The sequence below is a fragment of the Agelaius tricolor genome, unplaced genomic scaffold (genome assembly GCF_023055355.1).
Source record: "Agelaius tricolor isolate 1412-34295 unplaced genomic scaffold, bAgeTri1.0.p SCAF_2, whole genome shotgun sequence".
Taxonomy (NCBI): domain Eukaryota; kingdom Metazoa; phylum Chordata; class Aves; order Passeriformes; family Icteridae; genus Agelaius; species Agelaius tricolor.
Window position 1 is genome coordinate 84,411,450 of NW_027269262.1, and position 224,081 is coordinate 84,635,530.

Here is a 224,081-nt window from a genome sequence, read left to right on the forward strand (position 1 = left end):
AGATCAGGAGGGGCACCTGCTGCTGTTTTATTTGAAGCAGTGTCTTTGGTGACACTCCACCTGCTCGGGGTCCCGCACAGGGGCACACACTGTGTACACATCCCGGGTACACACAGGATGGGATGCTCCGGGCACTCAGGGCTGCACGCTGCAGTCCCTGCTGTGCACAGCTGCGGGAGCCCAGGGCCATGGCTCAACGCAGACATCTCCTTCATCCATCCCATTCCATTCCATCCCATCCCATCCCGGGACAGTCTGCCCAAGGGAGGTGGTGGAGTCACCGTCCCTGGAGGCGTTTAAAGACTGGATGCGGTACTCAGTGCCATGATCTATTTGACATCGTGTTGTTCGGTGACAGGTTGGACTCGATGATCCTGGCGGTCTTTTCCAACCGAGCTGATCCTGTCATTCCCCGCCGGGGAATGAATGCTCGCTTGCGCCGCTGCAGCCGCCCCGCACTGAGCGGCCCCTCGCGTCTGCCCGGGCGCATCCCGAGCGGCACTAGGCAGACGCTGTTGTTAAACCCAACCAAGCAGGCGGCAGAGGCATTTCGGGCTTGGCTCTGTTCCCGGTTAGTGCCAGCCCGCGGTCGGGGGTCGCAAGAAGGTGAGCGATCGCCTTCCCCAGGCTCCCGTCCCGTCCCGGCCGCGGGGAGCGCCCGCCCCGCCCGCGGAACTGCGTGCGCGGCGCTTCCGGGGCGGTTCGGGGCAGCGGCGCCGGGCGGGAGGCGGCGGGCGGAGGGCAGGGCAGGGCAGGGCAGCGCAGGGCGGCCCCGGCCGCAGCGGCTCCTTCCCGGGCCGGGAGCGGCTCCTTCCCGGGTCGGAGCGCCTCCCGGCGGCGGGGCCCACGGCCCGGCCTGCTCGCCATGAACATCGACGTGGAGTTCCACATCCGCCACAACTACCCCTGGGCCCGGCTGCCCGCCAGCGTCAGGCAGGTGCGGGTGCCCGGCTGCCGGCCCGGGGAGCGGCGGGGGGACACGGGGCACTCGGCCCTGCCTGCCCCGGGACAGGGCGGGCGGGCCCGCGGGGCGTGTGGAGCTCTATGGGGCCAGGGGGTTTGGGCTGTGCCCGGCCCCTCTGTGGGGAAAGGGGGCTCTGAGTGTGTGCGAGATGTCTGTGGGGAAAAGGGGGTGAGACAACGGTGAGTGCTGTGTGTGAGAGGCGGGGAGTGTGTGTGTGTGTGTGTGTGTGTGTGTGTGTGTGTGTGTGTGTGTGTGGCCTCAGTGAGGAGAGGGGTACATCGGGGTGCCGTGGGCTCCCAGAGGGAGATGTGGGGTCCTCGCTTGGCTTGTGCAGGTGTCAAACAGCCGGGTCAGGTGTCCCTTATGTCACCCCCGAGTTGGGCAGCCGGACCAGGACAGGCGCCCTCGGAGCCTTGTGCAGCCCCGCGTTTCAGTAGGCAGAGAATTGTTTGCTGCAAGTGGCTCATGGAAAAGAAAACCTCATGAAATTTTGATGGCCTGGATTTAATGGGCCTCTGATAGCAAAGAGGAGGTATTGTTTCGAGTTGAGAGGAGGTTCTCGTTCCAAAGTCTTACACTGCTTTAAAGCAGATGCTGTTGAACAATCCCTGCTCTTGCACAGAGGAAGGGTGGAGAGGATGAGTAGTTGCTGCAGGCCACGAGTAATGCAGTTTCTTGAGTTTGAGATTCCAGGAGCCGTAAGAGGAGAATAAATGATGATTTTCTTTACCTGTCCAGCTGAGTGCCATATTGTTGGCTTTGTGATCCAGGATAGAAAATATACTAGTATTTATTGCATTATTTACTTTAATGTACCTTCTGGAATACTGTTTTGTCTGCTTTATTGTTAGTATAGTCCTTAATATTTTTGTCCTTTGAGGAAACACTTGGCTCCCTCTTTGGATATTTAATCAATTCCAGACCTTGTCTCTGATATCAGGTGTTGCTTTTCTAATACCTGATTCTGCAGTTTGTGTGCAGCTTTCTTGTTTATCCCACATGTGCAGTAAAGTACCTTTTTGTTAAAGGATCTCTTTTAATATAAGCATCAATGAAGGAATCAGGAGAGGCAAGAAAAAAACCAAACAACCCAGATCACTTGTTGCAGATGCAGAGTAGAAGAGTAATTTGGGGAATATTGAGGGGATAGTTCTTGAAATAAGGCATCTGAAGCATGAACCAAAGTTCTCTTTTTATCTTCTTTCATGATAGTCAAGTAACGTGCTGTGCTTGTTCCTTAATCTCGTGACCCAGGATCACTTGATAGTTTAACTTCCGCAAAGCTGCAACTTGAGCTGTTTCACGGTGTGGTTTTTTTTGGTGTTAAAAGTTTCTTAGGTGCAGTAAATAAAGCTTCACATCATTCACCATGCTTGTTTGTGCCACACTAATTCTGGGTAATTTTTCAAGGCTGAATGACACTGACTGCTTGGTAAATGTTTGATGCATCATGTCTGATATGAAAATCAGATGCTCCCTTTTTATCAGAGTGGTACTAGGAAAAAATGATTGCTTAAATATGCATCCTGTGTGGAGACTTATTTAAAGGTGTTTTTGAACTCATAGAGAGACTAAACATACTGTCATGTTGAACTGGGGGGCTCCCTGAGCAATGGCAACTGCCTGCATATGTTTCCTCATAAGACACTTTGCAGTGGTTTAACTGCAAGGTGGGGGTTGTGCAAGTCAGTTAAAAGGCCTTTATGTTTTCAAGGGTCTTGGGAACTCCCAGAGGGAATATGAGAGGCAAGTTGTGCTCTACAGCATCCGCAATCAGCTGCGCTACCGGAATAACTTAGGTGAGTAAAGAAGCCAAGTAACTTCTGAGTCCTGCCCCACTCTTCTGTGTGGAAGCTTGTCTCTGCTGTAAAACTGCAAGAGCAAATCCACTTCAAAGGTCCTTCCTTCCCTGAAAACAAATGCTTCTAAATAATAAAAGCATGAAAAATCCTGACTTTTGAGTCCATTTGACAACTTCTCTAGCTAAGCACTCTTGAAGGTTACAGAGCTGGCTGGTGGAACTGAATTCCTGCTGTAGTTCTGCTGCTATTTTCCTAGAAATTAAGAGAGGGTTTGTCTAGTTAAGCCTGTCACTAGGTTAGATGCAGACAGTTATCCTGACTCACAGGAGCTTTTGGCTATGACTTGTTTGCAGACTTTCAATTTAGTTCACATTGACTGAATCCATTTTTCTTCCCAAAGCAGATAATAATTTCAATAATTAAAAGATAATTTTCTACAAGCTGCATGAGTTCTATCTCAATGGGCCACTTCCTGGTTACCTTTTAAATAAACCTGCTCCTTCAAGTCTCTGAGGCTACTTGTATCATGTGTAGAAATCCTTGAATGCTGAATTCCTTGCACCACTACTTTATTTTACTTGTAGTTTTCTGTCAATTGCCATTATGCTATTTTTAACCCTTTGTTGTAACACTTCTTTAAAAAGTTGAACATCATAGAACATTGTAACTTTTTTTCCCCCTGTAGTTAAGCATGTCAAGAAAGATGAACGTAAATATTATGAAGATCTGTTAAAATACAGTCGAGATCATCTCATGTTGTACCCGTATCATTTGTCTGACATCATGGTGAAAGGTCTGAGGGTAACACCGTTTTCCTATTACACAGGGATAATGGAGGTGAGTGCAGTGGGAGGGTGTTGTTCTCCATCTGAAGGTGTTGATAATGGCCCAGTAATGCATACGAGGCAGTGTCAGGTAGTTTTTTTGGTTTTGTTTATGTCTGCCAAGAAGTAAAGAAACAGTAAGGAAAGTTTGTAGGGAACTGCTTTTACCTGCAGTGTTTTCCCTTCTGCCCCATTAGCCTTTCAAGAGCTGGACTTTTGTCATATTGAGCTGGGGTGGGACTCATTCTGAGACCAGACTTTCTCTTTTGATGTCTGAGATTTGTGAGTCTTCACTTAAAACTGGAAATGAAATACCTCATTTCAACCCTATTGGAAACTTTTTGAGAAGCCTGAAGCAGATCTGTTTTTATGAGAACAAGGATGGTTCTGTTTTCTGTCAGCACTCTGGCAATCATTTATTTTTGTTGGATATTTGAAGTGCTTTTATTTTATTTTGTATATAATGATTGCAGACGTAATGGATTAGTTGTTTGTTTATTCTGTTATTACTGTTGGCAATTCTGTGTGCTGGTTTGTTTTTGTGTAAAGAGATACAGGATTTTGTTTGTTAGTCTTTCAAGCCAACATTTTTCTTTGCAAAGCTTACATTAAACAGGAATCTCACATTTAATGTATTCAACTTACTGTGTAATGATTAATCAAGTAATTGTCAAGTTTGATAAGGTAGCTGACTTCAATAGATCTGTTTAAATTTTATTTCATTCTTAAAGTAAAAATGACAGGCAGAATTTTGGACCTACTTCTCTGAAATGATGACTTTCTTCTTGCAACTTAGATGTTTTATTTTCTTTTTAAGGATATAATGAACAGTGAAAAAAGCTATGATTCTTTACCCAACTTCACTGCTGCTGACTGTAAGTATTACCCAGATGAATTGCTGCTTTCAGTGAGTTAGAAATAAGGAGCTTCTGAAGATGGATTTGCAGGCATCTGTTTGCTTAAATATGAGCATGTGAATGAAGGTGTAAAAACATTTAAATAGTGATATTAAGTGTGCCCTTCATATAAAATCTGTCAGTACAGGCAGGACTGGAATTGGGCTGGTTTGAATGCAGATAGGCATGGTGCAAAACCTTGCCTGTGTCCTTGCTAGTCCATTCCTACTTGCCTGCATTTCCTGTTGATGTATATCAGTAAACTGAGCTGCTGGTCCTTTCCTAGTGTGCTTTTCTTGGCACGTGTTGGGCTGAAGGCTTTAGCAGGACACTGAGAGGTGACACTCCTGTGAATTGGCATCAGTGTGGATTGAGGGATGATGTACCAGAAAAGAGAGGCAAGAGGATCTGGTGTTTTATGACACTCTGGATGTGCCAGATATTTTATCTATTACACCTGGGTATGGGATGAGTAGCTTAGGAAAGCAAAAACCTTGAACCTCTGGAGGAGAGCAGTGTAAGATCAATAGCATACTCAGAAGTCTTACAGAGCAAAATGTAAACTGATGGCACAGGGATGTTATTAACCTGCCACTGAAATGGTTTCTATAGTTAACACATAATTCCTTGTCTTTGGTATGTATTCATCAAGTTTTTTTTAAGGATAGTAAGTAGTCAGGTGAGGAGTAGCCTGCAGATTTTGGAAACAGTTTTAGTTTTAGAAGGATATTCTCAGTTAACTGCTGGTTAGCCTTTGTGTAATGTTCACAGCAGGGAAACAGATGAAGAACTTTCCTCAGCACCATTTTGCTTGTTGGGAATCTAGTGTTAGTCAGGAGTTTGAAGAAAGAGGAGGTTTTCCTGTTTTTGTTTGATTTCTGTTGCCCCCCAACAATTCTATTATCTTAGCACAGCTGCAGATTAGTGACTGCAGTGTAATTGACTTAAACTTCCTTAATTAGATTTTTTCATAAATGCTAGTGTTGAACTAGAAGTTGGAGTCAAAGCTGAGACAGAATATGGCTTAAAACTAATGAATAGATTTTTTCTATCTGTTCATGGTTCCTTAATGATCGAAGGCTAGAGATTATGGAATTAAATTTTGATTCAGTTTAACTCAACTATATCTTAATCATATTCCTTAGAAGATTAAATGGCCTTTTGTGTCTCTAGTTCTTAGAGTTATAATCCAGTGCATAGCATGGGCTTTGTTAAAGGAAAGAAAAACTATTGCTATTAATCTGAAGTTGTTGTTGGGAGTATAGGAGGAAAGGAGTTGGGTTGTTACCTGCTACCCTGTGACTTGAGTGATAGGGTATCTCTTTTTTTTTTCCCCCTTAACCTGTACACAGTGAAAGAATGGAGATGGACTATGGAATGAATTTAGCTCCTATAAGTGTCCTTTTATTTTGGATAAGAGTAAATAAAAAAGTAATTTAAGAAGAAGGTCTGATTCTTTGAAGAATGTTTAATATATCTTCAGCTTAAACCTGTCTTAAGATAGATAAAACCTTACTTATTTTTCAGGTCTAAGACTTCTTGGCATAGGAAGAAACCAGTATATTGATCTAATGAACCAATGCAGATCTTCAAAAGTAAGTTTGTCTTTAATTTTCCCTCCCTTTTCTTTACCCTTCTGTCCCTCTACCCCATGTTTTTTCATAGGAAATGAAGAATGGAATAATTTTCTGGCCCTGGTCAGTTTAATAGTGTGGCTAATTGAATGTGATGTAGTGTATTGTTAATTTTGTTTCCTCGAGTTAATAAAGAGCTTTTTGGTTTAAAATTAAAGTGCAGTAAAGAAAAAGGTATTACTTACAACTTTTTAATTTTTGTTAATCTTACAGTTTTGGAGCTGTACTTTATAGTACCAGATAACTAATGTCTCCTGGCCACTATAAGCAGGGACAGCTACTGGTTCTGAAAGAATTCTTCCATGTTTCTATGTGTGTCATTGAGATCCCAGTTTATTTTGGAACAGTGATCCATCCAGGTGTGAATTCTTACAGTGTGTTTTTCTCTAAGGCAATGTAATGAGTGCACAGACATCCTTGGATGTGAACAGCACAGGTGGAAAGCACTCTGATGGTTGATAGAAGTAGAGCCTTTAGTTTGCAACAGTTCCTTCCTTTCTTCAGGGAACTCAGAAGTGCTCTTGCAGTAGCTCCATAGTCCTTTAACTGAAAGTGAGCTTACCAAAATATGCAGCTGATAGTGAACCAAAAAGTAATGACTGTGCAATGAAAGAGAAGCTATTTAGCTCTATAAATAAACTCTATCCTGCAGTTTTTTTCTTTCATGGATTGCCATTCACTGTATTTTTTTTTAGTTCTGTGCTTATTAAGAATGTTGTGCTTTGTTCCTTAAAGTAAATTAAATATATTCCTAAAATGTGTTTTTTGGAATCACTGAACTTCTTTGAAATAACCTGTTTTTATACTTGTGCTCTCTTACCTGTTCAAATTAGAAATGTCACAAAGAGTTTAAATTTGTACTTGATCCTACTACAATGGAATAATGTGGATTTTAATTAGCAATACCTACAGTATGGATGAGCTTATGGGAAGATTTAACAATATCAGATGGAATTTTTTTTCCTTTCTGTTTCCATGTGATCTGAGAAAAGAGAGAAACTTTTACTAAGTGGCAGCGCTAATAGCATGTGTGTCTCCAGTCTGTGAATATATTGTACTTAAAAATGGATGTTTATACAGATCAGTTGTTATAAAGGTAAATAAATGTCTGTGCATGTGAAGTGCTCTTTATTACTCTCTCAAATGGACTGTACCACTGCAGAAATTTTTCAGAAGGAAAACTGCCCACGATCTGTTGCCTGTGAAGCCGGTGGAGATCGCTATAGAAGCGTGGTGGGTCGTGCAGGCTGGGTACATCACTGAGGATGACATCAAGGTAGTGTAGGATGGATTGCATCTCTAAATCTGGGTGAATACTGATAGTCCCCCTGAAAGCAGGGGCTTGCCTTCATGTGAAATACACAATGATTGTGTTACAAATTTGCAGCAACTCTCTTATGAGTATCTTTGAGATTGTAACTAATGGAAATTGTTATGTTTCCTTTGACATGTTCTGCTGTCTCTCCCCTTTCTGCACTATGTACAGTGTAGAGGTGATTTTGTATCAACCAGTCTGTTCTAACTTACGTGCATGATCATATGATTTGTAGGGAACAAGCAACAAAGTATGTTTTGTTAGATTTCATGTTGAAGCCCTGACAGGTCAGCTTTGACTGAATCTTCAGCTTCACTGTATTAAGTATCAGAATGGCAGTGGATTTGATACATATTTTCTTTGTTTCTGTTCTTTGTGTCTGCTTAGTTTTTCATTGTTTGCCCGTAAAAAGCTTGTGAGATGAGTTACTGTTTCATCCTCATTCTGCTTTCATTTCTCACAGGTGGTTTTTTTACAGTCATTTCATCTGGATTTATTCTCTTCTCTAGAAGTTTTTTATTTATTCTCTTCTCTAGAAGTTTTTTATTCTCTTCTCTTCTATTATTTATTCTCTTCTCTAAAAGTTTTCTGTTTAGATTAGTACTTATTTAAAGCATTGATGGAATCTCTTTTTTGAAATATCTTAGGCTACTCATATTCAGACATCCCAGCAGCCCAGGGTAGTTTTTGAAGCCAATTACTTTGATATTGTAATGGGCCTCTTTCTAGAATGATTCCAATTGTGTGGCTGAACACTGTTTGGAAGTTTTAAAGAGCAAATCTTTTATACTGTGGAGTTTACTTGCCAAATTCTTGTGCAATTAATTTCCTTTCCTAGAGCATACATAATTTTGTGTGGGAACAAGCTAAAAAATGTAGAGACTTTGAACAGGAACTGCAGTAAATTCTTCAGTGCAAATATTTTGGCTAGGAATGTGGGTTACTCCCTGTACTCTTACATTACTTATGACTGCTTTGAGCCTTAAGTGTTTGGGAGTATTTTGAGTGGCATTAAGTTGCATAGACTCATTCCTACAAGAAACTAATATGATGTTTTTTAACCTAGATTTGTACTACATCAGAGAAGTCTGCTATTGATAAGATAATTGATTCAGGTCCTCAACTTGCTGGTTCCTTAGACTTCAATGTTGTTCACAGTAAGTTTTAATGAACATTTCTGATTTTAGATCTTGCTTAGTAAATTCTAGTAGTATCTGGAAAATAGGAGAATTGATGCATTTTAATTTGTATCCTTGCTACCAGGTGTGTGACTTCTGGTCTGAGTAGCCAAACAAAGCCAGCATCTTCAGCTGGCAAAACTAATTGAATATAAAAACCCCACTTCTTGACAATACAGTGATGATGGTGAAAACTAAGTTAACATTTAGGCAGAGATTTGCTTATGTTTTTTAAATTGAACTTCTTTAATCTGTGGTCATTTTGCTGTGCTGTCCTGGAAGTACTTGCAGAGTTCCAAGTGTGCTGCATCAGGCTGCAAGTGAGGAACTCTGGTTTAGGGTGACACCTGGTTGGTATTAGGTGTGGTTTATTGATCTGTGCATTGCAAATAAATATTCTACTGGGGAGGCTAATAGGAAAAATTACTTTAAAATTGGAATTGGCTGGTGGGGAAGTCTGCTTTATATCTTCAGTATTTTGAAAAATGCTTTTTTCTTTTTTTCTAAAATGTTGTCCTTTTATTTAAAAAGGTTTGTATAACAAAGGATTTATTTACCTTGATGTACCAATATCTGATGACAGCTGTATTGCAGGTAAGTAAATATTTCATGTTATTATACCTATGTTTTCTCAGTTCCTTTCAATCATTCTGTATTTCTCTGTCATTTATTTCAACTTGAATTCTTAGGTTGTATTGAATGCATATTTAGGTAAGATGAGATTCTTTTATGGGAGTCATGGAATGAATTAATAAGTATCCTCCTATAAGTTTGTGATAAAAAGGAAGAATAGCATAGAGAATGGTAGTTACCTTACCAAACATGCATGGGTTTTTGACTTCTTTCCAGACAGATGTAAGGTTTAAGAGATCCCAGTTCTATTATTCATGGGTATTGTCACCTCAATTAGTCACAGACTGTGCCTGGGGACTGTGTAGGAGTTCAGACTAGCACAGCATGTGGGCTGCCCTTTGAGCAGCTTGTTGTGCTGTGAGAGGTCTCAGGGGTTTCTGAATTCACTATAATCTGCAAAGGCATAAGTTGTTTGGAGCTTGGTCATGCACGAGTACCTGACATTTCTGTATAGAGATCATTTAAGTGAAAGTCCTCTAAACACAAGAGACTTACTGCTTAAATAATTGCTCTGGAAGTCTCAGTTCTGGAGTATGTGGGTGGTGGTGTGGGATTTTTCAGAAAAAACCCCACACCTACTTTTTGTCCTACTCCAATCACAGTTGTGATTTAATCTCCATCCACATTATAAAATAATTTTATGGGCTGGACACTGGAAATTATCTGTAGTTGATGAGCTGGAAAGTGCAAGGCTATGATGGAAAGTAGTGTGGCCTTAGTTTCTGTAAGAAAACATGTTGACAAGCATTACTTTCTTAAGGAGTGGGGGAATTTTAAATACCTCATATGCTATCTTCAGATTTTTGTTCTTTGTGCCTGAGAAATTCTCAAAATTGCAAATGCCATGAAAACTAAAGCGTAAACTAATTTTTCTCTTTTAGTACAGTTTCAGTTCAATAAACTGAGTTACAAGTTTGTAATTTTGATGATAAATCTTATTTCAGTGCCACCACTCGAAGGTTTTGTGATGAACAGAGTGCAAGGTGATTACTTTGAAACACTACTGTACAAGATATTTGTTTCAATAGATGAACATACTAATGTGGCAGAGGTAAGTAAAACTTGACCTGTGTCTGGCAGATAGGAATACTTGACAATGGCCCAAAACACGCTGCTAAAAATACTGAGAGATACTGGTTGATATACAGTGATTTCATTTACACATACTGCCAGGCTTAAGATGCACCCTGTAGCTTCTATAGTGCTTTGATCTTGAAGGAGTACCTTCAGTTCAGTGAAACAATTGCATTAGCTGGAATGAATTTATTCAGAGTTGACTAAAGTAGGCTTTTATGTAAGTTAGAACTGGAACAAAGTCTGTTTTGCTAATGTGAGAAAAGTTCAAGTAATTTTTTCTTTGGCAGTGAAAGCACACAGGGTGTTGGCTTAAAATAGGAATGTAGCTTTTGCATAAGCATAGTTTGAGTATGAGAAATATGTTTCCATAAGATCTTCTCAAAACTTGCTGAATACATATCTGAAAAATACCCATTAAATATATCCAGGATTTGTTTTCCTCATTGCCTGTCTTCTGACATACGTGACTAACCTAAAATGATATATACAAGGTTAGCCTAGAAATTACTAAGTGGAAGATAGCCTCATATTTCTTCTGCATGCTTTCAAGTGGGACAGTTATGAGGCATCATGCTCTTTTTTTATAATCTTTGATGCAGACAAAATTGTTTCTACCAGTATAGGCTGGGTTTAGAAGTAAGACCAATAAAAAGATGCTAAATCTCACAAATAGTGATTTCCTGCCCTGTCAATACTGTATTGCTGACTGGTCTTCTTGTCTTTTTATATTTTTAAGTTGGCAAACGTGTTAGAGATTGACTTATCTTTAGTAAAGGTATGTATGTACAATGCATTTGTTTAACTGGATACAGAAAGTTCACTGTCTTGCAGCCTTGGTTTCCTAGAGCAGTTCCTTATTCTGTGTGTGTGTGTGTTCTGCAGAATGCTGTGTCCATGTATTGTCGGTTAGGCTTTGCTCATAAAAAAGGCCAAGTAATAAACCTGGATAATCTTCATCCATCATGGAAGAATGTTCCTTCTGTAAACAGACTGAAGTAAGTGTCTTTACTTTTTCTTAGGCTTATTTTCTCATTGAAGGGAAAACTTAGAACATCTGTTTTTAAAGCTGTTGGTTGCTTTCTAAGACTTCTGGAATAACAAGTCTCACTTGGCTTTCTAATGTGTATAAAGACAAGAATACATGATCCTCATGTTAATCTGAGGATGAGGAATGGCAATTCAGCCTGTAAGTTCAGAGTGCTCCATTTGGTGCTGTTACTTAGTGCTGGCTTTTTGACCTTTAGGTACCTAGCTACTCAGATGCCAGCAGATGAATGTATTTGTTTTAGACTCCTGGGACCAGAAATTACAGCTGTCAGTGTGCTATTATAGAGGCTGTGGCTCTTGGCACTGCTGGCAGTAAATATTTGCATAGAGATTGCTTGTTTGCTGTCAGGACCCATTGCAATTCTGTCAGTGACACTCTCACCTAAGTGTGCATCTATATCACTTCCCAGGAAAGTGCTGTTAGTACCAGTCAACAGAGTTCTCCAAGTTGAAATGCCAAGTTGCATTCATTAAGAATTGTTAGGTGCTTTTAGTTCAATATCTGCTAAGCCATTTGAAATTACTGCTATGCCTGTTTTTAATGCTTTTTCAGACTGTGAGAACTGAGTGGATTAGATTTTTTTCCATTGGATTTTTCAATGATGGTGGTTTGATTTTTAAGATTTTTTCACAGTCTGATATTTCCAGCTCCCCAAATAAACCTTTGTGCTGAAGCTAAAGCAGGACCTTGAGGGATACTAAACTTGACTGATTTAGGGCTTGGACATTGAAAGGCATGTGTTGGGTATGCCTGTGCATGGACTACTAGCACTGGAAGGCAGAGATACTTCTCTGGTGCTGCAGTGACCGATAGATGTGGATTTTAATTCACATTAATAGGAGTACTTTGGATCCTCAAAAGATGCTGCTTTCATGGGACAGTGGGGAAAACAGAAGTCCTATACAGGAAGCTGGGTCATCAGCCACAGATACAGATACCAACAGTCAAGATGATCCAGGTTAGCACTAACAGTAAATTTTAATAAATTAGGATCAATTATTTTTGCGTTTATAGAGTGGTGTAGGCTGTAAAGAGGTCTAGAAACAAGTGAAACACAGATTATGTAGATCCTTTTGTCACATGGACTGCTCAGTGGGGGAGGTGGTGTCTACTTCCTGGCTTAAGAGTTTTCAGCTAAATAACTTCTTTTTGAAGATGAGACTGATCTGTATTGTGGATATAAACTTGACACAAAGATACCAACTTCTGAATTAAGCTAATCAGTAGTTTAGTAGTAATAAGGGAATTTTCGTTTACTTTGTATATTTTTCCTTTTTTTTTCCTTAATGGTGCTATTTTTAAATAAAACAAGTGTAATAATCTACTTCCTTTTTGTTTTCTATTAGCTGAAACAGCCAGTGTGAGCAGCCTGAACCTGTCCAGTGGACACACAAAGCGCATTGCCTTCCTGTTTGATTCTACTCTCACTGCCTTTTTAATGATGGGAAATCTCTCACCAGTATGTCCAAATTATTTGATGTATTATGCCAAGAATAAATATGCAAAGCTTTAAATTACTTTGACATCAATATAATACTGCTTTATTTTAAAAAATAAATACTAAAAAAATCTTCTGTATTATTTGTCAAAGGGTGATTTTGTTTAGCACAACTTCTACTTGCCCATTCTGTTCTCAAAGAAGACAGTTTTGTTTTGTTGTTTCAGAACTTGAAAAGTCATGCAGTCACTATGTTTGAAGTTGGGAAACTATCAGATGAGAGTCTTGACAGCTTCTTGGTGGAGCTAGAAAAGGTAAATTGTTACATGTTTGACAAAATGCTTTTTCAGCACTTAAAGTGTTAAAGGGGCCAACTTCACCTTCTAAAGATAATTCTAGAAGGACAACTGTAGAATCATGTAGAAGTGCTATTAATTGCTGTATCATTTCATACCAGTCAGGATGACTGGATACTTCTGTCCTTTACCTAAAGAGTGAGTCATGGTTCTGATCTGTCTTTGTGTACTTTTTGACTATTCCACTAGCATGGCCAAGACCTGCTTTTCATTTAATACTTGCTGTAGATCACCTTTGCATAAAACCTGCAGGGTTATTACTCAGTTACAAAAATGTAGAATGCTAATCTGTTCATCTTTCCTTCCTGTGATTGGTTCTTTTGTGAACAACCTGCCAGCTGCATTTGTTTTGTTTCTTGTTCAGGTTCAGAGCACAGGGGAGGGGGAAGCACAGCGATACTTTGACCATGCCCTTACACTGAGGAACACGATCCTGTTCCTGCGGCACAATAAAGACCTGGGCGCGCAGGCTGTGCAGCCTGATCAGCCAAACAATGGTACTGTCAGCACATCTGCAAATCCTAAATTGGTTTACTTACCTGCTATGGACACAGCTTTCTGCCCTTGCTGCTCTTGTAGCAGTCAGTATCCTACTTGTTTAAGTATTTTGGAATATTTTTCATCATCCTTTGAGCCTGTGTTACTGGGTTTGCTTGTTGAATGACAGATTTGATTGCCAGGGCTTGCACTGAAGATCCAGAGCAACAGATTAAAGCATAATAAAGGCAAGACAAGCTGAACTTGAAAGAGAGATTGTTTCAAATCACATGCTTCTGAAAGCCATATGGAAGAGTCAGGTGTTCTGTCAAATAAACATTTTTCAAGCCATGAAAAGGAATGTATTCTTCTAACAGGAACAATTTTTTAGGTTTTTCTTTTAAAACTAAGTTAATTTTCTCAGTATCTCTGTATTTATTTCCTGTGTTCAATTAGTTGGTGAGGAACTAGTTCAGTGTCAGCCCTGTGTACCTAGAATTGCTAAAATTTTGTACAGATTTATTAAAATTAGCCCAATTGTTTAAAACTTCATTGTGGGAAATGCTGTATTCATGGCTTAGCAGAGAATAGAAAATCTGAAATCATAGTTTCTGTTTGTGTGTTCCATTTTAAATTATAATTTAAGAATCTTGTGTTTTGAACATAGGGTTCCCCTTGGACCTGTTACGATGTGAGAGTTTGCTTGGTTTGGATCCAGCTACCTGCAGCAGAGTTCTCAACAAAAATTACACTCTGCTGGTTTCCATGGCACCACTCACCAATGAAATTCGACCTATTAGCAGCTGTACACCCCAGGTGAAAAAATCTGTCACATGTCCCTTTTAAAGTGACAAAATCATTAAAATGTAGAACTTCACTGTAATTAATCTAATAAAAGAAAAATTGAGTTGAGGAAAAATGTGAATATTTAGTAAATTAACTCTGTTTAACTTACTAAGAGTTTTTCTCTTCAAGTTAGAGTCAGTGACAGATATTTTGTGCTTGAATTTAGAATTACAGAAAATACATTACTGTCAGCTTTCTGTGAAGACTCTTGTGTCACTGGACTGAGTACCTAGAATATAGTTAGTGGAGAGTAATACATTTGTATTTCAGTGCTCAAAAACTAGATTTGTATTTCTTTTAAACTGTTTCTTCTTAAATTAAATCTGTATGAGTGATGGTTGCAATCTGAAGTTATTTATAATTTCTTGAATGATCTCTCTTCAGCATATTGGGCCTGCAATACCAGAAGTCAGTTCAGTTTGGTTCAAGCTGTATATATACCATATAACTGGACAAGGACCACCCTCCCTGTTGCTCTCTAAAGGAACACGTCTTCGAAAACTCCCAGACGTTTTTCAGGTAGTCTGTGTGTGGATTTACTCTCCCTTCCTTCTCCAAGTGTTTCAAAGATATCCTGTGTGCTATTTAGAGAAAACAGGTGAAGTCAGAGGTACAGTTCATTGTAGATGTTCCTTTTCTAGAAGCAAGTTTTGTGCAGCATCTTGATTTGTTTTCTTTTGAAATTCTGATAAAGGAATGCTGCTTCTATCTCTCCCTTTGTCAGAGTGTGACTCCAGTATATTTAATGCCACCCCTTTCAAGTTAAGTGTAAAATGTGGCACTGCTGTCTTAATAATTGAGGTTTGTTAGCCCATCCATAGAGGGTGTTAGAAAAATGTAGAAGAGCTGTGTGGAAAGATGGAGACCTAGCATATTGTGCTTTTTTCATAGCATTGTGCAAGAAACATCACTTCTACATACAATTCTTCCTGGTTTAGAACATGGCTAACATGATCACTTCCAGTTTGTCCAAATCTGTGCTGGAGACTTTGGAGTTATTGGGTGTAATTGTTCCTACAATTTAAATGACAGAATAATTTAATAAAGGTTACATTAGGTTGGAAAAAAGGTCTTCCTAACCCCATAGCCTGACTTGTAGCAGTGTCTGGCAGCAGGGAGAAGCAGCACATTATGTAATACTTCCTTTTAAGACATTTCCACTCTCCTGCATGTTCTGGTCTTGATCTCCCTGGCTGCATGTGATTCTCTGTACACAGAGATTGTGACTGGAATTGTTGGCTCTGCACTGATGTGTTGATTTCCTCAATTCCTTCCAGCCTGGAATCCACCTAACTTTTTATCATCCATAGAGTGCTTTGGCAAGGAGTCCCACAAAACAGCACAGGTGATCAACTTCTGCCTGAAAGATCTCAGATGCTGCCTTCTCTCATTCTGAGACACTAGTAAAGACAAATGTAGCACAAAGGAGCACTGCTGGGTATTCTCTATACTAGACAAATGTAGGTGGAAGTGACCATGACAGCTTCTAATCTTGCCTGAACCAAAAAATCTTTGCATCTATTGACTTTGCTTTGGAATGCTGTGGGCATTTAGCAGTGTTTGGGTATTGCTGTTCACAGTAGAATTTGTAAAATAGTATTGTTTAATTTTATAAGTGCAGAGAGGCCTCTAAAGTTTTCATCTCACTTTTTTCATCCTGTAGATACATGAGGAACTAAATGTTTTAGAAAGTTTTGGAGACATTCAGAGAGGGAGTGCATTCTTTGGTGTACCTATATCAGCAGTCCTCTCTAGCATTAGGATTTGTAGATTGCTCTCAAACCTTTCATGTGTCCCTTCCCTTTATGATTTCAAAAGTTTTGTAGATTACCTGTATTTCTAAGATTTACTGTAGGATCGCATAGGATTAAGTGAATCAAGTCTTCTAGAGCAGAAAGCATTTTCTAAGGCCATTGGTGATGACCTTGATTCAAACCCTGGTTTGTCATTAGCTTAAACCACTTGTACATGTATGGACTGTGCACTTTTGTTAGTAAAGAAGCATTCAGCGTGGTAGCCTTGGAAAACTTCAAAATACTGCATGAAGTTCGGTGTGCTGACAGGACAGATTTTCTTCATCTAAATGATCTCCCAGTCTGGATATTTTTTTCCTCTATGGGAATATGAGTGCTTCTCTCCTGCTGCTGTTCTGTAACCTCATTTTCTTAGGGAATTGTCAAGATATTTCTGGAAATCTTATGGAGATGCAGTGGAACTCAATCCTGAAAACTGAGAAACGAGGAAGTTATTTGTGGTTTTGTCTTCCTGTTCCCCACCCTGTCCTTGATAGATATTTTGGGGATTGATTTATCTTTGTTCTTTGCTGATAGTGTTAGTTTATCCAGCTTATATTTTGCTTTTAAATTTATGTGGGATTATATTCATCTCCTGTTTGCTAGAAGGCTGCTGCAATGGCCACATACATTTACAGGATTTGGTGACAGATACTTCCTGTCCAAAAGAGCATTTTAACTTTGAGGTTGGAAAACCTCAAGATCTCAAAGGTCTTTACCAAGAATACAAACATGAGTGATTATTGGTTACAAGTAGAGCACTGTAGAGCTGTAATGACCTATAACAACCTCCTAGTTGTAATGATATGCTAATGCCTAGCTCTAATATTTCAATTCATATGCTTGGATAATTCATTGCTACTACACACACTCTTAATTTCTCTCTTCCAGGGTTATGATCGCTTACTAATAACGTCTTGGGGTCACGACCCAGGAGTAGTTCCTACTTCAAATGTGCTCACAATGTTGAATGATGCTTTAACTCATTCTGCTGTTCTAATTCAGGTACAGAGTGCTCTGTATAAATGATGAAAACCTGCATAATTTTTTGAGTTAACCTGTTCTGTGGTAGAGGATATTAACAATGTAGAAGGGCTACACTTTTGCCAAGAGCCAAAAAATACATTTAACTTTGTAGGCAGTGCTGCTGTGATTCAGTGGTGGTTAAGACACAGGTTTTGAACTGAATTCACACTATGTATGTGTTATTGTATTATGGGCAAGCATAATCAGTTTTGGTAGCTAAAGTAGGGGAGATAGTAAACTGGGATGAAAGTGAAGAGTCCACAAGGGTTTTAGAGAGCAGTGACTGGTATTATGAACTGTTATTTAACAAATACAGCTTTTCAGACTGCTTGGTATTTGGCTCTTACAGTAAATTATGAACAAAACATGCTGTTTATCACAAGCAGAATAAGTTGGGTTTTTCTGTTTGGAAGAATTAAAATTGTTTCCTTATAAATTTCTTTCATTCAGCTGAACTCTCAGAATTAATAATTTAAATAAATAGATGTTTAATATTGTAGCAAACATAAAGTTACACGTTCTCAAAGGCCAGCTTGTAAGCAGCCTGTGACTGCTGAAAAATGTTCTGTATGCAGGAGTGGGAAGTCCCCTTTGCTCTAGAAGTGCTCAGCCTTTTGAAAATATTTTTATAGCCAGTAATTGGAGAGAAAAATTATTCCTCTTCAATGAAACTTAACCTCACTGTGTTTACCACATGTATTTTAAGAGCAAAGGTGGGGTACTTCAATTATTTCAGCTGAGCAAGATGTTTAATGCAAAAATACCTCTATTAGTTTGTTTCACAAGCTTGGGTGCTACTCCTTAAAAGGGAGCACAATTAGGACTGAGCTAAGCTGATGAGTAATTTTTCTGTTCTTAATTTAATTTCTTGATGTTCAGGGTCATGGCATGCATGGAATGGGAGAAACAATGCACATACCTTTCCCTTTTGATGAAGCTGAGCAACAGGGAGGTAATGGATCATCTTCTGTGTAATTTCTGCATTACATTGCACATCTGTTGCACATCACCTTCTTTCAATAAGGTTGCAATAGTCCTTTTCAAACAATTTTGTTGATCTTATGAGTCATATGAGAAAATGGAAAGTTTTAAATGGTTGACAAGTCTGTTCTGATCTTAGACATATGACCTTCCCCTTTCTATCTTCTCTGACTTCATTAGAATGTGTTTTCTGGCCTCACTTATTTCCTAACACAGATGTAAAGAATTATTAACTAGCATATTTATTAACTGCATAAGTAAATCTTTTATAAGTAATATTATATTGAGCATTTCTTAACTGTAAGACAGGTGAGGCCAAAACTGAACAAACTTACCTTGATTATTAGCACCAGAAACCTACTATCATGGTTTTTTCCTCAGGAAAAGTTTTGCTAGCAAAATCTATTCCTTCAAAGTCTGCCTAGCTCAACTGATTTTGAAAGGCAGGAATTAATAAGTTCTTATTACTCCTTGGTGAAAAGGTGAGAAGCTTTTTGAGGTTGAGGCTATAACCTCTCCAAGTGAGAGCAGTCATAAAATATGAATTTCCAGGTACAAAATCTAAAATTATTTAGGCCACCACTTAGAAAAGTCTGGGCCAAGTAGAAGTAAAACTAACTTCCTAATTTAGTTTTTACTAGGTTCAAAATTTGTTACTATTATATTTCCTGTCTCTGATATGTCTGGTTTTTCATCTAGTATGAAGTTGGAAGAAACCCTGAAGTTAGAATCTCTCAAGTTTTGACATGAACAACTCGGTGTTGAAATTTCTTGTTAAGCTCTAATGCTGTATTCTGATTCTTCAGAATTCCAGCTATGTGAGGCATGTATCATGCATTGCATCTGCCATAAAAGACTCTGGCACTGAAAGAGCTGGACACCTGATTCCTAGCTGAACCTTGCCATTTCTGCTGTCTGTGTAGGAGAGAGATTATCTTTGTTTGTATTTTTCTTTCTCCTTGGCTCTCTTACTATACTATAAAATACCACCTCATGCTTGGTGTTATCCCATATCTAACAATGTGATCACTAAGATGGAGCAGGAAAAAGCAGGAAAACAAGCAGGAAAAATCCAAATAAAAAACTTACCCTGGCCTAGAGAAGAACCACATGGTTGTGGGGAGGCCTCTTTTAAAGTACACTGGAATATGTTTTGTTTCCTCCTTAGACTTCTCTCGTGTGAACATGGGCATTCATACAGCTTTAAAAATACTGAGAAACAAAGTGGACTTGCAGCATTTTTGTGGCTATGTCACAATGTTGAATCCTTCAAGTCAACATGCTAACAGAAAGCTGAGTGATGCTTCTGATGGAAGAGGTTGGTTACCAGTAATTGTCTTTTTTATCTGTGTCCCCTTAATTTCACATACAGTCACTTGAGCAAAGGATTAAATTCTTTGATTTGCAACTTTACAATATACTATCCAACACAGATAGGAACTAATTTTGAGTGTAAATCTATTGGCAGCAGGCTTACTTCCTAATTCTTCTTTAAGACTGGCTCAGAAATATCAAATAGAGATTGATAAATGACTGAACTATAACAGTCAATAAAGGGAAGAAATACTCTTTTAGTTATAAAAAAATAAATTGTAACATTTTTATATGCCAGAGCTTAAACTTTCATAAGTGCTGAGGATCCCTAAATAACTCTTCAGTCCCAAAATGAGTCCATCCCTATGTTTCTCCCTATCCCTTCTTCCAGTTTTTTAGCTTTATAGGCCTTGGGTAAAGGTAACTAAGCTTCTATTCATGTGCATGTTTATGTAAGAATGACTTTGCCTTTAGGAGAGACTGAACTGGCATCAGGATCTGATGTAAATGGGAGCACAGAATCATTTGAGATGGTAATAGAAGAACCCTCAATGGATTCTGCAGTCAGGCAAAGCCTTGAAGGTAAAAACATGACAAATGGCTTGTACTAAATATTACCTTGTTTTTAAGGATGTGAATTCATTGTTTGATTATTCTCTGGGACAAGTCCAATGTGAAATTTCTCCTCAGATTCCCTTAAATATTTGAGCAGTTCAGTAAATGAGCTGTCTTTAAAAAGCATGAGCTGTCTAGGGAACCAGACATTTTTGACCCCAGAATGAGCTTTCTTGCTTTCTTTTTCTTACTCTTTGGTTATCTCTTGTTCTTTTTGTAGTACCCACAACTGAACTGGAATGGGTTCCCCTGGAATTATGCTTTGGCATTCCACTTTTCAGTTCTGAGTTGAATCAGAAAGTCTGCAGAAAAATTGCCACTCACGGATTATGTAGAAAAGAAAGGTGAGCTGTAATTTATTGATTGCAGGTTTAACAGATGGTGTGTCTGGAGCTTCTGCAAAAAGAGATATCTACAACTCAATGACTATAAACCAGAACTGAGCTATGTTTATAGAGTAGCTAATTCTGATGTGTAAGGGAGGTTTTTTTGGCTCATACATGTGTACAACTAGTCTTCACTTGTGGTAAGACTAAGATTAGGCTTTTTTTATAGTTTCTGTAAAGCAAAAATTAATTCTTTGTTGCAAACTGTCTGTAGGCAGATCAGGAAAAGAGTAAATTGGGGTGCCTTCCTACTCATATTCCTCTCCTAGCCTAGCACAGGCTTTTTTTCCTCCTCCTAACTGTTCTAGAATGGGGGAGGAGAGCTTGCTGGTAATGCTTTGATATAAAATGCATTTAGCTCTTAGGGAAATTTTCTTTACAGTTGGTATCATGTCTTAGTCATTGCTTAGCATCCAGCTATCTAATGCTTTTTACTGCAGCTTTTCTTTATGAAAGATTATTCTTTCAACAATGGGATTTTGGGGTTTGTTTGTTTTGTGAAGGATTTGGTGGGGCTTTTTGTGGATTTTTGTGGCTTTTTTTTTCCCTAAGGCACAGTTCTGGAAATCAAAAGTAAGGTTGCTTGAAAAGAAGGCTTAAGGCTGTTATTATAGTGGTTGACCTGCTTTTAGCAGGGTGTCACTAATAAACTTCTTAAAAGTCATGTTAGCAGACTCTCCTGGATAGGAATGAGTCTATTATATTACTTATTTTACATAAAATAATATTTTTCAATTGCAGTAGTTTCATTTTATTCAGTGTAAATGGTATGGAAAATAGCTTTTACCTGACTATATGTGAGAAAGCTTTTGTCACATGATGTTAGATACTGCTGGAGTTATTTGTGAGCAACTTATTACAGGGGTATTTCACTGGTAAAAAATTGTGTACCTTGACCATAGCTTATTTTCTTTTGTTTTTTACAGCCTTCAAAAACTCCTACATTCCAGTAGAAAGCTGTCTCTTCAGGTCCTTAATTTTGTTCATTCATTCCAGGTAAGGAGCAATAATCCAGATGTTAATTGTTCTGTATGACCTATCACCCTTTCTGCCCTCTTACTTGCCTTTCTTGGGTGTATGAAAACATACATGGTTTGTTTTATTTGACTTTTCTTTAAATTATGACTGTATTAAGCACTCAAGAACTATTTGAAAGACAGAAGAAGTACTTCCCTATCCCTTTTTTAGCCTCATTTAAAACTTGACTCAACTCTATGGTTGCTTCCACTGCATAATTATTTTAATTGTTTTTTATGGCACTTGCTCAGCAAAGTTGTCCTTCACTCCTCTGTTGTAACAGAGCCTACTCTGGTGGTTATGTGGTGGCTGCTTGGATATTTGGAGAGATTTACTGAAAAGCAGGGAGATGCTAAATTTATCTGCCTCTCAAATCAATGTTTCCATATTAAAAAACAAAATATATTAACATGGATTTCGTGCCAGTTACTTTTGTACTTGTCCTAAGATCCTCTAGACCTTAGTGTTCAATGAGTGTAAATATGTAAAACTACAGACTGTGGAAGGATATTTTAGGAGTGTAGGTAGGAAATAGGGATCTTCTGTAGTAAGCAAAGAGGAATGTCAGGTCTGCAGCCTGCTCTAATTCTGCATGGAAGCAAGCCATGTGTAACATGGAATCTGCTTAGGTGCTCTGTATTATGATACTTTTTCTCTAAAACTCTGTTTTCAATAAGATAATGAATTTGCAGGTTACTTAACCAGTTAGTGTTATGGATGGTGTCACCCTGAGACTGTTTCCTGATGAGAATGTTAGAGATTCCCAGTAGGTTTGAAGCCCTGAAACCAACTGTCAGTCTCAAGTGGCTCCTGTCCTAATGTGTTAGATGTTATCTCTGAGATACACTTTCTAGATGATGTCCATAGAAAGGGAAAAAAAAGGTGCTGCTGTGAGTTTTAGGATGAGAAAACCAAACTTCTGGGAAATGATACCCCTCAGCATAAGCTCAAGTAATTTCCTCCCAATATGTGTATCCATCTTAGCATGGTACAGGATAAATAGCAGTCTGATAGATGTCCTGAAGATTTTAGAGCTTTCCATTCATTTTTTCTAGGTCTTCAGTTTTAAGTCTCAAGCTTCTCTGAAGGTTTCTTGAAAACCAAATCTTGCACGGAAAGATGCAGCTGAGGCATCTATATACTTACTTTATTTTGTTTATTCTGTTTTTACTTTCATAATTATTTGGTATTCACTGAATTATAGTAACACACTTTGGAAACTCAGAGTGTATTTGCAGATTAGATTAACCTGTCATATTTTTTTTTTTAAGACACAATTTTTTGTTTTGCTTTTAGGAAGGAATCTCAACGCTGGATCAGCTCCATGATGCTGGTTCTTCAAGTTCACTTCTGCAGCCAATTTCTGCAGACATGGGTGTTCCTCTTCCTGCCAAGAATCTCATGTTCAAGGAAGGTGTTTTATCTGAATGGAATGGATGGGCCCCTTCCTCAGTTCTTTTCAACCACACCTAGGGAACAGGTCAAATAGAGGTTCTTGTGTATTGATCACTAAATGCCTTTCTTCTATTATGGTTAATTCCTAGTGCCAACCACTAAGAAGTGTATGCTGCTGCTGCAGCATAACCCGTGTAAAAATAGTGTTACAAAATGTGTTGTGTTGCAGTACTGGAGAAGTACTTAAACTGTCTAGAACTTGTTACTCATTACTGCATATCTTGCTGCAACAGAGAGCTTTTTAGCTGTCAGCACTATTTTTATCTTGAGACAATCTTTCTTTTATAACTAAACATGCCCTTTCTAGGCTTTCTGATGATTGTTAAATTTCTATGCTGTCACCACAAAATTGCAATAGTAGTTTTCTATGTTCGTTACTCAGACATAAATTCTGTTTAGTTTTGTACTGTATTACTGAAATTTTTTCTGTAAAAAGGTAAGAGATTTGGCTCTTCCTCTGAGAGCTCAGTGATACCAACTGATTAAATAAAAATATCATGATGATATGGGGCATTAAGGATTGTTGAATTCTGTAGTTCAGCTTAACGGTGGGGCCTTGACAAATCATACAGTGGAAGGAAGAGGCTGAGTTAGTGCAGACTCAGTGTCCTGCTGATGACCTAAGGCCACTTTGAAGATGAGTGGTGCACTTCCATCTCTGTCAGTATTTGGTGGAGGTATGGAATTGTGGAAGATCTGAGGTGGTTATCTCTGTTTGCAGAGTTCTCAAAGATAATGGATTCATCCTCCTCTTGGTGTGAAACCAGGAGTGTCTGAAATTTGATCCCACTGGGAGACTTTGGCTGTAATTTGAAGCTGGTGATGATTCCTGTGGGAAATTCCTGTTGTCATAAAGTGAGTTTAAAGTAGATAACTAGTTCTGTCCTGTTGATTAATGTTTGAAAGAACAGAGCTCTTGATTTTTCACATCAGTTGTTAGCAAAGGAAGATAAGAGCAGAGGATGTGAAGACAGAAAATCCAGTGAATCTGTGTTCCTTGAACTATTAGCTGTTGATCATGAAAAAAAATTAACAGTAAGCTTTTTCATCTAAAATCATGTTCTGGCTCTGTTTGTAGGGGATGACTTTATGTAGCATGACTTTGTTTATATTAGGTATTAACAACTTTTTGCCAGCTTAAAAAATTCTGTTCCATCAAGCACACAAGGAGGACAAGCAATGTAGTTTGTGAAGACTTCTCTGCTAGCTCCCTTCTTTACTAGAACTGCCTTGTTTTAAATAGTCATAACTAAAAATGAGACTTAATCATCCTGCCATTACTGTCCTGCAATACAGAGTGGGTCAAGGATCTGTGGCACAGATGGTGCTGAACAGCAGCAAGGTGAAAAGGGCAACATTTGGGTTTGTATCCTGTTCTGCATTAAAAAAGCATGTCAAAAGCTTGAAGAGGACAAATGTACAAATGTATAGGATAATGCAGTGACTTAATTTACAACTGTGAAGATCCCATTCTTTTTCACTGGCTTTGTGTACATTCCTGAAGTGTAAGCATAGGACTTGTGCTCTAAGAAACTGGAAAACTGTAGTGCTTCAGTTTGCTCAGTGCTGCTTTCTTACATCAGTTTTGTTCTGGAATTTTACCAGCAATAGCTGAACTTAGCATTCTGCATATATCACAGTTACATCACCCATATAAAGTTGATAATTTACACTACTGTGACTTTTTGTACTGGACATACATACTCTCTATAGCGGTTTTTAAGTTGCCTTATTTCCTCCAAAGTAAATTGAAGAGGAATTGGATGTCAATCTGCTATAAATGGCTGAGAAAACCTTTACTGTGAGAACTGTTACATAGAGATGAAGCCAAGACCTGGCACTGTAGAGGAATTCAGCAGTAGTGATGGCTTACACTTCCAGGGCTATAGGTGTTACTTTAAGTGCGACTGTGAGCTGCAGTAGGTGAGCTAGTTTGCTGTATTGTATTAAATTTTGCCATGCACTATCCATGTATGTAAAGTGAAGATAGTGCAAGTTGTATGAAAGTTTGAAAATAGATGAAAACTTACTGTTCTCACTGCATATTCTTCAGTGTTGCTAAGTGAAGGATATTATCCTTTGTTACTAGGTTGTCTAAAGTAAAGTTTCTCAATAAAAGTAGTCTGCTCCTCAGAGTTGGTTAATACCCATAAATCTTACAGTTAATGGTGAGAATTCCAGATGTGTTGCAGTTTGTTAGAACTCAAGCCACTCTTACTTAGGGGCTTCAACACTAGTTTAGGAGCTTAAATATTCAAATCTGCATATCTGAAGTTTACTGAATAAATTGTAACCAAAGAAGTCTATTGAAATTCCTGAAACTCTATTACAGCAACAGTGATTGGGATGGTCAAGAGGCTTCAAACTTATGTGACTTTTGTTTTAAATATGGTGTAAAAACCCAACAGGTCTCAAAGATCTTCATACCAAAAGAATCTATTTTATATTGTATTGCAAATAAAGACAAATTAAATCAATTTCTTTTCTTCAGGTAGTTTTATTGACTGGGGGAAAAAAATCACATGCATTACACATTGTAAAGCTGTTTTAAGTTTCTGTTTCAGCAAGATTTTTAGCTTGAAGAAGACAGTTTGGCTTTGTGCTCTGGCACAACCCAAGTAGTATTGAAGCTAGATGGATATACCTGAAGATGTTCAGGAGCCAGCTAAGAAGTGTGTTACATTTGTTTTCAGGTTTTTTTGATCATGATTTATTGCACTTTTTTCCTTCATTGTTTTCAGATTTTCCCTTACTTTCTTGTTCAGTGTTTCAAATGGTTTGTATTTTGGAAGTTTTAAGTACAACTGTAACTGAATACAGTTGTGCTCTTCTAGTGTGACATTGTTAATATTATACATTGAATTGTACAAAGTCTGTGTTCAATTAAATTATTGACACATGTAACAAATGTTTACAAATAAACTGTGGTGTAGGTCAAACCATGTGCAGAATCCTTCTCATGCAGCAGTTTTATTCTTGGGCACAGTCATGTCCCTCTGTCACTGCAGTGCTCAAGCCCACCAAGTGTCATTTAGCATCCTTCCCCAGTACACCTGCAGTTCTGCAGAGATGCAGTTTCCCCAGTGCAAAGCCTCTGTTCTGGTGTCATCTTTCCCAGCCAGGTACTTGTCCTTCCCCTTCTCCTCAGAGGCTGAGAGCATTGTGCATGCTGCCCTCAGCCACACCTAAACCTGTAGTTTTGGATTTTTGGGTATTTGAAGGCACTTGTGCATGTGGTGCCTTACCTGTTTGCATTGGCTAAAGACATTTTTGACTAGGAACTTGAAAAAAATGAGACAAAAATTGTTTATGTGAGGTAATGCAGGCCAAGGATTAATTTTAGCAGTATAACTGCAATGAATCTGATGTCAGTGTGAAAAATACAGACATAGATGATGAAAGAAATCAAATAATCTCCTCCTGTGTTTAAACCTTCCTTTATTCTAGCCTAGATTTTCTTGAGAATGTGTATGTAACTACCTTTTTATGTTTTTCCTCTTCACCATTTGTTCCACTTGATCATTCCCAATGTGTGTCTCTAGCTTTGTCTTTGTGATAGACCTCAAGGCTCCTTTTGGACCACAAAGAAATGCATCTGGTTTTATTGTGCAGCACTTGAAGCTAATGTTAATCCTTCCCTCAATTCCCTGGAACAAAGCCAAGCTTCTTAATGTTTCTTGGAAATGGCTTTGGGGGACTTTGATAAACAAAATTGCTTTCTTAGGAGCTACTTGGTACAAAAAATGCCTTTTGGAAATGGTCCTCCTGGTGAGAGCAGGCTGGGGCTGGGCAGGGTGTAGGAATGGCCTGGAGACTTGAAGTCCTTGAGGGTGTGCAGTGAGGTGCTGAGCTCAGGGTTCTTCCAGGTACACACAGAGCTGAGTGAGTGAGGTGGCACAATGGCCCTGGGTCTCTGCCCTCAGCTGCACAGCTATTGGGGCTTGGGGCAGCACATCCCTCCTCCTGGGCACACCCTTGTCCTTGATCCTGCAGAGCTGCACAGAAGTGAATCAAAAAATCACCCTGATACATGGTGGCATTGGTTTGTGACAATTTAATATATTATTATATTCAACTGGGAAAAAATGGAAATAAGAAACTAATGGTGATGAGGGGGAAAGAAGAATAGTCTAGAAAAAGTGTTGGGAGAAGGGGGAAACATCTTTCTGATTTATGTCCTAGAGTTTGCTCTTAACAGAATGAGGTGGAAGTGCATCTCTTAATTACCAGTGTTCAGGGACCCTTCCCTGCCTAAAAAAAAGAAGGGAAAGAAGCTAGAGGCAGAAATGAGAAGTGCCAAGGTTGTGAGCAGAGTGGAAAGTAGGGAGTAAAAATAGGACTGGAAAGTACTCTTGATAGCTTATTTTTTCAGCTTTCTGAGCTTCAAATAATCAGCATTAATAGGCCTGGATTGGATGTTCACGAGATGTATTAAAAAAAAGTGTTGAAAAAGTGTATCAAGTGTTACTCCAGTCATTTGTAAATTAATTCTGATTGAGTAGCTGTTGTACTCTGAAGCCATCTGCTTGTTTAGCTGTAGCTCAGTGTGAGTGATGTAGGACAACCAGAACGGGTTTCTAGACACACAAATGTCCTGTAGGTGTCAGCACTTCTCTTGCTATTTTACTGATTTGCAGCAACAGAAGTAGCAGGAAAAAACAGTGGATTGTTTTTTTTGGTTGGTTGGTTTTTTTAAATTAAAAGTATTCAAGTGGATATTCTTTGCTAGTGAACGCTATTGAAGCAAAGTTTTATACAATTAACAGGAACTAACAGGCTGAGCTCTCCTTACTGGATAAAGAAGCTTCAGAAAATTGACTTGGTTAAAATGCTACTTGCAAAATATCATATAGCTTATCATATAGTTTATAAAACTGTCTAAATAATAGGACTAAGCCTTTGGTAAATATTGAAACAAATGACACTCACCAGTTGTAATGTGCTCTGCCATATGTGACAGCATCTCTGAGGTTAAGCATTAGCTCCAGGTTGGCAGAGTTCTGACTTCTGAAGCAGTCATGAACATGGAATGAGACACAGGACTTACATGCAGCTGGTTCACATTCATGTTTGTTCATCTGCTGTAAATCCAACAAGGACAGGCTTGCACCAACCCAGCCTTCCAGGGGCACTGGAGCCCAGCTCTGAAGGGTGACTCAGCAGTGAGTGAGTGTGTGTGACTCAAGTGTCTGAGCACCATGGGGAACTGGGGTCTGAGACACCTTGGAAGCAGGAGGAGAAACATGGTTTAGCCCAGTGCTGTTCACAGAGGATTTGGTTGGGAGGATGGAAGAGTTAATTTAAACCATCTTTTTAATGCATAGGAAGAAAATAGGCATGGAGCACCCTCTCTCTTGGACTCAGAACTCTCAGCAGCCTGGCAAGTGTGATGATATCAGCACAGCCATTTGATTCAGAAAGAGATTTGGGATTTGTGTTCAGAAGACTGCTGAAGTTCAGTTTTGTAGCATTCCATGCTTGCTCTACTTGAGCCTGGTTAGCAATTTGTCTAGGTTGTCTCTGTATTTCTGACCTCATGAATTACTAAAGAGCTCTTTTTCCTGACACTTGTTTCCAAGGCAGTCCAAGAGAGTATTAATAGCTGAATTTCCATATGGGTGTTTCTAAATACTGGTTTCTTTGGCTAAGGAGTGTGATTTTGTTGGCTCATATTCTTCATAAGACCAACACTTGTCCTCTTCCTGGAGAGCTGATGTCACAACTATGCAGAATATGTTCTGAGAGAACTGAGGGGATGTCAGTGACAAAACTGAAGGTTTATCCATGGTAGCACATGTGATAATATTTCAGAAGGGGGAATTATCCTGCATTTTCATCTCTAATCTTCAGCGCAGATGCATCTGAGATCAATCATTGAACAGATGGCAGGATCTGTAATTCAAGCATTCAGTGCCCTTGTCTCCAGGATGCCTGTACAGGAGGTGAAGGTGCCATGAGGTGTGAGTGAAGCCAGATAAAACAGAGCCAGTTCCTCTGGACAAGATGGTCTGGAGATTATCTTTTTACTTCAGCTTATGCATTGAAATAATTCATTTATCTGTGTCAAGCCTGCAGATTGAGTTGGTGAAGCCAGCAGCTCCTGAGGAGGTCACTAAACCTGTTTTCAGTGAGGTGAATTGGGCAAAGGCAACAGCCCTTTGCAAAGCCAGCAGCAGGAAGAGCTTGGTCTTGGCTACAAAATAAACCCATGGGGCTACATAAATACATGAAGTACCCAAGCCAACTTTTACAAGCAGTGCAGCACAGAAAATGCTGATTTGCTAAAAGGGAAGAACTATTTGGGCCTGAGATGCCTGGATGTGTGCAATGGATCCTTTTGGTTGATGATCATCCACAGATGATCAGACTTAGTCCCTGCTCTGAATCAGGTGTGCCATTACTCTTAAGTGATATCATCTTCTTTGCTGTAACTATTATAATTCATATAAATAGTTGCATATTATGGAATAAAACTCTGAAGCCAGAAATTATTAAACAAATCAGCATGCCACATAGGAGATTCTTTATAGTCCTGGCTCTGAGTTGGGCAAAACAGCTGCTTTGTTTATCAAGGGGAAAATCTAGCTACTACTTTCTTAGATGCAGAACAAACTTACTTTTTTCATAAACTGATTTTTAACTCCCAGCAAGTGGGACAAGTGTGTTGCTGATACTGGAAGAGCACCAATTGCTGCCTGATAGGGCTTTAAAAGGTTGCAAACAGCAGGCAGGACTTCTCCAGTCCTACAGAGAGCACCCTTGCATTTAAAAAATAAGACTAATCTTTTAGAGAAGTGTTGTTATGTCTGATTCTCCTAGGGTAAAAGTCAAGACCAGCTATCCAGAGCTCCTGATTTTTAGAAAAATATTTTTTTCCTCTAAACACACCTTCTACTTTCCTATCTCTCTATTCATGACTGAATCTCCATCTGCAGAGAGTGGATGAGCTTGGTGTGGAAGTTGAAACTTCTGACTGCATCTCCTGGCTTGGCTTTGATTCATCTTGCTTTTCCTTCACCTTTACAAGTGTCCCAGGGCTGAGGTGGCCCCTGCTGGGTGTGTGCCTGCAGCAGAGGTCCCTCCCTGCCCCCAGGACCCTGGCAGGGGCTGGGGGCTGTGCCTGGCTGTGTCCCCCCCTGGCCAAATGCCCTCTGTCAGCAATGGCAAGGCCGTGGTGTTCAGAGTCCTGCTGCCAGCAGCTGTGTGTGCCTGTGCCCCCACGGGGGGACACCATCACTCCCTGAGTGCTAAAAGGGACCCCTGGACCATGTAGGCAGTGTCCCACCCCTTTGGACCATCCCACAGCAGGATTCCCAGGGCTGGCTTCCCTGCTGCCTGTGGCAGTGGGGTGGGGCTTGGCTGGCTCACAGACCCAAGCTGGGGCCACAGCCTCAGGGATTGCCTGAAGTAATTTGCAGACAGGTGTCCCCTGGTTATGCTTTGCTTTTTTGTGGGCTAACAGTCAGGTAGTATTTTGTGGGAGAAGGGAAGGAGAGAGATGGGAAGGAATGATTCTTAGTGCATGGATCTTATTAGGAAAAAAAACCCAAGAATTTTTGCTGCTCCTCATAGATTTCCATTTGCTTGAGTAGAGAACAGCTCAGGTGGATTTCTTAAAATATTTAGATGATAAGTTGTGGTGGTGTTCACAGGGGTCCCAGGATGAGGGAAGAGATGAGAATGTTGGCTCCATGTTTCAGAAGGCCTGATTTATTTTATGATATATATTACATTAAAACTATACTAAAAGAATAGAAGAAAGGATTTCATCAGAAGGCTGGCTAAGAATAGAAAAAGAATGATAACAAAGGCTTGTGACTGACTGAGACAGTCCAGACAGCTGGGCTGTGATTGGCCATTCATTAGAAACAACCACATGAGACCAATCACAGATGCACCTGTTGCATTCCCCAGCAGCAGATAACCATTGTTTACATTTTGTTCCTGAGGCCTCTCGGCTTCTCAGGAGAAAAAATCCTAAGGAAAGGATTTTTCATAAAACATGTCTGTGACAATAAGTCTAGTTTGATTAAATGCTATGTGATCTGCTGCAGCTTTGCCATGATGGAAAAAATCTCCCCTTCTGAGATCAATTATTCTGTACTGAGATCAATTATTCTGTACTGAGATCAATTATTCGGTACTGAGATCAATTAGCAGCACTGGTGAGATGATTCAAGAAAAGGAGCCTAACCCTGGGCTACCTCTGGGCTCTTAGCAGGGTTGCAGGAAAGGAAGCATAGAAATAGATGGTACAATGCAACTGAGGAGACCCACAGGAACTGTATTGCTGCTGCTGCTGCTGCATTCACTGCTGGGACTGTAGGACCAGCACTGCTTTTGCAGATCTTTCCACTCCATTTCATCTGTCCCTGCTGTCAAAGCCATGCCTTGCTGTGTGCTGGTGTTCCAGCACATAACAGCTCTTTGGGAAGGGCTTTTCCCCACAGCAGAGCTGTGCTGTGTCTGTCAGCTGAGGCTCCTGCCTGTGCTTCACCCTGTCCCACTCACAGGACCTTCACCATGCTTGACAGGAGGAGAAGGAGAGGAAATGTGTCCCAGCCTGCTCCTGAGCACCTCAGAAAGGTCTGTGCAGGAGCCAGGGCTGGAAGGGACAGCTGGTCCCTGGGGTGTTCAACAGCCAGCAGAGAGGACTCACAGAACTGCAGTGCCTCTGTAAGAGTGGTGCCTCCTAAAGGTGTGCACTGAGAGCAGAGGCTTTCAGAGCTGCAGAGCTTATGTAGCCATTACATTTCAAAAGAGTGCTCTGTGAACTAAAAAATTAAAAGATTGATGCTGCCAGAAGCCTTGCAAAGCATTAGAAGGAGAGTTATATGCATGGAAAAATGCAGCAAGCTTATTTTTAATTGTGTGGACCCTTTTTAATTGTTGTATTTGCATCTCTGAAATAAATCTTTCCAATCATAATCACTACAAAGTTTTAATTTTTCTGGAGCAGGGAATTGGATGGCATCTCAGGAAAAGGGTAATTATTCTTGAAAGAGGAGACATCATTCTGAAATAGGGTTATTTTTAACCTGGGATTAGGTGTCCCCATGGGGTGTTACACTGCCATACCTGAGCCAGTGGTCACTCTACTGGAGCACTGCTTGCCCCTTCCTCTGTCCTCTTGTCTTCTTACAGGTCTCAAATGCTTAAATTTTGCTTTGTCAAACTGCCTATCCAACTTTACATGCAAATGAAGGGAAAAATGACAGAAAATGTTCAAGTGCTTCAAAGAAGTCTTCAGATGAGCTTACCTATCAAGGGTGTTTTTAATCTCCTAAATGTCTGGTAAAGACTGTAGCTATCCTGCAGGGTGAGGCTTGGCTTAGGAAAAAAAGAAAAAAAGATTTTGCAGAACCAGGCTCATACCTCCAAACTAGTTTGGACTTTGGCAGGTAAACATATTGAAATGTATTGACATACATTTCAATATACATACAACCACCTCTTCCTGTCTCCCATCCTGTGTTCCCCAGTAAATGTCTGCCCCAAGGAGCTCTGCAGAGGTTGGACACCCTGCAGTTTGCTCACTGTGCAAAGCTGCTCCATGGACACCCCTCTCTATGCAGAGACAGGCCCAGCTCAGCTGAACTCAGCCTGATTTAGGGGATCATTAGGAGGTTTCAGCTTCTGGGCTCACCTGGTTGTGAGTGAAAGCAATGGAGAGCCTGAAATGGAAACCATCCAGAGTTTGGAGGCAATGGCTTCATGGATAGCATGGTCACAGGTGACTTTTGGGGTTGAGATGTGCAAAGATTGAGATGTAGCATGTTTGTGTTCCTGTTCCTTCAGTTTCTATAGTCTTTTCTCCTAAAAAATGTTTAATAGAGGAGAGAGTGAATGGTGCATGACACTGAAGTAATACTGGAGATCATGTCCCACTTGGGAATATTTCCTGAGGGTTTTGGCTTTTTCTAGCAGCTCCAGTGAGCCAGTTTGATGTCTTCACCTCTCTGACACCCAACATGTGCTCACAGCAGGGAGATGGAAAGGTTTCCTTTTGGGTTTCATTGAACTCCCAGAGGAATTTGTGTACCCCCATTCTGAGCATGGTTGTGGTATATATTTAAAATGTTCACTGTGAGGATACATATCTATCATCTCCTTGCCATGATCCTGTAACCAGATACCTGATGGTCTCCTGGCTTCAAAAGTCAGTCCCAGGAAAGTGCTTAAATTATCTGGCACTATAAAGTAATTATAGCCTTAGCACATTTTACCTTCACAAAATGGTCAAAATGTGCATTTGGGGAATGTTGTGCAATTTTAATCTGCCCTGATGTGGATGACTGGCACTGGTGTTTTATAGTGGGGGTGAATTAGATTTCTTTACTGACTTATTGCTCTGCAGAAAAATGAAAATGTTGTCCCCAGAGTGGATTTACTTTTTCATGCAGTGGGTAGGGGGAGGTTGCAGTGCTGCCTTTGGAAACATTAGCCTGGAGAAAAGGAGACTCAGAGGTGACTGTATCACTCTCTACAGTTTCCTGAAATGTGGATGCAGTCAGGTGAGGTTTGGTATTTTTCTCCAGGTAGCACTGAGAGAACCAGAGGACACAGTCTTAAACTGTACCAAGGGAAATAGAGGTTGGATATTAGGAAAATGTTTTTTACAGCAGGAGTGATAAAGTTCTGGAATGGCCTGCCTGGGGAGGTGGTGGAGTCACCGTTCCTGGATGTGTTTAAAAAGCCTGGATGTGGCACTGGGTGCCATGGTTTAGTTGAGGTGTTAGGACATGGGCTGGACTCAATGACCTTGAAGGTTTCTTCCAGCCCAGTGATTCCCCTGGGGACAGCCAGCCTGTGCCTGCAGTGACCTTGTATCCTGTTGTTGAGCTGCTCCTGTGCTGCCTGCCTGATAAACCATCCCAACACTCTGGAGGCACAAGCAAGCACAGCCCTTTGCAGGTGCTGCCTCATTGTGCCACCCTGAGCTGCAGGGCTCTGCCAGTGTCCTGCACACCCCGTTATGATTGTGGGAGGGCATGCAGAAGCCTTGGTGCTCAAGCCACCATTCATTACCCTCATTTTTCTGCATCTCTATCATGTTAACGGTGAGCCACAGTGGCATGAAAGAAAAGAACCAAATAGTTGGCTTTGGAAATTTAGAAATTGGAGAAGTTTGTTAATATCTGTCCCTGGGATGCCCCCATTCTCACATGTACAGAGCAGGAAGCATGCTCTGGAATTTCACAGCACTGCTGTAGCTGTCTGTGCCCAGCCCTGATCTGGATGCTAACATTTCTGCAGGTAATGAGTACAGTCACCAGGATCCCAGCAGGCTTTTTATCTCCTTCTCCAAACACATCTAAATTCCCATGTAATTATGAAGCCATCATGCTAATTACAGCTGTGGGAAAAGGTTGCCCCTGTCTGCCAACAGTTCCTCTGTGTTGCTGAGGCACAGGTCAGGCCTGGGAAGAATTAATTTCACTGTATTTAGTCATGTTAGCAGTTCTGGGCTATGTTATTGCAACAGCACAGACATCCCCTGGTCACTCATTGTACTGGTGTGTCACACCTGGGCTTGGGGCCTCAGGGCTCAGTGGGGCTGAGTGATAAGGCCAGTGATAAGTGGTAAATCTGTGATGTGGGGAGCAGGCTCAGCACAGGGATTACAGTTTGGAGGGAAGGAAAGGATACTTAAACCAAATGAAAATGGATGAAGGTCTTCTGTGGTTTGGGATATCTTATTAATATTTAGAAATAGAGCTCCTAGCTCTAAAAGTTACAGAACAATGCTGTGTATCAAGTAATTTTGCTGCAGGCTTATCTTTGCTCTAAGTGGAACAGAAGACAATGACTGTGACTGCATTGTGCCTTTTTATTTTTAAATAAAAATAGTTAGGCCACCAATGACTTTGCTATAAGCAACATATACCTTCTTATTAATAATTTTAAAAAAAAGTTTCGTCCACAAAGGTAGAATTTTTAAGGAGTTATAACAAGGTCAGAGAGATCTTCCAGCTGATAGTGTGATGTTTGCATGGTACCTGCAGAAGTGTGTTGCTGTTCTAGAATTGATGGAGACCTATTCCCCTTGACTTACCCCTTCCCTGGGCTGCTGCCAGAGCTCTTGCCAGGGCTGGGGTCAGCAGGAGGCCAGCTGTGGGTGAATGGAGGGAGATGAGTCAGGAGGTGTTCAGGCTTTGCTCTGCCTCTCTGCTGGGCTGTGTCTAAAAAGCACCAAGCCTCAAAGGAATGAATTTGTTGTAGATTTGCAGACTTGGCTGAACTTTTAACTTTAATTGTCCAGAAAGCTGCTGGAAGGTTTTTCTGCATCCTGCAGGGCAGACACAGCCTTGTCTTTGGTGTGAAGAGGTCCCATGTAATGATGCCTGCTGCTACTGAAGCCTGGCAGCCCAGTGGATGGTTCTGGAAAGCTGGCAGGGAAGCTGTGTGTGTATCTGTGTGTACAGTGCCACACATGTGCTCCTGTCTTCTGTGCCTTCTTCCCTTCCCTGATGTGTCCCCCTGCCATGTGCCTGGGGAGGAAATGCTGCCAGGTGAGTCTGTGTGTGAAAATGCAGAAAAGCCTCTGACCTCATCACCCTGCCACAGACCCTCCCAAGGGACCCACATTGTCTCTTTCTGTCTGGTGCTGTTAAGAGAGAGATCTCAAGTATGTAAATTCACAGCAAAAAATCATCTTTGTCCCACTTGATAAGCTGATTAAAACTCCTACACTGAAATGCAAAAAAAAGAAGAGGTGTTAATGAATAGAGCTAATTAAAATTTGGTTGAAGCTAATTAAAATCTAAATCTGGTAACACTGTGGAAAAAGCACAACTTTCTGTTCTAGGTTCTGCCTCATTTCAAGGCAGATGATTCTCATGAAGTGACTAAAATTGTCCAAAGTTGTCATTGTTCCACATGTTATCAGACATGCAGCATTTGTATATCCAGCCAGCATGAATCTTCCCAACCTGGAAAAAGTTTAAAATAATAAAAAAACCTCTTGATGTTAAGGGATTTTTGTCTTTGACTGTAAAATCATCCCAGTATATGCTCACACCATGGGCAGCAAGTAGGTTTTCTAAAACACAAAGATGAGAATCAAGCATAGTTACATGGTTTCCAGGAGGAAACACCAAAGTCCTTTTGATCTGTGGCACCAATTATGCTGCAAGACAACTTTCTAAAATTTTCAGCAATAAAAACCAGTTAATTGTATTACAAATGGCAAAGACTATAAAACATCAATTCACAGTCCAGATCCTTCTTTTCTTAGAAACTTCAAAGAATACAAATTATTTTAAGAAAAGGAGAACTGACTTTTGAAGGTAACCTTTTCTTGCCCACATCCCTCAGAACTTTCTCTCACAAATTCTTTAAATACTTAGCACAGTCAATTAAAATTATTATTATAACAATTTATTATGGTTCAGCAGCAAAACACAAGTGGGCATTTGACCAAGTGGGACTGTAATGGCATGAAATGTGCCATTATGCTTGGAAGAAACAAGTGACAATTTGCAAATATGTCTGTTTGATATTGCTAAAATAGCAGGTTGACCCTTTGAGCTTTTGAATGGATTTGGTTGGAAGCACTCAGGAAGGGAGCAAGGAGATTACCAACACTGACCTGGGGCTCTCCAGGGTGAAGAGCTGTGTGAATGCTCAAAGCACAGAGCAGGTCTGGAGCACTTGTCTGAACATGGACTGAGGCTGCATTGATGAACTGAGGCTACAATGACAATGAATTTTGTCATTGTATTTTGAAAGTTTACCACAGTGTCTGCAGATGTCAGCTGAGCTTCATGGCATTTTGCTGTCATATTTAATATTTACTTTTTTACCATAATTTTTTAAACTTCCCAGTGTGATTTTGTGAACCAGCTGCCCTGCACTCAACTTGATATTTTTATCAGACCATCCCGGTGGGAGAATAATGGGAAATAAAACTCACCCAAATATGTATGAAGCATAGTCATATTATAACAATTTATATATTTAAAACCTATTAGACTGTTGTAGACAGGGACTTTGTATGGCTTGCATGTTTATTTTATGCACAGGAACATTAACTGGTATTAGCTGTTTTAGCAGCTCTGGATGGAGTTGCCCCTCTGAGAAGGCACTGCAGAAAGGACTGGAGGGTTCAGTCTCTGCCTGCTAAAAGGGTTTTATTTAAGTGATTGTCTTCCCTGGCACTTAATCCCTGCCTAACTCCTGCTGCCCTGATGCTGCTGTTGTAGTTCTCAACAAAGTATTCAAGATTTGTAGAGGGTGCTGGGATTTCTGTAAATGGATTTCAGTTATCTGTTCTGAAGAGGTTGAAAAGGCACTGAATTAGACTCTGGAAGAGCTGTTCTTAGTTTTGCAGATCATTTGAGCATGAAACTCACTTTTTCCAAAAAGGAAGGTACCTGAGATGAATATTAAGAGAATAATGCAGTTTTTGTATTTTGAACAAAGAAAATTTAAAATATAAAAAATCCAAATAATATCTTTAAGTTAGACACAGATTTTTCAATCTTTAGAAATTTATTGATTTGTGATTGCAAACTTATCTTATGGTTTGTTATGTGTTTGAAGCAGATAGTGTTGAAAACCCAGAAATATGTTTGTGAACCTGAGTTGCAGTCGATGGTCTATTGGCACCAGTGATACTTTTATATTTGCTGCCCCTGAGTGCTGAGGTGAGAAAGGCCATTTTCAGCTTTTCTGTGTGTATTTAACCACGTGCAGGTGGTGTTTTGAGAGGTGATGTTGGAAGGAAATTCACCACGAAGGCTCTGCTAAAGGAGCTGAGCTGAGGCTGTGCTGGGCTGTCACTGAGAGCTCAGCCCTGGGAAAGTGCAGCTAAAACATCCCCTCCTGGGCTGCCAGGCTGGCTCTGGGTGTCTCATGCCATGGCCAGGGAGGAGAGCACGCAGCTCTCCAGGGCTCAGGTGCCATCAGCAGGGAGGGGATGGCAGGGGGTGTCTGGCAGGGAGCACAGGAGCAGCCAGGGGGATTTCCTGCTGGGATGGGGCTGCCCTTCCCTTTCCCTGTGCAGGCAGGGACTGAGACTGCTCCTCTGTGAGATAAAATGTCCAGTTTGGGGTATTCCCCTCGGGGGGATGCCATGTGCTGTTTTCTGGCTCTTGCTCTGAGCTCAGTTCAGCCCTCACCTGCCACAAACAGCAGCAAATCTGCAGTGAGCCTGCCTTGGGCAAAGCCAAGGGGGAACCAACTTCTCTGGTGGGTTTTGGAGCAAAACACAGAAATATTTTATTGGCCAAGACATTTGTGGCCTCTTGCTAGTGTTCTCTTTGATGCCCTTGGGGTTTTTTAGCATCCTCAGGTGAGAAAGAGCAGTGGAGGGGACAGCATCACACACATGCATTATCTGGTTTATGTCTTAACTGTGATTCCTCCCTGCAGAACTCCCTGCCTTGGGATTTATGGCTGAAAAAAAATTTTTAGGAAAAATTCAGTAGACAGTTTGTGCTTAGGAGTATCAGAAGTTTCATTTTTGAATGTGTGTGCTGTGAGCCCTGGGAAACAAAAATCACTTGAAGGTCTTCCTTTGATCATATTTTATTTATTCGGAAATAGGTAGAATTCTACTTCTGCAGCCTGTCATCTCAAACTCTGAATTCTGGAATAGTTTTTGCAGCTTCTTGGCCAGATATTGAGGAAGAGATCCAGCAGCCATGCCCCACATATTTTCTGCTGGGCTGCAAACCTCTCCCAGGTGTCCTCCACAGGCCTGGCTTTTGGCAGCTCTAACCTGGGATGAACAGAGACAGTAGGACAAAAAATTAATTGTCTGTGTTCTGCTGTTCAAATTTATCTTGAGATTTCACACTCACTTGATTAAAAAATTTGCAAACCAATCTGCAGTTCTGTGCAAGGAATAGGATGGCAGAGAGATTCATGACTGCACCAAGCTCTAATTGTTTTTATCACTCGCTTCAAAGAATAGAGATAAGTGGTGTTTTCTGGAGAAATGGATTTGATCTTTTCCTGCATCAGGTATAAACCAAAAGTAAACAGAAAAATGATGAAAAATTTTTATCTAAGAAAGAAGAAGAAAAAAAAAGCTTACATTAATATCAAAGTATGTATTTACAGAGGGATGTTATGGTTTATGATCATCCCTGAAAGAATCATCATAGTTTTTAAAACTTCAGGCTGAAGGGTCACCCCATTTATTTCCTGATGCAAACAAGCCAGTTAAAACTGCAGACTAGAGCTGAGACTCTCTATTTAAATGACTTTATTTGACAAATAATTTCCCTGTTGAAAAAATTCAAATGAAACAGGCTTCTTTTGCTGAACTCTCTGCAGATTAAATGGATGCCATTGTGAGATATTTTGCCTATGTTTAAATTTTGGGGGAAAAACCCCCAAACCAGCAAAACCATGCTAAAACAGGTGTTTGATTCAATTCCAAATTGACCAAGGTAATATTCTCCACTTCAGCATCAGAACCAAACTGCTCCTCTCCTTTTGGTCAACAGCACAAGAGGAGACAGCTGGAGGCTGCTTTGTGTACCCTGGGGTGGCAAAGTGCTGCACTGAGGCTTAACTAAGTCAATAGGTTTATCTGTAATAGGAGAGATGTAGAGGGCAAGGAGGTTTTAACTCTGTTTAATGCCTCAGTTTTCTTGGCTTGCTGAGCAGCAGTGCTGTGTCTGTGTGGCTGATGCCTGAAACAATAGTACTTCAGAAGAAGAAGTGAAGAGCTGGATAAAAATAGGACAGAAGTGAAGGGATGTCCTAATTACAGTGGTCCCCACGAGCCTCTCAGGACTGAGTCATCAGCTTCACCATCACATCATATTATGGATGACATTGTGGTGGCCAAAAGTTCCTTTTGTTCAGAGGAAAAGATCAGAGATCTATACCATTAAAATGGAGTGAAGTGAAAAACATGTTTATTTCCTAATTGCTAAGTGTTCAATTGCTAAGTGTAAACTTGGTTATTTCCTAATTCCTCCAAAGCCAGTATGGCTGCACAATAGTTCACCAGGAGCAACCCACCTAATCTGATCTGTGACAGTAAAAGAGGTGAAGTGTCCAAATTGTCTTGGCTTTCAATGGACCAGATTAGTTCTGAAAATGCCACACAAATTCCTGCATTGGGTAGTTTCAATACAGCTGGCTTAGTGTGCCTTGGAATGGCTCTTTGGCAGAGAGTATTTCTAAACACACTCACAAAATGCATAATGTCCTGCCTTTCTGGTAAATATTTGGTTAAATTGGATGTTTTGGGGAATGTGCCCTGTACTGCTGTTGTTGACATTAAGGATTTGTCATTGCAAGTCAGAGGACAAAATGATGGGAAGGTTTGAAATTGTCAGATCACAGAGAGGTTTGGGTTGGAAGGGACCTTAAAGATCATCCAGTTCCAGACCTCTGCCACAGGTAAGAACACTACAAGATCCACATGCCTGTCTGTAGTGCTGGCTGAGGTAGTTTTATCCCACTGTCAGCCAAAATAGGAATTTTATTCCCTCTGTATTCTTGAATTAGGATAAACCCCCCCACAAATATCGTTTCATTTGCTGCTGCAGTCATTGCAGTATAACCAGACAGATAACAGAAATACAAGGTCTGGCTTCAGCTCCTCTGACCTGTATCTATAGGGACTTTTGTAGTCCTGAGTTACTCAGGCATCTGCTGCCAAGATTCAAGCATGAATTTGTCTTATAAATCTGTTGGAGCTTTTAACACCACAAGAGAGCAGGTAACAGAGGCTGAAGTAAATCTGGAAAGAGAACTGGGCAGGCAGTGGCTCAAGGTTTTCCAAGCCAGGAGTTTGCTCTATGGGAACAGCCTGTAGTTAAATACATCTGCAGAATTGTGCTGGTAAAGGGGGAATTGAACTGTGCAGTGGAAAAGCTCCAGCAATGTGGGAGCTGCTATCAGGAAAAATAAAGATGGTTTTATCATTCTTCCAGGCAAACTGGTTTTGAGGGTAGCTGACTTGAAACTAAAATAGAAAACACTGACACCATCCCTCAGAGTCTCTGATTTGCTCTGCCCTCAGCCCCTAGCTGCCATCATGTGCTCTGCTGCCATTATGCCTCCCTGGGTGATCCTGTGGCAGCCCAGCACCTGAGGGATGGGTTTGGCAGAGATCCAGGATCTGTTTATTTTATATTTTGGTCCATTTGGAGAAGGTGTTTGTCTGCTGGCCCTGAGACCCCACCCAGACTCAGCTGAGCCGAGGGCAGGGAGCAGCTGCAGGTTCTACCATGGGGGCCCTGGCTCACAGAGCCTCTCCCTGTGCCACAGCAGGACAGGAGATTCTTGATAAAATGCAGAAGAACAAGGTCAGGAGAGCCCAAGGCTCATGTTTAGTGTTTACTGTGAAGCTCTGGAAAAGATTGTGGCTGCCCACCCCTGGAAGTGTTCAGGGCCAGGCTGGATGGGGCTTTGAGCCACCTCCTCCAGTGGAAGGTGCCACCATCAATGGCAGGGAGCTGAAACTAGATGACCTCTAAGTTCCCTTCCAACCCAAACAATTCTATAACTGGTAACTGGCTTTTCCAGCCTCTGAGAAGTGAATATTTGGCTCCTGACTCTCTCTCTATATAAAATGAACAGATATAGATATGACATGATTTGCAGTTTGTGGTCAGAGCTCTGTGTGTCCCTGATGCTGCAGCTGAGTTTCTGTAGCTGTGGTGGAAATGGATCTCTAAGAAATGGGATGGGAGTTCTGCTGCTGCAGCTTTTGAGGGGAAAGGGACAGAGCAGGAGGCCTTTGGGCTCTGCTTGCCAAGGGTTCTTTACCAGGAAAGAGAGAAATTAAGTGACAAAGGATTTTGGTTATCCTTTGCAAAAAAAAACAAACATCAAGCTCTCTTCCCTCCACTTCTGTTCTGTTTTGGGTGAAAATGTAGTGGCAGTTAAATGAGCTTTGCTAAATCTTTCATAAACCATGGTAGCTGTGGAGAAAGCAGAGGAGTTAAAATAAACTCCAGTGTTTTCCCTGCAGACTTTCTTGCAGAGACTCCTACAGATACCAAGGTTTGCAAGTCTAAAACTCCAAAATCCAGTTGCTCATTTTTGCACTCAGAAATTCCTGCAAGTGGCTCTTTTCAGAGAAATCTCACAGATCCTGAATTTTCCTCTATTCCATTTGCAGTAATTTTCACCCAAACCAGCTCCATCTGAAGTTCATTTTGTTAAATTTTCTCCATCTTTAAAAAAATGCGGATTTTAATGCATTTTTAGGTGCACAGTTCTTTTTATGAAGGATCAGCTAGTTACTTTAAAAAGAACCACACAGAGAAGGAGCAGGCTTTTGTGTACAGCTATAAATTTCTTAAATATTCCCATTTCCTGGGTATAAGTGGTTTGATAAACTACCCCTGGATATAGAACCCTGTATGAGAACAATACACCTCTGTATTTTACCGAGATTTTGCAAAAAAGCAAAGTCTGTATGTGCTCAAATCTGGTGTAATTTATATTGCAGGTGACAGAGTTGCATTTCCAATTTTCAGAGTTTCACAGTGCTGCTTGGATTTGTTTTATACTAATTAAATTTTATTACATCTGAAATTTCTGTTATCTTTGAATTATAATAATATTTAAATTCATATTGAAAAGTGTGGTTTATCAGCCTACACAGTATCTTTCACAAAACTGAATTAAATATCTTGAAAAAAAAATTAATTCACATTTATTGAGATGAATGACAAGAGAGCTTATCTCTTCTCTCTCTCTGCTTTTTCTTATTTATATTCCTAGATGCTTATTTTATCTGGCCTTCAGGTCCCCAGTGCAGTGGATTTTTCCTGTTTAAAATAGAGCTATCCCTTTACAGGCAAACAAATGTTTTTCCAAATGAGAAAGATAAGTATTTGGCTTTTGTGCCTTACTCACCAGAGCTGGTGCTGTGAGGAGGTTGGGCTGGTTTTGTGTTGATCCTGGCAGTGTTACTGGTTCAGTAACTGGGCATTTCTGCTATGACTTATGGCACTTCAGAATATCAAATATTATCCCTAATTGAATTTTCTGCAGAATAACTGTCACGAAGCAATGCAGCTTTTTGTGTGCCTCCTTGTTTAACCAGGGCTATAATTTTTGCAGCATGTGTTTGGTGTGGGAAGACAATTTAATGGAGACATATTTCCTCCCATTTACAAATCAAACCCTCCCAAAAAACAATGAGTCAAATCACAGGCAGCTTAGGGAGATACCTCATCTCTCATATAATTTTTTATTTGCTGGGTCATAGGTGATTTGAGGCAGCAGTCACATTTTCCTGTCTCTGTCAGATGGAGCTCAGTGAAATGTTGGCTTGAACATCTCATAGAGTGATATAAAATGAGCATAGAAGTGGTTTGTATAAAAAGCATAATCTACTTTTACCTTTTATTTTCATTTTTACTGTATTTTTAATATAGCATGTGGCAGTGAATGCAAGTTTGGCATCTTATTGAAGATGCCAAACTTGCACTGTGAGATCACCTCATCCTGCAGTGAGATTGTCTATGTGGTGTTTGGTGAGGGATGTGTATCCATAGTCAAGCTCCTTCTAACCCTTGGCTTGGGTTTAAAACTCTTAATTAAAGCCCTGGGACTTTAAAACTCTTAATTAAGGTCCTAAGACCAAAATGCTCCTGTCCATTCTTTGAACTCAGAAGGGAGAAGATGCTGCCACAAAGAGAACTTGGGCCCACATTTCAGCCAGCTCTGTTCAGGCAATTAAAGATCACCATCACCAGCTGAGAGAACAAAACCATGCAGGGTGTGAATGACCAGAGCCTGGTTATTGCAATTATCCCTGCTGAGGCTCAGGGTCCCTTGGGGCGGGTTTTGGGTGATGCCAAGCAGAGGGGCAGTCTCTGTCCCTTTGGTCCCACTGTCCATGGATCACAGCCTGGGTTCTCTGGCCCTTGCTGGCACCTCAAGGGCTTCAGCAGGGCCCTGCTGAGGTTCCTGCCTGGGGGCACACTGGTGCTTCTGGCATTTCTAATGCTTCTGCTCTCTTCAGCACCTCACTATGGAGCTCTGGGCTGCCTCAGTTGTTCTTTAAAGGGGGAGTTGGGTGCTCAGAGCTCAATCTGTGTGACCATACCCACCTCCTGTTCTGTTGAGCTCATTTCTTTCCCAGGTTGTCATTTTGTCAATCAGTTTCATACTTGAGTGATATGAAAAGCAAAGTCAATGAAGAGAAGGCCATGCCTTAGGGCACTGTATATGGCAGTGCACTTACTGAAGCAGGCCCTGTTTGCTCAGGTTTTTGATTTTTTGGGGCAGGAACTATTCCTCTCTTTAAGTCTGAATTAGTGTTACAATGCTGGCACCCAAATTTTGAGTGGGGTCTTTAAGGAGTTGTCACTCTTGCTAAAACTCAGACACTCAAGCACTTAGCAGTTGCTGAGACTTTCAGGGAGATTTAAAATGCTTGTGTTTGGCCAACAGCAGCACCTTTCTGAGAAAGAGGTTTGTATGACCAAGGAAAAGGGTATGAAGTGCAGACATGGAGCCAGGAGTTACACACCAGGGGCAAGGCTGGTGTGATCCACAAGGATGACTCTGCTGGGTGATGTTTGCCAGCCTTGACATCTCTTCTGTGCCCTGATAAAGAAAGTGGATTCTCAGAGTCAGAGAAACCCCCATCCTGGTTTTGCATATTCAATTCTGAATTTGCACCTGAAATCCTGGCTGTGTAAATATACATTTGACAAAAGCACAAGGAAAATTCTCATAACAATGGCACTGAAATAATAAGATACTTCCTCAAATTTAGCTTCTTGTTCAATATTGACTCACCTGTGTCACAACACACAGTGTACAGGGGTGTTGACACACCAAACTTGGCAGAATTCCATGTTATAGCCCAAATTTATATTTCTACCTGGCCTACCTTTTATACCTACTATGCCTGAAAATTTTATGATAATTGTGTCATAGTCTCTGATCAGTCTTAGGACTGATTTGCATGACATGAGAACTGCAGATCACCTGGAATGGAGTCCCCCAATGGATAAGATTTGGAGTTATTACTTGATTTATTTGATTTTGAACCACCTACTATTGCCTGTACGTGATTTTGGTGATTTAGACATGTGGATGGGTTTTGCTTTGCAGCCAAATTGTACTAGAGGTGGGGAGGAATATTTAAGAAAAGGCTGAGGTTCTTGGGTGGTATTATTCCAACAGCTCAGGCTATGTAAAAAAGACCCCAAATCCAAACCCAAACCCAATAGAAAATGTAAAAGGAGACTACAATGAGAAAATAATTACAAAGTTAAGATAAACCCAGTTATGGAAATACTTGTGAAAAATGGTAGTATTGATCCTGTCCGTGTAATGACCTTGCACCCTACCCACTAGGTAAAAAAATGCTTCCAACTTTGATATCATAAACTGTGACATTTGTTCATAATTCTCTTTAACTGAATTATGCTAGTATTGACCAAGTGGTTTGCAAGACCAAATAAGGGCTGAACACCACCTGGGATACCTAAATCAGGGCCAGATTATCAGATATTCAGAAGTGCCAGTGTGGCTATTTGTGAAGGTGTTTGCCATGCCCCAAAGACAATACAATCATTTGGAAAGCTTGTTTGGAGAGATGCTCAAGAGGCAAAGTTGGTGTTTCCTGGCCCAGGACAGTCAGTACCTGGGCAGAGCTCTTCATGGTGGGGTCTTTGCCTTCTTATAAAATCAAATGAGGGGGACAGTGGCACACAGTGGTAAGTGTGGCCACACATGAAAAGTCTTTCTCAACAGTATTGAGAAATATTTTTGGGGTTGTAAATGACAGTGTTTGGGTGACTGGGCATATTAGGGACTGTAGTGTTTGTACTTGAGGCTGCTCTTCAGACAGTCCCTCTCTGCAGCTGGCCCTCTGCTGTATTTTGGGTTCTGGAGCTGGTCTGCAAGGATTCAGGAGGAGAGAACTGATCCCTACTGCTGCTGTGAACTCTTGTTTAGGACCTGCAGGCAGCTTTGAATTACAGCCACATGAAGACATCACCATTCTGGTCTCATCCTGGCTTGAGACATCACAGAAGAAAATTAAATAAGGACATAATATGAGAACTGCTTTACAAATTATACCACTAGTATTTTGAAGGCAAAGCAATGCAGATAAAATACACGGAGCAATTCCAAATCCATTAGCAGTGGATGTGCTTAGAAACCCCATGCCTATTATGGAAATATGTGGGCAGGTGTCCATAAATTGATAAAAATGCATTCTCTAAGCAATGCTCACAAAGCTGAGGCTGGAAGAGTAATGGGGAAGCTGTGCAAGGCATCAGCAATAACTATTCTCCATAGCTATACACAAAGAGCAAAAAAATACAAAGCTGGTAAAATCAGAATTAATGTTAATCTAACTTGACAAGGAGAAGTGAATGTCTCACAAATGCCTGTAGAAGAAATTAAATCTGTTTAATGCATAAATTGGGAAATAAAAAAAGAAATCATGGGATATAATCAGAGGCTTGGTCTGAATCACACCCAAGTGAAAAGCATTTTAAAGGTATGGCTGTCTTTGCCTTATCAAGCCTGTGCCACAGAATTAAGCTAAACAAATAAAGAAGCATGTGATGTTACAGATGCAGTAATTACTTGTCTTGAGAAGGGGAGAAAGTATACAGATAATTACACTGGACAACGTTAGCTTTAAAGTAACTTGTAGAAAATTAGGTTCAGGATCAGCAGAAGAGAGTAACATGATAAATTTTGGAAAGGGGAATGGAAGATTACTGTGGGTAGTGCTGTGTGAGGTTTTAAAGCACAGAACACATCCTCATGCCTATGACCAAGCCACTGAGGCTTGGAAGCTTGCCTAGAGGGGGGATTTGAATTATGGACACTGCTGAAAAAATTCTGGATAAAGTTGTTTCTGTTGAAGTGAAAAAAAACAAACCCCAAACAGACTTCTGCTGACATATGGGCATGAAAATGTCACCCACAGGATTTCAGATTCAATTTAAATGAATAAGCTTGTTGTGGATTAAATAAACCAACAGAGCATATCTGTATGAAATACTGAGAAGTGCACATATTAAAATTTTTTTCTTTCCTTTTTCTAGCGCAATATATCTGAGGAAGGAAGCAAACCAACTTTACCATGTTTTTAATTACAGTTATGAACACACAAGAGTTTGAATGGTTTATACAGAATTGTTTCACAGAGGGAACCCAAAACATCTATAACTTGGCTGCAGGGGAAGCTGTAAGTGTATAAAAAAGGAGAATTTTATTAGATTCACATGGGCAAAAGAAATTCCAGTCTTTTCATACTATATGTAAAAGTGAGAAATGGATGCAAATGAAGCAGAGATTTCTCTTTGTATGTTACCTTCAGTAGGAAGTGCTCATTTAAAGCATTGGGGAATCCAGGTACCAGCCTTTTTAAGCTGCTTTTGATTTTGCTATGTAAGACTAAGTGAAGGACATGGCTGAAGCTTTGCCTGTGCAGCAGGATAAGGTGTCAGTGGTCACACTGCAGGACAGGTCAGTCTGGTGTGCATTTGTGTGATGGGAAGTGCCAGCTAATGTGGTGTGCGGACCTCCTTGGTAGTCAGACAAGGGTGGCCTGATGGTTTGAGCTTGAGGAGGGTATTGAACAGGAGCTACACCTTTCACGTTAATTATTAGCTATGTCTTCTATGCCTTTGAGTAATCTTAGTACCACATGACTGGGAAGGACTTTTGGGTCTTTTTTTCCACCCTCCATGCTGGGCCAAGGCTGCAAATGTTAAATCTGAACCTGACAGGAGAACTCAGGGGGCTCCCTTGCTATCCAGGGATGTATCCATGTCCACACCTGCATGAGCTCCCTAGAATGTGTTAGGTCAGCTAAGTCTCAAAATGTTTCTTTACTTCCACTGACCAAGAGGTTCTAGGTGACTGTTTCACACATCAGCATTTGGTCTGCAGACACCTGGAGTTAGGAGAGATGAATCTCATCTCTGTCATCCATATCAGGTGGATTATAACCTAGAAAACTGTGACTTCCAGCACAACTCCCTTTTCAGAGGAAAGAGGAGAGGAAGCAGCAGAAGAAAAGTAAGGAATCTGACAGCAGGTTCAAGTTCCTCCTTTTATGTTAGAGTTGGCTTGTGCCTGACTGTCTTAGCTTTGCAGCTTTTTTATTAGGTTAGTGGGGAGGAGGGAAATTGATTGTTTTAAAATGGGGTAAGTTGATAAATGAAGTAAAATGAAAGAGAGCCTCCTCCCAATTCAGCTGCTACAAAGAAAATCCATCTCTGGGGAGGTGTGGCCCCCTCGTCAGGGTTTCTCAGAAGTGTGCCCTGCCTCCATTTCCCAGCAGATCCTCCTCTTGCTGCTGTCTCTACTAACTAATTCAGAGAAAAGCAGGGAAGGCTTGGATCTCCAGGAGAGCTCATGCCTGAGTGATTTCCAGCACAAACAGTTTCAGGAGAGGATGTCACAGGCTGATGCTTCGCCCAGGCTGTGGCTGGCCAGGGATGGGCTGCAGCCTCCCTGGAATGCTCCAGACTTCACACCAGCTTTGGTTAGGCAGCATAAAATTTTATCTGTGTGCCTCAGGGGGTTCCTGTTCTGAAAGCAGAGAAAAAGGGGCTATCAAACTTTTATGGCAGGGTGTAGTTGTTTTAAATGAGAACTCTTCTTCCATTTCAGAGCATGGAAAATGTTTTTATAGTAGCTGTGCATGATGTCTATTCCAATTCTTCTACATCAATAACCACCTTTTCAGGACTGAATTTATTCATGAAAACTCAGCAAATTTTTCCAAGAGGCATGAACTGCTGGAGAAGCCAAAGATGATGATCTATTAATTGTGAATTTAAAAAACTCTGTTCTTTAAAAAACAACTATTTGAGAACCTTGTGCTCTGTGCTCTGAATGAAGTTGCTTTGCCCTTAATTTCTTCTGGAATCTCAATGTTACATGGTCATGTGCTAAGTAGCAGCAGCTGAATGGCTGCATCTGTTCCACACTGTAGCTGCGTGTCTTATGCAAAATACTCCTTCAGTGAGAAACTGTGAGCAAGTGTTTCCTGCTCATCTTTGCCATTCCACTAATGATTTTAGAGGCCAAGGCTGTATCCCCCTCATTTGTCTTTTTCAAGCATCAGCGTCCAAGCTGTAACTTGGAAGGCACCCCATGCCCTTGGGGACCTCAGTCACTTTGCTCTGTCCCCTGACAATTTCTATAGTCTTCTTTTGGGAAAACTGAACAGAATGTTAGACTCAGAGTGTAAAACTAGGTGCTTGGAGTGGCATAATCCTTTTTGTCACAAAATGAAGAAGTGATGGATGCTTCATCCACAAAAAAACCTCTCGGACATGGCCACTGCATGAATAAAATTTCCTTGTAATTAAATCCCTGAGTGAATATTTTCAATGAACCTTTTAATTTTTCTGTCTTTCTTTCCCCTTTCTTTCTGAAGAAACTCTGCCCGCTTTGCATCTGCCTGGGTGGAGCCCTTTTCCTCATTGCCTGTTTTCCCATTTCTGTCCTGTGCTCTACCCAGGCTTATTCTCCTCAGCATTTTAGTGCACTACATTGCATTAGCCAAACCCTCCCTGGCAGGTATAATGGCACTGTTCAAACTAAGCATGATAACCATGTCATGAGAACCAGCCACACCTTGTGGCTGCTCTCAGCTAAACTCTCAACCCAATTGCCTTCTCAGAGGTTTGGGATATTGGTGGGTAAACATTTCTGAGTCACAGTGTTTCTGGAGGACAGCTGCCTGGGAAGCAGGAAGGTGCCCAGCTTTGTGTAATCCCTCAGCCAGGGAGGTCCCTCCAAAGAGCTGTGCATTGCTGGAGATGGATCCAGACAGACTTCCTTCCATCTTTCATCTTTCCCCCACTACTGAAACACAGCAAAGTTTTCCATGTTTAACCATTGGGTAGATGTTGGGGGAAAAAAAGTTAATGTGTTCTTATTGAGTTATAAGTGTCAATTAACCCCAACCCAAATCCCACTGTCTGAGGACAGCAGGAGCCTCATTATTATGTCAATCATTATTTCTCATTGCAAAGGCTGTGATACAAGATTCCCTGTTATTTCTGTGAGGGTGTATTATCCCTAAGATATCAGCAGACTAAAAGCCTGGTTTTGACACAATTTTTCTCTTTCTTCCTGCAGACAACAGACCTTCAGTACAGCCACTGCTTTTCAGGTCACAGTTGTGTTCTTCAGCCTCCTCTGCCTGCATGGTGTCCAAGCAGATCAGACAGACCTCACTGGGCTCCTGTGTGACCCCCTCCAGGGCACTGAAGTGTGCTTCACTTCATTTTCATTTATTTAATTTCCAAACATAAAGCAACCAAATTAAATTACTGTCATGGTAGTTCTGAACATGGTCTCTACACAGAGATGAATGCAGTAGAATTTGTCCACTTTAAATATTAATTCAGAGTAACTCCCCCTGTGCCCCCTGTGCAGTAGAGCCATCAGTATCTCTCACAGAGCCAAGAGACTGGCATCTTTCAGGAAATTAGAGAAATAAAAATACCTCGAGTGAAATTAAGGTCATTTAACCTCAAAAAGGCCCTCTCCAGTTCATGCTGAGCAGTGAGGCACAGCTCTGCTAGAAAGCCTGCTGGAGTGCTGAACTGGGGACAGCTGATACCTGATGGGTGCCTGTCAACATGAGAGATGATTCTCCCACCTTAAGATAGGTCAGTATCCTAAATGTGAAGGAAACAACATCAATTCTGTAAGGTAATGATCAGTGGCAGCTGTAATGTCCACTGAACTAACTGCGAGCCAGAAAAATTCCCAAAATAATTATGAAGTGAGAGAGCTTGAGGGAGCTCTGCACCATGAAAGACAAATTTTCTCGAATGTGGGAGCTGGACTGGTTGAGATTACCCAGACTAGCTTGGAACGACTTTCAAAAAATTTTTGAAATCCATCTTTTGATTTATTTCATTCAGTTTTCAGAACTGAGCCCTGCAGTATTCATTGCCTACCAAAAACTAGTGGGTCACACTCAGTCCTCCTGAAGTGCTGATTCACAACCAAACTGGAACTGTATAAGCACAGGCATTAGAGATGCCATGGAGGGCAGCCACCTCAAGGGCTGGTTAGTGTAACACAGGATCCATGACACCTACCTGTTCCTGGAGCTGGGAAGGGAGACCAAACAGGATGTCCTGAAGCACCACAGGTGGCACTGGTTGCCCCTGTTGAGCTGCTCTGCTTCCTTTGCATCCTTATTTCAACCTGTTTCCAGTTACTGTCCTGATGAGCATCCACCTAAACGTACCTGGGGCCTTCCTCAAAAAGCTGCTGGAGCTACTTTGTCAGGATAAACAAATAATTGGGTAAAGAAATGAAGAAACTGCTCACCTGACACCTTCACAGGCCACACAAGGGAACATGTGAGTGGAGAAAAAGTGCTTGAGCTGTGGTTTCATCTGGTTCTGAGCCACCCTGACAGCTCTGTCTTCCCTGCTGTCCTTTCTCCTGTTCCCAACTGCACGATGGCTCTCCCTCCTTTCCTCCTGGCTCCAGACTCTCTGGCTCCTCCTGGAAGACAGTTCCAAATTGTCCACTCCTTTCTCCTTTCTGGTGGATAAACTGGCTCGGGTGGGGGGAGTGTTGCTATAGTTGGTGTAACATATGCATCAGAAAGATGGTTGAGAGCAAAAAGGGGACTGGTAAATGGGAATACTGCCCTCATCCATCCCAGCAGCAAAGAGCTGTTAAATTGACTCAGATTGCCATATGAAAACCCATCAATGATAAATGTCCACACCGGGGGGTATGAATGTGTCCCTGGGAGTTTTTCTTAGCACTCAGAGCATCTTTGTGAGTAGCCAAGTGCTAAAACAGCCATAAGCCCTAAAAAATCAATTAAGAAAATACTAACAAAGGTTGAAACATTTAGTGCTTCCCTCTATCATAATCTGTTTTTAACTAAGATAGAGAAGAGGTCCTGTTTGGAGAGATATGAATTAACCTTCATGGTGTAAGACATTCCTCTTGCCAGATGATCAGGCTTTTCTTCTCTTCCTCATCTACTCCTTAATAGCAATCTTTGGCAACACTTAGACATGAATTGCCAAGCTACTGCACTGAGTAGCAAAATGACTACACATGCAATGGACTGCTCAGTGAGACTGGTCATCTCTTTTTCTGCTAATTTTATTTATTACAGCAGTTTCTTTATTCTTTATTGCTTTCATGCATTTTTAAATCCATGGGAGATGTTTACTTTTGCAGAACCATGGAGCACAGTGTGTATATATATGTTTTTATATGAGATGTGAAATGATGAGCTAGGTAACACCCTGTGTATTTGGGCAGCAGGTTGATCTTCAGTTTGTTTAATTAGGTTAAGCAATACATTGCCTAAACTATGTCTGTGCTTTGTCCCAAAGTCTACACTTGTATCACTTCAAGGTCTAATGGAAATATTGCATTGGTTGCAGTGCTGTGAGACTGTAGAACATCATTTGCCATATGAATAATTTTAAAATGTTATAGTATGTCTGCAAATGCCCCAGGGAAATAGGAAATCAGAATGATTCCCATACAGCAGCTACATAAACTGTAATTCAGAGAAGGTGTATGACCAATATCTCTACAGGGTGTAGATTTTGTCCTCAACCCATGCTGTAAATCCTGATATGCCTGCACACACCATCCCCAGAACACAGGATCACAGGATGGGATCCCAGGAGAACTGAGCAAGGGCCTCTGGGTGGGCTCCAGCTCCACCTCCTGCTCAGAGGAGAGTGATCCATGAGTGCAGACCAGGTTGCTCAGGGCTTGGTCTAGCCAGGCTTTGAAAATCTGCCAGGACAGAGATCACACAGACTCTCTGAGCAGGTTGTTCTAATGCTGGGCCGTCCTCATAATTGAGATTTTTTAAATTATTATTATTTTTTTTAATGTCTGAGACATACAGGGGGCAATAAATCTGAACCCTGTGAAGACCTAAACTAAACAAAATATTTCTTGTACCTATCCACTCTACCAGTCTCTGATATCCAGAGTTAAAACTCCCAAGATTCTTTTGGTTTTGTTGGAATATTTGTACACTGGGGAGAAAAGTCTGGGCTGGTAAATCTGGAGAGAGGGTCTCTGCATGCAGAGAAGGAGCAGAAGTTGTGTTAGTGCAGCAAATACCTGGACCACATGAATGCCTGTGAAAGGATATATACCTCATAACCCCCCCAAAAAACCCCATTTTGGCATTGTTGCACCCCAGAACATCAGGCTGTTGCGCCTCTGGAGTTGTTTTATGAGCCTGAGCACTGGCTGAGCCAGAAGCTGATCCCACCCAACGGCAGCAGCATGGTAGGAGGAGGAAAAAATGTCTGTAAAGGAGCACTATGAGCCAAAAGCACAGACTTTTGCTAGGCTTCAGTAAGCACTAAGAGCACTTTTACACTTCAGTGCTTTGGGAAAGCTTATCTACAATAACCATCCTGAGTATAATTCAGTGTGTAAACAGCCTCACCCTGCCCTGGCGGATCTCTGGGTGGGTTAATCATAAACACAGGCAGAATCCCTATGGCAGCCAAAGGATGAAGGCTGGAGTGTCTGGCATGTGTGGGATGAGTTGCTGAAGGTCAGCTTGACAGCAGACAACAGGAAGGTGTAGGAGATGGAAGGAAAAAAGCCCAGGTAATGTCTTTTCTTGGCAGTGAAAATGTCAGACATCTGCAGTTAGAAAAAATAAGATTTAGGAATACCTAGAGACCTAGAATTTCAACATTAAGGTGCTTGCATGGGGGTTTCATTTCAGTCAGCAAGTTTTTTATTATTATTTCTTTGGTTTGAAAGTCTTCAAGGGAAGATCATGAATTCTACTGAACTAGAGATGGGAGGAGATGAATGTCTCTGGCAAGCATAATTTCTCGCGTCTTTAGGCCTTTTATTTCTTGTCCACAGTTTTCTAGAATTTTAGTGTCCTCAGGATCACTCTGGCTGACACTTGGTGTGCATTGACCAGCAGTGCAAAAGAACAGAAATCCCTTGGAGCACCCTGGTCCAGGGATGTGGGGCTTGAATGTGTAAGAGTGGTGTCTGTGTCTGCATCAGCTGGCTTAACACAGCTGGCATCTCCCCCTGTAGTTTTGTGATTCTGCACTGAAGAAGTACTCAGAAACAGCATTGCTGTGTTTCATAGGTGGATATATAGGTAGATACATGTATGCATCAGTTTATCCATTGAGATAAACTTTTCATTGCTTTTCATTGCAATAGGATGCATCTAAAGGCAAAATATGACACCTAAATCTTTCAATACTCAGGTGCAGCCCCTGGAAATAATCTTACTTTAGTGAAATTGATCTAATTCATGAGCTGGGGATTAGCTCTAGTTTTTAAGTCCTTCTTTTTCATGAAGAAAGGTTACTGGCTTTTTGCTGAAAGAGAACAGAGGAATATGTGGGTGTTTGTGTCCTTGAGAATATGCAAATATATATATGCATCTACCATGTTCATTCATATGTTTCTATATTTCTGTTAACAGTAAGATTATTAAAATAGGATATCCTGCTTGTAGCATATATTCTTGTTTCTACCTTCTTTTGCAGTAGAGCTGAATGTGGATCTAGGAAAAAAATTTTGCCTTGGCCGTAGGAGAACAAACCCAGAATTTTTCATGGATTTTTTAGCATTTCTATGGAGTCAGAGATGTGGAACTGAGACCAAATCTTGGCCAAAGTTCTTAGAGAATTTGCCTTAGAATTTTATATAGTTTATATAAATAGCAAATAAATGGTAGTGATTAAATAAATTTAACACAGTGACAAATTTTAATTTGTGCCTCACCCTAAATTCTAGGACAACTACACAAGGGTTTTTTTGTGTGTAAAGAGAAAGTCATGTTTTGCTTTAATGGTTTGCTTCCTTCGTTGAAACAATCTAAGAATATCTACCTAAAACTAAACTAGCATTAGCTCTGGTAAGATTTATATCATTTTTTCAATTTCTTCTGCTGAAATGTATTTGTTCTGCTGAGATGTATATATGTGATTTTGGAGTCCAAGTCATTTAATATTCTGTAGGACTGATCCTGCAGAAAAGGGATATCTCCATCAGAGAAGAAAGAATTTCTATTTATTATCACATAGATATTTCTTCTGCATTACTGTGGAATAGCTTTAAAGTTAACAAAAGGGCTTGTCACAGAAGAAAGGCAAGAGGAGGCTGGGTGGCATTATTGGGATTAATTTTAGGTATAATTTTTTATGCAGGTTGCTTGATGTCTTTGAGGGAAGTATTCCTCCTTAAAACAATTCACATAACCCCGCAGAAACCCTTGTGGCTAAATGCTCTCTGGAAAAGCTTGTCTGTCTCCACTGGTCTGCTAGAAGGATCCTGCCTGCTAATGTGCAGTGGGACCAAACCCTGGCTCCCTCCCTCATTCCCAGCAAGGGTGAACATAGTGGGGGCCTTTATTTCAAGTTTGGAGCTTTATTTCTGTTCACTACAGCTCAGCAGCTCTGTTAGGGACTGCAGCACAAGGAAAAGCAAAGCAGTTGTGCTGGGCACGAAAAGGTTTTGAAATTGTGGATATGGAAAATTACTTCAGGGGTATATTGCTTTCCTCTTTGAGTCACACAAATACCCTGAGAAAGTTTGCAGCCAACACAGAGCTGCAGCTGTGTGACCTGAGGGGAGGGATGTCATGCAGAGGGGCAGGCTTGGGGAGTGGGTCTGGGTGAGCTTCATGAAGTTCAGCAAGGCCAAGTGCAAGGTCCTGTGCATGGGTTGGGGCAATCCCCAATATCAGAATTGCAGAAGGAGTGGGTTGAGAGCAGCCTTGAGGAGAAAGACTTAGAGATCCTGGTTGGTGAAATATGAGACATGAGCTGGCAATGTCCAGAAAGCCAAGCATGTCCTGGGCTGCACCAAAGGAAACATGGCCAGCAGGTGATTCCCCTCCTCTGCTGTGCTCTTGTGAGAGCCCACCTGGAGCTCCTGCCCCCACTGTGCCCAGCTCTGAATCTTCAACATAAGAAAGGCTCTTGGAGAGGGTCCAGAGGAGGCCATGACAGGGATGGCGGCTGGAGCACCTCCCTTGTGAGGAAAAGCTGAGAGAGTTGAGGTTATTCAGCCTGGAGAAGAGAAAGGTCAAGGGAGACCTTATTGCAGCCTCTCATTATACAGAGAGCATTTACAGAAAAACAGAGAAAGACCTTTTACCAGGGCCTGTAGTGGCTGGACAAGGGGCAATGGTTTTAAACTGGAAGTCAGTAGGTTTAAGTTGGACATAAGGAAGAATTCTTTGGATGAGGGCAGTGATACACTGGAGCAGGTTGTCCAGAGGAGCTGTGGATACTCCAGCCTGGGAAGTGCTCAAGACCAGGTTGGATAGGGCTTGGAGAAACCTGGTTGGGTGAAAAATGTCCCTGTCTGTGGTGGAGGAGTTGGGCTGAACAATATTCAAAGTTCCCTTTCAACCCAAACCAATCTACTGTTCTGTGATTCTGTGAATAGAAGATTAATTATTCCTCTGTATGTTTATATACAAAGAGGCATATTAATAATCCCTCCAGCAATCTTTCTTCATATAATAATCTGTATCTTCTTTCATGTTTGTTTGCTTTTCTTCTTTATTAAACAGTCCTGGTAAAATATGAATGAAATTTGATGCAGACCTGATTCCTCACAGGAGGATCAATTTTTATGTGGAGACAGGCTCCTTGCTGGACTGCATGGACAGGTATTTTTGACCAGCCATTTCCATCTCTGACACTAACAGGCTTGTGACAATTGCAGTAACCTGGCTGCTTCCAAACATCTTAAGAAATATTGCAGTAACCAAAAGAACTTGATTCAACCCAATGTGCTTATTTTTGATAAGGTGTGACTCATACCCCAAACAGCAAACTCCTTTGAGTTCCACCCTGTGAAGGGAGGATGCTCTCAAGGACATTGATGAGATGGGAATATTGACATAAGGATGTTGCTGTAGGCATTAGCAGTGTTCTAGACATTTTATACAGCCTTTATTTGAGCAGCTTCCCTCTAGCAACAGAGAAACAAAGGAGTAATACCGATAAACAATGTTACATTGATGGCTGTGGTAAAAGGTGAGAGAGAAGATATTTGTCCAGAACTTTCAGGCCCTCTCCTTTGGAAGATAAATTTTTGAATTAAAAAATACTGTCTTTGAATTAAAGGGTGATTCTGTAGAAAATTTGGACTGGTCACACACTTTCTTTTTACAAGTTTGGATTTTCTGGTAGCAAATGGAACCTGAGTTGCTGCAGCACCAGAGGAGACACATTTCTAGTCCAGTTTAAAGGCATTTTGCAGCATCACTGCAAGGCACATAGTCCTGGTTTCAGCTGGAATACAGTTAGTAGCTGGGACAGTGTTGCAAGATTAGGATTTAGGATTGAGAATAATGTTGGTAACACACTGATTTAGTTGTTCTTGAGAAGTATTTATACTCTGTCAAGGACTTTTCAGCTTCTCACACGGCCCTGCCAGTGAAGAGTCTGGAGGTGCACAAAAACTTGTGAATGGACACACTGGGACAGCTGACCCCAGCTGATGCAAGGGATATTCCATATACCATATGTATCCAAGGGATATTCCATAGCATATGGCATCATGCCTGGGGGAATTGGCTGCAGGTGGTGACCTGATGCTCAGGGACTGGCTGGGCAGCAATCAGTGAGTGGTGAGCAAACTGCATTCTGTATGTAATAGTAATAAAGTATTATTATTATTATTATTATTATTATTATTATTATTATTATTATTGTTGTTGTTGTTGTTGTTGTTGTTGTTGTTTCTTCCCCTTCATTTTTGTCCTATTTAACTTCTTTATCTCAACAAAAGAATTTTCCCATTTTTCCCCTGTTCTCTCCCACTCCACTGAGGGGCAGTGAGTGAATGGCTGTGTGGTGCTCAGCTGCCTGCCAGGGTGACCCAGACCCCAGTGTAGTGTGGCACTGATCAGCACTGCCAGAGGTTGGTGCTGGGTGGCAGCAGCCATGTGTCCCACTCAGAGCCTTTGAAGGCTCCCTGGGATTTCCACAGGCAATTATCCTCACACTCTGTAAGTAATTGTTCAAGGTGTTATTGTTTTTCTGTCTGTCTTATGACTGGTTCAGGGCTGGAGAATAAAGGAATTTAATTGGCCTGGCAGGGCACAGGCTGTCCATAGTGCAAATCAAGTCACCTTGCAATGATTGCTATCTGGACCAGAGCACAATTACTGCAGCAGCTATTCCATAAAATACTCCCTTTAAATTTGATATCTATAGAAATGCTGAAGGCAGCATTCACTCTTCTGGTTTTCAAAAGATATGTCTGTTGTGAAGATAATCCTCTAAAATCATACTGAAGATTAATTTGAAAGTTTTGCAGAACAGGAGGTTATTCTGGAGTATGTGACTGGTAAACTCTTGCATTTTACAGCTCCACTGAGCCAGAAATAAGAGTCCTTTGCATTTTAAGATAAGTGAGATACTCATCCTGTTTGAAGAAATGTCAGAATAACAAGCTGCTTGCCTCTTTATCTAGGAGCATCTTTTACATTGGTCAGTGATGGTCTTTTCACTTATTTGGACTGGAACTGAAGTAGGGACAATAAGAATAGATTTATAATGGAAGAAGAGATCTAAAAAAAAAGAGATCTAATGCTGGCAGTGTGGGATCACAGGGACATAGGAAATGAAAAAGTGTTGTCAGGCTGTGGGCAGTGCAAAAATCCTAACTTTAATCTCACACATAGGCATTTGTAAATAGAGAACTGTATTAAGTGCAGAATTGTCAGTAGCTTTTGGTAAAACTCTGGGAGGGCAATGTACATTCCTTACCCTCCACGTTTGCCCACCAGGACCCCTGCTACTGGGTGTCTGTACTTGTCTTGGTAAGGTGAGCTTCCTTACTGGGGTAACCTTTCTGAGGCTGCAATAAAGGAGCTGCTCTGTGCCAGGTGCGGTGACTTCAGAGCTGCTTTGTGCTCACAGCTTTTTGTTTATGGAAACCAAGCTGCTTGTCTTCCTGAGCAGTGCTTGAACTTCATGTCTGCTTGGTAGAGAATCCCACCGAGTGTGGGGGATAAACTGGGATGCTGAGCACTTCCCTCAGCAGTTTGGTTTTGCTCCTGTGTCAAAAAGGATTTATTTGGGATTAATACTTCCCTGCCCAGTAGTCAGTGGTTATGTTCTAGTGCAGACAATCTACTGATAAAGCAGAAGCATCTTTGCAGATGTCACTGTTTAATTGACATTCTCAGTATATCTTGTGTCATTACTGGAGGATGATGACCCAGACAGAAGTCTTGGGGCTGTATTGGTGGGCTGTATTTTTTGGTCATGAGTCCTGATAGCTGTACTGGGCACAGGGCAGAGCCTTGTTTCCCCATCAGAGCATGTGACAGTTCACAGAGCTGCTGCTGGCACTGACAGGGTTTGGTACAAAATAGGGCAGCCCTAAGTGTGTTTCATATCCATGGCCCAGGCAGCCTTCTATAACCAGGAATGCAAGGGAGGGAGAGGAATTAAACCCCTGTGATTTAACTCATACCTTGACAAGAGACTGACCTCTGACTTGGGATTGACAACCCCATCCAAAGCATACATAATATTGTGGGCCAAGTGCACCCAGGTGGGATTTATGATTCCTCTCCTTTTCTAGCTCCACAATAATTTGCTGACAAATCTTGCTAATGGACTTTGGAAAGCCAAAGACTTGGTATATTGTGAGTACTGTAAAATAACAAGCCCTCTGGAGAGAGGTAGATTGCAGAGCTGAGCTGCAAAGCCTGGGCTGAATACTGAGACCTGGCCTGGCCTGGGAAGGGTTGAGCCAGTGCCTGTGAGAAATGGCTCAGCAAGGGATGCTTGTCTGCCAGGCTTCAGAGAACAAGGCTTGCTCAGGAGCAGTTCCTGCCCCAGGCTTGTTTAACACTCACAGGGCTCTAAATCAGGTATCATCACTGACTATGGGCAGATCACAGACCCCTCCTGGCTGAGCTGGCACTGAGACTGCTCTGGGACTTGGCTGCTGAACAGGTTTCTTTTGCAGACCAGCACAGCCCTGAGACTGTCACTGGTGCTTCATTACATCTGCAGATGCAGAAGTTTTGATGGCTGCAGGAGCAGAACCAAGGGCATTAGCAGGGTCTGAGCCACTTTGTGCTGCCTGAGCCACACTGCAACCCCTGCTGTACAAGCAGGGAGGTGGAAGGGGAAGCAGGGGCACAGAAACCTGCAGGCAGCTGCTCATTTGCCTTGAGTGAAGCCGGGATTACAATTCAGGGCTCTTGAGTAGCACTCCCTCCACCCTTTTGTATGCCTTTATCTCCCTGAAATAAATTTTTTTAGTAAAGCAAGTGCTAAAAGATTGAGTTGAGGATGGTATCAGAACACTGAGGTCCCCCTGGGCAGGGCACTGAATGTGATACTTCACTTCCACAAGGACAAATTATATTTCTCAAATTTGAAATGTTTTCCTTTACATCAAAGCATCCATCTGTTCAATATTCAGGAAGAAATACATTCACTGAGCATTGTCCCACACCAGCCAGGTCTTGCAGAGGTTGGCAGGTTCTGACTCTCCATCCCTGTGTGGCCACCTTGCAACCTGCTCCCCAAAGCTGTAGGAAGCACTGGGGAAATGCTGTGGCCCTGTACAGCCTCTTCCATATCTGCACTCCTGGCCCTTGGCCAGCTTTGCAGCATCACTTACAAAAGCCAAATTCTGCTCTTTATACTTGGCTCTATTAAACCTCTTTATTTCTTTTCAGCTGGATCATTAGTTAGATGATTCTGTATTGTTTTGACATATGCATTCTTCCCTGAAAAATTAGAGAAATCCCATTTATAGGGCTACCCAGTCACTGAGAGAACACAGCAATTTATACCTGCTGAGTGGACAGCCTATTTAATGTCTTTTTCTAACCAAGTATCACTTCCTCCAAAAGAGGTTGCTCCAATGCTTTGAGGACCCCCTGTCAGCAGACAATTTGTGCTTCTTGTTCTCTGACTTGCCACAAGATGCAGTCCCTGTTTATAGCTGCCTGCATTTGGCAGCAACACGCCCAGTTTGGTCCCATCTGGAGCCATAGAATGGTTTGGGCTGAAAGAGACCTTTAATGGTCACCTGCTCCCATGTCCTGCCATAGCAGGGACACCTTCAGCTAGATCTGCTTGCTCAGGCACCTCTCCAGCCTGTGTTTGAAGGTAGAGATGGGGCCTCTACCTCCTGTCTCAGTGGAACAAAGGGCACCAGGTCCCTCAGGGTCTCAAAGGTGATTGAGAGCAATATTCTGCAACCAAACACAAAACATGTAAACATGTGGATCACTAAGTGCCCAGGGTAGTTGGGAGGAACCACTTTGTCGTCAGATGCAGCAGCCCATCTCTAGAAATGCCATGGTTTGATCAGAGCACTTTTCAAACCCCTGAAGGCTGACACCCTTCCCATGGGACAGGTAAATCTTTTAAATCCATCAGCTAAAGAGACCACTCAAAGCTACACAGCATTATTGATATGGCAGGAATGAGGCTGGAAATAGACTTTGTATCTTGACTTTCTTCTCATCCCTGGCCTTCCACTGGAGGCTGGACTTAGCCCAGGTCTGGTCTACTTTTTTTTTATGACAGGAGAGGGGCTGAGTCAGTTTTTTAACATATTGACTTATTGAAAACCTCCCCTTATGTAAGCTTTCTATTTCTTGACACTCCTGACTTGCCAAGTATCCTAGAACTTGGTGCTGGGCACAGCCCCCACCTTGAATTATCAGGCAGCTCAGAGAAACACCCACTCTGTAAATACAAGGGAGTTTCTGTTCAGCCTCAGATTCATAAAATGAACATGCCAGAACTTTCTGTCCTTCTGTTCCTGTGGCACAGAGCAATCCATCAGGCACAGGGACTGCTGTCCTGTGGTGCCTGGCTGGTGAGTTGAGGCTCACAGCTGGTGCAGGGCTGTTCCTGCTGGGTGAGAGTGGGAGATGCAAAGCTGGACTTTGAGCATGGTGGGGAAAATATCATTTTAACAAGTATTGCTGAGGTTGGATTTACTAAGGAGGGGAGAAAAGATGCAAGAGGCAGGAAAGTGCTCCCCCTCAGGCAGTGAATTGTGATGTGCTTTGTGATCTGGGATGGGCAGCTGGTGAAGGCAGGGCTCCTGTGGGGCTCTTTGCTGCTGCTTTCCTGTATGAACACCACAGCTGGAAACTGCCCCCTTTATCTTCCACCAATTTTAATAGGATGCTGTAAACCCCCTGGTGCCATTTCACTTTTGGCTACCACCACCCTGAAGCCTGTTCTCCCAAACACAGGAACAGTGCCCCTCACCCAGCACTTCCTGTGTGCCACAGCAACCACCAGGATTATTACGGTGACAAATTTCACTGTCTGTGATACAATGGCAGGTAAAGACCAGTACCCCACTGTGTTGGGGTCAGGATTATTATGGTGACATGTTTCACTGTCTGTGATACAATGGCAGGTAAAGACCAGCACCCCACTGTGTTGGGGTCAGGATTATTATGGTGACATGTTTCACTGTCTGTGATACAATGGCAGGTAAAGACCAGCACCCCACTGTGCTGGGGTCAGGGAATGGTCACAGAAACTCTCAGAGAGTCTCACAGAGTCTCTGAAAGTCTCTGAGGAAGCCTTGAAGAGCTTTTAGTTTCACTAGCAAAGGGTGTGGAATGGAATTGTCAGTATTGTGCTCATACAGATAGGAAGGATCACATGGTCTGATTTCTCTGATTTAATGTCCAGCTTCTACATGGCACCCATGGCTTTTCTAGTGAGTAGTAATAAATGGAAAGGGTAGCTCCTGGAAGAAGAATCTCCATTGCACCATGTTATCTGCAAACATGGCTTGATTTCAGAGTGGGTACAGATACACACATGGAGCCTGCTTCTGCCTGACTTGTTGCACAGCAGTTCTGGAAACATAAACTTCAGAAAACATGGGCTGAAGTTGCACCTGGAACATGGTCCTTACAGCAACAAGAACAGGAGATACCACCCTCCCAGCCTTTCCTTGCTGTTACAGTGCTCAGTTACAAAACAATCTGTGAGAGTTCCTGCCAGCCTTGCCAGTCTGGAGGCACACAGACTGAGGAGCAGTGTACATGTTTACAGCCACTCAAAAAAGCCCTGTTGGCAGCTCAAGGCAGGCATCCCATATGGCCTGAAGGCTGATTTACACCTCTTTACACACTGAATCTTAACTGTTAAACTTCATAGGCCTGAAAACATTTCCTATGGAAAATGAAGGAGTGAAGACATTCTTACTCTCTATTTTCTCCTTCAACAAAGTGTGAGAAAAGAAAAAAAAAGAAAAAGAAAAGAATTAGGTCAGGGCAGCTGCTGAATGGTCACCTCAGCTTTTGCCACTCAAATGCTAATTAAATCAATGCAGAGCCACCATGTCCAGCTTAGCAAGGGGGATGCTATTGGATTGTTGCAGGGATTTTGGGAAGCTTTGCCCAGTCAGAAAACAAGCTGTTTGAGACCTGGATGATGTAGGGGGCTTGCAGCCTGCCAGAGAAGCTCTCTGCAGAGGTAAGCTGATTTTGGCTGCCTGACAGGATGTTGGTGAACAAAACTGATCATCCACTGAGTGTATTGGGTGCTCAGGACTCTCCCTGACAGCTTTCTCCTGCAGAGCTGCCAGTTCTGCATACTTGGTTGCAGAACCTAGGACAGGGTAGGGAAACCATTCTGTGCAGGTCACAAATCATTTCTCAGTTCAGCCCTGCAGAAGAGAATTTCTTTATTTTTTTTTATTTTAGCAGACTGTGAGCAACCCCTCCACTGAAAGGGCTCCCTGATCTCTCCTGGTGTTTAGGATTCCATCTAGGAACAGGGTGCTTTAAAACCTGACTTTGGTGAGAGTGCTTTGGAATGGCTGTGCTGTGTGGGGTGTCCAGGGGACCACAGCATTCTGCTGTCAGCCCAGCCTGCCTGCACTGGGTGTGCTGTCATCTGCTGTTATCCATGTTCCTGCTATTATCCATGTTCTAATTCCTTCCTTAGTGGAGCTCATGCTTTCTAATGAGAAACTTATTGAGCCTTTTAAAGGAAGTAGATGGGTAAAGCAACAGTGTCTGCCTGTGGCATAGGCACACCATTACCCAAAACTGGGAAAGTCAAGATAGATGAGAAAAAGTAAGAAAAGAAACTGAAGAGTATTCCCAGTAAAAGCCAGCACAAGAACTCAGGGCTAATTGTAAAATTCAGAAGGATAAATGAAAAAAAAAGCATTAATTTTCTGCTCCAGTGGAGAAAAGGGAATTTTGCATATGCTTTTTAAAGATACAGGAGCATATGAGATATCTGAATTAATTACCATTTCTCTTTGAGTAGAGAAATCACTTAAGTCAAACAAGAGTGGGATGGATGCTGGTGAAGGGCAGGGCAGCTTCTGGACAGCTAGGCTGGAATCTTCTAGAACAGAAGAAGAGCAAATAAGCCTGACCTTCAGAGGCAGCCATCTCCCCACATTCCACTGAGAAAAACCAAAAAGATAGAGAATTTTCATCCTGGTTGATCACTTGGGTTAACCTGCCTATTGTAGTTTAATTTCTTTGCATTTTTCACATCAGCAAAATTACTGAAACCTCATGTGCTATGGGTACTTCATCACTGCACTTCATCACTTCATCACATACTTAATGATGTATTTTGGGATTAATGAATCCTTCTGCTGGGGTTCAAATGTTTCATTCCAAAGGTGTCCTCAAAGAGATGTTCAGCTCACAGTAATGGAGTGTCCTCTTTAAAGGCCAGCTCCCATCAGACAAGGTTAAGAACAATGTGAAAACTGTCTTTGGGAAGTGCAGAACAAAAGTGGTCTTGTGCCTCTGTAATTTGTTCTCAGCAGGGACTGAAGTATGTCCAAGAGGAAATGTCAAGGAATCAGATGTACTTACAAGACCGGAGACAAGAGCTGTAACTAATATGAGGGTTTATTAACCAAGAATAACAGATACCAAGCCTTTGAACTGGGGAGGTTGGAGGAGTAGAAGGGGGAACCACAATCCAGAGTCTTGTACATTGAGCTGCTATAGAGAGAAGTTAGGCAAGCTATAGGTGGAAAAAGAAAATAGAGAAAAAGAAATTGTGTCCTTATTAAAAAAGAAGAGTGCAAATGCAAGAATACTTTAGATAGGCCTGTTTTTCAGAGAGTGGCTGCTAAGACTGTCTGAAATCTAAACTTTTCAAGGTGTCTTGGTGGGTGTGGTATTCCTGCTGGCCTCTGAGCTGGAGCTGTTGTTCAAGAGTAGGACACGGCTTTCACAACAGACTGGCTCCTGCAGATCTCTGCAGAGCAAGAGGAGTTAATGTTTGCACTGAGATAAATCTTTGTTCTTGTTCAGTGTTTACCAGATTGACTAACCAGGCACCACATTTGCTACCATCAAGAAGCAAACTTAAATGCAAATAGAACAAGAGGACACAGCCTCAAATGTGACCAGGGAGGTTTTAGATTGGATATTTAAAAAATTTCTTCACTGAAAGGGTTATCAAGCAATGAAACAGGCTGCCCAGGAAAGTGGCTGAGTCACCATCCCTGGAGGTATTTAAAAGAGCGTAGATGTGGCACTCAGGGACGTGGTTTAGTGGTGAACTTGGCAGTCTCAGGTGAATGGTTGGACTTGATGGTCTTAGAGCTCTTCTCCAGCCTATTGGTTTTATCAGCTTGGAAAGCCCATTCACAATGTAAAAGGTGGAGACTGAAAGAAAAGCAGCAGGATGGAGCCCTCAACAGTGGTACCTCAGGCCCGCAGGTATGTCTAATACCCTCTGGAAATTCTTCCAAGGTTTAAATCAAATTCAGCTAATTATAGCTGAAGACTTTTTCTTGAAGGAAAAGAAAATCAACAAGTCCTTTAATGCTTGTTTTGGCTGCTCCTGGGGGGTGTGATTATTATTCCTGGTAAGAGCTAGACTATAATGCCTTGTGCTGTCTTTAATAATTTCTAACTGCACAAAGTCATGGGAAGTCTTTCACAGTTCAGCAGATGAGGGGTCAAGATCCCTGTAGAGGGAGTAAAGAACTCTAAGAGGTGCAGGAACACAAGAAAGGACCTCTCTGCATGTAACAATTGCATTCTTTATTTTGTAGGCCTGTGTTAGTATTTAGTAGATCTGTTACCCAGCTCTTGTGTATTGACATGAGAAATGTCATTGAATGACCACTAATTTGCATCTGTTCAGGATGTGGCTTCCTTGTTGTCATGACTCATGATGCATAAGGATGCTAAATGTCAATGCAAAGTCATTGGTTTTCTGCAGGAGGGACAGGGCTGTATGTGCCAGGGTGGATGGCCAGTGCTTGCAGAGATACTGTGGAGCTGCAGCTCTGGTGCTGCTCTTCCTGAAGCCTTCTCAGAGTTTGGAGTTTTAGATCATTTGTGGCAGAACTGTGCACAATTCAAAAGCTCAAATTATAGGTTGCTCAGAGTGCATATCAGTATACCTGGTATTTCTTCTTCTGCATCTAGGGAAATAATTTTTTTAAAATTAAAATGCTGAAAAGCATAGAAGCAACTGTGTCAAACCAGTTTCTGCCTCCCAAGAAGGGCTAAAGGTGGAAAATTGGAAATACAGTTTATGAAACAGGTATGAGCAAGGCCTCCAGCAGTTTCATACACTTAGGAAGTTTATGAGCTGGATCGATATCAGACCCTCTGCCCACAAACTCCATAAATGTGCCTGAAATCTCCTTGAATTCTCTAACTCAACGACCTTTGCAATGTCTGATTTTTGTGCCTCACTGAAGAATACCTCATTTGTTCATACCCTCGTTTGTTTTAAACTTGTTGCCCGATAATGTCATTGAGCACTGTGGTTTTGTGATCTGGGGAGTGAAACTGAGACACTCCTTCTCTATCCATCTTTCCATGTCACTCATTATTTTATAGCTCACTTCCAAAGAACACTTCAGGTGTGGTTAAACAATATAGTGAACCCAGATGCCTCTCAAAGACACAGGGATCACATGAGACTCTGATAATTGGGAATGGATTCACCTTCCTGCTCAAGTGTGCTCCGAGAATGGATTCGTTTTTTCCCTATCAGGCTTTATGCTGGATTAGGTGTAATTTTGGCAAAAGCTTATGTATGTATGCTTTGATCATTCAGACAGAAACATGATAATGAATCCATACCTGATTCAAATCCATGCCAGGTGACCCAGCCATGCATGGATTTGGTATTTATGATCAGGGAATGACCAGAACAGGAGAAACATCCTATGAGGTCAGATCCCATATCCAGCTGGCACTGTGCTCTTCTCCAGCAGTGGCAAAAGGATGGGATATTCAGGGAGAGCACATGAGCCTGGGCACTTTCTGTGTCCATTCTCCTTAGCATCCAGAACATTTTTATCATGAGGGTTAATGGGTACATCCCCATCCAATCCTTTTAGTATTTTCAGTCTTGTTTCATCAGGTGCATCCTCATTCTAGTGTTGTGTGTTATGCTCTGCTTTCACCATATTTGCCAGTTTAAATTTAAAAAATTTCATCCTATTCCCACTCAGTCATCTCCTCTCCAAATGAAGAGTTATAGCTGTTTCAGTCTGTCATAAACTGACTTTTCCCACCCTTTTTCTGTGCCTTCTCTAACCCTGTTGCCTTATTTGAGACGTGGAGACCAAAGCTGCATGCAGAATGCGAGATGTTAAACGGATTTATTCTGTGATCCTGTGTAATGACCTTGTGTAGGTTCACCAGTGCTTTAGAGGCAAGCTAGCACTCACTCCTTTCTTGCTGACACCCATCCTGACAGTACCCAGCAGAGTGTGGATGCTTTCACTGATGCTGCACACTGAGCTGCTAATTCAGAGACCACCAGGGGTGACTCCAGGACCATCTTCTAGTGTTTGGTAGCCAGTTCAGCATTTCTCAGACCTGCTTCATTATTTTTACCTCACTGCACCACCTAAAAAGCACAAGCTATCATCTCTTTCTCAGGCTAAACAGACTCTGCCAAAACCCTCTTTTGATCACACTTCACTGTGTTTTCTCTGAATTGCTGAGTTTTAGGTTCCTTTTGAGATGGGAATACAAAGCAGCAAGCTGTAGCCAGAATGCAGTAATTTAAAGGAATAAGAGGTTCCCTTTCATATTTTAATTTAATTTCTTATGCTATCTAGTGGCTGATTTCAGGTTTTGACTGCTGAAGTGCAATAAACAGAAGTTTTACACAGAAATACCCCCAAAGACAGCAGAATTTCTCCTGAATAGCTATTTTAGAGCTTTTTCTTGAATGCACAGAGCCAGTGTGTAACTTATCTTGACCACTTTATTGTCAACTTGCAATTTTGTTTTCTTATGGAGGAGATATTAATAGTTGAGTCAAGACATGTAAAGTCACAGTGTCACATAGATATGAAAAACCCCAAGATTCAGAACTGATACCTGTGGCTGCCACAGCTGTTTTTTAAATTGAAGCTTGTCATACAGGATCCTGAATTCACCTTCTTGAAGAGCTGAAGCTTTCCTATTGCAAATCCTTGGACCTGTCAAAACAGCAGAACCAGGGGGAAATCAGGAAAAGTGTAAACAAGTTAAGGCAGCTTGTAAAAGCTCCAAGCTTTGAAAGAACCACATCAGAAATAATGGATCTGGGGAAAAAGGGAGGTTCTTTGCTGAAGCAGGATGAAGGATCTGACAGTATACTAAACAAAGCATCCCTCACTGGGAAACAGTGAATGAAATTAATTAATTGGTGAAGTCTTCCCTTAACTTCTATAATCCTGAGAAAAGAAGGCATGAAATAAATACGTTTTAACCACTCATTAAGATTTTTTTGCTTTCCATATGCCCAAGATCACAGAATTTATTTTATTCAGCCCTCCTTAATAATTAAATGTAATGCAAAAAATTTCTTCTCTGGAACTTCACTTATTATCACAAATGACATACTGTCTTAATAAAAAATGGTTGTGAATTAACCAACTGTGGCTTTATGTGACTGTTTTAGATTTAGTAGACTTTTCATTTTGAAGCCACATCTTTGCATTGTAATTATATTTCAGTCTTTGGAAAAGGGGATTTAAGTTATGAGATAATTTCCTTGACTAGTGCATATTGTGGGAGTGTTAAAATGAGCCAAGAGTCATCCCTACATTTCAGGTTTGTTGTTTCTTTTTTTTTTTCTCATTTGAAATGAAAAGAAGTAACATTTTTATAACTTAGAGAACTGGTGTTTATTTCATGGAAATTAGAACTACTCATGTAGATAATTATTCACCTGGTGCAGTACTGTCTGATATACTGAATGACTCTTTTGAAAAAGAACTTACATTGAAAGAAGTGGAATTTTTAGGAGCTAAAAAAACCCCACCAAGACATCTTAGAAAATGTAAACAACAAAATCCAAAGATAAAACCTCACCTATCAAATTTTATGTTCATGTATAGGAAGGCAGAAGTATTTTTTCCTCTTTCTTCAGTTTCTGCTTCCTCAGCCAAGGCATCCACTGTGCCCATGGCTTACAGTCTTGAGGCACTGGAGCTGGCTCAGAGCTGCGGTGCAGAAACCTTTGATCATCCCTGAACTAAATAATTTTGATGGTTCCAAAAGGTTTGCAAAGGCTGCTGCTTCCAGGGAGGAAGGGACTTGGGAGGAAAAGCAGGGCAGCTATTCCAACAAGGACTTTCTGCTGCCAAGAGCACGCTGGCAGCTCACCCAGCCTGTCCGTGGGAGAGCTGTGTGGTCTTGGGAGATGTGAGAACTGGATGATGTCAGGAGATGTGCTGGATAAAAGAGGCTTTGTATCTGTGTCTGCTCTGGTGTGCAGATCTCACTCCCTGGTTTCGTTCCTCTGTGCCCACGAGGAGCACAGCTCACACACCAGCACAAGGGAAGGGCATCTCAAGGCTACAGAAATGGAACTTGACAAATGTCTTGGTCTATTGTAGCTAAGCCCAAGTCTGGGTTTTTCTTGACTGAGTTCTGGAAAACTGCACAGAGAGGGGCTCTGAGGGAGGGACAGAAGGGCCCTCCTGGAGCTACACATGCTGTGTTTAAATGGCTCAGTTTATTCTTCCAACTGCATAAGTGATGGAGAAGTGTTTTCTGCCACCCCTCAGTGAGTGCCCAGAGTGAGGCAGATAACCTGCACCCTACAGGGGCCTGTTTGTCTCTGGATGGCTTGTAACCATTCCCACAGCAGGAAAGCCAGTCTCCTCTTAAAACAACTCTTCAAGCACACAGACTTCTGAAAAGATTTTGCTGGAAGAAAATACTACGTTTAAAAATGTGGAGGGACTCTGAGGTTCAGTATTAGTAAGGTCATTTGAGCTCTCATGCTGACAGCTCTGAAGTGGATTTTTTTTGCCAATTTTCCTTTAAATTAGACTGCAAATTGCAATTATTGGATATCTAAGAGGAACATTATGCTGTGCAAGAAGTGATCACAAAGCCTCTGTGATGATGGGACAGCTTAGATGAAAAGAAAGAGCATGAAAGCAATTTTTTGAAAGCTGGACACTGCCGTGGATGAACCTTGACAAGAGGGGAATGAAATTTGTGAGTCTTTTTTTCAAGGTATGAAAATTAATTCAGAGACCCAGTGGACCTGTGGCACTGATAAGAGGAAATGAACACTAGTGTTTACAGAGGTGCAAATTCAACATGGTCTGAGTATAGGCAAATGCTGTGCTATGGTTGCTGTCCCACTCTTATTTACTATTTATATCAGGGGAGCCTCAATGAATCACAGTCATAAACAAAAAATGTAAATGTGACCATGGTCACAGGGATTTTCAGGTGAAGAAAGAGACGAGAATGTTGACTCCATGATCAGAAGGCTTGATTTATTATTTTATGATATATATATATATATTACATTATAACTATACTAAAAAGAAATAGGAAAGGAAAAGGTTTCCTCAGAAGCTGGCTAAGCTAAGAATAGAAAAGAAGAATGGTAACAAAGGCAGCTCTCTCAGCCTCTGTCCGAGATAGCTCGGTCCTTGATTGGCCATGAATTATAAACATCCAAGATGGGCCAATCACAGGTGGACCTGTTGCATTCCACAGCAGCAGATAACCATTGTTTACATTCTGTCTCTGAGGCCTCTTAGCTTCTCAGAAGGAAAAATCCTAAAAAAAGGATTTTTAGTGAAAAGATGTCTGCAACATGTAGACACATTTCTACATTGTACTGTGAATATGCAGAAAAGAAAAAAATTCTCATAACTTCAGATGTTTTTGCAATCCCCATGTGAAAGGAGCTGGGACACTCAGTCCTTTTTGAACTAAGAAATGTTCTTGATTAGCTGAGATGGCTGATTTTTAATTGCTTCTAATCAAAGCACTTGAAAGAGGAAACCTCTTTGTAGCCCATAAGAATTCTTTCATCTGCCTTCTCTTTGGGTGTGAAATTGCTTTATTCTATCTCAGATTAGCTTGTAGGATTGAGTAAGGAGCAAAGCCTCTATTTGTGCATTATGTAGCACATGGGGGTTAAATCTTCACTGAAGTTTGTGAGTAATGCCTCAACACTAACAACCTCCAACCTCCCCACAGGTCCATGACAGGTGAATGAGATTTTCTGCACAAAAAGCTCTCCTGATTTCCCATGTTTGTGCCTCACTGGTAGCCAGGAGGTCCTGGGGGAACATGGGAGACATTTCTCCACTATATCTTTGGGGTTTACCTAGAGGTGGCACAAAGTTTTATGCCAGGTTTAGGGATACAGATGGGTATGGATAACTTTGGGGTCATTCTCAAATCCGGTATAACTGCATAGAAGGCCCAAACTTTCTCTTGTTAAAATTTACACCATCTTGGGGAAGAAGGGATGGAATAATTTTCAAGTTTTTAGCAGTTTCAGAATTTATGTCAAAACTGCAAGGAAAAATATTTTGTGGAAATCTGAAGACAGTTTACTTTTTTTATTCCTTCCATGAGAACAAACTGTCTACCACAAAAGCATATCCACAGAACACTTTCAGGAAGCCTAGCTGGTTGTATTAAGCAGTGTGGATGTTACCCATGTGCACAGTATTAGGGTGTTTGATGGGTTTTCTCCTCAAGCCAGGTCTTCTGAGCTCTCAGAGAAACCTATCACACCCAAGATAGCTCTGCTATCTGGAATGGCATCAAATCAGCAGGATGGCTTCTGAGGTAGTGTTGGAAACAGAAAAGTTTTAATAAAAGGCAAAATAACAAAGGTCTTATAGAGAAAACTCGAGCTAGGGGCAAGAGGTTTTTGCTCTTGCTAAAACACTTCACAAAAGCAATGATTTCCTTTGTTCTCTTCTTTTTCTAGTGAATTACCCAAGTGGGACTTTTTTGGCTTCTGTCTAATTGGCAGCCCTAGGTTTGAGGTGAAGTCCTAAAGGTCTTATGAGGTGCCTTTTTACCAAATTGAGGAGAGAAACTTCTGGGTTTTTTTCCTTTTTAAGGAGACAAAGGATAATTTGGTTACTTCGTCAACAGAGGGCACATTCCTACAGGTGTGCACACTGACACTGGCTGACAAGTGGTTTACATATCAAAGTGATGGAGCCTGTTGAGAAGGATTGATTCATTCAGTTCCCTGAATACTTTATTTACTTGGTTTAGACTCTTACACAGAAGATTCTCTCTGGCAAATCCCATGTACAGAGGATGCCACCCTGCTCTCCTGCTGAACACACCCACACTCTTTGTTCCCATAGCTGAGCCTTGCTGGAGACCTGTGCTTGCTGCCTCTCTGGTGCTGTCGAGGGACACATCTCTGCATGGTTATCTTGGCTAAGGTTACCTCTGGGGTCAGGGACACCTCTCTGCATGGTTATCCTGGCTAAGGTTACCTCTGGGGTCAGGGACACCTCTCTGCATGGTTATCCTGGCTAAGGTTACCTCTGGGGTCAGGGACACCTCTCTGCATGGTTATCTTGGCTAAGGTTACCTCTGGGGTCAGGGACACCTCTCTGCATGGTTATCTTGGCTAAGGAAACCTCTGGGTCAGGGACACATCTCTGCATGGTTATCCTGGCTAAGGAAACCTCTGGGGTCAGGGACACATCTCTGCATGGTTATCCTGGCTAAGGAAACCTCTGGGTCAGGGGTGCAGGAGAGCTCAGATGCAGCCTGATGCCATTTGTGCCCAAACCTCTGACAGAATAAAAACCTGAGACTGAAATCTGTTTTACTTCAAACACAGATTTTGCTCTTGGCATCATGCAGTTATTCAAAGCTTGGCCAGTTCTCTTTCTGTTACCCTGTGGCACCTTCTGCAGTTCTGTCTTTAGGCAGTTTCAAGTGTTATGTAAACATAAGAATCATGGAAGTCGGCCCAGTTAACACATCAGGCTTTATTAATGGCCATTTCCTGCAGTCACCCTCTGACTCTTGCTTTGCTTGAGGCCTGTTTTTGTCTGGGTGCTACATTTCCACTCATACTGTTCAGATTTTAGGATCCTTTGGCACAAAGTTTTACATTTTCTGCAATTGTACCCTACATTGCTGACATTCCTCTTGGGCTGGCCAGTAAACCTAATTTGCTTGCTCTGAATACAACCTTTAAACATTACCAACTTCCCCTTCCAGTTTGCACTATCTTTTCCTCCACAGTTTGAGTTTGCAGATGATTTCAGATGTTTGAGCACTGGTCACTATCAGATTTACTCAGCTTGTAGGTGCCTGCTTGTTTTGGCTCATTGGACTGTGTGCTTCTGCAGGTAAATTTTTATACCTACGATAATTTAGGCAAACAAATCCTCTGATGATAGGGGGAAGAAAATTTGCTGAATATTTGTCACTGCATGTTTGTGGCCAACAAAGAACCTGAAAAATGCTCCTATTATATGAAATCCTTTGTGTTTCCTGTCATTACTTGGTTTGTTTGCCAGTACAGTTAATAGCACAAAGTTCTCAAGCAGCATAGATTGTTTCTCTCTCTGGAACATGTGGCATATTTATTTTCTTGGAAGAACTGATGCTAGGCAGAAACACCTCTCTAACACAGCTTGAGGAGTAACCCTTGTTCAGGCTTGTTGATTGCTTTGCTGTTGAAGGGGAGTGAGAACTACCTAAATTATGTGGTGTATGTGCCACTGATACCGTGGGTGTAGTGGGTATTTACACAAATGGTATTTACACAAATGACTTTATCTCAATTCAGTGGAAAACTGCTTTTGTTCTGGATCCTCTACTCTGCCTTTTATCTCTGGCCTTGTCCCAGGCATAAGGAATGAGCTACATGTGTGGGAAGTCAGTAGATTGGAGACTTATCTTTGATTTCCTTTCTTTGCGTCTTGCCATCTTGGTTTGAACAGAAGTTTTGGCTCTTGTCACATTAAGTTTGCCTGTACATGGCCAAATTTAAAAAAAAACAACTATATTTCATGAAGCAAGAAGTCAGAGCTTTCTCTCATTTCTCTCCTTTGCTGTTGATAAAAGGAAATTCAGAATATAATGATCTTGCTAGGAAATCAAAACTCCCTCCTAACAACTCCTTGAGTTAAATTAGAATCCAGTACAGAGAAAAGTTTGAAAATACTACACTGATCAGTTTTCTTTATTTTTTCAGAAAGGGGCTGTTTGCTGGCATGAAGCTGAAGAAGAAGAAAAAAGGCGAGAAAGGGCTGACAATTGCAAACAAAGATGCATTGGGTAAGCCTCATAAATCAATATTTCAACAGGCATGAGCAGGTGGTGGGGGATTATATTAGATCTGATTTCATGTGAACTCATTTGAATTGTGTCTCAAGGCTTAGCATTGATAAAACAGGCAGTAAACTCCTTATCACTCCCAAATAAACAGAGAGCTAATTCTTTTTGCATCAACTGTTTCATGAAGTTCACATCCACATTCTGTGAGTTCACACTGCTCTATCTGGTACATTAAACTAAAAATGTCAGCCTGTCTCTTTCCATAGAGAGATGGCTGACATTTTTGAGAGGTTTTTTCCTACTTCACAGGTAGGTAATTTACTACAAGTGCGTAATTCCTCCAGAAGTTCTGCTTGTTTTAGAAACCATAAATACACAGCCTGCTGTGATGGCTGGATGGGCTGGCTCAATGAAGCTGGCAGATTTACTCAGTAGTGTGTGTGTGCCTGTTGTGAGTGCACACAGGGTGAGGAGAGTGGCTACAGCCAAATGGATGTGGGAAATGGTTTTGCACAGGAGGGGAGCTGCTGCTATAATCAATGCTGCTCGATACAGACCACAAGAGAATTTCTAATTGGGACACCCAAATAAATAAAAGATTCAGTTCATGATGATGAATTCACTGCTCTTCTCCAAGTGAGCTTTTTGCTACTAGAAATCAGATGTAGGTTTTATTTCCTTGTCTGTTTTCTTCATCAGGTGATCATGGTGAGATTGCAAGTTTTCTCCATGACACTCTTGGAAGACAGGAAGACTCAGAGGAAGACCTAATGAACAGCGATGCTCTGTCCAGTGCTTTTGGATCCTTAAGCCCAAATAGGAAAAGGTGGTTCTTCATGTATCTTACCTAACATCCCCCTAAACATCTTTTCCAGATTCCTGTTTCCCAGGAAGGGCATTACCCTTCAACAAAACCTCTGACAGAAAATCCCTTTGCTGACAGCAGTGATCCCTTCACTCCTGCTCTCCCACATGACAGAGTGGAATGCACTTAGCTCAGAGGTATCACCAGGTGCTATCCAGTGCAGGGAGAAGATGAAATGGATCCTGAGTGTGCCACAGCTGTGTTAAGGAGCTCTGCTAAACAAAATAAGCCAAAGGGAACAGTGATGTTGATAGTGAAGAGCTTGTGTAGTTGTGCTTTTCATACAGGAGAGGAATGCAGTCTGGGGAGGAATGGAGTCAAGCTTGATGGGATCAACAAGTGAAATCATTGCCATGATAGGTAGCTGCACTGGTTTGTGTGGATGCAAAACATTTCCCTATCAAAAAGTATATAAGAAAGACAGAGATGGTCTCTGCTGATGACAGCCTAACAGTTCACAGCAAAGCTGTCTGCCATAAATAATACTTGTTTACTGTTGAGAAGTCTTTCCAGTGTGTGTCCAAGTACCAGCTCTTGCCTAGAGATGTCTAATGACTTCTTCTGACATTTAAACAGGGCAAAGCTGGTGACCAGAATTCATGAAGAGGAGATGAAATCCCAGAACTACCAGGTGAGCAGGGGGTGACAGCCCTTCTGTGACTGTGAATTCCCCAGGCAGGCTGGACCTGAGTCCAAGAGTGTCCATGGTGTCCTTGTGCCCCACAGATTGCCATCACCATCATCGAGGCCAGGCAGCTGGTGGGCGAGAACATCGACCCCGTGGTGATCATCGAGATAGGTGATGAGAAGAAGCAAACAACAGTAAAGGAAGGCACAAATGCCCCTTTCTACAATGAAGTAAGTGCTTTCTCTTTAAAAAGACACTTTCTTCAATGGTTCTGGGTGGACTCTGCCATTTGGTAGCTCATAAGGGGATGGATTAAGTTGCAGCACTTCCATGTCTGAGCAGGGATGTCTCTCCAGGAGACAAAGCACCAGGAATAGCTCCCTTGGGTGTTAGAGCTGTTTGCTCTTTCTCTTCTCAAGGTCTGTCCAAACTGTTCCCTACCCTCTCCAGCACATTCTGCCTTACCACCACTGCTACTGCAGTTTTTTAAATCATCCATTTAGGAGCTTTGTCTATACTACACCCCTCCACACCTCCACTCCCTTTTCTACTATTTCATGCTTTCAGCCTTTCCTTGACATATGTTTGTTCCAATTGCTGACAAATGACACCAAAACAACCCCCAAAACCAATTTCCTTGTGCCTCCTTGTGCCTTTTGACAATATCTTCTGATGCAGACATGCCCATGGGCATTTGTGAAGCAAGTCTTGTGCAGCTATGCAAGGAATAGAGTAGAAAATAAGTCTGGGCCACGGCAGTAACACATCAGGGACAAGGAAAGAATTTTGCTTTGTCCACCACTGCCACCCTGCATCCCCAGCATCTCACCTGGGCTCTGTGCAGGAACACAAAATGCTGAGCCATGCAGCTGACAGCACTGCCTGCCTGCCCAGGGATAGTTCTCATCTGCTGCCCCCTCTTCCCACAGTACTTTGTGTTCGATTTCGTTGGACCGCAGGTGTTGCTGTTTGACAAAATAATCAACATCTCTGTAAGTACCCAGGAAAGCTTAACACAGTAAGTAAAGGTCATTGCTTTTGTGTCACTTCAAATCTAAATTATTCTTAATGTAGTTAAAAATAAACAATTTTAGTACCAAGAGTGCTAGAAAGTCACCATGAAGTATAGGAAAGAGGATAGAAGAGAGGAGAAGGAGGAGGAGTCAGCTGGCAGAGATTTGAAGGAACATACCCAAAAGGAAGATTTAGTCTGCATTTTCAGGGACACTCATTGCTGTGTGGCAAACTGCAAGGAAGAATGAGAAAATTCAGCTTAGCTCTCTCTTCTCACTGCCTTCATCCATCTAATTTTCAGCCTGCCACTTGATTCAAATGACTGAGTTGAAACTTCTTGTTTACATCAGTTCCTCAGATATAACTGTTTCTAACTAAATGAAACTAAAGTAATGCAGACACTTTTCCTCAGCAGGGGCTCTTGGGCTGCCTGAGTGTCACTGGTTGGTTGCTATAAGCATGGGAGTGCTCTCCAAGAGTTCAGGGCTGCTTCCACTGCTCAGTGCAACTCAAGTCCCAGCAAAACTACAAGCAGGACCTTATTGCTCTCTACAAAAACCTGAAACAAGGTTAGAGACAGGTGTGGCTTGGTCTCTTCTCCCAAGTAACAGGTGACAGGGCATTCCACAAGGAAATGGCCCCAAGCTGGACCAGGAGAAATTTAGACTGGATATTAGGAAAATTTCTTCACTGAAGGGAATAGACTGCCCAGAGAAGCAGTGGAATCACCATCTCCAGAGGGATTTAAAAGGCATGTGGATGTAGCAGCTGGGGACATGGTTCAGTGATGGACTTGGCAATGCTGGGTTAATGATTGGGCTCCATCCTAAAGATCTTTTCCAACCTAAATGATTCCATGTTTCTGTGACATCTCAGAACAGTCCTGATGGAGACACACATGCTCTTGGGCTTGGATAATGATGTGCATTTTGGAAGGCCAAGTCTATGGAGCCATGTTAATTATCTTGTCCAAAACTCATCACCATGTGTAGTAAAGCTGCTAAGGAATTAAAGATCTCATGAGACTCTGGACAGCACTGTATTTGTATTATTTGGAAACTTCAACAGCTGTGCCCTTCATGAACTCTTGTTTTTGCTAAAAGTCCATCCATTTTGTCAGAGATTTTCTCTGGCAATAAACAGTGCAACAGTTGTTGCTCCAGGAAAAGCTCTTTTTCTCTGGAGTGCTTTGTCCATTTCAACGATGTACACCAGGAAAAGATCTGTGCTGGTTGAGCTTGACAGAAACAAGCAGTGCTCAGGAGCTATAGGACACATCACTGTCTACTTCCTTTTCTGAGCTGCCAATAGAGTGACTTTCCCAGCTACAGAATAAAATGTGTTCATTACACATGGACAACTGGACAAGTAGGTTTTCAGTGCAGGGAGTACACTGACAGTGGAATCCTAAAGTTCCATTAACATCCACTGTATCACACTCAGAGCTCAAACATATGAAGTTCATAACTACATAAGGTATCTGCAGCTCTGATCTCATCTGTGAGGACAGAATTTACTACAGGCTGATAATGGCATGGGAGCAGATATCACCTCACAGCTGTGACATATCACAGCCTGTGGCCCCAGAGATGTTTCAGACATGGTTCATGTAGCAGCACACTGCCAAGGCACCAGCTCCTGTGTGCTGCTGGTGCTGTTGGGGATGTGTAGTTATTTTTCTCTGACATATGGCCAGTCTTTCCAATCTCACATTCTTTTGATATAGATTCCATATATCCAGTGGTGGAGGGGGAAGTGCCAGCTTTCTTCTGACTGCAGTGGGGGTGTGGGGAAACATGTCACCATTACCTGCTGTATATCTGCACAGTTTCATCAGGCTCAGCAAACTTATTTTATTTATAGCTGATGAAGGTGCAACACTAAGAAATTAAAGGTCTTCTAGGTAAAAATGACTTTAGGAAAAAGCTCAGTAACAACAATGAACTAACCTTGAACATGAAACCTCTGTTTTCATGTATGCTACTGAAAACAGAGATTCATTACCTTGCAACATAGTTCTGGAGAATGCAAACTATCAGGGGAATAGAAACAAAGAGAGAAAATATGTGTGCTTGGAGTGAAGGAAACCCTGAGGGATGGAAAGTTTCACAGCACTTGCTTAGCATGAATCTTAAGAAGAAACAAAGATTAGTAGCCTCCATTATGAACTTATTTGCATATGGAAGCTTAAGGAAAACAAAATAGGTTAGTGCCCTTGTCCATCAGTTTAGTAGTTTAGCTGTATTCAAACCCTGCATTTGAGAGAAAAATGAGACACTCAATTTCACAGAACCTGCTAATAACTAGATTTTTTCTTCATTATTATCTTCCTGTACATTTCAGCAAACTTGTAGTAATAGCATAGTAAAACTAAGGTGACCCTTGTATGCTAAACCTGTATCTCCCTTACTGAACTATTCCTCAGTGTAACACTATGTATGTTTGTGCTCATTCAGAAAATCTGAAGCAAATCCTTCCGTCATCTACAGTCAAGTGTGAAAAGACACAAATCTTTAATTAGATGTGGTGTGGATGTGATGTTCCCCTCAGAGAAGACAAGAGGGATCTGCTATAAAACTTCATGCTCACTTGCTTTGTTGCATTAGAAGAAAATACACTTGGAAAAAAAAGGATGAGGAAAGATGTAGAGTGTTTAATAGAAGCAGTGAGTTATTTCCTCAGCATTAAAAGCAACATGCACTGCAGGGAGTGGAAACCTGCATCATTTCAGTGGAACGGGAGCATTTACTTTTCACAAAGCAAACCTCAAGGACAGAGAAGTGAGTTTCACACATTTAACATTTAACACTCTCTAGACAGGCTGTCATGGAGAGGAAATGAGCAAAGAGCAATGAAACAGCATCACTTTGGATTCACCACATACCCTCATCTTGGTTTTGAGTCTTAAAGAAGCTTGTGGGGTTTTTTCCCTACAGAAAGGCTACAGCCTTCTTCCCCCTTTAATCTATCCTAGTTGGATCTGTTGATTTGGGCATTCCCATGCACTTCCTCCAAAGCTGTAATATTGCCTGGCTTCAGGGAGAACCCCAACAGATTTCAAGGCTTCTTCCCAACCCTGTGTGTGCTCTAGTCCAACCTCATAGGAGGGAGGGGCCAGTGCTATGATGTGACCTGACAGCATCAGGGATTGAGGAAAAGCAGTTCTTGTGCATGCAGCACTAACTTCACACTAACTCCTCTTCCACATGAATGTTGTTTAATTTTTCAGCTTAATAGTAAAGTAAAACTGTTCTTTTGTCCACTCTTGATTTTTCAGCTCTAGAAACTGCTTCTCTGTTGAAGTGAGGAATTATCAAGGACAGCTGAGTGTGTTCCCCAGGTCACAGTGGCACAGTGGCCATAGGCCCTTAACAGGGAAGGACATTATATTGCAATGAGAAACTTCCTGAATTTTCTGGTGAATCTTGATGAAGGTGTCAGTGATATTTATTTGGACATGTATGTCTCCTGCTCTTGAAAAGTGTAGAAAATAAAGTCACATGACCAATCCAGTGCAAAATTGCAGAAGTCTTCCTATCCAGAAATATCCTTACCTACAATGTGTAGGTCCAAAGAGAGAATGTGATGTGTCCCATACTCCTGAAATGCTGTTGCAGGCTTGATTGTTTACTTCCAATATTTAGATTTAACTTCTGTAGACTTGAAAGAGCTTAGTTTCTCTTTGCAATTTGGGCAAGGTGTTCCAGAAAATTTGGCCTCTTTCAGAAGCTTTTCCAAACCAAGGAATAGGTTTCAACTTTTAAGCAATTCTGAAACCAGGTGAGACACATTTTTTGAGAAATACAGCTCTAGAGCAAATCTTCCATTAGAAGAAGCCTCTGCCTTGTCTGTAAAGTGAGCCCCATGCAAGTATTTGAAAACAAGAAACGGAAATATATAGGTCTGGGAATCATGGCAATTGAAAATTATTAATTAAATTTGAATTAAATTAAATTAAATTCATCACTTGGCAGGAAGAATACAGAGACAGACTCACTGGGGTCTTCTTGCCATCTAATTTACATCTATATCACTTCTCTGATTTCATTAATATCGTGGGGGGGTAGATTAGAAATGACTCTCTTGGTTTATGTGTTCATTAGAATGTTGCCAAGAAACACATTCTTTCTCCTCTGAGCGTGCTCTGTTTTTATGGCAATTCAGCTATTGCACAGTGATAGGATTTCTGCAACTTAGTCTGAAACCAGTTACATCCCAGGTGTTTATATTCATTATGATTTAGCTAAAACTACCAGGGTAAGTAATATAACTGCACCTGCTCTGAAGGAGCAGGTGCTCTAATCTTGTTCGAATTCCTGCACTCTATCCCAGGGACCTGGGATGAACCTGTGTGATTCCACTCAGATGCAATTATATTGTTTTCTAAATTGGCACAATGTTGGGTAAAAGACATATTTCAAATACTGGTGTATCTGCTGTGGCTATGTCCCCCCAGTTTTGGGTGTTGATGGTTATTGCCTCTGAACTAAATGCGATCTTTGGATGTTCTTTCTTAGGCTGACTGTGAAGAGAGATAGTGACATTCTTTAATCAGCTTTTTCTAACAGGTTATGCACAATAAACTGATTGGGAGTGTGCTGATAGGCTCCTTTAAGGTGGATCTGGGGACGGTGTACATTCAGCCAGGTGAGTGGTGCATTTTCTGCCCTTTTTGTCTGCTAAGACAGATTTGAGATTTGAGATGGGGGGAGGGGGGGGTGAGGTAGATGTGCTGCTTTTCCACTCAGATGGTTGTGGTTTACACCAACTTAGAGCTTTTGGGAGAGTTGTTTTCCTATTTGTATAGCAGAGTACCAGCCAAACTGTTGGAAAGAAATTCAACCCTGAAAGCACCTTGGCAATCTGCACATTGGTGGGTAGCACTTTTCAAGGATGGCATTTCTTTAAGTGGTCAGAGTGGACAGCTGAATATTCTACAAAATCCAGCTGCACTCATTTGCTACAGAGCATCCAAAGCTCTTTCACCTGTGCTGGGGTAGAAGGAGCAGAGGGAGGGAGACAAGGATGGAGAGTGGAAGGAATGGTGAGGAGAGCACAAGACAAGAGGAGAAGCAGGCCACAACGGGAGAGAGAAGATGACAAAGAGGTGACCATGGGTCCACTTGACTTGTCATCTTCAGAGCTGTTCAGTGATTTCTGACATTTGAACCTAAGAAAAGATCACCTACTTCTTCTTTGGAGTTTTTACAACCATCCACGAAACATGTACCCTTTTGTCTTCCAAAATTACTCAAGGATATGGTCTCTTCTTCTCTTTGGGAAAGAACATATTTAAGCCACTTGCTGTAGATGTCACACAGTTATAGCAAGAGTGTAGAGCCATTTGGGCCACTCTCTCTGCAAGGTTCCTGTAAGAGTCAGAGAGGAATGGCCTATCTGCAATGAGCACTCCACGTCCATGCTCAGGCTGTGTCAGTCTTGAATTGTGTCCTGTATCTCCTGCTCACACTTTAACAGGAGGGTGGTGGCTGAGGGTTGATCATGAGCTCATATCCCTGGTACTCTGTGGTCTCTCCTTCCCACTCCTTTACCCACCCAAGGTGATGTCCAAAGACTTAACATGGTAACTTAGGACCTTTCTTGATGGGGTTGTTGAGACAGGGTTACAGCAAGGGCTGCTGTGGGTGAATTGTCTTGAACATTTTCCTCCCTGAAAGATGAAGCTGAAGATGCTTCTGGCTCATTTGTCTTCCTCTGATGGCTGTCCACTCTCCTTCCCTTTCTCAGCTGTCTGCCAGCCTTACAGTAGCCAGCAAGGGTTTTGCTGCTGGAGTTCTGAGATCTTCAGACAGTTCTCATCAAAGAGGTGTCCCTTCCTCATAAGGGTTCAGCCTTAGTTCAGCTGCTGAAATCTCACCCAGGCTTCCACTGGTCTTTAGTCATTGATCTAAGTTAAAAATAATGAAAATGAGCTTGTTTCTGACAAGCTCTGGATCAATCCTTTGCTTGCCTTTTTGATCACAAAATATTTTGGACCCTCTAGAAGTGTCTGGTAAACAAATACATTTCAACACAATTCTGACAGCACAAACATTGATTTACCTTTTCTGGGAGTGAAGAGGAAAATACTTGGATGTTTTTATATCCTCTATTTGACTGTTTAATCTTGTCCTTCTTACAGGTCATCAGTTTTGTGACAAGTGGGCACTTCTCACAGACCCTGCTGACATTAGGACAGGAGCCAAAGGGTACCTGAAGTGTGACCTCAGTGTGACGGGGAAAGGTGATGCAATACAAGCCACACAGAAAACAGCTGATACTGAGGAACAGATTGAAAAGTACTGCAATAATTTGTTTTGGGTTTTTTTCTGCTTTCTTCCTTACTAGGTGCCTCAATAAGTCTCTGCCCTCATTTCAGTCCTTTCCTTGTTAACTCAGGGTTAATAGCAGGATAACATTGTACACCTGTTTGTTCTCACATGCTCAAAGAGAGTTTTTACAATCCTCTCATCTAAATTGAAGGGCACATTAGGGCTGCTTCTCTGCAGCTGATAGAATTGAGCAAGTCCTGTTGGCTAAGTTCCAAATTACCCGTTACAGAATGTTCATTGATCTGAAACCAATTAATGATTACTTAAAGCAGTGAAGCAAGAAGAAAAAATATGAGGAAAACCTATTCCTTCTCCACCCTCAGATATGAGTGTATGGATATTTCCATATCCTTAGGTAAACTCAAGAGTGTTGTCATTCTCCTTGTAAAATACAGAAGTTCAAGGTGGTAAATATGCTACCAGCATACTTTAAATTTTACTGAAGCAATGTTTCTGGTCACCACTGACATCCTGGACCAAGTCTGTGGAAAGTCACCAAGCGGGGGGAGCGCATGGTCTATGAGGAAAGGTGGTGGGTGTTGGCTTTTTGAGCCTAAAGGAGAGCACTCAAAGGGGCTTCATCATACACAAAGAGGGCAGAGACAGGTTCTTTTCAGATGAGTGGCTCTCTTCAGTAGAAGGATGAGAGGCTTTGGAGGCAGGTAAGAACAATGAAATTTCAGAATAGATTGTGTTTTACCATGGACATGATCAAACAAAACAGGGGCCCAAAGAGAGTGGCAAATCTCTGCCCTTGAAGATATTCAGAATTTACTGAACAAGGTCCAGAGAACCTTATCTGACTGGACCTGATTCTATATCACATAGAAAAGTTTGCTGAGTAATGCCATATAATTTTCTTGTGGTAAAAAGATGTTTTTGGTTTAGATGAAAAAGCAAATTCATACACCTTTTTGTGTCTTCTCAGGTGCATGCTAAACCAAGATCACAGTGCTCATGGAAAAAATATCACTTCATTGTCCAAGTTTTCAATTTTAAGACAACAGCTTCTCTTTTCCTTTCAGGAATCTCTTGATCCCCAAAGGCTTTCCGTCTGAAAGACCATGGGCCAGGTTTTATGTGAGAATTTACAAAGCAGAAGGACTTCCAAAGATGAACTCTAGCATCATGGCCAATGTCACCAAAGCATTCATAGGCGACAGTAAGGACCTTGTGGATCCCTATGTGGTGGTCATGTTTGCAGGTCAAATGGTAATTGGGATCCTCTTGATCACAAAAGTAGGCCTTATTTCCTATTACCTGTGCTACAGGCAGGTGATTATGTTGATGTCCTTTAACTTACAGTTACATAAATTAGGTAAAACATGTATCTTGGTCATCAGAAAATGTTCAGTTCTTATATTATGCAGAAATAAAATAATGGAGACATTTAATGCCAGCAGATCTAATATCAGGCTCACAGCAGTAGGTTACAGGCAGGCAGCAGGAGGGGAAAGAGAATTCTGTAGCACTGTTACTAAAACACTGAGTCACAAGACAGTGATTTACACAGCATGGGATTAGGTAAGAGCTATGTTCTGGTCTCCCTCGAGTGAAATAAGGCAGCAGGGCTGAAATCAGTGAATGTGGTTCAATCAGGCTTTTAGGGCTATGTATTGATTTCTGAATTACTCTGCTGAAATTCAGGACCCTCTTAGCTTTCCTGTGTAGAGTAAGCATTTTAGCAGACTGGCAGTGCTGCCTGGCTTCATTGCTCCTAAAGCAACTTCAGCATCAAACATGGTGAGACAGATTACTGCTTAGAGAGGCTTCTGACTCTGGTGGAAGAGAAATGCAGAGGAGGTCCAGGGCCTGGTTCCCCTGGGGTAACCATGAAACCCTGTGTCAGAGAGCCTGTCTAGATTACTGGTGCAAATAAACAAAGAATCAACATGGAAGCTATTTTAAGCCAGCAATGCTTTCTGTGTGCAAGGAAGCCTTAGGGGCAGCTCCAGTCAGTCCTTTTCAGATGTTTCAGGCATGAGAACAAGGATCTTGGTGCTGATTGTATGTTTTGTCATGAATCCAAATTGCAAAGTACTACTGTGGGTTAAACCAGGCAAAGACATGCAGTACCCTCAGGTTCAATAGAGGGCTGAAGAAGACAGGAATGGGTCACTGATGTGAGTTTGCACACTGGTGTGCAAATTAGGGTTTCATAGAGAGGCTTGGTGGGTTTTCTGACTCAGTTCTCTCCATTTAATGTGAGAGTGTAAATCCTGCCACAACCAGTGACTGTACAGACTGTGACACAGTCCTGCCGTCTCCTTAGGTTTGGAGGAACAGCTCCAGGACCTACCCCTCTTGCACACAGGCATATGTCCAGAACATGAACCACAATAATCATAGTTTATGCTAGATAAATCGCCTCATTTAAGGTAATCCCATTGGTACACACAGCCTGGAATCTGTAATGAATTTAGTCTTTTATGAAAAAAACTGCACTGCATCATCACTACCCAGATATTTCAAAAGGCATTTGAAGGTGTGCAGTTTGTAGAAGAAATGCCAAAGTCTGGCTTTACAGATACATTTTGTTAATAAGGGTCCTGCAGTATTAGATTTTATTCCAGGCTCTGCTGTGTGCATGTGAGAATTCTTCAGCCATAATGTGGTTTCTTATTAGATATGGAGTGCAAAATGAAGAAGCTAATAGAAAAGCCAAAGTACTTTCAAGAGAGCATACTTGTGCTTTAAAAAGGGCCAGAGAGATGCTGCTAAGTGCAATTTCTGCTGTACTCATTGCCATTCTCCAGAGTTCAACCCCTCTGGAATTAAATTTGCTGGACTTCCATTCCAGGGCCGGACAACAGTGCAAAAGAACTGTGCAGATCCTGTGTGGCACGAGCAGATTATCTTCAAAGAAATGTTCCCTCCACTCTGTCGGAGAGTCAAAATCCAGGTCTGGGATGAAGGCAGCATGAATGATGTGGCCTTGGCCACCCACTTCATTGATTTGAAGAAAATATCAAATGAACAAGATGGTGACAAAGGTAAAGGGGAAAATATCTGTTCCAGGATATACCTTTGAAGTAAAATCTACTTACATGGGATCTTGGCACTGGCTAATCTTAATTTAGGATTCTCCAGAGTTCAAGTGTTGGTTCTGAGACACCTTCTGTTGCTTAATTTCACATTATATTACATTGTGCTTGGCACATGGAGGGTCTGACGTTGTTCTTGTTAAAGGGCTGCTGCATAATTTGTTACCATCTGTGTGGCTGTGGCAATAGTCTAATCCATTGGGGATGACAGATGTAAGTTTATAGTTTATGTGAGTTTCTATTAAGCAATGAAGCCACAAACTGAAAATCACTAAAAATCAAAGGCAGAGCAGGCTTGTATTTTGGATCTACCCACTGGAGCAAATTGTTTAGGTAAGACTCAGCTGGGTGCTATCACAGCCCAGGGAGGCACCTTGGACTAATGTGTTATGCTCTATTTGAGGAGAGACTCTCTACTTGGAGTCTTTTCACTGATGTTTGAGTCTACCTGCATAGCCTTGTTTATGTTGTGTGACCTATATGTGGAACATGGTCAATTATCACAGCTCAGTGAAAGCACAGTAACTCCTTAAACCTGCCAATTCAAATGTGTATCTCAGTCCTTAACCAGAAAATAAAATAAAAATATGTGTAAATTGAGTGACACAGACTTGAAACAGTTTGACCTAAAGGAGAAAGCCTCCATCCTCTCCCATCATGTCCCAGTCTTTAGTCTGTGGCAGCAAGCTCTTTTTCCAAGGGATGCAATAGACCTCCTGCCCAGTAGGTGTAGTACCATCACCTTCTGAGAAAGAGCTCCAACCCAGCAGAGATGGCTGGGTATTGACAGAGGTTTCTTGGTGTCTAAGCATTGCCCTGCAAAGCAGTGCTCTGTGTGAAGTGATTCCCCCCTGCCCAGAAATAGGTCTAGGTTTGGCTTTTGGGGCATTAGAGGCAAGATTTTTTGAGCAGACAATGAGGAAAGCACACCAATACCCAACAGAAAAGTCACAGAAGGTCCTTTATCTCCAGGATTTTTGCCTACCTTTGGGCCTGCCTGGATCAATCTCTATGGCTCACCCAGGAACCACAGCCTCATTGATGACCACCAGGAGCTTAATGAAGGTTTTGGAGAAGGGGTCTCCTTCAGGGGACGTCTCTTCCTTGAGATTGCTGTGGAGATACTTTCAGGAGGAGCCCGTGAGTCCAAGTTTACAAGCATTATCAAGGATATCAAACTGTCAGCTAAAGATAAAGCACTGAAAGGAAAAGACAAAACTGACAAAGCAGGAGAGGACCGAAAGTCAGCTTCTCCTTCAGACAAGATGAACTCAACTGAAGTGGAAGTTGAGCCATTTGATGTACCTTTAGAGGTCAGTATGATATTAAGAGATTGGTTGTCATGTGTCTCTAAACCTCCAAGAATGGCACTGGTCTGTGTATTTGGGGTCAGGCCATATAAAACTCCTTTTTGTGCTCCCTACAGTTTCTCCATGCTTTCACAGTCTTGGGACCTCCCCACAATAATAGAGCACAAATGGAGCACTAATGTGTACCTGTAAATCAAAAAACTCTCAAGTAGGATTTGGTCTTCATAAAACTTAGTCTCCTCTCATATAATCCATTTTGCTCTGGCTGCATCCATATATTCCTGCTGGAAACTTATCTGACATATTATCTGCTAATGGACAGAGAATCAGTGTGGACAGCTGGGAATTACAAAGCCTGACTTCCTGCATTCACTTAAGAAAATCCAGAGTTGTTAATTGAAGTCAATAGAGAATCATTGACATAAAATCTGTGCAAATGCAGAGAGACAGATACAGTCTAGCCTGATTTAGTGTCTTCCTTTACTACTGCATTGCCAATGCGGTGCTAGTGTTAGGCTGATAATCCCTTTAGAGGAAGAGCTGAAAATTATGTGCTCAGTTTCACCAGTGGTAACTGATGTTGTTTGCCTAATTCCACCTGTTGTATAGGATTACATCAGGGGAAAATCTGCACTGTGGGGCTTTGAGAAGGCTGGGCAGGTGTGGCAGGGTGTGTGGGCTTTGGAGCTGAGCCAATGTTTGAGCTTTAATTCTCAGCTCCACCACGTCACTCTCTGGGAGCAACAGCAATTGCTGCATATGCAACCTCATTTTTTTTACCCAATAAATAGGAAAAAAATATTCTCATAACCAATTTTCCTCCCACTTCACTATATCTACTACAACTACCTGACAGGAGATTGTGGGGAGGGGGGTTGGCCTTACCTCCAAGTCAACTAACAATCGGACAAGGGGAAATGGCCATGAGTTGTGCCAGGGGATGTTCAGGTTGGATATTCGGAAAAATGTCTTCACAAAGAGAGTGGTTAAGCTTTGGAACAGGTTCCTCAGGGAAGTGATGGAGTCAGATTACAGGAAGTGATCAAAAAATTAATAGATGTGGTGCTTTGTGACATAGTTTAGTGGGCATGTTCAGTCAAATTTGGACTTGATGATCTCAGAGGTCTTTTCCATCCTTGATGACTCTGTAATTCTCTGTCATTGATCAAAACTTTGTTTTTTGTAGTGGGAGTTCCAGCTCACTTAAGATATTTGTGTCCTTTATTAGTTCTGATCCTTGGTCTTTCCACTCCATCTCTACAAGTAACTAGAAGAGGAGTAATTGTTCTTTGGTCTTGAGGCCTTGCCTTGAGAAGTTCACTTCCTTGGCCTTGGAATTTCTGGCCTGAGGGCTAGCTAGAGTGGGTCAAGGAGTGTGTGAGCAGAAAACTGGCATGGGTAATTGCAAGCCACTTATGTGAACTTGTGCTCTGCTGTTACTTTATTTACTCATATAGTTGTAAATTATCTCTGTCTCTCAGTTCTTCTCTGAAGACTAATAGAGATCACATTCAAAGACACTTATTTCCATATAATTTTTCCTTTATATGTAAGAAATCCATTATTATGAATAGCTCAGACATTATTGGGTCTGGGGCCTGGTCAAATACCCCAGGCAGAGAAACAAATCCTGCTGTAAAACCCACCAACAAAAATTAATAGTAATAATAAGGATTTATTTCCAGCTGCTGTTTCTCAGTTTCAAATAGAGAATACATAAAAGGCATGATACAGTGATGCTTGATATTCTTTTAGTTTTGACATTCAGCAATACTTTGTGCTCCAGTAGGCAGTAATTGTATTACCACTCTCTGAAAGGAAAAGCAGGAACTGGAGACATTACCAATAATGCAAAAAATGTCTCATAGAGCCTCTGAGACAACGGAAGCAAATTATCCAACCCCACAGCACAACTTTATCAACCTATTCTGACTGCAAGAAGATATTAAAATTTGTTTTCTTTGTAATGGGAGATAGATGCGTGTGTCATAGTCTCTGAGCCTTGGCTTTATTAGGGTTTCATACTGGACAAGTATAACAAGCTAAAGTTACTCTGGAGCTGCAATCTGAGCTGTTGACTCTGATATATGATGCTGCTAATCCTTTCACTGAAGACCTATGATATTTTGCTGTGTATAGCAAAGGTTTTTCAAAATGAAGAGATCATGGGCTGTGTCAAAAACTGTTTCTGCTTTGCAGAAGTCAGGGAAACAAATATTCATGTAGAGCTGATGTTTTATTCATTGCCTCACTCAAACTGCAGATGAATTAGGGCTGATCTTGCCTAATGGGCCTCAGTTTGCAGGTGTTGTGAAATGAGAAAGGTTTGGATGGGAAGGGCACAACAGTTGGGGTGTAAATTTGGGGAGAACTCAAACCATAAATTATATCTCCTTTGAGCTTAGGCTCGGCTTGGGGTTAATAGCTGTTTTTATTAATGACCCAAGAGCATCAGAAGTGTTAGCTGGCCCTCCTTGACTGGGAGTCCATGCCAGGCACAACCAGATGCTGGGTCTCCAATAGAGGTAGCCTAGCATTCAACAAAAGACCATTGCACTTTTCCTTTATGCTGTAAAAAATAGTAGAAGGTAAAACAAATGCCAACATTTTCCTCCTTCTTCTCCAATAGATCTATGAAGAGAAATTTGAAGAATTCCTTCTCTTTGGGACATTTTTTGAAGCCACAATGATTGATAGGAAGTTTGGGGACAAGCCAATAACCTTTGAGGTTTCTGTTGGTAAGTGTGTTAAGGTCTTATCCAAAGGAGAGGGGCAGCCTCAGGAGCAAGGGGATGATAGGTGTTACTGACTGATGTGTCTCAGGGCTCAGCAGTCAGCTTCAGAGTAGAGCCTACATTTGAATTAACCCTGAATATCATTTCTCTGGATAAAAGTCAAGCTGAACATCCTGATGCCTATCTGTCTTACTCCACAAATGCCCTGTATTAATGCAAATCCTCTCCCCCAATATATACAGCATCTTAGCCAGTATTTGTCCTTTTAATCACTTGGGAGATCAAACTCAGATAATTTACTTCAGGCAGAGCTCATTCTGTGATGTCCATTTGAGCAGTTCCTGGCTGTGAGGGAGCCCTTTGTGGGGATAATCCCTGTCCACTGTCTTGGCCAACCCCAGTGAGTTTCCTGTGGGTCTGTGAGTGTGGCAGGGGAATGAGGCACAGCCAAGACTCAAGTAGCAGGCACCACCTTGTCCTAATATCCTCCTGGAAAGTCCTTTCTTCTTTCAGGGGAAATCAGGACCAAACTCCATGAGCTCTTCATCATGGAGCTAAATTATCCCTTGAAGCAAATGGAAGAGAAAATGAAGACATTTTCATTTATACTTTCAAAGCAGAAGAACTTCCTCTTAAGAGAGAAGCTTGACTTGGTCTCATTTCCCTTGCAGGGATTTGATTCTCTCTGTACCAGACCCACCAAGTGGCACTTCCAGTCTCTGTGCTCATGTCCATGACTGTGCTCAGCTACAGGGCAGCAGAGAGAGATGCTGTGAAAAACAGGGGAATCCAATGAGGGTTACTGATTCCTGCTGAAACTTAGCAGGAAGCTGAGCTGAGAATGACAAGAAACTCATTTAAATAGTTGGGCAAGGAATTATAGTGATGCTTGTCAGACTTAATACTAAAGATGAATCCAGCCCTGAATTCTGGACCTGAACATCTCTTAGCCACCTGTGTTGCTGAAATTTGGACCCAAACTCGGCCAGTTGTCATTATTCACATGAAAGGCTGAACCAAAAATCCAGATCAGGATGTCATATGGGGTGATTCAGCACATTCTTTTCCTGCAGGGAATGTTTTCTGTCTCTCTTAAAATCTGTAATTATTAGTTTGATGGATGTACCTCTTTCCCAGTGCTGATAATTACCCTTTAAGGCAAAATCCTTTTAGGGAAGATGATTGTATTATTAGCAGAGTTGTCTGGCATTAGGCTTGAAGCTGAGGCCTCAAAGAGTTGTTATTACTAACTCTGCAACTCTAATGTGCAAAATTTACTTGTCTGAAAAAGACTTTATCACTTCTGAGATCAAACTTTGAAATGATCATCCATATGTTATGAAGACATACATTTTCTGTGTGAATCAATCCCATATCAGAGCCCCTCAGTATAGAAATATCAACAGCAGTATTGTTTTGGTTTCTGAATTTCTTCAGCAAAAGCTGAAGGTCCTGGGGGCCAGCAGTCAGAGGATCACATCACTAAGTGATGTGTTAGGTATATGTCACATGGGACAGGCAAGGAAGCACTGTTGTAGAATCTGACATTCCAGGGACAAACACAACCTGTCACAACCTTAATAAACTGTGGTGTGGTTAAAACAGCTGAATGAACAGGAGAGGACAAAGATTTTCCAGTGGTATGTCTGGCCATTTTCTTTTTTAAAAACCTCATTCATGTTTACCACCTCCAATTTAGACATCTCCTGTAACCCTGGGTCTCTAGGTAATTTTGGAAATACTACTGATGGAGTGCCAGCCGGAGCTGGAGGGAAAAAGAAGACACATAATGGAGAAGCAGAAGAAAGCCTTCTGTATGAGGGGGAAGATGACATTTCTCATGACCTTGGAATACCCCTGGTATCTACCACACCCCCTGAGAAGCCACTGATCACAGGTGGGAACAGGTGAGGATCTGTGTGCCAAAACCTCATCATGTAGGACTCTGGTTCTTATTTTATTATCGTGTGGGACTCATGGATGAACCCAGGCAGCATGAAAAAGTTTGTGTGAAATGGAGGCTTTCAGGTCCTCAATTGCATCTTTCACAACAGTAAATTTCCTTGTCTTCACTGAAGTGAGCAGGCTCTGAGCTATTTTATATGCATCTAATCTTGGCCTCATGGGCTCTTGAATCCTTTCTGAAAGTGTTGTGTGTTACACCAGCTGTACATTGGAAAGCTACAGCAAAATGCAATTTCTTCGGTGCATCCCTGGTTTAGGGTTCCACACTGTGGTCACAACTGAGACCCAGCCAGTGTCCAGCTCCAGAAGCACAATGTCACATGTGAAATTGGAAACCTGGTCAAGGCTAAGTCACCTTCCCAGAACACTTTCTAGAGCTAATAATTACAGATACAGATTTAAATAGCAATTAGTAACAGAGATAGGAGGAAAGAGGCTTTGAGAAAAGGAATGGAGCAATGGATGAGAACATGCAGAAGAGTTCTTCCAAATAACCTTGTTTATAAAAAGAATTGTAAAGGTTTAATTCATTTGAAAGATGCTAATAAAAAGAAATATTTTCTTTGTTGCTTTGGTAGGTAGAACAAGCCCCAGTGTTGGTGACTGCCAATGGCACTTCTTCCTTTAGAAGGCCAAGCAGTTTACAGATATAAGGGCCAGGAGGAAAATATCAACCTGGATCTGTTTGGTTTCTGGATGTCTCTAAATTTAAAAAGCACTTTCATTCTTTTCTGCAATCAATGGCTCACTTAGATGAAATAGGAGTTAGTGAAAGAAAACAAGAATGAAAATATCATGGTAAAAAAATCTGATTTTGCAGCAAGTAAAAAAAGAGAGGGGGAAAGCACTTTCTATCAGTGCTTGGAGGAAAGACAATTGCTTTTCCTTGTTAGCAGAACTGCAAATTTGGGTACATGCAGAGGGTTATTATCTTCCCTGAGAGAAGCTGGGATTTTTTAGTTTTCCCTTAACAAGAATTTAGATTTAAAGAACCATTGTAAAAGAATGAATCACTCTTCAAATCAGCTATTTGCTTCTTGACTTGCTCCAGTATTAATAAAGTTTTCTCTCATTAAAGATCCCTTTTCCTCAAATTTATGTAGAATGCTGCATCTTTTATTCCCTCCTGTGGTATTTAAAACAGTTTGGTCAGCCACAGATACCAATTACTGAGTTTTTCACTGTCTTCTCATAATTATGTCTTGGTGGTCTCACCACTGGATATTTTTAGTATTAATAAGTACTTAATGGGCTATCCAGTACTTTAGAAAAACTGCATTTTAGATTCATAAATGAACAATGGAAAACAAAAAGAAAAGTATATTTTGGAGATTAAAACCATGAACTAATTAAAGGAACAGGCATAGCAATAAGACTTCTAAAGCAGACACCATGAAACTCCCAGGAGTTTTCCACACTTATGTTAAAACTTAAGCTAAGTATAAGCTAAAACAGAAAAAGCAATTCCTCAAAATTGTAATAGTGGGAATAATAGACCTGAATTTTCAGTTTTCCATTTGAATTTTTTCATGACTACATACTCTTAGTAAAGCCAATAAAAAGGGTCATAAGTTCTATGAATTTCAGGTTAAGAAGTTGAGGCCCTGAGAGGTGTTTGAATTGATTTTCTTCCTTCTGAAACCACCAGAATTAATGACATCTAAGGCCTATGTAGCTCTGCTGTGCACCAAATTCAGTGGGTAATCCTCATCTTGTTGTAGGTTATTGAGGAGAAAGTAAGTGGAAAATTCTCTTTTGATATCACATAGGGCAGTAAAATTATGTTATAGGGAAGATACTAGTCTTTTTAAACAGAAAAAATTCACACATAAACCTCTTTGGGATGTGTGGAAGTTTGGAGTCATTGATATGACACTCAAGAGCAAAAAGTGATTTGGTTTCCATGGTCTTGGCTTGGTGATGTGACATGTGGCCAGTTCTATCTGAAATCACTGAGACTATCTGAGGCCATTTGAGCCATGGCCAGAGGAACATGAAGTGGTTTGCAAATGTTCATACACATTGAAAAGGTCTCCACTGTCCCACCATTGGTATGGAAAATGAGGAGACCTCTATTGCTAAATCCAGTGTGGCTGAGGCAATGGAGTTTCATAAGGCTCTAGTATTTATATAAAGGAGGACAATGTGCTTATTGGGTACATAGACTTGGCATGGTACCTACTGCAGATCATTAATCAAAGCATCAATTTTGTAGCAGGTTGCAGGGACTCTGGGTATGCTGGCCTCCTACTCATTTTTTTCAGTTCAAGTCACTCCTGCAGCTGAACACACAAAGAAAGCAGAGATACAAGGGTCAGTATGACACCTTGGACTTAAGATCAAAAGTGTGAGAAGAGAGTGCAGTGGATGCATTGTATCACTGAAGTATTATGAGCTTGGTGTTACTTTTACTAAGCAGCAGATTAGTTTCCGACAGGGAATGTCAGTCTCCACAAACTCTGAAAAAGAGCATCTTGTGAAAAGAATGTGGTGTTGAGACTCTGACATGGCTCTCCCACTGTGCAGTGTGTGGAACCATTGCTTTTGAAGATGTGATCAGATATTAATCTTTGCTCCTTTCTCCCTTGTAGTTTCCCAGCACTAATAGTATTTCAGAGCTTCCCTGCATGCCTTTTGTTTGGCTTTTCTCCCACCCTGGAAAGCACTGAAATTAGATCCATTGACTCCAAATTGTTTCTCTTCAAGGATCTCACTGGTAGCACAAAATGATGTTTGTGTTTGCCCTTCCCAGGGTTTACTTGTTAGCATGTGAGAACACATCCTCTTGTGCCTACACCTTCTGTGCTGTGAGAGCACCAAACAACTTCTCTTTGCTCTGCATCCCCTTGACCTGCTCTGTCCCCTTCCTGATCTGTTCCCCACCTTGTTTCCACAGGAACTACCAGTACCTGCCATATGAGGAGAGGAAGCCCTGTGTCTGTGTAAGGAGCTACTGGGGCAGCCAGACCTTCCGGCTGTACTCTTCCAACACTCTTGAGAAAATGGCAGATCACCTGGTAAGTGGCAGCCATCCTCCCAGGCTCATGCATTCAGCAAAGTATAGCAGTGAGAGGCCACACTTCCCAAATCAGACCTTCAAAATGTCCCCCAGCTGCATTTCCTGTTGTTCATTTTGTGAGAAAGCAGTTGATAGAAACACTTTCCTTTTTATTTCCCCCAAATTGCTTTGAGCTGTTAGAGCTGCTCAAGTATTCCTGACCACAATTATTTTTGGTCATAGGTCTGCTTTCCTTCCTCAGCAATGTTTTATTCTTTGTAATAACACTCAAACAATTAAATTATGAGATACAGCGTAATTTTGTCTCCTATGGCTCTTTCTCTAATGTCTTCTTGCCTTATATTTATACTGGGCCCTCATTAAAGGACAATATTTGCTTTAGTTTTCCTAAAACATTGACAGAGACAGAAAGGCATCTCATGGCCAGTCACTCTGATGTCCTAGTCACTGTGTTTTCCCATAATGATGGTTTTATTCTACCTTTATTTAAAGTTGAGTATCAACAGTCTCAAGAAAGTAGGTTTTGTTGTTTGTTGGGGTTTTTTTAAGTGACTCCTAATGTTGAATATTTTAATGTGGGGCACTCAGATTAAGAGTCTGATTCATCCCTCATTTATCCATATATATCTCATGAGGAACAACACTGAAGTCACACTTATGCAAGGTTGTGTCAGAAGACAATGACTTATAACCAAATATTTTGAACTCAAGTATTTGAATATTAAATAAATGTGGAGAGATAATGTTTGTCAGTGCACCCCAGGCCTTGCTGAAAATCCAGATATTTATTTTAGCTTTTAAGAATAGACTCCATTCCTCATGGATAAGAGTAGGTTTTGTGATGGACTTTACATATGGATTCAAGTGACCACTGAATTTCAAGATGTTAACTCCAGCAACTTGCTAAAGTTAAGCAGCAGGATTAGAAACAGAACCAAAAAGAACTATTTTTTCTCCTACTTAGTGGATAATGTTTCCAAATTATTGATCTTCCTCAAAGAACTAAGAACACAAAGCTGCCCCAAGCAGTAATAGCTTGGACAAGTAATTGGAAAGACTGGGAAAAGGTCAAAATATATCATGCTGCTGGAGTCTTTTCTCTGTGCACTTCAAGTATAGTGATATATCAAAAGTTCTTTCTGTCAGGCCACAAAATCGCCTCCCTCGTTCTTGCTAGTCATAAATGGCACTGTAACACCGACACAATGACAAAGTGCCCTCCTGTGCATAATGGCTTTCGCATGTGGTTTTCATAGGAAGAATCATTAGAGCAAGTAAAGGACTTGATCAAGGTTTCAGAGACTGCAGCTGAGGAGAAAATGAAGAAGACCCTAAATGGTTTTATCAATCAAAGCAGGTAATAACCTTTACTAGATGCATACAGAAAATTAAATTTAATGTTGGCTACAAATTCAAGGCTAGACAAGGAAACTGATGATAATTTAAAAAAAGTACAGTAAACTTACTGAGCTATATATTTTATTTATTTTGCTGTAAAAGCAAAGACCTTCCCAAATTGCAGTTTCTATTTAGGCAGAGAAAATATTTATTGTTATTTTAAATATTCAGAATTGACAATAGAAGACTGCCAATCATTGTCATATTATTTTGGCTTTCAGAACTCTAAGAATATGTTGTATAGGTGATAAGTAGAACTTAATAAAGTGCATGATAGATACACTGTAAAAAAAACCCCAACCTTAGTTAATACAAAAACAAAGGATGCCACATATTGATTTAGATCCAGTGGGCTCTGTATCAAATTACATGATTGGGCTCAAAAGCCCTTATTTCTAAGCTCTTATTTCTAGATATCATTAATCTGTTTCTGGGAAGTGTGGTGCCAAGGTTTTGGACTCTATTCCTTTAATCTTATAGGTACATAATATTTTAGAGATTTTCAGCCCTTTTGTCTTCTGGTTCATGTACTGCAGCAGACACAGAACATTCCAATGTATTTTATCACATTGGCATTCTCACATTAAAAAAATAACAGATTTTAAACCCCTGTAATTCCTGTGTCCTAGGGCGTTCATGGTCATTGCTGAAAAGAAGCCCAAAGGGTTGAACTGCACTGCTTTGGACAAAAAGAGGCTCATGCTGTTCAAGCAAGAGCTGGTATGTGCTGTTCTTTTCCTATAAGCATTGATGCAATGATGATTACTGAAAGCACACTGCTTGGGTTTTTTTTTTCTATTTTATTTTCTATTTGATTGCACTATATGGGAATGCTTTGTAATTCATATGAATATAGTATCCATGAGCATTTATTTTAATAAATCCCACTGTGCTTTATAAAGAGCTGTCAGATACACTAAAATCAATCAGAAGGTGTTGTTTTTAAATATCAATAAGGTATTATAATAATCAGATTATTTTTCTCATCCAAGCATCTTAAAATGGAATAATGCTGAGTTCAGTGGAAATGCACCAAATTTACAATTTTACAAATTTACTGCTGTGGTGATGCTGAACTTCAAGACTAGTAAAATGTGACCTTTGTAAGCACCTTAGGAGGAGGACCTTACTGGACCTAGTAGTCATCTCCAGGGAACCAGTGAGAAGAAACAAAACTGTGTGGAGGTCATCTGAATATTTGTAACCTTTTTTTACTGTTTGTAGCACAAAAGACTGTGCCTTCTCTTGGATCAAAGCCCAGTATATCCAGGTGGCAATCACATGTATTTTGGGACTTCCATACATGCAGTATACAGACAAAGAAAGACAAAATGGGGGACACTCAATTTTTATGTTGTCCAGCTCCAAAGAATTGGTCAGTTTCTGTTGTGACAAGGAAGCATTGAACAAAGTGTCTCCCATCTTCTCTTTTCAACTTGAATCAAAGACTGTTTCTCTTCCACTTCAAACTACTTGATAACAGATGAAAAGTATATATTGTCTTTCCTCACTGCAGGAAGCAATGTCCAATGATGCCAAGGGAATCATTCAGCAGCAGAAAAAGAAGATGCCAGTAGATGAAATGATCCATGAGACTCAGAGCTTTATAGACAAAATTAGATTCTTGGCTGATGAGGTAATCCACACAGAATTCAGAAAAATTTTCTTTTCATAATCCCATGTGAATAGTAACTTCTGGCTTGGTTATCCAAAGAGTTCTCCTTCAGGTATCAGGGCCTTATTCTCTTTTGCATTAAATGGGGCTGTTATCAAACCAGGGTGGGAAATATTGGGCTGTGTGGTATGGAGAGGATGCACCACAGATATTTTTTTTTAATAAGGTCATCCCATACCTGTAGGCTTGAAGAAGCCAGCTTTGTGATATGAAATGTCACCACCTGTATGGATTTGGACTGATAAGAGCTTGGGATGCCTATATCATTTAGCCTGAGAATAACAGAAAAATTGACATATTTGGTTGGACCAAAATCCAGCCACTGGAAAGCTGTGCCTCTGAGAGCTGCCTGTGCTAGCAAACCAAAGAGGGCTGTGGCTATTCCCTGGCTCCAAGAGCAGGTGGCACAGTGGCATGGTTAGCATCCTACACACAAATTCTCTTCCTTCCTAAAACAGAGTGACCCTGCTTACAGCTCCTTCAGGGAACAGCCCCCTGGTTGGTCCTTTTTTCAGCTTTGTTTGGGAAACATTATCTGAGACAGGGCAAGGCAGTCTCTGAGCATTGTCACAAGCAGAAAAGATGATCACATGCCAGTGTTTGAGCTTGGTCCTGGTCCTTTTTGGTTTGCTGGTATAGATGAAATTGGTGGTATTTCCATGGTAGTTACTTACATGGTCTGTGGTTATTTCCTGGGACAGAGCCATACCCAGATTCTTAATTTTAATATCTCCTGAAATTACTTATGAAGTAATCCTTAATCACTCTATAAAGCTCTTTACCTTCAGCTGTAATTAGAAATTGAGGTATGGACTGCAAAGCATGAAGTGACAGCCTCATTTAATTCAGAGGCATATCTGCCACTCCACAGGAGCCATGAGGGCATCAGCTCTTACTCTTAGTAAGAGTGTTTCAACAAAAATATGATGGTGGTGGCTCACAGAAAGAATTCAGTTTTAGTTCAATATGCCTCATTTAACAGCCTCAGAATACAGTGCCTGATGTGTTCATCTGGATGATCAGCAACAACAAAAGAGTTGCATATGCCAGAGTCCCAGCAAAAAACATCCTCTACTCCCCAGCAAAAGAGCAGAGAGGCAAGGACTGTGGGAAGATTAAAACTCATTTCCTGAAGGTAAGTCTGTGGCACACTGCAAACACAGGTAATGCCTGGGGAGCATTTGGTGTTCAGATTTCTTCCAGGCATAGTATTTTACAGATTAATCTTTGTAATGTAAAAATACATACAAATTTGTATCCACCATTTATTAATATTTGCTTCCCTCACTACTTCTTATGGCAAGTATAGAACATTGTTCTTCAGTGGCTGTATACATAAACAAATAGAAAAGGTACAGCCTTTTTGCTGACAAAAACATCAGAATGCAGCACATGAAAGCCTTGGAGGAAACTGATGAGAGATCAGCACTCAGCAACTCAGTGAGGAAACCTAGGTATTCAGGGGTAATACAGGAATTATTTATACTTTCTATTTAAAACATGCTTAAGTTTGCACAATATATGTCCAAAACACTGTTATGGGATTATTTATGACAAAGGAAAGCCCTAATAGGTATAAGCCTACAAAGGCAGTGTGACCAGTAGCTCCTAGAGTGGAATATTGTGAAATGTGATTGTTACTGCGACCATCAGGAAAAACCCAAATACTCCAGACAACAGTAACTTCATATAATGACTTTTTAGTGGTTTTTCACCTTGGACTTTTGAGAATACTCCCATAAGGGACAGCTAAAGAACAGATAAAAACATCCAAGATCCTGAGATACTTGTCATAGGTACTTGCTAAGCAAAGTACTATTTGTCTGCATGAATTAAAATGTTCTGCAATTAACTATACAGCCCCTTCAGTATCAAGAATTACCTTAGGAGCAGATAATACTAAACTCTGAACTTAGCAGATCAAGATGAAGTGGGAAGGAAGAAAAAGGAAATAATAAGTCAAGACTAGTAACATTTTGTTTTCTGACCTGCCCAATGGCATAATACTTTTAGTAATACATGGGACTAACTATTGGATATGCATGAAATGGAAAGTGGGCTGAAGTCTGGGCAAAGTAGGGGATAAAATAGCACTTATATGTGTGCAGCTGTAAGATAGCCTAATATGCACAAACCTATGCATATTAGGCAGTATGCAGTTTACATAGACTGTTAGTTGAGCAAACTACTAATTCCTTCCCTAAGAATCCCAGAAGTTTCTTGGCTAAATGAGTTTCAGGGTCACTCACTGTGAAGAAATGCCATTTATCAGTATATCAGCTCAGAGAATGCTTCTTTATTTTACTCTGGCTTGGTAAGACTCAGGACTCAGCCATCTCTCTTGAGCTTGTTGGTAACATTGGATTTTTTCTTCAGCTCCCAGGCAAGCGCCCTCTGGGCTGGACTGTGCAAGCAAAGGTGGACATCTACCTGTGGCTTGGACCCAGCAGTTATGCCCACAGTGCCATGGAGAATCTGCCTGTAGGATATGAGATTGAGTTATCATCTAGCACCAACTCAGGGCACAGTGTGCTGCCCTCATCTGCTTGCCTGCTGTATAAAAGTAAGGCACTCTTTCTTCTCCCTATTAACAATTAAGAGAAATGGTCCCAAAAGCTCTAGTTCAGTGTGGCACAACCCCTGTATAAAGTAACTGCTCTAAGGTGATAATGGCTTTGCTTCTTTATCAGAAAGGCTGGCTTCATTGCCAAGTCTTCAGTTCTGCCACTGATACTTTGTAGATGTCAGGGAAGGAAGGAACTTGTTCACTTGCAATTTCTGTTCCCTGTCCCACAAGTCTCTTTGTAGAGGAAGCATCCCTCAGTTCTCCTGATGATGCATAGAACACATAGTAGATAAGAGTGATGGCAGATAATAAAAATTGGCCAATAAGGATTGGCACTTAATAGCCCTGCAGTAGAGACCTACATAATTGATTTCAAGTGGATTCAGATGTCTTGCACAACTTCTGAGTGTCTCAGTTGATTATTTAGTGAGACAGCACCAGCAACAGTTCCCCTTATCAGATCCTGGTTGGAGAGCAGCTGGTGACTCTTCCCCCCTGCCCATGTGCTGCACAGTTTCCATGGAGCTGATGCTGCTGTTTTCTCTGCCTTGATGCAGCCCTGCACCTCTTCCAGCTGAGAGCCCACATGTACCAGGCCAGGGGGCTCATTGCTGCTGACAGCACTGGACTTTCTGATCCTTTTGCAAAAGTTACTTTCACATCACACAGCCAGACCACAAAGGTAAGTTCCAAAGCCTCTTTTGGTGACTGAAAACTCTCTTTTTTTTTCCCTTTCATTTTTCTTTTTTTTTTTTTTTTTACAATTAAGGAATGAAAAGGGAAAATCTTTGTTTTGCAAGGAGGTACCTAGCAGGAAAAGTTAGATGCCTGTTGTTTAAGAGCAGATCCTGAAACTGCACTGCAAACAGGCAAAAGTTTACGTATTACCCACTACGCTAATAAGAGATGCAGCATTTCAAGTTTTAGCTCAGATATCAGATTCTCTGGGACTACTGGGACTTTGTAGCAAGTGTACCTTTCTTCACAGCTTTATTTCTGTGTTTTGAATTTGGACTGTTGTCATTGCTAGGTACAAATGTGGGTATGAGGATGAACCCTCATGGTTCTCTTTTCCTCCAGCCTGTGCATTCAGTCACTGAGCAGAGTGAAGAACTTTCCCTGGCTCCTGTAGCCATGTGAGCCAGCACAGCCCTTGGTGATGGAATGTGGCAAAGAACACTGGTGGCTGTAGAGCCTCAAAATGGGAATGAGCTGAAAACAGAGAGGTGGGAGACTTAAAGCCTGCAAAAATATTCCCAGTATGGAGTGGGCATCTCTCATCTCCCTCAGAAAATTCCAGGGATCAAATGGGCTCCTGTGGGGCCTCTAGAGAGAAATGGAAACATCTACAGAGTTCCAGCAAGAAGAGTTGAGGTACAGCCTGGGCAAGTGAGCAGGAGGATGGTCCCTCACAGAACATGGAGACTTTCAAAGGTCCTGAGCCCTTTACAACTACCCTGGAGTTAAAATTGGGCAGGAATTCTGACAATCTTGCCACAAACAGAATTTGCTGAGCCAAATGTGGTCTTGCTGCACACCAAATGACAGCCTTGCTTCAGAAAAAATATTTAACCCTCCCATCCAGCCCCTCCTCATAAAACTTCACAGAAGACTCTTTCAATTCAATTGATTCTAATATTCCTCTGACATTTTATTCTGTTACAGAGCAAGTTCTTTTGCATATGCCAAAGGGAGAAAACATAAAAACCTTTCTCTAAATTGTAAATGCCTGCTTGTGCTACTTCTGCCTTGGGGTTATTAATTGATTTTTTTCCTGTAATGTGATTTTAACTTATAATAGAAGATGGTGAATGAATCCAATTAAATTAATGTCTAGATGCACCAGATTCTGGAAAGTAGAATTTGGCCCCAGAAAAATAGGTGTTAATAGGCACAGAAGTGTTAAGTTTATTCACTGCCTGAATAAAATATTGCAGCTGATAACTTGCATGTTTTCATAAGAGTTTCAGCTAAGAGCCAATAAATGGTAAAGAACCTTACTTCCATTCAGAAGAATGATAGCAAGTTATGAGTAATTTTGCAGTTGGCACAATTTTCCTTTTTAACTGTTTTCTTTGTTGAATGTATTTTCTGCATAGACAGTTAAAACATTCTCTGTGATGAAATGCTATAAGCAACCATGTAATTCAAATTACAACAAATTAAAATATTCTGATTTCTTATGAGTGATTCATGAAAATATCTTCTTTCTTTTTCACAAAGTGTTAGGTGTCGTCACACAGAACTAAAAATAAGATTAAAAAAATGTGCCCTGGAGAAGTGAAAACCAGCCTCAATTGGGGCAAAAGCTTTATTTTAATAGCACTTGGCATGAGCCTGCTCTCCTAAACCAACAGCTTTCCTCTAACTTTAATACTGAAGTTTGTCTACACAGACTGGTGGTCATGTATTGATATGCTTTTAGGGATTTGTGAGGCAAACAGGGAAATGGAGAAATTGGAGATACCAGCCTCACGGTGAAAGGTTCATATTCTCCTGGCTGGGAGGAGCTGCTGAAAAATGTGGTGTCTCAGCCATGGCATTGCTCAGGCTGTGGAAAAGGAGGTCACCAGAAGATGAGCACATCCTGCTGAAGGGTACTCAACCAAACAGCTCATTAAACAATCCCTCTCTTCCATTAGATCATTTCTCAGACATTGTCCCCCACCTGGAACCAGACACTGCTTTTCAACAGCATTGTGCTTCATGGTGACAAAGAGGAGATCGCCCAGTTCCCACCGGAGATTGTCATCGAGCTCTACGATGATGATGCAGTGGTAAACTCAGAGTTCTTCTCACTAAAAACCTGGGCTTTTACATGAAAAGCATGCAAGCATGAAAGCAAAGCTGAGTCACTGAATAGGCTTTAAATGGATCACCTGAATAGAGCTCAGTGCTACTGTGGTTTGCAGTTTAACATCTGAGAACAGCCCTGAGATTCACTACATGGCCTTGCAAAGATGTGGCCTTCCCATTTTATTTTCCCCAAGGAAATCTTGCTCCCAAACACCAGCTTACAGAAATCAGAAGCATCTTGAACTCATCCTGAACCCCCAGGCCCCTTGAACACTGCTGTAAATATTGTACCTAAGTCTGGGTCAAGACCATGCAGACTCTGATGCAGTCTCAATAGACCTCAGAAATTTTGGATACACTGAAGAGTTAATAAGTACTCAGCTCTTCCTCTTCATAGCTGCCTTGCATCTTACCTTGGACCTTCCTTCAGAAGGTTTTTTTCGTAAATACTAAGCTCTGCATCATCTCAGCTCCTATAACTATTGTGAAATCCAAATGCATTTGACCCCTGTATTCTCCTTTATTTAGGGTAAGGCAGAATATATTGGGTCTACAGTGGCTGCCCCTGTGGTGAGACTTGCTCATCAAAGCTATGAACCACCAAAACTTTGTTACCACCCAGTGCACTGTGGAAGTCTTTCAGGAGGAGACCTGCTTGCCACATTTGAGCTTCTGGAGGTAAATTTGACTTTCTCAACAATTACTCTTTGACACCCTGGGGCTCACAAAAGCTCCATGACCATCTTGAATTAATAGGAACTATGAGCCATTTGGCCTCATAGTCCCCATGCAATTCCTGTCACCCCTTCCCCCTTGTCAGGGGCCACTGCCCACACACACACCACTGCCAGCCCTTCACAGGCTGTAAGCCTCCTTTGCCTGTCACTTGCCCTGCCCTAAACTCTGCTCTGGCCTGAGAAACTGTGAAAATCCCACTGCCATTGCAATGAGATGCTGTTTGGAGCACTTGGCCCTGAATACCAGCCTTGAAGCTCCCAATACTGCTTTCACTCTTAGGGAAATGAAATGGTGAATAATGAGGATTGGATTAGGGAGGTTGAGGTTTTAGATACCCCTACTATATTAAAAGAAATATTACATGGTTTCTAGCTGCAAGACAAAAGGAAAATTCAGTCCTGGTAGATGCAGGACTGGGGTCTATCATGCCAGGATTTCAGGCAATTTCACTGAAATTTGCAGAGTCATCAGTTAAAGGTAAATTCCATCTGCTGAAAACCTACAATAGTTTATTCTGAAATCTGAAATGGGGAAAATGTGGAATGTCATAACATGTCTTACTGATAAAACAGGCTTTTAATAATGATAGTTATTTATGTCTTTGGTGAAAGCCAGAAATATTACAGCACATGGAATATTTCCTCATTATGTTGGTGTCACAGGAGAGAGTGAGAGCTTCAGACAAAGTTCATTAGAGAAGCCTTCCTGCTGAGTCACAAGGTGCAGAAAGGATCACATCTAGAATCTTCCTGTGGAAGACATCTAAGCAGTTTTGCTCAGGATTTTTGTTAAATAGAATTACCATGCTTTCCATTTTAGTAGGTAGAATTACCATGCTTCAGTACCTGCATGTCTTTGGGGCAAACTATGTCCTACTAGGTAAAAGGAGCCTTTTTTTTCAGAAAGGCACATAAACCCAATCTATTGAATACTTTTTCTGCCATATGTTTTAGCATCACAGCATGAGAGAGAGAATTTCAAGTCACATTCTTTTCACAGCACAACAGTTCTGCTCTGCAGCTTGTAGTATAAAATGGATTGAATTGGTGTGTTCTATGTGCCATTATCAACTGATATTTCCAATACTGGTTTTATTCATCCAAAAACGAGCCTGAGTTACAACTGCTTCATTTTTCAGATTCCTGAGTCAGATCCAGACAGACTTCCCCCACTGGATCCACCAGATATTGGCCAGATTTACCCAGTCCCAGCTAACATACGGCCTGTTTTAAGTAAATACAGAGTGGAGGTGAGATACTTTGACTATTTCCCTTTCCTAACCTCATCTCCTTTTATTCTCTTGTAACAGTAACTGATGATTTTACAATATTGATCAATATTATTCAGATGGAAATAGCATATGAGGTCATGCAAGGCTGTGCTTCCACTGAGGGAAACAGTGGGGCTGTGTCTCAATCCTGACCTGCTGGGACTCCTCTTGTGGCAGAGCAAGGCTGGTGGATCCACACTCTGTGCAGCCAAGGAAGTGTCCACAAGAGATGGAGATCTTCCCCTTGCAAATGACACCCCTGGAGCTGCAGTTTGGCATCCTCTACCTCACAGGCTTTTTCTGGATCCCTGACTTCAGCCAAACAATGCCTTCTGCCTGTGTACAAATGTCTACACCTTCCCTGCCCTTCTCTCTTGTACAGTTTGTGTCCAAAGTAGCCTGATATTAGAAAGCTGGGAAACGCATCAGCTTTTCCTATCACTGCAATGCCTGATGCTGCCCAGCCTCACTGTTCACTGCCACTCATTCTGCATTCTGCACACCAGCTGCTCTCAGCCCATTTGCCCATGGCAAGCCAGGGTTTCTGCAGGCTAACAGTGTTTGGTTCTCTCTGCACACCACAGGTGCTGTTCTGGGGCGTTCGAGAGCTGAAGAAAGTCCAGCTCCTGTCGGTGGATCGGCCCCAGGTTCTCATCGAGTGTGCAGGGAAAGGAGTCAAATCCTCTGTCATACAGAGCTACAAGAAAAATCCCAATTTCACTGGCCTGGCAGACTGGTTTGAAGTGGTGTGTACAGCATGCTGCCCCTTGCCTGTCTGTTCTCTGGTCAGACAAGGTGTTAATTACCATTATCCCTTCTTTCTTGTCAAGTAATTTGTTCTGTGTCTTGATTAAATACTAAAGGATGTCAGTTCTTGTGCAAAAGCTGATTTGAAAATGCTTTAAAAGACTTCTGCTACAACCATATGATAAATAGGATAAATAATACAACCATATGATAAAAGAAGATGATGTTAAGTCCCAAGTAGATTAGAAAATGTGTTGCAATCAGATTTTTACTGATAGGTTGGAACATGTGGGCAGCTAACAGAAATATATTTATTATTTTTCCTCCTCCTTTCTAATTTTGCTGGGTAGTGCTTGATTTCCTTTGTTTTCTTTCCATTTTGCAACTTTCTTTTGTATGTTACTGGGTTATTAAGGGGATTGATCATTTCTGGCTTTTGAGCTCAGGACCTTCTTACATTGTCACACCTGCTTTTATGAACTGCAAAGTAATGTTGGTTGGGTTATAAGAGCTGGCACTTTCAGAATCAGTCACCAGCAGAATAAAACTGTTCAATTTGCTCTTGAGAAAAGTATATCAAAACAATAACATGGGTACTGAAGTACAGTTCCTACAGTATTTTTAGCTCCTATTGTATTGTCCTAAGAGCTGTTTTCCTCTTGGTAGTTCATCCTATAAGGCATGTAACCACTTGGGGCCCACATCTTGTTGTTGGGCAAACTGAGGCAGATAGGGCAGATAGCCTTCAACAAAGCACCATGGAATTACTCACAACTTCCAACACTGCATTTCATCCTTCTGAATGCTCCTGATTCTCCCAGTTTATTCTAACAAGAGATGCTTCAATATGAGAGCATGGCATTCATCCCAGCAGCACAATCTGTATAGTTCACTCTGTACTTTAAAGAATCAGAGCTTTCTCTAGATTTTGCAGAAAACAAAAATCATATTGCCTATGCTGAATGCATTTTGCATTATGAGAAAGGGGGAGAAGAGAGGGAGGGAAGGAGGGAAGAGTAGAAGCCTTATTGCTGTGCGTGAGAAATATTCTAGACATGTTCTATGTTCTCTAGCAACTTTCTCATGCTGCTGTCTGTTCCCTGCACTAGGAGCTGCCTGAAAATGAACTCTTGCATCCACCACTAAGCATCTGTGTGGTTGACTGGAGAGCATTTGGGAGGAGTACTCTTGTTGGAACACATACCATCAACTGTCTCAAGCAATTCCTATGTAAAACCCCATTAGGTCTTCAAGCTGCACCTAACAGAGTAGACATTGCAGAAACTGAGAAAGGTAAGTGCTCAATACTGACCCCAAATAAAAAGACAAAGGACCTTCTTAGAGGTTTACACTTAGAAGTGTGCTTTATTGTGTTGAGCGTACGATCAAACCCTTAATCACATGATTATTTGATGATCATGAAATGCAATGACAGTATTTCTGCAAAATCTTACCTAATTTGCAAAGTTTCAATTTCAGCTTCCCCTGAATCATCCCAGCCTGCTGAGCTATCCCAGGAAGATCCATTTTTAGCTGATGACATCTATGCTGAGGTGGAGCAGGGTAAATTGACAGTGGTAGAGCCAGACCCATCCCTCACAGCACCTCCTGCCACTGAACCAGAGCACTCTGCCTCTGAGCCAGGGAAAGAGAAGAAGCAGAAGGTGGGTACAGCTGAAGGTACCAGCTAACTCCCTCCTGCAGTCTTGCAGACTTCAGCCCTTCCTTAAGAAGTGATAACCTGTTGACCCCAGGTATAGAGATTTTGGGTGTTATGTTGATACCCACACTATCTTGCTGACCCTCAAAAGAACTAATTAACAATGCAGCTTTGACACCACAGAATTCCATTACTTCCACTGATAGGCTTGTAAAATACTTGCAGATTCAAGTTGGAGAAAACAATTTGTATCTGAATGTTTGCTTCCCTTGAAACATCATTATTTATTATGTGTGTAGATTTGCCTGTTGTATGGGCTGCTCCTGTGGCAGTGTCTCCAATGTTTAAAGTCACGGCATAGTCAGTAGAAAATACAGAGATAGCTTTAATCATACAATGATCACGATGAAATGTCTTGGAATAAAAGACAGAGACAAGAATTCATATTGCATTTTGTTTAACTCTTGGAGGTTGAAATTTTCTGTGTATACAGCTGTTCATGCTTAATGCCATGAGTCAGGTGATTAGTTTTAATCAGTTCTAGTGCTTTTGCCATCATTTGATAGGAGATTAAAAAATCCATCCTACGGTCAACAAAGAGGAGAAAAAGAACCATTGCAGATGAATCAGCTGAAAATGTCATTGACTGGTGGTCAAAATATTATGCTTCTGTGCTCAAAATGCAAAAGGTGAGTCACCCAGCATGCCCCAAACTCTCACAGATGAGCAATGTTGTAAAAGCAGATTTACTGCTGAATGATTCCTTTTCGGTTTTGTCCGAAATAATGAGGATTTTGTCCATCATGTTTTTCTTTTGAAAGGCAAAAGGAATTTTTTCCAGTGAAGGAAAACCTGAAGACAGTAAGTAAATTATTTGCATTTTTCTAATATTTTGCATCAATACTGTCTCTAGTGCCACTTCTCTACTATTTTGCTGGCAACAATTAATGTCTGGTAGGAGAGTACTGTTGTTGTACTGGGCTCTTTCCTCTACAACTGATCAGATGGTGGGTAGGTTAAAACTTCACAGTCAGGGTTGGGTTAACATGAATTCCCTGTCATTCAAGTAAATAGTAAATTCTCTTCTGATCATTTTTGTTGCAAATTTTAACCTGTGATGATAAACATTATACATATACATCTCTGACATTAAATATCTATCTCTAAATATTTAGTACTGTTAAACACACAGGAACTACTCAAAAAATGAAAGTAAAGTGAACTCAAAATCCAGATTTCAAAGAACTGAACCACCTCAGTGTAACTTTTAAGGGCTCATCCTCTTTTTGTTGAGAAATTCCCTCTCAGTGTTTGGAATCTGACTTTACTCTGGTGTACCTCCTCCCATTTCTCACACTTCCAGGCTTTCACCAGGTGAAATACACCTATTTTGGGACATCTTTAAGCAGAGAAGGACTTAGGTCATCCTGATATCTGAAGTAGCTGTCAGCCTAAACAACAGCTTTCAGTTTTAAATACACCTTAAATTTTATGTGAAAGCTGATAAAATCTGTTTATTTGCACTGGGGAGGAGTCAGAGAGAGGAGAAGGGTGGTCTGGGAGGAGGCCATTGGGGAGGGGGCCATACAGGACACCATCACACTTGGTCCAGCAAGCTCTTTATGAGCACTGGCAGCCACAGAGAGCAGAAATTGCCACCTCCCTGCCTGGGAGGACCAGTGGTAAAAGAGAGGATTCCTGTGTCTGGCAGTAGAGGAATAAATAGAGAAAGAGCAAGAGGGACTCTTTAAAAAATGTATTTTGCATCCCTGTGTGAAGCATTTTATGTACTTTGCTTACTAAGACAATCATGATGTCATTAAATTTCTGCAGATAAGCAGACTTCTGACCATATAGCATTGATCATAGAGGATGAGCCAGACAAAAAGAAGAAGGATAAGACATTGAAAAGGATACAGAAGGAAACTCCAAACCTAGCAACACTGCAGGTAAGAGAAAAGTAAGGCTGAGGTAAGGCTGTTGTTATTCAAATGTCTCTTCAAAGTTCGACATCACAGCTGAGTTTGGCAAACCCTCCTTACACATATTTCAGATACTTTAAAATGAATAAAACACACTAAATTATAGTGATAATGCCCTTCAGCACAAGGGACACAGAGGAGACCATGGTGTGGCCCACTTAGTCTTAGACATAGAATTTATTGGTGGAGACAAACCCAGAGAAACTTCAGTGAAATTCAGTTTTGTTGTTTGTATATAAAATACTGTAGTTGGAAATCCCAAATTTCATGTTAGAAATATTGCAGCCTATTAAGAATGTCCTTAAAAAGAAGTGGAAAGCATTACTGTGATGTCTAGTGTACCCTCCCTGATGGGAAATAATACTCAGCTCACATTAGATTTGGTTGGGTAATGATAGAAGGAATTCAAAGAAAACTATATGTGCAAACTATATGTGCTGTGCAAAATGCCTGGAAAGATGAGATGCTTGAAAAGATTAGAACAGTTTGGATTAGATTGTGCCTGAATAAATGGGAATTTGAAACTGCTGTTTCCATTTTTTGAGAGATGGCAGTAGTATAGGCCCTTCCATTTAATGCTTGATAAATTACTGGGGGAGAGCATTGAAAAAACATATTCTTTGAAAAATTTTTTGTCATTTGAGCTACCCTAAAGCTCTGTCCCCACAGCACTTTATTATTGTCTGCTTTGCTCTCAAGTTTTGACGCATTAACACAATAGAATGGGTCAGTTCAACAAAGGCACAATGCAGCAAGGAAACAGAAGCAAAGAGCAGCACATCCACAATTTTTCACTCACACCAGTGGCTACAAATGTTCATTTTGGCCCCTTCAGATCCATTCCCACCTGCTGCATTAATGTGCTATTTCAGTAGTTGGAGAAAGCCTTTGGTTGAGGACAAAATTGGTCCTGTTTTAAATGGGGAATTAACTTTTTTCCTCAAGGACTTTTGCAAAACCTTGGTTTTTATTAAAGTTTTCATTTTGTGTCAAAATGAATTTCTATTCATTCTCTAATAAAAAAAGTTGCTATAAATATATTCACTGCACCACAAAATTTTAGCATTCTTCTATTTTCAAAGATTTATGAAGGAGACTTGGAGAGTGAATTTAATAACTTTGAGGACTGGGTGAAAACTTTCCAGCTCTTAAGAGGAAAATCTAATGATGAAGTTCATGCTGATGCTGAAGACAGAATAATAGGAAAATTTAAGGTAAGCTTTAATATTAATTAAATGGGTAATAATTTAGAGATTTTAGGTTTTAATACATATTTCAGGTATGCCAGGGATGAAAGAAATAAATATTGCTAGTCTGTTGTAAATAGAATTAGTTTTATTATATCTAGAGTCAAGTTTTTTCCTTTCCCATTATCTGAGAGAAAAAAGCATCATCCAGCACCAGGTGTTCACTTTTGTTTTGAGCTAAGGAATCACAAGGAGTTTGAAATTACAGAAGAGGAAGAAGACATATTTTGTAGTCCAGATTTCACTAATGCAACTTGGTTTCTACACTTTCAGTTACAGAACCTTACATGTAATTTTGTGTAATTTAAGTGTAGGCCCTCACAGCTACAGCCTCATCCAGGTCTCCATCAGGCAATCTGAAAAGTTCAAAGCCTGAGTAATATTATTAGGATTTGTTTGATTAAGCTCATTGATGTCCCAATTAACTTGCAATGCAGATTTCTGTCCAAATGACTTGTTAGTTGCTTTCAGGCAGTGTGAGCTACTCAGCAACATGAGTCAATATTGATTCATATGAGCTGCAAAAATACAGCTGGATTCCTCTCACACTCTTATGAAACTTACTCAATGGAATTATTAATTTGCCAATATACAGTTAAGCTCAAAATATTATCTTTAAGATATTAATGATAAGAAAACTAGATTTGGAAGACCTACAGGTATTAGTTTAAAATAGGCACAGAGATACTCCTTGTAAATATCTAGATATGACAGTACCACGTTGTAGAGAGCAGACATTTTAAAAGGTGATGTTTGGTGCAATGCAGTTTGGGTTCCCTGTGGGGGCTACCACAAAATGAGTTTCATGAGTGATGATTTTCCATTCAAAGGGTTGGGTTTTTATTGCACTTGATCTGGTTTCAAGGGAGATAAAAGTCCATGTATTTCCAGGGCTCCTTCTGCATCTACCCAAGTGCTGAGGATGGCAGCTTGCTGGATGGAGGGCAGCCCCGCATCCTGCAAGGGATCCCCCCAAACCACCCTGTCAAAGTGCTCATCAGGGTTTATATCGTGGCTGTAAGTAGACAGATGTTCTTTTAACCTTGAAATAACTTGGATTTTTCCTCTCAACTCAGTTTACTTTAATGTCTTTGTTTAAGCTTCTGAAAATCCTCATCCATGAGGTTTGGGCTTTTTCCTGGTCATATATCAGACAAAGTTTCATACTGTAGAAATGTGTGTTCAGAGTAGAAAATGTTATATATATTCCTCACAATCAATCTGGAGATTTCTCCAGGACTGGAGAATCACTTCACTTGTTGAAACTAAAAGCTCTGGATACATAACTAACATAGTATGGATAACCTGTTCCATCCACAATATGCAAATACAGCCAGTTTTAATGAGTAGAGTTGTTAAAAATGACACACATTTAAACAAAACCTCAGTAAGGGGGAAACGGTAGAGTATTTGTGAGGGCCCGTGAATAGCATACTATGAAAGTTCTACAAGTAAATAAATTTTGGGGTCAATAAAGGTAGAAATACAGAGCATAAGATGAGAGAGAATGGTGTGAGAGGGAAAATGGGTAGAAGGAACTGGTGTTTCAGAGAAACAAGAGAGTTGCAGGTAATCTAAGACAGAAAGATGGCATGCAGAGAGATTGTGGCAACAAAATATGAAGAGATAGTTTTACTTCCTGAATGAATATAAGGACCTAGAGGTCTTTTCCCACCTTAACAATTCTGTGATTCTATAAAGAGTTGGTTTGCACTGTTCAAGGATCTGGAGCAATATTTGTGGGTTAATCTTTCCTGAATCCTACCTGCACTCATGCATCCAGCTTCTTCTAGCATTGCCTTTCTTGCCTTTCCTGCTTAGCTTTTTCTATCTTAGTGATGGGACAACATTTCCAGCTTTGCAAACTCTCCAGATCATCTCTTCATAGTAGCCTACAAAGCCACAGGCCAAATTTTACATTACATGAAGCAGGCAAAGTCCCTGAACTTCCAAACACCCAGGACCAGGCAGGAAAACCACAGTCCCATGTAGGGACCCTGCTATATTCAAGCAAACTCCTTGAGGACACAATTTTCCTTCTTAACAGGCATTTAACCTCAGCCCAGCTGATCCAGATGGGAAGTCAGATCCCTACATTGTGCTGAGGCTGGGCAACACAGAAATTAAAGACAGGGAGAACTACATCCCCAAGCAGCTCAACCCCATATTTGGAAGGTCAGTGATGACTTATTTTTGTATTCAGTGTAATTTTTGCTTTATCTCTTGTTACCACTGCTGCTGTTACTAAGTGTTTGCTATATGCTGATTTCTGCCTGTTTGGATGTTTTGTAATTCTGATGGTTAAAGCGTTGATTATTGGTGTCACACTGTATGATAATAAAATATTTCATTTTCATACCCATCAAAACATACCAAGTAATGCAATCTGTGAGAGGTTTTGCAAAATGATGTGTGAGAGGAAATGAGGCAACAAATGATAATTGTCTGTGAAAATTAATACAATCATTAAGTTTAAAGCAAAATAAATATCAGAACAGTAAAGTGTGATTACACAATCTTTGTTGTTCTTTCAGGTTGAATAGACCTAAATAAATCTCATAATTCTAGGACATCTGAGTTTTTTTAATTCAGACAGCCAGGGGCAAGCTGTCAGCAAAGATCCAGTTTGAATTATCAATGTTTTATAGTTATTTATAGTTTTGATGCTAATTGCTGTGTTATTTTTTCCCCAGTAAATTTCCCTATTTTCAGAAGGTTGAAAATATTTTAAATCAGGGTAGAAGAACATTAAGACAGAAAAACTATACTATTTTGGACTGAAAGAATCCTAGAATAGAGGGAAAAGTAGAAAACTCATCCCTCAGGAGACAAAGCTCAGTTTTTTCAGTGCTTTGGAGAAATCTGGAGTCAGTGTTGTGATCAGGATATTCTGTCTCTCACTAATTTGTCAAATCTCTTCTATGATCACGTTTATATTTTCAACTTCCCATCACATCTCAACTATACTGATTGCTGAAAAATGCACCAAGTGGAAAGGGAGTTCTTATCTTTGCTTTTTTGAGATTTATTTAAAACTTTTGCCTGATCATTTTGTTGGGTGCCCCCAAATTCCTATATTCATTATTAACTTGCAGCTTTTGCAAGAAAACAAAAAATACTTAGATGTCTGTTTTGGGGCTTCTGAAAAATGTGTGATATCCCTTACATTCAGCTGTATCAGCATTACTGGATTCAGGATTGTAGGAAAAATCTTAGGACTGTTCACAGGGTGATAGGGAAGCAGGGGAAAGAATACACTTTTGCACTGTATGTTTCCAGCATGTTCATGTATTTAATTGAAGCAAAAAGCACTACCAAAAAATCCCACTGTGTATGAGAAGAGACACCACTCACACACTGTTTGCATGGCATTAATTAGCCTAGCCTTTGAGGTTTCAAAAGTGATTTGCCTTCATGTTGGTCTCAATTTTTCCTGCAGATCATTTGAAATCCAGGCTACATTCCCCAAGGATTCCTTGCTCACAGTCTTGATCTATGACCATGACTTCATTGGGACAGATGATCTTATTGGAGAGACTAAAATTGATTTGGAAAATCGTTTCTACAGCAGACATCGAGCTACCTGTGGGTTACAGAGTCAATATGAAATGTAAGTACTTCTATAGGAAATGTAAGTATTTCTTCAGGCAGCAGCAGAGCTCACAGTCAGTGACTTGACTCAAAGGAGAAATTACAGATGTGTTCCAGATATTGTGCTTTCTCCAGCACAGAAGTGTCACAGAGAGTATTTTAATTAAAACTCACCAAAGACCTTAGTGGTGGCTTTGGGTAACTGCCAGCCTCAGTGGGGAATGGATATTTTTAAATTAACAGCACTGTTGGTTCAAGAAGTATTTTAGATAGTAAACAGCTGATGTTTACAACATACCTGCTTGATAAACTGCCTTTGGACAGGCATAAAGGGCAAATGGGAAAAATCTCTCAGAGAAATTATGCCAGGGCTCTACTTTGCTCTCTGCTATTCAGCTGCAGTGATTGCAGCAGGGCTGCTGGGACTGGGGTGGCACTGAGGGAGCAGGAGCAGAGGCTGCTGACACGACCTCTGTGATGGGGTGAGCATGGGGCAGTGAGCCTGAGCTCCTGGTCCCTGCCAGACAGCTGCACTCTCAAGGACCTTGCACATAAAAAATAATTAATGCAGAGAAAGTCAAGCTAAAATAACTCAGCTGCCCTGGGGTGGGGCGCTAACCTGGGAGATGTGTGTTTGGGGCTCTTCTATGATTGTTTCTCATTTTTTCTACAAACCAAGGGTGAACAATGTCGAAAAGCAATCAGGAACGCAGACCAAACCCCAAGCTTCCCTTGCCAGCTCAATCTCCAGTGTGAGATATTCCTTCATATGATTGTTAAATGTCCCAAATAACCTGAGCTTGTCCTTTGCATATGGGAGCTGCAGAATAATTCTCCTTGAATGGATGCAGCACATGTAATCTCAAATCTTTTAGGTACAACAGGGAACAAGCTCTGTTCCTTTTCCTCATGGGAAGCCTGTCCATGCTATTATTACTTTATCTAAGCTGTAGGCAAGGCTGCCTCAGCTTCTCCTGTGCTTTAAGAGAAAGGAGTGGTTGATCTCCAAGGACCTGAGCAGAAAGAGGCAGTGTCTCAAGTAAGTAGCAGTGCTGGACAAAGGAAAAGTTTAACTGAGCTGGTATCAGGGCCACTGACCACAAAGTGAATCTCTGCATTGAAATTCCTGATCTGTCAGTGCACTATTCTGAAGGAAAACCTCACCCATTTTTCACTCTTGCAGAGAAGGGTACAATGCATGGCGAGATGCAACCAAGCCAAGTGAGATCCTCACTAAGCTGTGCAAGGACTACAGAATAAGTGGACCCTTCATGAGGCCAGGAGAGATACAAGTAGGAACAAAAATCTTCAAGGGACAGACAGTCTTCACAGAAGATGAGAACGGTAACAAAGTAGTTCAGCATCCTCCCTTTGCCTTGTAGCAGTACCAGGAGCCTACCAAGATATATCTGGAGCCCTGTTGTGCTATGAACTGCCAAGATGGATTGCTGGAGCCTGTGTCTGCTCTTAAACCCTCCTGTAATTCTGGCAATGAAGGCTGTGTCTGTATTTGCTTTTGCTGTAGCTTAATTGCAAAGAATCTGTTGGGTGAAACAGCTGCTGCTGATGACTTGACATCCTCATGGTGGCTGTTGGGGAATACCTTGGACTAGCTCCTACCTCATCCCAAGGATGGGATGTCCAAGATTGGTTGGAGTGTGGGGGATCCTCTTGGAACTAAGCCCTTCTGGCTTAATGTTGGTCTGTGCATGCTCTGAAATCCTTCCCCACAGAATATCAAAGCATGGGAAGTCAGGAAGGGTGTTTCAAAGAATGTATTCTCTGTCTAAATTAAAACACTGGAATAGACAGACCCAAGACATGAGAAGTAGAGGGAAGGGAAATACTGTTTTGAAGGGAGTTACTCAAGGTCAGACAAATTTCTGACCACAGTTATATTCCAGGCCACTTGCCAGCCACTCCTACCTTACCTACTTGTCTTTCCTCTCTGTTGACTTTTTCTTCCTCTTGGTTACTGCCACTCTGAGTCCCCTTCTGACACAGCAGTCTGTAAATACAGGTATCTGTGGGGTCCATGGATCCAGATGGCAGGATGTAACCTACTGTCAGATCTCCCTGGTTAGAAAGAGGTCAAAGCAATGGGGACCCTCAGTGTCCCTATCACATTGGGGAGGAGTGGGACAGAGTCATCAGTGAAAGGCACCGCTGCCCATGGCAGGGGGAATGAACAAAATGGTCTTTGAACATTCCTTCAAACCCAAACCCATTCTATGACTCAGTTTTGTACTTAGAATAAGGAAAACAGATGTGAGGATGGAGCCTTTCAAGGGGAGTGAAAGGAGCTGGTCTCAGAGACAGTAGTGGACACTGCGGCAGTGTAAGAAAACCTCCAGTCCCTTTTCAGTGTTGGTTTTCTTTGACACAATTCTTCTTAGCAACTACAAAATACAGCTCACACCTTGAGTGGAAGGCTGCCAAGGAAGCACTGTTGAAGGGAGAAGAGTTGATCCATTTTTGGTTTCTTGGCCTGAAAGAGATTTTTTACTCCAGTATTGCCGTTTGTTTTCCTCACTAGCAGAAGACTGAGTGTACTACCAGCAAGAGGATGTCTTAATCAAAATTCTGGTTCACTAAAATGAGCTACAGATAAACCAATGTCAGATGATGTAAATCAGAAGCAAGGAAATATAGAACCAGATGACAAAGGTCAAAAGACTTATGTACACAAGTTTTTCAATATTGTACAGAAATAGTTTATCGCATGTAGACTTAACATAATTTCTATCCAGATTGCTGTTCTGACAAGTACATCTGGGTCCTTATTTCCTGATGGATTACTGGGGTGGCCATCATTTGGAACTGTAAAACTAACAAAGGCCACAGATTTGAGCTCTAGAGGCATACTGAAAAGGGAAAGCAGTCCCATTTCCACTTTACAGATGGAGAAAATTATAATTATCCATCTGGCTTTAACTTGCAAGGGAAGGAAAAATTTAACTTTGCTCTAGGAACAAAGAAGCTGGATAGGATAGGATAGGATAGGATAGGATAGGATAGGATAGGATAAGAATAGTGTGGTTGGAACAGACCTACAACAATCATCTAGTCCAACTGCCTGTCCACTACTCTCAGGTAGTCTAGGATTATCTGTAGCCAATGGGAAGAAATATGCATCTTCAGAGGTAAAAACAAAAATCTTTAGAAAGGTTTCTTTGAGAGGATACAGGATATTGTAGGATAATGGGTCATTGTTACTGAGGCTGCCTGACTGAATAGCAGCTAGAGACATTGCTTTTAGCTGGCTAAAATTAGATGTTTGTGCACAAGAGGGAACCAAGATTCATAAACACAAGATCATCCTTCCTCCATCTCTGAGCCATTAGGGAGGGTTTAATATCTGCTATTTAAATTCCAAATGAGTCTTCTGCCAACGATCAGTAATTCAGATATAGTAAAAGTGATAACAATTGGTTCACACAAATAAATTTTAACCTTCTTCTCACTTAGGGACTTCTAATCTAGAAGATATCACTTGTCAAAAGTCTGGGCTTCTTTTGTGTGGAGCCCACACAAAAAGGGAGGAAAGAGAAGCTCAAGGGCTCAAAGGGCTTTCTCTGCTTTCTAACATCCACACTACTTTCACTATTAGCACTGATCCCTCCTTGAGGTGTGATTCTCTGGGATTCTCTGGTTATCCCTTCCAGTGGCCAAGGTGAGAGGGTCAGGAGGTGAAATCTTCTTGCCCATGGACTTCAACTCTCTTCCTCTGAGGCGTGATTCAATTGTCTGAGGTCTTTGCTGTTGCCATTACAAAGTAAAAGGAGGCATAGCTAACTTCTAGTGCCTATTTACTGTCGGCTTTGTAAAATCCAAGTCTCCTTGTCTTTCACAGGCTTTAAAAATTTGCAACTTTCTGCCAAAAGAATAACTGACATGTTTCTTCTATCTTCCTGTTAAAAACTGATGCTGTAGCAGTGGAATGATTTGCTGTATTTTAGAGGAAATCTGCTGCCTTAGTGCTAATCTTCTAATTAGCCCAATGGATCCCCTTATTAATGCAAATTAGAACTATTTCAAGGCCCTTCTTTATTTAACTGGAATGCATAAAACATTCCTCTTAAGCAAATTTTTAATGAGTACCTCTAATAACTAATGAAACATATTACCAAGGAGCTCAATATTGTAATTCAGCTCTCATTGTTCTTTTTGTTTTACTCTTTCCTTTAGAGGAGCCAGTTGAATCATACGAACATCTCTCCTTAAAGGTTTTACGTGCTTGGGAAGAAATCCCTGGAGCTGGCTACAAACTGGTCCCAGAGCACATTGAGACTCGGCCCCTCTACCATAAGGATAAGCCAGGCATGGAGCAGGTAGAGCAGCTCAGAGGTGGTGGTGATGGTAGAGCCAGGAGCAGTTTTCACTCCCTCCAGTTATTGTGGTTTCTATTTGTAACTGCAAACCTACAGAGTCAGCACTCCAGTGCTGCACCAAATGTGAGACTTTGCACAGTGTTAACCTGGAAATTGTCAGCCATGTGTGTACACAGCCACTTACCCAAATCCACAGTAATCACACAAAGTGCAACCGCAAATTTTCATTCTTTTCAATGCTTTACTTTATTAGGTTAACAAAACCTCTGCTTGTATCTAAACCTTGGTTCTCTTTTTTTTTTCTGTTCATCACATACTGTTTTTCATGGATTTTACCTGAAGCTGACAGTGTTTGAGCTCTATTTCAACTTCACCAAAGTATCTGTAAGATTGAAAGAATATGTGCACAAAAAAGATATTGTATAGAAAGTTCCTAGATTAAGCCATAGTTACAGGATATTGAGCTGGTTGGTGCTCGTAGAGGAAGAGGTGATTTTGGATGTCAGAGCTACATTGAAAGCCTTTTAAATCCTCTGTGAAATAGGGTTACAGGGATGTTTATCTCTTTGTTTTCAAGGGTCGTGTACAGATGTGGGTTGACATGTTTTCTAATGATATGCCTCTGCCAGGACCTCCTGTGGACATTTCACCAAGAAAACCCAAAGGGTAATACTCTGTGCTTTCCTCCCCTCACAGTGGCAGAACTCTTCAAAGACTGAGTCTTTCTTAAGTGTCTGGAAATAAATAGAAAATGAACTACTAAAAGAAACCTCTCCAGTCCCGAGGAAAGTTTTCTCAGGTTCACATGACTTCAAATCAAAGAGAGCATCTAGTTTGCTTTCCTCCATTAAACAACTCAAAGAACTGTTGGTGATTTTTCAGCAAGAGCTATCACACACCTCTTACAAAGATATCCTTTTTTATCCTTTATAATAAAGAGATTGCAGGTGACTAGAGCAAGTAATTCTGATGCTATCATCTGCTTGTTGAGCTGCAAGAATTAATTCCGGTTTCACTAGCTTTTTCACTGAGATAACTTCCTTCACCCTGATTGAGCTCTTTAAACTGCTGCAATAGCACTACATGTATTGGATTTCCAGCAATTTGTCCAAGGATAAGATCAAGAAACACAAAAGCAGCAACAGATAGAAGAGATCTGTTTGGAATAGCCTTCTCCCATTTCCTTATGCTTCTTTACATGCAGTACTGCACATAGTTGTTCAAGCTAATTGAATATTGTAAAGAAAACACTAAAATGAGAAAGAGAATTCTCAGCCCATCCTGTATTTTAGCAAGGCCTTTCCTGAGAATTTCATGTCTGAAACATCATCAGGTACTATTCCTGTGTTACTTGATTTGACAAACAAACAGTCCATGTAGCAATTACTTCTTTCAGACCAGCACGTTCTATAAAACTCCTTAACAACAAGCATTTTCCAATCCAAAAAGACTTAAAATTAATCAAGCCCACAAAACTAAATTGTTGCTGCCATTTTTGTAGTATACTGTAGCAGGGGAAAATACTGTTGAACATTAGTTCTCACTCATCTAAGAGTTAACATAAATTACGAGGAAAAACCCAGTACATGTAGACGCAAGTTACACATCTTGCTGACAAATGCATCTTTGCTGCAGCAAAACAGGCTCCAGCCTCTATAAAACTTCAAACACTTTGTGAAAACATCTCTTATTGATGATCTTTGACTGAACAAGACTCAGGTGGGGCACTGCAGATTCAAATATCTTTGGCTATTGCAGGGGCTTGGTTTGCATGGAGCTCCTTAAGAGCTCCATGATGTAGAGTGTCTGGTAACTTCTGAAGCAAATTGTTCCACACCCTGAGATTGAGGCTATTTCCAAGACAAAACATGTCATATCAGGGAAACTGTATGTTGGTGTTATCAAACAGAGTTAGTTTGTCTTTTTTATGTATTTTGCAGTTCATACAATAACTTAAGGAATACCTAAATTTTTCAGTATTAATTTTTTATGTCACCTGCAATACCTGTGTATCAGCTCAAGTTTTGGGAGCTTTGGATGGCCACCATAAATGTTTGCATATAGGGAGTAGAACGGATAGAGAAACTTTAATTCCTTTTACTGTTGTTTCTAAAGATAATTATACCTGCTTAAATGAAATATCTCCAAGCAGTCCTCATCCCTTTTAATGCCCTAGATTTCACTAAATGCAATGTTTTTAGGCATTTCTTCTAAAAAGCACCTCTCAGGGAGCTCTATTCTTTATTAGCAAGCTGATCACTGTTTTGGGGACAGCTCTGACGAAGTTTTTCAGATCAACTTTGTCTTGTTCCACTGCAGTATTTTTGTGGAAAAAAAGTTGAAAATGAACAGATATATAAAAAGCAAGGAATTTTCCATCCCTCTGAAGCTGGCAGTGACCCTGTTGTTGTGCATTATAGTCCATGAGCTGAGAGGAACCAACATCCCCACTCTATCACCAGACTCTTGTAAACAAAAGAGGCCTGAGACTGATACACAAACACAATATTTCCCCACTTTATAAAAAACATTATTTGATAGAGGTTGGCATTAGTGCTTGACCAGAGCTTTACACAAAATCCTTTTTCTTTTTCAGATATGAACTGAGGGTAATAATCTGGAATACAGAGGATGTCATTCTAGAAGATGAAAACATCTTTACGGGGCAAAAATCAAGTGATATCTATGTAAAAGGGTAAGTTTGTCACACTTCAAAATAACATGCAAGATTTCATTCAAAAATCAGAGGAAAAAATTGTGTTGTGAGAATATTTGATGAGCTGTTCAGCGACCTTTGCACTAAATGCCTGCCAAAATTACTCACCCCCATGGGATACTGCTCCCTTTTTGCCCTGTTTTATTTCCTCTGAAAATCAAGTAACTGAAATGACACTAAGAGTTAGTTCCTATTCAGGCAGAGATGGCACACAACAAGCACCAAGCTCACAGTTTAGTACAGAGATCAAATACAGAACTTGAACTGTAAGAGCTTACATGGATGCAGAGAGTTTTGACATAATCAGAGAAAAGAGCATTATAGCTGCATTAGAAATAAGAAAGGACGTGTTTGCCAAGCTATTTCTGTTGGAAATATTTTCTAACCTCAGGTGGGGAGTGTGTGTGGGTGAATGACCATGGTCATGCTGAGGAGAACATCACATGGGCACTTTCTGCTCTTCATCTCCTTCCTTTCCTGAAATTGTAGCAGGTTATTTCTTAATTCCTTGCCAGCTTTGGAATACTACTTTCTGCTTCTAAGCAGGATTTGAATGCAGATACAGGGAGGGCTTGGAGGAAATTGTGGGCACAAGTGGTAGTACAAAGTACTGAAAATCTCAGGTGCCAGACTGGTCTTAGATTTCATTTTTCCTCTCCTAGAGAGTAAGTTTAATATGCCAATATGAATTGTGTGTTCAGAGCAGTAGCAGAGTAGCTTTGAGAACACAAATTTGAGGAATTAAATAGGGAGCCAGCCTTTGTGCTGAGCTCTGTGATGAGAGCATCACCATCAGTGCCAGAGTGGTCTGACCGAGAAGCCAGGAGTGGGGGACACTTTTTGCTTCTGTGCCTTAATGATGAAGACACAAATCTCATTATGTTCAAACAGTGCACGTGGCACTGTATCTGTCACCAGGCATGGATTTGCACTTGGGGCAGTGCCATGTTCCAGGTTGTTACCATTTTTCACAATTTCTTTTTGAAATATTGGGGTTGCAGGGGAAAAACTGCTCTTTGGATACAGCACAAAATCACTAATCATTATTCAAGGTGTGATAAATCATCTACAGAGCTAAAACACACCTGGCTGGGTCATTACCTCTCTTCAGATGAGAAAATTATGTTTAAGAAAGTATTGTCCTTTGTACCACAGCACATCTGATATTGTGCACACTGTAGCAGAAACCAAGAGGAAATCACAAAAAAACCAACAGAGACATCTCCAGCCTTACAAACACAATGTTTATAGCTGCAAAAAGGAATTGCAAAAAATTTAGGCTCTAATACCGGGCACTGATATCAGTCTTGAGACAGTGACACAGAATTTATTAGTGTGGCAAAACATCAATACAGGGTGATTAGTGCTGGGTAAATGACTGATGCTGTCACCACTGCCTGTCCCAAAGAAGAGAGCTGTCTTGGCCAATAGCAAACTGGTACTTGCCAAGTGGTACTTTGGGGTCTGATTGGAATAAAAACCATGTTCTCATTCTCAGCTTTTGATCACCACTGGCCATTAGAGCAGCCTGTGTCCCAGGATCCCCCAAGCCAGGGCTGTTGCTGCATCTCACCATGCTGACACTGTGCCATCTCTTACTGGTTAGGGAGGAATTAGAAAATGGTCAGGCCTGAAACCAAATAACAATTACATTTCAAGATCCCCTGGTGACAACAATGCTTTCCACTGTGTGCTTGCTGTAGGTGGATAAAGGGCTTGGAAGAGGACAAACAGGAGACAGATGTACATTACAATTCCTTGACAGGAGAGGGCAACTTCAACTGGCGCTTTGTGTTCCCCTTCCACTACCTCCCAGCAGAGAAACAGATGGTGGTTACCAAAAGAGAAAACATATTTTCCTTAGAAAAGACAGAACGCAAAATACCTGCTGAGCTGGTGCTTCAGGTGTGGGATTTTGAAAGACTCTCTTCAGATGATTTCTTGGGTAAGTACACAATGGATCTGCCTGAGCTCCATCTGAGGTCTCACCAGAGCCGTGTTTTGCAGAGGAATGCACAGAGTGGTGTCTGAGCCCCAACTTTTGCTTTTCTCTTTCTGAAGCACCACTTTGCAAACTTGCACATTTCTTGTAAAGCCAATAATTAGGGTGAATGACTGACAGTACAGAGAGATTCTCAGCTGCTAAATTCCTCCATGGATCTCATCTGGAAGCTGCTATTTGAATGTCTTTGTGTCTGTCTGGTCCCTGAGTGTTGTCAAATTATTTCTTTCTCCAGGCACTCTTGAGTTGGACCTGAATGGGTTCCCTCGGGCAGCAAAGACAGCCAAGAGCTGTGACTTAGGCACAGTTGTGGCAGCAAGTGAGGAAAACAAGATCTCCATATTTCAGCAGAAGCGCATCAGAGGCTGGTGGCCTTTCATCAAGGCTGGGGAGCTCACGGTAAGCAGCTCACTACAGATGAACAGCTTTGCTCTGGGACTAATATGATAATTTTGGATTTGGAAAAACCACCACTAGCAACCTGTAAGAGTCTTCCAAATGCTTTAGTGGTTCTCCATATATTTGGTTCAGAAGAGCCCAGGTAACTGAGTACTAAAGTGCCTTTTCAGCTGCATTCAGTTCCCTAGGGAGACACACACTAAGAGCTACCAGCTACTCATTTCCAGTAGTTTAGCCCTCTATAAATTCACCTGCTTTGGTCCTTTTTTAGGGGTTTCTTTCCCTGTCTCTAGATTTTCATTGATTGTCCAAGAATGTTCCTAAAGCTCACCATCCCTTCACATTTTTGTCTATTCCAGCAAAAAGAATTTTTTAATGAAACGTGCCATCTTCAATTTCATTGCCTTATTCAGCTTGAAGTTGACTGTGTACTTTCCATGGATTTAGTGAATGAACTCCACTTCCAAATCCCAGATTTACTTCCCTATTCTACACTCTAGAACAATTGATTCCCTTTCTCCCAGTCCACTTTGATCTCTCCCTTGCTTCCACAATTATGACTTTTACTGGCATCCTTCTTTCAGCCCTGTTCTGTGCTGAACAGGCTGTGTTGATCTATAGCCAGGGGCATAGTTCAACACTTCAAATCAATACCATCCACAAAGGTATAGGGTAGAAAAATTGCAAATATATGTAAAGTCATTTGTCTGTTTTTTATCCATCACAAATTCTATAAAGCTGATTTGATTTATCCACTCTGAATTTTAACTGGACTCTTTAAATCCCATCTTCCTTTGGAGAGCTGAGACCTCACAGGTCAATGGCTCCAGTACTTGTGACTGGCTGAATTTCACCCTGCTGATGGATTACATCTGGTCCACGTCAGCAGCACAGCTTCCAGATCAGACATTCAGCTCTGCCAGGATGTGTGATAGATAGAAAACGTGTTTTTCAGATGAATTACTTGATAATTTAAGAAGCAGAAAATGTATTTGTAGGTCTGGAAGAAAATATCTGACCTCTCTTTCCTACAGTCATTGAGCATAAGTCAGGAATTTGTGCCTGGGTTTTCCTTTGTGCTTTCTCTTCAGCTGCAAAGACTACCTTATTTTCCTTAATCAATTTCCTTTGCCCTCAATTGGTTCCATCATTTCTCCACAAGACAAATCCTGCTGTGAATTAGTGATAATAGCCCTGGGCTGGATGCTTACATATTCTCTCTCTGATCCAGGGCAAGGTGGAAGCTGAGTTTCACTTGGTCACAGCAGAAGAAGCTGAGAAGAATCCAGTGGGCAAAGCTCGAAAGGAGCCTGAGCCCTTGGAAAAACCCAAGTGAGTAGGAGCTCATTAAACTCATTAAACATGCTGGGGCAGGGGCATTCAGCAGGAGATGGGGAAGGGCCACCTTGCAGGACACCTTCTTGCTGGTCTCCTGGATTTTCTTCTCTTTCCTGCTGCAACCTTCAGCAAGAAATTGTGCAGCTTGTACCTGGCCTGGTGCCTGGCACTGCTGCCGACAGCACCTTCAGGTTTGCTGGAATGTCTTCCTGTGGAAGCCCAAATAAATTGCACTGCTGAGCATTTGTCCTCAGCTGGAATTCACATGAGCTCATTCCATAGCTGACCTGGCACATGATAACATCTTAAATCATCATAGCTTACACATACTGACAACATCTCAGTTTGCTTACCTATAAAGATCAGTTGGATTATATTTATTATATTAACAATAGAATAATTTAGGCTGGAAATGATCTTTAAAATTATTGAGTCCAACCATTAATCCAGCTCTTCCAAGTCCATTACTAACTCATGTTTCTAAGCATGACATCTACACATCTTTTAAATACCTCCAGGAATGGTGACTCCACCACTGCCCTGGGAAGCCTGTTCCAATGCTTGACAGCCCTTTTGGTCAGTAAATTTTTCACCAATACACAATTAAACCCTCCTTGAAGCAACTTGATGTTATTTCCTCTCATCGTGTCATTTGTTACTTGGAAGGAGAGACCAATTCCCACCTGGCTACAGCCTCCTTTCAGGTGGTGTAAAAAGCAATAAGGTCTCCTCTGAAGCCTTCTTTTCTCCAGGATGAACAACTCTGGTTCCCTCAGCTGCTTCTCACAAAACTCATGCTCAGACCTTTTACCAGCATCATTGCCCTTCTTTAGACACACAAAGGATGTGACTTCCATCTCTAATTTTATTGTTCTTCATACTCAAAGAATGAAAATGCTTATTTTCCATCATAAGACTTTTTAATGAGGACATTGTAAGTGTTTTAACAAAGGCAAATTATCTAGAAGGAGCAATATATCTTTCAGTATTTGTCACATCTAAAAAGTATCAGCTGAGTTTTTTGCATTCAGGAAAAAAAGAATTTTTAATCTATTTAGGCTCAAGTGCTTTCTTCTACCAAAGCACTTGAGCAGTTTTTTAATGAGCTAGATTAAAAAAAGAGTGTGAGAAATTGATGTTATATTTCCTGCTACAAAAGCTTCTAAAATTCAATTGCTAATCATAATGGTAATGATTACACATTCTGTTTAATTTTGTTGGTTTGAGATACATCTCAGGATAAACATGAGAAAAGAGGAAGCAGCATAAAGGAATTATCAGATCAGAGGTATCAGAGCATTGTTTAAAACTAGCCTTGGAAAAACTTTAATCCATCACTGCACCCAGTCCCTTTACCCAAAGGTGGGATGAGCTTTGCCTGACAGGTGTCTGCTTGAAAGATTCCCAGTAATGGAAACTAAAGCACCTCTTTCAGAGGAGAGAGGACTGGGATAGCTCTGAAATACATGTGGTAGAAAGCAATCAGCCTAGGGAGTTTTAAGAGAGAGTGTCAAGTGGAATAGAAGCATTGCATGTCCAGAGGGTTGTCAACAGGATGCACAAAGCACTGTCTTATTTTCCTCTCATTTTTGGAGTCTCAGTCCATGCACTCCTGGCTGCCTTGGGCTCCCTGTGTTTTCAGCTCAAGGGCATTTTATCTGCTGGGCCAAAAAGTTGTCACCAGCCTGGTGGCCTCTTCTCTGCTGCACAGCCTGGAGGTGTTTTGACCCAGAAGCCACAAAACCAGAGCCTTCCTCCAGATCTTGCACTGAGTAATCAGTGATTTTTGTGGTATGAATACACAGCCAACATATGGCTCAACATAATTCTACTCACAACTGAGATGTATGCCTCAATTAAATCAAAAGTAGGATGGGGATAGTGTCATTGACACTTCCCATCTCAGAAGCAAAACATTCAGGCTCCTTTTGTAGCTGCTCATGGTACAGGTGGAGGAGTGTCCCATTTCCTAAGCACACATATCCTGAGACATGAGCTGGGGAAAGAGATGACTTGGCCTCCTGAAGGTCCTTCCTGTACCCATGCAGACAGCTCACGAACGACCCGACTGAGCACCCAGGCTTTAAAGTTAGGCAGAATAAATCCTAAGGTTACTAAAGCAATATCAGCATGTGAATAGTAAAATTTATTTTATCTAGACACTCACTCACTGGAAAGAAAATAAACAGTTGAAGACATAGCATGCCTCAGCTTCATTAAATAGCATGCCTCAGCTTCATTAAAGTTTAAAAATAGTAAAGTTTACCAGCTCAGTGCCCCCAGATCATGCAATATGTGGTTCATACATGCAGAGCAGGCACAATCAGCTGGGAGATGAAAAATAATTTATTCTACCCTTCAGGAAGGAGGGGATCTCAAGGACCTCTTTTCTCAGGACCTCCAGATCTCTATGCCAGTACTGCAGATTCACTCAATTTTTTTTTTTTTTGCTCATCATGTAGGAACACCCAGAGAAGCAGAGACATTTTTGGATTTTTTTTTGTGAAATTATTCTTTTTAATTAAGAAACAAAATAATTTCAAAACAATACAAAAATAAAAATTCTAGGAGCTATAGACAGTAGCAGACTCAATAATGTGCCAGAGCAAAGGTGGACAAAGATGAAATGTCTGTGAACTAGAGGGAGGAGCATGCAAACAAAGAATAAGGTTCAATGAGTGTAATTTCCTGCTGGCCAAAGCACTATGAGGTTTTTCATCTCTTCAATTCTGCTGATCAAGCCACGATGCCTTTCCGGATGCAGTCTATGATAATAAATGCACTGCTATAACTGGTAATGAGCTCTATTGCCCACATTGCAAAGGAAACAAATTAAATAAGCAAGAGTCTGGCTTTTTTTTTTTCTTCCAGCCTTTAAAGGTTATGAAAAGTACTCAAGCAGTTGGTACATGCAGACTGAGGGTCTTTCTTGTTTCTCAAGTAGTTTTAATCTTCAGGGTGTCCTTTTAACCTGGAGGGCTGATTTGATTATTTATTTCTGAATAATTTCCACCTCAATAAAAAGCCCAGTCTTTCATAAAAAGATATTCAGTTGGCCTTTTACATTCACAGACTTTCTGTGACATTGGCATTCACTTCCACTGGCTTAATGCTGAGTTCACTAGATAATTAAGACATTGCTTAAATTTTGGAACACCTTTCTGGAGTCAGACATGGCCACAGCTTTTTGTGACCCTCAGTTAATTTCATTCTCCTTATTGCTGCACCATCTGCACAATTACAGTGACATTGGATAAGAAAGACAACCTGCCCAGGTTTTGCAGGTGTTAAATTTGCCCGACACCACTGCATTCATCAGGTCATCCCATTGAAAAGCTGGCAGTTGCTGCCTTGGGGAGGGTGCTGGAGCAGCAGCACAGTGCCCTCCCAGTCCAGGTGTCATGCCAGAGGAGACACCAGGCCAACATTTTTCCTACATAGAACACAGTTTTCCTCTCTGTGTGTAGTCAGCTTTGTTGTACAGTGGGAAGAAACTTCTGGGTATGGAGGAGAACCCAATATGGGGCAACATTTGGAAAAACTTGGATTGTGGGATGCAGATATTCTCCACTGGAAGAAGGTTCTTTATGTACACAGGCAAACCATCTGGGTTACATTTCATCATTTCCTGTATTCACGAGGCCTGTGTTAAATTTTCTTCTGAAAATACACCATTTTGGGCCACATGCCCAACCTGAGCTGGCTCTGATTATTGTGGCACCTTGTCTATCACTGTGCAATCAGACTTTTTGTAGTGGCTCATTTTGTAGTGGCTTTTGTGATGCTAAATTCCTTGAAATTACTAGAAAGCTTTTGTATGCAAGTTTATGATGCCTGCATTTCTTCTTTAGGGTTCATCATGATCTTGTTTTCAATTTCGAACCCTGTATCATGACATAAATTGAAGTATTTATGATGTGTGAGCTGGAATTCCTTTCCAAGTTGTGTGTGGAGCTTGAGGCGGGAATGGGTGGAAGAAAAATGACCCAACAGGTTGTGAACATGGGTGGACATTCCCTCTAATCCCTGTAGTGGGTTCCAAGGAGTTAAAGGTCCTTTTTAACTTCAAATATCTATTTTGAAGTGTGATAACTTTGGAAAGAGATGGATCTGCCTTAACAAAAGATTTTCTTTTTCTTTCTTCCCCTTTAGCCGACCAGACACATCCTTCTCTTGGTTTGTAAACCCTTTCAAGTGTTTGTATCACCTGATCTGGAGGAATTACAAGAAGTACATCATCATTGGCATAATTCTGCTTGTTCTCGTTATCTTCCTGGTTCTCTTTATCTACACACTGCCAGGTGCAATTAGTGAAAGGTTAGTCACAGGAAAAGGGTAGATCATGGCTCTCATTTTAGTCAATCAAATAAGGAAACTTCTGCTAAAAATAAGTCAGGCAAAAATAATTAATTAACCTTAAACACATCTCATTCCTTGTAAAAAGAAAAGTAACTATTCACATCAGAAACTGGAGCTCTCAGAGTATTGGAATGTCTTCTTTGAATGCTCATTCAGACCCATCCTTAAGGTACATTACCATTCATGCACATTCATGTACATTAATGGTGTATATTAATTATGTACAACATTACTACTGCAGCTTTATTGACATTATCATTGAAAGTGTTGTTATGCACCTAAAATTGAATTTAAGAGTAAATTCTTTAATGCTGTGCAGAAATTAATTTCTCAGTCAAGTGTTTATTATTACAGATATATGATTAAATGTGAAGGTCAAAATCTTTACACAAAGATAAATGTATAATACAGTCTTTGCATAGTTTTGTAATTAATTATTTTAACTGTTTTTCAATAACCTTATAATGGCATGATTATTTTTAGATAAAAGGTATTATTAAAAGAACTCTAAGGTTAAATTGTCTCATTTGGTGTCATGTAGAATTTATCCTGCACCTTTCAGTAAAAATGCTGTGATCTTCAAGAACATCTCACACACTCATAAACCAGCTAAGTGCCAATGACAGGGATGCAGTAGCAGAGATTGAAAGAATTTTTTCCAGCTGCAAATTGAATGTGCTGGTGATCTCTGGGGAAGAGGGATCAAGAAGATGAAGACTTGTCCACGGGCATTGTGGTAACAAATGATCCTTGCAGAGGACAGGGAACAGGGGAAATCCTGCTGCTTGAAAAGCAAAGGCAAAGAGCAATGGAAAAGAGATTTTCTGTTCTGCAGAACAGAAAAAACCATGGAGTATTAAAGAAAACAAGAAATAAACCTTAGACTGTTGTCAATGTGAAAATCCTCATCCTACTTAAGAATACATAAAATGTTGCCACCTGTGTCATGCACAAGGCAAGGCTTGATAACTCAGTGATTCCACTTGGCCTTCAGATGAGTGGCTATGAATTTGGAATAGCCATCCAAATCTCCTCCAGTGCCACCCACAGTTAGATCTGTTGTAAAAACAACCTTTGTGAAAATGCTTTGCACCATGCACCCCTCACACAAAGTATGAGCACCCTTTGCACATTTCAAAGCATCAAAAGGCAACACAAAGAGATCCTATAAATGCTGGTAATTCTGCCAAGCTCAGGGTGCAGGAATAGAAAAGCAGACAGCTTGATAATTCTCAGAAGCCACTTATAAGGGAAGCTTGTTTGGTACTGCTTGTACCTGGCCTGCCAAGGCTGTGCAATCAGCCTCTCTTCTCCTCTGGCCTAAACCACAGGTAATTGCATCAGTCTGGAAAATGGATATCAGTGAAACTTCCCCAGACAAGACATCTCACCTTTGAAAAACATTTTAGAGGCTTATTTTGGATGGGACAACTTGCTCTAAAGTGCCTCTTCCCCATCCCACTGATGACAGAGGCAGGTGGCTAAAGGCAAGCTGAAAGCATCCCATCCCTACTCCATCCAGCAGATCCTGACTTTGCTTTCCTTCTAAATTTCATCTTTTAAATATATAATAAATATAACTAAATTATCCAGATATGTTAGCGAGTATATTGCAACCAGACATGTGGCAAAGGACTGCAGTGGGTGAGTTTTTCTGTTCTATTTGCCTTTAGAAACTATTCTTTTGACCTAGAAAATAAAACACAATTACATAGTTAAGTCTGCCCCAGTTGAATGTAGCAAGACAATGATGTGAAAAGGTGCTGATCACCCTTGAGTCCCTCTTCATCTCATATCCCTCTGCACCAGGCTATTGTCTGGTGCAGTCTCTGCTAACACACCATGCGTGACATGTTCCTCTGAAAACACATTTTTCAATTTTGTGCGATTTTGCAACCGAACCTGTATGAAACAGAAAAGAAAATGTTGTTTCTCCTAATATATTTCATCATACCATGAATTTTGGAAATGCAATTTAAAAGCTCAAGTATGAGTAAATAAAACTATTCTGGTGCAAAAGATGAGAGATAATTATTAATGACTGGAGTATGTTGTGACAGCCAAAAGGCAATGAATCTGAATTTTTTCCTTTGTGTCAGGTCAGAGATTCTGATGCTGCATGGCAGCTGTTGTGTTCATCTGTCCTTACTCTGCTTGTTTGTTCTTGCTGCCTTGAACTGTGTGAAGCACTGTGGTCTGCTCTGTCCTGATTTTTGCAGAATGTTCTGTGCCTTGCTCCCAGTCTGCAAACTGCACTGGACCCAGCAGATTGGTCTCACAGTGACTAATGACTGTGTTAAAATTACTTTTATATTTGGAAGAAATAAAGCCCTTGACAAGGTGATATAAGAATTTTCTTTCTTCATATTTTAGCCACAGAAAGGTTTTTGGTTGCCAGGCAGAGCTCCTCATTGCTCCGTGTGCCAGCTGCCAGCTCCAAAGGGATTTTTATCATCTTGGCTGAATATCCTGCTTGCCATCAGCTCCAAAGTGCAGAGCACTGTCTACTTCCAGACTAATTTATACTTCTTTTATCAGCTATTTGTGACTGGGGAAGAGCTTAACCCAAGATCTGGTTCCAGCCTCCCAGACATTTGGAATATGACAGCCACCTCTTCTTTCCATTCTCTAATTAATCTGTCTCAAAAGCAAACAAATTAATTTTCATGTATTTTCTATGGAGAAAGGATAATTTATAAAACTCTTCCAGACAGCCTCTCTTTCAAGCACTTCTGTAAGCAGTTATGAAGACTAATCAGAGCTCCACTGATTAGCAGAAATCTGTGTCTGCTTCCTGGATGCCTCTGCCATGGCTCCAGGGCTCCACATCAGGAACAGAGGCCTCCTTCATTAGGAACAAGCCAGAAAGATTTCTGGATGTTCCTTCCCTCCCTCTGACTGGAGAGTGGCCCTGGCTGAACTCTCTGTGATGGCACTGCCAGTTCATTACCTGGCTAATTCCAGCACCCTGGATTCATCAGCATTCCAGAGTGACCTGCCCATCACAGCTCAGCTCCTCTAGAGGGCTGTGCTTGATCCACTGCTCCCAGCAGTGCCTCCTCCTTTTGCTGCAGGGGTGGCTGGAGCTCTTTTCCAAGCAGCTGCCTCCTGCCAGGGAGCTCCTGGAAAGCTGCAAGGGCACTGCAGGCAGCTGCTGCCTCAGAAATTGGAGTGAAGGGGAGGCTGATAGGGGCAGGGAAATCACCTCCCATTTACATGTCATGTGCAGCCTGCATTTTCCCTCACCATTCAGATACTGAAAACACAGCAGATCTCTAGGTGATATCAACAGGTACTGTAAGATTTCTGACCCAAGTGCCTTTCAAGACAGGCACATACAGAAATTTGGTATCCACTTGTGGGCCAAAATTGAGAATCCCTGGAGACTGGGAAATACAGTAATAGATATATACAAAATCATATAACAAATACAGACCAGAAACCTGTCAGATGTCTACACTTCAAGGTGGGATGGTCAAACAGGATAGTTGTACTGCCATCACCCTCTTCCAGTGGATTCCTTTTCCTTTAGTTCTTTGTCATTCTCTGAAGTTCTCATCCATTGAGGGTCTCTGTGTGTCCTAAATCCCTGAACCAGAGCAGTCAGCTACCCTGGGACACCACATCTCAGAGGACTCCTTCACCCACTTTTCTACCTCCAGCCTAAGTGGCCACAGCTGGTCCTGCAGCCTCCCTTCTTCTCCACTCTTCATCCTGGATCAAGGCACCTTGCCCCATGAGCAGTGCTTGCAGCTGCAGGCTCCTGCTGGGTCAAGGGACATATTTCAGGCACAAGAGAATCCAGATAGGTTTCTTGTGCCCAAAGCATGCTGGCACATACTGTTTAGCTTTGCACTGCTGCTTAATGCCAGATTTTAGAAAAATATTAGGAAAAGAGCCAAATGCAAAGGCTCATACAACATAAGAGCCAAGAAAGGATTTATTTGTTTGTTTACTTATTTGTTAGTGATGTTTCTTTCCCCTGAGAGATAAGCAATAGTTTATCCTCCCCAGAAGCCAGCACACAGTTCTAATATACTGACAAAGCACTGGCCTGTCAATATGGCTGTACAGCAAATAAACATTGGCTGCATTTAGTGCTTGTGATGAACTTTTAATTAGCCATAGCAATAAAACCTCACCAAAGCACTTAACAAAACACTTTTCAAAAGCCTCTTGACACTGTCAATATGCTCTTGGCTCTTGGTGTGGGAATAGTTTCACCCAAGAAAGCAGCTTTGCCTTTGACTGATGGCTCTCCATCAGATGGATGCAGATGGATGTACACAACTTGTGCAAATGTGCTACACCACAGTGCTTGAAAGGCTGTTTTAGTGTGTGGAACACAACTGTGGTGAATACAGTACAGAAAAGTCAATATATTAAGAAAAGAGTGATAATAAGAGCAACACTTTAGGAGGATTTGTTCTGCTCAGTGCATTTCTTCCTCTTTGTTATCTTTATTTGGAAATGGTTTGCATGCCCCAAGCTCTGCTTTGACTGAATGCTGATGGTATGCAACTCACACAGATATTCCATCAGCATCTATGACCATAAAGTGGATTTGCACATGGCCCTGGGAAATGGATTTTGATGTACCATGGCCAGGTCTTCCTGTTCTTGGCACAAGAAGCTGCAGCAGCTATTTGTGAGAAGCACTGATGGACTGGGTATTTAAAATGTGACTATGGAGGATGGGTTTCAAAGCCAGGCATTCTGATTCTCCCTCCCAGGGCCATGATAGAGAGTTGAATAACCAGTGCTCTCCATGTGATCCTGGCTCAACATCTACCACTGGTGACAGAGGTGCCCTTGAAGGACATGCCCACCACAGACCTCTGCAGCGTGGAGCCAACACATGTGCTGTAAAAACAGTGTTGGAGTTTTGGACAGGAAGGACTTTTCAGACTGGAAAGTAAACCTGGGATGCTTTGTCAGAGTACTTGTTTCTTTTTTAATAACATCTGTGATGGGGAGAGGAAAGATGGAAAGGCTTACTGCTTTCTACTGTCTCCACAGGTTCTGGTCAGGGCCTTTTCAGTTTGTTAAAGCAAAGATTGTGCAGGCAGATAAAAAGGGAAAGTTTGGGAAGAACTATATTGTAGCTCAAATCCTATTACTGTCCTCTAAAATTCAAGTGACTATAGACCCCTACAGACCCTCAGGTCAAGAGCCAAGGCATCTTTTTCTCCAAAAACCTCACTTTCCCACACAATATCTCTAGTTTGGGAGCTGAAATTTTATAGATCACCTTTAGTGGTTCTGTTTCCATTTAGTGGTTTGAGAAGTCATCTGGATTTATGGAAAGGGAAGCAGAGAGAGACTAATGAAAACTTGGTTTTAGTGTCTCTGTCTGGACTGTGAGCCATCAAAGTCCTCTGCCCACCCAGCAGCAGCTGAGTTCTTCCATCAATCTTTGGGGGCCTGTATCATAAACACACTCCAGAGTGTGAGATCTTGTGTAGCTGAGCTCCCCCTTGCCAAAGCCTTTCATTACTGTGTTGGGCAAATTGTCTCCTAGCAGATGTCAGGTTTTCCATGGTGCTCTTCCCATTGGAGCCAAAGATGAAAGTTGCACCTATAGATCTCCTGCCCCTGTGGTCACTGGGGTGCTGATTTAATTCCCTGTGGCATCTCAATCTGTGTCAGACCCCAGGTAGTCCATTGCTTATGCCACACATAAAACCTTTTTTAGGCACAGAATAAAAGAGGTCTGATAAGTGCCTGAAAGGTTGTTCTGCTTGGTTACTATTCAGATATGCTAATTTATTCATGGGAAGAAAATGATCTTGCTGCACACAAAACTAAACCATAGTTCCTGCAATCACTTACATTTCATTAGCTTCACAAAAAAAGTGACAGGTTTGCCTTTGAATTTACTCCCATTCATTTTGCTACCCTGCAAGGAAGTTCCTCATAAGAAGTGCCCATGAGCATCCTGAGGACTCCCAGGCAGTTTGAGGGACTGACACCTTGTGAGAGAAATGTCAGTTCTGTGTTGGAGTCTGGTCTTGTAATGGCTGCAATCTTTAACAAGCCCTGCTGATCACACCCTGCTTTGTTAATTGAACCCATCCAATGGGGCTGAAGGACAAACAGAGCAAGTGATATGAATCCTACCTGTTCATTACCTTTGGGTGACTCCTTGCCTTCAGACCTCTCCTCTGCATCCTTCAGGGGCACAAAGTTTTTCCTTCAGTCCCTGATCACAAGACAAGGTTTCCAAATCAGCTCTCACTCACTACTAAAATTAATCACTCACCATTGCCAAGTGGCCTTCTGAAACTCCTGTTTCTTCTCCCCTGTGCCACCTGTTCCCTCTGCTGCAAGAGCAGATAAGTCATTCCCTCTTTGGAAGAAAGCAACCTCTTGGGTTCTTCTTTCATTTTAAATTCTGATGGAACAGGCTTTTCTTCCACAAGCAATGAAAAGCAGACACACACTTGGTTTATCTGTGCTCATCATTGCTTCCTGTGAAGCCAAGTACCCACAACATGTTAATTACTGAGCCTGTATTATTGACTTTCTTCAGGTGTTGTCTGTAAATTAAAATATAAAATCAGGGGGTTCACATCTCTGCTGTCCTTGGGACTGGGACACCTGCCTGCTTGGGGAAAAGTGAAATTTAGTTTCAGAAAATGCATTTTATGAGCAGGTTTGGCAGCCCAGACCTGGAACCCAGCTCCTGTGCATTCCAACCCACAGCAAAAAGGAGGAACCAGCTCCAATCTTCCCAGCTGATCCTGCTGCCTCCAGGTTTCAGAGCAGCTTGATCCCAACAGGAGCAGGCTGATCAACTGGAGCAGGCTGCCCTGTGGGATGTGTGGTTGAGGACAGGCTCTGATGATGCCAGGGCTCCTCAGCCCTGATCAGGGTCAGTGTCTGACAGCAATAGCTCAATCCTACATGACCTGGTCTTGTCTCAGCTCTGTGAGTCTGTAGGCAGTTCAGTATATTTTACAAGTTTTTCAAAGGCTATGGTTGATTCAAAACCACTGGAAGTTTCCCTTGTAACTGAATTAAATAAATTATGATCCCTGTATCAGAAAAGCAGGCAGCATGGGGTGTTTTTTTCAGTGCTGTTGAGAGAGCAAGGCAAAAAATGTCAACAAAAAATGTTCTTTTAACCTGGGGCAGCTGGCAAGTACTTCATATGGGACAGCTCTTTGATTGCACTGCTTGTAATTACATTAACTCAGAGTTTTTACCAGGCTCTTGATATATGAATGTGCATGACTATGATCTCCTTTTTTTTAATGTATCAAAATACCTGTCATCACAGGGCAATGAGGTCCTTTATTCCAGAATCCTTGTGAGTTGTTTTTACTTTACTTACTTCACTGAAAAGGAAGCAAACCAATTGGGGCATGTGTGCATTTGCAAGGCATCTGCTGAGCTGTGTGCAGCTGCAGTGCATCCTGCTGACACCTTGCAAAGCCCTGACAATGAGATCCACCATCAGGAAAGAGCCCCTGAAACATTGGGAGGCCACAGCATTCATGCTCAATTAACTAATTAACAGACAATATGGCTTGTGTGGTCAATCACCCCTGGCACAGCTTAAACATTAAACTGAAATGACTCTGTGCCAAAGCATCACACAGGAAAGCAGCTCTGCTCTTGCTGAGCACAGTGGGAGTTGTGTTTCTGGTGTGTGTGGGGCTTGAGACTCCTGGATTTCAAATAGTCAGCAGGCTGAGAGTGAGTGACTTTGCTGTTGAAGGCTTTGGAAAAAATCCTCTGTTGGTTCTCATCAAATATATGTGCTTCTCACAGTTTTATATGTCAGAAAAACAGAATGCACAGAAAAGAGAGAGCCACTGTGATCAAATGCTCTGCTATAAAATACCTGTAAGTAGCTCCAGTATTCCGCATTTCCAGACTTTTGTAGTGCAGGACTCAACATGAGGGCTGGGAAAAAAAAAAAAGCCCTCAAAAACCTCTCTGGAAAAAAAAAAAAATCAAACAACATCTTCTCTAACTCCTGCAGTGTGGCTGCAGCCCTGGAGATGCATTCCTCCCATCAGGCTCTCATGGTGCAGGTCTGAAGCAGCGGTGGCATGGAGAGGCATCACCCTGGGGACACGAGGGCAGGGCTCCCAGGAGATGCCCCTTTGGCACAGGTAAGGTGGGGCAGCACTGGGGCAGAGCAGCACAGTCACAGCCTCACCACCCCTCCTGCAGCACCTGCTGCAAGGACCTCACCAGCCCCTCCTCACCAGGAGACTGCAGATGCTTATCCAAGCCTGGATGTAAACTCTGGCTGCAAACAACACCTTATGGGGCACACTGAGATGGGGCAGGAGATGCCACAAAGCATTTTAGCAGTCAGGGGCTGCAGAATTGAACCCTCCTAGTCAAGAGCATTTCAGTGCTGGAAGAAGGAACAAACAGTATCCAGCAGAGTAATTCAGAGTGCCAGTGGAGAGAGAGCTCCTGAGTTCAGATTGTGCAGCAGCACTGACCCAAAAAAAGCTGTTTCAATATCCCTACCAATCACCCCTCTGTGGTTAGGAGACAGGGATGTAGGTGCAGATCCAGGTTTAGTCCCAGACTCAGTCAACCATTTATATTTAGAGGGTTATATGACACAATGAATTCTTTATGTCCCTTAGGTAAGATTTCAGAGTTTGGCATGCAAGCCTCTGTCAGCCTCAAGGTGTAACATCTAAATCAAGGATGCATCCCTACACAAGGGGAGATCATGTCACACATCCTGCTGCCCTGCAGGAGAACCCAATGGACCCTGGGATTCCTGCTATTTATGGACTAGGGTGATTGACTTAGTCAGATTTACACACCTGCTCTATTTTAGGTTGGCACATGCTCAATTAGTCCTTGGCTGTTGAACAAATTTATGGCCCTCAATTATTTTGTTTTTCCTTCTAAGCCGGACATGGCCTTCATGACCACCACCAGTGGCTACTGCATAAGCAGGAAAAGGGGGAGAGGGAAGCACACTGTCACAGTCAGGGAGGTGGCAAAACCCTTCAAAGAGTTTGAGGCACTCAGAAAGTGTGCTCTCATAGTTATTTAAATCAAAGAAAAAGTTTGGTCTCTGGTAGTGACCAAGGTAATGAAAAACCTTCCAGCTGCTTCCTCTGTACCCCACAACACAATAAATAAAGAGATATTGACTTCCCAGCAGGCCCTCTGTGTGTGGGCAGGTGTGGGAATGAGCACTTTGGCCAACTCCAGTCTCTGCAGTAGTGATGTAGCTCTCAGTCCCTGCAGAGAAACAAAGCTCAGCAGGGCCATGGGTTTCCCATGGTGTCAGTACAATAAATTCATCCTACAAAGTGTGAGTCAGGAAATCAAAAGGAAAGCCTCAGCCTAGAAAACTCTAGAACTGAGGGGCTGCCTAGGAGGACAAGAGAGCTCCTGATACATTTGAACATTATCCCTCCAAGACTGTATTTTGGAGCCTGTTTTTTGTTAGATCAGATGGTCAAATATAACAACAATCTGAGCCACCAGTGCTGCCCTCCTGCCACAGGGAAGAACCAGCAAGCAGAACTCAAATGCAGCTGGAAAGGGGGCCCATCACACATAAAAAGAGCAAGAGAGAGTTGAGCCACAGCCACCACAGCAGGGACAGAAGGTGTTTGGTCAGGGCTAAGACCTCAGAGCTCAAACCCCTTTAGGGTTCAACCCTAAATAGCAGCACTCAGGAAGTGCCAATGCCTGAACTGCTTTCTGCTCTGAGCCTCAGGGCATCTCAGCAGCTTCCAGGGAGGGAGGTTTCTGCACAGATAGGATCTGAGGGTGGGCTCATTTGAGTTTGGGTTCATTTTTTCTGCCTTTCTCTTCTGTAATCTTTTCCCCTACTTGAAGTGCAGCTACCTTAATTTGGTTTGGTTGAACTAAACCTGTCATGTTCTCCCACCTTGTGAGAATTCTTGGGAAAGTGAGAAGCCTGTGCACCAGGGGAGCTGGAGAAGTGCACAGCAGCACCACTGGGACCTGCCAGCCAGGATGAGAGAGGCTGTGCCTCCTGCACAGCTCCAGAGGCAGCTCACTGGGCAGTTCTCAGACAGAAGTCCCTCTCCAGCACCTGGGGGACAGCTTCCAGCTCCAGCACCCTTCTCTCACTGTCTGCTCCTGGCACATGCCTCCCTCCTCTGAGGGAATGAAAAGTTTCATGCAAGGCACTCCTCAAAACACTCCTGTTTTTCCTCCTACAGAATATATTTTCTGTGTTTTGATCTGTGAGGTCACTGCCCAGGCCCAGCACAGCTGCCCCAGCAGGTATCTCTCTCTCTCTCTCTCTCTCTCTCTCTCTCTCTCTCTCTCTCTCTCTCTCTCTCTCTCTCTCTCCACAGGGGCTGCACTGCCTCATCCCAGCCATGCTTGGGCATGACCTATCTGAGATAACACAAAGCAAGTAGGAATTATCTCACCTCTCTATTTCACCAAGGAAAAATAACATTACCCTGCTATCATCACAGCACTTTTCCATCAGTCTCTTTTGGACAATGTCAGATATCTGTTCATTTCTCTTCAAATGGTGACATCATTGTCACATTTTCACAGCTGTTCTGATGCAGATATTTCCTGCATTCCTATGGGGGGTTGAGGGCATTGCTGTTCTTCAGTAGCAGGAATTTCATTGCAGAGACTTCAGAGGTTGAGTAGGCTCTTCCAATCTGCTAATTACTATTATTAAAGCTAGCTAGCTGAATAATTAAACTGTGTTGCAAATAGGTGTTTGATTGAAAAAAAAGCCCCTTTCATCATGAATCCAGCCCAGAAGCCAGATGCTGGTTCCATGAATGGCAGCAGGGAGCAGATCCTGTGCAGAAAGGCTGGCAGGATCTGAATTAGCCTCTCCCCTCAGACAGGGGAAGGTGCAGAATCTCTCTACAGCACTCTGGCAATAGGAGCAGCCGCTTTAGTGATCCTGGCAGACTGACATCAAATCAATGGCAAAGGTTTGTGCTTCATCTCAGTTTCCACATTCAAGAAGAGTGTTTGAAGTCAGCAGAGATAAGGGCCTGAGATAGGCTCTCTACCAATTATTGGAGATGTAGCCACACTTGCATCATTTTTTCACTTTGTTTACAAGGGAAAAAAAACACATGTGAGTCATTAAAGACCTTGTAAGCCTTTCACATTCTGTTTAAAGTACCAATAGAAGGAACTTCTTCAGCCCCTGCTGAAACATCACTTATTTGAAGAGCTATTAGGGGCTGGGCTCGAGCCACTGAATGCAATGTCTTTTGTTGATAATCACAAAATACAAATTCTGTTGGGTATGTACTGAGGTTTGGGGGTTTTTTATAGTAGCTCTTGCAGTTTGGATTGGATGACTGGGAAGAGCAAAGACTGCAGTTTTCCCAACCCAAATCCTTCCAGTCCAACTTAGCAATGGAGCCAAGAGAAGTGGTAGAACATAAAATTTTGTTTTTCAGCAACTTGGGCTGAAAATTTCATTAAAGCTCAGGTCCGGGGAGATTTCCCAGGGTGGAAAATTTTATCTCAAACAGTTACAATTAAGCAAATTTACAAGTGCTTATAAAGCAAATTTTAAATTTTGGGATTAGAAGGATCCTGTCTTCAGATTAGGTGAGTAGGTAGTAGAACATCTGTTGTTCTCACAGAAAGTGTTTTCTGCCAGCCTGGGAGGGAAGTGGGTATTACTCCTTTCTTCCTCATAGAAACCTGACATATTTCAAGACTCTTTTATTGTTTCTGAGTCATTGATTCTAAATGTATCCAAATGAGCTGAGACCTCATTCCTGCTGACATGGCAGCAGCAGGGTGACCTCAGGGGCCATGTAGTCTAACTGCAAAAGTCACCTTAATAATTATTCTGGTATGACCTGCTGAGCTGAATTGCCTGGGGAAAGGTGGGGGAGTCAGGCAGATTCAGTCACTTGCTTTGTTGTCTGTTTCTTGGCCATGCACTGCAGCCAGCCGTGGAGAAGGAACAAAATGGTCAAAAATGAGTTTATTTTCTCCATTGTTAATCCCAGTGGATCTATAGGGCTGCTCTTGAAGCTTTTCAGTTGAAAGGTACTTTGGGAGTGCACAATACACTGAAGAGTGGAACATGTCTTATTGCATCAGGACACTAAAACATCTTTTTTACTCCAACACATCATTATATGTAGAGTGACATTATGGACTATTATATGCAGAATCTGAGCAGAGGAGATAGTAAGGAAAAAAACTTCACTCAGAGAGAGCTTCAAAGACCAAGAAAGGGGCAGACATGACTTATTTGCATGCCATCTAAATTCTATGTCTTATCCTGACCTCAGGTCAGATAGCAATTATTAAGTGAACTTTGTAGATCAGACAAAAATTGTACCAAATTACAGTATCCCCCAAAGACTGTCTCCAGTGCAAACTCAACCTCCCACTTCTGTTGGCACTGGATTACCTGTGACAGGCTGAGCAAAAGATTGATTATTGTTATAAATTATTGCATGATCCCTCCTCTGGTGCAATAAAAGGCAGTGATTCAGATATCCAGAGAGTGGTGAATGAAAAAAAATTAAGGACTTAATTAAGTGCAATTCTGGAGTAGGAGTTCATTGGTGAAAGATTTTTGAACCCATTTAAAATTTCACTCAGTTCTTTTTGTTTCTATTTAAGTCAGTAAAATGATAGCAGGATTCCACCGTGAGAGGTTGCACCTTGACTAACCATAGCCAGTGAAGCTTTTTTAACTGTTTCTGTTTTAATGTATTCTTTGGTTTAATAAGATTAATATTTTCCCACATTTTCTACAGAATGCTACAGGTTTTTTATCTGTGTCAATGCAGCTGAAAATATTCCAAGGCTGGAACAGAGGACATGTGTAAGAGAAACTGGTTTCTACTAGTGGAAGAAATTAATTATATTAATTAATATACTGGTTGTGAAATTGGTGTTATGTTTTTTAGAGGGAAATTGTAAGTGGATATTAAATGGATATAACTACAGATTGATTCACATTTAAAGGGTTAGACACGAAGGATTTTTAAGAAAAATGTGTGATATTGCATTAAGCAAGCCCTGGGAGTGACCCACCATGGAAGAGCTAATAGATGACTGAGTGAAGTCCATGAAGGGAGCTGGTGGCACTCACTATCCCAGAACTGGGACTCCAGCACTGGCCCCATCTCTCCAGCCCTAGTGCTGAGCTCAACCCTCAACTCTCAGTGTGACCCATGAATCATATTCACAAATGCCACAGGTGTAAATAAGAACACCTTGTGTTTTCTCAGGCACTGCTTGGAGAAATGCTCAACTCTGGAGCATTAACCTTTTCCCTCATTCCTCTTCCCCCTTGCTCCTCTTACAGCCCATTTCCTGGAGTTTCAATGCTGATATCTTTGTCCCCTTGTGCTGTGGGCAAAGAGGAGGCTGTGGGTGGGCAGGAGGGGTCACCCTGTGGGACAGGCAATGAGCCACAGCTCCAACCCATTGTGTGCTTCAGGCTGAGTCACACAGCCCCCACTGCCCACAGCATCATAAAGTAGCAGGAAAGACCAAATGAATCCCTCATGTGTCACCATGGACAAGAGAGCTCAGAATTCTCCAGCAATGAAGATTTAGGAGGGATAGAATGCCAATAAAGACCTCCTTCTCAGCACCAAGATTCTTTTATGTAATTTTTTTTCAGTGAGCAATATCTGGCATTCTTTGAGATGCTGAAATTTGGGAAATTTACTTTTTACTCTGAGTTTGCAGCATTGCAGTCTTCAGCCAGAAAATCCAGCTATTAAAAATGTCAACCTATTTTTTTTTCTTCTTTTCCCTTGCTTTTGAGGATAGGAGGAAGGAAATCCACAAATGTTCAAAAGTTTAAGTGAAAGGCAATGAAATGTTCAAGAAGGGAGCAGAGAAAAAAGGTGGATTATCCTAGGAAAAAGTGAAAGTTGTATGCTTGGAAAATGTGGATTGTAGAAGCATTAAGAATTCAAATTCATCAAACTCAGGGACTGCAGAGAGTGGCAATAGATGCAACTTCTTGCAGTGTGTTTTTCCACAGTAGTGAACAGATACTACAAAGATGTATAAGGGTGGGACACAAGAGCAAACCAGGAAACTGTAGAGCTGCAAAAAGGAAATTCTGTTCTCTGCTGTAGGAGTAAGGCACAGAATGAGAGGAAAAGATGACTGATTTCAATTATTAAAGGGGCAATAGAAGAATTCAAAAGAAGGATGGTAGGTTTGTAGTTTTTGGATTTTAACTTGCCCCTCTTTGTTTCTTTTCAGAACATCAGGTAGGGTTCTTCTATTCCTACTGCATTTTCAAACTTCTCAGCAGTTTTATACAGTCTCCTGATTTGGGTGCTTTTATCTTGGAAGAGTCCTCTGGAAGTCTGGGCACCTATTCCTGTGCTGCCTGACCAACATGCCCACACACTCTGGTTTGTCTAGGCAACCTCCCCTCTGTACAGGGACATAGGAGGTGACTATAACAGCACAGGACATCTCTGTTTTCCTTCATATTCTCATCATATCCATTTAAATTATTACAGGCCTATATATATAAAATTAGACAGCAGTTAAGTTGGATACTCCATCATAATTCATTGGGAAAATTAGGCACAGTTCAGCTGCTACTGAAGTCAGCACATGTGTCCCCAAAGACTCCTCTGTAAGACTTAACTCACTCCCCAGAACTTTAAGGCATGTCCACCTTTCCAGAAACCTCTTTCTGAAAATAGCCAATACAGTTATCTCAGTTATTTCCAGGTTCATGCTCAGTCTTTGTTCCACATTTGGCCAGCAGGTAAGGTCTAGAGAAGCCCCTCTCTGGCTAACAAAGGAATCCATTCCATCAATCACCTAGCTGACCTTTAGATAACAAGCAGAGCCTCTCAAACTCTAAAACTGCTTGTTCTGCCTGTGTTTTTATGAAGAGCAAGCATGATCCTGTAATGCAGCTGAGCCAGTTCATGAGCACTGTGAGATGAGAGAGCAGCTCTATCAGATCTGAGCTGCTCCTGCTAAGAGAGGCTTATGTGCCTTGTAAGATAATGTTGGTCCACCAGAACACTCAGCACATGGACTTTCAGACTTGACTGAACAGAAGACATAAAAATCCTTTTCCTCTGGGCTTTGCACTTCCTCTCAGCTTTTTTTTTTGTTGTTGTTATGTTTTTGCTTGTATGTTTGTTTGCTTTCCTATTAAGATATTAATTCATATGAATTCATATTCATACTCAAGTATGAGTTCATCTGAAGTTGGCATTGGAATAGCCAGAAATTGTGCTTACACAATTAACTGATTTCAAACCCAGCACACCTCAGGGAGGGCTGATTCTGTCCTGTACAGAGAATCACAAAATTGATATAAAAACCAAACATAATCCTTCTTTACACTTCAGTTCACTGTTTTAGGGTTTTTTGACCTGGCCTGAAAAACTGGCATTTCTGTAAGACTTGACAAGAGGAAAACTGAATTGATGATCAAGAAGCCATCTGTCCTTAATCTTTCTCTCATGGCATATATGCAAATAAGTGTCTTGATTTCCAAATACATTATTTGCTTCCCAGTATGATATCATCTTTCCTGCTTATGTCAGAGCTTTTAATGTCAATAATTAATTTAGCCAAATGGATATGATTCCTTAAATACACTCCTCCCTCCCCTTCCATTAAAATTAAATCTGAGGTTTGGGGTTTCTTTAATCAGGAAGAAAAAGATAATAATTTATCTCCCTGTTTCCCCTAGTTAAATCAAAATGGCCCTCTAAGGCATTGATAAATGGTTTCTGTGGTACTATGACTATCATGAGGGACTCAAATGGGGTTTATGAGTTTCTGCTTCAAGAAGATGTATATCCCAGTGGCTGGCCAGGCAAAGACAGAATGGCTGTAATTTCTCCCAGCCAAAGACAGCTGGCTGTGATGAGACAAGGTGTCTCACCATCCTAGGAGACTCTTTTTACACTGTTTACCCTGGAGATATGGCTTGGATCTTCTCTACTGGAAGATTAATGAGTGAGAAGTGATTTGTTTTATGTTTATCATGCGAGACTGTAAAACTGAAAATAAAGTGAAAAGAAATATTACATTTTCTTACTACCTAGAGATCTTGGCTCTGCAAAATTCCAGTTCTACAAATGCTGTTTTCCAAAACATTCTGGTGAAGCAGCTAAAACTGAGTAAATTAGATAATCTGTGATAATTCAGAACAGGGCATTTTTTATCTGGGATTGGAAATGGCCCACACTTGGAAAAACTGTTTCTCTTGAGAGATGTACATTAGAACATGGTGGGTAGAAAGGATTGAGCTGTCAGAAGTTGCAACACTCTACAAAGTTGTTTCCTGATCACTTGTTCTATTTTCTGTTTATCCACCTTAATCAAGACTAACTGGTTCTAAAGCTCTTTAATTCTGAGTGATATCAAGACCAAAAAATACTCCTTTCATCTTGTTTTCTCACTCTTTTACACAAGTTATGGTTGGCAAATGTCCTTTGCAGTCAACTGCCCTGGGGAACTTTTCAATTACAAAGTTTGCCAAAGACATTAGATAAGACCTAAAAGTCCACCAGACCAAACAGCATCAGTCTCATCCGAGCTGAGTCTGAACATGACATTTATCACAGGGCAGCAGGCAGTCTTGATGGTGTATCAAAAGTAATGCTAGAGAATGTGACATTTATCACAATGAAGAAAATGCAGCTCACTGCACATCAGTTTCTAAAGCATTGACATCTGCTGCCAAGCTTGTCATCACTGCATTGCCTTTGTGATCACAAGAGGAATGGGAGCTGCTCATCTCATCTACCACAGGCACCCAGAATCAGTCTGCTTCTGCCTGCCACCTGGAAAGGGAAGCTAAGGTGTCAAGTTCAAATGGAGACATCTAAAGTGGAGATTATCCCGCTGTTGAGGCTCTTTGTGTGGCCTCATCCTCAGCACTCTGTGCAGTTCTTGGCCTCAACAATTAAGAAGAAAGTCAAGGTTCTTCAGTGTGCTAAGAGAAGGACAACAAAGCTGGTAACAAGGCTGGAAAGCACATCCTGTGACATGTCCTGTGAGGAGTGGCAATGGATTCTGGGCTTGTCTAGTTTGAAGAGGCAGCTGAGCACCAACATCATTGCTAGAGCTTCCTGAGGAGGGCAGGAGGAGAGGGCTGAACTCCTCACCCTGAGATCCAGTGAGAGCATGTGGGAATAGCTCAAGGGGGCACCAGGAGAGGTTTAGACCGGATACTGGGAAGCATTTTTGTACCAAGAGAGTGGCCAAATGCTGGAAAAGGCTTCCTAGAGGGGTGGTAAATACCTCAAGCCTGTCAGTGTTTAAGAGACATTTGGATAATGCCCTTAACAAAATGTTTAACTTGGTCAGCCTGGGGATTGGTTAGGCAGTTGGACTAGATGATTCTTGTAGGTCCCTTCCAACCAAAATACTCTGTTCCATCCTGTTCTGTTCTTGCTATTCTATTCCTTTCCTAGCCAGTGTCTAAAGACTGGCACAGACACTGCCCTGCAGTCCTTGTTCTGCCCTTCTGCCTCAGAGACCCCTGCCAAAGAAAAATGAGATGCCAACTTACAGACTTCACTGAAGTGTCTTGAGAAGCACAAAAATCTCAGATAAAAGGAGTTACCATTATTCATTTCACTTACAGCTGTCACAATGACATTTTTCTCCCCTTAGGACTGAACTACAGTAAGCAGACTGAGAAAGAAGTAAGGGAAAAGGAACAGAGGTCAAAGATCTTTCACCAGTGAAATCCCTCTGCAGGATGGTGTGGGAGGAAGATGCCAGTCAAGCCTTGTCCTGAACAGAGCTTACCCTGACATGCAGCTGCTGCTCACAGAGGAAATATTAGAAGGCCAGGACAGAGGTGAAGTGAGGTGATGGCTGAACAGTCCCCATGGGACTGGCTTGCTTGGCAGTGCTCTGCCTCTGGTAGGACCCAGAAGATACTGAAGAAGTTCTTGTTCTAGTGCCCACAATTTAAAGCCCCCTGTGAGAGACTGAAATGTTATGGTAATCAGCTTAAACATTGCTAAAGGAGCTGTGACCACCAAACTCACTCCCCACTCAGATACACCTCCTGACAGGAACTGGAATGTGAGCCAAGCCACCCCAGGTCTAAGGAGAAGAATTTATCCGCAAGGAAAGCCAAACCCAGCAGCTGTCCTGACCATTAACCCTGGCTGGGTTCTGGGTGGGAGGGCCCATAGCCCACAGACTCATTTGCTGCTGCCAGGTTTGCAGACAAGGAAAGTTTTTTGGTGTGTGGTGTAACCTCTGGGCAGAGGGAGTGAACACCCATCCTGCCTTACACAAACTCTTTGTTGTAAAACCCTCCACCATGGGAAGGCCACATTCACACAGGACATTTATGTGAGAGGCAGCTGAGGAGGTGTCATAAACCATCAAAGACACCCAAAGCACCCCCAGACTCATTCCAGAGGGCTGCATGTGATGGAAAATGATGCAACAGATCCACAGTCTGTTGCAAAAGACAGCTCCAAATTTCACCCTAACAAGGTGAGGTACCTGGATATTCCCACCCAGTCTGAACATAGATTAATCCACTGAACTCTGTGTTTAGCAGGGCACCCAGCACCCAGAAGACCAGAAGAGGATCAACAGGACACTGTTGGGATCCAGGGAGTGGTGATATTTTCTACTTAATCTGTCTCTCCATCACTCTCTGGTTTTCCCCCACTCCCTTTTTCTATTTCTTCCTCTCTCTCTCACATTTACTGTTAAATACAATCCATACCGCTGACTTGGGCATATGGTCTCATCTGCACCTTGATCAGGACAGAAGCATCTCTCTAACAATTTTAATAACTGGATCTTTACACTCCCTCCCTTCTGCATCCTGAGCAGGGAAATATGTGCACACATATTGCTTTCTCTAGCAGATGTAGTGAGCAAAATCCCTTTGTATCCTGTCTTGCACTTTTGAGGCTTCATATTCATATTTTCTATCAGTTGGAGAAAACCTCTTCAAAATCCCTTAATCAAATTGTCTCTTTATAAGGTGCATTGGTTTACACCAGAGATGTAGCTAACATTTCCTGCCTTTGCCACAGAAAAGTCAATCACAAGAGCAAAGACACTTCTTTATCATGAGAGGAAACACAGGAAAAGTGTTCATCCCCCCTGAACGTGAACACAAAGTCATTACTGCCATTACAGTGTGACATTTTTAAGATTGATCATCTCCTTTTAATTGCACAAACACAGAAGGTAGAATCATAGATTATGACTAGAAGTCATTTGCCAGATAGACACTACAGTAGCAAATTAACTTGAACTTTCTTTGAAATTGGAAAGGTAATCACAATATATATGGTCCTGCTTAGACCACCTGCCCATGGGCTATCTGGGGAAAAGCTATTTGAGCAAAATTGGAAAATGCTGCAAAACAGCATGCTGGCAAAATAATCTCTCTTAAACCAGTATCCTGCCAAGTGAATTTAGTGAAGAAATTTAGATCTGAATAAAGGGATAGACTTCATTTAGCTGTGGCTGAAAATATCATGACTAACATTTTTCCTTTGAAAAATATTTGTTTTGCAGAATTCAGACTTCTCTCTTAATTTCTTATCACACAGCCACAGGTGAAAATGCCTGTACTGCTATAAGATTTCAGATTTCCTGGTTGGTTTGGGTTTTTTCAGTTTGGAATACAAGGTCAGAAATGCTAGAGTTTCCCAATGGTGGAAACTACCATTTCTGAGGAACTCAAAGGATGGAAATTTATTAGAAATTACCTATCCAGACTCTGATTTCAGGCCTACTGCATGCCTTCCATTCCCCCCTTGAACAGTTATTAATTTGCAAAATGAACACATTTTGTGGAAAAATAAATAACAGGAGAAAGACAAAGAGAGCAGGGTAGATCTACAGAAGAAACCAAGTGGAAATCAGTCACCTACATACCAGAGAATATCAGGGTGTGCAGCTGAAAGCCAAAAGATTTGGGGGGAACTTATCTATGCCTCAGAACTTTGTAGGCACCTATACTGCTGTCAATACCTTTTTCAGTGGAACAGGAAAAGGAACAGGAAAAGACTAGACTGCTTGTCCTCCTGGTGATACACTGCAAAGTACAGATCTGGCAGTCCCTATTGCTGTTTGGGGAGTGAAATATGGAGTGTTCAGGCATCCCTAAAATACAAAAATACAACAGTCCAGAAAAGAGACCTGGTTCAGGCACTGCTGCCCCAAAGGCAGGGGTCATATTCCTCCCATTGCCAGCTCAATCAGCTCAGGGATGCTGCCCCAGATGACTGTAGAACATTTCAGGTTAAATAAACCAGCATATCCACATGGGCAGGAGGTTAAAGTCACTGGGCAGTGCTGGTCCACACAGGCCAAGGTCTCTTGGGTTAAACTGCTCCTTTCCATGGGACCAGATGTGGAGAGCAGTATGTCAGAGACATTCACCTGGCTTTTCCTAACAGTGGTTATAACTGTCCATTATGTCACTCTAAAGTCTAAAACACACTCTATAAATCATATTTAAAACTATTTTTTCCTTCCATTGGCAGTGTCAGGAGCTCAGATAGGGAAACAAGTACTATTGTCATCCAAACTTAGGAATGATGTATCTTTCCCTGTACAGCAGAGGTACTTTTGACACAAAAAACTATGTCCACTCTTTTTAAAATGAATTATCTGCAAAATCAGGTAATTTGACAATATGTTTATTGGTTGGCAGGTAGCATCTAATCAATGAAAATGCTTTCTTCTTGCAGTGCATGGATCTTTATTTGGTTACACTGATGGTAAATTCCTGCACAGAGTGTGTCAAAGCTGTGTGCCAAGAGCCCCTGGGAATCACTGATAGATTGCTCTGGCTGCTGTACGTCTGTTTCTGCTTGTTCCCATTCCTGACATAATCTGGTTACTTCAGGAATAGATCCTTTCCTTCCTTGCCAGAGGCAACTGTCTCCAAGTGCTAGCAGGGATGAGGATGAGTGTTTCAGAGCCCTGGAGAAACTAAAAAAACCTTTGAGACAGGCAGTAAATTACATGTTACATTTGGAAGTGTATCTGGCCTCTAAGTGACCTTGCAAACTGTGGGAGCCAAGAGAACCCCAATACACTAATGGAGAAGAGGCAATAGTTCATATTGCACATTACCTTAATTTTTCCATGAAAAGGGGTGCTCAGTGGGAAGGCAAGAGATTTCCATGGGCTTTCCTGGCTTCTTCTCAATCTCAAGAAATGGAAAGGTTGGATGAGGATGGTAATTTTCCTCCACCTTATCATTTCAAACAAAAATCTGTTGCAGCCACCTGCTTGTCTCCAGGACTTTCTGTTTTGCCTGACAACTTCTATTTTTAAACTGGCTGAATTCCTCTCTGTAAGGAATTGCCACAGCCACTGACACCCCTCCCAGTCACACCTCCCAGTTCTAGCCTGCTCTGGACTGTGGATTACGTTTCCTCATACCTTATGGTCTTGTTGCTATTTTATGTCTGTTTCTCTGGTTCCTCCACAGCACATGCTGTGTGAACTGACTGACACAAAAGAATAAAATCCAGAAACATGTCCCAATTCCTTTTGCCTTCCTCCAGGCACACTGGATTTTTCTGTTTCCTGTTTTCTTTCCACTTCCTACCGCTGCTCTTATTTTAAACATTATCTTCATATTTGATTACTGCAGTTTGTAATTGTGCTTAACTTAATGGAAAAAACCACAGCTGTTCATTGTGTTATCTTGAAAATGCTGGTTGCTTTCACACCTCCAGCCACACTCCCCTAATACACAGAAAAAAGGTCATTTGAGCATTATTGGTCATTCATTCACATGACCCTAGGCCCTGTGGGGCACGTGCATGATCCAGGATCTCATGGTCTTTTGTGTTAACCATGGAAGTATTTTTAGCACAAGTCAACAACTGGTTTGTTTCACATCTGAAATGTTTTAGTAATTTGCTTTTTCATAATTATCATGTATGTTTCCTCTGAGTGAGTGAGGGTTCAGTCAGTCAGGATCAGACTGAGCATTCAGCCAGGACAGGACACCATGCTCTGCTGCAGATCTCCTCACACAATACACAAAATGTGGAGTGTAATGAGATTTCAAGTGCTATGTATAATTTGCAGTGTACATATCTCTTTGGAAACACTACCTCCTTTTTTGCTTAAGACATTTTAAATCTGGTTTTATTATAACTAATTTCTAATGCATCCCATACAATCACACATTTGTGGCCCACTTTACAGAATCAAGAACCCCTGACACTGAATTTTCCTATGATTCTACAAATGTGGTGAGAAACAATAGCTTTGGGAATCCAGGTGAAAATCTGAGGGTAGATAGGTCAGGACCAAAACCTCAGCTCTGAACACAGGCAGGAGAGAGCCTGCATGTGGTCTGTGCACAGTGTCATCTGCATCCAGATGGTAAAGTCATACCAGCAGGGATTTTGTTTAGTTTTCTGTTGTTTGGTTTGGGTTTTTTTCCTCAGTGTTTAGCACAGCCTAATCCCAGTGTTCAAGACAATAATAAATGTTGAAAGGGAATTTGTCACATGAGTTCAGTTCAAACCAAACCCTAATCCTTCATTTCCCCAAAGTCTATGATTTCTGTATCTTAAATAATCTACCTGACTACATGCTTACCTATAATCTAAATAAAGAACAGAAGAAGGAACTTAATGTTCACCACAGCATTCAAATCCTTTTCAGTCTCTCATTACTGCTCAGTCTCTGCTTAAAGGAAATTTGCTCTACCCTACTGATAGTTTAGTCTTTTAGGCAATTATAAGGGTAAAAAAAATTATCATAAAATGTGTCCTGCACAATTCTATACCATTAGATACAGAAGCATGTCACCCTGTGAAAAAGCAAGAATATGCCTAAAGATAGGATTGATAAAAGTATAAGATTGGATTGATAAAAGTATTTTCTGACCTGTTTCAACATTGAAATCATTTAGATTGGAAAAGACCTTTATGATCATCAAATCCAAACATTAGCCTAATACTGTCTTGCTCACCACTAAACCATGTGCCCAAGTGCTACATCCACATGTTTTTTTTAACAATTCAAGGGATGGTGACTCAGCCACCTCCCTGGGCACCCTGTACAATGCTTGACAACCCTTTCAGTGAAGGAATTTTTTAAATGTCCAACCTAAAACTCCCCTGCCACAACTTGTGTGCATTTTCTCTAGTCTTGTCACCTCTTACCTGGGAGAAGAGGCCAACCTCCACTTCCATACAGCCTCCTTTCAGGTAGTTGAAGAGATTGATAAGGTCTCCCTGAGCCTCCTTTTCTCTAGGCCAAAAAAGCCCAGATCCCTCAGCTGTTCCTCATCAGACTTCCCCTAAATCCTTCCCCAGCTTTGTTGCCCTTTTTGGACATGCTCCAGCACCTCAATGGTGCCATTATAGCGAGGTGCCCAGAACTGACCACAGAATTTGAGGCGTTACCTCAGCAGTGCCAAGGACAGGGGACTGCCCTGGTCCTGCTGGCCACAATATTGCTGATACAGGCCAGGTGCCATTGGCCTTCTTGGCCACCTGGGCACCTATGCTGGCTGTCAGTGTCCCCAGAATACGCATGGCCTTGTCCCACACTCCTGCAGGGTCCAGTTGCTGTGCAGGTCCACAACCACCCCAGGTATTTTAGTACCAAGTCACTCTGACTTTGCAACAGTAAAAAAAGACATCAAGTCTCTAGAGTTCAGTGCATGAGCAATGCTCAGAGTCTAGGAGCATGGCTCAGAGAGACAAAAATTGTAGCAGAATTAGGCAGCAGTTTGTCAGGGATGAGCTTTTGCTGGCCTTTACTCAATGGCCTTAATGTATCTAAATGTTCCTGCCTTAATAGCACTTAAGAGAAGACTTTCTTACCAGCTGCTCAGCCCATTTCATCATCTGAGACATTGTTTATGTTTTGCATTTTAAAGACCTAATATATCTTGGAAAAAGCTCTAATGCCTCCAATTTGTGTGCAAGGGTCTTGGCTTCACAAAAGCATTGGGCATCCTAGTCTTCATGGCAAGCCAAACCCAGCCCCAGAGCCCACAGGAAGATGACATGTCCATCTGGAAGATGACATGTATTTACTGTATAATTGTTTGATTTGGGTTTTCTTAGAGGCCAATGAACAATGGCTTAGTCTCTGTGATTGGACTTCCCCATCCTCAAAGGATTTTCTGGAGGCTGTCACACCTCAGCTGTGTGGTTCCCTTGGGTCTGCACCAAGGTGGGTGGGGAAGGACAAGCCCCTTGGCACTCCTCCTCACCCCACTGCTCCCAGGAAGCTCAGAGCACCCTTTGATCACAAGCTGGCAGCACTTGCCATGCCAGTGAGGTTGTGTGGGCAGTATCAAATGTTCTCCCAAGATGTGTGGAGGTCACGTACCCGCAGCTCACAGGGACACAGGGCCGGGCCATGTGCTGGGAGCTGCTCAAGGACATTGGGCACTCTCTGCTTTCTGCTGGCACAGCAGAGAGGAGTGCAAGGGCCAAATCCTACAGGAGCAGCACGAGGGGCACAAACAGAGTCAGGCAAGCCCTGTGGGAGTCCATCCTCCTCTGATGTCAGTTGCTTAAGTCCTTTTTTCCCATGTTAGATGGAAGTGCCTGAAGCCTGCAGATGCCAGGAGCCTCTCTGAACCATGCTGCCTGAGTGAGGAAGGGGCTGGTGTTTGCTACCTCTCACAGTCCCAGAGACAGGAGGAGCAGCATGGGGGCAAGGAGGATGGGGAAATGCTCTCTGTTTAATCTTTTGATTATAACAGTTTCCTCAAATCTTTTAAATACCTGTCTCTGTCCGACCTGTCAGGTTGGGAGGGGAAGGCAACAGAGATTTATAGCAGTGTGTCCAGACTGTGTGAATTCTCCTGACATGATTCAAAAACCTAAACTACAATGGATAGTCTGTTTTCTTGCCACATTATTCCATTGATGAAAGGAATATCTTTCACACCAATTGACTGGAACTTCTACAGTGGGTAAATTGGTGTAGTTATGTCCTGCAAGTCTTAAAATCTGAGTGATAGTGGGAGGGAAAAATCTAAAGTCCCATTCAGAGGTACCCATGGTCATGGTCCTGCACACCAGAGTTAATAAATGCTTTTGTTCACATTCAGTGGTTACAAGACCAGACCCCAATCTCACAAGGAAATTTACAGCCCATGCATGTGACTGTGTTGGCTGTGCATTGAAGTCAGGGCTGTGTTGTTGTGCATGTTTCCAAAAGGAAAAATGATGTGCATAATCTGGAAGAAGAGTTCAACTTAAAGAAAAGCTTTAAAACTCTCAAGTAATTTAGTTTCATTTCAGAGCATGATTACTGCTAAATTACTTTTATCCTCTAAATACTTTCCAACACAATAAATGGTACTGATGAAAATCAGCATCAATTTGTGGTAATAGTTCCATAGACTTAAATCTAGAATTTTGAGGTTGTGGGATTTCTGGTGCACACCTGCGTTCATATCTCCAATCTTTGGATAGGTATTTGAAAAATCACTCAATCTTTTCTTATTTTATGTGCATCAGATGATCTGAAATGATTCTAAGCAACTCATGGTCCAGATACATAGTGTGTTAAGGAGCTTTAACTGGGAGGATTAACAGCCAGGATTCTTCTGACTAAATACTGGCTTCTATGCATCCATGTCTCCACTGGACTGCATCATCTAGAAACCCACAGAAGCCTGCAAAGTAGACTAGAAAGATTTAATATTCAGGTTTTTTTCTGTTTGCAAAGGTGTTTAAATAAGCAGAATTACTCCCCACAGCTCTGTCTTCATAGACTACCAGATCAATATTCAAGAATGTTCTGTGGGCATCCAAAGTGATTTTGACAAACCTTAGTAAACTTGCCCACTAATAACTGTGTGTTATCAGTCAGAAAGTAATGGGACAAGCTTTTTTATCTGTGCCTAAAGCTGGTCTGTATTGTCTTCCACTGAATTTTGACCTACTACCTCCACTTTGGGGCTTTCCTTTGTAGTGCAGTAACTTGGACAGTTACTTGGTGACTTGTTCTTCCATCTCCACTGTTTGGCTGCTAACTGAGCCAGACAGTCATTCTGAAAAAATCCAGTCTTCACCTACAACAATCATTTGCATATGTGGCAATTCTCTTCTGTATGTACAGACAGAATTTTTTTCTGCAATTTACTCTGCATTCAGAAAATTAGGCAAAGTCTCTAAGGAACATAGATTCCTAAACAAGCTTACATTGATTTTTCCTTGTTTTTCTGTCTCATCACCATAATATCAATTATATAGCTTAACACAGAAGACCCATTAAAAAATCTACTTCTAGGACAGGTTATGATTGATTGCAGGGCCATGTGGATCCTCAGTGGATGGCTTGGCAAGAGACAAATACACATATTTGAAAAAAAAAGAGCTATTCCTGTCCTTGCAGGATGTGGAGGAAGCACAGGACTGTCATCTTGAAAATCTGCTTCAACAATGAGATGAGAATTCATTTCCCAATGAGAATAGTCCTTCAACTTGTTCTTACGCACTATAAATCAGCTGAAGGAAGTTTGGGACAAATTTTGTGGTATTGGTAAACCAAAGATCAATCAGCAGCAACAGCCATGTGTCATAACACACTTTGTGTGTGGTCTAAGCCAGACCACTAAATATGAAAGGAACAGAAAATGTGGTTTCAGCAGCAGCTGAAGTGAGTTTCTCACACAGATGTGTTTGCAGTCTGCAGCACTGACCACAAAGAGCAAAATAAGACATTATTATGTATTAACAATGCCCTCTCCACCCAATGCTGTCTTTTCATTCTGTTTGCACAGCACCTAATATGTGTCATGGGCCATTCTGGTCCATGCCCCAAATCTGACACCAAAACCATGCAGTCATCCAGTCCAGAGGGATAAACTGCCCAGGTGCTTCCTGCCTTCTCTGCTCTTGAGGGCTTGAGCAGGGCCTGCCATGCAACAGCTCAAGAAGGTGTCTGCTCACACAGCTGTCTCCAACAGTAAACCATGAAGTGATACTTGGTTAGCTTTGAAAAACAGACCAGAGCTGAGAATTAGAAACAGGAGTCATGACCTTGTCTCCAAATCAGGAGAGCTCTGATTTGAAGGGAGCCTTTCTGTGGCAAAGCCCTTCTTGCAAGCTAGATGGTCCCACTGTCCTTACACTGCAGCTGTACCAGAGATGGGAATGAGGCAGAAGAGTCATGGCCCATTATCTTTTCCATTTGTACCAAAACATCATAAGTTAGATAATTTATGGGTGCATTTTTCATTTCTGTTAGGATATATCTTTCATGTGGTCTCAAAACCTGTTTTATTCATCTGTCATACACATCCCTTGTTGAAGACAATTATTTTCATTAAAAAAGGAAAAAAATAAAACCAACCTGCTTTGACACAGGGCTTGAAATTGTCAGGGGATGAATTCTTGGTATTACTCCAAACAAAATGTCTGAGTTGTACACTCCCTGTCAGAGAGAGCATTTGTGTGAATGGTCAGGAGCAAAGGTGGAAAGTCTTCATGAGACTAGAGGTGCAAACATCTGCTTAATAGTTCACAAGCAACACGGAAGTGAGCATCAGTTGTTTAAAATTCCTCTAGTGACAACTCTCATGGCTTCACAATGTATTTTTCTGAAAGTCCCTGATGCTGAGGTGGCTCATATTTAGCAATGAAAAAATCTCATATTTACCTGTAAGCTGTTACCATTCTAAACCTTAGTGTGGACCTGAGACTCTTCTGCCTCTCTGGAAATCTCCATAGAACAAGATGTGTTTCTGCAAGGCTTGTTTTACTCAAACACATGCTATTACGTCTCATCCAAGAGGCCAAAAGAGGAAGTCTGAGCTCCATCCATTCAGACTGGCATAACAAATTATTTAGCAGTCTTTTCTGGTTTAAATATTTATGCATTAAAAGAATAAAAACTAGGTGGTAAATGAAAATAATCCCATTAGCTTTTGTTATTGTTTTCTAAATAATCTTTTGGGGGTTTATCACTTTCTTGTTTATTAAATGGTTGGCAAAATTGATAATGGCTTTACTCTTCAGCCTGCAAATATTTTTCCATTTATTTTCTATCTAACACCTACAATGCAAAGAGATCAGATAAAAGAACCAGTGGGATAAATCTAGTGAAGAGTATAAGCACACCATTATCAAAGGCAGTGGCCCTAAACTGTATCCTTTGATGAGAACCACTTCATTTAGCCTCACAACATCTTCTGTTTTGGTTTACAGATGGGAAAAAAGGTACTAAGAAGGTACTAAAATCCTTATGGTCATTGAGTCTTACATACAGCTGGGAGCTGATGTGGTTTTAAAGACATTTGAGGCAATTTATTCGCCCATATTACCAACCACTGCAGTAGCAAGCAATTTGGAAGATCAGATTTTTTTGGTGCTGAGGTTTTTCCCTCTGTGCTGTGTGGTGGCAGCAGAAGAGGTGAAATTCCGATGAGTTTCCACCTGGTCCCGTTTCCCCAGTCTCTATTGCTTGTGTTACCCCAGGCTCCCCAAGTAGATGTCTTCCACAAACATTTGTGCTTCCACAGGCTCTAAAAAGGGCTGCACTGAGCTCATGTGTGCCATGCCAGAGTCAGGAGCAAATCACCTCCTCATTGTCATCATTATGGGGGCCTTTGCAGCCCCTCATGTTGCTGGTGCCCTGCCTTATTTCACTAAAAGGCTGCCATTTACACAAAAATGTCCCAGTCAGCCTTTGGACAAACAGGTGGTTTCATTGTTTTGAAGGGGTTAGATTTCACTTTGGAAACAAACCAGGCTGTAAACTGACACAAACCTCTTCTCCTGCCAAAATCTTAGGTAAGAAAAAAGGAACAAGTGTCTTCCCAGCCCTGGTATATCCCTCCTGTCTGCCTGTGTATGAATCCTCCTCAGCTGGGATGCAGCAGGATGTGTGCTCACAGACAGATTGTAGAACAGCTCAGTGACAGTGTCACCCCCTGGGCTGTCTGCAGCAGCCCTCCAGAGCTGCCCCAAGACTGGGAGCAGAGGATTGGCACCACCTGCACTGCACTCTGTGGTCCTTTCTAGGCAGCAAGATGAATTTTTCATAGAATGAAAAACTGATCAGAGTTTATAACCACTGTATACACTGGTCTCTGGATAAAGAGGTGTGGTGGTTTGACAAGAAATGTGTTTTTTGGGATGCTGTGTTTTTGGCCAATAGATATTCAGACTTTAATATTAGCATTTAACCTGGCCATTGGGACATGGACACGCCTCTGAGAACACGGAGTTAAAAGCAGAGCTCTCCCCTGGGAGGCTCTCTTGGGTTTCTGGCGGGAAAGAGTTCGGGTCTCTCCCCCGGCCCAGCTGCTGGCTGGGCAGGGGGAGGGGAAAAGCCATGTGGCCGAGAGAGGTAGGCCTGAGCCCAGGGGTGGAAGGGTGGAAGAGAGAGAGAGAGAGAGAGAGAGACACCGGGAGCCATCGGGCAGCCCCCCCTGAGAGACAGAGAGAGAGAGAGAAAGAGCCGCTGCCTGAGACTGTAACCTTGAAGCTTGATAAACATGGGCCTGTGCCGGCAGCACGGCTGGGACGGAGAAGAGGGGGGGGTTCAGCCGGCCGCTTGTAGGAGCTTTTAACCCCTTTTTGGAAAATGAGAACTTCACAGAACATTGACCTTTCCTAGAAGATAGAGTAGAAGATGAAGAAGAAAATGGGCCAGTGTGAGAGAGGTCTGGGCGAGTGAGAGATAGTAGAAGAATAGAGAAGAATCCTAGTAGGAAGAAATGATGGAGTAGCTTTTGCTGAACTCTTTTTGTATAGCCATGGACAGAACCAAGAGAGTTCAGTGTTGATGCCCCTCGGCCCCAGGGGGTGGAAAAATATGGGGGGGACAGGTGTCCCAAAGGAGAGATTGTGGGGACAGGTGTCCCAAAAGAAAGATGACGGCCTCAGAACCAAGAGGGTTCAGTGTTGATGCCCCTCGGCCCCAGGGGGTGAAAAATATGGGGGGGACAGGTGTCCCAAAGGAAGGATTGTGGGGACAGGTGTCCCAAAAGAGAAATGGACAGACCCAAGTTCCTTGTGACACAGAGACTGCATTCTAGGGGGAGGCAATGGCCTCAGAGCCAAGAGGGTTCAGTGTTGATGCCCCTCGGCCCCAGGGGGTGAAAAAATATAGGGGGGACAAGTGTCCCAAAGGAGAGATTGTGGGGACAGGTGTCCCAAAGGAGAGACTGTGCCTTTTTTTGGATCGGGACAGAGCATCCTTAAAAGACAACCCTAGAAGCAGTTCTGGTCCGTGTTCAGTGGTGAGAGCACTGGACATGAAAAGGAAGAAGTCACGACGGCAGATGTACTCCGGGCGGTGCCACAAGTGACACAGAAACACACGAGGCTTCAGCTGTGTTTCCAGGGGAAGCCCATGGCACAAGAAGGACTCCTCTCGATGAACTGAGGATTGATTGTCTAAAAGGTGCTGCTGGACCGAGAGTTGGTGATTTGAAGATCAAATGTATTGTGTTGAAATTTGGTGGGGGGAGGAGGAAATGCATTTGTGAGGTTTTCATTTTCCCTGTGTGTGTGTTTCATTTTATCTGTAGTTGTAGAGTAGTTAATAAAGTTCTGGTTCTTTTTTCCCTAAGTAAGAGCCTGCTTTGCTTATTCCTGGTCACATCTCACAGCAGAAACCAGAGAGAAAGTATCTTCATGGGGGCACTGGCATCGTGCCAGTGTTAAACCATGACAAGAGGTCTCATCCAAATGGCTTCCATATTAAGGCTTTGGGACCGTCTTTCTGAATGCTAGTCCCAAAAGTTAAAAAAAGAACCAAACAAAACCAAAGAAACCCCAAGAACTATATGCACAAACAACGTCTTTTGGCTATTGCATCTAGGAATAAAATGTCCTTTTAATTTACATTCTGTCTGATATTTGAGTCATTACATTAATTTTTAAGTTTTACTGTGAGCAGAAAAGTCCAAGAGCTTGGTCTGTGTCCAATACAACCACCCAAGTCAGGAACTAGGGATATGTGAACACAGCCACCAGAAGATGGGATGCAGAACTAGTCAATCATTTCAGACATCTTTCTGAATGATAACTGAAAACAAACTGAAAATTTTGCACTTAGTTTTGATACATAGCTCTCCTTTGGCTTTTTCTAATGTTTTCAGCCTCTTTGTTATCATTTGTCTGTTCAGGACCCAGATCAACACAGTGAGAGTTGTTTTGGACTATTATATACCATTCACCAGAGATAAAAATATGAGTGGAAACAAAAGGTAAATTAATTTAAATATGCTAATATTACATCCCTTTCTTCCTGCATTTTACCCACATTACATAAATCATGACAACATCCAGTTGTAGACTATCAGGAAATTAAAGGTTTAGAGCAATCCAAAACTCATCAACAACAAGGATTAGAGTTTTATCAACCTAGGATGTGATGATATACATTTCCCAAGAAATACAAAACTATAACCAGAGTTTTAAACTTTAGCACTATGTTTTATAGCTGCTATGAAATGGCATATGAAATGATGATTTCAACAATGTTATTGCTTTGTTTAAAAAAAAATTCTATTGGGTTCTGTTTGGGAGAAACTTATTAAATTAATGGCCTGTGGTGGGTACACTACATTCCCAGCTATCCTGTACTAGCAAGAGCAAGAGACTTATAGGCAATGAGGTTCCACAAAACCTCTTACTGAGACAGATAAAACTGTCACATGAACCTTCATGGTCAATCCTTGTGGTATTTTAGAAGCAGATACACAGAAATGTTCCACAGAGCTCAAAAGCAGGCCTGTGCTTCAGGTCAGAGGTGCAGGGTGCAGGGTGCAGGATGCTGGATTCATTGGCAGAGGCACATGGTTTTACATGGATGAATCACATAGACTGGATTTTGAATGATGGGGTTGCCTCCTTTTTGCTGGTTTTTACAGTCACTTTTTCAGCATGGAAAAAGTTCATCCCATATGGATGTTAAAAAACTTTGAGTTAGTCAACAACAATTAAGTCTTTGTTTACAATCTGCCTGACAAGTTACACTGTGGGAGTGGATGTTCAACATCATCTCAGAATACTTTAATCATGGGAAAATTATTTATTTCCCTCAGTTCCTCCTTGGAAATACTGAATGTCCAGCAGAGGATATATTCATTCAGACAATGAATTACAATATCATGCTGACAGTTTAGAAAAAGGCCCTTTCTCCTAAAGCAAAAATGGTAGAAAGACAGGGTCACTCTGCATATTGCCTCTGTTTGGGCCAATTTTGTGTATTTGTAGGGCTGAATGTACTCAGGTGACAAAAAAATCAAATTGCCAAGAGCTGGAGCAGTCCCTCTGATCAGACATGAAGTGATGGAAATTTTGTGTTATTCTTAATATAAAACCCATTTACATCTTCCTTTCAAACACATGTACCAACAGGGGACATGCAGCTCCTTTATTATATTCTCTTTGCTGTCTCTCTTGTGGGAACTTCAATTCTCAGTTTGATTGATTCTTCAGTAATTAATAGCTTGAAGTTCTTTATGCATCTCAGAAGCTAGCATGACTCAGAAAACACCCAACTCTTCTGAATGCATTATTTAGGCAAAGCAGTTCTATCAATCACCCATGAAAACATGTCCTGTTTTTCCTGACCATATTTATCATTTGCACTTCTGGATGCAAATGATGCATACTTGCATGCTTACAGGATGAGGATGGAGGATGGATGAGCAGCTAAGGGGCAGCACAGAGGCCAGACAGGTCAGGCTGGATTCCTCCCTCCATCTCTCCAGTGGTGGAATCAATCTACTTGACTTAGACACAGGACTTCACAACCCAAAAGGCATTAAAAGGTGTGTATGTGACTTGCACAGATGGGAAAACAGACAGAGAAAAGAAGGGATATAATTAGATCTGCATTTTTAATTTAATTTAACTGAAACTATAGATTCTTGCTGCAAAAAGCCAGGACCCACATTTTCAAGGATCTAAGGTGTGCAGCGTTCACTGCTGTCTACAAGACTGCCAAGAACAGTGAAACTCCTGCAAGGCTGGGCTGCTGCCTCTGGCCTTTCCCATCCAGCAGTACCAAAAGGTGCAGAAAAGGGCTTGCAAAAATATTGGTTGTTGTTCCATCAGTGTCCTACCAGGCAGACTGAAAAGAGCATTACTGTTGTGACCAGTTGCTGAATTTACCTGAAGAGTTCTTTCCAGCATTAATGGGCTGCTGAACAATTTTGCTTTAGTTTCATTATGTGTAATGATACATCTTTGCAAGATAGCTATTCTGGTGAAACAGTCCCAAAGGGGTTGGTGTCTGAGTCAGGATCAAGGAAAACCCAATTGAATCACATTTGGCACAGTCTCCAAAGTGAGAAAAAGGACCATGGATCTGCTGAAACAGTGACTGGACTGTGTGTCTGAGTCCTTCCCCTGCCTGTGGCACTGCAGAACAGCAGCGAGAATAGTTGTTTCCCTGGTAGTGCTTATTAAACAATACAATAAGAACCTCCAGAAGTACCTGGTGCTTTGAGAGAGCTGTTACAGAATTCAGCTGGGATATGTGCTAAGCTTTGAATTGATCTGTCTCTGTGAAAAAGCTGAAAAAACTAAATAGATTTACTCACTCCCAAAGACTGAAGTGAACTGACATGACCTGTGGATCTAAACAGCTCTGTGTCCATGAAATTAATGCTGATTCTCTCCCTCCTTCCTGGCTGCAATAACATTTGTGATTAGTTTTGACAAGAGTACAGAACAGAAATAATTTTGGCAAACCAGTTATTCTGAACACTGCTTCTCATCAGCAATCTTTAATATGCTTTTTTGACTGATTGCTCACTAAGAAGCAGACTGGAGTCTTGCAAGTCTGCCTTGTGGTCTGTTCTCATTTGCTTTTATTTACCATTTTATTACAAGAAGCTGGGTGCTTAAATTATAGTTCTGAAGCTTAAGATGGTTTTTGATTATTTTTAATCTAGCTGTTCATATGTTGTTCCCACTTCCTAACATTTCTATAGAAACACTATCAATTTAATGTAAAATTATGTCTAGTAATCAACTGAATAATGTTAGCTTGCTACTTGCATATCATTTTCATGTTAACTGATCAGCAAATTAAGAGCAAATCCAGTGAGACTCCTGTAAGGATTCATGTTTCTTAGAAATGCACATTTCCAGGAACATCCCCAGGTGAGGTGGAAGTGAATGGCTGCATTTAAAAAAATCTTTGTTCCAGAAAAAAAAAAAGTCAGTCCCTGATATAATTCTTCCAAGACTTCATATAAATATTTTAACTTCTCTTTGTTTGCTTTCTGCTGCTTGAGCCTGTACATTGTGTTCTGGCTGTATTTTCAGTTTCTCCTATCATGGAGGAGAGACTTTTATAAACAGAATAAAGGTTGATATTATTATAAATATACAAGAAATAAAATGTCCTAAATAACATCAACTGGAAACCAGGATCAACACCATAAGGTTCAACATTCTTGATATCTCAAACTGCAATTTACTCTCACTAGAAAAAGAGTGATGCTCAGAGAGAAATAACTGTTCATCAACTAATGTCACTGCAGCCCACTAAAAACCCAGAAAAACAGAATTCACAAAGCAGGAAAAATGTCCAGCTTTTTTCCTACGCTGTCACTATGGCATTAGGAGTCAGTCAACTGAGGAAAACATGTTTTCCTACATACATTCTGAATTTTAAAATTCAAACACATTTTTTATCTGCTCCAAGAACATGTGGGGTAAACTAACTGTGAACAGCAGCAATATCTTCATATCAAAGAGGATCAAATTTCAGAATTTCAAAATTCCTTTGTTTTCTTTCTCCTTTTCTGGTGTATCAAAGCAAGGAAGCTTTTATGTGCCATGTTGTTTTAAAAGAAGGGAATTTCTAAGCCTGGAACTAATCCTCAGTCAATTGTTAATTGTTAATGCTTGTATGTGACCCTTCAAATTTCTGCTGTTGGATGAGGAAGAGAGAGAGACAGATACCATGAAAGCTGGTCCCTGCAGGTACAAAATTTGAAACTTTGGTGACAGCCTTAAAAGCCAAATCCATTTTTCACCCATAAGAGTGAAAATAATTTTTCACTCAAAGGCCATTTTCCACATGGTCATTATGAGCACTTCTATGGGTGCTCCACAATGTTACTGTATGTTTAGGCCATTTCCTATATTTAGGGGCACTTAGTGCATTTCATGCATTTATCCATCTCAATACTGATGTGAGGAGATTATTTTTCTTTCATCATCCTCTCCTGAAGAAAGTGAATCCACTGAAGTCATGGTGCTTTCTCCAAAACTGTATAATGGTGAGCCTTCACATGTGTTGCAGTTCACATTTAAGCACTTCAGAAAAAAAAAAGTCTTGATTGTCTTATTCTGCTTCAGTCTGTGCCCCCACGTGTTGCTGGATGGGATCTGAGCTTTCCAGTTGAAATAAAATCTGAGTTGTGCTCCTGCAGCACCCCAAGCACTCTCACTGCTGGTGGGTGTTCAGTCTTCAGAGCCAGAGTGGAGCAAGTCCAAATTAACCATCCTGAAATAATGTTAATGTTTTCAAGCAGTGCTTTGATGATGTCCTAGAAGAAGCTTCACCCAGATAACCATGTCTAATACCTGCTCATAGCTCATTGCTGTGCCAGTTTATCTATTCCCTTTCAGAGCCTGGTTTTACTTTTGACCTCCTTTAAGAAGCCCAACTGGGAAGTTGCACTTCCTATTAACCAGTATGGTCTCTTCATTGTTTTAAACCTATCTCTAGTAATTTAGCTGGGTCCTACCTGTGGCACAGATTGTGAGAAGGAATTAATCCTTTCCTCTTTTGTCACATCCACTCTTGTTTTCATTCCAGACTGAAGTCCTTTTTAAAGCCTTTCCTCCTAAAGCAGTGTGATGGTCCTTGTTGCCTTTCTCAGTCCTGTTTCAAGCTGTACTCTCTTCTTTGGGAGAGAGGGTGTCCTGATCCACACACACTATCCCACATATTGATGTATTAGAGGCAAATATGTTTAATCAGTCTGTATTGCTGGAAAAACCTCACTTGGTGTTTATTTGCTGCCCTGGTATCTCTGGCAGCACCACAGCACTGTGACATTGGATTTCAAGAGAATAGCAGGGAAAAAACCCTCAAAGCCTGAAATAAGAGGCAAAGGCACAAGCACAAGAGGATTGTCTGCACAACCTGATGATTAAAAGATCTGGGGAAAGCCAGAGAAGAGTTGGAAGGCAAAGTGGTGAATTTGTAGCCCGAGGATCATCTCAAAGTTGCAAGTGATTGAAATAATTTATCTATTAAAAAAATTCTGGTGAACAAGCTTTCTATGCAACATAAATAACTTTTAATTAGAGAAATTCTCAGCACTGAAACACCAAATTATATATTAAAAAAAGAGACAAGCACTGAACCTGATATTCAACCTTACTGAAATGCTTTACAACAAGATGCTACAGCAGCAAAAATATTATGGAACTGACTCGAGGAGAGAAATTATCTTTTCCAAATTCATGTATTTTCATTAAGTGCATGATTCTACCCTTTTATAGTAAACAGGATCTTTGCCAATATATTCAGAACACATCAGTTAAAAATATTTTCTCAAGAATATTTTCAAATCCTAACTTCTTATGAAAAAGATGTTTATAATTCAGCTATTTGACAAGTTCAAATGCATTTCTGTGCTTTCTCCTACTTTGTCACAAGTAACTCACCCTTCTTATTCTGCAATGGAGATGAGTGTATTTTTAAGCATTATCAAGACCACCCTGAAGCTGCTTCAGAAGTTACTACTTGACACTGACTATAAGCAAATGTTTATGTGCATCTTTTAAAGCACATTAAGAGTAAAATTGCAGCCATTACAGCTCTAATTCTGAAGTGTTATTTCACAGCTAAGAACAATAACCTTTCACCTAAACTTTCTGAGGGATTATGTACTGAATATTTCCCAGGTTCTGCAAACTTTCAAAACTCCTTCAAGTGGACCATTTTTCAAATTCTCATATTTATTTGCAGATCTTGTGTATGAAAAGCTGTGCATGGATGATAATGTCATAAAAGGGATAACAACAAAAGCAAGGACAATAGTTAAAGATGAACCTGTGCTGGGAGATCATGTACTATGTCCAGTTCTGGTTCCTACAGGTCAAAAAAGACATGACCAGTCTGGATAGGGTCCAAAGGAGGGCCACAGAGATGTTCAAAGGGCTGGAGAACTTGCCCTGTGAAGGAAGGTGGGAGGAAATAGCTCTTTTCACCCTGAAGAAGAGATGGCTCAGTCTTCAGAGGGAGACTCATCAGACTATTAGAATAGTTAAAGGGAAGCTGCAAAGAGTGTCTTCACAAAGGCACCCCAAAGAGAGGATGTCAGCAGGTACAAGTTGCACAAGAAGAGGTCTCATCTCCATGTGACAAAGCCATTTTTTACAGTGACAATGATCACACACAGGAACAGCCTCTGCAGGGCTGTGGTGGGGCCCCAGCACTGAAGGGTTTCAGGCTCTGATGAGGCCAGGGGTACATAACTGCATGGAGGCTCCCTGGCTGGACCAGGTGACCTTTCAGGGTCACCAGCCAGGGCTTGCTGTGTGACTGGAGAAGGGCCAGGAGCTGGTGTGTCCCTGCTGGTGTTTAATGTGGTCATCAGATCACTGGAGATTTCACCCAAGGCTCCTTGTACTGAGATGTGTGATACCTACAGAAGTGTTTCTTTCCCAGTGGGTTCTGTGGGAGGACAGAGGATAGACAATAGCACTGTAAAGATGCATTTTCTCTTCAACACTGGCTGATTTTTTTCTGTTGTTTTTCTATGTGGAAACGGAGTTTTTGAGAGAACTAATGAAACCTGCTTTCTCCAGCTGTGTGCAGGGTTAGCTCAGCACTAACTCAGCATGGAAACTGCCTCTCCTTTTATTCCCATGCTGCAGCTCTGGGAGAAGCCTGCTCTCCCTGCCCATCAAACCAGGGCCCACATTAAGATGATGCATTTGTGTGTAAGCATCTGAAATCTGTCAGGTCACAGCTCAGTCCCAAATGCCCTCAGGCTACTCTCAACTCTCCAGCTGCTTTCTTGAGTAAGTGGCTGAATAATCAAACACCAGCTGAAAATCCCAAGCTTTCATGAATCTTCACACATAGAAATACTACAGCTGATTGGGGTAGGGTGTGAGAAATTGCTAAGGCTCATAAGTGGGCAGCAAACCTTCAGAAATACAGAAATCTGATCATCTCCAATATAGAGAAACAGAACTGAAGCCTCCCTCCTGAAGCCCAGCTCTTTTTAATTTTAGATGCATGAAAATGAATTAAGTGATCTATTTTTGTGTAGCTGACTTACAGAGCAGCTAGCTGTCTTACAGCTACATCTGTCCTTCAGGCTGGCCAGCTAGGGAAGCAGTGATGCACTGTTATTCTATTGCAGTGGTATGTCAGGTGACCCAACAGCATCCAATCTATTATTATGTTTAGCAGCACACTTTGGTTTAGCTGCACATCTTGCTCTTCCTACCTTGAAAGCAATTTCATGTAATGCACTGTTGTGTTCTCCTTCTGAAAGAGTTTGTTTGAAAGGACTGCTGTGGCACAAGGAACAGCCTACTTCCATACTCTGCCACTGGGATTTGATGAGGAATGGCAGCTAATGTGCTTTCCTCTCTGGTCCAGGTAGCTGGTAAGATTATAGACTTCTATTACAGTATAAAGGAATAAAAGTCTATTTAGGATAACAAAAGAAGCAGAAATGTAAAGAAAAGTATCTGTATTTGCCATGTTGTAAACCCAAAAACTTGCAAGATTTTTCTTATTTTCTGCTACTTTTGCATTTTAGAAACTTGAAAACAAGCATGCACACAGCAACATATACACACAGGCAGGCACACTGCTTAAAATGATGTCCTTGTTAATCTTACTCTTGAATTTTGCAAACACAGACATTCAAAAGCACATGACTGTCAGTAACAGGTCTCTTCTCACTTTTTCTGCTTGTAACAGCCTTTTGGAAAGGAAGACTGGTATCTTAGACTGCTTTTGGGGTGTCATTTTTCATCACTTCCCTGTGAAGAGCAATTTCAATCTGTCAGATTGAAACAAGTCAAGGGGAGACCACAGCCCTGTGCTCAGAGCAGTGGATGCTCTGAGAGGATGGGTGATGTATTGGGGTGCTGCTGAAGCTGGAGTGACCCACATCCAGCACACCCTGGAGATTTTGCATGGAGGTTCATTGAGTTGGAGGCAGCTGCCACAGAGCTGCTTGTGAGGAGCAGGATAAAGCCCTACAGACTGTTGCAGGCAGTGCACAGCAAAGCAGCTCTGCTGGTCTGTGCCATCTGCAGCCTTGATAGCAGCTGCAGAGGCTGAAGAAGCCATAAGGGGCTCCCAGATGGGCTCCTGTGAGGCCAAGAGAGACGTCTCATCTTCAATGTTCTGATTCTTTATAATGCTCTGAAAACTCTTCTTCTACATAGACCAACATACTTGCACACACCTGTGTCTTCAGCAAACTCTTTGGTTCCCAATTTCTGAAGAAAAATTAATTAAGGATAATTTCCCCATTTCTCTCCTGAGGATTTTGTGGGAAATCCTATCCTAGGCACAGGGAAGGACTGAACTCCAGTGCATCTCAGCTGAACATAAACTGGGGAAGCCACAGAAAGGAGATGTTTATTTGGGTGTGTTGCTATTCCTGCAGCTGTAGCTGCTAATGCAAGCTGCCAGAGCTCCTGGTAAGGGCAGGTGAATCTCCTGATGAATGGACAGAGTAGGAAACAGGCAGCTCTGAGGGTCACCGTGCTGCCCAATCCCTTTCTTATGGGGATCTCCATAATTACCCAGCAGGCTCCAAATGCCCTGCAGGAGGAGGGAGTGGCAAGCCTGAACCCTCTCCTTGCCTTCCAGCTGCAGTGACCACCAGCTCAGAGACAGCCACTGAGCTGAGCTGCTGAAAGGAAGGAGCTGTTGTGCCTCTGCACTGAAAACTCTGTACAGCACCCAGGTGCTTCCTTGTTAGTGTTTGGCTGCCAGAAAGCCCAGGGGATGGAGCCCAGCTGGCAGCTTCATGGCATGGCAATATCTCAAGAAAAATCCTGTTCTGGTAATGTCTGAGCAGTGTTTGTTATTGTTATCAACTTTATTATTACATATCATTAAAACCAGTTACAGTAAAATTATCTCCCCCCCCAAACTAATTTAAATAGACAATTTAGAGGATGCTTAACACCTTATCATCAAAAAAAGACTTTAAATCACAATTTTGGCATTAATTTATCTACTTCTAAAAAAATGGGAAATAAAAGATGTTATCAGTTTACTTGTTTTGCCCAACAGCACAGTCTCAAACTACCAGCTCTCTCAGAAGGTTGCACAATGGTGGGCAAAATAGGAGCAAGAATAATTGTAGACACAGGGCAAAGACAATCTCACTCCCAGCTGAGAAGAGCTGGGTTTGGTGGTGGTGCAGATGTATTCAGGGATCTCTGATAATTTCACTTCTCCTGTGCTTTCATTTTTCACCATTTAAGAGATCAGGATCTATATCTATCTTACCTTTATGCTTTTCCTACTCCAAGCAAGTCAAGACTAGACCCTACCTGGAAGAAAAAAAATCTGGGGGCAGATTTTAAGAGTAACACCCACACACACACACACCTCCCCAGTAATTCAGTGATGATGGTTTCTTACAGAAAGGCTTGCAAATTATTCTTCTTGTCTTTTAAAATTCAGAGCAATCCCAAGACATCCTCCTCTATTAGCTGTGATATATTCCCAATATCCTCATTAGTGAGCTTTGGGAGAAACAAAGCAAAAAAACCTTCAGGAGATATAAGATGGAGAAGAAGGAAGAATACAGCACCAGCCACAACTCTAAGAATAGCAATGATTCAACTCAGGCTAAAAATATCTTCATTTCTAGTGACAGGATCCAGATGTGGAACAAATGCCAGTTAATGCCAGTTCATGTCACTCAGCTCTGACCCAAGCACATGCAGTGAAGAGGGCAAGCAAAGAAATGGCAATCAAGCAGAGTTATAAAACTGACTCATGGGTTCAGAAAGCAGCAGCATTTCAGTTCCTACAGCAAAGAAAGCCATCTAGCTGGGCTCACCCTTAATAAAACAGGCCAGTGCTTTTTATATCCAAAAGCTTTAATAGCTCATGAATGTCAGACATCCTTTGCCAGAAATTAATCTCTGCTTTACAAAGTCCTTTCAGCTCTCCATGTCGGCTCTGAGCTCCTGAACTCACTGCAGGTTTCCTGATTTGTTTTTGGCAGAGGGCAGAGCTGCAGAGCTGACAGCATTTCTGGCTGCCTGCCCCAGGGCTCTGCCACCCCACTCAAAGGAGCTCTGGGAGGACAGTTTGAGAGGGCAGAAGAGCAAGGGGAAACTTCTTTTCCTGGAGATAGCTTTGCTGACTTGCATCTTCCTCATGCTGGTGGTGTTATTGCAGCATATCCATGGACCTAATGGATATGAGCCACAATTATGGTGGGTCCTAATTGCAGGTTGCACATCCCATTAGGAAATATGAAGGCAGGGAAGGAATAAAGCTTTGCTAAACTCACCCTTGGAAAGGCATTATAAGTGAAATCAAAATGCTTCAGCTTCATAACACTGCTGCAGATCCCCATCTGAGCTGTGTGCCCTGGCCAGACCTAACACAACCATTTTAATGGGGTTTTGCTTTAGCCACTGTGCCATGATACTGGGACAGAAAATCTGGAAGAGCAGCTGACTCAGACTACAGCAAAGGAGAGAGAGAGAGCCCAGTGTCATGGAAGAGCTGTTTGATCCTTCCTCCCTATTCTCCTAGGGAAAAAACATGAGCTTTTCCTGTGAACTTATGCTCTGTGTCTGAACACATAAGGCTGAGAATAAACAGGGAGGAAAAGGCTGCTCTTTTCCAGTGCAGATCTGGGAAATAGAGGACTTTTTTTCTGACTTCCCTTAGTTCTTGGGGAGAGACATCTGGGGCTGGAGGATGATCAAGGGAGCAAGGGAACACAGAGCTCCTTTTCTACAAGTCACATTGGGGTATGAGCTCTGGTACCCTCCTCCAGTAACCAGACTCAGCTGAATTACATGATGACAACTGCAGCTGTGGCACACAAACTCCTTTGCACAAACACATTTTGGACACCTGAGAGCCTGCAAACTTTAGGGAGAAAAATATGGACAAAAGAGATATTAAAACACTTTGGAGATACTTAAACACTATTTCTTTGTCCTTTTGGAGACTTTTCTTGTTGTTTGTGACCTTTTTGGGTCTGTCAGCATCCTGAAGTAAAGGGGGCCCATGTGCTTATGGAAGAAAGGCCTAGAAAGGTGAATGGGGAGAAAGCAGGGTGCTCAGTGGAGCCAGTATCTCACAGGCTAAGGGTGATGACCCCATTTGTTATCAGGGGGGCAGGGCTGTCACAGATGTGTCGCAGTCCAGCTCACTCATGTTGCTGTTCAAGTCATACTGACTTGTCAGCCTGTGAGCAGAATAATGCCAATAAAAGCTTGGGATAGTCAACAAAACCAACCTGTGTTACCAGGGAATTATTCTGGCACATCACTTCTTGCTTGTTGGACAAGTTACCTCTTAGCTGGGCGCTGTGAAAGCTTGATGTATCCCACAGATAACAGAGCCTTCCATGCACAAGGAACTTCTTTGAAGCTGGCTGTGCTTATCCAGAATACAAGATAGAAACATCATTTTTCAATTTTCTCCAGGGTTGAAGAAAACCAAAATTACCAGAGGAGAAGCCCTAGGCAGCTTGCTAGGCACTCCTGCTGCCCCATGTCCTTGCTCTTGCAGAAAGCTGGTGAGGCAAACCAAGCACGTAACCAAGGAGCTCTCACAGACAACTTCATTGCTGAGGTGAGACTGACTGATTTCTCTCTTCTCTACCTCTCTGAAACTTACTCTGAACTAAATTTCAGGCTCCTTATCTTTGTCAAAGCTGATGAAAAAGGTAGATTTTAGAAGTATTTGGAGGAAATAACTCACTGACAAACAGACAGAAATGCAGTTCCACAAAGTTTGCCATATTTGACAAAAGGCTTTAAAAAATCCCATCTCATAACTTTCTTGTTATTACCAAGGTCACTCCAAAACAAGATCAAAAATAAAGATAAAGCAAAAGAGTCTGAAGAAGTTATGTTAGATTTTCCCTCTGTAGTTCAAGTGACCAAAATCTGTCCAGTTTACAAGAAAATATATTTATTAGGACATTTAGGCTGCACTCCCAAGAGCAGAAAAAGCATGGTTCTGTCTGGTGATGAAAACTGTGAGTAACATTGAAAAATGCATCAACTCTCCATCCAGATTGTGAAAATTTAGTTGCCCAAAACAGTAGGAGCCAAACATGCATTTGATAATGGTGATTCTTTCATACAAAAATTATATCGAAGCTCTTCATAGGCATTTTGATCTCACAATAAATCATCTTCCTATTTACAGATGGAGTGTTTATTTATGAAGTTAATTGTGAGCCACAGCAGTCATGAATGCTACACTTCAACATACTTTCAATGTACCTACACAATGTCCCTGGTTCATAAGAGTGCTAGAAAGCACCTGTTTCCACATCAAATTAAACTTGATTTTATTTCTGTGTCACAAGGACTGCACTTAATTTTTCAGTCCCTTAAAATACATAAACTAGTGTAAATATCTTCCAAAGTGAATGACCCAAAAATCAAGCAATTTGACACCCAGCTAAAACCTCCAGTATTAGCGAAATTCCTCTGTTTAACTTCTCCCCAGTCCCTATTGAAAACTTCATGGTATATATAGGCCCTCCAGAAGGAAAATAATTGTATTTTGTAGTCAAGGAAACATGGAAATTGGTCCCATGCCTTCTCCATTGTTGAAGCTGCAGTGTGTGAGAAGGTGAACTGTCACAAAGATCAGCACTTACTAAGTTGATCTCCTTCTTCATTGTTACTAAATGGCACCTGCAAAGTTTGGCCGTTGTTTCCCTACAGAGCACTGGATGTTACAGCACTAATGAAAATGAAAATTCAATATTAACTGTGCGGCTGTTTTGAAGACTTGTTCCATCCTAAGGAATCCTCTATCCCATCCAGTGTAGCTGTTTGAAATACTCATATGGCATAAGCTCATGTCCTGGAACACTCTGACAACTGCTTTGGCAAGCAAAGCAGATCAGCTCATTTTTCTGTAGGAAAAAGGCAAAAATAGTGGTGGAAAACAGCACTGGAAGGAAAGGACAGAGAAGGCCTCACTGATTTTATTTGTGGTCAGCACTGAAACATTCCAGTTCCCCAGCTCTCCCTAGGCCAACAGGTGTAACGCTGTGCCAGCCCCTAGGACTGCAGAACCTAAAGGGTGTTAAAGCTGCCATCCAGATTTTCAGGCCCAAATCTCTCTGCCTGCCTTTTAGAAGCTTGGCATGGAGGAAATGCTTGCTGCTTATCAGGCTGAAATTTAGAGGAGACAGGCAGTGCTGTGTTCAACCCAGGAGCCTTAGTTCTATGTGATGGCCTGTAATCCAGCTGTCTGCCTGTGAATGAAAACATCAAACAACCTCTTTCACCAGCTAAAAAGAAGCTAATTTTACAGTAAAAAAAAAAAAAATTATAAATATATATATACACACACACACACACACGGAGACAGGAATGTAGGCCAATAGTATTAATAATTACTGACTAAGGTCTTCAACACAGTATCATGGGGGAAGAGATGGAAGCTCAGTTCAGTCCATTAATCCACCCAGGCAGAGTACTCATGCCTGCAATATTGAATTAGCTTTTTGTGTGACCTAGATAAACTGGGGAAGAAACCTTTCAGGCCAGAAAAATTACTGTTAGGATTTAGCACTGCCAGAGCATCCAAGAACTACTTTATTTTCAACTTAATAAGAAAATTCTGCACTCATTTGGTACGTTTCAACTTTCTGGTTTCAAAATATTTTGCAAAGTCAGGAACTGCTGGGATAACTTGGGCTCAGTGAAGGGAACACTTCACTGATGACTGAAATCAGGTGGTGTGTTGTATAGCAACATAAAAGCAGGATACCATAAACTCTGTTCTCTCTCTTCCTACCCAGAAGCACAGAGGGGTACTGCACTGGCGGGATGGAACCACTCAAGTTAGATGCCAGCCACAACACATTCTCATGGTGAGCACACACAATTTTTAATGCTTTTTTTCATCAGGCATTTAGGTAGGACATACAGCAAGCAAGGGACTACCAGGTCAGCTTCACCCCATGCAGTGCTTGAAGCCTGGTACTCCATCTCTGGGAAAAGCCATCTCTAAAGGATCCAGAAGTTGAAGAGCTGTCCCCAGGGTTTTCATGAATGATTTGCCCTGAAAAATGGTTTCCTTCAACATCCTTTTAGGTATTGATTAACCTGTGACCTGAAACTATAAACTAGAAATCTATTGCACAACTGCTTTCACTCAGTCTATTCTGGTTGCAGATACTGCTGTTATCAAGACAATTGTCTCATCTTTTCCTAGCTCCTGTTCAGTCATTTAAAATAATAAAGCCCTGTGCCTTGGGAGATCTGGTCTATTCATCTGCAAAAAGCTTCACTGCAGAAACAAGTAAAATTTGGATTTCTACATATTCCCCCACCATATGCTGTCAATATTGCTTTATTATGAGGGGAACAAGAAGCCCAATCTATAGAAATTTTGATAAAGCATTTCTATTCATAGGATCAAGGATTTCAGTCTTTAGGCTGTATACTTTACATCTATTCCTAAATGTTTGAGTGTCCCTCAAGTCTGATTGCTTTGGCATCCGTATTGCATGTAGACTTAGAGCACTGCAGAATGTGCTGGACTTCCTACAGCTGTGCAGTTCTTTGCTGTCCATGTCATGTCAGTCATCTGCTCAGACCTCACTTTTCTCCCACATGCAACCTGGTTGAAATCAGAATTGACTGAATCAACATGTGTGGTAAAAAAACAGAGACATCAATAAAAGAGTCAAAAATGCAGGGATTTTGTAGACAGCCCAGAGCTGGTGTGTTTTCCTGCCAGCTACCTTAAGTTTCCACAGCATTCCTCAAAAATTTATCCACCAAAACATCCAAGCATATTTTGTTCCTGACTGTTTTGTCTGTGCAAGGAAAAGTGACCAAGTGGCTTTAGAATAATAGCTCTCTATATCTTCCTGAGGAATATACCTGACTGAAGCAGAAAGCAAATGTCCATGTATCAACTGAAAGAAGATTAAATTGCAACTGCTCCAGAAATAATGCTAACCCACAGCTCATAATGGGAGGCTGCATGAAGCCCTTCTGTCCTCCATCCCTCTCAGGATAGACTCCCACCCCTTCAAGCTGGGTGGCTGTGACTAAGGAGGGTTATTCCTGGTGTGCTCCTTCAAGCTTCTTGTGCTACCCATGGTGAACCTTCCCCAAGCTACAGGCAAAGCTAAATCCATCAGGACAGTACCATAGAGCTGGTGGATCCCCAAGCTGGAACACAAGCGTGTGCCAAGAGAAGCATTTTAAGAAATGAATGTGATTCTGCAGTAATTCTAAAGATAGAATTTGCTTGTAGGGCAGTGCACTGGGACTGCCTCTTGCATGGTATCCAACCACTGGATCTCTTCAGCTGCTCCCTGTATCACTGGCTACCAGCATTGTTCTTTACAGGTAAAAGGTTCAGCCAAAGAAACAGGAATGCTGTGGTTGGGTTCATTCATTTCCATATGAAAAATACAGGCATTTCAGAGCTGAATCAAGAGTTCTATCACCTGTCTATGACAGAGAGAAGGTTGTACCACATCTCTATCACCCAGCACTATGAAGATCTGCCACCAAGTTAGATGGAAAGAACTGTTGAATGGAGGCCTCTTCTCGAGAAAAATATATTTCTTTCTGTGCCACCTCATACAGATATTAAAGATTCCTAACAAACTTGAAAGCCTCAGTGCAGGTTTAAACAGTTCATTTCATCAGTCAGAGCTATGGTCAGTGCTGCACACCTGACTGCTCTGGTGATGGCAATGGTTGTGGGCACAAGACTTGTCCCAGCAATGCTACAGAAAGAGGAAAGGTGGCACAAATCATTTCAGTGAGCAGGGTTTTTGTAATCTTTGAGGATGAGTCATGTCTTACCAAGAAATGGGCAATAAACTGTGTGCTTCAAAGCTACTGCCTTCATGACTGCACATAAAATAGGCAAGTACTGAAAACTGGAGGGACCATCCTTGTTTGGTCAAGTAGCATAAGAAAAATGTTCCCAGCTGAACAAAAAGCAAAAAATAAAATAACAGGCATCAGCCTCCAGGTTTTTCAAGCTGTCTACTTCTGTTGTTGAATCAAGAGACAGAAGGGACCTTTTATTGTTTTGAAACTTATTCCTTGATCTTTCTGCTGTGTAACAGGAAAGTCATAATTAGGTAGACCAAGCCAGAAAAATACATCAAACTAGAATACAAAAAGCCCTTGGCTAGGTAGAAACCTCAAGGGCTTATATGGGTAGAAGAGCTATAGTTTTTATACAGCAAATTCCAAAAGAAAATATATCCTCATCTAAGTGGGTGAAAAGCCCATCATATGTATGGGAATAGGCCATCATGTGTATGAGAACAGTATCCACTAATTCTGTACTAAACCCATTAACAAAAACCATTAGTGTGTTTGATGGGTTATCACTAGTTTAATTTGTGATGAATCCAGCAAGTAGTGGGCTGTAATGACCTGGGCCCAGATAAAATCCTGAAGGATGCCATGTGATTATTAAAGGCACTTTAAAACCCTTTTATGACAGAGTTCCATGCTCCTGATTTTACCAACCAATACTGACAGAAACATCATTCTGTGACCTTATTCATATTTTCAGCTGTTGAAGTTCAATTCTCATTATGATGAGATATTTATAGCAAAGTTAGACATACTAAAGTCCTGCCTACAGTGAGACTAGAAATGCAAACTTTCCTTAAAACTTACCCACAACACCTTTGCTCTTTACAACATAGTTAGTGTCACATCCCATCCAGAAATTTAAAATGTTCCTGGTTTCATTCTTTTCTATGCAAGAATTTTGTATCACCTTCCCTACCCCTCCACTGATGTTGTTTTATAACAATTCATATTCCTTTAAAACTCCTATTGATCCATTAAGAAAACAATGAACAAGACTTGGTTTAGGTTCAATAAATATTTCTTTTGTGATTTTCGCTACTTCTTATCATTTTACCATAAAAGTCTTAATATCTGGTGTTTTACTTAGAACTAAACCTTCTGAAATCACACAATGATGTGAACACTTCTGCTTTAAAAAAAAAAAGCTCCTCCCCCACAAATTTAAGCAAATTAAACAATGAAAACATTCATATGATGGGCTTTGGAATTTGAGTTACAATTGGAATTTTAAGAAGAGGATCCTTTCCCTTGCTAAGTAAATAAACATTTGTATTAATAACAAAAACCCCAAAAATCTTATTTTCCTCAGAGACATTTAGAAAAAAAACCACTTTTGTTGTCTTTGTAAACCATAACAATTTTTACTTTGACCTTAATATTGGACTGCCCATCCTGTTTATAATATCTCAACCCCAATTAACACTCACCACAGGGAAATCTATCATAGAAACGTATTAGCATGCTCAGGACTATTTTCAGCCCAGGGTGAAGTAGGATGTCTCAATACTCATTACAATAACACCCTGCTAGGTTTGAGTCTTAATAGTTTATAAAACACTTGTAAATCTTGAGGTGAAAGGTAATAAACACCTCCTAAATATATTACTGCTTTGTTTACTTTCATATTCCATCTTTTACATCATCATTTCCTATGAAAGAAAACATATGAAAATGCTGTTTAATGAGCATGTTGAGCTCACACATGGCAGATACTGGTTGAGTCACTCCTCATAACATTTCATGATAACACCAGGTATACACCTTTATGCATCAGCTGTGTTGAAATACTGACTGTCCACCTACTGCTTTGAAGAACCAGTTTATAAAATTAACTGTAGAGACAAAGCAGTAAAATAAAATCAGTAAAGTTCCTGGATACTTCTTATGTGAAATGATCAACAAATGAGCCAAAGGAAATCAATCTTCCAAGAAAATATTTAATGAGGTCAAAGTAAGAACTGCAACTACAGTGCTAAATAAAGTCTAAGTCAGTTTTGATTCATTTCCCTCTACCATAAATACACTAAGGTTGTAAATAGAACAAGGGAGGGAAGAAAGGTCCAAGGTAATTTCTATATATCTGAACTCATGCCCATACCCTGGCACAAACAAAAGGTCATATTACCCAATCTGCTTACATGTGCTACTGCTTGTGTCCTACAGCTGCTGAGAGCCTGAATGTGTGCTAATAATAACCACACAATCCAGCCACTCTCAGTGAGACATGGAGGAAAAATGCCAAGTACCATTCTACAAGGCCCAGCAAGCTCAGAAGCAAAATGGGCTCATCCAGCCAAACTCAGGCATGGCCCCCCAGCTGGTATCAAGAGCAGTGGGCAGCATCAAACCCAAGAGTTTGTCTGCACTAAACTGGTGAAATGCTGCCACCAGAGGGTTTTCAACATGCTTTTTTCTGATGATGTGTTTTCCACTTGATTCCCTTTTGTATGGGCAGCCCACCCTCCTGGGACATGACTGCAGTGGGAATTCCCAGGGTGAGGGGTCTCCTGGAATGCTGAAGGAAATGTGTGATTCCTCAGGTCTCCATGCTGCAGAGGCCATGCTGATACCCAGTGTGCCCAGCTCACCCCACAGGCCTCCAGACAAACAAATGACAGTTCTGCCCCAGAACTCAGCCACAGTTGCTGATTTAGGGCCTTGACAACTTTCCAGAGAGTGCAGCCATCACCAGGCAGGCAGAGCCACGTGGTGTGCCTGGCTGCACTGCATCATCATTTTGGGCAGAGATAACAGACCAGGCTCATGAATTGGATTTCTCTTTTCATTGCAGAGTAAAAGGTGAAATATCTCCCAGCCCTGCCTCCTCCTCCCTCTCTGGCTCCCAGTGCACACTGCCATGGCAGTGCAGCACTGACAGGTGAGAAAAAGCACAGTGTGTGAAGCTAAACCCTAAGAACCTTGTTATTCTATCTCTGATAAAAGCCAGCAGGTGCTGGAAGATAAAGGTCAGGCAAGCAGAATGTAACACGGCTGGAGAACTCCAGGGAAATGCTGCTCAGGGACTCTAGGAGCTGAGAGTAAGGCTTGTAATTCCCATTTCTCCCATCTGCAATGAAACACTTGTCCAGTCCCAGAGACCCAAGGGAGATCCCCACCATTCAGCTGTGTGTTGCAAACAATAATCTCTCATGTTTCTTTTGAACCCTCTATGTAATTCTCCTTGTTTGTGCTGTGAAGACAACTCACCTTCAGTTTCTTGTTTACCTCCTCTGTTTGACTGATGATTTTAGACTTCTGCCACACAACCCAGCAGAGGCACAGATAATCAGGGATGTGACATTGACACCAGTGATGTCTATGTCCTAGTGACCACAGGTACAACAAAATGTTTTTGAAAGCTTGGGGCAAGCTGACATACTCATCCTGGCAGTGTTGCTGTGCTCCATGTGTTTCATAAAATCTTCCATACTGTTCCTTCCTTGGAAAATGAGGAAATCTATCAAATATAACAACTGCCCTACAGCAGGGAAAGAATATGTTATTAAAGGACCAGATGCTGAGTGATCACAGTGTGAGCCTCTGGCAATCTAAATGACCAACAGAAAGGTTGTACAAACTGGATGGAAACTGCCCAGCAAACATTTCTGTTATCAATGAACACTGTGTTTTACATGCATTTTGAGCGGCCAAGGGAGATGTGCCATTGCTGGGGACGTGGGCATGAGCCACCTGCTGACCCCCAGCTGAGGGGCAGGCAGGAACCAGCAGAGGTGCTGGGGGTACCAAACAGCCTGCAGAACACAGACCAGCACAGCTGCTGAGTGACCTCAGAGAAACACAGAGCAGTTATGGATCTTCTGGTGTGCAATGGAGAGTACGATGGATAAATGCCTTAAGGGCACACAGCCTGGCAGATATAGGAGACAGCCTGTGGCTGCCCACCACCACCATGTTGTAATTTCTGTCCCTCAACAACCCTTTCTCTCCAAGATCTCTTGAGGTTTGTGCAGGAAAAGTCCCTTGAGCCACAACAGGAGCAGGGCAGCTCTGTGTGTGCACATCCAGGCTGTGAGCAAACATCAGCTGGGTGAAAAGCTCAGGAGACTTTTTCCAAAGGAGATGAAAATTGTCAAAGCAGAGCTAAAAGCCACAACCTTTACAAAAGACAAAAAGCTGTAATCCTGGCCAAGTTACACCCCTTCAGCAAACCAAGTGTGTGCTGCTTTGGCTGTTTTCAGAATCAAAGTGCAACACCCAGATAGTGTAGTACAAAAACTTGTGTCCAAGAGCTTTGCAACTCTATTTTCTACAAACTCTGGTTGTCTGGATGCCCAGCCATTGCCTGTTCACAAATCTTTCTCTGATAGCAGCATGTTTCTTTGAGTTAGCCCATAGGAGGGTATGACACCATTTGGGGTTCTCTGAAAAGCCCCTGAGCTGAATTGCCTGGCTAAAAATGAATTAGCTGGGGATCCCTCTGGAGGTAATTACCTTCCACTGCCTATTGAGACAACACCTGATAAGATTTACTGCCTCATTACACTGCTTTGCCTAATTCAGCTGCTCTGTTTTCCACATTAAACACTACTGGAAAACATCTATTTTGTGTCATTGGCAGGCTGAATCCAGGGGCTTCCAGGAGCAGTGTGGAGGGATGATAAAACACTGAACAACCACAAAACACACAATGCTGTCAAGGCCAAGCACCACAGCCACTGCTGGGCATCTGAGGATATTCATATAACAGATTTAACTATTCCCAGGAGGGATTATCCTGGAGGAGAAATGAACCCCCAAGCCATGCTTTCATGATCAACAAATATGAAGTTTCATTTTCATCTTGGGGATAAAAAAGTAATTTTTAGACAAAGGCAATAATTGAAAATCTTGGAAGCTTGAAACTGTATGTCAAAAAAAGTTCAATGACAGTGGAAAGTATTTTGGTTTGATGTCATATTGCATTCACCAAAAATATTAGTTCAAATAATTAAAAGCCATATTGAACCATAAATATCATAATTTTGGGTTAAAAATATCACTAGATCTTTTAAAATTGAAACACCTGCCAAGGCAAATGTTCTTCTGGGAAGAACTTCAGTGTTGATGAGTATTAATTTATTTAGCTGTTTATTTATTCGAATTCTAAATATATACATCTTCTGTAAATGAATAATGACCTTCGCCAAAGAATTGTTAGATTCTTCAGACACAGGAACAAAGCACCTATGGAAGCGATCTGGGGAACATTTCAGAACAAAATCTGTTTTACTGCATTTGCAATATGTGCTTGGAGATATGTAATGTGCACAAATAGCACAGACATTTATCTTCATAATGTGGTTGTACATATTGATCAATTGCATTTTAGTCAATGCTTTCAAAAGTGAAATATGGTGCATTTTGTAAAAGTCCCAGCAGTCAGTATTTCTATTTCTATCCAGTTTATGTTCACTTTATAAAGATTAATTAGTTTCCACTCAAGGATTAGGGGAAATAAGCTCGTTGGTTTATAGGGGTATTCACACCACAGAGCAGCATCCCTGGTTAGGATCAGAAGCTCTGAGCAAACCACTGCCTTTAAAAAGGCCAATATGACAACTGATATTTTTGTAGTCAGAGGTGTTAAGTTTCATTCTGGCTCATAAGGCATTCAGAAAGGATACATATTTCTCTCCAGCTCTTCCTTGACTTCCACAGACATTTTGGGACTGCAAGGCAAGTGTGTAATGCTACAAATGTTCTATTGTTATTTCATGGCTAGAGCAGAGAAGTTTGGCATCTTAAGATGCATAACTGTATTGAGGCAGAGCTTCATTTGCATTTAAACTACTTTTTTAACATACTTTGGCTATTTATTGCAAATCTACAGTAGCTGAAATATCAGTGTTACTCTGTTTCCACTGAACTCCCTGCCAATCTCCTGCAGGCAGTGCTGGGAAGGTAGGTCAGAGAGTTTGGTTCTGAATGCCAGAGTTTTACATTTAATGCAGGAAATTGCTTCTGATCAGATAGTTGACCAAAAAAAAACCAAACAAAAAACCAAAACAAAACCCCCCAAACAAACAAACAAACAAAAATATAAGCCAACAACTAAACTGTTCACATGGCCAGCTAAATGAATGGAATCCACTTGTAAGTGAAAAGTGCCCTGAGAGGTTAGCAAACAAAACTGGGGCTGTGTTTGGGCTCTGAAAATTAGGCATGCGGTAAACTAGCACAGCTTAGTTTTTCCTTGTCTCAGAGACTGGCAAATCATAACTCACCTCCTCAGTTGTGCTGTGAAATTGAATTACTCAAGATAATTCTTTTAGTCCTAAGAAGCCCTAAGGTGTTGCTAATGATTATTCCCACCGTACTGCCAGTCACCATAAACCTCTTCTAGATCACAATCTTGGCAAGATCAAGACAAGATTCAAGGTATTTCTGAATTTAGAACTTAGTCATTAGAGTAACTTATCATACATCCTTCATCAAATTAGTTAGATCCACATTGCAAGAGATATTTCACTATGTTAGGATATAAATTACTCAAGTCAATATTGAAAATGGGATTGTGGAGTTACTCATCACAAGCCTGAATGAAGAGAAAAACCATCTAAATTCTGTATTTTACCAAGCAGGACAACTGCAATTTATCCACTGAGAGGGAAAAATAGAAAACAGAATTAATGCATCCAAAGTACTTTGAGAGTTTAAAGCAGGTATAAAACATATCATCTGTTAGAGTCACCACAGAGTAATACTTAAATAGAAAAAGTTTCTTTGGCTTTGGGCTACTAAAGGCAATGTCTGAGAGAGAATTCGGAGCAGAGAGACATACAGAGAAAAGAACAGGAATGTCTTTTCCTGTTGGTAAACTTATAAAGGATGCTTATTCTGCATCAATCAGGACAGTTTGGAGCAGCTGGGAACTTTCATAATGGCCCTGGGTCCACACATTGTGGCTTTTGTCACCTTCAGATGCCACATTTGAATGGTGGCAATGAATCTGCAACGGCCTGAGGAGCCTCAACCTCAGCTGCAAAAGCACCAATAGTTAGACCAGGACAGACTAAGATGGCATTCCCAGTGGGGTCTCTGTGAAATCAGTTCTAATTCTCTTTGAAAACTTTTACAGGACATGGTCATTGCCCAGTCAATACCCAAGTAATCCTGCTTAATAAAGAAAATAATTTACTTTATTCCAAAATCAGAGCCAGTTTTTCATCTTCCTTGGCCTATGGAAATTCCATATGTACTACAAAACTTTTCCTGACTTCATGAAGGAGAAGATCATAGGGTATTGTGTTTGCTTAGGGCAATGTTAGATTGTTTAATGAAGTAAGAGAATATTTTGTGTGTTAGAGACTCTCTGATAGAGCTTGCACTGTGCATACCATAATTTAAAGTCTTCAAGGAAAGGGATGGCAATCATCATTCCAGAAATGTGAAAGGAGACAAATCAATGGAAATTAGCAAACTAATAGTGTGCATAGGTGCCAGTAAATTGCTTGATTTCCTTGGCTTTTAATGATATTATCTAATGAACAGCTTTTCTCTTTAATTGCCTACTAAACAACCAATTATTATGAAGCGATGTTTTTTTACTTTAACTGGTTATTTCAAATAAAATGCTCCATTTCCTTGCTGTAAAAACACAGTGCTGCTTTGCACTGATGTCTGCAGTGTCATTGATGGGACCAGCTTTGGGCCATGGTGGCTCCCATTTACCAGCCAGCCCATTGCTTGAATTGGTCTCTCAAGAATATGAACTCAACAGCAGCAGTGGTAAAACTTCAACACAATTTCAAGGAAAATGCTGCCCATTATTGCTCACAGCATCATTGCTGTCAGGTTTAACTCATTCATTTCACGTGTATAAATAATAATTTCTATCAGCCTCTTGCTGCCCTTTCAATCAGTTACACAATGGGGTCACACAGACAAAGCTGCACTCTCTTACTTTCCAAACAGCAAAGGCACAGCAGAGAGGTCTTGTCCTGTACATGGGATGAATCTTGGCTGCACTGGTGCTGGGCAAGCCCACGAGCTCTGAGCACACTCAGATGTAAAGCTCTGCTTGTTCCCCATGCTATGCAGCACAGCTCCTCAGGGTCCTTGAAGATGTGCCAGCTGGGAGTGGCCCAGCACAGAGCATGGCAGGGCAGAGACTGGATCCTGCTGCACTCCTGCAAACACCCCCTGGCAGGGCAGGCACCAGTTCTTGGCTGGGCAGGGCTGGGGGAGCTGGGACCAGCCCCTCTGACTCTGCAGCAGCACAGTTCCTTCATCCCCTCCCAGCAATGGACACTCCCTGGGGCAAGTTCTGCTCTTTCTGGTGCTTTGCTCTGCAGCAGATTAAAAAAATAATCCCATTTGCAGTAAAACCTTTGGCCTTTTGAAGTGACTGCATACGCTCCATGACAGGCAGCGCTTGGTAGCTGAGTCTGTCACCACTCCTAAGGGGAGCTCTGGCCCCTTGAGAGCTAATCTGATGACCTGAGATCTGTAATTGCTGCTCCCTTAAGCTCCAGCAGATAACCCTGTGCATAAATTATCACAGCAATCCAGACAACAGAACAGTGCTGCTTGTTTATTTTTCCCTGCCCTCTAACAGCTCTCCTACTTCTCAGCATGATATTCAGAGGAGAAACAGCAAGGTCAGGGCAAGCTAGCAAAAAGTGGTTTTGTAGGGATTTTAGCAAAAAAGGTTCTCATTGCCAAGCTATACAACAAAAAGAGAGTAGCAATTGTACATTGAAAGTGTTAAATATTACATCTGGTGTCTCACTGAGAGCGGTAAGGACTGCTGTGGCTCCCCTATTATTGTTTGAAAGAATGCAGTCCCCCACAAAAGGCCAGCAGGTTTATCTGGCTGATGGAGAATCCAGGCTGTCTCTCCTGTAAGGCAGAGACAGAATTGCTCCATTGCTGCACTGGGGTTTGTGCCACCATGGCAGCAGCTCCTAAGAGACTAAAAACTGTGATAGTAGGTCTGGCTGATCACTGCACAGATTTACTTTTCTTATCAGGAAAATCCCTTCTCAGCCACACCTAAAAGCACCAGATTGCTCTTTCCTCAGGCCCTCCTGATGCTCAGTTGCAGCCTCTGGGCAGCAAGGGCATTGGCATTGTTTCCATCACACTCTCCTCTGCTCAGTTCAGTGAGTTCAAGGAGTCCAAGCTCACATCAATTCACAGCTCCAAAATACCTCCCATCAGGCACAGAGTGTCAGATGCTCTGAAGTTTCAGACTGCTGTAGATTATATTTGACTCAAGCTGCCACGGGCTGATAAGGACCTCAACAACGGAGTTAATGCAGAAAATTCAGTTCTGTTTTATGAGATTATTTCCAGAATAATTCTTCATTTCTGAGTGGCCAATAACACAAGAAGATTCCAGTGTTTAGAAGCTTGTTTAAGATGGGTTGCCAGTTCCAGAAGCATAAACCACCTGGATTAATTTCTAACCACTTTCATCCCAAGTGGAGGCAAGGGTGTGGAGGCAATTGATTGCTAAGTCACTAAATCAGGTTCAATTCATAAATAGTGGTGACAAGTCTTGCTAGCTACTTTGATGAAGATGAAAGGGAAAGTAGATTAAAAACTGGGGCTTTTTTCTCCTTTTTCCCCCCCTTAATTGTTTGTGTCTTGCATGGGAAACATGTATTTACCATATTTACAAAGATAGTTTGTTCCCTGTCCAAATCTTCATGTAGTAATCTCTCTCGTTAGCCTGGACACATTCAGTCTAATTCAATGCATGGAGCAAGCTCAGAAAATAGAATCAAAAATCATAAAAGGAATACAGACAGAATTTCCACATCAGGATAGCACCTCTTGATCTGTCAGACAGTTTATGCAGCCAAGGCAAGTGTGAAGCAGGGTCTGTACTGACAAACCAGCTGGCCAGGACTCTCCTTGGAAAGCCACCCTGAGTGACCACCTGGAGGGCAAAGCTGAGGGGTTTTGGACTCTTGAGTATGAGCAGCTATGAAATCACAAATGAAATACATGATCTAATTATAGATGCAGGTACAGTCATGTTGGTCACCCATAAATCCCTTTGTAGTTCAATGTGGAGAACTATGTTAGGGGGCCTGTGTAGAAGTCACTGTTTCTCTTGGTTGAATATAAGGGAAGCTAGCTCCCTGAGCCCATGTCAGGGAATTCTGGTGATTCAGGATCAGTCAGATCCTGCTCAACATATCTGCAGGCACTCCTCAACTCTATTAGACACAAAATCTATAGTCTGTAACTTCCAATCTGATGCTGCAAGAAATATCTTCTTTCTCTGCTTTTGTTACAGCTCCTTCATTTGCTCTGTAGCTCCAGATACATGGCACCCCTGGCCTGGGCTATTTACACTTCCCTGTCTGAGTTAAAAGATACAGTCAGGATACTATTTCTTCCAACCAAGTCAGGGAAACTTTCTCTCATGTGAAGCAGTGTTTGACAAAGTGCACATTGAAATCATCAGCTCTATCCTCAATGTTTGGATTTACTGCAATTCCCAGCTGTGCTCAGCAGGATTGCAATTCAGAAAACCAAAAGAGTAGGGCATAATTCTCTTCTTCCATCCCAGGCTGATAGCCCAGAATGCACCTTTACTCCATGAGACTATGTATTTATACATTTTTTGAGTGGCTAGATATTTAATCTGCAAGAGAAATACATGTCAGAAAATGCAGGGGCTGCCATGAATTATGATGATGTTGTTATCACTGGAATCACTTTGATAAGACAAAACAAGTGTGCTAGGTACCAGACAGATATGAAATGAAAAAATGAGTCTAAACCCCAAGACCTTGGAGAGACTGTTGTCATAGCCTGTAAACAATCATGCCCCAATAATTACCTTTCACTGCACAGTGCATCTGGGCCTGGGTAAACCAATAAGCAGAATTTTGCTCTCTGCCAAGTCCTGTCAAGTTGTGCTAATTAGGAAGTTGAAGTTCTGTTTCTGCTTCTTCCACTAAATTATTCAGTCACCTGTGAGTTACCAAGCCATGCTTCTCAGCCATGCTCATCCACTGTGTGTGAATACTCTGAGAGCTCACATTGAGTTCCTCCGGGCAGTTCTCAGCTCAGATAAAGCTGATTCTCTCCCAGCTGAAAGACATGTCAGAAAGGACACTGCTCAATGAGGATGCTGCCAAAATAACAAGTAGGGGATGAATTTCAACCTTTAACAGCAGGCAGGATGACTGACTTGGTGATTGAAGGTCTGCGGAGCAAGAGCAGGGAAAAGCAGATTCAGTTCAAGGAAGTGTTAGAGCAGCTTCCTCAGATATGTCAAAGAGCCCAAGTTTGGACAGGGAGGTTATATGTATTTATGCACAGGAAAAGCTTTCTAGTTTTCAGAATAAGGGGCCTGGAAGCTTTAACAGAGACAGAAGACCTTGAGTGGTTGTTTAGGAACAAGATTCCTGGCATACTCTGCTCCCAGCACTTTGCCAAGATGAGCATCCAGCATTGTTTGGCCGTTCTGCTGCTCCTGTTCCTGGAAAAGCGTGAAATGGGAAAAAAAATCTTTCAGGAAAGAAGGGTAATTAAATTTCCCTCAAATTCATATTAAAGAGACCTCAAATAGTGAATCACCACTCCTAGCAAGTAGCTCTCAAGTAAGACAGTGTTTGGATGCTTTGGTTCAGTGACTCAGCAGCACCTTTGGTACATTGCTGGGCTGTTGCCACCAGCACAAGGGAGGGGTACAAAAGGCACAAGGGATTTTGTGTGACAGAGGGTGCCCTTTTCCAAAAATGCCAGTCTGGATGGCACTGATGACTCCACACTATCTCCCTTAAGGAAAACATGTAAATACCACTCATGTCACAATTATTACTAGGGTTTGAACTCCTGAAAATACTGCACATCAAAGCTTGTGCTTCTGTAGCAGCTATAAAATGTACAGAACAGTAACATACATTTTCCTTTGCTCCCTCCTGCCTGCGTGTACTTTGGCCCAGTTATTTCTCGATGTCAGACAGCAATTCATCAGCAGCAGGAAGTAGAAGAAAAAGGCACAAAGGAGAAGCATATGAGGTCAAACACTCCTGGGTGCCCAGGAAGACAGACCCAAAGCTTCCAGAGGTACCTATAGGACTTGGCATCATTATATCATACAGGCTTTACTGTGTGGGGCTCTGGACCTTTGCCATATGTAGCTCTGTGTGCCAGTGATAAATAAATAAATATGGTTTATTCTGCAATGTGAGCTGCACAGCTGCTGGAACAAACACAACACATGGCCCTGATTTTGTTTCCATGTTCTGCCTATAAACAGAGAAAATGGTCAGACACACTTGGCTTTTTATGAAAGCAGAAAGAAGCCAAAATGTGTTGGATATGAAGTTTCACAAGTTACTTGGCATCATTACCTTCCTGTGCAGCAGGAGGAGATGAGGAGAAGCATCCTGGATCTGCAGAGCAGGGGGATGACTCCAGCTGGGAAGGATCTCTAAGGTGTTCCTGCAGGGATGCTGCCCACACAGCACTCCCAGCCCAGGGGAGGGAAGGACAGGGGACAGCCAACAGGTGAAAGAGGCCTGTGTCCTCAAGAGCCAGCTCCACACTGAGCTGTGGAGCCTAGGATAAGCCATGCCTAGCTCTCCTCCTCTCCTGGCTCTGGGGTCCGTGGGACATCTCTTGAGGCTGCCACCAACGAGAAGACTCCTGTAAGTTCATACCCACAGCCTGTGGGCAGTGACCAGGTCAGCTTTGGGTATCTCTGTGTTCTGTTCATACCCACAGCCTGTGGGCAGTGACCAGGTCAGGTTTGGGTATCTCTGTGTTCATTCCCACAGCCTGTAGGCAGTGATCAGGTCAGGTTTGAGTATCTCTGTGTTCATTCCCACAGCCTGTGGGCAGTGATCAGGTCAGCTTTGGGTATCTCTGTGTTCATTCCCACAGCCTGTAGGCAGTGATCAGGTCAGGTTTGGGTATCTCTGTGTTCATTCCCACAGCCTGTGGGCAGTGATCAGGTCAGGTTTGGGTATCTCTGTGTTCATACCCACAGCCTGTAGGCAGTGACCAGGTCAGCTTTGGGTATCTCTGTGTTCATACCCACAGCCTGTAGGCAGTGACCAGGTCAGCTTTGGGTATCTCTGTGTTCATTCCCACAGCCTGTAGGCAGGGATCAGGTCAGGTTTGGGTATCTCTGTGTTCTGTTCATACCCACAGCCTGTAGGCAGGGATCAGGTCAGGTTTGGGTATCTCTGTGTTCATACCCACAGCCTGTAGGCAGTGACCAGGTCAGCTTTGGGTATCTCTGTGTTCATTCCCACAGCCTGTAGGCAGTGACCAGGTCAGGTTTGGGTATCTCTGTGTTCATACCCACAGCCTGTAGGCAGTGACCAGGTCAGCTTTGGGTATCTCTGTGTTCATTCCCACAGCCTGTAGGCAGTGATCAGGTCAGGTTTGGGTATCTCTGTGTTCATTCCCACAGCCTGTAGGCAGTGACCAGGTCAGGTTTGGGTATCTCTGTGTTCTGTTCATACCCACAGCCTGTAGGCAGGGATCAGGTCAGGTTTGGGTATCTCTGTGTTCATTCCCACAGCCTGTGGGCAGGGATCAGGTCAGGTTTGGGTATCTCTGTGTTCATTCCCACAGCCTGTAGGCAGTGATCAGGTCAGGTTTGGGTATCTCTGTGTTCTGTTCATACCCACAGCCTGTGGGCAGTGATCAGGTCAGGTTTGGGTATCTCTGTGTTCTGTTCATACCCACAGCCTGTAGGCAGTGATCAGGTCAGCTTTGGGTATCTCTTTTCCAGCTGGGTCAGCCCACTGGACTCATGGCAGGACAGGGGATATTCCTGACCTCATGCTGTGCAATGAGCCCCAGGAACTCCTGAAGTCCCCATGGAGGGAGGACAAAGCCTCAGCACTGCTGAAGAGACTGAAACCTGCTCATCACAAAGAGGTCATTCTGCTTTGCCTGAGCAAGCAGCACTGGACAAAGCTCTATTTTATCAAAATTCCTTCTGTGTGTGAAGTGTTCTAAGCAGTATCTTGAAAATGTTGCATTTCAGCATCTCACCAACTCTTTAATTTTTATTTCTTTTTTTCCTCTTCAACCCTTTTTAAAAAATATCTTTGCACACTGAAGATTAATAAGCTGATTTGGGAACACTGGTGATGCAGGGCTATCTTGAGTCAGAGGAAAAACTCTTCTGCTTGTGGTTCATGCCACTCTCTCACTGAATTTTCCTGCCCTTTAAGAGAGGCATCAAACAAATGAAAAGGTTTTTTTGTGAGTATAATAATATAATTTTGTGCAGTATAATAATAGGCCTGGCTGACTATTCAACTTAAGACAGAGCACTGATTTTGGCAGAAATAATCCTATTTACAATAACAAGGACATGTAATGTATATTTACCATTATTCATAGCCTCTACTGCTTTCACTCTGCTCACAACCCCTTCCACATCTGAAAAAAGCAACCCAAATTTATATTGATTCAGACTAACTCAATAAAATGTTAATTGCTATGAAGTGTAGTTCAAATGCAGCTTGTATGGCAGTCTTCACAGGGCAGTTGCATGCCCTTGTTTAGTAAATCCCAGGAGCACAGAGCACTCCAAGTTGAGTTTTTTCCCATTGTAATTTCTGATGCATGGCAAATGAGCCTGGGAAATTCACCTTAATGACCTGGCCAATTTATAAACTCTTCCAGGACAGTTTTCATTAACTGGGTTTTTGCTCTTCTATTATGCCATTAGTTGGTTTTTCTAAGGAATGCCTTTTTTTTTAATACCAAAAATGTTCCAGTAAAAAATCCAGTCAGATTTATTTAGGAAATATGGATGCCTTCAATGCAGATTTTTATCTCTGTGTTAATCATTGCCTCCTCATTTCAATCAGCACAGAGGTATAGAGTCTTTCACGATGCTGGCCACCTCAACATAATGCAAATGCCTAAAATCAGCTGGATGAGCCCTTGAAGTTTTTGTTTCTCTCTAAAGCTTAGACAGTCTTCATCAAAGATGCGTGCAGCCAAATGGGAGTAATCACATTATCTTTGCTCATATTCAGCAGCACATATCCATTTTAAACACATAGATATATGTATTTTAATTCTAGCTAATGAGATTAAATGTTTTTATACAAATATATATTTTAATAGCAATCAACAACAAAATTGAATTTCATTATTTTACCAGTATAATCAGATATAATGCAATGCATCTGAATCAACAGAAAATCTTTGCCTTACTGAGATGGTCATTAATGGCTTTTCCTAGCCTCAAATATTTTACTCTTGAATGGGATTCCACAGCTATCTTTTTTAAGTATTCATCATTGATTCTTTGCCATCTAAGCCAGACTGAGGTAGGATAGGGGTTGCCATGGGCTGGATCAAACCAGCTCCTGTTGGCATCAGCAAGGAGGGAAAAGCTCCTGGTTCCACTTGCAGTGTGTGTTCTGATGCCCTGCACATCCAGAAACACAAGCAAATCCTCCAGCTTTCCAGTAACACATTGGAAAGTTCATTAATCTACCTGAGCTGAGTGGAAACCAACCTGACACTAAGCTCTGCTTTGCTGCACAATTAACTTATTACTGAAGTAGAAGTTTGTTCCTCTAACTCACCTGACATCCCCTGTTTGCAGAAATGGTTTTCTTACACAGTCACACACAAAAAAGCCATCTGTTCTCCTCTCTGTAGAACACAAATATACCTGGTAACTGCATTAGGCCAGGGGTCAGTTTACTCAGCAAAGCCTTAACAAAATAAATGTAATTGGTATTTTTATGCTAATAGAGTGCAGTCCTAGATTAAAATGGGATGGGGATTAAAGTGTTGAGGTTATTTTAATATTTGCTCTTGCCCCTTTTTGCAGATTTTCTCATCTTTTTTCTTGGAGGCTTTTAATGTTGTCTGTTGCCACCACCACCCACCACTCATCAGTGGGGATTTAAACCTTCAGGCTTTGTCCTGGGGAAGAGGTCCAAAGCTCCAGTTACATCTGCTGCTGGGTGAGACTGACAGCCTCCATAAAGACATGGGAAAAAACACCCCTTTTTCCATAGCATGTGCAATTCACTCATCTAATGCCATCCTAAAATGATACAGCCAGAGTTCCTGAAATTTCTCAGCAATTATTTGCTTATCAGCAGCTCAGCATTTTCCTCTGTTACTTATTCTACAAGCTTGTTTATAATCTCAATTATTCTGATCATGGATGTCAAGTTCTAGTCTGAGAGACCTACCTAAGCACCTTCTATGAGCTGGGGCACTCCCAAAGAAAGCACTCATTACACTTTGAAGAGAGTAGCCAGGGAATGCAGAGTCCATATGTTCCTATCTCTATCTCAAAGCTATACTGGGACCATGGAAAACTAGTTTAGAGGAGATGGCTAACTGTTATATAACTGGGGATGGATGGATTCACTCCCACCAGCTGAGCAACAGGGGCAGATATCATCCTGTAAGGATTTAAGGACAATTGAGCTTTCCTACAAACAGCATATGGACACCAAAGCTTTTTGGGTTTCATAACTAGGGTAGAGCTTAATATAGGGAGAGGAGCCTTGAGTGGAGGATCTGCCACCTGCTTTCTCCCAGCCTCTGATCCCACATTTTTGTGTTGTGAGCTCTCTATTGCATGGACCATCTCCTGCTACAGACAGGTGCACTCTGTCTGCTTCAGGGAGATCCTCTTCCCAGAACAGACATGTACTCAAAGCAGTTCAGTGCTTCAAATTATTAATAATTGTGATGATAATGATGACTACAGACAACAGCACACTGAGAAAGCTTTGGGAGAAGAGTCTTTGGCAGGTAGGCTACTACTGGGACAAGGCTGTTCCATCTAGCTTTTATCCTGAGTTCCTCCAGATGTTCTCAACACCCTTGGGTCAGATTTTGCCACCTAAAACAGACAACAGAGCCTGGAACACCAACAGTGCTAAGTGCCAACAAATTTGTAGCATAACACTAATCAGGATCTCAAAGCTGGACTGACCTGTGGGGAAGATGCTAGTACTGCTCACAGGGCAGGAACAAAGCACTGGATCTTTGATGGATAAAAGGGGATGCTTTTATTTTCCAGCTGGGCTCTGGGAACAGAGAAGCTTTTATTCTGGAACCTTATTATCTTATAAAATATTAATGACTTGATTGCTGTGGAGACTAAGGAGGTTCAGGCCAGCTACAGAGCAAGTTCATCTATATCATCTTAAGAAGGGTTTTTATTTTTATATGGCTTTTGACCTCAAGTCCAAAGGAAATGTCAATCCCCACTGTAATGTGAGGTCCAGGGAATGCAGACACGTCAGACATTTCCATATCAGCTGCAAGACCTTTAGCAGTACAAGCAGGGCTTTCCAGCACAGTGTTAAAGATAAGGAACAGACAGGTTGCTTGTCAGCAGCAGTGGAGAGAAAAACTTACCAGCAGCATTTTTCTTTCATCTGCCCAGGGGTGACAGATGAAGCATGAGCAGACACCTGAAAGAGGGAGACTGGGGAAAAGCACAGGCTGGCATCCAAAGGTGGGATCTTTCAGCTTTGTTGTGGGAGCTCAGACAAACCAGTACCAGTACCCTGGTTTGGTCCTCACAGTTCTCTTTGAGCATTCCTTCTGTTTAGATAACTCCCTCCTCCAGCAGGAAGCTTTTGGGGCAGTGTCCTACAGCTTTTGCTTTCTGGAAATAGATTCAAAAAGGAAATTGCACTCTACCAAAAGAAGGTGTCTTAGACTCAAATGCTTCTATATCCCTGTAGCCTTCCCCTGGCACTGCAGGTGCTTCTTTGCCATGACCTGACCTTGTAGCACTCAGCTCCTCTTCAGAAGCAAACCCAAACCCCACACTGTAGCTGCAGAATAAGTAAATCATTAGGAACCAGGCTGTTTACTGTACAGAAAACCAGTTAGCTGGGTTTGTTTCTTATTGAACAATATCCTGAAGTCCCAGCTCCTGCTTGCTGCAGCACTGTCCTCTCATCTGCAAGCTGTTGACTGATCCGTTTGCTGCTCTCAGAAAATTAAGGGCCCACGTGTCTGGAGTCACAGCAGGTCCCCATGGGGAGCTGAGTTACCAATTTCAAGACAGCCATGTAATTAGCCAGCAACCTACCACCATCACAATAAAACCAGAGGTTGCTTAAGAGGAGACAGTTTTCATCCCAGGTCTTCAATGCACTTGACAGTCAGTAACTTTATTATTTAATGAGGCAACAAGGCCCTGAACATTCACATTTCAGAGAGGCAAACCATCTCAAACATCCTGAGTTCCTAAAATATCTTCACAGCTCCTAAATGAGAGCAGGGCTCTAGCTCCAAACACTGTGCTTGTTTTCCTGTCTAGCCTTACAGCTCAGGGAATTGAGCAAGCAGGTAGCAATGTGGGGAAGGAAAGCAGAAGCTCTCCCCAGGGATCCTGCACAAGCTCCAGGCTCCTGGCAGAGGGATTCCCTCTGCAATGGGGCTGCTGCACATGGACAGACCAGACACAGCATGGGAAAGCCAGACCCTGCACTTGACCTGTCTCTCATCCCAGCAGAGCCAAGAACAAGAAAATGGCCTTGCAGAGGGGGAACTTGCAGAGGGAGAAAATTAGAATGGGAGTCAGAAAAAGACAAAGTCCAAAATACACAAAAAATGCAATGGCAAAACACCTATTGAGTAGAAAAATCTCACCACCCACAGGCCTCATGAAGAGGCTCAGCTGCTGCCATTTCAATGTTTGCTGGTCAAAGTGATGGTCACAGTCTAAGTCAAAGTGACAGTCACAGACTGGATCCATCAGGTGGTGAAGGAACCCCCAGAATACAAACTCTGTTTGGATTATATGCACTCAGGCTCAAATAGGAATGCCCAGATAGCTCCCCTGGAGGAGGGAGTTTCCCCTGGGTGATGTAATGTTGTGGATCTCAGGACATTTGGAGAGTCTTTGGCACCTTCCAAGGAGATACAGCTGCCTATGACACCAGTGCAGCTGAGTCCATTGTGGCCATGGTGGCCCATCAGCAGAGACAGACACCTCCAGGCTACCTGGGAGGGTTCTGGAATTTCCCTGGCAGGGGAGTTAACACAGCTGAGTTCCCTGGAGTAAGGACAGATTAATTCCCCACCACACAGGGTTTGCCTCTTTCCTTACCTCATTCAACACCAGCTGGAGCCTGAGGAGGGCTGTGCTCACCCTCTGTGCCTCTGCACAGCTGCAGCTTCCTCCTGAATATTTGAACCATCAGCATTCCAGCCTCTCTTCCTGTATCACTTGTGGATCCATTCTCCTCCCTAGCCCTGGGACAATTGGACAATAATACCCCCTCCATCTTACCTCAGGTTCCTGTCACAATCCAAATTTCAGGTATTAGGTATATTTGGGAAGGGGTGGCCTTGAGTGCTCCCAGATATTCAGCTCTCTTTGCAGTTTGCTATGGTGGGCAAAAAGTCCTTCAATGATTTTAGAAGGTTTAAGCCATCAACAATTTCAGTCTCTTACACACAGCTTACTTCAATTCACAAGTCTTAGCAAATATATAGGCACTATACAAGGCACTAAGTAAAATCCACAGACTGACACTCACTTGGAGATCCATGCAGTCTCACCATTTGTCAGCCAGCCCCCTCCAACTGTCTTCCCAGCTGAAGACTGGAACAGAAATGTTACTTTATGAAGCCCTAGAAGAGAAATGATGCTTTATGAAGCTGACCTAGATATAGATCAGTAAGCTGGTGAAATCTGCAACAAGTAAGAAAAATGAATGAACTCAGTGAGCAGCTCCATCCAAATCCCAGCCTAAAGAGCCTCAAGGAACCACATTAAGATGGCAATTTGAATGAGATTTATGGCCTTCAGCTCTGTACCTGGGGCACTGTGGGCTGTGAAGGTTAATCAGCCCACTCCAATCACTGCAAGTACCTCTTGTACTTCCTCTGTGTGGTCTGGAAAAAAAGGAACAGGGGGAGGGGGGGTGGGAGTAATTGGCACCTTATCAAAGGAAGAGAATGCCAAGCAGGGGAAGGATCAAAGGAAAATGCACATCATCATTTATGCTGGTCCTTCATTCCTGATAGCAGAGAAGTATCTAGTGGGACTAAAATCCCTCTGGGACAGGGAATGTGGCCTAGATCTGCAAATACATAGATATATTGAATTCCCACTGACATTTATTTGACCATTAGAGCCTAAATATCTTTGTTATAAATCCAAACACCTAAAAATTGTCCTATATTTAATCTCATAACTATGCCTTATATATAACTTATATATGCATATACATGTGTGTGCACCTTTGCAATTTCACCTCTGGTGATGTAAAGATGTGCCTCAGCCTAGAAACCCCAAGGAAACATTCCCTGGCAAGGTTCCCAATTTTCCAGGTTGTTAAACCGTTACCGTAGTGCTGGCAAACAGCATCTCTGACAATGCCCAGACATGGCTGGAGCTGACACCATTGTCAACACACAAACTGGATGTGGGCAGGCTTACAGGCCTACTTCACCATCTGAAGTTTGCCTGGAAGACATGGGCCACCCCTCAGCTGCTGGGTTCAGCATCAGGGAGCAAGCACAGGCAGGTGCCTTTATCTTCATCCAGGCATGGGCATGGGCATTAAGCAACTGCCCAGGGCCACAGAAATCTGTGGCAGGGGAGAAAATGTTATGTCTAGGGCCCTTGCTGCAGACATTTCTTGCCATCATGGAGCCAGAGCCAGACCTCTGTGGTACCCCATAGGTACCAGCAGAACCTCCAGTTCTCAGTTCACCCAGAGCTTCAGCAGGATTGTTTAACACTAAAGTTTTGCTGCCATTCCAAAGTAGAAGCTGAGTAAGCCCTAATCAAGCACAGATGAAAAGGCAGATACTTCACTGCCTTATTTATAACCTCATTATTAGGAAGAGTCAAAAGGCTTTGTAAATGCACTTTCTCTTCTGCAGATGGAACACAACACATGTGGGGGACCCCTTTGCCCTGAGCAGGGGCTCAGTTTGGGTTCAGGGTGCCTTTGGGCAGCTGAAATGCAATGTAATGTGACAACAGATGGTATCAGTTTGATGGGAACTGTCTCTTCACAACCCCCTGTGGCTCCCATGATGATGACCTCTCTGACCTTTGTCTCACCACTTTGCTCCATCTTTCTTCCTCTGTTTTCTTATTTGCTCTCAGTGGGATTTCACTCCCCCATCTCCTTCTACCACATGCTGGCCTGGAGGAACAGGAGCCCTGAATTAACACTGAGGCTCTGTTCTTGCCCATCTTTTCTCCCTGGTCCACTGTGGTTGTGCTATAATATAAAGACTTCACCTTGTATATCTCCCTGCCAAGCTGATACTCTCACTCTGATTGACAATTTGTAAACCATGTTAAATCTCCCTTGCTCCTAAAAGCTCACAGCAATTGACTGTCTGCTCAATATTTATATACCTGTGATCCTATAGAAAATGGCAGAATTGGCAACAATTTGTGCCTCTTGCCTTGACTGCAGTGCTCCCACCCACAGGAAATGATGACTTCTCTCCCATTTGAGTGTTGTCCAGTTTGTCTTAGGCAATGCAGACAGATAAAGGTGCACACTGTCATGGTGTTCCCAGGCCACTGAGACTCTCACTGCCCATGCTGGAGGGGCAGGATTGTGCCTGCAGCTCTTACCTAACACACACCAGCAACAGACTCCTTGGGAAATACTTCCTCCCTGCTGCCAGACTCCATCACTTTATATAACTCCACTGATATCTGTGAAGTGTAGAGGAGGCAAAGTGAAAATCTATCAACAGGAGTATTTTAACTCTATGCAAAAATATCTTTCAAAAAGTAATTTTTGAGGCTGGAGGTGGTAGCAGTCTGTTTATATAACATGTTATTTTTTGATTAGCATCTGATTATTAATAATCAAAGCTGACTGTAGAAGGAATAATTTTATGGGTGAACTACTTTCAAGCATGGTAAAAAAATGGGTTCAGGTTTTGTATTTAAGACTATCCCATATGTTTTACCAAAGGAAAAGTGGGGAGAATCAACAATGCTCAGTGTTCAGCTGCAAAGTGAAGAAAATGGGGCCAGTAGACAGGCACAAACTGGTACAGTATGGGTCATTTTGCAGGTGTACACACATGCACACACACCCAGACCAGCATCTTGGGGACAGTGTGTCCACAGCCACCTTAGGAAAGAAGGTAGGATGGAGATTCATGGATACAGATACATTCCTATCAGTGCCACTGCTTGTAATAATGGCAAAAGACTGGCAAACTTCTTGGCAAAATCTTCCCATTCATCCTGCAGCACAAACTGAGCTACTGAGCAAACTCTGCTGCACACTCTGTGAATGGCTTTGCATCAGGAAATCAATTTGTTCATTCAGGACAAATGGCTGGTTTGGGGCTTTTCTTTAACTGAGTGCAGGAGTTAAAACAAGCCCGCTGCAGTAAATAACACCTGATGTGGCAATAAAGCTGGCCTCATTTTCATTTCCTGATAAAACTCTGTCCATTTGCTCTCCCCCCACTGCAAAGAACTTGCAGGATCTGTCTGTCTATGGCTAATTTTAATTTCCCAGTAATGTGATTGCCTTATAAAATATGAAATGCTGCTGAAAAATATGTGTATAGGATTTGATGTGTGTGTCAGTCTGGGGGAAAATTCACTGCAGTTTCCTATCATATTTATGAGGTGATGTGTGTTTACCCACCTCTATACAGCATTCTCCATATTTTATAGGCTGAGTGCTTACAACTCCCATCAAATTGGTGAGAGTTATTGGTGTCCTTCACACCTCAAATAAGTAATCATATTAAAGGAAACTCATTCCAGTATACAGAAACTTCATGGCAGCACAGGACACCTATCATCTCCTCTTCCAGGGACATTTCCAGGAGTAACCCAAAGCACAGAGAAGGTTTACATGCAGGGAGTTAGACTCTGTGCTCAGCTATAGGCAGCAGCCTGTGGTACAGCTCAGACCACAAAAATTCCTTTTCTGAGTGTAATGCTTTTGCTTAAAAGGATGTTTTCTAGGTCAGGTACCAAGTAGGCAGCATCTTGGAACCTCCCCTGAAATTTTTGCCCTAATTTCTCTGAAGTCATGGCTGTTGCCTGAAGTCCCTCTTCTGTACAAAGAAAACAAGTAGATCTGCACTAAAAAGCAGACCCAAATCTGACCCATCATCTTTGATGAATCTGAAAAGTGCCTCGGATTTCCAAGATATTTGTCTAAGAGAAATGAATGGACAAAAACTCACTATAACTTATTTTGCAAGTGTGTCAAAATATTGCCAAAACATTTCCAAAGAGGCACCCTGCAAGATTCATGCTTTCTTACTGCCTTTTCCTATGTGATTGCCTGAGAGCAGCAAGAGACAGAAGCAATAAGGAAAACCTTGAATGTCATCCTCTGTAACCTTGTTGCCTTTGATTTCAGGTTGTAACTCAAGTCTGATCTGTAGCAGGGCCTGATGACTGAGCTCTTCATACAGCCCCTTCTCCATGAAGCCTGGATGAAACAGTCTTGAAATGAGAAGGTCCCATGAGTTTTTTCACATTCTCTGAAAAAATCCCTTCGCCCAGGATTTTTCTCCTGGGAAGCTGAGAGGCCTCAGAAACAAGGAAAACAAGTCTTATCTCATTTGCTTCTGCTGTGTTTTGCTCATGTGGAATGTGTTTGGAGATTGTTTACCCAAAGGTGACTGTTTCATTGGATTCTGGTGTGAGTTGTTTTGACTCATTGGCCAACTGGGGCCAAGCTTTGTTGGGACTCTGGAAAGAGTCATGGGTTTTCATTATCTTTTAGCATTCAGTGAGTATCTTTTCTGTATTCTATAGTATAGTATAGTATAGTATAGTATAGTATAGTATTCTTTAATATAAAATAGTATAATAAAGTAATAAATCAGCCTTCTGAGAACATGGAGTGAGATGCATCATTCCTGCCTTTGTCGGGGCATTCCTGCAAATACAATAGTCCCAATTCTCAGTCCATGTGTTGTACAAATTCCAGAGCCAGCATAAGCACCAGCCTGCACCAGTCAGGGTCTGCCCTGCCTGTGTGGCACCAGCTCTGGTCACTGCCTGGGACAGTGTCCTGGCTCTGCTGGTGGCTCACATGTGGCACTCTGCAGCAGAGGAGCCACCACCTTCCTTGTGCTTATCCCACACTGACACCAGGGATGATCCTAGAAACACCAGCTGACTCACAGAGAGCTTTTCTGACTAAACTGCCCACTTAGACAGGCAAGCATTCTAAATTTGGTTTGGGCTGATGGTAAGTTGAATTGAGCCAGGAGCATGAGCTGGCAGCCAAAAGGGCCAACTGTGTCCTTACCACAAGCTGCCTTGGGCTGTGCCTAGCATCAGAGTCATGTTGACAGGGAGAAAATCCTGTGTACAGCCATACTGCAAATTTTGCACAAGCATGCTGATTTTGGCAACATTTTAATGTGAAAATCTTCAGCCCTCATCAGGTTTAGATGTGTAGGTTTAGACAGTTGGCAAGCTTGTTGTGTAACTGTTTAGCTTTTCAGTATGTGAAATACTGAGTCCCTGGTAGTACCAGTTTATGCCATGCAGGTACAGACTGTGCTGTGCTACTCGTGCTCACTGTCCTGATTGGCTGTGGCAGGGCAAGGCTTCCTGCTGCCTGGGCTGGCAGCTGCATTCCAGGCACTGCTGCTGCTGGAGCAGACCCCCTGAGCCTCTCATGGGGCCCCCTCTGGGCTTTGACTTGCCCGTGCCAAGCTGAGACTGAAGCACAGGAATAGATTTAATCCATATGATGTTGGTGGTGTTCAACCCACAGGAGGAACAGAGGAGGAGGTGAGGTGCCATTGCTAAAATTTGCAGACAAGATGCATAGAAGGAGGAAGCAGAGATGTTTCAACATTTCTAGGGAAACTAGAGAAAGCACCATGGGGCTGAAATACTGCTGAAGCTCCCAAAGAAAAACACAGTAGCCCTAGATAATGTACACTGAAGAAAAGCTATCCCAGAGCAGTAAAACAAGCATTTAATTTAGGGTCTAGATACCACGCTGTAATTCAGCATAGGCTTGTGGAAAAGGAAGTCCTGGGCATTTTCCCAACAAGATTACAGATCTATACACTATATTTATATTCTCAGATATTCCTGAGACACTTGAGTGGTATGCAATACTGTGCTGGTTGTGGCTGGGATAGAGTCAATCTTCTCCATAGTAGCTGCATGGGGCTGTGTTTTGGATTTGTGCTGGAAACAGTGTGGTAATCCTGGGATGTTTCATTATCCTGAGCAGGGCTGACACAGTCAAGGCCTTTTCTGCTCCTCACCCCAGCAGCGAGGAGGCTGGGGGTGCACCAGGAGCTGGGAGGGGACACAGGCAGGACAGCTGACCCCAGCTGACCCAAGGGACATCCCACACCACATGGCATCGTGCTCAGCACATAAAGCTGGGAAAGAGGAAGAGGGGGACATGTTTGGAGAGATGGCATTGGTTTTCTTAAGTCAGAGCTATGTGTGATGGAGCCCTGCTTTGCAGGGGATGGCTGAACATCTGACTGCCCATGGGATGTGGTGAATGAATTCCTTGGTTTGCTTGAGCATGTGGATTTTGCTTTACCTGTTAAACTGTCCTTACCTGAACCCACACATTTTCTCATTTTTACTCTTCTTGTTCCCTCCCCACCTCACTGGGGGAGTGAGTAGCAGCTGTGTGGGGCAGAGTTTCTGGCTGGGGTTAAACCATAATGAGTGTGTTCATCAATCAACATCCATGACAGAGGTGTACACATCGGGGAAGTGGTCACAGCACCAAGCCTGTCCAAGCTCATGAAGCACTTAGACAATGCTTTCAGGCACATGGTCTGATTTTTGGGGTGTCCTGCACAGGGCCTGGAGTTGGACTCAATGATCCTAATGGGTCCCTTCCTATTGAAGTTGCTGGGTGCCCCCATCGTGGGAAATGTGATTGGCATCTGACTCCAAGGCTTCAGAATGCTGAACACTTGCTTTATCAAAACTACATTATATTACATTATACTATATTAAAGAGATGCTATTCTACAAAGAATACTAAAGAATACTAAAGAAAACTCATGACTGTCTCCCAACAGACAGGACACAGCTTCTTCCAATTGGCCAAGGGAACAAAACAATCCTCAGCAGAATCCAATTGACAAATCACTTCAGGTAAACAATCTTCCTAACACATTCCACATGTGCAAAACAACAGACGCAGAGAATAGAAATAAGAATTATTTTTCTCTTCTTCTCTCTGTGCTTCTCCAGAAAAAGCCCGAGGGAGAGAATTACATCTCTGTTCCAAGAATGTGAATGCCACACCCTCCAACTCAGCATATTCTATGATTATGAATGATTAGATACATTCAAGGCTGGGTCACATCTAAGTCTTCAAGCGTGCCCAGGCATCAACAGTGCCACAGGAGACTTGTTTGGTGCAGACTCCTCCAGAGATGAGACTCTCAGCCAGCATTAAATAAATGTTTTGACTGTGACAAACCTTTGTGCTGTAGAAATATGCAGCAGATTACAAGATCAGGCAACTAGAAAGCAAGCAAGAGAACGTCTTACTTTGCAAAGTGATCTGGACTACTTGGTAAAATGGCCAAAATTTAAAAGAATGCTTTTGAATATGAGAAACTTCAATAAAAAACCAGTCTCTTTATACTGGATAAAGAAAGCACATTTCTGAGAAGGGCATAGTGAGATCAATGGTTCTTTGACACCAAAGCATTAAAATGTGCTGACACCTGTTGGATGCCAGAGAACAAAAGTTACAGCTGTTAGAAATACTCCTCAGCATGCTGTAAACTTTGGTCTGCAGAGGCAGCTGCTGCACTGCAGAGCCCCCCTGGCACTGCCAGGACAGGCACAGCAGAGCACAGTGCCCACCTCAGCTCTCACCAGCAGAACTGCCCCAGCACTGCCAGGACAGACGTGCCTTGGACAGACACCACACCAAAAGATTGCTGGGGAGTTTTTTACAGACATGATTGAGTAAGGTAGAGAATTGAAAGAAAAAGAGATGTCAGAAGAGTAAAAGTGCACATGCCAGTCAGAAAAGATATTCAGAGAGTATATCAATATTTTGATTCGCAAAGGTCTCAAAGGAATGACATTAAACTGACAAGAAAGGTCTTAAACCAGCAACATTTTTAACCTATTTATTCTTTCTCTTCCTAATGGAAGGGAAGTCTCCCAAGACTGATGATGTAGCCTGCATTGGCAAATGATATCATCAATAACATGCAATCATCATTAATATTTATCTTGTAGGTAAATGACTGGGAAAAAATAAACTATTCCAGGCAGTATTTTAAAATATGTGTTTCAAGGAAGCATATGCCCTTTCTGAATGAGTTATTGGCAGTGAACATCACAACTTTCTGTTTTTCCTAACTACTGAATCCCCCATCCATGAATCCATGGTGAGAATGGAGGGCAAGCCTTCAGGATACAATTTTCTTTCATCTCAGTTCAACAAACACACATTGGCCTCCCTGTGGCACCAGCCCCATGAGCCCATGCCCTGCCTGGAGGTGCATGGCAGAAGGGAGGCACCAGTGCTGGGTCAGCTGTCCTGGCTGTGTCCCCTCCCAGCTCCTGGGGCAGCCCCAGCCTCCTCTCTGCTGGGTGAGGAGCAGGAAAGGCCTTGGCTCTGTCAGCCCTGCTCAGCAACAAGGGAAACATCAGGGCTTTGTCAGCTGTTTCCAGCACAAACCCAAAACACAGCCCCTACAGCTACCATGGAGAAAATTACCCAGCCAAAATCAGCACAACATGAGAATCACTTCACTGAGATTTTTTCTCTTTCTTAGCTGGTTAGCATGGATTGTCTTTACGTTAAATGGAGGGAAACAGGCACTTTTATCTGAACAATATATTTTAAATATGCTTTTTCTAAATATTTCTAAATGTAGTTTCCATCTAAAACTACAGAATGACATGAATGAAATTCTGGGACTGTAAAGGGGGTCTGGATGGCTTGCTCAGATACAGACCTGCAGTTGGTGGCATGAATTGCAGGAATGGGGTCTAATCGCAACCCCCACAAAGTTACAGGGGGCACAACAGCACCACGCACCAGCCAGCTCTGAAACCAACATCAGCCATGTGCCCTGCACAGAGGAACAGCACCCCCATCACCCCCACTTGCCTTTCTCATTAAGAATGTGTGTTCTTATTAACACCTTGCCACTAGCAAAGCTATTTCTGCCATCACAATTTTACTCAACATTTTCTAAATAGTGCAAGGAAACAGTGTAGCAATTGTTTATTGGCTCCTTTAGCAATTATTTTCTTGGAGTAATCAGAATTCTTTAAATCCAAATGGAAAATTTGTTTATGTAAGACTGTCAAATTTTGCTACTGTGGTGAACTGCTGAAAAAATGAAACCTGAACTTTAATTTTAGTATAATAAAGAAATACTTAGCATAAGAAATACTTTCTGCTCAGGGTTCAAAATACATTTCTGAAGCTATGTTTAAAATAGGATCACTGGGCAAGAATTTTTAAATTGCTTTACAGTTGAATAAACAAAAATATAGAGAGATAGAAAGAAGATGACTGATTTACTGCAAATATCAGACATATCTTTCCCCTTTCAGTAGAGGCAGGCACTGCATATTATTTCATTTTTAAGAGATCACTAGCAGACCTCTGATAAATTAGACTTTATATGGAAGCGTCCCTTGAAGAATTTGGCTACTTTACTGTTCTGAAACAAAAAGTAACAGATCAGCTGTGAGAGATCACTCTTCCCTGAAACTGCTCTGAAAATTTGTGTTTTCATTGCTGACTTGAAAGAAATCCCTTTGCACAGTAGCAAAAATACAAGATTTGCAGGCAAGTGATTTTGTACAAGATTTTGTAGGCAAGTGATAGAGAAGACTTTGCATCTTCTCTATCACTTGCCTACAACCCAAATCAAAACACACTGCAGCCAGTGAGAGGTTTCCAGTGATGTGTTGAGTGAATGTATAGAAAAAATCTAGCTTTTGGGATCCTATGGAGTTATTTATAGGGAGCAGAAAGTAGAGGATGGAGCTATACATGAGTGAAGTGTAGGCAGCAAAACAGGGGACAGTTTATGTATGTATATAATATTTATAGAACTAAGGTGCAAACAAGATCTTTTCATTTGGCTTTCAAGTGGTTTCTATGCCCTAAGAAGAGGCTGAATCACAATAAGCAAATTCAGCTTTGGCAGCAAGCACCTAAGTAGGTGTGTGCATTTCTGGGGTGCTGATTAATGGCTGGGTGAATGCCACAGGACATCCAACACTCTGGAATACTTCTGCTGCTTAAAGTTTTCTGCTGATGGCAGCTTTTCCCTTGCTCTCTGCTAGGTTCTGGGTGAGCTGTTCCCCACCCCAAGGCCTCTGGCACCACAGTCTGCAAAGAAATGACATCTGCCAGCTCGCACCTCCTCTCCAACAGAAAATGCCAGCCACCTTACCTTGAGCCACATAGAAGCATTTGAAAAAACAGTAATTCAGGCCTGAGGCATCTGACTACAGCAGTATTCTCAGGATAACTATGAAATAAAGTCAGTGAGGCTCTCAAAAGTGCCCTACACGGGCTTTGTACTCCTATTGAGTTCAAAGAAATCAGAGTTAGCTCAATAAAGGCCAAATATCAGCTCCAGAGAGGCTCATTTCAACTTGGTAAAATTCAATTATTTTTCCAATCTCTACCTGACAGATTTTGCTCATCTTCTTCCAGATTTAGGAGGCATTGCTTGTAAAAGGTTCAGTAAATCTGTGTCTCAGAGTTAAGGAAAAGGCAACTACCATAAAACACAGCAAAGAGAATAGATAACCATGATATGACTAATCTGAGAACACAAATCAAAAGTACAAACACAAATCAAAAGAAACATCCAATTGTAAAATCACTGTTGCCTCAGAGATTCTGATAAACAGACTGGCTGCCTCTGTCCTTTCACACTCAGACATTTGCTGCCTTTCAAACATTCAAGTCCATTTTTTTCTCTTAACAACGTTGATTGATTTGCTGTTTCAGATAGTGGGTTTGCAAAAAGCATTTTCTTCATATCACTTCCTCACATGCACCTGTTATGGTAAAAGAATAAACAGTATAATCATCTATTGTATTTGTGCTCATCTTTCTTCAGCAATATCTTGGCTTCTGCACAAAGCTGACAAAACATTTTTGTGTTCTACTGTTTGCTGTGGAGACTGCTGTTTTACTATTTGCTGCTTTTATTTATTTCCAGTCAATCCTGGAAAACTTCTTCATTTATGGAGATTTTTGGCATAAAACTGAGAGTTTAATTTGTGATATTTGCTGTTTAGGGCTAAACTCTTCATGGTGCTCTTGCAATACTGACTCACATTTAGGAGCTGAAGTCAATCCAGAAAGGCTGAAATCCTGATTTCTATGGGGAAGGCAGAGGCAGATTTCAGTAAATGCATCTGCAAACTAAGTTTCTCAAGCAGGCTGTTCCTTAAGGACAGCCCCTATGTGCTTATGCTCATTTTGTCTCTAATATGAACCCAAAAGAGAAGTTACACATGACTGAAAAATTCTTGAACTCCAGCTAGAGACTTATTTCAAATAAGAGGCTGTAGGCCTGCAGCATTGCTCACATGTGGCATGGACCCCATCCAGCAGAGCCTCTGAGGGTCCCCATGGGACTAGAGAAGGTGAAGAGTTTCACCCACTGACCTCTGCCTGTAAGTTCTTCACTGGATCAAGTTCTGTGGAAAAGCCTTGGGTCCTGACTCACAGATTCCTGATGAGCTATGGATTTTTAAAAATATCCACAAAGCAAAAATAAAGCAGATGAATCAGAGAGTTAACTGTTACCCTCACAAGTCATCATTTCACTCTGACACTGCAATCAGCATTTATTTACTGTAATTAGTTTTCTGCAGCTCTTTATTCATGAGTAACCACAGGGAAAGAGAAAAAACCAACCATCCACCACTACTTTTGGATGCAATCATATGGGGAAATATGCCCATATAAAAATACCCCATATAAAAAAAAGAAAAAGAAGAGGAAGAAAAAGGACTTCCCCTGCCATGGGAGCAAGCCAGGGGAAGAAGTTAAGAGGCAGGAGCCACGTGAGATGCTGGGCTGGGGTGCAGGGGGCAGAAGCTGAGTGCTTCAGTGGTACTGCCTTGTGTGACTTAAGCAAAGCAATTTTATCCCTCTTCACATCTCATTTGTAGCCTGGAAATATCAGCAGCTTTCCATTCCTCCTCCTATCCCACTTACTCACACTTGGAACTCAGCAGCTGCACCTCCACGTTGGTGTTTCCATCCTGTGCCAGCACCGCTCATGGAGCTGCAGCGGCACCAAATCCCTGCTGCCAGCCAGGGAGGAAACTTCACTGCCAAGAGCTGCCAGCTCACCTCCCACCCCATGCCTGCCTCTGCTTGCCCCTGTGGGGCATAAAACAGTGCCCTCAGCCTCAAGTATGAGTCCATGGGCAAGGGTGAGGTTTCTTCTGCAGACTCTGCAGGGTACTGGAAGCTTAATCCTGTAAATCCACAGTCATTTTATTCACTTAAGATTTTAACTGAGTATCTCAATAGTGAGAAGTAAAACCTACTTATGTTGTAATTAGAAATGCCAGAATTAACCTCACATTTTACTGACACCTAAATTAGCATTCATGGGGCATAAACCACTGTGAATAAGTTAATGAAATTATTCATTTGTTGATTTGCCTATGCATGTTGATACCTCTATGACAAGACCCCAATGATTAGTTAACAGCCTCATTTATTTTAAGGAAGCTGTTGTCTTTCATAAAGCATAGGCCAGCTACCATGCATCCCTTCACAAATTTCTGCTTAACCTCTTAAGCATCTTGGGCTTTTTTGTAAGAAAAACAGCAGCACCTATATGAAGACAACTGCTACTCATCTGCTCACCCTGCAAAGGTTTCTTGGCCCCTGCCCCTTCCTGATGCAGCTCATTACTTCCAGCCTGCACTGACATTTCTCACAGTCATTTGATGCTTTGTCACTGCTCTGTAAAGGAGAAGATGAAGCCATAGCTCTCATCACTCTTAACCAAGCCCATACAAGTAATGATAAACCAGATCATTTGCTCTCAGCATGATTTTGAACAGAGCTGTCAGAAGTTGCCGTTATTCTCCATTAGACAGAATTTCAATTCTACATCAGACACACACACACAAGAGCTGTCCCTCTGCTACTGGATTTGGCACAGAGGCCACCAGAAACCAGTGACTGGCAGCTTTCCCATCCACAAGCACTGTTGGTGCTTATCCAGCCTCTGGATATTTCTGACCCATGTGAGACAAGTGGATTTGTGCCATTATCTCTTTTTAGATGTGAGCACTTGAGGCACAGAGCTGAAATGGCTGCTGAAAGTCACCCACAAAGCCTGATGAAGGAATGGAGGACATGTTTTCCCCTTTCCTAGATTAGACCAAATCCTTCTATTCTGGGGGAAAGTGAGCATCCTTGCCCAGCCTCCTCCTAGAGTTGCAGGAGGTTTCAGTGGGATAAGTCTTGGGAAAACTTTCCTTGCTTTTAAAGCAGGTATCTCCAGTTTTCTTGGTGGAACACAGTACTGGGGTCACTAGGACAAACTGTTTGTGTTCAGAGGAGGGTAACTGCACACTCTCAGTGTGCACAGAGAAGAAACACTTGCACAGGCAAGTCCATTTCTTTCCCTATCACAGCCAACCTGAAACAGGACAGTATTGATGAATATGGCAGGCTCCATCTCTGCCACAACTGAATGACAATGTCACCATCTGCTGAAGTGTCACAGTTACTGGTCTTATTTTGCATTGCAGTAGTTTTCAAAGCACGACCCATGTACCCTTGAGGTCTGTTAGCAGTCTGGAGCTGGCAGGTTTTCCACAGTAAACATGCTTACAAACTCAACAATATGGATACCTGGCAGTCCAGCAAATGAGTTAGCCCCAAAATGGTTTGGGATTGTCTGGATCTTTATTATCAAAAGGAAAAATATCTGCATCCTAGCTTGTGTTCTAGGTTTAGAAGAAAGATAGTGGGTATCAAAAGGAGCTGAGTACATTACAAGGAATGGAAAATATAAAGAGAGGAAAGAAAGGAGTCAAAATGGTGGAAAATCATGAAGGATGCAGCTTTGACATCAGGTGAAGTGTTGGGTAAATTCTGTAAATCCTGTTTAGGGGAATGAGGATATTCCTAGGCCTGGCTGTGCTCAGAAGCATCTCTTGTCTGGGTGAGCTCAGGAAATCACTCTACACTTCAGGTCTCCAGTGAGCTCTTGACCTTCCCCTGGCCCTTTCCTAGCAGTGCCCTGGTGCTGCAGAGAACTTACAGTGGCTGCTGTGAGACCCAGTGAGGAAGGGCTCAGCAAGGAGAATCACAACACCCTGGGGCTGGTTAAAGCCCCTCCTGCTGTTTTCCACTTCCCCAAGTAGCAGCAACACATGTTCAGTGACACTGGTGCACCAAGTTGTAGTTATGACTCTGCAGTCTCACTAGCTCACAAACACAAAATTGATGAACAGCACTGCTGATCTTTATCCTGAGCACCTCTCCTTCATGCTGTGCTATTCCTGGTGTGGGATGCATCACTAGGACGTGTTTGGAATGAAAATCAGCAACCTGCACAGCACTTTGGCTGCTTGGAATGGGATTTACAAACATTTGTTTCTTCTTCTGCCACCTCCCAGCTAATCGGCACATGAGGGCTTCAGAGGGAAAAATGCTTCTGATTTCATTAATGATGTGTTAACCTGGTGGTGTGAAGCAACCAAAGAAACATGGAATTTCAAGAGTGCAAAACTGAAGTGTGGAAAGTGATAGAAGCAGGTAAGATTTGTGCTGCTTGGCTTTCTATCAAAGAAGGTAGAAATTACTCCTGCACAGGAACAACAGCAGTGTATTTACTCTTGACTCACCTTGTCCTGCCCAAGTAGAGCTGCTTTGGCACATTCTGGTATGGGCAGTCAAATGTTGAAGCAGAATGTCTCTTGCTAGCACCCTTCAGCAGCAACTCTGCCCTAAGGAAGTTTAGTGCCAATTCTTCAGATAGGTTTTACCAGTATAACATGCAGTTGGATCCCAAGAACAAATTCATGGCTCTTACATAGCCACATCCAGGCCCATGCCACTTTCAGAATCAGAGACCAGGTCAGGAAGGAACCTTGAAAGGTCACCTGAAGCAACCTTTTGTGGAAGGGGGAGCCTGGATTAAATTACCTGGCACCATATCCTCTCACACCTTGAAAACCTCCATCGATGGGGGCCTCACCACATCCCTGAGGAGGTTGTTCCAGTGATCCATTGATTGTTCTCACTGTAAAAAAATTCTTGCTTATACTAGGATGGAATGATGCCCTATGATACTTGGTGACTGCCCCATCAGAAGCCCATTCCATTTTTCTGTCCATCTACCCACAGAAAAACACTCGCCTATATTTACAGGCACCTCAGTTCCCTCCTAAACCTCTTCCTGCTGTGATGCTTCACCACCTGCATTAAGATGTTAATCCTCTGCACAAGGAAAGAGTGGAAGAGCTCCCCTAGGAAGGACAGCACCTGAGGCACCAGGTGCTTGTTCAGATCTGTCTTGTGTTTGGGCCCCCTCACTGTGTCACATCCCCTCTGTACAGATGACAATCCTTGCCTTCTGCTATTCCTATTTCAAGCAGAGCAGACATCCCTCTGCCACCCCAGCACTGAAAGGCCACAAACCCATTTAGGTTACAGATGTGAGCTGTCACCATCACATTAATAAGGTTCATTGATGATTTTTCATCAAGTGATCAATCAGGGGAGCCATACATTAATTAGTCTCCTTCACCTGCCCCAGTTGTACTGGTGGCTGGTTCCTGGTGCTGAACTGACAAGTTCTGGCAGACAATATTAATGAAAAGACAAAGGCTCTATCCTCCATCCAGGGTAAGCATTTCCAACTTACCCAGAGAGATACAGAATTTACATCCTTGTTCAGTAAATCAGATCCTAAAGCAGATCATTAGGGAGTTAAGTATTAGTTTTAATACTTTTAGAGCCTCCTAGAAGGACCCATCGATATATTTTTCCCAACCTGAGCAGCTGGATTTATGTTACTAAGCCAACTCACTTCACAGCAAAAATATTCAAGAGAAAGTACTGGTATGGAGTCTTAAAGTCCATCCATTTTCCTGTGAAAATCTGACAGAAACAAAATGGAGATATTTTTTAAAAGGAGCACATACCATTGTAGTCAATAAAATATGTATGCCAGATACACACCTGAAAGAGAAAATCTAGACTTCTTAAATTTAACAGAATTCAAATGATAACTGAATCCATTTGAAGAGGGCATCAGTAAAATGCTTTTCTATGTGATTCTAAACATTTAGCTGTTCCAAAAGAAAAGCACAAGCCCATCCTAACACAGGGATTTGTGTGGCCATAATAGCTCATCTCTAGAGAGGTCTCTCTTCCTCCATTAAATAGGGGAGTCAGGGGTTTTGATGTGGCTAGACACCATGACACTAATTCTACCCTCAATTTTTAAAAATCTGACAACAGAAAGGCAAACATTTTTTAGTAACAGCAAAATGAGCTTGAGAAGTATCTTCCTTGAAGAAGCACAAAGCATTGATCAAAGGTGTTATTGACTCATTTATTGCTTTGTCTGTCTCTGCCAGTCTTGCAGCTTTGACAAATTTAATAGGTCAGTGTGGCTTCCAGTGTAAAATAGCAGCAATTACAATTGTTCTCAAGTTTTAAATTATAGGCAGTATTACTTTGCTGTCATTATTACTGATGTAGTGATGATTCATGCCCAAAAGACATTCTGATTCGCTACCGTTCATCTCAACCAACCAGATGACTTTTATTTAACAGGCTAGGGAATTAAAAAGTGAAATTTAAGGAAATAATTTATAACAGACATGGTTCAAGTACTAAATCGGTTGATTAGATCACCAACAAGAAGGATGGCTTCTACTTATAGAAGTTATGCCAACTGAACTACCAAAAGCAAAAGGCTAAACCAAAGCAAATGTGGTCTTTCAGGATGAGAGACTTATTTGCTTCAACAAGTAAAATGCTGGACATCCAGACTCAGACCTAGAAATTAAAGCTAAGATGTTCAAGAGCACTTTCTTTTTTTTCCAATAACTGCTACCTGCCTAATAAAAATGTGTCATGACAATATGCTATGCTAAGATAGATGAAGAACTTGGCATTTTGAGAAGCTGTCCTGGGAGTCCATCCAGCAAACTTTGTCTTTGAAACATTGAGGCGATTAAATCTAATGTTTGCTCATAATTTTTAATGGCATAATAATTCATAAGAGAAAAAAAATATTATTTAATCTGAAAGGGTTGGAAAGAGAGATAAATCTGACTACTTAATAGGAATTCTTATCTGTATGGGTAACCACAGAAAAGCCAGATCACAATGGATTAGGTATATCCATGCTTAATTTGGAAATTTCATTTGTGAGATGTGTTTAACCCATATTTAACCTACAGGCATAAAAATAGTTTTTGCTTTGCTGTTTAACAACCAGTTTAGAACCCATGTGACAAAGCTAGCCAGGGAAACTTATCATGAAATAAAGAAAATTATTTTGGCTATTTGGAATAGTTTTAGGGTATAATGCACTTAGCTCAGAGTTGAAGATTTGAATCAATGAATATAAGGGCATTTAAGGTCACCTTCACCAGACAGAAAATAAAATTATGAAATTACAGGCCCTTTTGAGAATATCTTCCCAAAATGACCAAGGTCCATCGGGAAAGAGGACTCTGAAAAGCTGAGCAATGAGATCTTTAAGTGAATGTCTAAGAGCTGTCAGGGGGATGTGAGCAACATGCTGAGGAGCCTTCAAAGACAGCTGTTGACAGAGTCATTGCAGATTCAGTTAAAAAGCACAGTCTTAGCTCTGCTCATTCAGACCATGCCAGAGATAAGTGCAGCACCTCATCAGCAGGAGAAGGGCCAATTTCCTGTGCTGGCCTCAGCCCAGCTGACAGTCACCCAGAACTCCCTGGGGGCTTCTGCTGGTCCAGGAGTCCTCCTGCATGATGGCTTCACCTAGCAGGAAGAGGACACTGCAGGTCGGCAAAGGTCTTTAATGAAATCAATTTATTCAGAATTTATTCAGACTTTTGCTGTGGTTTTTTTCAGCAAACTGTATGGCACCCATTAATAGCAGGGGAGCTTCACTCTGGGAAACAGAACTAGCAGAGCCAGAAGTCTGTAGTGCTATCACTGTATCACACTGAAAGGAAAAGCAAAAAAGCATCAAAAGGGCACTTTTATTTCCCTGTTCAGTGAAATTATTAAGATACAATGTTTTGTCTTGTTCTACAAATGATATTTTCTCAGGCAGCAGTGATTTTCCCAAATAAACCATTTACATCTGACCATCTCATAGCTCTCTTCCCTCCAGCTCTGTTTCCAAGTTTGACAGCTTGCACTCTAATGCCTCTAAATATTGGGAAAAGCAATACCTCCTACGTCAACCACCAGCTCAAGCAGCCAGAAACCTGACCCAAAGTTGTGTATTTATGCAGTTAGAGAACATGCCAAGGCTTCTGAGAAAACAGATATACATTTTAACCTGTTTTCATTATTTATGTTGTCTTTTAGCCAATGTTCTGTGCATAACTGGCCAGTTACCTTCCCCCCTTGCAAGAAAATCCCTGCATTGAGAAAAACAAGAAAACATTTTTACAATGGGTTTTAGGAAATTAATAAAAAGTCTGATGCACACCTGGCAAAAGGCCAGTATATGCTTCACATTAATTGCACAATATTTATTCCAGATGAAAATGTGACCCACTCTCTAAGGAAAGCTTTAAAAATTCAGTAATCCTGAAAATTGCACATAAAATCTCTTTTTTTCCCCCAAAGGCATAGAGTGTCTCTTTAAAATTCTACAAATCTCTTTTGCAGGGTAAATAATGTTCAGCCTTTAACAAACACCAGACAAATCTTACAATCTCTGGAAATGAGAATTTCTAACTGCTCTGCAGCAGCCCCCACCTGCTGGCAGCAGCCACTGGGCTCACTCTGCCCAGGATGCAGAGGAGGGAGCACCCTGTGTGTGAGCAGGAAGATTGTCTTGGTCTCTCAGCCTGCTCAGGAGAGGATTCAGACATTTTTTCCTCCACAAATACACTGAACAGCCAGAGCAGGGTTGTCCTGCTGCCATCTAAGGTACCAGCACCTGCCACAGCTCTTTAAGACATCCTCTCCAAGCTGCTGGAAATGTGCAAATAATCTGCAATACTTTATTATGAAGCCATTGAACAGGAAAAGCCATTGATGTCTCATATGCATATTTTTATGCATCAAATATTTGTTGTACCCTACCAAGCCTGTAGAGAAAGAACTGCAACAGCTAGAGGGCCCTGGCTTTGCAAGCTGTGGTATAATTAAAGAAAAAACACTTTAAGTTTGTGTGGTGTTGTTGGTTTTCAACACTTGTTCAACAAGCCCTGAATAATTCAGTGGTACCTTTGCTTCTTATGAATAATGTACTCAGTCCTGAATCTGAGCCAGTAAAAACTTACATTGCATCACTGAATTTTCTGCTAGGCACAACAGCAGCAGTGGTCCTTACAGATAAATGTCTGGTGGTTTAAGGTACAAATTTGTTTTGCCTGTACTCCAGTATAGCCATACCCTTATGAATAACACCTCCTTACCATTACTTAAATGCCCCCATGACACATTTGGCTGGAGTTCTCCATATCCTGAGGTGGTTGTTAGTCTGATTGCTGCTCAAGAGTCACAGAATTTGCTGCTCTGTCCTCTTCCTACTAATTCCTGGGCATCTTAACTTACTTTTTTGACCCCTGCTGAGCAAACAAGACAATGTATTCACCACACAAGCTATCACAGCCCAGGTAAACCATTCCTGAATGGCAATGGTCAGCTCAGAGCCAAACATTTTGTTTATGATGTTAGAACTGGTTTTCACCATATATATCCCTGTACAATTACAAATAGTGGAATCTCATGGTTTTCTACCCAGTCACTATGTCTCTGAAGATCCTTCTTGAATTCTTCACACATGGTCTGATTTTTTTACTGCCCACAGAAGCTCACTATGAATATATTGAACAAAGCACTCAGTGCCTTGGCCATAAAATCATTCCATCCTTCCTCAGGTTATTCATTCCTCTGCTCCATTCAAGTCAAAAGAATTGAATTTTGGAGAAAGATGAAAGACAGAAATTGATAAGTCAAGGTGTAGAAAAATTAGGAGCAGAAAGAAGATTGCATGCAAATATATACAGCTGGGAAAGGAGGCAGCTTTTGTCCCAGCCTTACACTGTCCAGCTGGGATATCCCACATGCAGCCCTTGCTGTGCCATGCCATGGTGGGACAGTACAGGGCCACCTCTCTGCAACCCCACTCTGCACAGGTGCCCATGTGTGCCTGCAAGGGGAGGGCAGCATCTCAGCCTGTGGGAGCTTGGAAGTGCTGCTGGCTCAAAGCATTTCAGGCTTGAAAGGTTTGGGGAAGGGGCAGGTCTGGCCTTGGCTCTGGTGAGGTGATGCCCTGCCCTGCACAGCCACACCCCAAGCCTGGACCCCAGCTCTGCAGTGGCTGCCAACCCCTGGCACACCAGAGGCAACATTCCACACCCATCTCTGGAGCCCCTAGCCAGCTCCTGAGAGGCCAAATAACTGGGAATTCCACCTAGGGGAAGGGCCCAGGAAAGCCAAAGGTTATTTAACCTGAGACACGAGGCAAGCACATGTCTTGGCCCTGCCTTCTCTTAGAATTTCTATCAGCTGAACACTGCTGGAACCAGGAGTGGTAGTTATGTTTGTTCTTTTTTATATCTTTTCTTTCTTTCTCACTTTCCTCTTTGCCTAATTCCCTCTTGGGATTTTGAGAAACTTAAAATCAGACAGGCTTAGAATTTGCTACTTGAATGGGCTAAGTTAATGCTTTGAGAAGAGCTTTACATTGATTGAATGCTACTCTAAATCTTTTGTCAAAGTTCTTTGATTTTCTAAAGTTGCCAGTGAAGTTCTTTTTGTTGTTTTGATCTCTTGAGAATATGACCAGTATTTCTCCCATGTCTGACTCAGAGTACATGAACAACTTAGTCCTTTTAAGTGTTTATTGAGGGAGATTTCTGGGGCCTTACACAAACCCTGAAGGGTTTGGTTTGCCTTAGTGCTGAGCAGTGGCACCACAGTCAGTGCCTGCAGCAGCACCCAGAAAGGGAATTCTCCTGCTTGCCAGCAAGTGAATTAATTTGAATAAATAAATCCACATCCTGACTCCATCCAGAGCCTGGCATCTTTACAAAACAACAGCATCTTTTCAAAACTCACTGCTTGGGGCTGACTGCAGAATATTGTGCCTTTGGCAGGTCAGATCCCATGCACCCAGGCCATGGCTGCTGGTGGCACAGAGAAATGCTGCCTGGCCTCAGAGCTGGAGCCTGTGGGAGGAGAGTCACAGCAAGGGCAATTCTGCACCACAGCTCCATGGCAGGAGCTCTGGGGCCCTCCACTCATCCCCTGAACACCATGGAAAGGAGGAGGGAGGTGGATGGAGTCTGGGTGTGTGCCAGATTCCTTCCCCCGGCCTTAGAAAAGCACCAGCCTCCAAATGGACCACTTTGCATTCATTCATTCATTCTCTTCCTCTGTGCCCAGGGTTTATCTGACATTATAATCCACCTCTATTCAAGCTCCAACACAATGCACCAAGGATCAGTTTAAGGGATAAGATACAGAATTTAGAAAAGAACACTAAAGTAAAATTCATATGTAAAAAGTAAAAAGTCTATGAGATCAGACTAAGTAATCTCACAATTGCTCCAAATCCTTACTGATAAAGCCTCTAAATACACCATAGCTTAAGATCAAACATTATCACAGCTGAGGTACATTTTATTTATAATAAACTCTAAATTTCTGAATTATAAATACATTTTTATTTATAATAAATAAACATTGCCAGTAGTGCCTCTGACAAGAAACTTCAGCACCTTTCTTACATAACAAAGTCTCTGTTCCTTCTGGCGCTTTTCATTTGCATCTTTTCCACTCACTCAGGTTTGAATATTGTATTACACCAAAGGGAATACAATAACCTCTTTGCAGATCTAAGTCTAAAAGAAACTCTTAGGCATTTCAGTGGAAGAAATCTTCCAGTCAGAGACCCATAAAAATCAGCAGGTATCAGGGAATAATTTCCATTTTGAAGAAATTACACTCTTCACTGGGAAAATATTCCACCTGAAGATTGAATTTATTCTAGCTCATGTGAAATACTGCAAAATATAAAACATTTTAAATGCCTGCATGCAGGTGATGACCATTTAGTTCTGGTCATTCACCTGTGAGGAATGACTGATTTGCATCACAAATACAGCAAACACCTGGATCATATCAATGCAACCAGCCCGTTATTCTCAAAACCATGGAAGAGACTCTGCACATCAGATATGCAGGTGCACTGTGGTGTCTGTGGGTCTGTCCTGAGAGCTCAGCTGCACAGCAGCACAGGTGCCAATAGCCTTGTACTCCAGGAGAACCTGCTAGTAAGACCCAAGAGACAGCTCTCTCCTCCAAAGCCGTAATAATGGTACACAGATTTTCATTTTGCCCTCTTCTTTGCTATTCATTTATTCATATTTATACCAAAAACTCCAAGGTGATACCCAAGATTTTACAACAGTCCTTACAGAGGTTTCAAAAAAACAGAAATAAAATTTAATTGCTCACCAAGCTGCATAGTCCTCATCCTGCTTCCAAGTTATATTTGATCTCCTGTCCATGTTATGTAAAAGGCAAATGACATCATGGGCACCTCTGCTGCAGGTTTACCTCAGCAGCAGGTCTGTGCTTGGTCTTACACTGCACTGAAAACATTCTCTGCCCAAGACAGGCTGCTCTGAAGCAATCTCTGAAAGTCCACCTTGACCTGGCTCCTCTTCCTCCTCGCAGATTTCAAGCCCAGGCTGTACCCAAGCCCCAGCAGACAGGTCCCTGCACACTTCCCTGCACTGGCTGCCCATCTTCTCTCAAATGGCAACTCAGCCTCAACATTTGCTTTTTTAATTACCACAGAGAGTTAAATACCTTTTCTATCAGCATCCTTATCAGACAGAGAGGGTCCAAATGGGTGAATCCTGCTTGTGGTTTCTCTGTAATGCTGCTGGTTTCATAGGCTTACTTCTGGTGATCTGCTCATCTCTGGTCTTTGTATTTTCTTTGTCTTGACCAGCATTAGGGTCAGGTTCAACCTGAAAAGCCTCTGTACAAAGGCACAGGAAATAATTACCCCAAATGGGAAAGCCTCATGAAATGGTAGGCACCAACAGCCTGGAGAACTGATTGCAACACAATTCTGGCTCTCTCTAAGCCTAATATTTACATTTACTTTAATAACCACAGACGTGTTCCTTTCTCCCTATCATCTCTCGTTTGTTTACACATTGTTGCAAACACTTGTCAGCAACAACTTTCCTGCATTTAAAAAGACCAGCCTCATTTCATGCTGAATTTCAAGTGTTCAGAGTCCAAGGCACCCTGAGACACCAAGGGAATGGAGCACTCTCCAGCAGTTCAGCTCCCATAAAGTGGGATTGAACTCACCAAAAGCAAGTATCAGCTCTTGCTGTGGCTGCTGAAGGAGACTCACACTGATGCAGCTGGGCCCTGGAATACTCCAAGGATAAACACAGAAGGATTTGTTAGCTGCAGTTCCTCTGAGTTTCAGAATTTCTGAAAATCTTCAGTTTTCCTCTACATTTTAAGCTTAGGTCCTTGCAGGTATCCATAAGTATTCCAGATCCAACCCTGACCCATCCTAAGTGGGCCTTCCACAGGCCAGCTATGATTCACAGTCAGCAATCACTGACTGTCTCATCATCCTCCGTTCTTGTGCATTTTCAACCCTGACTCTTCCCTGCCTGCTGCCCCAGTGCTTGGTGAAAGCCTCCTCCAGTGTCCAGCCTGAGTCCAGAGACAACAACTCTGACCAGCTCTGCACCAGCCTCAGTGTTATCTGAGTACTGAGATGGTGCCATAGGGCTGAGCATCAGCACACTCTGAGGAAACAGGGAAATCAGCCAATCCTGACTGTTTTCTGTCCCACTGGAAATGACTCCTCATCACTCACCCCTAGAGCTACTGGGCAGGGAAAGGCCAAGGGCCTGACCCTGCCATGACTGCTGTGAAAGTCAGGGAAGAAAGGGTAAAGAAGAAAAGCTCTACCGACTTCTTGTCCATGCAGGAGTAGCAGGATTTCTTTCTTGATGGACAAATCCAACCCTGCATCCCCAGTGACAGGGATCAGCATGAAGTTCCTGTGGCTTACCCAGAAAGTCCTGCAGAACCAGCATAATTTCATTTCATAATTCCAAGGTACAGGCCTTGGTATAGTGAATTCACACTACTTCCAGATAGGCCAAAAAGTCTTGACTGTAAAAGAAACTTGAGATCCAGGAGTCTAGCACAGACAGCTGGAAGAAACATGTTTTCATCATGTCAGACTCATGCATTGCCCAAGGTCACCCTGTGGCTCAGGGTACAACAGTATAACCAGAATTTGTCAGCACAACTGTCTGAACAGCTTCCCCACACTGGACAAAAACATAAAGCAGAAAAGAAATGAAATGGGGAAAACAGGTGTTGATTTGCAATTAAATAACAGCCTTTACATTTTACAAGTTTTATTCCAGCAGCTTTTATATCTCATTGTGCACAGATATTTCTCTTATTTAATATTTGCATAAAGCTGATGATGTGCAACAGTTTTTATTAATAAAAAACCCACCTCCTCTCTACTTTTTAAATTCACAATGATAAATACATTTAGAAGAAAATTCTCTACTCCAGCTGTAGCCCCACAGCCCACTCACACACTAATTACACTGGGGGTGCCTGTGACCAGGATTACTATTCAGCAGATATCACTTCAGAAGCTCTTGTTGCTAACACCTTTTTCACCTACACTACAACCAGTCTTTCCCTCATGCCCACCACCAGTCAGCTGCAGATTATATCCCCTCCCCAGCCACTGTTTAAACCACACATTAATACCAAAGATGGTTTAGAATAAAATTCTTCAGTTTTGTTCTCTCCCCTACAGAGAAAAAGAAATGCCCACTCCCACTGCTGCCACGTCCAGTTCAAACAGAGCCCTCAAAACCTGCCAAGTTATTCTCTTCCAGGGATCAATACTCTCCAGGTTTGATTACACAATAATGGCTTTCAAGAGGAAAGCCCAGAGGGTACAGATAATGCTCAGTGGTTGCATGGAGATAAACTTGGCCCACAAGAGAATCACGGAGTACCTCAGGTTGGAAGGGACCCACAAGAGCAATTTCATGCCAAGCCCTGCAAGCTACTGAAGGTTTAGACTGCATTTCTCACATGTGTTCCAAGAAACTCATTCCAGGGAGAGCAGACCCTGCAGCTTTTATACTTCCAGCCTTCTCAGAGCCAACCAAATTAGAAAGCCAAACACACAAAAAGGGAGGTGAGCATCAAATCGGATGCATTTAAAAAGCAGTAGAGATCCTGGTCCTCTTTACTGCTGGCAGGGAGGCACAGAAGCAAGACAAGCTCTTCTAGGAGTTCTCCCCACATCACCCACAAAGGTAACACCCATGATACACTGCTTGCAGGAGCTGATCTTGCTAGGAAATTCAAAATCACTTTTTCCAAGCCAGGCTTCCACCACCCAAACTCTCTTAGTATAATTGAAAATAAGTGCACTTCATTCTCTTCCAAGGCCAGGCTGGACGAGGTCCTGGGTAACCTGACTTAGTGGGTGCCATCTCCTGCCTATGGTGGCAGGAGTAGAATTAGCAGAATTTTAATATTCCTTCCAACCCAAACCATTCTATGATTCTGTGATCCTCTGACAAGAACTGACAACCCTGTAAAAGGTAAAACATGGACTTGAACATAGCAATGTTTTCAAGTTTTAACTACCACTGAACTTTTAGCTATACAGTCCTTTTTACTCCTATTTTTTCCTGAAACCATCTGAACATTTACAGTTTCATTCCAGAGAAGATTTTTTTTCCCCCACATAATTACAAAAAGACATCCTACCCACAGAATCACATCATGACTGGGGTGGGAAGAGACCTCTATAGATGGCTTAGTCCAACCTCTTTCTCAGAACAGGGTCACTTACAGCATGTTGCTCAGTACTGTGTCATTAGGTTTTCAGTATCTCCAAGGATGAAGACTCCACAATCTCTCTGGACAACCCAATCCAGTGTTCCATCACTCTCACAATAAAATGTTGGGTGTTCTGCTATGCTTAATACTTTCCTAATACTGAGAAACTACATCTCACTTCTTTACTCTCCCACCCAGTCAAATATTCACACATGGGTAAGGTCCCCTTGAACCTCCCCTTCTCCAGACTAAATAATCCCAGCTCTCTGAAGCCTTCTCATACGACACATGCTCCATTCCTTAACCATCTTTGTGGCCCTTTAGTGGATTTGCTCCAGTATGTCCAAGTCTCTTCTGTAACAAGGAGCCCCCCTATTGGCACAGATCCCAGATGTGGGTGGCTGCCTCTGCCTCAAGGGCAATTGATGGCTTTTGGTCATCTTGGGGTCCACCAGGACCCCAAGGGCCTTTCTGGGGTCAGCCCCAGCCTGTAGCAGTGTATGGGGCTGCTCCTGCCCAGGGCCAGCACGGGCCATATCCCTTGGTTGGACATCATGAGGATCCTGTCACGTTCCTCCGGCCTGTCCAGGTCCCTCTGGATGGCAGCACAACTCTGGTGCATCAGCCACTCCTCCCAGTTTCACATCACTGCAAATGGGCTGGCACAGCAGCACAATCAACCAGGTTCACTAACAATGAGGTTAAACAGCCCTGGCCCCAGTATCAACCCCTGAGCCACCAGTAGTGGCTGTCCTCTGGCTGGACATGGCTCTGTGCCCAGACATTCAGGCAGTTTTCAGTTCACTGTCCATGTGCTAAAGGCAGGATAAACAACATCCACCACTCTCTGCTTGACCATTCTGCCCATCATCCCTGTAGGAGAGTACCCAAATTCAGACAGAACTAGAGAGAAGTGACACACAGGACACATTACATTACATTAAAGTTTAAATAATGATGATCCTTGAATTGTGATTCAGTTTTATGCTTATCTAGAACAAGACACTCCTGCTTTGTTTAAGAATAACCAGTTTATAACATCAGAGTGAGGTTTGTATTAGTCAGGTAAGCAGCTATTTCCTCCTATATCTCCCCTGGAAAAGCACACTTGCTAGAGCTCCAGCAGAGATGTCTTCAAGAAAAATGTGTTTTTGAGTGAAAAGAATATGCCACAGCCATTCATATGCTGACTTGTTCTTGTTGCCTCTTGACTTAAATTCATGATCTATATTAAGATTAATGAGAAAGACTAAGTATGTGCTCTGAAATATGCATGCTAATGAAGATGGCTTCGTTTGAAGCCAGCTGAGAGGGAAATATCTTGACCTCTATCTGCTATTGAGCTACACAATTACCACCCCCCCCATCAATTTACTCAATTTCCATTTTGAAATGCTGCACATCTCTGCCAAATTGCAACAAAATGCCAAACATTTCTGAAAGAACCCTGAGATCACAAGGAAAACCCTGCAGAGGCCAAACTTTTCAAGCAGGTTAGTCAGAGCAACAAAATGCAGTCTCTCAATCTCTTCAACCAAAGCATTTCTGATTTTCAACACCCACTACCTGAGCCCAAAGAATACTGGCAAGGTGTATCCCTGCTGCCTGCCTTTATATCCCTAAGAGTCCACACATCCCCATGAGGTTTTAATATGTTGGTTAATTTGATAACGTTTTGATGCATTTTTTCCTTATTTCTAACAATTTCTTAGAAATGAATTCTCATCCCTCTTTCACTTGTCTCTGTCCTACTGACTCATCTCTTCCCCCTCCCCACCAGCCCAGTTTTTAACACC

General features: G+C 41.9%; 2 protein-coding genes and 2 long non-coding RNA genes across 4 annotated transcripts; 2 read left to right on the plus strand and 2 right to left on the minus strand.

Annotated features, from left to right (window-relative positions):
* Positions 1 to 704: 704 nt before the first annotated feature.
* On the plus strand, positions 705 to 26,014 carry FAM91A1 (family with sequence similarity 91 member A1). Its single transcript, XM_071421756.1, has 24 exons — positions 705 to 937; positions 2,679 to 2,763; positions 3,452 to 3,603; positions 4,408 to 4,465; positions 6,014 to 6,081; positions 7,283 to 7,396; positions 8,502 to 8,592; positions 9,145 to 9,207; positions 10,191 to 10,297; positions 11,060 to 11,098; positions 11,206 to 11,318; positions 12,211 to 12,329; positions 12,718 to 12,830; positions 13,037 to 13,123; positions 13,530 to 13,662; positions 14,310 to 14,458; positions 14,873 to 15,007; positions 17,173 to 17,286; positions 18,187 to 18,259; positions 19,457 to 19,606; positions 20,077 to 20,184; positions 20,438 to 20,561; positions 21,530 to 21,599; positions 22,917 to 26,014. Exons 1-24 carry the CDS (start codon positions 866 to 868, stop codon positions 23,091 to 23,093), a joined length of 2,514 nt encoding a protein of 837 aa, XP_071277857.1. The 5' UTR covers positions 705 to 865; the 3' UTR covers positions 23,094 to 26,014.
* A 12,580-nt stretch (positions 26,015 to 38,594) lies between these two features.
* On the minus strand, positions 38,595 to 42,997 carry LOC139600960 (uncharacterized). Its single transcript, XR_011682736.1, has 2 exons — positions 42,912 to 42,997; positions 38,595 to 38,799 (listed from the first exon to the last, which is right to left on the minus strand). It is a non-coding gene; the product is annotated as an uncharacterized lncRNA (long non-coding RNA).
* An 8,369-nt stretch (positions 42,998 to 51,366) lies between these two features.
* Positions 51,367 to 69,460, minus strand: LOC139587440 (uncharacterized). Its single transcript, XR_011678397.1, has 3 exons — positions 69,352 to 69,460; positions 68,374 to 68,474; positions 51,367 to 51,527 (listed from the first exon to the last, which is right to left on the minus strand). It is a non-coding gene; the product is annotated as an uncharacterized lncRNA (long non-coding RNA).
* Positions 63,383 to 132,271, plus strand: FER1L6 (fer-1 like family member 6). Its single transcript, XM_071421757.1, has 41 exons — positions 63,383 to 63,508; positions 74,483 to 74,565; positions 75,265 to 75,391; positions 76,007 to 76,061; positions 76,157 to 76,288; positions 76,988 to 77,050; positions 81,641 to 81,719; positions 83,215 to 83,371; positions 84,430 to 84,616; positions 86,205 to 86,397; positions 87,421 to 87,761; positions 90,388 to 90,496; positions 92,220 to 92,400; positions 95,355 to 95,475; positions 96,734 to 96,834; positions 97,505 to 97,595; positions 98,392 to 98,511; positions 99,533 to 99,685; positions 100,927 to 101,113; positions 101,674 to 101,798; positions 103,759 to 103,893; positions 104,441 to 104,590; positions 105,789 to 105,899; positions 106,505 to 106,666; positions 107,777 to 107,960; positions 108,147 to 108,331; positions 108,894 to 109,016; positions 109,149 to 109,188; positions 110,161 to 110,276; positions 111,392 to 111,523; positions 112,448 to 112,573; positions 113,604 to 113,731; positions 114,996 to 115,166; positions 116,331 to 116,491; positions 119,336 to 119,478; positions 120,056 to 120,144; positions 122,075 to 122,173; positions 123,898 to 124,139; positions 124,432 to 124,595; positions 125,827 to 125,927; positions 130,086 to 132,271. The coding sequence occupies exons 2-41, from the start codon at positions 74,502 to 74,504 to the stop codon at positions 130,270 to 130,272; spliced, it is 5,535 nt and encodes a 1,844-aa protein (XP_071277858.1). The 5' UTR covers positions 63,383 to 63,508; positions 74,483 to 74,501; the 3' UTR covers positions 130,273 to 132,271.
* The last annotated feature ends 91,810 nt before the right edge of the window (positions 132,272 to 224,081 follow it).

Excerpts from the sequence above, each read along its gene's own strand:
- FAM91A1 (XM_071421756.1), top strand. The coding sequence starts at position 866 with ATGAACATCGACGTGGAGTTCCACATCCGCCACAACTACCCCTGGGCC. Across the intron at positions 8,593-9,144 it reads AGACTTCAATGTTGTTCACA|GTTTGTATAACAAAGGATTT; the intron begins GTAAGTTTTAAT and ends TTATTTAAAAAG. Across the intron at positions 18,260-19,456 it reads TGAAGCTGAGCAACAGGGAG|ACTTCTCTCGTGTGAACATG; the intron begins GTAATGGATCAT and ends TTTCCTCCTTAG.
- FER1L6 (XM_071421757.1), top strand. The coding sequence starts at position 74,502 with ATGAAGCTGAAGAAGAAGAAAAAAGGCGAGAAAGGGCTGACAATTGCA. Across the intron at positions 105,900-106,504 it reads TAAGTAAATACAGAGTGGAG|GTGCTGTTCTGGGGCGTTCG; the intron begins GTGAGATACTTT and ends TGCACACCACAG. Across the intron at positions 124,596-125,826 it reads TCAAGGCTGGGGAGCTCACG|GGCAAGGTGGAAGCTGAGTT; the intron begins GTAAGCAGCTCA and ends TCTCTGATCCAG.